Source organism: Miniopterus schreibersii (genome assembly GCF_964146895.1).
Source record: "Miniopterus schreibersii genome assembly, chromosome: 21".
NCBI lineage: Eukaryota > Metazoa > Chordata > Mammalia > Chiroptera > Miniopteridae > Miniopterus > Miniopterus schreibersii.
Window position 1 is genome coordinate 5,331,399 of NC_138123.1, and position 288,358 is coordinate 5,619,756.

The 288,358-nt window shown below is 44.3% G+C and overlaps 5 protein-coding genes across 16 annotated transcripts; 1 reads left to right on the forward strand and 4 right to left on the reverse strand.

Moving 5' to 3' along the window:
- Positions 1 to 63,701: 63,701 nt before the first annotated feature.
- On the reverse strand, positions 63,702 to 87,693 carry SLC30A10 (solute carrier family 30 member 10; the record flags this gene model as incomplete). Of its 3 annotated transcripts, none has more annotated exons than XM_081123994.1 (4): positions 63,702 to 68,679; positions 71,157 to 71,396; positions 72,589 to 72,666; positions 87,246 to 87,693. In XM_081123994.1, the coding sequence occupies 4 exons, from the start codon at positions 87,691 to 87,693 to the stop codon at positions 68,180 to 68,182; spliced, it is 1,266 nt and encodes a 421-aa protein (XP_080980120.1). In that variant the 3' UTR covers positions 63,702 to 68,179. The 3 variants fall into 3 exon arrangements, with proteins under 3 accessions (XP_080980120.1, XP_080980119.1, XP_080980121.1); XM_081123993.1 differs by lacking the exon at positions 87,246 to 87,693 and adding an exon at positions 73,695 to 75,285; XM_081123995.1 differs by lacking the exon at positions 87,246 to 87,693 and adding an exon at positions 74,132 to 74,201.
- A 3,245-nt stretch (positions 87,694 to 90,938) lies between these two features.
- Positions 90,939 to 126,112, reverse strand: EPRS1 (glutamyl-prolyl-tRNA synthetase 1). Its single transcript, XM_081124089.1, has 32 exons — positions 125,863 to 126,112; positions 123,863 to 123,947; positions 122,997 to 123,096; positions 122,137 to 122,293; positions 120,812 to 120,951; positions 120,305 to 120,399; positions 116,752 to 116,878; positions 115,851 to 116,043; positions 114,236 to 114,407; positions 113,235 to 113,468; positions 112,263 to 112,347; positions 111,776 to 111,835; positions 108,357 to 108,467; positions 106,973 to 107,109; positions 105,916 to 106,123; positions 105,191 to 105,303; positions 104,843 to 104,960; positions 102,791 to 103,150; positions 100,885 to 101,118; positions 99,669 to 99,931; positions 99,163 to 99,214; positions 98,679 to 98,888; positions 98,010 to 98,082; positions 96,777 to 96,856; positions 96,449 to 96,550; positions 95,626 to 95,781; positions 94,737 to 94,934; positions 94,132 to 94,305; positions 93,407 to 93,567; positions 92,146 to 92,224; positions 91,397 to 91,461; positions 90,939 to 91,297 (listed from the first exon to the last, which is right to left on the reverse strand). The coding sequence occupies exons 1-32, from the start codon at positions 125,906 to 125,908 to the stop codon at positions 91,147 to 91,149; spliced, it is 4,539 nt and encodes a 1,512-aa protein (XP_080980215.1). The 5' UTR covers positions 125,909 to 126,112; the 3' UTR covers positions 90,939 to 91,146.
- Positions 126,113 to 127,724: 1,612 nt separating this feature from the next.
- On the reverse strand, positions 127,725 to 144,181 carry BPNT1 (3'(2'), 5'-bisphosphate nucleotidase 1). 9 transcript variants are annotated; one of them, XM_081123760.1, is made up of 11 exons: positions 143,328 to 143,508; positions 139,566 to 139,700; positions 138,368 to 138,495; positions 137,129 to 137,233; positions 136,111 to 136,218; positions 134,975 to 135,023; positions 134,001 to 134,092; positions 132,253 to 132,297; positions 130,305 to 130,502; positions 129,244 to 129,349; positions 127,725 to 128,639 (listed from the first exon to the last, which is right to left on the reverse strand). In XM_081123760.1, the coding sequence occupies exons 3-11, from the start codon at positions 138,485 to 138,487 to the stop codon at positions 128,491 to 128,493; spliced, it is 972 nt and encodes a 323-aa protein (XP_080979886.1). In that variant the 5' UTR covers positions 138,488 to 138,495; positions 139,566 to 139,700; positions 143,328 to 143,508; the 3' UTR covers positions 127,725 to 128,490. The 9 variants fall into 9 exon arrangements, with proteins under 9 accessions (XP_080979886.1, XP_080979889.1, XP_080979885.1 ...); XM_081123763.1 differs by lacking the exon at positions 143,328 to 143,508 and adding an exon at positions 143,157 to 143,242; XM_081123759.1 differs by lacking the exon at positions 139,566 to 139,700 and having other exon boundaries at positions 143,328 to 144,181.
- A 115-nt stretch (positions 144,182 to 144,296) lies between these two features.
- Positions 144,297 to 171,767, forward strand: IARS2 (isoleucyl-tRNA synthetase 2, mitochondrial). The gene is made up of 23 exons (XM_081124092.1): positions 144,297 to 144,675; positions 145,885 to 146,007; positions 147,145 to 147,304; positions 148,077 to 148,225; positions 148,308 to 148,357; positions 148,438 to 148,547; positions 148,630 to 148,720; positions 149,040 to 149,155; positions 149,952 to 150,121; positions 150,840 to 150,930; positions 151,354 to 151,505; positions 152,702 to 152,862; positions 159,068 to 159,170; positions 159,309 to 159,402; positions 161,717 to 161,825; positions 162,764 to 162,866; positions 163,751 to 163,876; positions 165,277 to 165,408; positions 166,199 to 166,305; positions 166,863 to 167,008; positions 167,662 to 167,852; positions 169,431 to 169,575; positions 170,697 to 171,767. The coding sequence occupies exons 1-23, from the start codon at positions 144,412 to 144,414 to the stop codon at positions 170,837 to 170,839; spliced, it is 3,036 nt and encodes a 1,011-aa protein (XP_080980218.1). The 5' UTR covers positions 144,297 to 144,411; the 3' UTR covers positions 170,840 to 171,767.
- Positions 171,421 to 215,740, reverse strand: RAB3GAP2 (RAB3 GTPase activating non-catalytic protein subunit 2). 2 transcript variants are annotated; one of them, XM_081124091.1, is made up of 35 exons: positions 215,547 to 215,740; positions 204,620 to 204,690; positions 203,058 to 203,178; positions 202,172 to 202,253; positions 201,361 to 201,408; positions 201,207 to 201,282; positions 200,801 to 200,902; positions 199,125 to 199,224; positions 198,353 to 198,451; positions 197,640 to 197,788; positions 196,523 to 196,602; positions 196,309 to 196,398; positions 195,536 to 195,675; positions 194,263 to 194,479; positions 193,427 to 193,570; positions 193,136 to 193,218; positions 192,747 to 192,811; positions 190,860 to 190,950; positions 189,793 to 189,920; positions 188,595 to 188,808; positions 188,134 to 188,231; positions 187,740 to 187,845; positions 186,985 to 187,145; positions 185,867 to 186,095; positions 183,877 to 184,038; positions 183,672 to 183,778; positions 181,207 to 181,273; positions 179,881 to 179,951; positions 179,086 to 179,121; positions 177,627 to 177,701; positions 177,120 to 177,338; positions 176,143 to 176,232; positions 175,686 to 175,907; positions 174,798 to 174,956; positions 171,421 to 174,458 (listed from the first exon to the last, which is right to left on the reverse strand). In XM_081124091.1, the coding sequence occupies exons 1-35, from the start codon at positions 215,659 to 215,661 to the stop codon at positions 174,303 to 174,305; spliced, it is 4,173 nt and encodes a 1,390-aa protein (XP_080980217.1). In that variant the 5' UTR covers positions 215,662 to 215,740; the 3' UTR covers positions 171,421 to 174,302. The 2 variants fall into 2 exon arrangements, with proteins under 2 accessions (XP_080980217.1, XP_080980216.1); XM_081124090.1 differs by having other exon boundaries at positions 186,985 to 187,148.
- Positions 215,741 to 288,358: the final 72,618 nt, after the last annotated feature.

The window sequence follows — 288,358 nt, forward strand, 5'->3', positions numbered from 1 at the left end:
CATGACATTCCTGTCAAAGTCTTGGTTAATAAAACTACACTTGGAAACTGGCTTTAATGTCCTGTTATGAAGCAATCAGATTCTTATTGGGTTTATGCAAACAAATGTAGTGCCATGCGAATAATAATATTCATCATTAAGAGTTTCCAAATTCCGGAGGGATCGGGTAGGGAGAAAACTATAAATGCCTCAACATTGCTCATGAAAGTATAATTTATCAAATTGCTTTAAGAAAAGAAGCACGTTTCCTCATGTCTAGAAAACAAAAAGATTAAAAATCAGCAATACTTTCAACAAAAAAATGACAAAAACTATAATTATTTTCAGTTTATTCAATTCTATAAACAAATTCTGTCTCTCCTGATTTTTCTTGCCAGTATTTCTGTAAATTCAGATGTTTCCCAGAGTTCTATTAAGCCTCATCCAGTTCAAGGGAATGATATGAAAATTTATTCTCAGAAATATATAATTTAAAATAAGTCAGTCCTTTCCACAGATCTTTCAGAAGATGTAACATTTTTGCAAATGCAAATGCATTATTAACAAAGCAGTGACTGTCTCTATATGACAAAAAGAAACTTAAAAATGACACAGTTAAAGATTTAATTACCAGGCAATTTACATGGAATCCTGTCCCTTTTTGCAAAGGACAACATTCCAGAGTTACAATCAGAGTTATAAATGAAAGTATATTAGAATTTATAGACTCCTGGAGATTTTTATATGATCTCTAGAACATCCATTTTAATAATACGTATATGTAAATAGAATATAGTTATTATTTCTTTATTTGACAGCACTTCTCATGTACCTTAAGGATAAAATTTCCCTTCACAAGGAGAGAAAGCAAATCCTTGAGGCATTTCAGGGCCTATATGAATGACCTAACGCCAATTCTAGGTCAAGAAAAAGTTTCTTAAAATTCAAATCCTGGGAAGGTTGTCAAACACAGTAGACTGAAAGATTATATATTATTATTATGAAGCAGGATTAAATTGTTTATTCATTCAAAGTGACAACCAAAGCTCTACAAAGTGAAACACAAACATAGGCTAGCAAAGCTTCAATTCTTATGGTTAAGAAGATGGGCTTTTAAGTAATCAAATTCCTGATGAACGTAGCATAACCATTTCAATAATAGAGAGAGAGAACCTTTGCTTCCTAGGCAAATACAGGAAAGAACTTTTCCCTTTTAACAGACTGGAAGACGGCCAAACAAATTCTGTATTAATTTACTTTAGATTCATTTATCTGATGAAGTTTATTATTCGGATTACCTACATGTTTTTTTTGCTTCCTCCCTCGTGTCCTTGCCTGCTACACTCCAGCAAAGTTCCAGGCTTCTGCCTCCAGAACCCTGGCTCGCCCACTGCTGGCCCTGGGCTCCTAGACCATGTGCCCAAGTTGAAATTCGAGAAACACCAGGCTCTTGGAGTTGACCATCAGGCCATGCCTCCTTCACCACCACTGACCCAGAAGAGAGTGTGGGGGCATCTGGGTAACGCATCTCTGCCCTGGAGAGCATTCCTTGGGACAAAATGGATCTGCCATTCAACATGGGATAATTCTAGATCCACTGGAGAGCTCCTGTCTAGTGTTTGGTTACAGCTGTTGAGGCTGTAGGAGTAAGGATGATGTTCCAACTCCTAAAGAAAGCTAACCAGGGTCCAACTGGCTGTAGACACTCCACATTCGGGAACATTTTGACTCATGGATGTCCATGACCTTGCATGCTAGCCCCACGTGAATCCAGTGCACAAGGTTCTTGTTTAATGGGTGACCTTCTCAAAATAGTTACAGATATTGGCTCTCCCTGCAAGGTCTCTCAGGGGAAGCTTCGGAGACAGACTTGCCTTGGAGCTTTCCAAATCCCTTGTTTGGGGTTTCAGAAAATAACCCACAACACAGCACTCCCTGTATCTATCTATCATCACTGTGCTTTTCAGAAATTTGAATCACTTGGAGCTTTGTGCTACTATATTCATTTTCACTGATCTCATTTTTTCCCCTTTCTTCATTTTTTCCACTTAAGGGGCCACTTTCCCACATTTTGCCAAAGGCTCTGCTCCATGAGAGGTGTTAATAACTAAGTTAAGTGTTGAAAACTTCCGAGATGTTTCATGGAGATCACTACAGGGCCGTTGCTTTCTTCTCCCTCTTATCAGCGAAGAGACAAAAGAGATGGCAGGACAGGATAGTGTCGAGAATCTGTAACAGGGACACAGCTTAACCAAGATGAGCTCACTTCCTATTTTGGAAGACATGGTATTTTTAAGAACTGAATTTCTCAAGTGATATCAACCATCCTGGGAGGGGAAAAGTCTGTGAGACAAAGGACTCCAAGGGAGCAGGACGCCCTTCAAACAAAAAGCTTCATAAGCACAAAGGCAGACAGACCCATCTGTAAGGACAGAGGACACCAGGGGTCAAGCTGGCCACACCTGATCTCTACAGGCTTCTAAATGGAGGAACTCGCCATAGCATTAAGTCAACGAAAAAACACATTCATTAATTCATTCACTTATTCACACTAGTTATTAAATATCTACTAAGTTCCTAATACACTAGGGTAAAAAATATATATGTATATATATAATATGCTAGGCACTAGGATATCAAGATATTTAAGGCTCAGTTCTTACCACCAAAGAGCCCACCTCCACTCAAGTGCAATGGCCATCTAACATTTTCTGCCATATTGCTTCTTTTTTAATATCAGAAACTTTGGTGGGAGTCATGATAGTAAATCCACTCTAGCAATCCACGGGCTGGGAAAATACATACGCTATGGATTTATAGATTCTTTATAGTGAGTTGGGCGGTACCAGGGTGCCGAGAAGCACTGGGAGCATGAGACGATCAATAAAAGCAACTCGATGGAAGGTGAACCTCACTCCGCTGTGCCTGAGACAGGACTTGTCTTTTCAATGAAAGGCTGTTGACATCTAGACCCACTGCGCTCACACAAACACCTACTAGTTCACTGCCTGGTGGCCTACAACGGGAGCGATGATAACTGACTGGCTGTTGGGAAGATTAAATGGGATCACACGTGCACCTACTAGGTGCTCAGTAAAATTCGTTTCCTCCCGTCGATGCAGCGCTCCAACCCCAGAGCTGTGCCCTGGCTTCCACGTTTATAAAGACTTGCCACGTTTTCCCAGCCACGGAAACAAAGCAGCCTTCTGAAAGGTCTCTCCACTCTCAGCGACTGCTTATGGAAACACTGACTACAGCGAGATCTGCGGAAAGTCACTGCTGTTGTGCAAGCCACTTGGAGGTGATGCTGTGATAATCTTAGCAGATTTGGGGGAAATGGAACTTCTTTCATGTCATCACCCTTTCAGCAAACGTCCCAACCACCTCTCACAATGAAGAGCTCTAATGATCTAATGCGCCGGAACTCCAGTGCTACTAACACTATCTTCATAATCAATCCATGCTGTCGGGACGCTTCCAGGAATTGTACAGTCAGCAACTGAGGTCCTCAGAGCACCGAAAAAGACCAAGTTCTCAAGGGCAGCACTTTCCCATGGGGGCACATAATTCAGCGGATGTGTGGCTCCTGCCAGGTTTATCTGGATCCCTCCAACTCTGCATCTGATAAGAAGTGTCCGGAGAATGAGACTCTCCTATTTCTCCTCCTGCGCCCACACAACCCAAACCTCACCACTCCCGGACGCCGCAGAGTTGGCCCCAGCCTTGGCCACTTGCGAGAAGATTGCCCAGATAAGCAGATCTATCTGAAACATGGCATTCCTCCAGCAGCTGTGGTCCCGCCATGCTGTGCTCAGGCGACTCCTTCACAGGCCTCTGTCCCCCTAGGCCACGCTCATTTAGCTTTCAGAGCGGTGACCAAGACAATAAAATCATTTGTGCCCACAGCACACGCTCTTCACATTGATGTGTTCATTTCCTGTGGCTCCTTCGGGGTGGGGGGAGACAAATTCTAACGACGCTCGACCCACAGGCAGTTTCAAGGAATGACATGCATCTCTGGTCCCCATGTCCCCCGGAAACCCCACCCCACACCCAAGATCAGAACCAACCAAGAGGCCCGAAGAGTGGCACAGGAAGGTGAAAACATCACCTTCATTTCTGATCAAGCTTGAGGGGGGGGGGTGGCTTACACAGACAGCAACGACTACTCTCTGTGACAGGTGACAGTTCCCAGAGGCAGGCGCGTGGGAAACTTCCAGCTCGAGAAGCAGGGCAGAAGGCTTTTCCAGGCAGACAAATCTCCTCTCTAGCCCCCGCCTCCCCCCCACCCCGCACATAGGCAAGGCAAAGAGAGGTGGACAGATCTACCTCCTCACCCCAAACGTCCTCCCCGGTGAGACGCACTGTCCCAAAAAAGGCGCCGATGAGACCAGGGCGTCTGCTGATAGAGACCCCTGGGCACAGAAGGAACGTGCGCCCCGGCGAAGAACAGCTCCAGCCACCGCAAGTGGGGAAACAGAGGCTAGGAAAGCTGGCAGGGGGGAGACACAGCAGAGTCCACGGCCAGTATACAAGCCAAACAACTACCAACGAGGCCGTTACGAGGCCACAACGCCCGCGATCCATCCGAAACACCAAGGGAGCGGAAAGCGAGGGAGGTCCTGCCACCTACGTGACCCACAACCTGGAGGGAATGGGCCTGCGGCTGACAGCAGACACTTGGGGCTGGGTGGGCGCAGGTGACAAGAATGGGGAGAAGCTCCCAAGATAAAGGAGGAAGTCAGAGCCCTTTGAACCGGTGGCCTGGACGACAGGCTGATGGCGACCAGGTGTCCCCACTGGAGTGCACGCCTGTCGCTGGGCCCTTATCAGGGCTCACGCTCCAGGGCGGCTGGAGCAGGGAGCCAGGCTAAGGGCCCCGGGTGGGAAAGAGGGAGGTGAGTGTGGAAAAGCGTCCTTCCTTTGTTTATACTGCCCTGTAAACCGCCTGTATTTATGTTTTACTATCTTCCATCGCACGGGGTGACAATCGGCCATGGGCTAAGCACACACTGTGGCCCTGATCCCAACGTTAATGCTAAACGATTATTCATTTGAGACTTAAAAGACCTCCTCTGGGACCATTCAGAAAAGGAAGGGCCTGGTCAACCAAATATTTAGCTATTGTATAATGCCATAATTGCTTTTTTATTTAAAAAAAAAAAAAAACAAACAAAAAAAAACAACCACTTGTTTATCCACATAAGGCTAATAAAATACTACCACCTACTGATAGGTTAATCACAGTAGATCCCACTTTTAGAGTTTCACAAATTACAAAGCTGCCTCACATGTGAAATTATTTTTATTCTAATTTGATAGGTGATGAAGCTGGAGCTTGGAAATTTTAAATAAATTATCTGCCTTCATCCCGTCTTAAAGATAGAGGGTTTCTCTGGCTGAGAAGAAAACACTCCAAATATTTCATCATGCCATCCAAAGAAACGTGACACAGAGATACCTAGAAAATCCTGAAATGGCGCTTAGTATCTTTGAGCAAACGCTTCTCTTGTTTTTGTGAGTGAAGCTGAGCAACCATCCAAAGAACCAACACGTTTTTATTGTTTCCCTTGTGGACCCCTAAGAAAAAGATTTTTATTTTATTTTATTTTTTCCTTGTATTAAAAGTGGGGAAAAACAACTAGGACTGCGGTGGTGCCGGTAAATGCTTAACAGGTGGACGGGTCTTCAGGGGCAAAGCCCTGATTTGCACAGCTTGGCGCGCTCTGTGGCGTGTAAATGTCCCCACCGCGGTCAGCTGCCAGCTGCCAGTGTGACGTCACCGAATGAAGAGTTGGGAAGTGACGGGCACCATCAGCTCTCACGAGCCAAGAGCCAAGACAGGCTGGGTCAAAGGCACCACTACCGACGGCTGCTGAGCTGAATCAGTCAAGTTAATTCCTCTGGTGATGTACCTTGTGGGGAAAGGCACCAACGACAGAGAACTGCGTGCAAGTGATAAGCTCGGGTGTGGCATTCATCAGGCTAAGCGTTGAAAATGGAGTTGGTCTTTCAGCGGAAGACATGAGAACTGACAAAGGGGTCTCAGCTTTCCTGATAAAACGGGAGCCAGACCTGCCAACTGGAGATTTTCAGCAAGTCTCCAGGTGAGAGGAGGTGATGGGAATGCAGCCTTGGCACTCCCATCTGCGCTTCCCCTTCGAGTTCCCTAAGTTTAATCCCCACCTGCTGCTTTACCGGCCCCTACGGGGAGTTGCTTTCCTTTCAACACTGTTGCTTCCCCCTGGCATAGTTTAAATTTTCAAAATCCTTTCATTTCACAGAGAAAGCAAGAAACACAGGGAATCTGGGCTTGGATCCTACCTTTCAGCCTGTCCCCACGATACACTTTTGAGACACCTGTACTCGGGTCCCAAGGAGCTGGTACAAATGGACACCCCCTTTCTGCTCCTCAATTCTAACTTCTGGCCTGTTTCGACAAAGAAGCCACCGCGTTAGGTCCCCCCGCCTGGTAGCCAGCCGCCTTTGAAACATCTCAACATCTTCAGCCATGTGTATGACCAAGCATTTCACGCTGGCCCTCCTCGCACCATTTTCTCACCTGGACCGTGACTCTTCCTATTCCCAGAAGAGCACCCCCTCCCTGTGAGGGTGCCACCCCACCTCCTTACAGACTCATGACATTTTCATCAAAACAAGCAACAGCCACAGCGTCCTAACAGTGAGAAATACACACAGCAGTGGAGATACCGGGCTCGCCCTCCAGGCGAGCTGAGGTCCAGGCAATCTGACCCCAACACCGCCGTATAATTATCACCTTCTAATATTCTATATAATTTATTAATTCATTGCAGGGTTTTTCTCTTCTTGCCTCTTCTGCCTGAACCACACGCCTGAGCAACACCTGCTGCGGGCAGCGGCCTCAACAGACGCACTGAGATGCCCTGAGCCAGGGGAGACGGCGGGGAGGGGGGTGGGGAACACGGAGCGCATGCCGCCCAGAAGATTCTGCAGGTTACACCGCCGGTGCCCACGCGCCGTGTGAGCGGGGGAGGCGAGGGGGTGCTCGGCCAGCGGTCCTGCCCTGCGCCACCGGGACGCGAGCGACCGGGCCAGTCTGTCCCCGTGCCTCCGGGGGCCGGCGGAAACAAACACACGAAAAGCTCAGTCCCACACGCGTTTTCGCCATGTGGTTCAGCTCCCTCTACAAAAAGAAGGAGACTTTCATTTTTATTTTAAATCTTAGGACTGCAAGAAAGAATAAAGGTGAGAAAAAATACTGTTGTTGGAGTTGGGTGGGTGGTTTTTTCCTTTAAATTTTCTCTCCTGTTTTATAAAACAGGCAGTTTAAAATGTTTAAAAGATCCTCACTATCACTGAATTGAAAGCCATAATTTGGCACGTGAGCTAGCACCTAGCCGTCCATACAGGGTTCTCCTGTGTGATCTGTAGAGTTATTTATTCTAAGTGCACATGAAATACGACTGTAAAATGAAATCTACAGTCCAGCACCTCACTGGGCTGGAGCTTGAGAGAGTGAGACCGTCCACTGCTGGGCACAGAAACCAAAGATACAGGATCCACGTGTCTACCAAGGACACTTCTGTTGCACTCATCACCCCCTGGTGCCCTTCAAAACCATCATCAGAAGTCAATCCTTAAAGCACTCGTCTTTACCCAGGAGCTGTTTTAATTAAGCTCACATATACACGCACTGATTTCCATAGTGGCTACACCAATTTACAGCCCCACCAACAGCGAAATCAGCACGACTATGTTAAACATCGGCAGTCATTAGACACACACAAATTAAAACCTCAATAAGCTATCACCACATGCATATTAAACTGGCTAAAATGTAAAAGACCGACTCTACTATGGCTGGCGAGGATGCGGAGGAACCGGTAGGAATGTAAAATGGTTCACCCACTTTGGAAAACACTCTGATCGTTTCTTTAAAAGTGAGGCCTCCAGTTTCTTAAAACGTTAAGCATTCTGTGATCCAGCCATCCCGCCCCTGGGTATCGACCCTCCTAAGAGAAGTAAACCATATGTCCATTCAAAAGCTTGGACAGGAACGTTCACAGCAGAATACAAGGGCCCCGAGCTGGAAACAACGCCAGCGCCTATCAGCAAGGGGCTGGATAAACACGTCGTGGCATATTGATGCAATAAAAATGAATGAAGTATTGATGTATGCATCCCATGAATGGATCTCAAAATAATCACTTTGAGTGAAAAGAGTCAGACCGAGAAAGGGCATGCATCGTATTTATACAAAATTCTAGAACATGCAAACTAATCCGCAGTGACAGAAAGCAGATCGGGGGTTGCAGACTGGGGGTGATTCGGGGGGGGGGGGGGAGGGAGAGATCACAAAAGGGCATGGGGAAATTTTTGGAGATAATGGATACATTCATTATTTTTATTGTGGTGATGGTTTCGTAGGCATATGTGTGTCAAAACTTATCAAACTGTACACTTTAAATATGTGTAATTTACTATATATCGGTTAAACCTCAATAAAGCTGCTTTTTTAAATATTTCAAACAAATTTTTAAAAAAGAAGAGAATTCTGAAAAGATGCCAATATCCCTAAGAGAGGTCACAACCTTAAGCCTTACCAGCTAACACCTTACTGGGGAAAGTGCATGAGAAATGATTATTAAGGACAAACCTCATGATTTTTCCAAGGATTTGCCCTAATGACATACGTACTAGACAACCCCCAACTCTGACAAGTGCTTACGATGGGACGTCACCATGAATCCACTCAGGGACACCTCCTCTCTCCCCAAAGGTGCCACTCAGGCCCATCTAGAATTCAAGGCTGCCTACTACCCGGCGTGGAGTCACTGTCCTCACCATTGGTGCCTCTTATCTTTTTATTTCTCTCCTCTTTCCATCCAGGTCCCCGAATCAAAAATCAACCAATTCCAGAAAGAAAAAAAGGAAAAAAAAAAGGACAATTTCCTAGAAGCCAGTGAGTCACCTTAACCTCTCGGATGATGCTTCCTCAAGGCCAGGACAGCGAAGGACGATGTCCTGTCTCCCTTGGACACAGTTCTGTGCCTGGTCCCAGAGTTGGGACACTGGCCTGCTCAGTGACCACTGAACTACAAAGGGGACATCTGGTCCCCAGTGACAGAGTTCTTAGGCTTGAGGAAGGTCAGCTCCACAGTTCATGGTGACTGGAGCAACACGGCTGCTGAGAAATGGAGAGAAAACTCATGAGGGGGAAGCAAATTAAACTGTGCAATGTCCTCATATTTTCAAAAGAGCCTTCGAGGACCCCCCGACCCAGGAGCGTGCTGATGTACGATCCTCTGCACAGCACGGTGCCCGGTGCTGGCAGCCGACGGACAGCGGGGAGCGCTGAGCGAGGGGGGGAAAGGACACAGTCGCTCTGCACTCTTTTCATTACAGAGGCTGAAGGGTTTCTGGCAAAGTCAAATTGCTGGAGAGGGATCATCAATCAGCCGGGGGACGCCGCTTCAGATCCTGCCTCCGGGAGGGCAGCATCCTAACTCCTGACGGAGCTGAAGGTGGGCTTGGGCTCCAGCGCGCACGGAGTGGGCCACTCGGCCGGCCGGCGGAGCGTGGGCAGCCCCGCGGCCTTGACCTCCCCGCGCTGAAAGGAGAGGAAACTGTGACCCGGAGCTGACATTTCCTCGTAGCATCGCCCAACTTTCCCAGCCCAGGGACCACGGCTCCCTGATAACGGGGCTTTGAAGTGCCTGGCCCAGGGCCAGGAAACATTGCAAGTGTCCTTTGGAGACTATCTGGTTTAGATTACGCCCCGTTTATAGGAAGCCGCGCATGCTAACTTTAGCATTTCTCCTGCCTTCGGAACGTGGGGATTGCAGGCTGACTGATCTCAAGCTTGCTCTTTTGGCTCAAACCTAAATGGCAAGCCTACTGGGCTTGGGTGGTTTTGTTTGGAGTCCCCCCGCCCCCCCGTTCTGTGCTGCATTCCAACCCTACATACATTTCTCTTCTCCAGCTCCTCGCTCCAACTGTTTCGGGTCATAATTCTCACATCCCGTGGGACTTTCTATTTCTCCTTGTGGGGCGTTTATTTCAATGGAAACCGAAATCTGCATCATCCAACAGTGCACAGGAGAGGTCCCTACGACAAACAACTACGGCCCCATATCCTCAAGGCCTTGGTCCAGCTTCTCTACACCGTAGACACCGCTCAGCCATTGGTCACTCAGTAGCCATCACTGCCATCAGACTGACTGTCGTGGGATCACGGTGCTTGCGTTCAGGTCGCCCCTATTTTACTCACTAATGGCCCCGAAGCACAAGAGTAGGATGCTGCCACTTCAGAGATGTCCAGGCGAAGCCTGGGCAGGGTGGGGAGACGATCGGTAAAGAGCAACAGGTCAATCAGGAGCATCAGCCTAGAGCCAGACTGTAAAAGTCACACCAAATAGATTTTCCTTTACCCTCCAGGCAATGGGGAGTCGTCAGATGCTTTTTTTAAGCACGGTGAATGGCAGGAGAGAGAGAAGGGGGGAACGTCACAAGTCACTGGAAGAACAGATGCTATTCATGAAAGTCCCAGGGGGTGCACGGGGCAAGGGAGGGGCGGAAGAGGCGGGGATGAGCTCAGTCTTTGCTGGATCACATACAGGAGGGAGTGTGAGCTGCAGGCTGAGCGGGGTCTGCCCAGTGGTCTGTCTGCAAACAAGTCACACACCTGGTCTGGTGGCTTTGGGGCTCCTGAGAGTGAGGAGGTTCCAGAGTGTTTCAAACGCCAGCTCTACACCACGGACAGGACTCGAGTGTTGGGCTTTGGGTTATGGGTCTGTAAAGGTTTGTTGACTTCATCTGATTTTCCGGTTGCATGTTTTTTATAGGTGTGTCTTGTTTTTATCCCCTAGGAGGGTGAGAGGCAAGTCGGGTCCGTATTTCATTGCTTTGGGTCATAGGACTGAAAAGAGACCCGAACAGGCCCAGGAGGAAGGCGATCGCCAGGGGAGGCCACAGAGTCAAGACATAGCCACTTCTGGGCACGTGCTTCTGAGCCTGGCATCGAGCTCATCTTTACGTGGCTTCACTTTGGGGTTTAAAATCCCTTGAACTGGACAATTAAGAAACAGGCTAATGGTCGTGCGTCTGTCTTTTCTGGGATAGCTTCTTCAGTTAATTCCCGAGAACCGTCTGGCATGTTTTTATCATAGATGAAGGCCACATATCCCAACGAAGAGCCTGGTGACATCCGCTTCTCATCAGAGACAGTGGGAAATGGACGGCCAGAGCTCTGTCGAGACGGTGCTGAACTGTCCTGGGTTGGGGGTCCAACAAGTCATCCAGATGACAGTGTCAGCCTGGCCTGCCTATTTCTCCAGCCTTGTCTCACACCACTTGCCCACACGCCCTTTTTGTTGCAGCCACACTGATGTCCCTTCGGGTGCACTGACCTGCCGTTCCCTCACATCCCCGGACCCCTGTATGTGTACCGCTTCCCATTTCCCCCAAGCTCCCTCCTCTGCTTGGTGGAGTCCTACTCGTCTGTCACCTGAAATGACGGAGATCGTATCCGCACACACCTCAAAGGACTCAAGAGAGATCACCCACATCGCGTCCTCAGAAAAGTCCCTGGTCTGCTGTAAGCGCCCGACACACGTGAGCTGTTCTCACTGCTCCTTTCCAGGTTCGATTCCAGTCTCGCCACTCGCAGGGACCGCCCGGGAATCCCTTCCTTCCCGTGAGGTGCCCGTCTTAGATGTGCTCACGGCCCACTGCTCGTGTCCCCACGACCACAACAACGATCCACGAGGACTAGCATTTACTGACTGCTGTGTGCAGGCCCCACCCTAAGCTTCCACAATAACTAATCCTCACAATAACACTAAGAGGTAGACAGGCTATTATTCCCATTTGAGAAAAGAGCGGACAGACTGACTGATCTCCTTTTCCAAGAGCTAGCAGCTGGCAGGCGACTGAACCAAAACCCGGAGCTCTCTGGTCTGGGCGCCCAGGTCTTCTAGTTGATCATCCTGAATTTTATTCGATGTTTTTGTTGTACAACTATTTCCCCCCAGTAGGTTATAAGTTCTTCAAGGACAGAGATCTGTTTTTCTGTTGTTGTTGCTAGGTTGTTTTTCCCAGACCCTGGCCCTGCGCCTGGTACAAGGAACTTGCTCAATAAATGTTTGATAAGTTATTATATGTTTACTGTTATATTATTTATTTAATTATATCCAAATTCCCACCACACAAAGAAGGAAACGAAGACTGGAGCGTCATACCCAAGTAAGTTGATCCAGGAGGTGGTAGTTCCCAGCTCCCACCTGCAGTGTATGGTCCAGACCAGGCTCTGGACCCCGGGGGTCCCGCCTGACCAGCACTCAGCTGCAACCACAGCCGCAGGATTCTCATCAACAAAGGCACAGTGTGGGCGGCCGCCGCACAAATCCTACAGAGGAGAGCAGTGGACGGGCCCTGGCGCTTCCCTGTGAAAAATCCCTCTAACGAGGGAACCAACCAGAGCTGACTTATGCCTGGATTGCCTTCCCTCTCCCTCCTGCCAACCCGTGTCCATCACTCCCCTGAACCCCAGACGCCCCTCAAGGTGCCCCCCGACTCCCCACGCCCGCGCGAGAGCACAGCACAGGCCGTCCGCATTCCTGCAATTCTCGGGCAGGCCGTTGAGACCGTGTTAGCATGTCCTTCATATGCTAACCCCAACTGATCCCCCATGTTTCACGGCTGTTGTATCATGCGTGTTGGAAAACAGAGCCTGTTTAGAAAGCGCTGGGGAGAGAACAGTCATATGGCAAGTCTAGACAATGAATGAGAGTTCAGACAGCAAGTAGGGAAGGGGTGGGAAATGGGTGGGCTCTTAAAAGATGGGTATTATTAAGACTAGTTTATGTGCTGATTGGAATGATCTAGAAAAGAAGGGAAAGGTGGTGTAGACCAGTGATTTTCAACCGGCGTGCTGCGGGAATTATTAAAATGTGCAATTCCTGACTAATCAGGGGCACTGACCTCTTTTCCCTTAGACTGTCAAATTAAAAAAATGACAAAAGCCAACACAACAGCCGTCTGGTATGAATGAATTAAAATTATATCTATTTTTTGTCAGATCAGCAATATATATATATATTTTATTTTTTTTTATTTTTATTTTTTGGTGTGCCACAGAATTTTAGTAATTAGTTTATGTGTGCCATGACGTGGAAAAGGTTGAATGAAAATTGCTGGTATAGACAATTAACAACAACAACAACAAACAAAATCCAAAAAATTTATAAATGAACAAGCGTGACTTTGTTCTGATAAAACTGTATGTATGGACACTGAAGTTTCGATTGCATATAATTTTCAAACATCATGAAATATTAGTCTTCTTTAATTTTTATTCAATGTAAAAGTCATTCTCAGCCTGCAGGGCATAAAAAAAGAAAAATAGCTGAAGGCAGGCTGGGTTGGGCCCATGGGCCATAATTTGCCAACCCCTGTCCCAGACCACAGTTAGGGACTCAGACCCGGAGGGAAATTTATAGTTGAATGAGAACAATCATGGGGCACCTGATATGCACACAGGCACTATGCCCACAGATTCCAAGTGAATCCAAGATCGTGCAAACTCACCTGGTAAAAAAAATTGAAAAGGCAAGTCAACTGGATTCCCACATGGCTCGTAAAATGAGCTCACCTTTGCATCAGCTAAGTATATGCTGTTAAACTCCCCCACCCACAAAAGTTACCAGCTTCGCAATGTAGAGCATGTTTCAGAGGCAAAGGAAAATAACCCGCAGGGTCTGCTCAGTGCAGTATTTTTAAACCTCCAATAACTTGGCTATTTCGAAACCACGTCTCTTCAAACAAGGCCGAGCACGCATTCCTTCCTCAGGGTTCTGTACCGGGAAGGTCGGGCTTGAAAGTTCCAAACAAAGCTGCTTTTGAGTAATCTGAAGACAAAAAAGCATTTGAAAAATTTCTGAACTGCTGGGAAAAACACATTTCTTTCACCTTCAGATAACTCTGAGATGGGTAAATGGACTTGACTTTCCAAAATAAATCCACCTGGGGATGAAGCTGAGCAGGGGAAGCCAGAGAGATCTTCTGTGGAGTCCACTCATGGCTACTGATGCCACGGGCTTTAGAGGGCAAGGACTGGGAATCAGGAGACGTGGGTTTCTAACTCCCAGTTGGCTGCCGTCCCCTCTCATTACCACTCATTCCCTGTAAAAATGGGCCCCCAGCAGATTCCTGCTAGGATGCGGGAACATCGCCACGCAAACGTCTCCGACAATGCGATGTCTCGTTAACTCTGATGATGGGGGGAAGTCGGAGCTCAAGAAGAGCAAGGAGGGCAGCTTGGCATGAGGTCCTGGAGGCCACGCAGAGAAGGGCAGCCACACGGGAAGGGGGTCTGGGCTTTGATTTACTGATAAAATAAGTAAAGATGCTAGACTGTAGGAGCCAATTCTCTCAATGCAGGAGAAAGAATTTATAAATATGGAAATCGAAAACCAGAACATACTCTGTGGTGCTGAGTTAGAATTGAAGGCATCAAAGTAAACGCTTCGTTTTCAATACAAATACTATAGACACAGGATAGACGTAAACGTGTATGTGCGCATGTGTATGTGTATGTCCGTGTGTGTGTGTCCGTGCACACATATATCCTGCAGCTCTGTCCACTGAGAGGGCCTGGGAGCAGCAATATCCCCACAGCAAACACTCTGATCTTTTAAATACCATCCTCCACTAAACACTGTCACCGTCGGGGCTCCTTGCAGAAGTGGCTGATCCCACGGCTAGAGCTGGAGCAGGGAAGAGATAAGATGCGCCTAGAGCCAGAGGCAAGGAAATGCTCACAGAAAGCCAGGGACATGACACACGCACACAGAAGCCAGGCTGAAGTGGTGCCCACTGGCCAAATCCAGGACGATCTGAGCATCACAATAAATAATGACAGCAATGAGTGATAACCCACTGACCGAAAGGAAACCGCAAGTCCGCTCAGACATAAACAAACAAAGAAATCCATTAGAAGTTTGATGAAGAACAGGACGTTTACGTGGTTTTAAAGTAACTCCCTACCATATATTTATGAATTGCAAAGAACGTACAATATCCACAATCAATTTCTACAACAATGCAAAATCCTCAGTCCCTCCTCAGTTACTTCAAGATAAACACCGGGCCTTGAGGTGAAGCCCGGCCAGGTTCACGAACAGTTCCAGGCTTCAGATCGACCACCTCCTTCCTAACTCCACCCACGTCCTGACCCTTGAGTGGGTGACAGCAAAGAGCAGGGAAGGTCACGTCCTCAAGTGTCAATGCAAGACGCTGGCAATGAGATCAAGAAAAACGAATCCAGATTTTTTATTTTATTTTTTTTGCTATAATCTATTTCGAGTTTTCTTCTGCCAACTTTATATGGGCTTTGCTTTGGATCCACCCAGGATACAGGAGGACCAGGGCTCACGTTCTTCTGTCCCTCCCCAGGAAGGCCCTTCCTGGCTGGATGCAGGGACAGCCCAGGGCTCCGACGCGCTCCAGCAGGTGAGGGCTCACACAAGGCTTTGGAGGAACCAGAAAGAGGAGTGGGCATTGCCCCTGTTATTTAATTCAGAGGGATGGATGCTTAAAAACTATTTAGAACACCTTCCTTCTAACCCGCCTTCAGAATCAGTCCTTCAGAGTTAAAGGACGTATGGGTTGGGGTGACTCTCAGTGACAAGAACGAGCACCTGAATGGAACAACACACCTGTTCCGTCACTCTTACTAGGGACCGATTTCTCAGGCCAGCCCACTGTCACTGATGTCACACCGGAGCACCAGGCAATGGGATGCTGAGGTGTTAGGGTTTTATTTATGGATACTTCATACTACTGGAAGCGTAATAAACTGTGAAGTTGACAAGAGTAGATGAGAGTCCTGGGAACCACGCCACCAGGGAGATGTCATCACAGACAGGATGACCGTGCTTCCCGGTCTGCCCAGGGCAGCCCCAGGTTGATGCCGGTTACTCCAGCATAATTATTCATGGTGTCCCCTTCAATGCTCAGACACAGGGACTCTAATGAACAAAATAAGCAAACAATCAACCTAGAAACAGGCTCCTAGACACAGAGAACAGACTGGCGGCTGTCAGGGGCAGGAAATGGCGAGGTGAAGCTGGTGAAGGGATTAAGCAAACAAAAAACAAAAAAACACGGAAAACAAAAAGCAAAACTCATTGACACAGACATCAGCATGTTGGTGGCCAGAGGGAAGGGCAATGGGAACAGGTAGGAGACGGTAAAGGCGGGATGAATGGTGACAGGAGGAGACTAGACTCTGGGTGGCAAACACACAACACAACATACAGATGATGTGCTATAGGATTATACACTTGAAACTTATTTAAGTAACCAATGTCACCCCAATAAACTCAATAAGAATGTATTTTTAAAAAGAAGGTATCGACTCTCCTGAAAATGACCTATAGACTCAACAAAATGTCAATTAAAATCCTGGCAGACTTTTTTGCAGAAACTGTAATACTGGCTTTAAAATTCACATAGCAATGCAAAGGACCTAGAAGAGCTAAAATGATTCTGAAGAAAAAAAAAAATTACAGGTTTAACACTACTTTAGTTCAAGACATACATCATCAATCTATAGTAATGAGCCTGGTATGGTACTGATATACATATAAACCAACCAAAAAAATCAATGAAACAGAATACAAAGTCCAGAAATGACACACACACGCACATATATATTATATATGAACAACAGATTTTTGACAGTTAAAAAATAACGAGAGAAACCAAACTAAGAGAAACTATTTAAAGTCCTCTATCTGATAAGGGTCTTGTTCATTAGGACATAAAAAGAAGTCTCAAAACACAAGAAAACTAACAAGTCCTTTTTCCCCCCCAGGGGGCAAAATATTTTAACAGACATTTCATCTAAGAAGATATATGATGGCAAATATGCACATGAAAATATGTTCATCATTAGTCATGAGCAAAAAAAGCTAATTAAAACCACAGTGAGATTCTACCGCACGCCAATTAGAACGCTGAAAATTAAATACACTCACCACACCAGGTGCTGACGAGACTGTCGAGGAACCTGGGCTCATGTACGCTGTGGGTGGAAATGTAAAATTTACTTCAGAATTTAGAATGTAAAAATAGCTTAGAAAATAACTTAGCTGTTTCTTAAAATGTTAAACATACATCGATCACACATTCTACTCCCAGGTAGTTACCCAAGAGCAAAGAAAGCATATATCCAGGCAAAAAATTATTCATGAATGTATATAGTGGCTTTATGTGTAATAGCCAAGAAATTGGAAATAACCCAAATGCCCATCAACTAGTGAGCGGATAAACAAGCTGTGGTGTATCCATATAGTGGAATGCCACTCAGCAATAACAAGGAATTAAACTGAATAATAAACTACTGATACGACACAAAAGGAATCTCAAAATAATTACGCAGAGTGAAAGAAGTCAAACCAAAAGGAGTGCCGACTGCATGATTTCATTTACATAAACCTGTGGAAAACTCAAACTAATCTAGAGTGACAGAAAAATCAGTGGTTGCTTGTGGAGTGGGGCAGAGGGCCAGGGTCAAGGAGACATGGGCAAAAGGTACTATAAGCGGGTGTGCACAAACTTTGGGGAGGAAGTATGGGTACATTATCTTGATTGTGGTGATAGTTTCATGGGTATATAAATAAATACGGATCAAAACTTAAAATCTGTACACATTAAATATGTACAGTGTATTGTAAGCTGTTAAGAAAAATTATGAACAACCTATCCCAGATCTCATATTAATAAGCTGTAGATTTGAACCCAGGCTTCTGGTTCCAGAGCCTGCATTATAACAGAAGTGACTTAGTAGCGTGTAAGCAAGTACGGCCGTTACTACTATTATTGTTATTATTACCCAGTACTAAGCCTCTCCTTCATAGACTCGAACACTGGGCCCAGACAAGCAAAGGGACTTGCCTAGGTGCCCCTCTGAGTGAGCAGCAACCCTGAGACCGCCCCTGCTGTCCTGACTCCCAAGCCACAGCCCAGGCCCCTTCCTATCTGCCAGGAAGCCTCTGGCCAGAGTCAATAAAGGACACCCTAAGACCTGGCACCTCCGCCTACTGGCTGAGCGACTTTGTGACATCTTAGTTTTCTCATCGGGGCACTGAGGAGGTCGATTTAAACCCGCCCTGATCTGGATGATAAATTACGAGGTCACTGTAGCATTATTTGACCTTGGCATAGAAGCCCACCAAAAAGAGCAACGGACACTGAAAGAAAAGGTCAAGAACTACTGAAGACCAGGGCTCCCCCTTCCGTACTTTGCCCAGCCTGGACTCTGAGACCTGCGTTTCAGTTGCGAGCGGCCACGGATGCTTGTCCACCTGTCCAAACACGCTGCTGGAGTCCCACCAAGAAGTGTGTAGACAGAGAATGCTCCAGTTGGCCCAGGCTTTGGGTTGACCGCCCGGAAAGTGCCCATCTTGGAAAACCTTTGGGACTCTGTCTCCCCGGGGCCTTCAGGTAGCTAATACTCCCATAACAGGATCCGGGCTTTATGTTTAACGACACGGGGTAGGAGAAGGGCTTTCCCGCATCGCAGGTGGTCTTTCCCCTCACCTGCAGTCCTGTTGTTTCCTTCATTCCAACTGTGTAAGCAGCTCCGCAAATGGAGACGGCGGTGGCCGTCTTCCATATCCAACCTGCGGCTCGCTCTCGCTTGCTCTGTGAGCGAGAATGATTTCGGTGACTTTCTCTTTTACTTTGGGGTAAAAGATCCTAAGTCAGGGATTCAACTGTAGCTTATCTCAGAGGGAATCCCAAGAAACGCTGGCAGAGGAGTGGAGAAGGGAGCCGGGGAAGGGAAGACGGCCAATAACAGGCTTGTTTTCAAGCAAGTCGCTGCTTGGACACCTGGAGCTCAGTCCTGCTGATGTCTCTGGAAGCCAGTGTAGAAAATGCTCCCACCCATCGCTTCAGCCCTAAGGGGAAAAACTGGATTGTTCCCCACCTGGAATCCTCAGCCCTGTAGAACAGCAAACCACATCTTACCTACTCGGAATGCAGAAAAATGTTTTCCTTTTGATATTAAAAAGCCCTCCCATCGGTTAAGTAAACAGGCAGAGGGGCTGGCCAGCTACTGCAGAGCCCAGAGGAGCCAGGGTTTTTTCACAGTTGTGTCCAAGGGAACCAGGCTCCAGCCTCAACCCCAGGAAGGAGATGGAAACGCGGTGCATGTGTCGGAATGCCAGCTGCAAGCGCACCCCCGGATCCCTGCAGTGGCAAAGGACTGAACGGCAGGGTCCCCCTTACACAGGGCTGTGTGTGGGATGCCCTCTCCTCCTGGCGGCCCACAGGATCCAGGCTCAGCTCAAATACCCTGTTCTGGGAGGTCCCGCTCCAGGAACGACAGGCCAACTTCTGAACAACGTGGTCAGGAGGGCATCTTAACAGCCCAGTGCTTTGCGAATGGCTGAACCAAAGGCAGAGGGCCGGGCTGTACCCCAGGGACCAGCCACGAACACGCCTTTCCCCAATTCTTAGGGCTGTGACAGTCTCGACTGGAGCTCTAGAACAGGGAGGTGGGACCAGGGGACATGAAGATGATTACTGTCCGCCCTCCTGCGTTTCAACGGGGAGCACTTGCAGTTGATCGTCCGAGATGAAGGTGCGTCGTTCAGAAATGCATCACTGAGCCGATGACGTCTGATCCAAGGGGTCACACGGGGAATGTGACGGGCTGCCCCCATTCTGTGTTCAGTTTCCCTAATGTCAACAGGCGAGTCGTTTCAACTCCCTCTCCGTTTCCCCATCCCTCCAAAAAAGAGACGATTTCAGTTCTTCGACGGAGCATCTAAGGGGATCAACAACTAAGAAGGTCCCATGTGAAAAGTCCCCCATTGTATCCACGGGGATTCAGTCAATTGTTCACACAATCGCCCCAACCAACGTTTCCACTCCTCCCGTGCTTCTGAGCATGTGATTACTTTTGTCCGTGGCATCCAAGGGCAAGTTAATTTTATTAAGAACATTTTTAGAGAGCCAGAATGTCAGAGGGTGACACCATCCCTTTCCAGCCCCTCTATTCTTGGTAACATCGTTAAATATCCGCTGGCCCCCCGAAGCGATGTGCACCTTTTTTTAATCTAACAGCCATTCCGTGGATCGCATTTGTTTTTCCGTTGCTGCCAAGGAGACAATCTGGCTCTCGTTTCCCTTGAAGAAGAGCCCGTTGTGATGAGTCAGGTCTACACTGGGAATAATTAGGTCAAATAAATGAGCGCTTCCAGCTGCCTTTGGCATCATTCAACACCCCCGCTCGGCAGATAAGGCGGCGATGCTGGAGCCGAGAGCGGGGTTTATCTGCTGTGAGTTACCCCGTCCTCTTGCCCGGGGGGTGTCATCAAGACGTAGGCAAGGTAACCAGGACTCTCTCTCTGCATCTGGGAAAGTGAAAACCGATCCGTGAAAGCGGGTGGCGGGTCCCACTGCCTTCCCACCCTCCGAGGGGAGGCTCCTGTCCCAGGAGGAAATGCAAACCAGCTGGCGGGCTCCAGGCCGGCTTCTGCCTTGTGTCACATTTACCCTCGTGGTCTCCCTGTCACCTTATCCTGGGCTGTCATGCCCACTGGCAGGAGAAGAAGGGGATTCGGGGAGGCCGGAGTCCCACGCCAGCTCTCGTTAGGGTCCTACTCACGCCGGTCTCTGCCGGCAGCTCAGCCGTCGGGCAGGCGGGGCTCTCGGGCAGTTTCCCCGGTTGTCCGGCATTCGGTTCACGCAGCGGGGGAGGAATCCGGGGCCCGCACGGAAACGCCAACCTGCCCACTCCGGGTATCAGGAGTGGGGAGCCGAGAGAAGAGCACTGTAAAATGAGACAGCCTCTCCTCCAAGGCTCGCTACTCAGAGAAAACGAATCCTGTTTTGTTTCCCCTCCCTCCTCTCTTTTCTTTAATTTTACTAAATCATCTAGAAGTTAGGACAAGGTAGGAGCTCTCAAAAGCCATGCCACTGAATCCTGCCAACCTGGGATTTTGTACCTAAGAGAGCGTGGGTCAGGGACCTCATCCAAGGGCCGGTGATGTGTGTCACCCTACACAAGGCGACCAGATCGGGTCCCCTCTCCGAGAAGCAGGGAGTCTTGAAGATCCTGCCACTTAACTTTCGAAAGCTCAGCCACCATCCGAAGCCTCTCATACAAGCGAGTTATGTTGAGTTGTGGTTGCTTTGCTTCCCCAAGGGGTTCTTAGGTAGGGCTGGCTACTCCAGCTTCACAGAAAATGAGAAATGCCTTATAGTCCAAAAAATTAAAATCTAGGCCCTGGCCGGGTAGCTCAGTTGGTTAGAGCATCATCCCGAGAAGCCAAGGTTGTGGGTTCAGTCCCCGGTCAGGGCACGTACAAGAAGCAACCGATGAATGTATAAATAAGTGGAGCAATAAATCGATGTTTCTCTCTCTCTTTCTCTCATCAATCAATAAATAAAAATGTACAAATTAGGAAGTAGAGGAATTTGGCTTACACTGCTCCCCACTCCTTCCTTCCAAACTGCCTATGGTGACCGTCGCCAGGTGGCATGTGACCCCTGAGTACAACCTGGGGAGGGAACAAAGCCTAAAACAGGAAAAAGTTTTCAACTTCCTGCGGCAACAGCCTGTCAAAAAGTCTATCCCGAAATAGCTTTCGTTCAGTCGCTCAGGAATTGATTGTCGAGTGGCTGCCGGGTAAAGGCACTTTTCTGTCCCCGCTCCCCATCCAGAGGGGACCCCCAGCCCTGCTGTCTGTCTGCTGTACAGAAGACCAACCCCGAATGGAGGGGCCCCTTCTCCGCAGACGCAGGGGGGGATTCGCCATGAAGGGAGGTGAGGAAGGCGTCGCTGGGGACTCCGCTCAAAGTCGCGACGCTGGCTCACCATCAGCTCAGGGACACATCCCGCCATCGCAATTTCCCCTGACACGAAACCTTCTGGGTCTCGGCTGGGGGAGCCCTCACCCCACGCTGCCTGTGGATTAACCCAGGAAAAACGACATCATGACCCTAAATGAAGAGCAATTAAAATGTTCCATGTGTTGGGGTTTTTTGAAACCTCTCTGCAGCCCGTCGGCAGCCTCGCTCACTCATCCTGCCCTAACCTAGCTTCCTCTCCGGGGAGGTGTCTGCCGGGCTCATTACTCAGAAATGCTGGCACCAGCCACGCTGTGGACTTGTGACTCCGGCACCTCCGCTTCCATGAGCAAACCTCAGCTGTTCCAAAGTCCAGCCGTATGTCGCCTCCCCCACGGGGCAGGAGCCGGGCCGCACTGCCAGCTTCAGAAGGGTGGCAGCCGCGGGGAAGGAAGGGGCAAAGGAGCGCCCTCGGGTCCTCTGCCACCCGGAGGGGGTGCCCGGCCAGGTCTGTCCTGACGTCCAAGGCAGAGGTGCAGATGGTTGGCGCGGGTGCTGAGCTCCTTCGGCACGTCAAGGGCAGGAGGGGTTCGCTCACACGTGCAGCCTCAGGAGCCTGGGGCTGTGCGCAGTGAGGCGAGGCCGGGAAGCCGGGGTCCAGCGGGGCCCATATAATTCATGGGAGCGTGGTCCTAGGGGCTGGACTGGAAATGAAGTCTCAGCAGGGTGGCCTCAGGGCCCCCGCTGTGATAATCAGGGTGGGGGCCACAAAGAGTGTTTAACTGTTGGTAATACACATGGAACAAAACTCTAAAATGCAGTTTCCTCCTCTTGTGGCCCCCTCGCCCTGCATCTTTAATCTGTGATGGATCGGTTACTAAGATCTTGGGTGTATCCGCAGTATGCCACAGATGGAAAATTCTCTGATGGAAAAGAGTCTTGAACAAGAAAAGCAACTGGAGAGGTAGATGTAAATCCACTACAGCTGTCTGCCGTTCTCTCTCCTCTCTCTCTCTGCTGAAATTCCCCAGCAAAAGGTAAAAGAGATGATGGTTTTGGAGTGCATGTTGTTACTGAAATTGGAAGGAGTTTTATCAAAATTAGCCCATCAGGCCCGGCTGGTGTAGCTCCGTGGTTGAGTGTCGCCCCAGGCACCAAGGGGACATGGGTTCGATTCCCGGTCAGGGCCCAGGCCCAGGTTGTGGCCCGATCCCCAGTAGGGGGCATGCACGAGGCAGCTGATCAATGCTTCTCTCTCCTCGATGTTTCTCTCTCTCCCTCTCCCTTCCCTCTCTCTCTCAAATCAATAAAAACATATTTTTTAAATAGTCCATCAAAATGAACCCCCCTCTTTCAACAGAAGTAGGACAAGACCTCCCCCCACACACACTGCTTTCCATGTGGCACCAGCTCGGGTGCGGGCAGGCACTGCTGATAAGCTCTCAGCAATTCCCCTGTTTGCAGACTGTGAAGCTCCTTTCGCTTGACAGCTGATGAATATGTTTGCTTTTTCTGGATAAGAATAGGTGACCTTTTCCCCCCGAATTCCCCCGTCCTGGGGGCCAGGGAGGAGAGCCCAGGGTCCCTCCTCTCGGCCTTCACCCCGTGGGAAAGAAAGAGCACCTAGAGTTTCAAAGCCTGATAAATGCCCTTGGAACAGCTTTGAAAACCACTCAGCGTGAGCGCCTGCCCCCTGAACGAACGTCTAAGTTGTATCCCCGCAGGAATGTCCCCGGGGTCTCGGACCCAGTCACACACACAGAGCTGGTCTCCTTTGTCAGTAATTCACGCCAGATGAAGGAATGAGCGGGTGAAGTCGGTTTCCAAGGAGAATCCGCCACACTCCCCCGGCAGGTGTTTCCAGCCTCGCGAACCATTAGATAAATTTAAAGGGCAAATTAGTCTTCATTGTGGACCACTCCCAGGCCCGTCTCCAGCTCCCACTTCAATCGCGCTCTCTGCTCGGTGGACTGGAAGCCAGGCTTTCAGATCCGAGCCCTCCGACCAAGAGCCTGAGTACACAGCTCACGAGGACAATCACCTATCAGCTGTTCCTTCGGTGTCTCACATCTGGTGTCTGCTCCCTCGTGAATGGGGTGCCCACCGGCAGCAAGGGTTGGGGTTACGGTAAGTTAGACACCCTCAAAACCTTTCTCCACCTAGACCATTGTGACAGTCTTCCACCCACTCCCCTCCTGCGTCTGTGGGTTAATCGGCTCACTGCTTAGGTTAGCACAGGTTAAGAACATGATTGGGTCCCCGGTGCCTACTAAATAAAATCCTGCATCCTTACTGTAATATTTAATGTCCCAACCCATCGTGCTAGCCTTTTGGCTTTAAAACGTCCCTTAAAGCAGATACATGGAAGCTCAAGGGACAAGTGAACAAATCAGGTCCAAGTGTCCTGGGAACCAATTAAAAGCCATGAGTACCTTTGAGAGCCCAGTCTCAACAGAGTGGTGGGAGTGGACCATGATGGATGTGACAAAACTGAGGCCCAAAGGGGACCTGGAGAGGGGAAAGTATCAAATGTAGGTCATTCTTTGGGGACATCAGACCTCAGAAGAGCATGAATGATAGGATGATATGCTAGGGGAGTGACGGGGAATGGCTTCTTGGTGGTGGTGCTGCCAGGAGATGATGGTGGTGGTAACGTTTGGGGGGGGGGGCTGCAGTCAGGAGAGAGGAGACTGAGTCCCCAGGTCCCTTATACAAAATCACAGCCCCCCCCAAAAAGAGAGGTGCTCACCCACAACCAGGAAAAAGTGAGAAACAAGTCAAAGGCCCTTCTTTCTCACCAAGCCAACAATCCGCACAGAAATCTCGAAAACATTTACAAAAAACCCAGCTTTGAGTAGAAAATCTATTTCAGCACATTTTGGGGAAGGGAAGAGGCACTGTTCATCAAATGTAAACTTATTTGTGTATTTGCTGATTTCCCCCAACTGGTCCCTGAAAGAGTCGAAGGCAGCCACAGGGCGCCGTGCGCTGGACGGGAGCCACCGCATCCTGGAATATGAACTAAACCCTCTTGGCCACCAGTCCTCTGAGAGCCAAGCAAATAGATCGTAAACAAAGAGCTCAAAGCACCGAGCTCTTAAACAGAAGGAAATAAAACCACGGAAAGGCCATGATGAGAAGGGGCAGGTCCCCCAGGTGTACCTGAGTGCCGAACTGGTTCTCGCCACATCAAAAGCAATGGCACAGCCCCTAATTCCTATGGCCGAAACATTTTAACAGCTGGGAATTAAAATAAGCTGTCAGCCAGCTCAAAAAAGATTTTTTAATTCAAAATAAATCAGCCTAACAACCTGCAGATGTTTGGAAAGAAAATGTTTGGGTGAGTCACTTTCAAAACCCAATTCCCTAACTTTGCCATTTTCAGAGTTTCTCTGAATGGCTGATACCTGCCCTGAGCTCCTAAATCATGGGACAGTCTGCGACGCTGGCACCCTCAGACACAAAGCTGCTCCGCTGTGTTGACGAGCAATCACGGATTCTGCCTGGTAAACTAAACCAAAATTGGGAAGCAAGGTCCGAAAGTCGGTCGGATTACGGGATGTGCTACGGACTCCTGGTCTTCCAGGGACCCTCGGTCTCTACCAGTAGATGGAGATCACATACTGAGCTTGGTTCCTGTCGACATCACAAAAAATAGACTTTCCCTAGCCATAATTACGTCAAATCTAAGTTGTCAACATAAAAGTACCTTTGTAGTGCTACCCTGGGCAAGTCGTGTCTTTGGGTCATTCAGCAAGTATCATTTAAACTCCTGCGTGCCAGGCATCCTGCCAGATGCCGGAGACATAATATAGACAGATAGACATGGGCTCCCCTCGCACAGGGTTTAATCTGGTTCTCCCCAGCTTATCAACCCCTTTCTGGTAAACTTGGGCTCTTGTTACAAAGAGCTCTAATTAAGAAAAAAGGAAATAACATATGTCAGGTGTCAAACACAGTGCCTGGTAAACAACATGGGCTCATTAAGTGGAAAATACTATTATTATGATTCACCAAATGAGATAGCGTCCCAGATCTACAAACTGTAAAATACAATCAGTGGTTCCCGTTACCTTTTCTCTTGTGGAGATTTCGGAACAAATTGTTCAGATACGGCCAGCGTTATATTTGCATCCGCTCAAGATGCCCAACGGTATACACCCCTGAACTTCAAATGTGCATACGCCAGGTCCTAGAAAACGTTAAGTAGCCTCGCCGCCCGTCACTCCCAACACGCACTCTGTGCACCGGCGACAGCAAGTGGCTTTCAGCTTCCTGACGGGACAGCTCGCCCACCCTGAGCAGACTTGGATGTTTTCCGGTGCCATTTACAGTCCCTCTCCTCACCCCGAAGCCAGGCCTTTGAGGACACGAGTCATGCTGTACCTTAGTTTTCTGTTCCTGATGGCATCTTGCTCGATTCCTGGGACGTAGTCAGGATTTCACAAATGTTCGTTATTTTTAAAGGAACGATTAAATGAATGAAGAGGGGGGGAAATAGGATGTATTACTTATACCCTCATGGTCTTCTTATGTGTAAAAGAAATCTCGCTGGAAGCGTAGCTCCTTGTATGTCTTCTCTTCATCTAGAATCCAACAAGCATCTGACAAACACAGGGCTAACCGTTCTGTGCACGGCCGTGTGTGAAACCCTCTGGGTGACATAAAAACAGCATAAACACAGCACACGGTACAAAAGTTTTCAAACCCCGGAGGCCGTGAAAAGCTTCAGACATCCTATTACTCAAACCTGCTGTTGTATCAGTTAGGACACTGAAGTTCACAGAGTCCGACTTGTCCGAGATTAAGAAAGTAACAGCCACTGACACACACCGTTCACTTGCCACATGTCAGATACTGTGCATGTCCCACCTTCTTCAAGTCTCAAAACCGAACTGTGAAATAAGTGCTATTGTTACCCCGTTTCACAGAGGAGGGCATTTAGGGTCGGGGGGATTAAGTGACTTGCCCAAGGCAAAGGCCGGTCTAAAAAGGAGACCGTGGGGCCCCTTGTTCAGACCTTGCGCTACCTCACCCCAGCAACTAAGCAACTGAAAGCATTGGAAAGTAAGATGTGAGCAGGGTTCCCGGTGGGACACTGCTGACCTGGCCCCAGCAACCCGGGAGAGAGCTGCACCGGCCGGCACAGCATATCAGGGACCCCCGGGGGACTCGGGAATCAGGGTGCGGGGCAGCTTGTAACTTCTCATTTCTCCTGTGATTTATTAGATTCGACTCTGGTTACTTTCATAAAAGGAAGTAACCAGAGTTACCTCCTTCTCTCTGCCCTGCCAGCCCCACACTTGGTCTCTTGGGCACAAGAATTAAGGCACGGAGAACACATGTGGGGCTGCAGGCTCAGAATCACAGACCATCTCCCAAGCCACTCACTGCACCAGAGCAGGACATCCTAGGGTCCGCTGTAAACTGCTGCCTTGCTGTCCCCTCTCTCCCCACCCGCCCCCCCAGGAGCAACCGAAGTCCACTTCTGCCACCTAGTGTGAAAAGAACTCCACGGGAAGGTCCGGGTCAATAGGAGAAACATAATATAACCTCCCAAGTGCAAAATGTTTTCAAAGAAGTACCATTAACTTTTTCCAGGCTCTTTTACAAGCTGCAAAACAAATGGGTACTTATAGGTCCAATGCGGTAAACTGAGGCCAAGTCATGCCCACACTTGCTTCAAGGCCAAAAGCACGAATACATACAAACAAGGATAAGTTTCATCCAGTGCAGGAACTACAGACCGCTGGGGAGAACGGCTAGATGCCAGAGGGGCAGCCCGATCGGCTCCACGGGCTGCCAACCACCGGCGACGGGTGGGAGAAAGGGAGTCTGAGAAACATTCTCTCTGGGCCGGCAGAGGGAATCCAGTTACATCATAGAAGGGTGAGACCACATGAAAGACTAGATATTGGCAGCCTAGGGACTGAAATGAAATACTACCTATGTCACCAGGCCCGAAGCTAGGAACCCAACAATTTAATTCCTCCACGGAGCCTTGGTTAACGATCGAGGTGCCTGCCTCTCCCTGGCCCGCTCAGCACACTGACTATAGTGTGTCTTTATGTGTGTGTTTCATTTTTTGGAAAGCTATACGAGATGATGGAAAGGCATAAATTAAAGAGATTTTTTTTATGGGGAGAGAAAAAGGCATATATATATATATATATATATATATATATATATATATATATATATATATATTTTAGTTCTGCCACCTGCAAAGTCCTTTTAGAGCCGCAAGCCATGGAAGCTGAAATGCCGGAAGGGAAAGAGGCAAGAAGGGGGAGGTCGCACTGTAAAATCAGCAACGTGGCTGCAGGCCCAGGCATCTCAACTGCTTATCTCGGACAATAATTTGTGAAAAATGTTCCCCAAGAACAGAGGCTCCTGTCTTAGGCTGAGATTGTGTGGGCAGCTCCCAAACTCCGGTCCAGCATCTTGCCTTGGAAGGGTCCGGGAACATCCAGTAAAGGTGAATTCAAGAACATACAGAAGCCCTGCTACGTACCTGCCCAATATTCCTCCTACTCTGTCACTCGCCCTTCCTACTTTTTGTTACCTGTCCACTCCCATCTCCGGCTTGGAAGGTCTTTCCTCTTTTCTGACACCTGTTAAAAGCCCAGGTCCACGCCCAACGCCTACAAGAAATTTTCCTGCGAATCCCACAGATTTGTAAAGCTCCTTCGCAAAGTCTCACCTCGATTATAATCCACCAGTCGGGTTCCTTCGCGTCCTTATGACGCACCTACAGTCACGCATCGCAAAACACCGGCTTCGGGGTCAACCGCGGGCCGCAGAGGCCCTGAAATACTTGTATCACGTGGCGACCTTGCAGCCACCCGTCCCCGGCTTGTCTCCACTGCAACATTGTAGCCACCCGAACTAACGGCGGAGCTGACGCAGCGTCGTAGCCATGGAAACATCGCAGCGCACGCACGCGAGGCGCTCCTGGCCTGTTCCAGGGATGCTGATGCAGACAGACCGACCCTGCAATAGATGCGTGGACCTCAGCGCTTCCCCGGGGGCTCCCTCCCGCCTGGGAAGCCGCTGGGCACCTGAGGACACGTGGGCCACACGCAGGACTTCAGGGCTGGTGCTCTGAGTGGGATTCAACCTCCAGGCACCGCTGGATTCGTGCAACGCCAGCAGGCACACAATACGCTTGTGATCACGGTTCTGTATGAAGGCTGCTTATTTGTTGCATTTCTGTGGGCGCAGCGGGATACATAGCCGTGCTTGAATCTGAAACTCTTTCCTTTGTTTTCCTTGGCCCCGTGGATCATCGGGGAACCAGGAAAACATCGATGAGACTCTGCCACCTCCCAAGATACGTTTTTAAGTAAGAGCTCATCATCTTCGATAAATGAACGGAAAGGAGACGAGTAATAAGTTTTTTGGGTTTTTTTTTTAATATATCTTTATTGATTTCAGAGAGAGGAAAGGAGAGGGAGAGATAGAAACATCAATGATGAGTTATTGATCGGCTGCCTGGAGCCCGCAACCCAGGCATGTGCCCTGACCGGGAATCAAACCCCGATCGCCTAGATCTTAGGTCGACGCTCAACTGCTGAGCCATGTCCAGCCGGGCAACGAGTAATAAGTTTTAAACACAAGTCCAAATGTGAGGAGGGCAACACCAGACCTTGGTGGCAACCCGGCCACCCAAGCCCCATCCCCACCCCACCCCAAGCCTGCTCCTCCCTCTCAGACAGGGGAGGGTGCTGCTTTTGTAGGGCTCCCCAGGGCTCAGGCCACACAAGCACGACTGTATCCCTGGAAAATCTGCCACAATTCCAGGAATTTCCGGCGAACCTCCTCTAGGACGCGTCCTTGCTGTGGGCAGTTATTTGACTTGAACAAGAAACACAATCCTGGGGACAGCTGCCACTCCCTGGGCCTTCTCGGGGCCAGAGGTTGCCCTTGACCTTTGACCAACGGTGTCCTACATAATATTGACAGCATCCCTTTGTGTTTCTAGTTAGGAGTTTAGAAAGCTCAAGGGCTTGGCCTGTTCTCCCACGTAGTTAAGAGAAGAAGCTGGTCTGTCCGAGCCCAGCGCTCAGGGCTTGACCTCAGCTCCACCACCATCCTTCACTCAGCACAGCTGGGGTGGCCCAGTTTCACCCTCCCCTGACCCTTCCGAATTTTACCATAGTTTTGATATCTTTCACCTGCCGTTCCTAATTAATTGAAAAACCAGCCTCCTTGTCTAGATTTTCTGTTTCTTTTTAAATGTCGTTTTAATATTTACCACCAGCAGTTGTCTGAACCCCAACTCATGTGCCAAGTGAGGTACCCCATTCCCTGTCCTCTGACGTCACGCCAACATTTGCCAAGTTTGGTAGGTGGAATTCATAATCGAGTGGTTGTTAGTAGTTTTAACCAAAACCTTACTTGATCTGCAAACCTGTGTCGGAAGGAAGGAAGGAAGGAAGGAAGGAAGGAAGGAAGGAAGGAAGGAAGGAAGGAAGGAAGGAAGGAAGGAAGGAAGGGAGGGAGGGAGGGAGGGAGGGAGGGGGGGAGGGAGGGGGGAGGGGGGGGGAGGGGGGGGAGGAAGGAAGGAAGGAAGGAAGGAAGGAAGGAAGGAAGGAAGGAAGGAAGGAAGGAAGGAAGGAAGGAAGGAAGGAAGGAAGGAAAGGAGGGAGGGAGGGAGGGAGGGAGGGAGGGGCTGAAAAATCCCTCCACTCCTTGCATACAGGTGTAGAGATACATAGTAGCTGCCCTGAAAGGAGAGAAACTCACTTGGAAACAAATAATTAGAACAGTGTGAAGAACATGATGGGGGGGAGGGGGGAACAAAGTGGTATGACAACCAGAATCAGGAAATCTGGAAGGCTTCCTGGAGGAGTGAGAGTAGGCACTGAAGAAAGAGTGGCACTGGGCACCGAGAAGAACCCCGGGGAGGAACCCAGGGCAGGTGCTTTTTCATACTGTTTTATCAACTCCCACAGTGAGCCTGGGTGATGGGCAACAGCAGGCCCACTTTTACACAGGAGAAAACAGATGCAGAGGGGTTCCGCGGCTTGCCAGAGATCGCAGCTTGTAAATCTCAAGCCCAGAAGTCCTCCGCTTTGCTCTGGATGGTCAAGCCGGCCAGCCGGCCCCTGAATGCGTGACGCTTCTCCGTTGTTCTTAACAGTTGCCAGGTTTTGCAGATCATTGGATGATCTGGCCGCTCAAGGAACAAAGGGAAGTCTGTTTTCAGGCCGGTCTTCTTTTCATTCTGTAGAGTCTGCTGCCCTCCTGTGGTCGAGGACCTGCCTCCTACAGCCCAGGGAACTCAGGTCTATCTGACCAGGAGCAGGGAGAGGAAGCCTGGGCGCATGGCATTGTGTTTACCTGCAACGAGGTGGCGCGTATGTTTAGAAAGTCTAGCTCAAGGGGAGTAGAATGTCAACGTAAACCATGGAAACTAAAAACAGAGTAGTGGAAAAAGGATTGCCCGAGACAAATTTTAAATCCTGCATCCCTTTGACTTGTCCACCTGGCTACGGTTTTGCTGGTAGGAGCAATGCCTCCTGTAGGTTATGAAACAGGCAACGGCCTGTCCCCGGAGAGAGGACATCTGCATGAGCCCCACAGGCATGTGACAACCAGACCCGGTCCTTGGTCTCCAACGAGGATTTAAAAAACGCTCCCAGTGGAGAATTTACATTCAATTCGAGGAATCAATTTCCAAAGGGAGTGGGAATGACAATGTCACGTGTTGCAAAGAAAATTGAACGTAAAACCTAGAGACGGGATTTTCGTGCCTGCTCTGCCACCAAGGAGCAGTGCGACCTTGGAAGGGTCGTGTGACCTTTCTCAGTTCCCTCGTGTGCGCAGAGAGTGTCACACTAAGCAGTCTTTCAGGGGCATTTCCCCAAGCGTGAAAAGCCTGGGAGTCTATGATGCTGCCCTCTGGAGGGAAAGGCGGAGGTCGCGGAGGTGGAATATTTTAAACGGTTTCTTTCATTTGCCTTGGACACTGATGTACTTGCAACCAGGGGGATGACTCAACTGGCCTTTTAAGATGACCTTTTCTTCCAAAATCTAGGGAATTGGGGATGCTTCTCAAAAATAGGCTGTTTGCCTAATGAACAGAATCCTCGCATCTCCAGATTCTAAACCCTAATGGTCATCTCATCCAACCCCTTGACTGTGGTTTGAATCCTGCCTCCAGCACTCCTGCTCCTTCACTGCTTCCAATACCCGGAACTGGTCCTTTTCAAGGCAACTCCAGCATCCTTTGGAAACCTGGTCACTGCAGAGGCCTTCTGCACACGTAGCTGAAATCCGCCTCGCTATAGCTGATCATCACTGGTCCTAGTTTTATCCTTGGGAGTCGGAGAGAACAAACCTAGCTCCTCTTTTTCCTTATAACTATCCACATATTTAAAGGTATTTATCAGTTTCCTGTGGATCTTCTCTTCTGGCACCCACAGTCCCTTCAACGAAGCCCTGTCCAGCTTGGTTTGAAGTTCTTTCACCATCTGGGGTGTCTGAACACAGAGTGGGGAGTGATTGAAGCCATTTGGCCAACAAACCACCACAGGAAGACTAAAAACATGTTTGATACGCAAGGTCCCAGAAATTGAAATCCCAAACAATATTTTTCAGAAGTGGCTGGAGAAAGGGCTTCACCAAAACAAGAAAGTAAATTAAGATAAAAATAAGAGCTGGAATCCAGAAAACAGAGGATCTATAACAAAGGGTAATTCCCCCCCCAAAAAAAGTTCTCATAGGATTACATGGTGGCAGTGCAGAGAGCAACCCATTCAACTCGGAGCGGGTCAGAAGCGGCTCTTAAAAAGTCCCTTTCAATGAGGTGAATTTGAAAGAACACCTTATGCATTTCAACATACCGAGAGAAAATGGTTGGGGTTCAACTGGCAATATGTCAATAATAAACCTAAGCAAACCCAAAAAATCAAACAATTTTATTAAGTCTGGAAAAAACAAAACATTATGCAAGAAAGGAAAAGATACTTGCATCTGACGCCATTACAGGACCAGTCACTCTGTTTGGCATTTATTTTGTAACCAGTGTATTAAGGAATTAGAATTTCAAATCAGTGGGAAAAAAAAAAAAAAAAATTTAATCACTGTTTTCATCCCTGTTCTGTCAAATCCCCCTTCCCTGCTCAATAGTAAATCCTTTAACACCTTGGGCAGGTCCCATAGCTTTTCCAGTTCTTTGCAGTTATTAAAACTCAGTCCCATCCTCTTAATAAGTCTGGGCTCATATCTGATTCAAAATGTTCCCTCTTGCTCAGTGCAAGTCAGACCTACAGCTTGAGGGACTTGGACTGAAGAGGAAGACTTTTTTTTATCGCGACGCCATCTCCATCCTTATATTCCAGATCCTTTGGCAATGGGAATAGGGAAGGAAGTTGGAGGTAGGGGAAGAGTATTGCTGGAGGACAATCTCCTTACTTAAATGGAGTCATTGGAATCCTCTCCTGGCCAACCTTGACTAGCCAGCAAGTCTTGGCCAACCTTGACTGGCCAGTAAGTCTAGGCCAAACTTGACTAGCCAGTAAGACTTGGCCAACCTTGACTGGCCAGAAAGTCTTGGCCAACCTTGACTGGCCAGAAAGTCTTGGCCAACCTTGACTAGCCAGTAAGTCTAGGCCAACCCTGACTGGCCAGTAAGTCTAGGCCAAACTTGACTGGCCAGTAAGACTTGGCCAAACTTGACTGGCCAGTAAGACTTGGCCAACCTTAACTGGCCAGTAAGTCTAGGCCAAACTGGCCAGTAAGACTTGGCCAACCTTGACTGGCCAGTAAGTCTAGGCATGTGGAGCAAGAGCCCAAAGCTGACTCTTTCATGAGTGTATTGACTCTAGGATGCCATTGGCACCCCTCACTAGATAGTCCACTGAGGAGAACCAATGGGAAATGCTACCCTAGCTCTGTCTCTCCTGCCCTCCCAACTCCCATCACTAGTGGTCCATCTAAAGCCCCTTGCTGATGGGGTCTCCTCACGCTGTGGGCAGCCCTCTGACATGGAATATCAGCAACAGGGCTCAAGGCCAGTCACCTCCAACAGAGTTCACCAAATGCACTGGGGGCTTGCGGTCCCCTCCCAGTGCTGGTGCAGGCCATAGCTCTATTGCTGCCCCTTTTCTGAGCCCTGTGGTCTCCCTCCAATTCTTTTCCCTTTCTCAGGTACTCAGGGGCAGATCAGCAAGTCTGATGCTTGGGGTATATGAGATGCCAGTCTCCCTGCCTGGAAGCAGGAACACACCCAGGCTTTACAAATGATGGCCTGAGAGGTCCCTTCATTTGATGTTGGGGAAGGAAAAGCAACCCCTGTGCTCACTCGGCGGGGGGGGGGGGGGGGGGGGGGATGGCTAGCCCCTCTTACCATGAACACTGCACTCGCTACCCACCAGGCTAGCGGCTCTAAATATTCCCCCGTGTCTCCCGGCTTCTTATGTCAACTGCCACCATCCCCCTTCCTACCCTTTCACCCTGGGTTTATGTGGTGACAGGTGATGGCTGGGATGGGTTTAGCGCCTCCTAGTGAGCCCTGGAGAGAAGTGTCTGCCTCCCTCCCCTCTGCCTCTCCTTCAAAACAGGAGACTTAGAGCCTCTTACTTTCGTTCTGGGGTTGTAGTCACCATTCTGAGACATATAATTACATCTGTTCCTTGGCATTTTTCCCCTTTAAGTATTTATTGTCCAAAATTGTCAATATTAACCATTCTGCGAACAATCTTTAGGAAATTTGAATTAAATGAAGCTAAGGGAAAGAGAATGATGCTTTAATTTTTCTAACCTCTTTGCCTCTTCCTGCCCCCCCCCCCAATTTTGTGTGTTAATCGGAAAGAGAAAAAAAAGAGGGAGTGATTTTATCATACTGGTGGCCCTCCTGCCACATCCAGGGTTCATCCCATGAACTCTCTGTGGATGAAAACAAAGAGCCTAGACTTTCTTAGAGTCAGAAGTAAAGGTCCAGTCTTACCCATCACCTACCAGGACCTAGCGCCCGACCCTTGAATCCGCCAGCGGACAGTCTGACCCTCCCCGTGACCTTGGCGGCCTTGAAAGAGCACTGCTTTCCCACTGATCTGATAGTCGCCGCTGGAATAATTCCTCTAAATAATCACTACAAACAAACTTTCTCTCTATCATAGTAGCTCTTCCATTTCTGGCTTCAGTGTTATTCACCTCCTTCCAAATAAACATCGTTTCCCGATGCCTGGAAAGTTCCAGCCTCATTCCAGATTTACATATTACTTTCCCATTATCTCAGGGCAGCAATCATAATCACAGTTATAACATCTTCCTTCCCCTAGAGGATTCCTGGCCACTCCTTGTGCTTTTCTGGTTTGGAATTCTCTCATGGGCTCTTTTTTTTTTTTCTTTCTTTCTTTCTCTTCCTACTCCTGAGTGGAAAATGTTACTTCTAGCTGCTGGATTTAATTTACTTTAATTTAATTACGGCATTTTCCACACATGCCCACAGGCTCTTGGTAATAGTTGCATTTTTAATAAATCTAATATATAATAATGACTTTGTTTTTAATTTTCCACTGAGAGTTGGATCCGGAGTTGAATACAGGGCTCCAGACAGGGGTGTCTGGTTCCCTCCACGTGCTTGGGTTGCAGGCAACGGAGGGGCTCCTGATTGGAAAACAGCTGTGCCTTTTCTTTCTATCCCCAAGCACCCCTGTTTAATGTCCTCAGCAAGCATCCCATGGGATGTGAAAGGACCGTTTGTTTCGGTAAGAATGATCGAGCTGGTTATGGGCGCACACCCCCGGGCTGGACTATGAGGAAGAAAATGAAGATGTGAGGATGGTCCCTGGCCAAGACAATTATACAAAGCTGTTTCGTGGACAGTACTCTTTGATGGTAGCCTCCACTCAGTGACCTGTTGCTGAGTGGATTCTAGAAATAGCCACAAATCACTGGGCCAACTCAGAGTTGTAATTAAATACAATCCAACCAAAAGATAAAATCCTATGACCACTGACCTGTGGTCTCTAAGACCATCCTATAACCATTGCCAGTGTTCATTGACTGACATCTTCATGACTCTGTCCATGTTCAGTTCACTCAGCTCTATGGTAAATTAACAAAGCTTGGGCTCTCTTTCCTTGTCTTTCTCCCCTAACCCAAGTGTTCAGTGGGGGGCTCAATACACTCAAATACACTCAATAGCATCTAGGGCCACTTTTACTGTGTCAGACACCATTCTACACGTGTTCCCTGTACTGCTTCATAATGCTTTCTCACGCTTCTGCCCCACCCCGTAGGTGAGGAAGTGGAGACCTACAGACGTTAGGCGTGTTCAAGCTCACCCTGAAGGAACGGGCAGAAGTGTGCAAATGCAGAGTCCACCCTGTTGACCATTAGGCTGTGCTTAACCACGGCAGCACACACCGCAAGTCTGCAGCAAAGTGCTTGGCAAAGTGCTTGCTCTCTTAATAAACTGGGCATCCCCTTGGGGTCAAGTGTAACAGACCTCAGCTCTCCTTGCCAGTAACTGAGATCTGCCCACAAGAAAACTCCACTATGGACTCCAAGCAGCTATAAGAAAAGCTGGCAAGCAGGACACGTCAGAGCTTGGAAATGGAGCTGAAAGTTCCTGCTACAGTCTTTCTCACTTCACCACGAGGGTGGAGGTGCTTCAGAAGCACGGCCTAGGAGAACAGCTCCACCGGGGTGCCCCAGCAACCTTCCATCTACCCACATGGCAGGCAGGCAAAGGCTTAAAACACGGCCCATCTGAACAACTCATGATCTTCCCAGAACAGGAGAGCCCAGGAGACCTGGGAGGAACTACTACAAGGTCATGCCCACTCACCTCCTGGTCTGCCCTGTGAGGACATCATGAGACAATTTCTCATTGCCTCCCAGGTTCTGGTGAGGTATGGGGCTTTTGGGCCTGCCTCCCTCAAAGCGGAAATTCAGAATATAAATCCACTGAGCCCCAGTTTGGGACTGGCTCCTCAGCAATGGGGACTCCCATAACTGGTATCTCAGTGGCCCTGCCTCTTTTGAGTGTATATTGCTCTTTCTGGTGTGTTCGGTAAGGACCACAGGGAGCTGAGTACCTTGGGCTATTTTTCCTTTTGCTATATAAATAATAAATGGTCTGAATCTGTCTTTACCAGCCTAATCAGTGAGGCCTTGGGCTTACAGTAAGTCTTGTATTTAACAAACTGTCTCATCAAGCAGTCACCTACTCAGACAATGAAATGAAAATCAGCCAACAAGAATATTTAAATAAGAGTTGCCTCATTTCAACTGACAACATAAACTAATACCAAAATCTAGTATCTCTCTCTCTCTCTCTCTCTCTCTCTCTCACACACACACACACACACACACACACATTAAAAGCATTTCTAAGAGAAAAAGTCACACTAACCAAAAACAGTTGCCTCTATTTGCCTTTTGTTAAGCAAGCTGGTGGCAATTTGGGAAAATAAGTGCAAATGCATTCAGTTTAACAAAATTAATATTTATTTTCTATAAACAAACTCTGTAGAATTCTCTGTGGGCACATATTTCCACATCAGATTTCAAAATTCAGTATTAATTCTGAATTTCAGGATCTGTGTGAATCCAAATGCGACGATGTGTCTGAGGATGGATCCCATTTACTCATCAGGTCTCACATGGGCCATAACAGTAAAAAGAACGCAGGGAACTCCCTGTTACATGGCAGGACTTGGGGATGGGCTGTTCTGGTTTACAAATACACAGAGGGCCAATTTTTGAGTAGTTGTGTTCAAAGAATATTTGAAAAATGATTAACACCAAAAGCACCATGAACTTACTTTAAACTACATTTAATGATTCAAAAGTCACTTCAGGACAAAGTAAATGAGTAATTAAAAGTGATCTAATTGGTCTGGCCAGTGTGGCTCAGTTGGTTGAGCATCAGCCCCATGCACCAGGAGGTTGCTGGTTCAATTCCTGGTCAGGGTACATGCCCTGGTTGTGGGCTCGATCCCCATTTGGAGCATGCAGGAGGCCGCCAATCAATGACTCTCTCTCACATGAATGTTTCTCTCTCCTCTCGTCCTCTCTCTCTAAAAATCAACTTTAAAATCTTTTTTAAAAATAAATAAAAGTGATCTCATTACCATAGAATTTTTTTAAAAAGTAGAGGAGACACTCCTCATCCTAAAGACCTGGACAATTTGTTGAAGAAGAAGGTTTTTATTAATCACACTAAAAAACAAAGTGGCATTTTTTTAACAAAATCTTCAGAATTACCTCTGGGAAAACCGATTCTCATCCAGGTTTACAGCTGTGAGTACATGAAACATAGGGTTTATTCTTGTATTATTATGTTAATTACTGTATTGTTTTCCATACGAACAACTGTAAACCTACTCTTGCCCCACCCTGTATATGATATTGGCAGGGCCAGATCAAGATTATATAATGAAAAAATGACAAATAACCACATTTCCACTTTTTAATTTTTTTCAAGTGTCTTTCCATTTCACTGAATTGGTCCACTGTTTGAAATCCCAGGTATAATTAGCTTCCTGGACAACATATACAAAGGAAAGTTAAATCTCCCCCTTCTGCCAAATATGTGTCTGACACACCTAATCTCACTGGTATACTCACACACAAAGAGTTACTACAAAGTCATCAACCTTTCCAGTTGGACTCCTTCACTTTGTTTTATTAAGAATGATGTCATGTAGTACTCCTTAGTTTACTTTTCTCTTTTAATTTTCTTTTTTTTTTTTAATTTCTTTCCCCAAAGAAGCATCTAACAATAAAGACAGTCTTCAGACTATAGTTATTTGAAATTCATCTAGTAGGTTTCAAATACCATAAGTAAAGCTTTTTACCCCAAAGCCTCATAGAAAATTAGAAAGAAGAAAGCACACAAAAGGAAAAATATTTTTTAAATAAACCAAACTTTTGGGGGGTGAGCACACGATGCATTGTGCAGATGTTTCGCTGAGTTGTACACTTCAAACCTGTATGGTTTTGTTAACCAATGTCACCCCAATAAAATGCAATAAAAAGTAAAATAAAACAATGCAAACCAACGCAAAGTAAGCCGGTAGCAGCAATGATTTTAAAAAAAAAAAAAAAATCTCATCTAAAAGCTGGCTGTATCAAGGTCAATGTCAGCTCTACAGACCCATCCTCTGTGTTCCAACAAACACACATCACCGGGACCCTCTGTTGTCACTACCGCCTTAGTCCCTGCCTCCTCCCTGGACCCTGAGCCACCTGAGGACAAGATCAGGCTTAGCTTCAAAAGTCCATCAAAAATTACTAAGCACCTTCCATATTCAAGATACTGGGATAAAAAATATGAATAAAATATGCTTCCTGCCCTCAAAGAGTTTACAATCTAATTTCAGCAGAGACAGAATGAGGGGGGTAGAAATATATAGGTAATTTCAATATTCAAGAGTCCAAGTGATAAGTGCAGTATATCCAAGGTCATATGAGAACACAAGAGGATAGCCAGGCAGGTGGAGGGAATCTCCTTGCAGAAGGCGACAGCTTTGTCTTGAAAGATGAATGAAAATGAACATGTAACAGGGAGAAAGGAAGGGGAGACAGAGGGGTGCTTCGGAGGGAGGCAGGGCCTTAGTCTAACATCATGTTATGTGCCCAGCCTACCAGTCATTTGGTCTCCTGAAGTCAAGTTCAAGGCAAGAAGCAATGGGAAACAGGCCAAAGAGCTTCAATTTACTTAAGCTGAGGTTCGTGGGAGGTCACTGAAAGGCCAGGGAGTGATGTGGGGAGACCTGCATCTGCTCAGAGATAGAGGAGCAGAAATTGGGTAAGAAACTTGAAGAAATGCTACAGATTAAAACACCCCCGTGTAAAGTCCTGGAAAGTTATGCTTTTCCAGATACATCAAGTCCAGTTCTCATTCTTTGTGCCCGTTCATGTAGCGCTATGAATTTTAAAGTCTGCAAAACAGATCCAATGGGACAGGCCCAAATGTTGCTCATGGGAGATCATCCCTACCAGTTGCTGTATGTGAGCCTCCTGAAGGCACCGACACATAACCAAGATGGGGAACACTTTTCTGAATTTAGATCTTGGCAAATCCTTTCTGGCCTATCTTTTATGTAGCAGGGAGGAAAATTAATTTCTTGCTAAGTATAGTGTCTCCCCTTTAAAATATAATAGTTAATCCAGGAAATGCAACCTGGCTTACATTTATTTCATCAAATTCCATAGGAACTGATTTATGGAATAATTTTACTCAGTGGTGGAAATGAACAATCCACAGGCCCCCAAATCCAAACCCCATCAGCCAGCAGGCAATTGGTTTGCAGTATGCATCCCCGTGGAAACCACGATCCCTTCTCCAATGTGAATTAGCCCATGGGAGCTTTAAAACTGAAAATCAGAAGTTTCCTTTCACCAGAGGTCAGCCCTGGAAAATCGCGCTCCCCGCCCCAAAAAACAAACTCCGTTTTGGGATTTCCCAAGCTGAAGTTGATTTCCTGAATTGACCGAGTGCTCATTCTCATTACCGTTTTTATGTCCCCTAATGGAAGAAATTCTCATTCCAAAGGCGGAACTATTCCAAACAAGGTCCCAGGGCTTCTCTGGGAGCAGCCTGCCAGAGTTACTGCTGTGCATTTCAATACAGTGGTTTCTGCCAGCTGTCGGGAGGACCTGCACCAACATCGTCCCCTCCCTCAGTCAAGATTTATTTCCAAACCCATCACAGGAACCAACAGAGAAGGGCTTGCCGATTCCCTTCAAGCAAGAGGCTCGTAGGCCAAAGTGCTAAATGACTTCTTCACTCCTCCTTCCATTTATTATGACATCTCCACAATGATTTCTATCTGCTCACTCACCCAACAAAAACAAATGGCTGGGTGTGGGGCATAATCTTACAGCGGGAAAACCTGGAAATCACTGTCTTCACTGACATGATCAAGGTCAAGGCCACCGGTGATAGTCCTGTTGCTGGCACATGCCCCCTATTATGACGTGATGACAGAGGGCATCTCTGTGGTAGTCTTTCCCAAACCCCATAACCCATGTCGAATTGTGATGAAAACATCCCATAACCTCATATCAAGGGATATGAGGTTAAAAAATTGCTTGACCAGTAGTCCTCAAACCACGGAGGTCATGAAAAACAAGGGAAGGTTGAAGAAACTGTGACCAAGAGGACACGTCAACTAAATGCAGTTTCCTGAACCGGACCCAGGAGGGACCTTAGTGGGAAAACTGATAAACCCTCATAAAGTCTGGAGTTTCTTATACAACTGCTGTTTCTTGGCTTTGACAAACGTAGCATGGTGACGTAGATGTCACCATGGATGGCGCGGAGTAGATGTCAGCCATTGGTACTGTCTTTGCAACTCTTCTGTGCATCTAAAATCATTCCAAAAGTAGAAGTTTAATTTTTTTTATTTTTTTTTTAAAGAACACAGCAGCCAGTTTGCAGAGGCTGCCTTTAGCCAAACCTGGGCCAATTTAAGCATCGCAGTTTGATTATAAACCAATATATTCCATTAATCTTTATGATTTGTACTAGTGTAAATGAATGAACAAATGATCAGCAATGAATGTTATAACTAGTGATTGAAGTTTGAGGAGAAAAGATATGACAGTCTCAAAGTATCGACTTACAAAGGGCATACGAAGGGAAAACAGAAACTTTATTTATGATGAAGAAAGTTGGCAGACATCCCTAAAGGATACACGTTAATATCACCAAAAATGGAAAAACCAATAACGTGGGCTTCTGGAAGAAATTCACTGAGGACACCACGTCATGCCTGTGGTTTTCCTGCCCCCAAAATGCATAACCTAAATCAAATCATGGAGAAAAATCAGATAAATCCAAATAGAGGAGCTTTCTCCAAAAGAACAGTCTTACCTTTCTCATACATAGCATCTTTGAGAAACATACACCAAAACAAGGCTAAGGAACTGTTTCAGATTGAAAGGGGCTGAAGAGACATAACATTTTGTTATTGCATTTCAATTCGAGGTACAGGACTGGGTCTTGCACTGGGAAGGAACAAAGAGCCATTCAAGCACATTATTGGGACAGTCGATGAAATGTGGGCATAGACTGTGGACCAGATGATAGTATTGTGTCAACGTTAATTTTCTTGACCAGGGCCGGGGGTCAAACCTGTAACTCAGGTACGTGCCCTTAACCAGGAATCAAACCGGAGACCCTTTGGTGTGCGGGCCACCGCTCTACCTACTGAGCCAAACCGGCCAGGGCTTGTCCAATGTCATTTGAAAACTCCAATTGTCCGTCCGACAAGGTAAGATTCCAGGATTTCCTAGCAACCGGGGAACGCAGTGAAAATACACGGTGCTAAATTTGGAAGCGAGAGGAACATTCACTTTTAACTAGGTTTTTATAAAGCAATACTCGCTCCAGGAACTGTGGCCCTAGAAAATTTAATCAACTGCAAAAGAACCATTACAGTGTGTGCAAGTTTAAGAGTTAAACGGTTTGAAAGACTTGGACCAGAAGGGTCTCCTGGTTTCTTTAAAACTAAGTTGCTCTAGCAAGAGTTACCTAAGTGCAAGCAGGCCCAGGTGACATTTTTATATTTCCAGGAAGCCCTCGTGCCAAGATTCAGCCCACAGAGGGGTGATCAAATCTTCATTAAAACTCCCCAAAGTAGGAACTGAGAGCAGGAAATCAGACGTTCTCACTTCACCAGTGCGTTGAGCACCAGGGCTCACATTGTGAGAGCTGCTCAAAAAACAGGTCTTGCTCCTGACAGGGGGTGTGTTAGAGACCCCGCAGCTCCCACAGCACCTTCCCCACTTCCTGCTGGAAGGAGAGGGGGGCCTGCCCCGAGGTCAGAGGTCAGGCGGCAGGTGTGAAACAGCCCAGCTGGAGTGGCCCCCTCGGCCTGCCCTGCGGGACTGAGGAGGCGGCCCAGAGACACACCGGGCCTAGGCCTGAGGTTCGGGATGGAGCCCACCGGGCCTCCCACCTGCTGCCTCCACCTGAGGGTCAGGCCCCGCCCGGCCCTGGGTTGATCCTGCTGATGGTCCGGACCAGACTCAGACCTGAGATTTTTCATGCTTCACACTTCTGCTTTCACATTGTCCAAGGGTCAACTGTATTTGTCTCTGTTTCTAGGCACCCTCAGAAGCCACTCGCCATTAACAGAGAGGGCCTTCTGTCCCACGTTGCCATGAATTCCTTTCTGTTTGCCCACAGGGGCACAGGGCGCTTATAGGTAGCTCTTTGGAAGTATTTGGGAGTCATCAAACACAAGGAAAAACAAGAACTGGGTCCCACTTACCTGTCCCTTCTACCTGAGTGTCCCAGGTTGACTCCTCCCTCCCCGGAGAATTGCTTTCAGGGAACACCTTCGGCTGAGATTCGCTCTCATGGGTGATTCCAATTCAGCAGCTTTTATGGGGCTGTTATCAGGCGGGAGCCTCACACCTCAGGTCAACAAGGCTGTCTGTTATTGCCCCCAGTATTTGCTTTGGCAAACCTTGGTTCTGAGGTTCCTTTAGTTACATGTAATCAAAATATAGGTTGTATACATGTATGCATAAAGCAAAGTTGTATTCACCATTCCCAGTTAAAGATCATAACTATTAGAATATCCTAGAGCAGCACCTGGGTTCAAATGTCTTTCTAATGCCCACACAACACCTAACCCCACCACCACCTCCAGGACTCCATCAACACACACTGAGAGATCGGTCAGACACTGGAGGGGACGGGGGAGACTCCAATCGCTGCCACTAATTAAATGTGCAGGTAAGTGAGTTTTATCAAACTTAACTTGTTCAAGACGATGTTTCCTTTATGACCCCCAAGTCCCCAGGCCAACTGAATCCATTGGCCATCTAGCCTCACATGATTAAAGTTAATGCAACTAGTGATGTTTTAAAATCCTCATTATTGTCATGCTCCCCTTTTTCTATTAATATTTAACAATTGTTTCTGTATCAATCACTCCGCTCCCTCTTCATGGTTAACACCACAAAACCACGTCATCTAGGCCCATCCATGGCACCATTCTCTGGGTTAAACGGTATTAAATTGAGCTCATTTTGGTTCCTCAGTAAGAAAACCTGACTATCAAGGGGGCCATGATTCTCTATGATGAACAGAGGCATCGCCCAACGCAGATACTATGTTCCAAAAATCTGCTTCATTTTCCCACATGGTATTGGTATTTAATAATGGTGGCCAGTTTGCAAAGCTAGGTCACAAGAATCTGTTTCATCGGCATAGGCCAAAGAAAAGAAAGAATATGTGCAATTAAAAAAAAGGTGTTGTGATTATGACACTATCACTTAAATATATTGAGAAAGACAGATTTAATTTGTAAACACTGTCTATGCAATTTAAGTGTCAGTGTTGAATAATGGAAAGTTTAATTCTAGAAAAAGAAGGGAAATGTGGGATTCTGTAGAAACAATTTGTGATCTAGATACTTGTAAGAGAGTACAAGATTAATGAAATTTCTTTATTATGCACGTTAACTCTTGGAGTTTCGACTTTGCTTTTTCCAGGCAGAAGTGTTGCCTAATAGAAATACCTAATCGATACAATTTAATGCCACACCTTGATTGTGCAAATTATTATTTTTGGAACTGCGTGTCAGCTAATATTCTTTGAAACAGATTGTTCTCCTAATTTTAAAACACTAATTTTAAAATTTTGTTAAATAAAGTACAAGGATCTTTAGCTGAGTTCCTATCCAATTACAATATCAATTATTCACGTTGAGAAAGTCAAAATAAAGGGAACCCATATTTAAACCATATGTATCGGATAAAAACCCTTTAAAGCATACGAAAATCTCCGACGGAAAGGATATCAAGAAAAGCAGCATCTGTTATAGTCTAGTAACTCCTATATCCTAATGCTTTGCATAAAGCTAACAGGAAGTTAATTCCTGACCTAGTGTTAAATTCTTTTTCTCTGACTTCTGTGGAAATAGAAAATAAGAACCATGCCTGGCTGTCCCCCATTGCTGCTAACCAAGTATGTGTCAACTATGGAACTGGATTATTATTTACAGCTAGATTCTTCCACAGGGTATTTGAAGAGGCTCTTAAATGAATTTATTAGACACCGACCCTTGAGATTTTAATTCTCAACGAACACCCGATAAAGACACCTCAGTCACACTAAAATGAAATGTCAATTAGGTAGAGATCTATTTTTAGGTGTAAAAGCAAAGACCTAAGTGAATTTAAACTGGTGGTTTTCGTCAAGATTGTCCTCTGTCTAGCCCTGTCTTCTTGCCCAGCAGCTAAAAGTTTTCTGGGTTCCTTATTTTGTGAAAATCAGGAAACTTTGATCTATGGAAGAAAAACAACCCCCCCCCCAAACACATTACAGGTTCAACTCACAAAAGCACCCCCTACGGATCCTAAGGGCTGCTGACCATGGCTAAGCTGGTCCCCCTTTATCCGCGATTTCCCGTTCTGCAGTTTCACTGGTGGTCAGCCGCCGTCAGAAATTATTACACGGAAAATTCTGGAAATAACTCCTAAGTTTCAAAGGGCACGCCATCCCAGGTAGCGTGATGAAATCCCGGGCCATCCCGCTCCCTTCGTCTGGGACCTGAACCACCCCTTTGGCCAGCATCTCCACACTGTCTATGCTCCCAGCCCCTTGGTCACTTCATCGCCATCTCGGTTGTCACACCGACTGTCCCGGTATTGCAGGGCTCGTGTTCAAGTAACTCTCACTTTACTTAATAATATCTCACTAACCTCACTTCATCGCATCATGTAGGCGTTGTATCATCTCACATCATCACGAGAAAGAGAAGAGGGATGGGTAAGGAACAATAAAATATTGGGAGAGAGAGAGACACCACATTCACATAACTTTTATTACAGTATATTGTTATAATCATTCTGTTTCATTATCTGTTATGGTTGTCAACCTCTTGCTGTGCCTACTTCACAAATTAAACTTTATCATAGGCATGTATGTCTAGGGGGAACCATACATACAGGGTTTGGTACTATCTGTGGTTTCAGGCATCCACTGGGGTCTTGGAACATATCCCCCCACAAATAAGGGGAGCCATTCACAAGTCCCAGATGCTACCGTTTGCAGGCGGACATGTGGTCACATTCCAGGCGAGGGCGTGCTGGGCCCTGGCGCCCCGGGAAGCTCTCATCTGTGCTGTCTAGAAAGTTAATATTAAACCCCATACCCTTAGGAGATGCCTGCTCTAATCCGGTTCCAGCTATTTTATCCTACCAAACAAAAAAGCCAACAGTCAGAAATGTTATGAATAATCACTACTGAAAACGTTGCCACACAAAGCAAAAGATTATTCCAGGCCCCAGATAACACGGCAATACGGTGGGGTCTAGTTTTATGAGCGCGGTGCGAATGTTATATAACTTTATGGTTTTATGGCGCTTTGCACCCGAGGACCTCCTCCACCCTCGCTGCGTGAACCCATTAAACCCTTCCAACATCACTGGGTTGGGGGCAGGCTTTCGGTTCGGTCTCCTTGCACTGTGTACCTCGGATCGACACGGCGAAACTGCTTATTCACCGGTGGTCACTGAGTTCAGGGGGAAGGTGACTGGGCGGCAACCCGGTGGTGTGATGTCGAGGACAGGAGGAATGGCAGGCACCAAAACCAGACCACTCCCTGCTAAGTGGGACAAGGCCGGGGCGAGACAGGTAAGGCACGCACTCCCCTGGGGCAGACCTTACAAGGGGGCCAAAAACCACTTATAATCAACAGAAATAATACATTGATGCAATATCTTAAAAAACAAAAATTAACGCAAAAGAAAAAACCTACGATGAGCCCATTGTCAACATTTTAAATCAAGACAGATTTGGACCCTGCCCCTGTATGGTTCGGCCCCACTCACCTCACCCGAATCCTGGCCCTCTGTACTGACTCAGGGGTCCCAGAAATTCCACACTCCGGGAACCCCTCTTTTCACAGCATTGCCTGGAGACAGAATATTAAATCTCAGCAAACTATATCTGATGTGAAATGGTCTAGCAAATGCCTTCCAGAAAACAGCCTTGGGGAGGCTGGAAAGAAAACAAGAGGTGACTATGTTGGGTCTTTGGGGACAGCAAGGTGACAGCAGGAAGGTAAAGGCATTTTTGGTTTCTCACTCAAACGAGGCTTGGACATAATTCGCTGTATATTCTAGTTCCTGGACATAAGGGGGCGCTGCCAGCCACAGAGGAAATCTCAGGATTACTTTCTGCTTTTAACTCCCAAACGCACTGGGATCTGTTGTCCTAAGGCAACAAGAACAGAATTTTCCTCAACAGGGACACTCAGAAATTATAGGGTCTGCAGCTGCTGTGAATTTTTCTAACTCCAGAGGTTTTGGAAAAACTCATCCAACTCACGAGAATGGATTGAAACTTTCTTTGAGTCACAGGGTGCAAAATATGAAAGCCAGAATGAAATTCTGTAATAATAGTAACAATCATAATAAGGCTACCAGTTTCCTCCATCATCGCTATCAACTTCTAACAATATAATTTTAAAGATGTTACAGTATTTTATATGAATCTGAACTCCCTTAAAATGTTCAAGATGCTTATTTTTAGTGAGACATTCAACAGGTTACTTTCTAAGGGATGCTGGACAGTGTCTCAGGCCAGCAAAGCCAAAAACTGCACAGCAAGCAAGAAATTTACTCAAAGCATCCTTATAGCTTCACTGAGATTCCTCCTGTACCCCAAGGTAGTTCTCTCTCCTCCCAAGAAAAAGTGGTTGTCTATTTTATGTTTTTAACTAAATCCAGTACACATTTATATGTTAAAATATCGAATAATCTCTTTATTGCATTTGTGGGGATTTTCCTCCTTCTCAAAGTGTCTGGAGATGACAGAATGTGTTGTTCATTTCTCAGCCTTTTCTGTTTTCATTTTTCCTGGGCCCTACAAAAAATATACAAACATACCAAGAACACATAAACTAGAGACCTTCTAAAACTAACGGCTAATTTTACATTTTGGGGCTTAAGTGGGGGGGGGGGCATTTTGCTGATAGAGAGGGAAATGGTTCAATCGACACTGGAAAACTCATATCGATTATCCCTAAAGTGAGCGAAATGGGCAACGTCAGGTCCTGCCACGGGGATCCGAGTAAATGGAGGGAGCGGGGAGCTCAGACCGGGCCTTGTCATCTTGCAAAACCAGGCTCTAGAAACCACGGAAAGCTCTGGATGATTCCAGAGCAAACGCAGGTACGCAGCCAGAGGGCAAGGAGAGAGAACAGGCCGAGTCTTCTGCAGCCAGAGAAACCGACTTAATGGCTGTGTTTTATCTTTAGTCAGCTACAGGATCTAGAGGCAAAATGCGTGTGTAATACGGGATACACTTTTCTTCCTGTGTCAACGGTGTGAAAAGCAGAGGGTGTTCTAGTTGATAAAGATGACAATAGGTATTTAACAAAATATTAATACATGTAATTCACTAAGAGGTAAACTTTTAGAAGAATAGGTTATTGAGCCACCAGAAAAAATAATTTCTTAGAAAATTATTTAAGGGGGTGGGGGTGGGGGCAAAAGGACATTTTTAAAATTTAAGAAGACCTTGGGCAATTTTTAATGTTGATTGTTCCATCACCTGTTTTGCTTCCTTTATTCTAGAAACTTGGCTGGTCTCATATTGCTACACACTGAATTTATTCATGTCAAAAAATTACTCAAGTAATTGCCAATCAGTGATTTACCCAAATGTTTTCTGCCTTTGTTTTTACGCTAGGCACTGATAAAAAGGAAGGACTGTTTGAGCAAGTTTGAGCTCTGTTTAGCTAAGCATCAAACTAGCCCATCCCTGTGAGAGTCGGCCTTGGAAACCCTGATTGTACTTGGATAAATCCCCCGACAAAGCTGTAAAATACAAAGTATGACCTTAGCTCATGCATAGGACTTAATTCCAGGCTAAGCTTTAGCGTCCAGTCGTCCCTCCGTGGTTGATTTAATGAAAGAGTAGGCTCTTCAAAACTGTCTTCTAAATCAATCTTTTCCAGAAATTTCTCTCTGCACCTTGAGGACTCACAAGGTTCTAGTGCCACATATAAAACAAAAATCTTCTATTCACTAAAGTCTAAAGTTTGAGAAGTTAGCATTTGATATTAGAGATTCTTTGTTTTTCTCTTTACAGTTTGAAAGCATTAACTATTTGTGAGTAGATAATATACTAATACATCATGTTACAAACATAGTTTTATAGCTTACAAATAAAACTATATAACCGTATCAGGGAATTTACTTTATTTCCTTACAACATTATCAAATAACTTTTCAGATTCTGTTCTCAAAGAAAATCAGAGGGAAAAGTATTCAGGAAATACAAGTACTGAATTACACTATAACCTCTAAGCTGATGAGTCGTTCACAGTTGAAAATATTGAGCTGTCTGACCATAATAATTAGTCATCTCACTTCAACTAAGACATGTGCAGAACAAAACCAAGTACAGCTCCATTATTCCACTCAAAAACATTAAATGAGAAAATGCAGAAGGTGCTAAAAAAAAAAATATTAAAGGTCTCCATCCAATTTTGGTGGGGCACATAAATTCAAAACTTCAGAAATAAATAAAACCTAAACAGAGAATTACCCAAAAGAGGAAATGAAATGAGAAGGTGTTAATGCCTGTGCTTCGCCAAGATTATCACAAGTGTGCATTCCTGAATTACGGGCGAGCTGGTGCTAAGGGTTTCATATTTTTAGCTTTGAACATTTCAGATGGCACGAGATGTCTAATGGGAAATGACAGGTTCCTAAGAAGATACACAAGATGTTTAGGAAGAAGGGGCTGTTCTGCATGTCATGTTCGTTTCTAACCCATTTTATACACACAGGAAAACTACTGAATTCACAAATCCTTGTCATCTGATGCTAGTTTGATGTCAGGTTACCACGATGCAGGATATAAAAACTGATACCAAGAAAATCAAAACACGCGGACAAGTTAAATTCTATTTATCCTGTAATGTTCGTATTATTACCAAGTGTGTTACTGATTCTACAAGAGGATTCAATTACTGAATAAGCTCATTGATGGTTTGGCAATCAAATGAACGCTTCATTTTAAAAACATTTCAAGTCTGAAACATTGGTGAGTGTCATCTGATTAGCTATGTATTGAAAATTGCCTTCTTTAAAAAAAAAAAAAAAAAATTCCCTTCTTAGACTACTTAGATTCCAGGCAGCCCCCGATAAGCTAAAGGTTTTAAAAAATGTAATGAGATTATTGTCAGCAGGAAATTCAGAAGTAAAAAGCTCATTTGCCTAATAGAATTGCTCCTACAGCCGTTACTACTGTCAGTGATTTATTTTCCCTTTGCCGCGGATCGAAATGCTTGGGTAAAGTTCCTGGCCACCTGGCAAATCAAAAGCAAATATCTAAATAGCAGTGCATGCAGATAAATTCTCTTACTGTGTAACTACCAACCATATATAATAAATCTATTTTCTCTAATATAATGGAAATGTCTGAATTATGATATTTGTTTACTTGGGAATAATTTTTAAATAGAACCTGCATCTTTACTCTGCTTTCTGAGTGAATTAAACTAGAACACAAACTAAAACATTAAATATGCCTGGGAACTAGGTAACGCTGATTGGAAACTGTCTATATTCTAAATCATTAGATCTTAACGCCCAGGATTCACTCTATCACCCTGGAACCTTTTGGAGTCCTTTTTGGAACAAAATTAACAAAATCATTTCCTTTGCATGTAATAATTCTTTCTAGCCATTGCTCTAGCTGATCTTTGACAGACAGAAAATCAAATAATGCAGCCTAATCTATAAAACAGAGAAAAGCACATGCCCGTGAACTTTGTGCCCGTGTGTGGGTTGTTGATGTTCTTTGGGGAGCGGGGTGAGAGGGCTGGTTTTCTCCGTGTCTGATTCCCGGTTTTCATTTCACTTATCACATGTACCTTTCTGTGTGCATTTAGAGTCTAAACTAGATGCTAAAACGCACCCATCACAATGGTCTCCCTGTCTTTAAACTGTAGAAAGCGCCAAGTATTTCACTAGCATTACCTCCTGAATCCTTTCTACCTTCTTGAAAAATAAAGATAATAGAAAGACTTTTCTTTGGCAATGACAATAGTGTTCTGATTTCTTTTTTCAAAGCGTAGCTCATGAGAGTCGATATTTGAGGATAAACAGCCTTTGATACACTCGCTGTGGTCTTTTGAGAGGCAGCGTAGCTTCAAGGTCAAGGGGGGGGCTCTGGAGCCTGACGACCCCCGTTCAGACCTTGGCTCTGTCACTTGCTCGCTGGGTAAATTTAGGTAAATGCCTTCATTTCTCCACAGCTCAGCTGTCCTCATGTGTCAAAGGGGAATGAATGATACTATTAAGTATCTGCCTCTTTGAGTCAGTATGGGGGGGAAATGAGTTTAAACTGTAAACAGCTAGGACAGGTGGTGGCTGGCATGTGGAAAGTACTTCAAATATGCTTTTCTTTAAGTGATCACACGCTTTTCATAAATTTGCCTTCAATCTCATCACAGCGGCAGTTCCATCCTCCCAATCTTTTCGGATGCTGTGCATCCGAGGTCTACCTTTGTTATCGTTCATCTTTAATATCTTATCACAGCACAAGGAGACAAGTGGAAACTCCAACTTTTATTCCAGCTTTCCTCTTTCCTCTGCAACGAATTAACCTGTTTAAGTCTTATTTTGAAAAAGTAGCCAGTTTTGTCTCCCTTGTGTTTTGCTTATTATGAGATGGAAATGAGATGGCTATTAATTTGTGAAAAAAATAAAGATGCTTGATCCCAGCCCTGTATCAGTACATGTGGTTACTGTTAAGGAATGTGACATAGTTTTCTGGCACTTTATTCACATGTTATGAAAAGTTCCAGGCTAGGATTAGTAGCTTTAAAGGCATGAGATATCTGCCAGGAACTGGTCAAAGTCGGGTTTATATGAAAAGTATCACGTGGGAACGAAAGGTTCATTCATTAATTCACTCAAGGAACGCTTAGTGATTATTATTTGCTATGAAAATGACGCTCAGTTTGTACTGAACTCTTATGAAGTTGCCACGGAGCTTTAATAACAGCTCTGGCTCCTTGCTCTGAAAGCAGGGCTCTCGCCCCTTGCGAATAAGAACAGAAATGAACACATAAGGGCGCAGGAAAAGGTCCCTGGTCAACCTCACCCTGGCTGTCTCCTCTAGTGGCCCCTGTTTCTAGTGTCTTCTGCCACCTCACTGCAGTCTGCTCAGCCTCCTTCCTCCAAGGAAACACATGGAAAAGGGGTGGACGTCCTACAGATCTGTAACCGTGATGTGAAAGTGCATCGGTCCTTTAGGAGTCCAAGTGCAGCCCGTCTCCTCCTGAGCTGAACAGAGCTGCCGCTGGGAGCAACCGAAGGCTGGGCTCCTGCTTCCTCGGGGCTCGGCCACCAGGCAGCTGGAGCTGCTGCAGCCCGGGGCTGAGGGTCCCTCACACGCAGCCTCCTCAGCCAGGTGGCAGTTCTTCTGGCTCATGCTACACAACCAGAAGCCTGGGTAATGCTCAGGGGACCGGGGAGAGAAACAAAGATGCTCTTTCTTCCAGAGAAAAAAAAGAGATTTAAAAAAAAAAACCAAAAAACAAAACTACACTAATATGTTTTATACTTGAGTAATAGACTCTAGGGACAAAAATTTTTGAGGACTTCCATTGTTGGCTAAAGTAATATTTGTTTTATAGTATTAAGTAAATCTATAAAACATAAAATTCGGTTATATGGTTTAGCTCATTTGAAAACAAGCACATTTAAAATGTTAATGCCAACAACAACAACAACAAACAAGTTGATGGCATTCGTTTAACACAATAAATCATATTTTGCTAAAGCTGAATCACTGCCCACGATGTGACTCTAGTTCTGACGGAAAACAGAGGACAGGATAAGAGATCGACAGGATGCAGTGAGAAGGTTTAGCATGTGGACACTCGCAGAACAAGAGGAGGAACACAAATGAAATCTGAAGCGGGAACAGCCGATGGAACCTGCAAGTGATCGACTCGGAGCCTCTGAGCTCCAAGTAGAAGAAAAAAAAATGTGTTAAATCCACATCATAGGAAAGCTGATGGAAACCAAAGACAATGAGAATATCTCGTGAGGAATTTCTGAGGATATAAGGAAAAGGGAAGAAAGGAAAGAGCGCCATCAACACCGTAGAACAACAGCGGCTGGGCGGCTGCCACGAACCCCCCGAGATGCTGGGGAGCTTCGGGTCTCCTGGGCTTGTCCACCTTACTCTACATGTTCCTCCAGCTGCAAGGGCACCAGGCAGCTGGGGAAACCTATCACTCAGAACCGGTAAATGGATCACTGGTGTAGGAGATTATAAACCAGCTTTGCACATGCACTGAGCCTGTTGAATATTGATTTCTAGTTTGGAAAACACTATTCAAGAAAAAATTGTTTTTCTTCTTTATTTTTTTTTTTAGAAAGAAGGGGAGGGGGAGAGAGAAAGAAAACATCAAAGTGAGAGCAAAACATGGACTGGCAGATGCCTGCATGCTCCCCGCAACCTTCAGTGCGTGGAACGACACCCAACCAACTGAGCCACACCGGCCAGGGCTGGAAAACACTTTTTAAAAGAAGGAAACTAACACTTAGATTATAATTTGCTTGGGCTGCATATTGGATGTCCTGATAGCCTTCTGGGACTTCAGAAAAAAAAATCAAATATATGAGAGATAAGGTTAAGATTTCCAGCAATACTGTAGAAGAACTTTAGCCTCTGCAATAGTCACAGCAAAACACTGAAACTCAATCACAAAATTCATGGACATTTTCTCAGAAACAAATGCAAGGCTTCCGTTTATGAGATTAGGAAGCCAGAGTTCAAGACGGGTTCAAATGTCTAACAATATATATAAAAGACACATCATCCGGCTGACTTGTCCCATGCTCAGTGTCCCCTTGCTATAGAAATGACAAGGAAATAGAAAAATTAAGGCAATTAACTACTCAGAAAGCAAATAGGAAATGTGTCAGTTTTAAAAATGACATCGCTCTGATTCTGAAATACAAGTGGGTTTTAGTGTTTGAACGTTTAGGTTTGTTTCCTGGCTCTACCACTTAACACTTGTTGTTTGGGGTAAATTACTTGTCTCTCCGGTATTCAGATTTCTCACCCAGAAGAAGGAGGAATGGAGATAGGTAATAAGAGCACCCATTTCATGTGATTATTTGGAGGATTCCATGACTTGGTACTGTTCTTATAAAGTGCTTGGAACAGTAACACTCAGTAAATGATAGGTATTATTATGATATGCATTCAAAAGAGCATGCCCAGGCCCCATCTAAGACCAATGAAATGAGAATCTTTGAGAGTAAGGCCCAGGCATAAAAGCTCCCCACATGATTCAATTCAAATGTATATCCAAGGATTAAGGTGATGTGAGCACGGAAGCCTTCGACTGGAAGATCATATACTGATATGTCAGCAGTCTTTCCTCTAAAGTCTAGAAGTACTGGGGATTTTTATTTTTATTTTTATGTGTGGGGGGGGGTTTGCTTTTCTGCAGTTTCAAATTTTCCTGCAATGAACACGTATTGCCTCATTAGCCAACAGGTTATTAAAAAAGTATTACACACACATAGTATGTGCCAGATGCCAATACAACGCCCTTGCACTCGAGACTGTGCAACGCTGAGATCCGGGGCACACAGAGGAAAGAGTAAAACCAGCAGATGTCAAGAATGCCCCGAGCTGAGACTCCAATGCAACACTACAGGAGTTGGGAGAGAAACCAGAAAGAAAAGGTGAGATCGTTCACTCCAATCTTCGGTCAGAGGTTGAGGCCTTTCCTGGCGACGGTGGGAATGAGTTCGGAGATTCTGAGACAGGAAATGGCACCATCAGATCTGTTCTTGGTAAAGGGGAGTCTGGAGGCTTTGTGCAAATAAACGAAAAGGGGACACAAACATCAGAAGGCTAGACACAGGTGACCCTTGAGCAACGTGGGGTCGCGTGAGGGGCACTGACCCCATTGAAAGACATCTGCGCACATGCGGACCAGCACAGTTCAAAGTCATGCTGTTCGAAGGTCAAGTGTTCAACGGTGGGGTGACCCTGTGTTATCCAGCAGGGCTGTCCATTGTCCCTGAGCCTCCTGGTCTCTCTCGCGCCAATTTTTCCCCAACTCTGGCACTAGTCCATCATCTTCTGATCTCACCATTGTCCTTGTGAATCCCACCGTGCCCGTGGATCACCCACCCAACAGCCATGCTTTAATTCCTTAATTCAAACGACCTTCAGCCGCATGCCACAGGGGCCACCCGCTCTGAGGGTCCACCCTTTCCACCGGGACTGTTCCACGTCTGTGATCTTGGACACCCAGCTCTCACCCCCATCCACGGGGGCCCTGCCTTTTAACCTCATGAAGACGTCCCTTCTGGTCATCCCTCTGCACTTCAGAGTAGCTCATGGCTGTCCCTCCTCAATGGAAGCACCCCCACTTCTGGGTGAAACGGAGACTCTTCTGGAGACCCGTGTGGGGACTCCCGCTGTTCCTCAGCTACCAGCTCACTTTTCTCTTTACTCAAATTCTTTCTGACCTCGAGATGGTCTTCCTCCTGAAATGATACTCTTACTCCGATTTACATACCAGCAAAACTGAGATGAAGCCACTTGCTCAGAGCCGCCACAGAGAGCCTGTTGAGGAGCTGTGGCTGGGAGCCGGGTCTGTGTGAGCACCGGTCCCCCGAGGTCAAGCAGCTGTCTTAAATGCAAGGGCACGGACTTGAACGCCGAGCTCTGGACCCAGATTCCGCTGTTCTCTACGTTGCAAAAGAAGTCAAGGAGAATGAAGGGTTTTTTTCGTTGTCGCCGCTGTTTTTAAGGCACATATATTCAGGAGGGGAGAAAGAGGGCTTATACCATGCAGACTTTTCAATCAAGGTGCATGAAATTTCATTTTCGCTTATTCTATCAGGGCGGATGGCTATTTTCGAAACGCTCAGCAAATCAGACTTTTTCCCTCAAAATGCAATTGCCCTTGTGTTAGTCATAGAGGTTTAATCATTGGTGAAGGAGAGAAAGGCCCTATCTCTACCAAATGCCACCATAATCGCCTGAGTAAATAGTCTGGAGCCATCTGTATTATTCCTCGTGGGGTAATGGGTTCAAAGTTGTAAAATCTGGAAATATTTTACCACGAGAATGCTGCTACAGGCACTTCCCATCCTAAACCTAAGCTGGCGCTGTTACACCTTACAGGTCAAGAATCTCGCTTTCCAATGAAATGCGTAGGAAAAAAAGAACAGACTTCTGAAGCGGCCCGTGTACAAACTCCCAGAGCTGGAACTGACCCCAGGAGATGACCTCGGTCCCCGCAGCCATCGCCCACTCCCTTCTGCTCTGACGCAAATGCCACCCCCTTTTCTACCAGCCCAGCTCCGGCCCAGGACTGCACTCTCTTCCTCGCTCGGGTTACCCCATACTTCATTCTCTTTGTGGGGGGGCCCAGCCTCAGTGAAATTCACCCCCCACTGACCCTGTGCTGGCCACTGATGGGGAGCGGGAGAGAGGGGCCTTTTCTTAAGGCGCTTGGCGATCGTAAACGTCCAGATGTCAACATGAGAGGCCAGGAAAGTGGAAGACGTTCGTGTGTGGTTTTCACAGATGCCTACTGTGTGCTGACAGCTGTGACTTTTTTTAAATCTAATTCGCTAATCCTGATTTTTTCTGAATAAAAATAACTGAGGTTCACAGAGAAGAGAGGGAATTAACATGAGGCAAAACTTAGGCTATGATGAGCATTTTACATTCTCCCTATCGTCTGAACAGAAGTTAAGCGATGTGTCCAGAAATACACGATCGATCGATAACCTACCTGGCGTTTGAGGTCTGTCTAACTCCAAAGCCCATGTGCTTTCCAAACCCCAGTCATTCAAATGACATATGTCATGACTTTTGCCAAAATCTTGAACCATGTACTCTAGTGTTTCCTAGAGGCGGTGGGCTTTAGTGGTTAGAACGCAGACCTACGGTCAACCTACCAAGTTCCAGTCCTAATGCTGCCTCTGACTAGCTTTCTGACAAGTGACTTAGCCTGCTCCTCTCTCCTCGTGTTTAAAAGTGGGGTGAATAATTAAATGAATTAGTACACACTAAAAGTGCTAGAGCAAGTGCTCAGAGTTAACTAGTATCATTTCAGATTTTTCTTTAAATCAGGCTTTCGCTACTTAAGGAGATATATTTATTTTATTTTGTTTTTTTAAATGTATCTTTATTGATTTCAGAGAGAGGAAAGGAGAGGGAGAGAGAGAGAGAGATAGAAACTTCAATGATGAGAGAGTCATTGATCAGCTGCCTTCTGCATGCCCCCGACTGGGGACTGAGCCTGCAACCCAGGCATGTGCCCTGACCGGGAATCGAACCCCAATTGCCTGATTCTAGGTCGACGCTCAACCGCTGAGCCACGCCCAGCTGGGCACGGAGATATATTTAAATGGCCAGATTTTTATAGCACAACTGTGAAATACGAACCTGATGTGACAGTTATAGTTCAACAAACATTAAAATAAACACATACTATTTCATTTCAATAACTACGTACAGTGCCAGGTGGGTACTGGAAATATGAGGGGCAACACTCTGTAAAGTATATGATTGCCTAACCACTACGCTGTACACCTGAAATTAATACAAAATGATATTGAATGTAAACTGTAATCGGGAAAAAAATTAAGACTAAATAAATAAATAACATTTAAATAAAAATGTTTATGTAACACCTGAAATCATTTCCCATACCGAGGTCCTACTTTGGAAACATGTCCCCACCCCAGGCTGTTTGGCATCCATAAAGAGAATACAGGAGGCTGAGCATTTAAAGCTTAAAAGTCATCATAGAGGAAGCAGTTTTAAGCTTACTGGATGTATAGAAAATAAGATAAAGGTAAGAAAACTGAAAGGCAGGAATGGAGCAGATGCCAAAACCATTTAGCAAAGGGGAAAACAAAAAACAAAAAAACAATTTTTGCAAAGTCACTATTTCTATAGAGCCAGCTGGACAAGAGAAAAACCCTGAGATGCCCTAAATTAAATTACAGCAGGCCCAAGAGTGGGCAAGAAACAACTCAAGTACTCAGTTAACAGCTAAGGGATCAAACTAACCGAAGATTTCTCACATTCCTAAATGTTCCTCAAAACGTAGCATCGACTTCTCACATTCTTAAATGTTCCTCAAAACTTAGCATCAACTTCGGGGTGGCTATTTACAAACAAAACAAAACAAAATAGCTGACCACGGGAGGCTATAGTACTCAACTTGTGGGTGAGCTCTCCAGGCTTTGAAAAGGCATTCAGAAATAAACCTTCGGTCAGAATTTAATAAACTAAGAACCTGCAGTTAAGGACAGATTACTATGTACCTGGCGCGAGTAGAGACTCTCAAAAGCAAGAAGACAGGGGCGAAACAGAAGGAACTAGAAAGACAAAGAGGAGAAAGGCCAGGACTCTGCTGCAAAACATGACTTGTCGCCTGGATGAGGTCACCCTGAGGTGTGGTTCTTGTCCCAAGGAATAGTGTGTTCTCGGCAGTTCCCCACGCAAGCCCTTTTTTATGACAAGGCAATTATGTATTCTAATGAACAATTGTTCGATAAGAGGGTTAATTAATAGGCACCCCCACATTTCAACATCAATAACCAGGGCTCCAGAGCAATCATTTGCTCTCACCTACTGAGCCTCACCACCACCACCACCCCCCCGCCACCCTCCGTCTTCCAAGCAAATGTTTCTGGTTTCAGAAACCACCTTACCTTGTCCCGGGTTGTCTTTTCTCCTTCCATGTTGTGATGTCTCAGGTCCAACGTGCTAGAGAGAATCCAGTCGCTAATACAACAAAGAAAGGGGGTGTTAGTGGCGACCCATGTGGTCAGGACATAGCCTATAGGCTTGGTCTTTGAGGAGAGTGGCTTGGGTATGCCGGCTGGGATACGTCTTTAGAGGAAGTACTGTTCCCCATCATAGTCAATCAACAAGTTGTCATTATCCTTATATCCTGTGTCCATCCCTGTGCTAGATGTTTGCAGGGAATTCCAAAGCAGGGGACAGCCCGGGGCAGGGGAAAGGGCCAGGCATGGGGTACAGGAAACCTTGGTTCTAACCCTGCTGCGCTGCACCTGTGCTGAGTTAATCATTTAAACCTCCTGAGTTTTACTTTCCTCATCGCTAAAGAGGGAACCGACTTTGTGGGAGTTTTGGGAGTTAAATGAGACCACATATACAAGTCAGGTACCTGGCACACAGAGGTGCTGAGTCAATGTTATTATTAAGATGCAATCCATGTTCTGAGGGACATACTATTTATTGGAAGAGATGGGAAATATAATCAAATATTAGGTGGTGTCGTAATAGCAATAAGTACCACTGGAATTCAGAACTGAGCAAAACACTTGTGAAATGAACACCGTCTTTTTTAAACGAATACCGTTTTAAGTACCTTTTTTTATATTATATAAGTATCACATCCTCATGATGGAAAACTGGGTGCAAAAAGTATAAAGTATAAAGAATACACATTTGAATGACATTAATTCCAAATCCACCTTAGTACCCATAAGGTGCTTGGTCAGTGCCAGTGGAACTTACAATCCGCGTGATTTTCTAAAGGAAGTAAAACTCCTCAGTAGGGGAGTAGGTGTTTACATTGATAGAGCTATGGGATGGAATACTATACAACTATGTCATAAAAACAGAGTAGATCTTTACATCCTAGCTTGGAAAGATAGCCAGAATATATTGTTAATTTTAAAAATGAATGAATAAATTAATTAACTAATTAATTAATTAAAGCAAGCTTTGCCCGGCCAGTGTGGCTCAGTTGGTTGAGCATCGCCTCCTGCACTAAGGGGTCACGGGTTCGATTCCCGGTCAGGGCACATGCCCAGGCTGCAGGCTCCCTCCCTACTAGGGGGGGTGCAGGAGGCAGCCCATGGGTGTTTCTCTCTCATCAACCTTTCTGTCTCTCTGTCCCTCTGTCCCTTCTTCCTCTCCCTTCCTCTCTCTCTAAAAATCTATAGAAATAGTTTTTAAAGTAAGCTGAACACTGATGGTTGCCAGGGAAGGGGGGTTGGGGGGCTGGGTGATAAAGGTGAAGGGGCTGAGAAGCACAAAGAGGGGGATGCAAAGCGGTCCCAGGGATGCAAGGCCCAGCACGGGGCACACAGTCCCTGCGGGTGGCGCCAGGCGGGGGCCGGCACTACCGGGGAGCACCCTGTCGGCGCGTCTAACCGCCGTGCCGCACCCCTGAAACCAGGACAACGCCGAGCGTCACCTGTCAGAGACGAAAACTTGAAACATAAAATGTGAACTGTGTTAAAATGTGAAAATAAAAAATAAAAAGGCAAGGTGAAGGCCCAAGTCGACAGCGTGAAGGCGTCCACTTTGTCAAACGCGCTCCCCAGGTCCGGCGTCGCCCCGACTCGTCGCAGGCACGTCCGTCCCGTTTCAAGGCCACTCGGGAATTTTAAAACCTGTCCTGAGGAGTGAGTGGCCCTTTCTGAGCCACCCCGCGGGCGGCGGAGGGTGAAGGGGAGCGGCCGCCCACGAGCTCACCTACCTGCTGTGGCCCCTCATCTGCGGCGGGACCGCGCTCCCGCAGGCGACGCCGCAGCGGAGGCCGGCGGGCGGGAGGGAGCGGCGCCAGCTGCTGAGGCGCCTGCGCAGAAGCCGGGAAGGAGGCCCCGCCCAGGAGCCAGGCCCCGCCCAGGAGCCAGGCCCCGCCCAGGAGCCAGGCCCCATCCAGGAACCAGGCCCCGCCCAGGAGCCAGGCCCCGCCCAGGAATCAGGCCCCGCCCAGGAGCCAGGCCCCGCCCAGGAGCAAGGCCCCATCCAGGAGCGAGGCCCCTCCCAGGAATCAGGCCCCGCCCAGGAATCAGGCCCCGCCCAGGAGCCAGGCCCCTCCCAGGAATCAGGCCCCGCCCAGGAGCCAGGCCCCGCCCAGGAGCAAGGCCCCATCCAGGAGCGAGGCCCCTCCCAGGAATCAGGCCCCGCCCAGGAATCAGGCCCCGCCCAGGAATCAGGTCCCGCCCAGGAGCCAGGCCCCGCCCAGGAATCAGGTCCCGCCCAGGAGCCAGGCCCCGCCCCGGGAGGAGCCGCAGGTGGCGGTGCAGACGCAGGTGCGGGACCTGCCGGTCCTGCTGCAGATGGAGCCTGAGATGATGATGGGCGCCTGCCCGGGCGAGGTCTCCCTCCATCGCCCACGGGCCGGCAAACACAGCTGCCCGGCCTCGGGGCCACCACGCCTCCCACTTCATCTCCCTGGAGGAGCCGACAAAGGCATGGACTTCTCTAAAAAACGCTTTCTGCCCGGCCAGTGTGGCTCAGTGGTTGAGCATGGACCTAGTAGGATCCAGGAGATAACGGGTAACATAAGGGTTGGGATTCCCGGTCAGGGCACAGGCCCGGGTTGCGGGCTCGATCCCCAGCAGGGGGCTTGCGGGAGGCAGCCGATCCATGACTCTCTCATCATTGATGTTTCTCTCTCTCTCCCTCTCTCTGAAATCAGTAAAAACATATATTTTTTAAAAATGTTCTAAGAAAGACAAAAAGAACGCATAAAAGGAGGAAGGGTGAACAAAAGACACCAGAGCCCCTGGAGTAACAAAGGACAGAATCTGATCAGATGAGCGGCGGGGCTCCAGGCATCTGTTTCAAACGTCGCGGCCTGAGGGAATGTGGGTGTGGGAGCCTAAGGCGGCTCTGTAAAGGGGAGATAGGCAGTGCGCTCCTCGAAACACTGTGGCTCTTAGAAACCACGGATATCTGCTGAGGCCATTCTGTGCATTGACACGTTAGACACAGCTTGTCACCTGTACAATGGAGCCTGTTTGAATGTTGGTGTCAAAGGTCAAGGAAAAGGCCCGCTTGATAAACTGAGGTGAGGGGTGAACCGCACTTCATTCATTCATTCATTCATGTATTCAACATGTATTGACGATCGACAGACGGAGACCTGGGTCCCTGCATAACAGTCTGGCCACTCACAAGCCACGTGACCTCCCAGCTATGACACACACGCATTAGCCAGACTCTCCCCAGTTCATATTATCTGACATCATCATAGTGGTGACAGTGGTGGCAATGGCTACAGTGACATGAGGATATTTCCTATGAGTGATACCAAGGAACAAATAACAGGCATCTGGCATCTAAGCATGATATTTAAAGGTGTGGGGTTTTTTTTTTACTATTCTATAATGAAAGGAAATAAAAATGAGGCAAAATAAGAGAGTGCATTTCAATTATGTTGTAAAATAAGACAGTCATGGAGGCAGATTAATACCCAGGGACTCCATTCCCTCCACTTTATAGATGGCACTTACTAAGATACCCATTCATACAGAGAATGGGGGTGGTGAGTGGTGGTGAAGTCACTGAAAGGGTTCAAAAGGTACAAACTTCCAGTTATAAAATAAATAAGTCACAGGGATGTAATGGGCGGCATGGTGACCGAAGTTAGTAATAGTGGACTGCATATTTGAAAGTTGCTAAGAGAGTAGACCTTAAAAGTTCTCAGCACAAGAAAAAAATTTTGTCACTGTAAAAGTTGACGAATATCCACTAGATTTATTGGGGCGATCCTTCCGCACTATACGCAAGTATTGAATCACTACATTGTTCACCTGAAACAAATATAACATTTCAAGAACTCGGCCCTACGCTCCGCACTCCCCTCCGGCCAACTCCTTTCATCCTCACAGCAATTTCAGGAAGCAGGAGGCAGGATTTTCTCCATCGTGACAGAGGAAAACATGAGGCCCAGACGACGTTTTTTATTTGTGGACAATGTACTTCCTGAGGTCAAGCAGCTAACCTGCGGCGGAGCAGGGATTTGACAGTAGGAAGATTCCAGAACCAGAACTGAAACTTGAAGCTGTGCTTCACAGTATATGTGAATGTTTATCATGAACTCGCTCTGTAAAGCACTTTTCTATAACCCAGGTCTGGTCATGTCACGGGCCAAACCATGTAATTTTAACACTAGGAAGCAAAAGCTGTAACACCAGCATCAGGCATCGCTCCTTCCCAAAATGCCATATTGGCTTTTTCTGAGTGTCTTTGACCATCAGATTACAGCCACAAACTCCCAGCGCCCCAGCATGACCGTCTGGAGGTTCCCAGTTTTCTGAGGCCGATAGGGACCCTGGTTATTATTGTCGTCACTGCAAGGCCCCTATCAGCACAGGCCACTCCGAGAACTTCCTCCCCCTGCCCTGTCCTCCCTTCCCTGAGAAAATGCGGGCAAAACGCCGCCAGCCCTGTGGTTATAAATCCCATGCAAATTTACGTCTTGCATCTCGAGCCTAAAAAGCAGTTTGGATCAGCCTCAGAGCTCATGATTATGGCACAGCCGCATTTGTGAGGCCCGGAAGGGTGACAATCTGTCATCCACAAGCAAGGGGACATGCTAACATAGAAAAGGAAAGAATCGGGGGGGGGGGGGAGGAGAAGAAACCAGAAAGGAAATGACTTGGCAAATGTCATTCAAAACTCAAAAAAGTGAAAATGTCTTTTTAGCAAAAAAGGAACAGGCTACTGTGTAGTAGTCACTCCCCAACTCACACAAAACTAGATTCGTTCATCCACACAGACGCCATCCCTACACCCTCTGGACTTGTAACTTCTGTAGTTATCGTCTGTGCTCTTGTCTGCCGCAGAAAATAAGGCTTGAGGGCCTGGGGCAAGGGAGGAGCTCCAGAGACCCGCTCGGAGTTGGTCCCCACTCCTGGAGGGTTGACAAGAAGTTTGAAGGGGCGTGAAGACAGCGGCAGAAAGGAGACAGAGAATGAGCCCCAATTCAGTAAAACCAATCTGAAGAGTTCCTGAGTGACACCTTGACTGCGAGGAAGCGAGCAAGGCCTTGAGCTACCTGGCAAATTTCCACAAACATCTCAGCCGCGTGTTTACATTTTCTAATTTTTATTTACAGCACCACTGAACATCTTTCACCGTGATAAGCACGCATATGTGCATACATCAGTGGGGGGCTTTACATACAATTAGCACTGAGTTAGTTCGACTTTATACCTTAAGGTTTTCATAATTCCCCCAAATGTGACAATTGCATTGTGGCAAAAAAAAAAAAAAATCACCTGTGAGGACAGAGGGAAGACTGGAAGCAACAAAACTCCACGATACTGTAACATAACTTCAGGCCCCCAGGGAGGGGTCGCTGTCCCTTGAAACTCATTGTCCCGTTAGGAGGTAGAGCAGGTTCCCAGTGCCTGGCCTGCCTTTGTACCAAGAGGACACCGGGGATCCGTCAGGCAACATTCAAGAAAGTTCCATGTAAACAAAAAGGTCCAGAAGAAAACACCTGCGAAGGGAAGCTCCGGGAAAACGACACATCTGCGTTAGGTAAACTCCCAATTCATAAGAACGTTTAAATTACGCCGAGGAGGCCCCATTTGAGCAACCGATTTCCCGATTCAATAACTCCATTCCTGCTTCATTCCCGGGGCTACTCACGTGCAAATATACTCAGAAGCACAAGCAGATGACAATGCATCACGTACAGGAGCACAACCAGTCTGTGACCATCGCTCAGTCCAAATTCGAAACACAGGTCACGTATGGCTCCCCATTTTCCCCCAAACCAGTCTCTTTTTTTTTTTTTGCAGCCTTTAGTTGCAAGTGTGTGGAGATACATTTAAAAGCAGGACCATTTCAAAGCAGAAAGTGCATGTTGTCCTCTTGGGGGGGGGGAATTGGATATGATTCAGGAAAGGGTTAAGTTAGCCATAAACAGTAAAGACTTTCCACTGACGTCTGGCCCTGTCGCCAGTACTAAGACGAGATGCTTGTCAGGGACCAATAACAAGAAGCCTCATTAAGTTTAAAACTGGGGGAGAATTAGGCACCTTGACCCCAAGGATCTATTAGTCTATTTTCCGGTCCCACTTTGTAGTGGGTTCATCACGTGGACAATATTCATGAGTCGAGGAAATCATCACAGACTAGTGACAGCCAATTTTTTTTTTCATTACATTTGGCGTTGTAACGATGGATCTGTATCACCAAATCTGTAAGGGCTTCTTTAGAAATTGTATTTTCGCTTTACATATCTAAAGTAGAGATGACATGATTATTTTGGTAAGTAGTTTGATCTCATCTTTTGAAATACATTATAAAAGAGCAAATTCTGCAGAATTGGTAATATTTTAAGTCTTATTGGGCCCTGGCAGGTCTTTAGTCAACAATATCCCTCAAGCACCCTTAGGTTGAATCAGAGATTCTGAACCAGGGGCATTTTGCCCCCCACCCCCACCCCTCAGGGGATGTGTGGCAATATCTAGAGACATTTTTGGTTGTCACAACTTGTAGGAGGAAGGTTGCTACTGGAGTCTCATGGATACGGGCCAGGGATGCTGCTAAAACCCTACAATGCACAAGACACCCGCACACAACCAGGAATTACCCAGTTTAGCATGTCACAGCAATGCCAAGCCTGAGAACGCATATCAAACGCTCTCACCGCCTCACAGGGCAGCTGCTTTATTATAACCCACAAGCTACCTCAGGAAATTCCTTACATTCAAAGCACCTCTTCCTACTGAAGTTCCTGATTTACCTCTATTAGAGTTAGCTGGTGGCAAAAAAAAACACAACTAAATACAGAGACTATTTTTAATTCTCCTGCAACAATGTTCCTCTATTTTATTGAATTTTTTTATCAAAAAATTAAATTTTTTCCATCAACAATGGGGCCTGGTAGTCCTATGGCTATTCATGATGGCCAATGATCATGAAAAAAAAAAAATTTAACCTTTATTTTCAAAATCAAATTGAAAGTTGGAAAATAAAAGTGGACAGTACTTCCTGCAGCTGTGCTGAAATACTGTGGAAAGGGCTCTTTCTGGAGAAACAGGGCAGAGGAGCGACGCTAAGTGGCATCCCCGCGTTCTCCAGGCCAGCATGCAGGCTGACCCGGTGCCCTAGACTTGTGAAAAATTATTTTCAGTTCTAAAAACAAAGAGAGACAGAATTTTCTGCAATTAACCTAAGCACACAGGAACACTAAAGTGAGCGGCAGTATTTTATTTTTTTTAATCTCAGAGAAAAACAGTTGTCTAAATGCAGTTTATCAGCTGCTACGGCCACCAAGCAGAGTCAAAGGGACAAAGGAGCTCTTGGCATTTCCTTGGGAGAATTAAAGTGCACGACAGCTGAGGGGCTAGAGAAACCCAAGTGAAAATACCCGCAGCAGGCATCACAGGGCCTCAGGTGGGAAGTGAGGCCCCGAACCCGATATAAAAACATTGCACTTGCTTAGCGTCTTTGGACATTACTCGATGTGCCCAGACAAATGTCTATTATTAAAAAATGGTATTATTTCCCATTGGCTCTACTCCATGATTTGGTCTGTTCATAAAATACTTTTCTGAGGTTAGATTTAATTATAGTGGAGTTAAGGGCCATTTCCTTTCCAGAAAAATACTTTAAAAATTATACCGAAAACTACAAATAAAAATTATAAAACGAGCATTTTCCCCTCTTAATAAAAGCAGAGTGACGTGGAATCAAATTAGACCTTCGCATTTGGAAGTAAGAGGCAAATTTCTTCTTTGGCTCCAGAAAGGCCTTTCAAGCAACAATCATCTAGGAGATTTGGGTCCACACATCACCGTGGTGAGTTTCACAGTGAATCCCCCGTTTTGTGTGAGTACCTGCCACGCTTTTAATTTTAAAAATAAAATGTTGTCGTATATTTCTCCCCCCCACCACCTTTTTTTTTAGTGATAAGCATATATATAGCCCAGCCCAATAAACTCCTAAGGACAAAAGATATTTAGGTATTTTTCTATTTACCTAATTCATGGCCAATTTAAACTCAGACAATAGATTTTCAAGGATTAAAAAAAGTTTTTATGCTACTGATGACAATGGCTTACTTATGTTAGCCTTAGAATTTAAGACTAAGACACATTATTTTAATGGTGTTTGTGCTGAGAAAGGTAAGTGTTTCTTCTGTTTCCAACCCAGCATTTCTGATGAATCCTGGGCAGCACTCAATGCTTAGGCCTCAGAGGGGGTCACTTCCAGCCAACTTTGCAACCTTATCAAAGAAGATTCTAGTTCCCTTGTGAGGTGCCTCCCATTTTCTCAGACCTATTTTGAGACTGGTCTGACTAAAATATTGCTGCCTGGACAATTTATTAAATACACGACAGACGCTTTTCTAATACTAACAAAGGTCAGTTATGGTTATGGGTCCAAATCAGATTCTAACAAATGTATTTGAACTTGGTAACATGGGTCAGAGACAGGAAAGTGGTCATAGACATAAACACATTAAAGTCAGCAATGAAATTCCTTCTCATTCCTCACCTTGGACACACACTTTTCCATTAAGTTACTAGCTGGCAACTGTAATAAATATTTTTAAATATGTCTGATTAAAGAAAAATCACTCTCACTTAATTTGGGGGCAGGAAGGAGTTTCAATGTCATATATTCTTCTATCCCAGAAATGCTTTTTTTTTTTTCCTGGTAAATGCTACATAGATTAATGTGATCTTATTTAAAAAAAAAAAAAAAAAAGACAAAGGAAATTTGGGCAAAAAAGTACATCATTATTTAGCAATAAATGAAAACAGTTCCAACGGACTGGCTCTAAAAGACAGTATATAAGTACCTGTGTCATACTTAAGGACGCAGAAACATTCCTATATTTCCGAGTGAAAAAGAAAAAACACGTTATATATTTAGACATTTGAAACACCCCAGTTCACAGCAGAAAATAAACATTCATTTTCTTTCCATTTCACAAAAAGAAATGGTCCAATAGCGTTCTTCTCCTGCTTCCTCCCACCCCCTACCCCCAATAAACTGTACTTTCTCTAATGTTCTGAGAGTTTTTCTACCCTAATAGGTATCCCTCTTACAGTTATCCTAAAATAAGTCAAAGAAAAAAATTGCTATTTTCCCTCTCTTATAATCTTCCACTGGAATGGGGGGGGGCGGGGAATAGCTATTATGGTTCTTAAGTCTCTTCGATGTCCTTGGCACTGAGCTCACCTGAGAGTCAGCCAGACGCTCTAATCGGTGTAAAAAAAACCTACTTTGAGCCCCGTGTCCACAGTCACCGAGTTCCAGGCTTCCATGTCCCTGGTATATATACACCAGCACAGTTTGCTGCAGAAAACAAATGAGCAAACCAGAACTGGAAGAGCAGCGTGAGCCATCCTGGATCCTAACGGGGAATCTCATCAGTCCCATGGAAACTAAGAGACACGGTCGATTGACATCCCGGACGGCCAACCCCTCCCTGCCCACCGAGAGGGTACATGGGGGGGCCGGCCAGTGCCTCCAACCCACACAGCTCCCCAGCAGCCAAGCTGGTGGGTCCAAAGTGCCTCGTCTATACAGTCTGCATGTGCAGGTACCGGGTTAAAAATGTGTGCTGTTGACATAACATTGGTTCTCCTGAGTTTTGGTAAAAGCCCGTCCACGGTCACTCACACGGCCATCCAGGGACACCTCAACGGTCACTTCTGAGACTTCTGGTCTCCCAGGGCCCTGGCTCTGGTATATGTCCAGAGGGGGACAGCCGTTGTGCTCAGCATAGCCGTTGACGTGGGCCAGCAGCAGGGCCCGGGGGGGACAGCACAGGTGCTTGGCACAGGCCTTGGAGATGCAAGGTGAGCTGCACAGCGACAGCGTGTCCTTCTGCTCCAGGGGCTCCGGCGGCTCCTCGCCCTCGAACTGGATGGTCACGCTGTGGATGCCCGCTCTGTGGAAGATTTCCCGGATCTTCAGCGCGGCGTCCTGACAGCCCCGGTCCTTCTGGTACTTGACGTGCAGGGTGGCGATGATCTTCCCGCCGATGAGCTCCCAGACGTGCACGTCGTGAACGCTGCTGACGTCGGGCACGGCGCACAGCTTACTCACTAGAACAGGCAAGCGGACGGCAGCCCCGGTGAGAGCCAGGGTGAAACGGGCCCTGCCTCGGGCCGCGGGCCCCCACGCACCCCCACCAAAACGACCAAAACGATGGATTTACCGAGGGTACTGGGGCGACAAGGAGCCCCGCCTGTACAGGTCCCGACACCTTCTTTCTCCCTCGGAATCCCCCTACCAAGCACCGTTAGCCCACAAAGGGCAATTCAAGAAAATAAGTTTATCAACCACAATAAAAAACGCCCAGGGTTGCTGAGCTGGTGGGAATATAAAGCACGATCCCTTTACTAAAGGGAATAATTGGGGGCCATGGACCTAAAACCTTTATCAGCAATTCTAATACCAGGGATTTAACCTACAGGAAATCCCCAAGCAGTTACATACAAGAATGGTTTGGGCAACGCTCTCCGTATCACTGAAAAACGGGAAACATGAGGAAATAGTTAAGTCAATTCTATAATGGAATATAATACAGCCATGAAAAATTAAGCTGCATATTGAAGGATATGAGAAAAAGACAAGTAGTTAAACGGTGCACATGGCATGATTTTTCCTTTAAAAAAAAAAAAAAATCAGTGTATATACACCAAAAAAATTTTTTTAGACAGATAAAAAATGATGGATACAAAAATATAGAGTGGTAATTTCTGGGTGGCGGGGTTATGAGAGATTTCCCTTTTCTATTTTTTCCCTGCTGTCTCAAATTAGTGTGTCAAGAGAGGGTACTGAACAGCGATTGTGGGCAGAGACCCTGTGGCCAGCTAGAGTCTGAATCCCCCGTTAGTCACTTCCTACCTGCGTGACCTTGGTCAGTTTACCTAGCCCCTGCGTGCCTCAGTTCCCTCATCTGTAAATTAGGAATGATTAAAAACAGTATTTCGCAAGATTATTTCAAGGATGGAAATGAGTTCATCTAAGTAAAGCACTTAGAATACCTAGCATGTAATAAGGGTCATAAAAGTGTTGGTATTGTGATTACTATCTATTTTTTAAGTATCTGCTTTTAAGTATATATCTAGAGATGATGATAGATAATAGATAAATGATAGATAGATGATAGATAGAAAGATGATAGATAGATAGATGATAGATAGATAGATGATAGATAGATAGATAGATAGATAGATAGATAGATAGATAGATAGATAGATAGATAGATGATAGAGATAGATAATCTGCTCCTCAGTGTCTCCTCCCAATCTGCCTGCGGCATTGGGCTGAGTAGGTGCAGGAAATGGAGACTGGTTATTTCGACACCTAACTGCCTCTCAGAGACTGTAAACTAACCATTGCTGCCAAAGAAGAGGCCCCCCCAAAAAAGCAAACAGAACATCTGGGGGAAAGATCGCAGGAGGAGCCACAGTTGATGGCAATGGCCGGTGCGACTGGTCCCAATGCTGCTACTGAACAGAGGGCTGTCGGGGGCAGTGACCTTCACAGACAGAGCAGCCACACCGCACGTCACACCTTCAGAAGGGGAACGTCTGGCCGTGGCCAAACAGTGAGTTAACATCCATTTAAATCTGATTTCAGGTACTTGTCAACAAATGAGTTCTTCCAACTCCCAGCCTCCTAGAGGACCGGGCTGTATTCCATGTTCACGGCTCACTGGTAGGCAGAACAACTGCAAATCTGCATGAACACCTTTCTCTACAGAAACACAATCTCCATTTAGAAACACTAGAAATAAAGTGGCACGTTCAGTTCCTCACCAACGTCTGGCTGAGTCCCATGCAGAAATTCCACCAAGTTGCTAAAACTTTTACCCTCCGATGCACGTAACTAAAGGGAGAGTTTGACCTTCTGTTTGAGTAACACACACATAAAAAAAACAGATTTTATAATGGAATGAGGATCTCAATGAGTGATCTGAATTTTAAATACTGTCCTTTTTACAGTTATAAGAGACACCGTGACCTGAGTGCCCATAAAAATGAATTAACTAGAGCCCTGGCCGGTGTGGCTCAGCTGGTTGGGCATCACCCTGTGCACCGAAAGGTTGCCGGTTCAATTCCTGGTCAGGGCACATGCCTGGGGGTTCCAGGCTCGATCCTCAGTAAGGGGGGCGGTGCAGGAAGCAGCCGGTCAATGTTTCTCTCTCTCTCTCCTCCCTTCCTCTCTAAAAATCAATAAAAAATATTTTTTTAAAAAATCAATTCACTAGAAAGCGGGATCTAAAACACAAGTGACTCAAGGTTTCAGAAAGAGACTAAAAATCGAGATCTCGGCAGAGTGGCCTTATTTGAGTGAAAACCAATCCTTGGCACGAAGGCAGGCAGCCCAGGAACAGGTGCTACCTGGGCGCTCCGTTCTCAAAACACTGTGCAGGTGAGTCACAGGCTCACGGGCCGCACAGGACCTTCGGTCCTCGGAGCTGTGATTCATGTCCCTAGGCTACAAAACATCCGACGGGCGTCCCTACTGCTCCGGAAGAACGCTGGCCCTGGACCAGACCCGTCTGACTTACTCAGCTCTTCCATGTTGACCCCTCTGGGGACCATCTGCAACAGGATGACGGCGGTCTCCTTGATGAGCGGGAAGGCGGAGGACAGAATTATGACGACCATGACGACCGTCAGGCTGGGGTCGATGTAGCACTCCCAGTTGCACGGGACCTGGTCGTCCAGGGGCAGCACGTAGAATACAGTGGCCGTGATCACCACCACCACCGACCCCAAGGCGTCGCCCATCACGTGCAAAAGCACACCTGCGGGGAGGAAGGCAAGGCCACTGACGCACAGGTCCAAGCGCGGGAGCCACGCGATGCGGTGTGACTCGGGGCCCCGCGTCCGTGAAGACCCGCTGCTTTTTGTTTTCTTTTGGGTTAGGACAGCAGGATGGATTCTAATTAAAAAAAAAAAAAAAATGGCATCTTTGCAGAAAACAGAACCGCATCCCCCACCCCTGTCCTGAGCCACCAAAGGAAATTCAAAACGTTGGGGCTACACCCCTTGTGTCCCCAGGAGAAACTGAAGATCGAAGGTTTAGTTTAACCTCTCCAGGGCGGTGCAAAATGCCACCATAAAAATAGGAGGACCAGGTATTTCCTACACGCCCTTCGCGTCATTTTCACTGCCCGAGAGAGTCCGATACCCTCTGATGGTCTCCTCCTCTAGACCATAAATAGCAAGAGGGTCAGGGTCATACTCAGCAGTTGAGCATCACCCTAGGATGCAGGAGATCTCGGTTCGATTCCCAGTCAGGACACACGCCCAGGTTTCGGGCTCGATTCCCAGCAGGGGGATGCAGGAGGTGGCCGATCAATGACTCTTGCATCATTGATGTTCCTCTCTCTCTCCCTCCCTCTCTCTGAAATCAAAAAGTATATATATATATATATATATATATATTTTTTTTTTTTTAAATATATCTTTATTGATTTCAGAGAGAGGAAAGGAGAAGGAGAGAGAGAGATAGAAACATCAATGATGAGAAAGTCATTGATCGGCTGCAGCCCGCAACCCAGGCATGTGCCCTGACAGGGAATTGAACCCTGATCGCCTGGATCCTAGGTCGATGCTTAACCACTGAGCCACGCCCGGCCGGGCAAAAAAGTATATATTTTTTTTAAAAATAAAAATAGGCTGAATTTTAGGTTAGTCATATCCACAGGTGGGCAAAATCAGGAGAAACGGGAACGTGCCACCGACCAGCGGGGCTCCCGAGCAGGAGGCATTCGGGTGGCTCTAAATGACCAAGGGTCAGTCATTAGCAATGAGTGTCTCCCTCGGAATCAATGCGGCGATGAGGCAAGAGACGGGGTCAGAGTCTACGCCCGGAGCCTGCCTCCTTCCTCGCACACCTGGTTCAAAGGCACACAGAAAGCCGGGGAGCACAGCGCCGTCCACGTGTATCCCTGAAAAAGGGTTTCCTTCCAAGGGACCCAAAGGCAACCCTACCTCTGATATTCAGGGCTTCCGACTTTTTCTCCTTTCTCATGGCCTCTTCGGGCTCGTTCTGGGCGTTCAGGGTATCACCTGCATTCAAAGAAGAAACCCTGTGTTGTGCATAAGTTCTACAAACGAAAAGAACCAGTGGTCTCAAAAACAAGGTTTGTTATTTCGAATTCCTCCCAGCTTATCAGGCGCCCCCACCTGTATACACACACACAGACACACACACACCCCAGGCCCAGAGCCAGGAACAGCCCAGGCTGTGGCCTTGCCCTGAGCCCTGGGCTCCACCTTTGGACTTCATTCACACCTCCACACAGCTACAGCACCCAGGGGCGAGGGGGGGAGCCCACCTCCACCCCAAAACGCGTAACTCCCAGGGGAGCAGATGGATGGGCCAAGGAGGAAGGGCAGGAAAAAAGCGCATCTAAAGACAGGGGGGGGGGGCGGATGGGGAGGGGGACGACAGTGGGGAGGAGTGGGGAGTGGTATCTGTTGCCCAATAATAACTGATTTCCAAGGGAATCGATACTCCTGGACGGAAAGGAGAGGGGGAAGGGATCCCTCGCAAAGCGGACCCAGGGTGCAGGAGCAAAAATTTTTTTAAAATAAAAAATAAAAAAAAAAAATCGTGGGGAATATATAGAGTTCGCAGAAGGGGACCGAGGTGGGACTGCAGAGGAACTGGATCTGATCTGCGATTGTTTTTTTTAAGCAGCGAGGAAGGGGAAGGGGGCGTGGAAAGGGGAGGCGGGGAGCGCGCAGGGGAGGAGAGGGGAGGAGAGGGGAGCGCACCGGGCGGGGGAGGGGAGGGGAGCGCGCAGGGGAGGAGAGGGGAGGGGAGGGGAGGGGAGGGGAGCGCGCAGGGGAGGAGAGGGGAGGGGAGCGCGTGGGGGAGGAGAGGGGAGGGGAGGGGAGCGCGCAGGGGAGGGGAGGGGAGGGGAGCGCGCAGGGGAGGAGAGGGGAGGGGAGGGGAGCGCGCAGGGGAGGAGAGGGGAGGGGAGGGGAGCGCGCAGGGGAGGAGAGGGGAGGGGAGGGGAGCGCGCAGGGGAGGAGAGGGGAGGGGAGGGGAGGGGAGCGCGCGCGCTCCGGAGGATGCTCCCGAAAGGCACCTGCTACGTTCGCCAGCACGGCCGCCCCCTTCTCCGCCGTCTTCCCCGGGGTCCCCGCCGCCGAGTCGGGGCCGGGGGCCGTGCGCGCGCCCGCACCCTGCGGCCCCCCGAGAGCGCCGCCCCGGGCCACCTGCGGCGGGCGGCGGCGGGCGCGGCGACAGCGGGCGAAGCAGGCGCCGCAGTCCTGGAAGACCAGCAGCCCCACCACGTTGACCGCCAGCCCCAGCGCGCCCACGATGAGCACCAGCTCGGGGTCGTCGACGCGCTCGGGCCGCCCCAGGCGCAGCGCCGCCTCCACGAAGATGGTGAAGCAGAGCGCGGTGAGGAACACGGCGTTGCAGAGCGCGCCCACCGCCTCGGCGCGCCCGTAGCCGTACGTGGCCCGCGAGCCGCGGGGGGCGCGGCGCGCGATGTAGCCCGTGCCCAGCCCCACGCACAGCGAGATCAGGTCCGACAGCATGTTGAACGAGTCGGAGATGAGCGCGATCGAGTTGCCCAGGTAGCCCGACACCAGCTCGGCCACGAAGAAGACGACCGTGAGCGCGAGCATGAAGAGCAGGCGGCACGTCTTGCCCGAGTAGCGGCCCATGGTCCCGCGGCGCGCGGCCCGGCCGCGGCGACAGGTGGCGCCCCCGACCCCGACTCGGCCGAGCCCCGAACCCGCCTCCGGGCCTCCCCGCCGCCGGGCGCCCGGCTCTTTATAAGGCGGAGGCAGCGCGCCCGGCCCCGCACGGCCAGAGTCTAAAGGAGGGGGCCGGGCGGCGGCCGTATCTACAGAGACCTTACGCCGCCTCCCTCCCGGGGTGGCCTTTCCCCCTCCCTCCTGCCCCGGGCCTCCCTTGGCTGGCGCCCAGGAGCCCGTGTCTGTCCCTCTAGGTCAGACCTGGACACAGCGGGGAGTTGCAGAGAAGAGGGGGCGTGTCTGGATGCCACTCATCTGGATGCCACTTCTCCCAGACCCCCCCCCCACACACACACCCGGTGGGACCCCCACCACCACCTCTCACTGGCTTCTCCAGTCCCTTCCATCACCAAAGCCCTGACTGTTGACCCTTTGTGATAAGGGCCCTGACTGCTGTGGGTGTGATCGCTCTAATGGACAGGGACACCCTGGCCTACGTGCCCGCAGGCTGCTTGCATTATAGATTTCCCATTAGGAGGCAAGGCCTGGGGCACGAACCTGGCCAACCCTGCCCTTCAGGGCGATTCCTGCTTTCTGGCTGGTGAGGTCTGAGCTGACCCCTCTCTGCGCTCCCACCCCATGGCCACCCTTGGTGTAACTAACTTACCCTCTCTGCTTGCTCACAGCCCCAGAAAGGACATATGATCATGTCTGTCACCTCTGGGCAGTGTCATCCCTGCCTCCTCCGCCCTTTAGGATCTTCATTCACAAGGCCTCCTTTCCCAGGTGAACTACAGGCAGCCCTGGAGGAGAGCCCTGACCGCGCTTTGGTAAGCACGGGACTGCCACCCAGCACCCAGAAATGCAGTTCTCTGTGGGAGGCACGAGTCCCTTGGCCACCAGAGAAGCCAGGGCAGGGCTGTTCTGTGTACTTGTATCAGTCTCCACTGCAGAGCATATTCTGCTCCCCCTATGACCTGACGCTCATAGGTCAATCCACTGACCTCCATGAAGGTTTATTCCAAATAGTCGTTCCTGTTGACAAAAGGATCTGTTCCAAGTAAAGGTTATCCTGAAGAGAACTGTCTCCAGGACTGCGGGAGAGGCCCGGGAGGGACCTTTGGAGACTCGTGTTTACTCTTGGTCAGTTTAGGGAGTGAGGTGGGGGAGCCCTTGTGGTTTCTTTATTGGTTTGGCTTTGTATAAATGTGTCTCGTTCCAAAAAGGATCTGAAGGTGAAGTCTGGTGATTTCTATTCACGCTCCCCCTCCCTGGCCATCCCCAACCCATGAACCTGAACCATTCCTGCCAAACCACATTGCTTTTTGGCTTGAAAATGACCAAAAACGTCTTACTCAAAGAAAGCACAGAATCCATTAACAGAACATTCTAATCCTAGCCCCATTCATTTACCTTTTACCAGGTAAACCTCCCCACTGCCGGGAAAACATCTCTGCACAGAGAACTTGAGGAAATTGATCCTTTGGAGCATTCTCTAAAAATCAGTATTTAAATGGTCAATAATTCAAAAGAAGTAAAGAGATGAACGTTTTGGAGATGTGTGGCTTGGCACAAGATCCTTAAGTATCTGAGCCAGTTTTCACTGCTATTAAAAGGGAGTAAGTATCTAGGTGCAGAGGTTACAGTCTCGAACCAAACAGACAAAAATCCCTGCCCTCATGGATCCTACATTCTAGAGCGGGTGAGACAGACATTAAACAAAATAAAGTGTGAACCCTGAGGATAAGACACCTACAAGGGGGTCCTGGTGGTTAACTGGGCTAAAATTAAAAAACAAACAAAACCCCCCCAAACAGAGCCTAGCAGCCATTTCTACACAGAAACAGCCTCTCATGCAAACTGCGCTTCAGGGAGAAGCCTGCACCGGGCACCTACCCGCACTGTTTCTGGAGCTGGGTCAGCCCTGATAGAGGAGCCTGGAATTCTGCTTCAACTAGTGGGACTGAGGCTGTCCCCAGCCAATCGGATCTCCACAGCTTCGACCAATGAGAGCAGCTTTAATCTGAGCAATCAAGGCAACACTGCCTTTTGGGCCAATCAGACTGCAAGGATTTGGAGTCCTCCTTTGCATGAGGACAGGCCAATCAGGGACCAGGAGTGTGGACTTTTGTCCATATAAGCCAGCTCCCCTCCGCTCTGGGAGCCCACTTTCTCTTTCCAGGGAAGATTGAACGTTGCATCTCCCTGGCTGAGCTGAAACACCCAAGATGCCTCCCTGGCGCAGGGTGGCACAGGCCGGAGCAATGCAAAGCACACTGGCGAGGAGCAGGGCGCAGCTGTCCAGCCAGAGAGGGGCCTGGCCCCAGGGTCACCTCACAGCTGTGCTGTTTTCACAGCTGTGCTGCATCACAATTGTGCTAGAAAGTTTCCTCTGTCACTGGAAAAAAAAAAAAAAGAGAGTAAATAATAGGATTAAATGGGTTAATAGGTTGTAAAGTGATTATAACAGTGCCAGGCACACAGGAGCCACTCCATAAATGTTAGCTGCTTATTAAAAACCATAAAAGCTGGCAGGAAGAAATGAAGGCGCAAGGTGAGGAGGAAGAGCCTGGGCAGGAGGAGGGGAGGGCAGAGGTCCAGAGGTCCTCTCATTATTGTTAGCGTGTTAGTACTATTACTAACACATGTAACAGAATTACCATGGGATCACAGGTGACACACTCTAACACACAAAAAGGTGAGCCAGGCGCCACTCCCTTCCCGTTTCTGGCTTATGCTGTTTTCAAACTAAGAAACCTCTGAAACATGCAACAGGACAGCACGCAGAACAGTCCAGAGAGAGGGGAAGGCTAAGGCATTCCCTGCTGATTGCGCTTCTCTGTCATTCACAGCTGAGCGAAAAACCTGAGGTCAGCAGAAGTGTATCTGGGCCGATAATAAGAATTATGTCATTGCCCCAGGAGGGCTGTTGAGGGAACTAGAAAGCCACTGACTGGGGGACCACGGGGGGAGCTCTGTCTGCGGTGCCTGCCCAGGGCCTAGCTCTTGACTTTAAGAAAGGCCAAGGGTGTCAACAAAATGCACTTAAGAAAAATGTTTTGATTAATGAACTCACTCTGATTTTATATATAAAATTATATAGAAATATATATCTTTATATTTTATAAGACTATACATAAATATTCATATATAAGTGTATATATACTATAATATAAATACCTGTATAAAACTATGATTTGGTAAATTTATATAAGATGTATATTTGTAACGCTTTGTGACACAGAGGTTCTTTTTGTACCCAAAAGGAAGCGTTTCTTATGTCTTTTTAGAATACATTGACTTTAAGAGCTTCTTTACTTGTGGGGACCCCCTTTTTCATGACTGAGGCATGAGACATGAAAGAGAAAGGTGAGGTCATGGTCAAGACCATTTGAATGGGCTGCTGACAGGCGGGGAGGCTCAGCAGCGCTGCGAATTGCAGCCACTTAGGAGGCAGCTCTCATGAGTGCAGATCTGTGCCTGTCACCTGCCCAGTGGCACCTCCACGATTTCCCCACACGCCGCTTGTTCTTACAGCAAAGTGGCACGTCTGCTCCCAGCACTAGTCCAGGAAGCGGTAAGAACACCAGTCCCTCCATAACATCTAATAATACAACTTGCTTACTGAGAAAAGACCCGACTCTGGATCACTTTAATTTTGCACTCACTTCAGGAAAACTCGAAAGGCAGACTAGCATAGCAGTTAATAATTTATGAGCTTTGGAGTCAGACAGACTCGGAGCCAAATCGTAGCTCTGTTACTCGGTTCTCACACCCCCTCTTCCTCACCTGCGAACTGAGGGTAATAATAGGATGTATCTCATGGGGCTATCGTGAGACTTAAGTGAGGAAGTTACATAAATTGTACTTAGTGTAGTACCAGGTCCTTAAGAGAGGCTCAAGCAATGTAGACAAGGAAATAACCACCACTTTGACGTGTAAATCCAAGTTTAGGAAGAGGGAACTATTTCTCTTCACCAAAGGATTCACATAGGGTCACTTTTAGAGAAAAATACACATTTAAGGATTTGTCTTGTTTGGGTTCAGCATAAATCAGCCCCAAACGTGCCTCTGTGGTGTGTGGATTATTTTGAGCTAAAGGCAACCAAGACCCTGTAGGATCCAGAGAAACTTCTGCCCCCCTTTAACTACTTAGAACTTGATTTAGGGATCTTGCTCATAATGAGATTATCACGGATAAGCTCTTCTGACCTATCTATAGGGCAGGACAAATTTCTAATTACTGAGCATCTGCTCTTCTTATGGTCCTGCAATGACCTTCCTCCCCTCTGAAGCCCAAGGTGACCGTTAGCTCAGCATGTCATATACACCTCACCTTCCCTTTCTGTCTTTGACCCTCTCCTGCATCTGGGGGTCTCTGACTCCCTCATGCATGTGGAATTTCCATACATATGTAATTAAACTTGCTGGTTTTCCCTTGCTAATCTGTCTCATGTCTATTTGATTACAGACCAGCCAAAAGAGCCTCGAAGGTAGAGGCTCCCCAAGCTAGCAACTTAATTTAAGGAGTAGTGAAACTTTCACAGACATAGGATATGTTTGAGTGCCTGCAACCAGGAGAGAAGTGCTGTGGTCTGAATGTTTGTAGGTGTCCCCAATCCGTATGTTGAAATTCTAACCCCCACAGATGATGGTATTAGGAAGTGGGACCATGGGGGTAGGATGATTAGGTCATGGGAGTGGAATTCTTGTGAATGGGATTTGTGCTCTTATGAAAGGGATCCCTCAGAGCTCCCCACACGCCTTCTGTCATGTGCGGACACCGAGATGGCTCTGGCTATGAACTCAGAAAAGAGCCCTCACTAGGCCCTGATCTTGGACTTCCAGCCTCCAGAGCTGTGAGAAATAAATGATTTTGTTTATAAGCCACTCGGTCTGTGGCAGTTTGTTAAATGAGACTGAATGGACTAAGGTAGGAGGTTTAGTCTGAATTATAATGCTTCAACATATACAAAGTACAGGAGCCCAGTTGGTAACTGTTGAGTGCACGGTGTAAAAGAAAGACATTGCTTTTTGTGCTTTTGTTTTGTTTTCTAACCCTCAACCGAGGATATTTTTTCCATTGCTTTTCAGAGAGAGTGGAAGGGAGAGAGGGAAACGTCAATCTGAGAGAGACACATCAACTGGTTGCTTCCCGCACGCGTCCGGGCCAGGGCCGGGGATTGAGCCTGCAACCAAGGTACGTGCCCTTGGCCGGAATCGAACCCTGGACCCTTCAGTCTGCAGGCCGACGCTCTAACCACTGAGCCAAACTGGCCAGGGCATGACATTGATTTTTATATTGCACCAGAGTCGATGAGTTTGGGCTGTCTGATAGGTTTGACAGTACTGACCGATGTCATGTTGTCTGGGTTCTGGTCTGCATGCTCCTCGCAGTCCCCAGATCCCAAGGGCACATCCAGACACTCGGTCACGGGGAAGCGCTATGTGTGGGGTCAGAGAGGGAGGGGAGAGAGAGTGAGAGCAAGCAAATGACAGGGGATATGGCTTTGGGAGGAACCGGAGAAAGGATTCCAGGCAGAACTGGGAACTTAAGAAACATTTATCACCCCAAATTCCTCGCCACTTACTGATCCTATTGGGGGTGGGACTCCTGCTTGGTGAACAGGAGAAAAAAGTAAAACTCAGCTTCAAACCATTTCCAGTTCAAATGGGAGCAAAAAGCACTAGACGTTACAAGAAACAGAGGAACACCCCTCGATGCTGATTCTAAACCTAGTAATAGTTTCAGGGGTACATTAAGCCCTATATCAATTAATAATTTACAAAAAGCTTCCCCATGCTCTTTATTTAGAGCAGAAACAATCTCACACGAAGCAGATTTCTTCACTGCTAGAGACTCACCTTCATTTCTAGACCATGTGAAAATGAGAAAGGCCATTTACCCTAGAAATTGTGGGAATAACTGTGTGTGGGGGCCAGGGAGGGTTAAAGTAAAACCAGTAAGCAAATACCTTTACCTTTACCTGCCAAAAGCGCTGGTTAAATAATTATTCAGGGTTATGTCATGGAGAGACGTAGGTTTTGGAGCCTCTCGGGTCTGGGGTCTAATCCTGGCTCTGTCGGTTACTAGCAGCTGGGCAGGTCACTTCAGTTCTCTGAGGTCTGTGCTCTTATCTAGAGGCTGCAGGTAGAGGGGATGCAGTGGTCCCGAGACTCAAAGGAGAAGACACGTGGAAGGCCCTGCCTGGCGTCTTCAGTAGATAGTGGCGTCTCACGGTCACTGGCCCTGCCCTTCCTGTCCGTTTCTTTCTTCTTTTAAATCTTTTTCTTTATTTTAGAGAGGAAGGGAGAGGAATAGAGAGAAACACTGATGATGAGAGAGAAACATTGACCAGCTGCCTCCTGCAAGCCCCCTACTGGGGATGGGGCCCGAAGCCTGGGCATTGCCCTGACAGGGAACTGAACCATCGGCCTCTTGGTGCAGGAGATGATGCTCACCCTACTGAGCCACACCGGCCAGGGCCAGCTCAGTTTTGTATGTGTTAAGAAGACCCTCCACTCCCTAAGCTCACGCTTCTACAAGGGAACCTCTGCAGGAGTAACACTCCTGGCCTCTTTCTGTCACTTCCCGGACTCTTGCCAGAGGCATGGTAACCACTCAGGTTCGTAAGCATGGGAGAGAGAGCAGAGCATGCTTAGCTCAACTCTTCTGGGTTTTTGTTTTGTTGTTTCAGATCTGCCTTCCTATCAAGACCTGAAACCCTGGTCAGTGCGTACATGAGGGCAACTAAGTCAGGCAGTTCTGCTCTGTGTAGGGAGGTCTGGGACTGGGTGAGCTTAATTCTGGATGAACTATTGAAAAGCTCTTTCCTGCTACACACCTAAGCCGTAGCCTTCAATATCTGCAATAAAATTGATATTTTACGTTCAACTGGCGTCTATATCTTACCTATCGATTGCTTCCAAACTCAGGAGAGTAAGGAAAGAGTACAAGGTGGGCAGAAAAATAGTGGTAAGTATTCGAAACACAGTTTATTCTCGTATTATTATTTATTAATTACTGTATTATTTCCCATACGAACTACTAGAGACCTACTTTGGCCCCACCCTGTATTATTTATGAGTCCCTAAAGCCCTAGCATACTGGTGAGTTGGCAGGAACCTTGAGAAGATAAAGGTGAGAAGCTAGAGGCCAAAGTAACACATGGAGATTGATGCTTCCTGTAAGACCCGGGCACAAGCTGCTGGTTTTAAGGCTCCAGTAAGGGTGAGCCAGGCAGTAGCCTGACCTTGGCAGATCGTCGCAGGCAATTCTTCTGTGCTGTCTGCAGAAAAATGGGTGTTGTTGTTACAGACAGCGGGCTGTTTTCATCGGCCTCCGCAAGTGTGAGTTTTTAAGACTGGATTTTACTACGTGCTTCAGTCTTAACTGTGCAAAGAAAATGAGGAAAGGGAGAGTAGTTTGCAATCAGAAACAACAGACAGATTGAGCTGGAGGAAGAGACAGTTTTCCTGAGGCTAGAGGGATGCAAGAAAGGGAGGGAGGGAGGAAGGAGGGAAGGAAACACACACATACCTAAATATTCTTAAAGATTAGATTAGATTAGATGTGATCAGGGGCTGGATGGAGACACATTATCAGAGACAGGAAGGCAAGACGTCAAACAGCTGCCTGAGATCTGGAACGCACACCCCAACCACCACTACAGGAAAGCAGATCCATGGAGCTATGAAAGTCATCCCCTTAGAGCTGTGAACACTCTGCAAAATAAAAGCCACTGGGGAATGCGGCAGTTTCCTGTGTCTGTCCCACCTTGTGTGTTGGGTGTGTGGAGAGCAGGTCCTCTGCTCCTTTAGCTCACAGATCTTCGGGTGGAAGGAAGACACTCGAGCTGCCCCTGGGGAGCTGCACTCACAGAGCCTCATTCACCTGGCGCTGAGTAAGGTGACGGGATCCTGGAGGTGAAGCTAATGCCCAGGGGATGAGACTTTAGGGTCTTGGGGAGCAGCGAGTATATTCTGTATGACTTGTAGCTGGAGGGCACACTGTGCCGATTGCTGTTTCCAGAGATGAGAGCCAGAAGTTAAGGGAAGGAGCCACTACCTGCAGATTATCTACTATCTGGCCACAGTGATGTCTGCTGGCTCACATGTTCTTCTACAAGTGACCTTGATGTTCCTTCCATTCAGAAGTGGGGTCTGTGTGGGCTTGACATTCCCTCTATCTTTTCTTTGGTTTGTAATCCAGAGACTTGGAGGTTGGGCCAGAAAAGGTACTGGGCCGTCTACCTTGTTTGAATGAATGCTCAGGTTGGAAACTGAGCCATCACACATGATGTCCTGAGGCCACAGGGAGAGGTTGCATGTAGGCAATCCAGCCAGCTGTCCTAGACATGGAGACCTTCAGCCCAGGAACCTTCGGATGCTGCAGCCTCCTGCCATCCGGTCACCCAGCCTTTGGGTCCTCCCAGCTGAGCTCCCAACACCATGGAGCACACTGTGACCTTTCCAAATTCCAGCCCACAGAATCCCAGATGTCAGAAAATGCTTGTTTTATTCCACTAATTTGTGGGGGGTTCTTATGCAACAAGCGGAACTGGAAACTACTATGTGAAGGCCCGCAGTCTCCATAAAATTTGGAATTATTGGAGAGGATAAGCCCAGGATGATTACCAGAGACGTTTAAGGTGTTATTGGGTGAGCTCCAAAGCAAAACAGTAATTGTGGGTGGAGGGGTTGCCTGTGTCCCATGGAAATAGGTCAAGAAACAGAGTTAGGACTCCAGGACTCCAGGAAGGGGCAGGGAGGCCGAGGAAAGAATGCAATGGTTCTCCTTTTGGTTTAGCAGGAAAATGCCTTTCGAGTGAGATGGTCCAACTCAGAGAGGTGAGAGCGGACAAGATGTGTTTGGACCACAGCTGCGGTTGGCAGGCTCACCCAACACTGACTTCATTTCTCTCACTGTGATAACAACAACAAAAAGCCCAAGCTGGACAACAAATGTCTGACCCAGAAAACCATGAAAAGGCCAAGGGAAAAAGTACAAGAGGAACGCCAGCTTTCCGTGTGATACAGAAGGAAGGAAACCACGTTAAGAACCTGATTAAACCATTAAACATTAACCACCTAACCGAGCCCTCCTCAGTGGACACCAAAGAAGCAAAACACCGAAGCATCTCCCCAGCTCCCGAACAGACGGCTGCGCAGGGTGACACAGGACACGCCACTCAGGGCCACGACAGGCAGCTGTGGAAAGGCAGCATCTCTAGGGGGGCATAAGGCAGGCACAGGGGCCACGGGGTTCACTGCCAGCACCCCAACAGCTCAGCTCAGCTCAGGAACCTGCTGAGGCTGCCGGTGAGGCACATGCAGGTTGGGGCTCGTTCCCCAGTAGGGGGCGTGCAGGAGGCAGCCGGTCGATGTTTCTCTCTCCAAAATCAACAAAAACATATTTAAAAAAAGAGAAAATCTGGAGCCTAGAATGTCATGGAAATTTCTAAACTCTGTAGCAGGCAGGAGTACTGTAAATGTCACTCCCCGGTAAGGGATGCAATGTGTTTATCAGACACGGACAGAAAGAAAGGGAGCACGACTGAAAATCAAAACAAAAGTAATTTAAACAAAATGGAAGGAAAGGCGTTTCGTCAAAAAAAAAATTAAAAAATTTGAAATAATAAGCAGATATTTCAGATGTCAGTTTGTCATTTCTAAATTAGATAAATGGGAAGCCTGCTCTATCCTAGACAGAGCTGCACACATATTTTCCTTTTAAAATAAAGGCCAATGCACAGCAAGATATCTGTTCAAGGGCAAGTCACAGGCACGGAGAGATCTCTCAGTGACATTTGAAAGAAAACCCAAGCCTGAAAAATTATCAAAAATAAAATATAAACACAAAAGATAATGGGAAAGTCGAGGAAAACGGAACAAAGTAAATGAGGAAAAAAACATAGAAATGAAGCATATTTAGTCCCCAGGCCCAGAGAAAGAAAACAGTGGGGCCGCGCCTTTCCCGGGGTCTGAAGCCCAGGAATGTGGCTGCCCCTTCCTTGCCCTTCCCCCAGACGTACACTCAGAGCCATCCAAACTCTGGACTTTAAATCTATTTCGTTTGTTTTTTTTCTTTCGTGCTTGTAATTTTTGCTTTTTTCATTTTGCCTCCACTTTAGCCCCAAACACGTGCTTCGCCATCACTTTTTCATGTCAGGAGGGGTGAACTCACGCTGACTAGATATTGGTCTAAGGCCTCCAGGCTCCCTCATCGCAGCTAAATCGTCCAGACAGTCTTTCCTCCCAGGTGTTTTTAAAAATGTCTGGCTCGTCTGTCTGATTCTCCAATGAATCTACTCCACGAGTCCCAGGGATGTTTAAAGTCTTAACGGTATATCCACCTGTGTTGTTAATATTTAATTTAAAGTTGGTGGCCTTATTTTTTACTTTTCTAGGATCTCAGACATAAAATATAACTGGCGTCATCAACTCCTACAGCAGATAGGTAAAGGAGGGCACACAAAAGATCCACAGAAGCAGGGGAGGCTGAAGGCTTGTGAGGTCCAAAACTCTCCCTCGCCACAGGCTTCCACAGAAATGACGGTTACCTGACTCTGATCACTCAACCAGGAGGCACCGCAGCTCTCTAGCTGAGATTTCAGACACATATATGTTCAAAATGCTCCAAGCTAGGACTTCAGACACATGTATGTTCTTTATCCTAAGTTTAGATTGAACCTTTTGAGGTCAAGAATAAATTTTCCCTCATACTTTAAACCTCCTGGTATAAATCAGTATATATGGATTAATTACATTTCTTCTTGGAATAGAAGACAATTGAAGTTGGGTTCAGGTCAGTTTTTGAGATCCTTCCAACGCAAATATTTGCTCTTTACTGTAAGCTTACTTAGGTGATTAAAAGAATATCGAAATGTATGTTTTGGTAAAAGTGACAAATATATAACTCGAGATATCAGTGTTAAAAAGCAAGTAGCTATCCTAAAATTACTTGGAGGTTTTAAACACTCTAAAATTCCTAACAGAAAAATTCAGCAATACCTAAAGCTACTAAAATGACAGTGTGGACACAGAACGGGGTTCTTACAGCACTAGCTCTGTGTGGAGCACTTGCTGTACTTAGTCATGTAAAGTAGACCACTATCCACATAGCATCAGACACTTCAAAAGGAGACAGATGCTCTGGAGTTAAGACAGTGGAAACCCATATGGTCTGGGTGAAACATTTGCCTTCAGCCTCTTGTTGTTATCTTAGCAGGAACACAGACAAGAGTCGAACCAAGACCTATCCAGTAATGATCCAATTTATAAAAACAGAACTACGGTTGCCTACCAATTTTCCTGTTGACCAAAGAGTCAAACTCTTTGCCTAAATTGCATTTTGCTATGTGTAGGTAAATATGTCAAGAGGAAAGACAAAATCAGAACTAAAAGCATAATGGTGACAGTTCCATTGTCTATATGAAGCACTTGAAATATATACATATATATGTAAATATATATAAAAATGTGTATATAAATATATATGTAATGTGAATTTTATGATGTGGAACCTCAAGTAGTAATTCTTAGGACGGCTGATGTAAACGAGGCATAGGGTCTCATGTTAACTAATAAGATGAGGCCCTAGTTGATGCCTTAACTTGCACAAAGATACAGACTCTAGTTTCTCATTTGTTCCCTTGTATACTTAACACATACTATAGGTGCTCTCAAAACATGCACTCTACCAATGGGAAAATTTAGACAGATGGGATAAAGGACTGGACCCAGCTGACATAATTTACAGTAGTGGCAAATGCAGGAGGAATACAATAAAAAATGCAAAGTAGACTCGGGCTCCCCAGTTAGTGAGAGAAAACTGATCAGCATCCAGTAAGGGAAATGCTGACATTTCTTAAAATCCAGGTGAACCACTAGAACTCAGTGTTGCTGGATTATCATATAATTCAAAGGCCTGCACTGTGATTTCTAGAAAAACAATAGCTCTTCTTTACCAAGTGCCTATTAAGTGCAAAACGCTCAGGATCTAATTTAGTCCTGCTACCTCCACATGACGGGTGGGCACACAAGCTGGTAATGAAACTCGACCACTGCCATGTGGTAGAGCCGAGACTTGAACCTGGTCTGTGCACGCAAAAGGACTCCTTAAAAAGGCCCTGGAAATTTCTCTTCTGCCAGAGCTTTTAGTATATATTTTAAAAGAATTCCTCTTATGGCAATAACAAACATAGTTCCATCTAATGATTGATCTTGTGGATTGCTTTAGATTTACTGTTCTCTTCCAAGATTTAAAATTTCATCTTTTGACAGATGATCTGATAAGCTGGGTACCCACACTTAACCCCCCTCAAAGACTCATGTATACAGTTTCCCCTTTTCTCAAACAGGACAGGTTTATACAATAAACACAGAAATATTTCCATCCAAAAAAGAACGAAGTTTACTGATCATCTCCTTCTTCCCTTCCCCATTTTATTTAACATTCCTTGAATATATTCCTAAGTGTTTACCATCCTAGCCAATTGGTCAATACTTTGCTGGGCCAGAGCTGGTTAAATAGTCCAGTATTTTTAGTTTTTTTTAACATATTTTATGAGGACAATAAAATATTTTTAAACTCAAACAGAGCCACACCATACCTGGGTAAACAAAAGCAACTCATTAAAGGAGACTGTTTTCAATGGCACATCCGCTTTCTTTCAAATGGCTCCTCTGTGGCGCCAGTTGGCACCTTTCCACCCTCTCTCTACCTGCCTGGCCACTTTCTCAATCCCTGTCACCCAAAGTGAAAGAAGACCCTCAGGATGGAAGTGGCCCGCTGCCACTCAGCTCACAAGGAACCTCGGACAGGAGGGGACTCTGGCAAAGTCACGGGGACAAGAGGCCGATCCAAGTGGATCAGGCCCCTTCAGACAAGCCCCCTCGCCCCCCTTGCCCCCCAGGACCGCGCTTACCTGTGCCTGCGTCCCCCTGGGGCCGGTGCGCCGAGCAGTAGCAGCAGTCCAGGATGACATAGTTGAGCACGTTGAAGAACAGCCCGATGATCCCAGCACTGAGAACCAGCAGCGGCTCCTCCGTCTTCTGGGGGTCGATGTACCTCTTGATGGCCTCCACCAGGATGCTAAACATCAGCGCCACGGCGAAAATGGAGTTGCCGAAGGCTCCCACCACATCGGCCCGCAGGAAGCCGAACGTGCTCTTCCTGTGCCGAGCGATGCCGCTGGCCCGCAGGCTGAACAGGCCTATGACCATGGACAGGATGTGGGAGAGGACGGCGAAGGCGTCCGAGGCCAAGGACAGGGAGTTACCGATGTGGGCGATCGCCAGCTCCATCACGAACAGGAGGATGCTCACCACGCACATGAAGACCAGACGGAAGCTCCTCCCGGAGTATCGCCCCATGGCGCAGGCTGGGCCCCCCGGCTGTCTCCCTTCCTCTCCCCGGAAGGCTGAGCTCCGCAGGGAGCAGCTACAGATTTTGTGATTACAGCTCCTGGAGAACTGTCCCCTTCAGCTTTTCAGGGCTTGTCAGATTTGGAAATCACCTTTTATAGGCTGCCATAAAGCCATAAAGCAGTTTAAAGGGCAATTAAATGGGAGATGTCATGTGAGCCAGCGGGGACAGGTGGAAATGGAAGCCAAGGCTTCTTCCACAGGGACTGGAGGAATTCCGTGTGTGTGTGTGTTCAATTGCTGAAGTCAGGGGTCTCTGTGTCTTTGAATCATACAGTGGCTCACCTGTGGGGTCAGCCCTCCCAGCTTCCACTCGCACACTAAGTGGTGGGACAAGTCGTTCGACAAAGGCTAGCTTATCCGTATCCTGTTCACCTGGTGTGTAAACAGTCTCGAGTGCTGCTCACTGCACAGGAACAGGGAATATTCTAGATCAGAGCTACAGTAAGTGAAACCCAAAGATGAAGGGAGTGTGAGTTTTCTACTGCCTGGCCCACTGGTCTGAAATAAACATCCTGCTTCCAAATATTCTCCCAAATAAGACCCAAAAATCCCCACCAAAACCAAAAAATTCCTCATGCTCAGCAAAGATAAAACGCCTTTAAACTGGAGGAGTTAAAGACGTACCCGTCAGTTTCAGGAAGAAAGCCAAATTACAATGGTTTAACTGATACAAGGAAATATTTTTGTTTTCGATCTTATCTGTCACTTATAATCCTTAAAGGTTTACTAGTTCCTGAATACATAAAACAATAGTGGCCTCTATTGTTTTGAGTATCCAGCCTACAGTCAATCCTTTAAAGAAATAGAAACTGAAATTACTATACCCAATTTCTGAACTTAAACTCTGTGATGGTTAATTTTATGTGTCAATTTGACTGGGCCACCAGATGCCCAGATATTTGATCAAACATTGTTCTGAGGGTTTTCTGTGAGGGTGTTTGGATGAGATTAACATTTGAGCTGGTAGACTGAATAAGCAGATTGCCCTCCCCAGTGTGGGTGGGCCTCATCCAACCAGTTGAAGGCCTTAAGAGACCCTGATTCCTCCTGCTGACTGCCTTGAAGCTGGGACGTTGGCTTTGAAGGCAGGAAAAAGCCAACGTCCCAGCTTCAAGGCAGTCAGCAGGAGGAATCAGGAGGGTCTTTTCAGAGTGAAGCTATACCATAGGCTCTCCCGAGTTTCCTGCTTGCTGACTCACCCTGCAGATCTTGAGACTTCTCAGCCTTGACAACTGCAATTCTATAATAAATCTCTATTTATACATGCATCCTATGGGTTCTGTTTACCTGGGAAACTCTAATTTACTATTACTAAACCCTTACAACTTAGAGGTAGCCCTAATAATTTCCTTAGCATCTCATAAATCATTTCCAATTCAGTTAATAGTCTAGCAGGCTCCTAATACAACCAGCCTGTGAATCAGATTACACTAAGACTCTCTCCTTCATCTATTTATGCAACAAGTATTTACTGAGTTCCTACGTGTCAGACACAGGGCTAGGCTCTGGGGAAGATAGCAATGAAAAAAAGACAAAAATCCCTGCCCTTACGAAGCTTACAGCCTTGTGTGGGGAGACATACAACTAACAAAGTAAGTCATAAAATGCTGAATTTCAGACAATAACAACCGAGGCAGATGAAGCGGAGAAGGGTAAAGTGATGGCATAGGGTGGAGTTTTAACTTTAAATAAAGTGATCGGGGGAGAATTTACTGAGATGTTCATGAGTAAAGGCCTGAAGGAGGTAAGAAACTCACTCACTCAACAGGTATTTCTTCATCATAAAGTTTGGTTTGGGTGACATACTTAAAATGTATTTCGAAATATCCCTATTACATGAGACTTAAAATCTTTCTGTATCATTTCAGTGCTATTGATGCTCCAGTCTCTTCAACCTTCCAGTAAAGTTGAACAAATACATCGGTTTAACATCACCTACTGAACCGTAAGAACTGCTTATATATTGTTTTAAGCCAGATAGTGTAACAGAATAGTGCTGATTTAATTTTCCAGGTATTGCCTCATGTACAAGACAGTTGTCAGCATGCTATTGGCAGGGATGATGTCATCATTTCTCAGTGATAGCCACTGAGGCCATGGCCTCCTCCTAACAATGCTCAGTTGGATTCCTTGACCACCTGATCGCCTGATTTTGCTTCTGAAATAGACTACTTGGAGGAGAGGGAGCCAAGAAAAGGGAAAACCATGTTTGGTGTTACTCCTGTGCACTCCAGCACTCTGCACAAAGCAGGAGCTCCCATTTATTAAATAAAGGGATAGCGTTTTCTAGACATAGCGGAAGTGACAAGCGAAGGGCCCAAGATGTGTTTAAAGATAAGAGGGCAGAGGTACCTGCCTCCCCATACTTCTGGTGCTATTGACAACCCCGGAACACCAAAGTATATGACAGATGACTAATATTAATTAAAGTACAATCAGATATGGGTAGGGTGACATGTCCAGACTCTCTGGCCAAAATGCTCTCTCTTCGCTTGTTTTATGGACTGTTTTCTACTGCTAAAGTCAAGACCCAGTCTCTCCACTAGAGAAGGCAGTCAGCAGGAATCAGGAGGGCCTGCTCAGTCTTTCAACTGATTGAATGAGGCCCACCCATATTAGGGAGGACCATCTGCTTTGCTCAGTTCACAGCTCATCAAGAGGTTTTATGGTTTGTTGATTATGTCTCCCCCTACAAGAATCGGCTGTTTTGTCCAATTCAAGCAAGTATACCCTGGCCTATTTGTTTTCTTTTTCTGTAATGAACATGAGGGACACTCATTTCTATGACTGTCAGTCATGTATCTAGTTAGTAGCAAGTAAAACAGGGACCTTCCCTTAAAGGACACTGTTTGGCCTTGGGCTGTGCATCCTCTTGAAAAGCACCACTTCTCAGATGTCTGAAGGGTTGATATTTTAGCCAAATCTCAATTTAAGGAAAAAGCCTACCCCATATAAATCTGGGGTGAAAGAGTCCTTCCTTCACATACTTACTTACTGTGGAGTTCCTTTAAATAGTGAATTCCTTTAAAGCAGCCGGAGTCAAGCTTTTCTGTGATTAGTTCTACTCATCGGAAGCTTCAGGAAATTCCTACGAAGAGAAGTTATTTTCAGTTACTTTCTTCTCTCCGTAGGAATTTCCTTGTATCACGTAATTCCAGTATTTCAGGAACAAATGAATACATAAAACAGTGTTAGTTCATGGTATTTATTACTGGGGTTGTCTACAGAAAAGTCTTTTCTCCACTGTTACTTTAGACATAAGAATAGGTATTTATTTCATGTGACTTCCTTTTCGAAGTTGTATTTTAAAAAAGCATAAAATTGTCTATATCTGGGAAGATATTCATATTAATCTTTTAAAAAGTGCGGAGGGTTGGAGATAGGGGTGTGGCTCTGGCCTCAGTAACTTCGACCAAACAAGGTGTAGTGCTTGGCAGGGTTCTTGCCACAGACGCATATGGCCCCAGGCTGCAGCTCGCAGAGTGGCTTGAAGGGGATGCACAGGCTTTTGGCTCCCATGGATGGAGCACCAGGTTCAAGATCCTGATCCCTGAAATTAAAAACAAGTAAGAATGCCACTCATTTAAGCTGTGCATTTCTCCTTTTCCATGGCCTCACCTCACACGTCTTATCTATTCACTGCATTTACCTGGCAGTGGTCTTCTTGATCCAGTCTTCACAGTCCATTTCCCCACAGAACGGGATCTGAACAATCTAATAAGAGGAACAATATTTAGTGTTTATAGTTCCTTCTGGGCTATAAAAAGAAGTTCCCTATTAAACTTACAAGCATAAAGGAACAGATGATGAAACCTAGGATTCCACTAATATATGCTGAGAGTCATTTCTTTGAAAGCAATGGATTACCTAGTATTTACTCTATTGATTTATTAACTGTTATGTAATGCCTACATGAGCTGTACTAGTGACTACCATGTTTCTATAATACAGAAAATTTTAAAACTCAATAATGGAATAAAAATCATCATAAATTACAGTGAAAGGAAAATATACATGGCATCAGGTGGCTATCCGTTCTCTAGCTTTCTCTGAGAAGTATATAGTTTTAAGTCAAGTGACAAACTATGGAGCCCAGGAAGGGGAGGATTACAAAGGCAATATTCCAAGAATAAGAGAGTGCTAAACATGGAAGATTTATGGATCTGAAAGGCATTTAGAGATGATCTATTTTGTACTCATTTCACAAGTTAGTAAACTGAGCCAGAGATTAACATGTTCCCGGCTCACACAGTAAGACACATATTAAGAGGTTTTGATCATAACCAATTAAAACTTTGCCTTAATACTCTGAGCATGAATAGAGAGAGAGAGAAAGCGCATTAAACCAATCAGAGGAGAGATCTACATTCCATTCAAAACTGTTCAGAAGCATCTCACCTTTCCAGAGTCTAGCATCTTCTGAAAGTCTTCCATGGAGTTAGCCACCACCATATGAGTCCTAAGGTCTTCAGAAGCCCTATCAAAAAGTAATTAGAAAAGCATACATAATTTTCTTATTAATGAGATGTTGTTTTAAGCAGGCACAGTTTAATGAGAGAACAATAGCTCAGAGGTGAGAACTCAATTGGAACCTTGGCTTTGTCACCAGCAGTGACATCCAGTGAATCCGTTAACTCATCACTGTATTACTGTGAACATTAAATGAATGAAGAATCTGCCAAGCACACAACAGATAATAGTTACTTTTGCTATTGCCGTTAAATCTCTATTGACCAACATTCTATTCCTGGCTAGACCACTGACTACCTGTGAGAATCTGGTTATTTTTTAAACCTCTCTGGTACTACTCTTCTAAGTTCTACAAAACTGGAAAAATACTCAAGTAAGTGTGACTACCATGTAGAATTGTTGTGAGAATAAAACATGAAGGCATGAAAATGTTTTGAAAAGGAAACACTCATGAATATCCATTACTCATGCTACTGTTGCCCACCATGTAATTCCTTTAGAAATGGAAATAAATATTCTCTTCCCCACTTGAAGTCATGCACTGTGTGAGGACCACATGGGTGATGACCAAAGAAGAGAAAGAGTGTTTCTCTTCTGGGTCTCAGGGCTAAAACCACGGGAACTCTGCCAGTGACTGGTAGCCATCCACCAAACCTGTTTCCCCTTCCTCCGACTTTTTTTGTAGTGAGATGGGCCCATGTGATGAAGTATTAGCCAATAAGATCCAGAGAAGGGAATATGTCACGTCCCGGGCTTGCCTTAAGGCAGGAAAAACTGTACCTTTATGCAACTTATATTAACACATTTACTAACATCTCTGGGGAGGGGTCCAGGCACTGGTACTTTTGAAAGCTTCCCAGGTGCTGCTCATATGTGTCCAGTAGGTGGGAATCAATGCCTTAATTCCTCAAATTTATAGATCATAAAAGGTTAATTTTATGGATCTAAAATTAACCCAAATTAGTCCATGGGACAGACACTCCATTGCTGCAAACCTAGTAGGGAGCAGAAAGCACTTAGAAAAATAATCATACTACAAGTCCAAACAAGAGAGAGGCAAATTAAGAACCACAGGACTTCAGAGGGAAAGATGGCTTCCAGTTGGGACAAAGAACTCCTGGTATATATCTCAGAGGTCACGTGGGATCTGAGGATAAGCAACACAAGCCATTCACTCTAAGGAACTAACTTTCTGAAGAGGTTAGCGTGGATGTCTTCCAAAAGGGCTTGAAGTTTAGTCTCAGCCTCATTTTCAGCAACTGTCAGCTTTTCTCCAGTATCTCGTCGGACAGCCACAAACTGGCAGCTCTTCATATCACGTGGCCCGACTTCCAGTCTAATTGGAACTCCCTAGGGAACAAAAAAGGCAGCTAAGAGGATACATGCATGTCTCCACCTGAACACATGGTGGGCAAAAGCAGGCTTACAGCTGTGAGTACCCAAAACACAGAGTTTATTCTTATTCTTATTTATTAATTACTGCATTATTTACTTGTATTACAACTGTAAACCTACTTTGGCTCACCCCATATATAGACTTAATTCATGGCTTTATCGACAATAAATCAGAAAAGTCCAAAATCAAAGGCTACATAAACCATAAGAAAAAGCAGGTAATATTTCTGAGCTATTACAGAAACCTATTCCAATAAGGCATAAAACTAAGAAAAAACTGTACTGCCTGAGGTTTGTTAATCATAAACAAGAGCTTTAAGATCATTTTTTATTCTAACATAATAAAAATAAGATTCCTCAAAAGGATTTCAAATTTAGCAAATGTGCTCAACACTTAGTTTCAGTGATGAACTCATAACTATCAAAACAGAGAAAAGTAATAAGATTTACAATTTATAAAATATACATAAAGAAAATCTAAATCCAAACTGGGATTAAAGATGCAACTGAAGAGTTTACCTTGAGCTCCCAGTGATTGAATTTCCAACCTGGCGAATAGTTATCTCGCAGATCAGCTCTCGCTCGAATGTTAACGCTGAGTAACCGCCTTCGATAGTCATTGCATTTTGCAATCAGAGCATCTCTGTCTTCTTCAGAAAGTGCATTTGTGATGCCACAAGGAATGACCACCACCTGGAACCCAGCACAGTATCACACATTTACATAAAGAAATGGCAGACAGAAGTGACTATAAATCTCAACACAAATCAGCTTGCTGGTGCGATTTCTAATCTGTACAGAATGTCTACCAATCAGCTGCACATGGCTTGTCTATGCCAAATGCATTTTCATCTGACCTACTACATTCATTTAACCTATTATAAATCACTTCAAAAAATGATTTCTAAACTTTTCTATAAAGTAGCTAAAAATTAAGAGTAAAAAACAAGAACATAAGTGATAAATGTAGTTACACAACTAAAATCTAGACTGTAGTCTATGTTTTTTCTGTATCAGTGAAATCTACCTGGAGGATATTTAGAAAGTCGCCCTTTCCAATTTCAGTTAGTAAATCTGACTTGTATTTTATAAAATATGAAGTAACAACAGAACTATCTTCTCACCTGAACACAGGCTACACGGGGAGGTAACACTAAGCCCATGTTGTCCCCGTGAACCATGGTCATGACCCCAATCGTCCGAGTTGTCAGGCCCCAGGAGTTCTGATAGGCAAACTGCTTCTCTCCTGGCATCTTTGGATCTTCAAAAACAATTTCAAACATTTTGGAAAAATTCTGTCCTAGATGATGTGATGTTGCCCCCTGAAATAGAGAGAAATACGAGGTTTAATTTTAATAACCTAGTATGCCTTCGAAAATGACTATAAGATCACATGCCTTAGAATGACACCAGATCTATTTTATCTTCCTTGATTTTATGTTAAATATATTTTTTAAAAATATATCTTTATTGATTTCAGAGAGAGGAAAGGAGAGAGAGAGAGAAACATCAATGATGAGAGAGTCATTGATCAGCCGCCTCCTGCACGCCCCGAACTGGAGATCAAACCCGCAATGGGGCCATGTGCCCTGACCGGGAATCCAAACCCGATCGCCTGTATCCTAGGTCGACGCTCAACCGCTGAGCCATGCCCAGCCAGGCTTAAATACATTTTTAAAGCATAACTGATACACCAAAGAGACTAAGGTTAGTCAAAAAGTGCTACAGAAGTGTAGCGCTGCTGTGGGCTGCCCTTTCAGAGCAGTAATGTTAGCTACAAAGGTTAAAAAGGACTCTACGTCTTGATTCAGGATACAAGCTTTGACCTAAAAGATCTCGGAGACTTAGAAAAATGGGGCAGACATGTTTGAAATTAGATGTGGTCTAGAAACCATGTGAACTACTGACTTTTTAAAAGAGGCTTCTTCTCTGAGAACAGAAGAATTGTGCTGGCTCTGCCCACAGGCGAGGCTTACTCAAGTCACCTATGAAGCCTGGGCAGCACAGCGGTACCTGGATAGCTCTCCCGCTGGCAGATATAAACGCCTCCACTGTAGTGGTGTAGTCTCCTCCTGCGAATTTTTCCTTTTCAGTTTTCCTTCCTTTTACAACAGGAATTGCCAGGAGTTCTTCATACACCTGAGCATACAAGTCAAGTATCTGCAAGACCTGTAACAACATTTTAAGTGCAGAAGTGTTCAAATTTATGGTTTACTTATTTATTACAGATCTATCAATCTGTCCTATTTAAAACTAACTGTGGTGGGAAAAGCAGTTCAAACCAAAATAACCCCCTTTTTTGTGGAAAGGTTAAAGCAGCCAGCGTGAATTTATTAAGGAAGATACTCCAACAAAGCAGTGTGAAAAGCTGAAGAACTTTTTAAAACCTACATAAATTTAGAATGTAAGAGAAAACTAAGGTTTTTTGAAAGATACACAGTAACCAGGGTGAAAATCTCCTGAATAATAATTTCACTCAGGGGATTAGAATTTCCGCTATACCTTGAAGTCCAAAAATATTTGCATCTGACAAATGAAAACAGCACTTTCTAATAAAATCTCAATAAGCAGTTTTTTAAGTCCATGCACATGTGAATTGACTAGTTTTTCTCTTAACATGGTGATACAATCTTAAGTAACAAAATAATTTACACCAAGAAATTCGTTTAGTCTTATTCTGAAATCAGATCAAATTTCAGCTTAGTTATTTACTGAATGATCACCTACAAATAGACAGTACTGCACTACTTACAGCTGGAAAAAGAGGAAAAAGCACAGCGTGGACAAAGCAACAGACCATAACACAGAACTGAACAAGGGCAACCTCTCTTCCTACCTCCTCTGCTGCTTCTTCAAAGGTTGCAAACGCGCTGTGCCCCTCCTGCCAAAGGAACTCACGGGTCCGCAGGAATGGCTGGGGGTGCTTGAACTCCCAGCGCTGGAAGAGGTAGGAAGACATGTGGTCATCAGAGAGAGCGTTTCAGTTTTCATTAACAACTTCATGTGCAAGTTATCAGAAATCATAATGTGATCCACAGTATTTCAAAAACGCTCCCATACTCCCAATCCTTTGAATACACAAGTAAGGAAAACCAAAACATGCCTTGTGTAAAACGAGGAAGCAGGATAATAGAAGGACAGTACTGAGAGGGGCATGCACCTACCACCACGCTGCACCACTGGTTGAGCCTGATGGGCAGGTCCCTGTGTGACTGCACCCACTTTGCATATGCAGGATACATGACTGAAAGACACAGGAAACACTGAGTTAGTCGCTGAAGGTTTTATTTCTCCCTGAAGGCTGCTAAGAGCTAAACTGCAACATAATGCAGGAATTAGAATGTCATATTTGTGTGAATGTGTTTCCAATCTGTGATGGTCAATGAGTGGTATTACTATGTATTTTGTAAAGCAGATTCGTCAAGGAAATAAGTCTATCTAAACTTGACCATACTTTGTGTTCTTAGCAATGGGATTAACATTTATCATTAATTTGCTTTTCTACTGTTTTGTTTTAATATATACCACACTCTATGCTAAGTTCTTTGCATTCATTATCGTGTTCAATTCTCACATTTAACCCACAAAGTAGCTATCACAATCTCAATATTAAAGACGTGGAAACTGAGGTTAGAGACGTTAAAGGTGCCAGTCTTACCGTGGCCTACCCATGACTACCTGTAATCAGTAACACAAAACAAAATATTGCCAATCTGGTTTGTGAAAAATAGCTGGTGTCATAACCTCAATAATGCATCACTACAATACAATACAAGAGCATCACTAGAAGTGTCAAAAAGCAACTAATCCTTAACTGAAGACAAATAACCCCTTGGGAGACACTGACAAGCCAAGGCTCACACTCTGCACAAGGTGCTCCATTTACTATGTGTCCTCTTAGGAAAGCCACTAATGTCTCAAATACGTCTTCACCTGCCAGATGCAGGCAGCAGCTGCCTCCCCCTTCCTCACTACAATGTTGTAAGAATACAAGACGCAAATAAACCACTTAGTAACCTACAGGACCCTAACGAATGGAAACAGAACATTAAAATAAGTAGCGCAATTTATAAATAAAACATCAGCGTTGGCAATTTTATAACTAATTCCAAGAACAAAAATTATTCCAAGAATACAATTCCTTGGAAAGTCCTGAAAAATTATAGCATGAAAACAAAATGATGAAACTTTAAAAAACAAACTTTATCCTACTGTTAAAGAGCTCTATAATGAGTACTGTACAGAGAATAAAATTCTACAGCTTCAGTTTGCATTCATCTCTGCATACAATACATTCATGAAATTTTATATATTGTCAACAAGGATTATAAACACCACCCAATGAAAGCGAAGACCCCACTCTAGACGATTTCTCCTGCTCCAAGGCCCCTCCTCACCTGTTTCACTAGTAGGACGAATAGCAATGGGTTCTGCCAACTCTGTTTTTCCAGATCTTGTAACCCAAGCAACCTAGTAAGAGAAATAATTTTTCATACATTTTTAAAGAGCATTTAGAGAAGCAGCACAAATGCTGACATTTCTCAAATTCAATCTTTGCTCTATCAATTAAGGCAAGGTAAGATAATTACTGCTGCTTACTGTGAGAAAAGGTAGATATTTACTGTCCTCGTTAACAATGAGAGAAAACCAGAATCCAGTTAATTATTTAATGTAAGAAACAGAGTCATAACTTGCCCTGAAGGTAGAAATATAATTTTTTAAATGGCTTTAAGTTTTTAAACATTTCTCTAAGTTGGCAATTATAAACTTGTCTTTTAAATTACTATTCAGGTGTGAATTTATTTATTTTTAAATATGTCTTTATTGATTACAGAGAGAGGAAGGGAGAGGGAGAGAGAGAGATAGAAACATCAATGATGAGAGAGTCACTGATCGGCTGCAGCCCGCAACCCAGGCACGTGCCCTGACCAGGAATCGAACCCTGATCGCCTGGATCCTAGGTCGACGCTCAATCGCTGAGCCACGCCCGGCCGGGCTCAGGTGTGAATTTAAAATGCACTTTTGAGTTTAGGGAGAAAGCGCCACAGTCCACTGAGCTCACTCACCTCAGGGGCGAAGTCAGCCACGTGGGCCTTCTCCTTCTCTAAGGCGCCCTGGGACACGAACATGGGGAAGTAGCAGTTCTCCACACCCAGCTTCTTGATCTCAGCATCAAAAAAGCCGCTGATGGCCTCCCAGATGGAGTGGGCCCAGGGCCGGAGGATGTAGCAGCCACTCACGTCGTAGTACTCAATCATTTCTGACTTCGTGATGACCTGCATGAGAGGTGTCCAGGCCAAAACTGCACCAAAATCACAGCTCAGCCGCCAGGAGTGGGACAGCGGGCTTCCCACCTGCAGGCCCTCACCGCCCACACGCCCTGGGTAGGCTCACTATGTGAGCATCCCCAGAAGCCTGGACACACTATATGGCCATATGATGTTTTTTAAGGCATCACACATCATTACCTTGTGTCTGGCTTCAGAACTGAAAATATAAAGTCACCTTTGAGAAATTTAAAACACAGAAGTCAACCGAATGCATACTCACCTGAGAATACCAATCTGCAAGATTTTCTTCTTTTTTTGCCTCAAGACCCAACCTGCAGATATGAGAAGTAAAATATAAATTCCTTCATTCTGAATTTGCTTCTAAGTTGAACGGAAATAAACCTCTAAAGTTCAAAATAGATCCATTTTCCTTTAGTATGAGTTATTCCTATATTTAAATCTCTCCTACATTCATTCCCAAGGTCATGTTTTAAACCTAGAAAACAGTTCAGTTATCTCTTAGAAGGTGGTGGAATACTGTCCACAAAACTCTAAGAAAGCCAAGCCTAGTAAGAGCTGTGATCTTAATGCAGACGTGTCTGCTGCCGTCTTTATCAGGTCAGGCATTTGTACAGTGCTATTCACACAGCATTCTCCTACTAACTAAGAAGACTCTTTTGCCAACCGGAATCCAGGACAAATTATAGTTAGATCAGCATCTGGCTGAAAATAACATGTAAAAAGTAATAAAGACAATGGCTCTGTGTGCACGTGTCGCTCCATTACCTGGTCTGCTTCCGCGGCCCCTGCCCCTCCCCGGCCCCACTGGGCGGCAACCCGCCGCCCTGGCCTTTGGAGGGCTCCTTCTTGGAGCCGTCGTCCTGTTTCTGAGGCTTGTTCTGTTTCTCAGACTTGTTTTCTTTCTCTTTCTTCTTCTTGTCTTTGTCCTCGGCTCCGGCAGCAGCGACGGGCTGATACTCGACGCCGGTCAGCGACCGGTACTGCGCTTTCCGCTGAAGGAGCTCCTGCACAGCGGCATCCACTTGGTCCTTCAGGTCAGCAAGAGAACAAGGCCACATTTAATTCAATGCCCGCCTGCGCGCCAGTGCCCAACACGTTAGGAGCAGGTCTGAAAACACGACTAAAGGCACAGGGGTGTGCGGAGCGGTGGAGAACGTTTCCTATACTAACGTCTATAAATAAGAGTACGATAAACAGGGACAGGACTGTGCAAAAGGGTGACGAAGAAAGAGCACCACCCTGCACTGTCCAAAAAGAAGTCACAGCCCCATGAGGTCATTTACATTTAAATTAACGTAAATGTAACTTAGAAGCCCCCTGTGACTGCACTGGACAGAACTGTCACTGACACGTCTACGAGAAAACGCTAGCATGGAACGTATTCCACCACAAGTGAAGTGAGAGCCATGAAGTTACACAGGTGGAGCGTTTCACAATTACCAAGATGACAGTAGTCAGGGTTCTATATTACTGGTCACATTTCAACACCTGTAACCATTTATTGTTTTCCAATGAAATGAATCTGTACCAAAAAGTTCTACTCGTGTAAAGATAATACAATTCGTACAAAGCACACATGGCTCAAAATAAAACCGGCTGCTTCCGACTGAAGAGCATCAGGAAAACGAGTCACAGAAAGAGCACGCACTGTATCAGGGCCTTTAAGAGCCAGGCACTGCTGGGGCCTGGGTCCCTATGCTCAAGCATCTTACACACCAGAGAGAAACAGACAATTTTACAAACAATTAAATCAGTGTAGTTAAGTGTTATGTCAGAAAAGGGCAGTGTCGTATGAGAACGTCCAGTCTAATCTAGTTGAGGGAGAAAGGATCAATAAAGGCTCCTCTAGAAGGTGACTTAAAAGAGCTGAATGCTGAAATGTATGAGTAGATGTCAGCCAGATTTCATGGGGCAGAAAGTGTTCCAGGCAAAGAAAATAGCAGGTAATGTGAAAAACAAAAATACAAAATACCACACTAACCTTAGAGGCTTTTTCAGCTTTAAGTTTTCGAACAACTTCTCCTTGAGAAGCTACTTTGTCAAAAAGTGCTTTGGCTTCTGGTGTTTCTGGACCACAAGGCTCAGAGATTCTGGCTGGGCTTGAATCTGAACTTTGAGATAACGGGGGCTGACCAGGAACATATTCCTTCCCAGTTTTTTCTTTATACTGAGCTTTCAGAGAAAGCAAGCACTCTACAGCTTCATTTACTTTAGCCTGTGTTAAAAGAGGAAAAAAAGACAAATATTTAATACTTTCTGAAAATATCAATGATTATTTAAAACTATTCATTGCCACCAAAGTATTCCTATAAATAGCCATCATGGAGAAACCCTAAAACAGATCCAAGCTAAAGGAAAGTTAAAAACATAAATCATACTATAATCCTATACATAAGTTATCAAAATAAACAAAAGAAACACATTTAATACTATAACTTTGCATCTTACATATGTAAACAAACAAACAATAGAACATCCAAGCAAACTGCTAGCATCCAAGCTCTGGGTCTGTAAGTAGAGGAGTCAGAATTTATAAAATTGGAGCACAGATCATCTCAATGGCTTTGCCAATACAAACCTATTTTCTTAATTTAAAAATAGATGGTAAATACAACACTAAACAAAACAGAGTCTGGGCCCAACTAAAGAATAATCACTCGTTTAAAAAATGAAATGAGAAGGAATGTTGAGGTTTTGGGCACTCACCTACATATACTGTCCTCTGACACTTCAACATAATCACAGTGAAAACGAATGAAACAGCCCAACTGAGACACCCGTGACTCTAGCAGAGAAGACCAGCCACGCAGGCAAAGGACTCAAGCCAGTTGCCTTGCCTGAATGGTAGTACTATCTAACTACAAACCAATGTACCACTGGGAAGCCACAGCACCAATAAAACAGAGAAAGTGTCTGCAAATCACCCTATCCAAGTCTTACTGCCATGTTATAACAGTGCTCCAGGGAGCTAAGGGCTACCATCAGAAGCCAGGAAACTAACAGAATTGGCATCTACAGGACAGCAATCACCTTTCCTTGTACAGCTACTTTATGAGACCGTGTTCTGCCTACAGACTTAGAATCTGTCACAGCAGGCATCACCCTAAGCGGGCACAGGTAAGAGGAGAAATCACACACAGGGAAGAAGGTAGGTTATCTGATTTATATTCCTGACCTGTTGTCTCTTGTTTACAATGTCCTTAGAATTAAGAGCATTTTCATAGTAAAATCTACCTGATCCTAAGAAAAAGAACATAGTTAATCAGACATACAAAAATCAAGAAAACCAGAAACTTCCATCAGTTAAAAGGGAAATGGGGGAAAAGTTTACACTGTAAGTACTCACTCAAGTTTAGGTCAGATGGCACACACTTCACACAGGAAAAAGTAAACAAAAAAACACCTTTCTTTGGCAAGGTTACAACTTGAAATATTATAAAGGAGAAAATTAAGATGGGCAAAGCACTTCATTACTGAATGAGACATTCTAAAAACACAGTGAAAAAGAATGAAATTCTAAAATGAGAGTATGTTCTGCACACAGAGAGGCATGGCAGACCCTGGGCTTGACTTCGTGAACTGGTTCCTCCTTCCCTGCCACTTAAGGCCACAAACATTTCTCAGAGCAATTCACACAATCGGTCACATGGCACAGGATTATGTCCACAGGCCTGTTTCTTCCCCAGATCCCTCCCCCAGCCACTAGATGGCGAGCTGCTCCTTGTTAATACAGACCATGGCAGGGGCAGGTATCAGTAAATGCTGACCGTTATGTAGAAAAGTTCAAGCAAGGCAGTCTACAAACATGTCCTAGATGAGTCTACGCTAGCAGCTGGAATTCACAGGCTCCCTTACAATGTTGTCTCGGCTCCTCCCAGCACACTCACCTTAGGGGCTTTTTCAGCTTTCAGTTTGCGAACCAGCTCCCCCTGTGCGGCAACTTCATCATACAGGGACTTGCTTTCCCCGGCACCTGCTGAGGATTTAGAAGCAGCAGTCTGTCCCACCAGAGTGGGAGGACTTCCAGGCTTATACTCCTGGCCCGTTTTCTCCTTATATGCAGCCTTCAAAGCCAAAAGCTGTTTTACAGCGGCATCGACATCTTCCTTTGCTGCTTTTTTGGCTTTTAATTCACGAACCACATCCCCTTGAGCAGCCACTCTACCGTAAAGGACCAAGGGATCCTCAGAGGCGGCACAAGCATTAGTCAAAGGTGGCGCTGGCCGGTCCTTCATAGGAGTAGTTGTCTATGGAGGCAGGAAACCGAAAGTAAAATAATTAACTCATGTTAAATGTCTTCCCACGAAATGAAATCAAACGGACTGCTTTATAATGTTTCAAGTTAAAACAAAATTTTAAAATCAGAGGCCACGGTTTTTAATCTATGTAAATTAAAAGCTCAAGTAGTGACATTTCCACTATAAAGTTTCAAACTCCTATCTCCTAATAAACTTTCATGCTTCTGCCGTTCCTAGCTCAGGGTACTTACCATTTACTTACCTAGTCAACCAAAATAAAACCGGAAGTTACCATCTTACTAATTCTACACCCTGGACTCAGGTCCTACTCTGTACCCTCCATGCTCTCAGCCTCTGACCACTTGTAACACCTAATCCTATATCCAACCCACCCTCCAAACTGCCTTCTTCAATGATGCCAAATCTTCAGTGACCACCCAACTGCCCTCATCAATGGATCTCAACTATGTATGAGGTGCTCCAGGTGCCACAGGAGATTCACAAGGTGCCAGGGGATAGTATAACTATCCGAGACAAGAAGAGCAATGTGCCCACCATCTGTGTGTACTAGCTAACGTGAGAGTGTGCTACCTTCCTTTCAATGATGTCCTATCTTTTCAGAGCTGCTGTGTTAAATATCAAATACCACAGAAAATCACTGTGGAACAGAAAATGGTAGTGTCCAAGGTTAAAGGAAGGAATGAAATTATTTTTCTTTCAATTTGTGTATCATTTTAAAAGTGAAATAAAAATATTTAACATACAAAATATTTTCTTTCAACTCGCACGTATTATTTTTTCAAATGGCTACTACGTTATTGGGATATAATATGCATCTACTTGTTTGGACTTGACTACTTAATAAAAAGAACTGTTAGAAATGTCACTTGGCCTAGAGGTGCAATGACAACTGACTGAGGAACTAAGAGTGCTGTGAGCTGAAGGAGCGGAAGGACATCTGGCCGACACAGTGAACTCCGAATCTCTAGACAGGCTGCCTGCCACCTCTCCAGCCCACACCAGCACGATGAGGACAGAAGCTGTGTGTGCACCTGGAACACCCTCCAGACCCTGGCTGGGGCACATCCCTAACACATTCTTGAAGACACAGATGAAGCATCACCTCCAAGATGAAAAGGGAACAGAAAAAGCAGGTAAGTGTCTCAGCAACTACAACCCAGCACTCCTGCCCTGTTTCTCCTTCTCAAACCTCAGACCATCGGGAACTCTCCTCCAAGAGGCACTGGAGTTTGATAGAAAAGTTCAGACAGGAAATCAGAAAACCAGGCCACTGTACTGTCAATAACAAATGCTGTCATCTTGGGCAAGGCTTTTCTTTCCCTTTTCTGTATGAAATGAGGCGCTAAGAGTAGGTGGCCCTCGACAAACTCCTCAGCCCCTACAAACTAAAGCAGACTGGCTGTTAAAAAAGAAAAGATTTACTACTGCCATAATGGGGGGAAAAACCACCTTGACTAAAAATATCCTTGTAATCTAGTCTCTGACTTTTTCACATAATAAAGTTAAGGTTTAAAAACCTTTTGCAAGGTACTTTAAACTCTTACACGAAAGGACAACAAACCCCCAAGTAAGAGCTTTGGTCTTCAGTCTCCATAGGAAGACAATCACTTGTAAAACAGATTCTAAACCCTCCTAAAAAAAGATCAATGATTAGAGACGTGTTAGTGAGTCAGTAGTGACCTCATTTTTTACTGTTTCCACTTTGGTCTTTTCCTTGGACCCAGACGTCGGCATCTCCTTTGTGTGCCCGTCAGGAATGTATATTAGGACACACGGTGCTTCTCTGCAGCTATGTGGGCTGAAAAACACAGGAAGAGCCAGGAAAGTTTAGTTTTAGAATTGAATTTCTTAATATTATGCTGTTTCAAAGATATCACTAATTAAAGTCTAAAATATTAAACATAGAAGAAATCCAACTGAAAAGAGAATTGTCAGGGACAGTATTTTAGTGATGTTCAATTTTTAAAATACAATTTACTATGAGAACTCGAAGCATTTTCATTTAGTTGTTCAGCTCCGTTTTCTTACCTAACAGGTTCATAAGGTTGATCACATATGAAGAATCCTCTTCTCTGGAGCTGTATAATGTCTCCTTTCTTCAAATCCTTAAGGCAAGGGTCCCCTAGCATGAATTCTTCATGCTATAAAGGTGATATAAGACAAAGACACTTTCTCAAAATCAGAGCACTAAAAGCAACACTAAAATGCAACAGTTTTTCCAGTGGCTAGAACATTCCTACTTTAAACAGACATATTAAAAACGTTACTGCTTAAGCACATACCACAAAACAGAGAAGTATTAAAGTAACAATTACATTTATTGTCATTTTTAAAGTTAACATTTATAAGCTGACTGGCTTCAGTAAACCTTTAAACTAACTTGTTTGGTGTCCCTCCATATATAAATGAAGTTTCCCACAATAAATATGAACCAGCCACAATGCACGAAGCATAGCAGACTGAAAAGACAAAGCACTTAAGAATAAGGGCTGTGAGCCAGGATGCCTAGGCTTGAATCCCAGCTCTACCACTTACTGTATGTCCTCAGACAAGTTACTTATTATCTTCACTGTGCCTCACTTTCTATCATCTGTAAAATGGGAACATAACACTTTTACATCTTTTTGTTTTAATAAAATTCTACAAACCTTTTCCATTTTATTTGAGCAACCAAATAATTAAAATTAATTTTAAAAATTCTAAAGAGAATTTGCATGACAGGGAAAGATGAAGCACGGCTTCCTTTAGGTTACCTTACTGTTCCTGTTGACATACTGCTTAAAGTCCTCCTCTTTTCCTAGCACTGGCTTTGTGATCAAGTGCTCGTAGGTGACACAGATGGCTGGGACGGGAAGGGCACGGGCCGTCTCTGCAAGCCAAGTGATTTTAGTGGTTTTCTTGAAGTCTTTGTTCTCCAAATTCAATTTTGCATCAAGAGATACAATTTTTCCATTTGCATTTCTAGGTATAAGATTGAAAAGTGTTTTAAAAAAGTAAAGCCTAACTGCCATAACAGTATCTGTAACAAACAGATGAGGAATTTTCTGTAACAAAATGGAGTAGGAATTTTCTTCGCAAAAATTTCAAACCACACACTTACTTGAATTTTTAATGTATGTCAGGCATATACTGGTTAAGAAATGAATAAAATATCACCCTTACTATCAAGATACCAATAATCCACTGGACAACAGACCAACATACATCTGATGAAGAGCATAAACATATTTACAAACTTAAAAGTCAGCTAGCTACACTGAGCATTACAAAAATCTAAAATATATTTTAAAACATTTAGCAATTGTTTAAAATCACATGCAATGACTGGACAATTAAGATGTCAGAGTTTACATAAATTAATCCTGGCATCCTATGTTCCATTTATGTAATCTTAAAATATAACTATAATCACTGGGAAGTACTACATATTCATCATTAAACAATCAATTTCAAAGCAGATTTTAGGATAAAGAATATGTTATACATATAAACTCTGGCCAAAGAATCCCTCCACCAAGCAACTGTAAAATGAGAATTAAATATCAAAAGGGACCCTAAAGCATTAGAAGTATTTTTATATCCAGATGAAGTAAACTTCAGCATCACGAGCAAAAGCTATCCGGAGACCCTATTAGTAAAACTGGAGCATGTGCGGAAAAAACATTACCATCCAGAATGTGCAGTATTCGTGCCCGGGCAGACTTACTAGTCGGCCACATGAACGTATCTGAACCAGGTCATTTTTAACAATAAATAAACACAAAATACTTCTATTCCATATTTCCTTGAAAACAAACAGAAAGTTCTTACTTGTGTATTTTAGTAATGTTGATGTTGCCCCAGTTTATAAAAGTCACCATCTCCCCCTCTGACAGCGTCTCTGCATCTGCACCTTCAATGAGCACTCTGGGACTATACCACACAGGCTTCAGGCCCACGTCAGGATTCTGATGGGTAAAATAGGAGAGTGTTGGTTAAAACAACAACTTACTGAACCCAGTGTGGAAATTTACATTTTCTTCCATTTTATTCTTTCACAAACAAAAGTTATCTGTGTTAGTTGGAATCCCAGTCCTGTGACACTGGGTCAGTCAACTGACCGATAATGTGAATGGAGGAAATAAGGGGGCCAGGCCGAGATTATGTCCAACCTAAACCATTCTGTTTTCAGAGCTAGGACAGTATTATCTGTCAATCGGTGTCCCCCTACCAGAATATACTTTGCTATCCTAGCTGAACAATCAGATGCAAGATAAAGGCAAAGCTAAATCGATCAATCAATCCATTTCTCTCTCTCTCACAACTCTTATTAGGGTTCCCCTTAAAGTAACCCAAGTCTTTAAAATTAAAATATAGCTAATGTCATCATAGAAAGGCAATCACATAAGGCTACAGCCTAGAATATTTATAGCTCTGCCTGACGCACACCACCTTATGCATGAGTGAGTCCAGGGCCATCACACAGTGATGAGTCCATCAGTCTGCCAGTGTATGACCGAGTCTATGAACATACCCTTCATTACACAATGAGGGTATTCACAGACAACTCACAAAGCTGGAATAAAAAGATCTACCTTTGCTTCAAGACAACCAAGGAAGTTATGACCACTGAAGATAACAACTGTGGCTTGACTAAGAGGAGCTTCTTGCTACCCATATTTAAGATTTACATTCTGAATTTAGACAGATAGAATTTCACGTCACTGATATTTTGTAAAGCAGAGCAAAGAGCAGTGTGATACACTCGGATACAAGCTGTGACTTAATATTACTAGGGCCAGTGTTCTGGCTTAAAGACAAAGGTGAGAGTTAGCGAATAACCTAGTTAATAGAGAAGGCACCTCGGCTTCCATATAAAAATACCAGTGTGAACTGTCACACCTCATCTTTCAAAAGGACTCCAGGAAGAGATGCATTCTAATTACACACAGATATACTATCTCTCCAGAATTTTTTAAAAAGGTGCCATTTGGGTGTAACAGTTCTGTGTGATGTGCTGTAGATTTTATCAAGATAAATTTCTCCAGCAAGAAATTTACAAAAATGTTTTTTCCAATTAGTATCAACTCCTGACAAATAATGTTGGATAGAAATTATCCCGAAACCATGCTATGGACACCAAAGCGCATTCTCCCTTGTATTTATGATCCTGCCCCTCTACAGACAGAGCAATGCTGAGAGTCTGCAGGCTGACCTTTGGGTGCTTGGCCACTTCTTTCATCTCCTCCTGAGCTTCAGGGATGTGCACCGGGATCACCTCCTCCTTCAGCAGTGCGATGTATCGTGGCGCCACCGGGTCAATAACCTGCAACGACCCGTCCATGTGTGAGACACTCAGGTCTTCTGCTACATCTCGTGAGTAAATGAAACAGCAGTGCAGGGACTCTAACTGGCTTCCACGTTACTGCATTTACTAGTGTTTTATTCTCCCACTGACCCTTCGCTAACATTCTGACCGTCAAGTAGAAAAGAGAGAGACAATCGCAAATGAAGATGTGAAGGACCGAGAGCTCCTTTCCAAGAATAAGGACCGACAGGTGAACAGGAACCAAGGAGTTAAAGCATAAAATTAAGAGTACTATGAAAATAATCTTTAACTCTGAGGCTAGAAGGTAAGGAAAAATTATCCCATGGGGTAATATATTAATCCTACAGGTAAATATGATATCCAATTTTGTACTGTTGGGAAAGTCTGTTTTGAAGAAATATAGATATGTGTTTTAGTATAATTTTCTATAATTAGTTTTAGGCAATGCATCACCATCAAAAGCAGAAGAGCAAGAGGTCACTATAATAAGGCAATTCTATAAATTAAAACTATAAACAAAATATTTCTACTTGTCTGCACGCTATATTTTTAAGATGGAGCTAAGTGATTAAAAAATCCCAATTTCGGGATAAACAAAGCAGATGGGAAAATACTCATCCACTTGCACTCCCCCCACACCTCCACAAAGAAGACATGAAGGTTTTCTGTTTAAGGGCACAAATCGACAAGTAGAATAGGAGAAGAGATAACAGTATCAAAATTCTGGAAGTGAGAGAAAATATGGAAGCAATCCCTCTCTGCTCCATACAACCAGGCAATTGCCTCTTCCCTACTTCAACTAAAGAATGGAAGTTTCCTCTGGGAAAAAGAGGGTGCCTAGATCCTAGCAGACACGCAACAGCTGATGGGAAGGTACCAAGTGAATGCCTGATACTACATGTAAAGGCCCTCAGCAGTCTCCCCGCGTTTGGCTCCAAAGCCCTGGCAGCCAGGCCTCCACACTTCAGGCAGGTAACTAAAAGAAACATTTCTGGAAAAACTGCCTAATCTAAGAAAAAAGGTATATAAAGTTACTGCACAGAGATTTCTCAGCTATCTGCCCAGTCACAGCACCCTACAGTGAGCCCCAGCTGAGAAGCCCAACCCTTCCTCTTAGGGTCCCCAATCACTCTTTCAATCTCCCATGTCAAACATGAGCAGATAACCAGTGCTAACCAGACATCTGAAAAATGCCTTTATTATCAACATAAAAACAAAATTAACAACCCAGAGGAAAGAAATGCTTTCAGTAAAAAAAAAAAAAAAAAAATACTGTTAATAAATATTATAACCATGAAACAGGAAGAGGAAGTTATTTTGAAAATTCAGAGAACAAAAAAGAAATCCTGGAACTATGAGCATAAATGCGCAACTCAACAGGAGGGTAACTGAGCAACTCCACCAGGAAACAGAGTCAGATGTAGATACAGAAAATAAGAGAGAAAGTAAATTAGAGAACCAGTCCATGGGCCCAACATTTGCTCAAGAACAGTTCCAGAGAGAAGGAAGAAAACTTAGTAGAGAACATTTCCCAGAACTGAAGGGATGCGTTCACAGACAGGAAGCCCCATGTTATCCAATGGATATGGGTGGATACAGACCCCACCACGGCACAGCATCATGAAATCTCCAAGTGAGCAAACAGGCACAGACAAGATCTGAAAAATCTTCTTCATCCCAGGCCCCTTCTCAGGGAGCTACAGGAGGATATGGCACAGCAAAGCAAGGGCTAACAAAAAGGAAAGGCAGAGCCACAAACCAGATGACCCATCACAGAATGAGCGCAAAGGTATGGCAGGAAGATGAGGAAGGCTGACCTGGAAGACAGCTGTGCTCACAAGCTACCTGGCCACTAGTCTAGATCAAGTCCCAGCAGCACGAAGGCTGCGGCAGAGAAGTCTCCAAGTGAAACAGAAAGAATACCTGAGGCATGTGAACATTTTTGTAGGGAAATTAGACAATTTGTGCAGAGTTTGAGATAGAATTAGGAAACTAAACAAATAAGGGGAATGGGCAAAACAATCAACTACAAGAAAAGCAACAAGTTATGAGAAAAAGAAACCTCATCTTTGATATGCGAAGTCAACTGATGATGCCTAGCACTAAAAAATCAAGAAGTAGCGACATGTGTCATTTAGAGATATAGGCAAAAAATACCAAAAGAATGATCTGAAAGAGCTGAAAGTGATTTATCCAGAAAGAGAAAATGGAAGGAAGGATGATAGAGGAATGTGCAGAACTACGTGACTATAGTGAAATGTATTTCATATCTCTGAACTAAGTATACATCTTTAATAAAACTTAAAACCTTTAAAATTTGATTAATAAAAAGTACACCAATGTTAATTTTTTTGTAAATTCTACTTGCATTTATTATTAGTAACTGCAGCAACGGAAAGAACCAATTAGTCATTCCTTTATGTATTAAAAAAACTGACTGAACACAAAAGACTAAATAAAATAAATTCAAGACACATGCGAGACAAGCAACTACTTCTTGAGGCAAGGCGTCAGCAAACCAAGCAGCAGCACGAAGAGTTGACAGAACACAATCACAGAAACCACTGTAAAACACAGCACTTCAATGATTTGCCTTATTATAGTGTCCAAGCATCTGCTTCCAATTAGCAATAGTAACAGTGTCAATATGCAATATTCCTCATTTGACGTTCATTTAAGAACCACTTTTTAAAAAGCTAGATTCAGTAAGACACAGGATCATAGTTAATACGACTCAATGGAATTTGTAATTTTAAAACTCTGTTCTCTCAGTACACAAGGGAACAGTATCCAGAATAGAATTAGCCAAATCTTCCCTTTGCCACTCAGAAAACCAGAGGATGTTTTTTAAAACTCGGAATAGTGCATTTTCAGTGGGTTTGTATGAGCAAGTCTTAAAGAATGTGATTGTGCTTCAAAGCTGTGTAACAGCTCAGGTTATATCATGTAATATGCTAGAAGCCACGTGCTAAGTAAGGCAAATAAAAGCATTAAGTGATACCTTCTTACAGAGAGCTCGCAGCTTGAAAGCAGAAAATGAAATGCAGTGTTCATAAAAGATTTAAGGACAAACTGTTACTGTTTCCCATTACTCCAAGTTTGCTTGTCTGAACCACTGTTACTCGACAGTATAGTTAACAGGCTTAGCTCTTTACATGTTTAAAAAAGGAAAACATTCTATTTTCCTGAAAGTCTATAAAAATGATAATACTCTTCACGAAGCTGCCTCCACCATGAGCACACTAATGAATTCTACGTGTAAGAGTTAGACGTGAGGAAAGAAGGTTAATAGCCAAAACACATACCTTTTTGTTAAATGCCCAAATTTTGTCCCATTCCATGTTCACAACTGAACGCGAGGAGCCCTAGAAAAACAGTAATAAAATGGCTTTAAGGACAAGAAGGATTAATTAGAATATTTTCTTAACTAAAGTTGTATATGTTAGAAAAAATAAGCCCAATAATTATGTACAAGTTCATTTCTGTTGGAATATAAACATTATGTACAAGCTAATTTGGTACATTCAAGAGTTACAGCTGACAATCATATTGCACTGGGTAAAAACACTACCGCTGCTTTTGTCCAACCCTAGCTCAGGAGGTTAGGACACTCTCAGTTTTCCATTATTATAAACAGTGCCAAACATACTCTTTTAAAAAAAACAACATTCTGTCCTTGCATTATAAGGAACATACAAAAAATAGAAGGAACAGAATTAATAAAGACCAAGGGGATATTAAGAGACAATTGAAAATTCAAGCAGAGAATCTGGAAAAGAAACCATCATTCACCTGAGCAGCAATAAACTGCTTCAGTCCTTCAACTGTCATCCCTCTTCTCAGCACACCACGAACTGTAGGGAATCTTGGGTCATCCCTGGGAAACAGGAACATTTTTAAATACCAAGGAGCCTGGCCAAGCGTGGCTCAGCAGTTGAGCATCGACCCAGGATCCACGCGATCGGGGTTCGATTCCCAGTCAGGGCACATGCCCGGGTTGCGGGCTCGATGCCCAGTTGGGGGCATGCAGGAGGCAGCCGATCAATGACTCTCTCATCATTGATGTTTCTATCTCTCTCTCCCTCTCCTTTCCTCTCTCTGAAATCGATAAAGGTATATTTAAAATAAATAAATAAATAAATAAATAAATAAAACCAAGGAAATTTTTTTAATGTGTGCAGAGTACAAAATATCTTAACGAATAATATTATATTCAGCTTGTTAAATATTTAGACTAAGAGCTGGTTGTAATAATTGGCTAGATCACAACACCAGAGAGCCCAAGTTCATTAAAGAGAAAAACTGCTCACTAGTCAACTATTGCTCAGCAAAATAAATGCACCTCCGGAAACAGGAGAAGTACATTTGAGGAAAGACACAGGGTGACATCTTCAAATACAGGAAATCCAAGCATTAAAACAGTAGGTGCTTTTTACTTTAACACTCAAGGTCTCTGTTCTACCTATGACCATGAGACCAGATCTATGAAGACGAGAGACTCACAAGTACTTTTCTATTAAATGCTGAGATCTGCCCTCATGTGTTTTTCATTCCCACGGCCATGGCCCACAACATACTCTATGTCTGCAGCATTGAAACAAAGGGGACCTGATGCACTGGAGCAAATAAAGACAAGGATAGAAATCCTACAGGCCTAGCACTGCACCTCCTCCCATCCATCCTCCCCACCCCTCACAGCAGTTTAGAAGTCCCAGAGACACCATGCCCCTACTTCCTCTCAATTCTAGGCAACAGTAAACATACCATCCGTCCACTAGTCCTTCGTTTACAAACCACGTGAGCTTTCTCTTGGACAGCACTGTGTTGTTGAGATTTAATCGACTATATTCCCAAATGTACGGTTTTCTGATGCCTAAAGCTTCAATAAACCAATAAAACTGCTCATCTCGGTCATGGTATTCCGTTGTTCTCAGCGCATGTGTAACCCCTTCCATGCTATCCACTATGGGGCAGGCAAAATCGTATGTCGGATAAACACTGGGAAAAAGGGAATATTTTAAAAAATCAACATGAAGTATTTCAGCTTTCTCATCTTAGATTAGGCATTATAAACAACAACACTAATTTAAAATAGGATTCTTTACAAATTAGGGATTTCTTAAAAACCAACATGTTTTAGGACTCATAATAATCAAAGTATTATCAAAACATCATAGGACTTTGAGAACAATAAATCAGCTGTCCACTCAATATTCAAACAAAAAGCAAATTTGCAACTTAATAGACAACTGGGTACTGGTGCAGCCAGCTCCACAACCATTCTCTGTAATGACCAATGTAATCATGGTACAAAGCAAAATACATAATAATTTTGAGGGAATTTAGCTTTCCAATATCTTAATCTCACACTCAAGTAAATGGAATCACTTTTGTAATTAACTGCATTCAAGGCCAAGAGAAAAAATTATTAGTCAATTAAAATTCCATTTAAGATGGAATACTCCTAAAAAAAATTTCTGACTAAACAAATGTACACAACACATAAGCAATTTTCATTTGAATTTTAAAAAATGTATTACTGCATTACGACTTCTAACTTTTAAGATAGAACTTCATGAAGATGCTACTGCATTAGGCTTCACAATTATTTGATATGAAAATGTGGATGCAAATTCATTGTTCCGGTTCATCTATGATGAACAAAAATCAGGAATCTTGACTATCCTGCGTCTACTCCGAGTTTACAGGAAGCACCAGAGCAGAGCACAGCAGGCTACCAAGCATAATGAGAGAGAAAACCTTACTTGTATCGACTTCCAGTTCTCGGGTGAGGGTGAATTTTGCAGCGGTACAGTGTGGGATCCCTCATGCACCCATTGTTACTGCTCATGTCAATTTTTGCTCGCAAACAACAGGACTGACCAAATGGGCTCCCTTTTTTCATTTCTTCCCACATTTGCAGATTCTTCTCAACAGCTATAAAATGAGAGTTATATTAGTTTATCTAATTTATATTGGTTTATCTAGTTTATATTAGTATTACTAATTGGGTTAAATTCAAATTTTCTTAAATAAGAGTCCTGTGATTTGACATAGTGTTCATGTTCTGGCTTTATATTATCAGCACACTCCACTGGGCTTAAAAGGACTGTAACAGTTCCAATATCTGGCACCAAGGGTAAATGCACTGTTTTTTATGCAGAAGACTCACAGGACGCTTAGGAAATACCCTCTATAAAAATGTTTTAAAAGTCAAGTCAACACATTCTATGTGAGGTACTGATGAAGGCTAAGAGAAGTATGAGGCCTGAAGGTTTCTCTCATCCACTGTTTCCCATTTTCCATCACAGCCCAGTGGGCTGGCGCCCCTTAAATTTAACACTGTGCCTCGGAAGGAGCAGCACTCCTTTGCCACCTCGTGTCCAGGGAGAGACTAGTCTGGCCCCGCCCATGGGGCCCACAGACTTCAGTGCTGCAGCCCGTGCCCATCTGGAGGACATGGCTCAGGCTGGGAGCCTGAGCTAGGGGCTCCCTCAAAGCCCCTTCTGTCATTCCAGTGGGAAGCAGGACACTCTGGGATCCAAGAAAATGAGAGCGGATAGAAAACAGACAGCGATACAAGTTTAAACCCAGAAAAAGAAAGCTACATCCCAAGTGACTATGGTCCTACCTATGTCAGAATATCGAAAACCTGCCCCATGTCGATAAAGAGCTGCTAAACGCTGATGCTCCGCAGAAACTACTGAGATACGACAGACACGTGACCTGCTCTCAAAGGATCAAGTTAGGTCTAAAAGTCCAGTTGGTAACTGAGAAATGGAGAAAAACTTAAAAAAAGAAAAAAGAAAAAAAAGACTTCTGTAACTATTTGAATTTACTCTACTTCCCTAATGAGACACTCCACATTTAACAATAATAGTGTGGAAGTTCTGGCAACATAACCATAGAAGGAAAATAGCCCATTTCTGAGGCTCAGGGACAAGTAATGAACAAGAAAGATATGCTTTTCTGTCGGGCACTATTTCAGAGATATAGTATATTATGTTAGCATTTACCCACATGCTGAGAAAATTAGGCATGGATATTATCATCACCACACACTTTACAAAGGCTGAGCATTTACACATGGAGAAAGATGCAGGCACACCCAAGAAGGAACCGCTCAAGCGGAATGAATGAAACGCACAGGCTGCACATAGTGAGAGGCGCGGGGAGTGTACACCTCACGTGCGGTTGTGATGCTAACAAGGCAACAAGGTAAAGATGACGGAGAAAGAAGATTTCTGAGAGAGGAACTAACGCATGGCCCATATTCCCAAATGTTTCAAACCAGTGTATTTCACAGGAAAGAAATCATGTTTTACAAAGCACAGAGCACAAGAACATCAATTAAAATGTAAAACACTAAGTGGGCCTTACAATTGTTTCTATGCTTGGATTCTGTCCTCTGCTCACGTTCAGCTTTCATCTGCTCAGGAGGAGTATCGTCCACATAAGCCTTCCCTTCCTGAATTAGCTTCTCTGCACATTTCATTATAGTTTCAAAATGATCCGAGGTGTAAGTAAACTGGTCTGGTTTGATATGCAACATTGCGACATCTTCCAGGATAACCTGCAGTAAGAACCAAAAATCACCATCGGTTTATCTTTCCCATTTCCTTGTGCATTTTCAATCCTTGATACTGCATTTGGGCAAATGTAATAATACACCATCAGTCTTATTTAGCCTGAAAATGGTTGTGGAAGTTGTACGATATTAAATCAGGAAAAAAAAAGAGAGATTCATTATACTAGCTTCCAAATTTTCAGCTGAGAAAGTGATCTCATGGTGGAGCTTTCCATTTACTCTGGAAAAGCTGGTTATTACTGGCCGTTCTGACATTTGCCCTTTTTGAATACACTGCAGTGCTTCAACGCAGAATAAAGATGACGTAAGAGACTAGGAAACCTTCACACTTCCCAATACCTAGTTGGTGTCTGTTTCAGTCATGAACTTAAAATTATATGACAAAAAGGAAACCTGCCCCTAGTTACCCAGTAATTTAAGAAATTGGTACTTATAGGAAAACAGAGCACTTAGGTGAATTCTACAACAATTGAGGAAGAAAAAAACAAATTGAAGTTTTGGGTATGGGAGATCAGTATTTCCTGGCTTAGGTCTCAGATACAATATACAGATGAAGGAAAAAAAGCGTCTATGAGAACAAAATTTACTGTCATGAATCAAGTTTCTATTTAATTCACATACCATGAAGGTATCAGGTCACCGTCTGATTTGAAATAACTTCTGACAAAGGGTTATCACTACACCTTTAATTACCTTCTCAAAATCTTCCTTTTCTTTCTCAGGATTTGTGTCATCGAATCTCATGATCAGTTTCCCTTTAAAGTTAACCTGGTAGTGCTGGTTGAGAAGAGCAGCTTTGGCATGCCCAATGTGTAAGTAACTAAAACAAAAACATTTCAAAGAAACTCATTAACATGTCTTAACTGAAGACTTACACTTAATCTTTCTGAGGAGATGAAAGCTAAACAAAACTCCTTCTAGCTGGTACCCCAGTCGTATTTTATTTTGAAACAGAAAGTCCTGGGATAGAAAATATGACCCTGACAGGAAGAAAACAAGACTACCACATTTATAAAATAATCTTAAGAAATAATTTCATATGTAAAATCTCAAAAAGAGACAAGTTATTTACAAACATTACCACCTTTTTTCAAACGGGGGAATTCCTGGTCATTTAATTAGAGGAAAGCTACTTCCAACACTGTTTCAATGCTACCTGGTGGTGTATCTCTCGTAAGACTGATGCTACTGAGAACGGGCACCCATAATGCACACTGGGAGAAGCACCTGTCTGAGACTGCCCATCGCTGCAGTAACCAACTGGAAGAGCACATGAGATCAGGAAGCCACAGAAGAGCTACTTCCATTTTCTCTGAAGCCTAAATAAAAGAATTTTTAAATAATTCTGAAGGTCTCATCCAGTACCAAGGTCTCACTCCATGAAACAGTCTATGTAAATACTACTCTGTTCCTATGGGTAGCTGACAATTATAAGGAATAAAATCAATTAGAGACAAGGTTGATAATACTACACACATCAGCGTCCTCTATCAACGACATGGGTGAAAAGAAACATCCTACATTACTGCTGTTGAAAATACAATTTATCCAGCAGCAAACAAGGCATGAAGCATGGAAGTTTAATTGGCTCTCACTAACTTTTATTAGTTTCAATTGATAATGGTAGCTGCAGTCACAATGTTCTACAGTCACCTAGTGTCACACATACCTCTCATCTGGGTTGATATCGACAGGGAAGGGGGAAAAATACAACACCTTGTATGTCCCTATATCATTTTAAAAATCACTTCTTTTTTTTAGAAACTCATATAGCATTCTAGGTCAATCATTCCATTTTAAGTAATGTGTATATGCACAGGTTAATGCAGATAAGTACGATGCAATGCACTTAGGGTTATTCAAAACTTTCTGCATAAAATAAAGGGTCGTAAGTGGTATCCCAGATGAGATTCTAGAACAGAAAAAGGACATTAGGAGAAAACTGAAAAAATCCAAAAACGATATGGAGTTTTGATGATAATAATATATCAACTGTGGTTCATTAGTTGTGACAAGATGTTAGCTTCAGGAAAAAACTGAGTGCAGGGCATATGGAAACTTTTTGCACTATTTTTGCAACATTCTTGTAAATTTAGAACTATTTTAAAATAAAAAGTTTATTAAGAATAAAATAGAGAACTGCATTTCAAGAAAGAAACAGAAATACTTTGTGTGGTCTTCACTGCAAGTATTATACCCATAGCATGCTACCCCCATTGTTAATGAAAAAAAAAGACTAATAATCACTGACTACCTGCCACCTCACAGGTAATGTGCTAGACTTTACATACAGGAATTAATAGGAGAGGTGATAAAAATCAAACCATTATCTTACAATTAAAGATATAATTTCTGAATCTGAAAAAATGTGTGCATTTCTAAGAATTCAAAACCTCAAGAAAGCTAACGGGACCATAAAACATTCATTCAATAACTAAAATAATCAGCTCAAGAGACAACCTATATTAGAATAGCTAAAGAAAATAAGATCCATGCTGCATTAATTAGTGCTGATGCTGAACTGGGCTTCTGCCACACGTAACAGACACAGGCATAAGTCATGTGGACTCTAGAGCCAGACAGTGTGAGTTTGAGTTGGCAACTTGCTAAAACATCATATGAATCAGCTTCGGAAACCATTTGTAAAGTGGCGATAATAGTGTCTTCCTCACAGGGCTATCAGGATTAAATAAGTGACTGCATGTAAAGTGCATGGTGGTACTTGCTCAAAAGAGGTATGCACACATGTTAGCTAAGAAGAATAAAAGGGGAGAGTCGAGCATTCTGGCCTTTCATGCAAGACAGAAAAAGATGATTAAAAAATAATTAAAGAATTCTTTAGTAATATAAGGAATTATGATAAAAAAAATATGGAAAACCTGAACATTGATTTATATTCCAAATCCCAAAACTGTATTTGGCCAAGAGCATGGTCTCAAATAGACATAATTTAGAACACATGAGGAACTCACTATTTCAAGAAGTGAGAGAAAATATAAAAAGAATCAAAAAGGACTTATGTTCAAATGGCATCGCTATGAACAACTACTGCTAGGAGAGTGGCTTTTATTACACCACTGAAGTCACTGCCCAACAAGACAGCCATGACCTCTTATCGCAAGTACACAAGAGCAGAATATTGGGTGGCAGGGACCCAAGACGTCTGTGGGACTTATACCATGTAAGACAGGTATTACTGATGACTGATTCCATTCAGTCGACTCCAATCATTTAATGATTCAGTCTGCGAATTTCCCAGAATCATCATTTCTCTTTCATTTCCTCTACCCATCCTTCATTTCACCATCTGAATCAACCTTAGAAAAGCAGAGGAAATGGGGAACTGTACACCTGGCTTTGCTGGTAATGGTGCCTAAGAACTATTAAGAACAGCTACAACAAAACTGTTCGCCTGCCATTTTCTACTGTCTATACATTCCATCCACCAAAGATAGGGAAGAATTGGACTACACAGCAAAAAACCTGAAACTAAATAAAATCTGGGGGAGGAAAAAATCATCTCATTTACAGAATGTGGTACAATACTTTCCTAATGGCTAAGCTCCCGTGGCTAACAGGGGGCATTTTAAATTAATCAGAGGCACTATATTATATTAGTATCATCGGAAAGGCTCCATTACAAAGCTTGTCTCATGTGCTTGAAAGAGGCTATGCAAAGGCAGAGACTCCCGTCAGTCTTGGGGATGCTGGGCAAGGCTTGAAGCAGCCCCAGGATGCTGATCTTCAGTCACAACAGTCCTTTCCCTAATGAGCTACTAAACTTAATATTTTCTGTGGGTGCCAAGAGTGAAAAGGCTGGGGAAACCTGCTAATAATTTTCAGGACTCCCCTTCCTTTATTTGGGAAAAAAAAATAACTGAAAAGAATTCTACCATAACTTCTACTGCTAATGACACAAATATAAATCCTTATTAAATGAAAGCCTAAAAATCTCAAAATGTAACTAAAACTTAATCCTTCCTATTTATGGATATTTTTCAATTATAATTAAAATTCTGCCTGGGATAAAATATGAATGCTATCTCTCCTGTTGAGTTAATAAATTAAAACTATATATTTAATACATTATCAATAATTAAGGATTAAGATATTTAAAATTTTTAACTCCCATAATTAAAATCTTATTTTCTTCTATATGAACCTATAATTACTAAAAAATTTTGTAACTACCTAAAGATTTTCCACTAAATACATTCAATTATAATTTTAAGTTTTATTTTCTTACCCACTAGCCTCTGGAGGAAATCTGACAGTAACCTTTCCCATCTCAGCACCTGGAAGCTCAATAAATTTCCCAACATCTGGCTTTTTCTGAGGTGCCTGAAAATAAACAACAAAATAATTATATAGTTAAATGTTTGACAAAAAGGCTCTGCAGAAGAAAAGCCCAGCACTCAATGGTCAATGGTTCAAAAACCAAAGAATAGAAGCTTTAGGAGGCAGAAAAGATGGTGTACCTAAAAATAACAAGATTTTAGTTACTTGGAGTTTGAATTTCCCAAGGGACACACACTAGACACTCATCATCTTTTAGACCTATAATTATGTAGATTATGGCTTTATGTACTTAACCAGCTGCAAAGGCAAGCCAAGACTTACAGTAGCAGATTCATCCAAGAATATCCTATTTCATTCTTAAAAGAAAATAAACTATGACTAGGAAGAATTTTCTTTTCAAATCTGGGGTCTCAGAGAGACTAAGATGGCAGCATTAAAAAGGTAAAAGGCTTACCACTTTAGCTTTGGCTGTTGGAACACTCCACTTGGTGCCTACAGACTGGAAGGCCTGCTGGGCTTCGAGGAAGCCAAACCAGCGCTTCACATGAACTGGGGCCTTGTTCTGCTGGAACTGCTCCTGCCACGCCGCATTTCCTATCAGAAAACATAATTTTAAAACCATTCAGTAAATCTGCAACTGCAAAGCAAAGTTTCAGTTATGGCTGAGTTCAGTAAAGGAGATGGCGTAGAGTTATGCTTCTATAATGAATGATATCTGGGCACACACTGAAATGTTTTCCAAAACTTTAATATACTTTACAGAAGTTAATTAAAAATATTTTTTCAGTTCAGTTCACTGAAATGAATACTGAATCCTGCCCTCACCACTGCCATATGCACACTGTAAGGCCACTGATACATTTCATAATTAAGGAAAAGCTTTAAGGAGGTCAACTAGAGAACAAAATAAAAATTAAGATCAAGAAGCAGCTCACTTCTTCTGCTGTAGTATCAAAACTAGGTTCTGAAGGATATTTATTTAATTTTAAGATCACAAAGCTATATCCTCAAGATATTATCTTCCTTTCATGAACATTAAGTCAAAAATCAATTTAGATTAAAATGTCATGATAAACCTACAGATGAAAAGATCTAACTAGAAAAGTTCTTCAGTTTATGTTGGTTATCATTAAGACAATTTAATTTAATTTAGAGAAAAGCTTAAGCCACAAAAGAGTATAGAAAATATTTTTTAAACCCCACATAACCCAGATTTAAAGAATAATAAAGCATTATGGCACAGTTCTTTGAGGCTTGCTTTTACAGAAAGTAAATTAACAAAATACAGGTCCCCTTTGTACCTCTCCTCAATTCTGAATCCGTACCTGTTGCAAATGAGTCACAGAAGATAGAAAAAGTGACACCCCCTCCCCCGCAGAAGGACAACTCCAGCTCGCCCCCCTCAAGCACACTCCTACACTGAGCAATCAGACCACAGTGTCTGGAGTAGAGTAATGGCTGAGAGAGGAGAGGCCTAACATAAATGGGATGAGGGCTTCTTTAGCAGGAACAAGGCCAACTCCAAAGGCAAGAGGGGATCTGAGGTAGTGAAAGAGAGAGATGACCTCCAGAGGCAGCAGAGGATACAGAACTCCTGTGACTGGATAGGAATACAATAGCTGGGTCAGTTGTTTCTCTGTAAGCAAGTCCTAAGTGACTGCCAATAAACAGATATATAAGTAGAGTGTTCATTCATATACATAGAAACATGTATACTTCTTATCCAGAAAAACATTAAATAATTAAAATAGATCAATCTTCAAGAAGAATTACTGATACCTTTCAGGGTGGCCCAGACACACAAATCTGCTAAGCTCAAGGAGTTTCCAACCAAGTATGTTCTCAGAGACAGGCAATGATTGAGCTCATTGACTGCAGAAGTAAACAAATTGCATGATGACAATTTTGTAGCACTAAACTCCAACCAGTGATCAATCTGTGAACACAAAAAAGAAACGCATCCCAGAATTTAGACTTAAATAAAAACAAACAACCTCAGTTAGAACCAAGCCTTTCTTATAACAGTAATAGAATTTACCACTATGTGGATCTAATTGTAATTGCCTGGGATCTAAATTGGCACTTACATAGACACATTTTGTTATTTTTCTATGCTTTCTTTTTTGCAGGGGCATTCAGGGGCACTTTCAGGGAAGAAAAAGAAAAAGAGAGGCGAACTGGCAGCAAGAAAAAATAACCAAGTGATTGAACCCAACAGCTGGCAGGTACCTAGATAAAACAGATTCATCCACTTGCAGAACTTAAAAGTAAACACTTGGAAACTACTCTTTGTAGTCTGAATTTTAACTACTCTAGGTCTGTTGCCTCATCTGTTAAGTAAGGGAATTGTGTAAGAGGATCAATACGGTCACATCCAGCTATGAGTTTCCAGGAATCTGGGAAGAGGAAGACAGCACTCAATAACCCAACAGGACAGCTGGTATGGGGTTAAAAGTTCAAAGTTAGAAGCTAAAAGTTTTTTTCTGAAAATAAAAACAGGATGAGAATCCCTTAACCTGGTCTACAACTAATACTCGAGTGTTAATAATAGTACATAAGCCAACGATAAAATGAAGTTCTCCAAAGAGTGGAAGCATAAACCAAAACAAATTACTCCCAAGAAAGTGTTCGCTCCATACCTCAGCATGTTCCATCAGGTTAGAGCCGTAGAGCCCAGCTGTAGTTGCAACTCTAGCCAAGTAACGAAGTATGGAATTCACGTCTGTGAATACCACATTTCTACAATATAAGCATGACACAAAATATTACTGTGGCCCTAGCAAATCAGTAAGTCATGAGACTTATGAAGAAATGTAAAAATAGAAAGCTTCTATTTACCACGTATTTTCTACTATAGCCCAGTAAAAAAAAGTAATTTGTTCTTTACTCTCTTTCTATCAAATTCCAATTTGTTCTGAAAAGTTCAGCTAAAGTTCAATTCAACAACTGACTTCGGAGTAGATTATCTATATGATGTATCATCCTTCTATTCAGTGGTGAAAATATGAAAATATAATTGGGATATTAAGAATAACTGGTTTACAATAAATCAAAGCAACAAAACCAAGGATATACTGTCACAGAGAAGATGGTTTTATCAACTTCCAGGTAAAGACAGATCAAACCCCATCAAAACTGTTTTTGAAAACTTATTTTAAAAGACCCAAAACCATAAAGAAAAAGAGATAAGAATAGATAATAAAATAATTCTTACCAAATTTATTTCCTATTACTACTGACTTTAAATATTTCCAGTTTCCCACCAGAATAAATTACAGTGGTATTTCAAGTCCCTACACATACATCTTTCTGTACATTTCTAATATCTTTTAAACAAATTACAAATATAAGTCTCTGAATATAGTTCTTTGAGAATGAAGAAAAGCATACTTCTTTCTAGGGACTATCTACCCATTAGCAAATAAAACACGCATACAACATTTAATCCTGGAAATTTTTAAAATGCTGCTCGGTACTGAAAACAAAGATATAAAAAAGCACTTACTCAGACACACGAAGAATATTCTCTTTCCCTTCTTCAACAAAAATGCTGACATTGTCTTTCACATGTTCTACTGCCAGCAAAGCGCCTAAAAATAAGATGAAAATATTCCTCCTTATATTTCTCCTGTAGTATTTAAAACTTGAATCATAAAGCAATCAGGATATTAAGTCTCGCAAAGGGTAAGCTTTCCCCCCAGGAGTCTGGAAACAGAAAGTACTACAGTCTTCTGATCTTGGAGAAATAACAAATCAGAAACCATTCACTGGCACAGTCCAGCTGCTTTTGAAGATGCTCAGCTTCCAGCTAGGGACTCTGCAATTAATCTTTTCCTCCCTCAGGAGACAAGAGAAAATTAGAACAGTGCCTTGTATAAAAGCTACTGTTAATAGCATTTGAGTGATTACTATGTGGAAGACACTGTACCAAACGCTTTCGGTCTTTAAAATTTTTACTCTTTGGAGTACCCTTAAGAGGCAGACTCCTTTATCTCCATTTTACGGGAGAGGAAACCGAGGCTTGGAGGGGTTCCAGCCCAAAGCCCTTGGCTAAATATGCGGCAGCTGGTATCTGAACGAAGGTCTAAGGCAGTCCAGAACTGAAAATCTAAAACACAGTGTGTGATCTGCTTCTCAACACATCGACCACACTGCCTAGCGCTTTTCAGCTTGAGGATCAAATCCATTTCTTTTAAGAGTTCACTGATTTGTGCGAAGCGCAGCCTACAATGACGGGATCCAATGTGTTAAAACAGCATTTTTTAAAAAAATGTTTAGCCGGGCGTGGCTCAGCGGTTGAGCATCGACCTAGGATCCAGGTGACTGGGGTTCGATTCCCAGTCAGGGCACAGGCCCGGGTTGCGGGCTCAATCAATGACTCTCTCATCATTGATGTTTCTCTCTCTCTCTCTCTCTCCCCCTCTCCTTTCCTCTCTCTGAAATCAATAGATATATTTTTTAAAAAATAAAAAATGTTTAAAGTGGCTATTAAAAATTGTGTGTTTGGTTAGAATACACTCAGAGCAGCACCAACGCCTGGAAATGCAATGCAGAATTCGTCAGCCCTATGCGACCCCCTGTATCTAAAAGAGCTGGGCTTCTCGGACATTAGAAAGGTACCCACGTGTCTACACGACGCAGACGCATTAACAGACACGAGATCGATACAGGAAATTATTTCGTGTAACTTTCCCAAAGTAATAAATAAATTTAAAATAATAAAATAAAATAAAATAAAGCAGAAACCCTAAGCGATCCCTGCACAATAACCTTGCCCGCGCTGAACACGCAGTTCCGAAGGGAACTAAGTGCACGGGAAGATGACAGCTCCCCACGCTTCAGGACATTTCACAGCGCGAGCAGCAGGGCGACCCCGCCGGCCGGCCGGCGCCGTGCTTGGGGCGCTCCAGTCATCGCCCCGTCACCTTCCATTAAAATAAATGCAACCTCGCCCGGCGTTTTAAACGCCACTGGGGCCGTCCGCCGCCTCCATCCCTTTGAACCTGACGAAAAGCAAACAGAAGTCAAGGCGGGGGGGAAGGGCTTTTCTGAAAGAAGCGAGAGAGAGGAGACGACGGCAAACAGACCGAAGGGGGAGGACATTCTACAAGAGGGGAAGGGGAAATAGTGGGATTGTGAATTTCTAAATGTTACTTCTACAAGCAGCTCCCGGTTCTCCAGGGGGGAAAAAAAAAAAAGTGATTTCAAAGAGAGAGAGGGGAGTTGGCTGGAAGTCATCCCTCTGAGAGAGAAGGGCCCCGCTGTCGCGGCTCACACGGCGCCTCCCTCCGCGCCCCAACAACCTGTCTTCAGGCGCAGATCCACTGCCGGGGGACAGAAGGCGAGGGGCGCCGGGGCTCCTCCGAGCACAAGTCGGGGGGCAGAGGGAGGCCTCCTCTTGCGCCCCTGGATCGCCCCTGCGCCAGCCCGGGGCGTGGCGACCTTCCCGCCCCGCACCCGCCCCGGCTGATGCAACCCACACCGCCCGCGGCCCCGGGCCCTCACCCAGAGGCGGGTTTCCTGAATTCACGGTCAGACACAGCGTCGCCATCTCCACGGGTCTGCGGGTCCACTGGGAGCTCGCCTGCCCGACCGCCCCAACCACTCCTGACGCGCCGAAAGCGGGGAGCTGCAGCGGGTGCGCGCCCCTGACGCTCACGCTGACGCTAACGCCGCCGCAGCCTCGCCCCTGCGCCGTGGCCGTGGCCGTGGCGTTTTGCGCACACCAGCTACGTCATCTCCGCGCGCCGTCTGCGTCCGCCGCCCCGCCCCTCGGCGGCTAGAGAACGCGAGACCTAGGTGGCCTTCCTTGTCGCGACGGGAAAGACGCGAAAGCGGGCCGCACTTATGACACTTCGCTTACGACACGTCGTAAAGCAGGTGGCAAGACCAAGTTCAAGAGAAGAACGACCGGAAGTCCGCCGAGGGTGCCGAGGTTTGTCCGCGAGCGCTGCGTGTTATGTAAACGCAGACGGGTCCTGGAAGCGCGCCGGTGATGCGGGATGCGGGATGCGGGGGGACTCTCCTCGTGCCTCCTCTTATTCTTTATATCAAGAGGGGAAAGTATTTTCAAGAGTTCTTTTCGTACGTGAAAATAATAAAGGACTCCTTGGACTGGGTGACAAAGGTGAAGGGGTTGAGACGGGAAGACTGGTGGTCTCCAGATAGCCACGAGGATGTCAAGGACAGCGTAGGGAATAGTCAGTAATATTGTAACAATATGTACGGTGCCAGTTCGTGCTGGAAACATCAGGGAGAACACACTTTGTCAAGTCTAGGATTGTTGAACCACTACGCCTGACACTAACACTAAATAATAGTAAATGTAATCTGTAATTGAAAAAACGCTTTAAAATAAAAAATGGGGAAAAAAATCTTTTAAAGAAAGGATGTATTGGTAAAAGGCGTTACTGCTAAAAGCCCCTGCCCTGGCGTTGTTTGCCTGGACTCCCCTTTTCCAAATACACTCCTGTTAGTCAATGTGCCTTTTATAATGTGATACTCAAGAGCTAAACACAATGTTCTGGGTACACTGCCATCAGGACAGAGTGCAAGCAGAAGCACGCAACACTTAATGTCGCCCATTACAATGCTATTGCACCACATGAGTTCAGTAAACTGCTGACTTGCGTAGATCGTAAAACAACACAAGTTGTTCTCTAGTTATCCAATGTTAAGACTTGCATGTATTAATTTACCCTTGTCTTGACCCATACAAGATTTCATAGGGCTAATTTTCTCATTTAAATATCATTGCTAGATTTTAACTTTTGAGATCATTTATTTCCATCTCTCTCACTCAGTGCATCCTAGTTATTTTTGTTGATTTTTGAGAAAATGGAATCAAAAAAATGGATGTCATCAATAAAAAATGACTTGTAAAAAGAGTGCAAACTGTGGTACACACATAGAAACCTGCTTTCAGGAAAGCAAGACATAGTGTTAAGAGTCCTGGTGCCACTATCTTGTTGGATTCTTTTATGCTCTGTAAGATTATACTAAACTATCTTATCTAGTGAGTCCTGAATTTTAGTAATTAGCAAATCCCTGGAGTAGTCTTCTTAAAATATACAGAGTCAAAATTGCTGTGATGGAGCCTGTGACTATTTTTGAAAAGCTTCCTAGGTGATTCTGAGATGCAGTTGGGTTTGGGAATGATTAATTTCAGCCACTTTGTTAATTCAACCACAGAAAATTTTATGTAAAAGCACTGGAAAGTCAGATGGGTACTAGCCTTATAGGGGTGATCACTTCGTAAATTGTTTAAATGTCTAATCACTATGTTGTACACCTGAAACTAATATAAAATGTATGTCAACTGTAATTTAAAAACAAAAAGTAAAATAAAGCATTGGACAGAGACCAGCTAGAATGAAATAATTTATTATAAAGAGGCAATTTCTCCATAAATCTGTTTCATCAACATACATAAGGACATATATAATTTCTGTGTATTCATAACAGGAAAATTTTAAAAATTACTGTGAAAACAAGAATGAGATTCAGGTAACAACTTGTGCTTCTGTGCCCTAAAGAAGTCTGGTTTATACAATAGGAATGTTGATTAAACAACTGACTGAGACAGTCAGTTGAGACTAAACCTTTCTTTCATTTCTCCCAATAAGAGGGGGGAATGAAATGTGACAGACTTTACAGATTCTCCAATTCTCAACATTGGTCTGGCTGATTAATCACGGTTTTAAAAATCTATTTTCTACTCCTAAGTACCTAGAAATAAATCACTGATCAATAAGAAGCTCTAATTACACCCAATTGTTCTTAAACAGTATTATTTTGAGAACCAAGCCCTTCTCCTAGCTGTCAATGAGATGTTCCTTTAAAGAACCAGTGCATTTTTTTTAGATTGTTTGTGGTTTATTGATAATATTGCAGAGCTGCAGAAAGATTCAAATGGCTCCATGGGGTGTTTTGAAATTCATTCCAATGGTAGGCTGAGTGACCTACAGGTTGGACAGACTGCCTGAGTCAAGAGTTTCGGCATTTCCTTAGTGTCAGGATCAACTTCAAGGATCTCCTGATCCAGGGCTGAGACCTTGAGAACATGGTTACCTCTCCTCTCTCCTCCTCTTCCTGCAGCTGTCCTTCTCTTGGCTAAGTCAGCGAGATGTTCCTTTAAGGAACGAGTGCATTTTTAACAGATTCAGGAACTCGACTTGCGTAGTAGTCATGATTCCTCAGGGAGGCCAGGACCCCAGCGGAGTTCATGTGCTTCACCTCCTTGTTATACTGAAGGCCGTTTCCATGGACATCGGTTAACTTGCCTACAGAAAAAAACACCAGTACACCATTAATGTCTGATTCTGCCATTACAGTGCATCATTTTTAAGGCCTCTTGCTTCCCTATGCAATAATATCCAATTAATTCTGGGTAAGGAAGATAAGGGTTAAGTGTTAATTACCTTGAAATCTAAGACTACAGAGCAATGTTAACTAACTGCAGGATAAAACATTATTTTTCCCTTCGGATTAAAATAATTACATTTAGCATTTCAGTTTATACCTATCAGTATCAATTCACTTCTCCTGAGTTGCTTACTTTTCCAGGTGGTTATACTTCATCATCTCTATTCCTATTTTCAAAAATGCTTTCTTTACTCTACTGTTTGACATTAACACTTGATTTGGTAAGAGTCTAAGTGAAGTATGTTCATAAAATGTAACTATTATAGTTTCACTTACCATTCTAATGAGAATGGACGGTGCTGAATTTAACTTCCTCATCATGTAATATGTTAATGAGGTACTGGTAAAATAATGTGATAGGAATAAAAATAGGATAAAAAAATCAAAACATCCTAGGAGCCTAGGTAAAGTGGTATTAGCATAATATAAAAACTGTCATCCCCTGAAATAAAATGGACTAACCTCCCACAGCATGTAAGATAACTTCTGGAGCACAAGTATCCCACTTCTTACACCCAGGACTTGCAAACACATAGGCAGAGGCTTTGCCTTCAATCAGCTGAATAATCTGGAAAGTTAAAGGCAATAATTATCTCTCAACCATGAAACAAATGAGGTAAAACTAAGAGAAAATGGCTTGTTTCTATCAAATATATTTCAACTCCTGTTAGACTCTGCTTAGGTGAAAGCCTTTAGCAGGTTTAAATGACAAGACTATTATGAAGAGACATACAGAATATGTGCACAATAATATCCGAGGGGGGAAAGTGGTCAGTAAGCTACGAGAAGGATATCTGAACAGTCCCCATAGTCCAAGTTAGGTAAAATAGGTTTTTTTTACGTTTTTCTTTCTTACTGTAAAAGCAACATATATTTACTGTAAAAAATAAAGTTGTTTAATCTTGAAGCAACTGACCATTATTATACAAAGGATAGAGCAATATCAATGAGGACAACAATGTATTAAACTGCAGTAAGTCCTAACAGATGTGTGATGCTGACTAGTCAGTCTAGCAAGTAGTTAGTTACTTGTTTTTGGGGTCATATCCATTATTTGCACTGCCAAAATGAGAATTTCTAAACGGTCATCTTAGTAATTCTTGTAACACTCATATAAAACTGAGGCCACCTGTAGAAACTGCAGGACTCAAAACAGTAACTTGCTTTATCAAGCTTTGATTCTTTACTTTCTGTTTTGATACATTCTGTATGTCGTGATTTTTCTTTTGGTTAAACTGTAAAATAGTACTGTAAAGCTCAGATTTTAAATACACAGACTAAGAGCCCTGGCCAGTAGGTTGGCACGTTGTCCCATACACCAAAAGATTTCCATTCGATCCACAGTCGGGGTGAGTATGGGAGGCAACCTTCACATTTTTTTAAAAATACGAATGTTGCTGAAATGTGCTTTGAATGGCAAATCACAATCTCTAATCTCTTCTCCCAAACTCTTATTTCACCTTTGTTAAAAGCTCAGTGTTTCGTTCAGTGACTCAACTGCCTTTCAGAGCAGGAACTCCTACCTTGTTACCTGCTCCACCCACTCGGAGCACATCATCAGGGTTCATGGCAGTGACGCAGTCGGTAACCAGCTTGTTGCTGTGGGATCTGGTGGTGGTGATAATGTGTTTCCCAGCAGGCACTTCTTTCAGCTGAAAGCCAAAGGCGCCTAAGCCTAAAACTCCCCAGATTGTCCTTCCCAGCACAGCATCTGGTCCTGCCTGTGTAAATGGGGGAAACAACAGTACAGCTTATAATCACCAGGAGGAAATGTGAGCCATAAATGGAATATTTAGCTGTCTTAGCTGTCACAGCATCATGATTTTTAGAACATAAAAGCATGAGAATGTTATAAAGTACAAAACAATACCATTGACAAAGAAATTTTCCCTAGAGAATCAATGGATTATCCTTTCTTGTTCGGGTTAATAATTGGGTTTCAAAGGTATTCCCTGGAGTCCTCAGGAAATTGATGCTAATTATGGCTCCTCTTCAAATCATCAAATAATCTCCTTATTGTATCTGAAATAGCTCTTTGCCAAAGGTACTGAAGGGCCCAGGAAATGAAACACCAGGTACTGATCACTACTTCTCAATATCCGAGAAACAGTAAGGATCGAGTTAACATGAGGATAGGTAATGGTGAAAGTGCATTTTGCTGCTATGAAGACAGAATAACTGACTAGGCTGGTAGGGATGGCTAATGGAGATCGAGGTCAAGGACTTTACTCACAAGGGTGGTACTAAAATGATGACAATGCAATCTAAGAATCTGTATTCTCCTTTGCAGAGCTCTAAGAATTTTCAACCACATTGTTTATGGCTATTCACTTAGTATAGGAACACATAACCTGAATTTCATGGAAAGTAAAACATGCATAGAATGATTAGCACAAGGTCATCAAAATAGCATTATTTAACATAATAGACATACAGACACACATTTTACTGAATACTTAACACATACCAGGCACCATACTAAGTGCTTTACATGTATTATCTCATTTAATCTCCAGAACCACCCCATGGAGTAGGTATTATCACCTTAGTTTACAGGTGAGAAAAAAAGAGATTGGAATCATTAAGTAAGAAGATCATAACCAACTTGGGCTCATCTGTGTTCAAAGCCTCATCATTAGACTATACTGCCTCAGTTTACTTGTCACATGCTTTCAAACACATCATCTTATTTGCCCTTCAGCAGCACTCTGGGCATTGTTATAGTGAAACGGCTGGTGTTGCAGGCTGGATTCCTAGGGATTCCTAGGGAAGCAGACTCTGAGATGGGTAGGGTGTTTACTGAGGAGTGCCCTGGGATCAATACCTGTGGAAGGGAGGGAAGGCAGCATGAGTGGACAGAGGGAGAAACTGAGCTGTGATATAGACCCAACAACAGTTTTAGTAACTGTTAGAAGCAATAATGGAATTTTAACTGTTAAAAGTCTTTCATCCAGCTCAGGAGAGCAATATAGAGTAATGGGTAAGAGCTTGGACTGGGGTTTGAATCCCAGACCTGCTGTCGACAAACTGGGCAACCCAGGGTAAGTTCCTTGCTTTGGTTTCCCTTTCTTTACAACAGGGAGAAGGGTTTCCTTAATGCGCGATGGGGAGTATTAAATGAGATAATGCGTGTGAACCCCTTGAGTCTGGCAGGATACAGTAAACTCTCGATAAACGTCAGCTATTATGGCGATGATGATTTAAAATGGAATATTCAGCCTTGGCTACTATCCAACAGAGCCGAGCAACTTTCTGCTTATTGCAACATGTTTTAAGGCATAAGCAAGAGGGAAGGAAGGAAGGATGGAGAGAGGGAGGAAACAGAAGGGAATGCAGCGAAGGGACAGGTAACAAAGGAGAGCAGCAGAACAGGAGAAGGTGAGCCGGAACGTGGGCTCGACAAACACTAGCTGGTGACACAGGTTTCCCACCTCATCGCTAGTGGAGCCAAACCCTAGCTATTTTCCTCACCTTTGCTTCATTCCTGTGTCCCCTTAACTTCCGCTTTTCCTTGTTCTGTGGAAAATGAATACAATTTTTCTAATCTCAGAAGGGATGGAAACGATTAACAACTTCTAAGCACTCAGATCCTTTTATGATGGAAAGGTGCTATGCGTTAGTTATCTACAAATAAAATGTCTCTCCCCTAAGTAACAGTATTAACTCATTTTAAAGGTTACATAATATGCACAAATTTATTTCTGTGTATTAATACTATATAAACATACTAAAAGAACCAGTGGGTGCTTAATATGAGAAACTTTACCAGTAATGCATTAACTAGTTTCGCTAAATAATCCCAAGAAGCACACGATTATAAATAAAGTTATTATCATACAAATGGCAGAATAAAACAACTTTATCTTAGAAGTAGAAATTAATCTTGCTCTTAACTCAAACTGCAAATTCAAAAGTAAGAGTCCCCACTCTGGTTATTTTGTTTCTCTAAAGTTCTATCCAGGTCAGACTGATGTAAATACCTTAAGTATTTATCTCAATAATTTCCTTTCACATTTAATGTGACTTAATGATATATTCTTGCTTTGGAATTACATTAATCTCTTGCTCCTAAGGAAGAGAATTTCTTGGGAGTACAGTAGAAAGTCCAACTATATTAGAGAGAGAAATAAGAGAAAAGGGTGCAGGAGCATATTTAGTTCTGTTATTAGTGCTGGCTATAATTTAGGCACTACGTAGTATTACCTGGAAAACAACATGGCTAGCATCTTTCCTGGTTGGAATGGTTCATTTCCTCAATGTGCTTGAAGAACCACCTGTAAATCAGGTGTCTCAATGACCAGACTGCTCAAGAACCACATCAGTAATTCCCCAACTTTTGCATTTGAGTCATAAGGCATACACTGTGTGCATTACATATACATTCCTGGTATCAGTGGCCCCAGAAGTTGTGATTCAATAGGTCTGGAGTGTGATGTGGGAATCTGTATTTTGAAAAGATGAATGTATGTGCTGGAAACCAAGCTGAAAACCACTGGATTAGAGAATATCAGGAATCATATAACATTATCATTATTTATCTAATAAAATATTTTTGTGTGTCCTCGCCCCCACCTCCCTACTGGAGGCAACATCTACTTGCTGGCCGCCTCAGCCAAGCTCTCCCATGTCTACATGAGAAAGCGGGAAAGCCAGCTGTACAGTGAGGCCTCCATCCTCACTGGTTACTGGCCAGAGACCTCCATTCCTTGACGCCTGGACCCCTCTGCAGCCTGCTTGAGTAGCCCCATTTCCTGGTACATGGCTTCCCATAGAAGAGGTGATTCAAGAGGCGAAAAAAAGTGAGCAGGTGCCGCTGAGGTTCAGAGACGCTGGGCCACGGCTTATCTGTTGCAACACCAGGAACCAGGAGACTGAATCTAAAGATAACATGAAGGAAAACCCAGGAGACTCCAAGAAGTCTATACTATTAGGAGATGACTCCTCAAGTACATGGCGATATGGAAGAATTGGTGCAGGAATCCTGCAAAAACTGCCCCCCACACCAGATCACGAACCCCCTTTACCAGATCTTAGAACTGCGTAGGCCCTCTCCCTTTGCATGTAAAGCTCCTTTTCAAACTCCTTAAAAACCATCATCTTTTCTGCCTTGGGGAAGCAGGGCTGGGATTTCTCCCCATCTCCTCATCTGGCTGCCTCTTGAAATAAACTCTTTCCTTCTTGCATAAAAAAATAATAAACTGTGTAAATTATAGTAATACCTGGTAGTTGTAATATGGCTGGTTAATAACTCCTGCTATGGCTTTCCCTTCATAGGCAATTCCAATAAGAACTGTCACATTGTCAAGAAGACCTACAAAGAAGAAATTAGTATCAATTACTATATAACTTTTTCATGTTATGACTCATCATCAACATACGAATTGCAACAAGTTATTTTTGCACTAAGGGTAAGGAATCTGCAATGATTCATCCACGATCGATCCAACTTCTGGCAAAATTCACCAATTATAAGAGAGAGCTAACCAGAGAGAGAAGTGGGGTCTATGGCCACTTACCTGAATTGATACACATGGTCTCATTAGTATACTTTGAAAACTAATTAAATAAACTGCCATAACTCCAAGGCCAGTATCATTAGATCCCTCTGTGCCCCTTGTGCCACCATCCAACTCACTTTTGCCTGCTGGATCACTGTCTATTCCAGGATTACTCTCTAGATTTGCATTCTAAGGCTCTAAAGGAAGGTTTCTCAATGTGGGGCCCAGGGACCATCAAGCAGCATTAGAGAATTTTTCTTTTTTAAGCCATGAAGCTGAGAACCAACATAAGAAACCCTATGTAGATGTTTATTTCAGAAATAAAACCCAAAGCTTATGCTGTGCTCCTAAAACCTAAAACTCTGGCTCCTACCAGACCAAGGGCAGTATAGCTGTGCTTCTCATCGGGGTTCTACCCCACAAAGCTGAGGGTTCAGTCTGGTAACATTGGCTTAATGTTAGTTATTCTCATGTAAGGGACGTTAGAAGTGTAGGGCTGGTAGATTACTTGTGGGAGGTACTGGAAGGAGATGAGTTTTCTCTCTATCTTGACAATCACTGATATATAACAACAGTTAGCTGGGACGGGCACACATACAGCTTTAGGACACAGACATAAAACATAATACCAGCTTTTCACACAACATATGAAATGCTGAATGTTTATACTCATCATATGAGAAAGATATATCAACCTTCAGTGTACTCCTTGGTACCATCCAGAGGATCGACCCAGACCACAAGCTAAAAGATAAAAGGAAATATCCAAATTAAGCCAACAAAATATTTTTTAAAATAGATTTAATTAGACTAACCAAAACTACTCTTTTTCCCCCCTCATTTTTGAAATTATATTATGGATGGCTTACACTGATGTCATCAATTTTGTGACAGTAAAAGGAAACTCATTGTTTTTAATCATGGAAAAAGTCCATTAAATTGGAGAAAAGTCTGACATAAAAATTTTAAAAATGAAGTGCTTCCCTGGTGAACACTAAACACAGTCCCATAAACACAGAGCTCCATGTGGTGATCTGAAGAAGCTTTAAAGTAGCACCAAAATGCTGTGTTGATTTAAGAAATGACAGTCTGGTTGACTTAAGGTCACCGTTTGTATGTGGCAAATAAAAATAAACAGTTTATACAGCTGACAGTAGACAGAAAAAGAAGCCCCTCGACTTAGGACTTTTAACATGATTCAGGTCATGTAGCCACTAGCCACTACAATGATAACAGGATGTGAATTTGTCAGGGAGGCTACTTCTGATGAAAGACACCACCACATCTCACTCTCTTTGTATCCTTCATACCCCAGAGCAAAGCGCCTTATTCACAGTAAGCATACGATAAATGTGGGTTACACAACTAAAAGTAGAAAATTAAAGAAGTATAGTTATCTGAAGTCACAGATTTAATTTAAGCAACTATATAAAGTATTAAGCAAGGTGATTTTTATGACCTTTCAAAAATATATGGTAGTGATTGGTTTCATCTCGTTTCAGGTCCAATTGCCAATGAAATGTTTTACTACTGAATCTACTAAATAAAAAGTTAGATTTTCTCCCTAAATGGATTTGTAATAATAGCTTTAGCGTGGAGAAGAATCCAATGGCATATGAAACTAAACTCTCCATTACAAGTCAGACATTCCATATGGTGGCCTGAGACTCTACATTGGCTCTGAAAGTTTTCAAGTTCCTGCTTGCCTCTATTCTATAACTACCAGCTTTTCATCATTATAGGCAAATTTTATTTCCTTACTATGGTAAAAAACCCCCACAACCAAACAACCAAAGATCAACAGAGAGTTAAGCAATGATGCAGATCATACGTCTTCCTCTTTAATCGTGCTGTACTCTGAAGGGCACGGTTTCCTGAGTATTTCCTCCCACTGACCATCTTCGATCAGCTCTTGATCCACTTCTTCGCAAGGCAGATCCTACAGCAGAGAACACTGGTTACTGAAGCTGCTGAGTGTCTACCGAGTACCTTCGTGTCAGTAACGGGAGAAATCCGCAGCATCGGTTTTCACTATTCCTGCCATTTATGTTTGCAGCTTTAAAGCAAACTGAACAAACTTGTTTACAGGACCAGACAGGGCTCACCAAAGCCGATTACGGAGAGTCCCAACTTTGTTATCCTGAATAGTTAGAAAGAAAAGAATTTTTAAGTGTTATCAGCTTTTCAGAATTAAGTGGTCCTGCCATCTCTCTCGATTACATGAGATGCCAATTCCTTCACTTTCACAGTGGTAGAGTCTTTGGACAAGCATGCAAGCATGTAAATAAGCCTAACTTAAAAACAAATAAACAGAGACAAAATCCGTTTCATTCTAAAGTTCTAGAACTCTGCCCATTTTATAGTTTATGTGCTGAATATTGTAACGGTAACCATGTCTTCGATGGTCAAGTATGGAGACATCTGATCTAGAAACGGACCCAAATATTTCACAATCAGACATTCCCTTCAAGTCCAAGGAACATAACTATTTTTGCGTTAAACTACTAGATATAATGCTTGAAATCATAATAGTGATATATAAATCATTAAAGTGGCAATTATACAGCCATATGGTAAACAGGCATTTAAATAAATATAATAGCCTGGCCGGTGTGGCTCAGTGGTTAAGCATCGACCTGTGAACCAGGAGATGACAGTTTGATTCCCTGTCAGGGCACATGCCAGGGTTTCGGGCTCTATCCCCAGCAGGGAGCATGCAAGAGGCAGCTGATCAATGGCTCTCTCTCATCATTAATGTTTCTATCTCTCTCTCCCTCTCCGTTCCTCTCTCTGAAATCAATAAAAACATATTTTAAATAAATAAATATTGCATCCCTGACAAGTCTTACCTCTTCCCCTATAATCGTTAGCTTGGGGAATTTCCGTGCCAGTGAGGAGCATATGCTCATCTGTACCAGCCGGTCGGCTTTGGTCTGCAGGTCGGTTGGAGAGGTCTGCAACAAAGAACCCAAATTTTAGCAGAGCTCACAGGAAATGTTGTCTTCTGATTCCTAAGGCATGAGTGTGTATATCATTTGAATGACACTATCTGTTTTTAGACTCAGGGAACTTAACACCAAATGAGTCAACTCATTTCTTGGCTTGGTTTTCCTCATGGGATTTATGGTGGTAAAAGTTTGGAAGGGAGCTTTTAAATTATGAGAACATTTTCTCCCCGGTTCAGAAATTCCTTTCATAAGATCTCTAGATCAATCTTTTGCTTAAACAGGTTAAGAGACAGAAAATTCATAACTTATTCAAGGCAGGCAATCAAAGCTAAAAAACTGTATCTTGAGTTACTTGAAAGGTATTCCTTACATGGATTCTCCCATGACTGTCACTCACTAATCCTAATCCTAGTAATTCAAGGGGCCCTCAGACAATTCCTTGGGGTATAGAAAAAAAATTCCTATTTCTGAAATGAAAAATGAACAACCATAATATTTAATACATAGCCCACCTATGGCACTCAATCCACATATCAGACAGTCATGCTAGTGAGAGACATGAAAAATCTTAGAATTGACAGCCATAACCTCCTTTGTTAGTTTCCTTTCAGAGAATTATGACATGTTGTAACTCAATACGCCTGATTAGGTGAATTTACAGATTATATGAACTTAAACAGTGGGATTTTTTAAATGCTTTGTAATGAGATCGGGAATGATCATGAAAATCAACTCTTCTGTGCCACACTGAGGTTTGGTGCTTATCTCAGTGCAGAGTCCTATTCTGCTCAAGTGTAGTGCCACCCAGGCAGAGATCTTTGTTTTATGCCCTAAAGAATTACATCTGGCGCACAGTAGGTGCTCTTTGAATATCTATTGAATGAAACCTCTGAAGAGGAAAACAGACATATTGACAGCCATTTAACTATATGAGGGAAACTATCCCAACTCCTTTCTTCTCTAGGATAAACATTTCCTGCTCTTTCTGCCAACACAGTGCCAGACCTCACCATTCTGCAATCCCCATAAGGGAGCCATTGGTTATTTCAGCTATTAAAGTCCGTCCAGACGATTACATCCTTGAGCTATACAAGGAACAAAACTGAAGTTGGTATGGAATAAGAGGAGATTTTTCAGTACCTTCTCCACGATACCCAGGTCTCCTTCAGCTATAACACGTCTGACTATTGTTCCTGCCTTTTGAGCAATAGAATATGCTGAGGCTACCAACCGCATCAACACGGTGTGACCAGAAGCCATGGTAAGCCCTAAAGGGAAATGGAGAGAAATGATATGTTACTTTCAAAGCCAATTACTGGTTTTATTTACTCAAGTTCAATTCAAAATGTATTTATTGTGTGCTTACTTGGGACTGCTCCAATTAACTGTATAGATTCTTAAAAAGAGACTTGGGAAAAAACTCCATTTCAGTATTTGCTCTCAATAAATTCTATAGTTTTATTTCTCTGCAGATGGTGCGAGGCCTATGAGCACGTGAAAAAGTTTTACGTATGAAGTGTGTAACGTGCAAAGACTGTGGAAGGTGCTTCAGGGCCTGAAAATATATATGTGCTTGAAGAGCTAATATTTGGGTAGGTTGGGAATAAAATACTGAAACTTAAAGTCTAGCCCAGCCAGCGTGGAGCATCAACCAATGAACCAACCAGCAGGTCACGGTTCAATTCTTGGTGAGGGCATGAGCCCGGGGTTGCAGGCTGGATCCCCCGTAGGGGGCGTGCAGGAGGCAGCCGATCAATGACTCCCTCATCATTGATGTTTCTATCTCCCTCTCCCTTCCTCTCTCTGAAATCAATAAAAACATATTAAAAAAAAAAAAAGAAAGAAAGAAATTTAAAATCTGTAACATAAAACTGGTAAGTGCCAAGAGAGGTATGAATAGCATAAGGGATGTGGGCATATGTGTGGAGCAGTTAAAAAGGGGAGGGATTGCACGTGATTACAATTAGTTTCTGAAAAATCAGTGAACATTCCTTTAGAGATTAAATGAAATTTCACCTGATTATTTGCCACCATCCTCATCAGTAGCCACATCAAGAGAACAAGCAGCATAACTAATGGGAGTAAAGACCAATCATGCAGAAAAGTAATGGGTGTCAGAGTAGCTTCTGGCCCCAGCAGAAAAATATGGGGTAAACAGCCTTTAGGATCAAAAAGGTCCATCTTTGAGAATACAAAGTCACATCCTGCGATCTTAGTGGCTACTCTGAGGCTGGGATGCACCACCCAGATTCCCTGAGGGACTGAAGGACTTATTTCCTCAGCTGCTGAATGTTGCCAATGGGTGGCCTTGAGCTGTCACCTTTCTTTGGGAATTTACCTGCCGAGAAGAGCCACTTCACCTGAAACTGGTCAACAAGGGGATGCAAGGGCCTCTCTCCACTCCGACTGGGCTGCTGTCCCAACTCTGACAGGCCATCCTAGCTTCCGAATGCCCAGTGGGGTCCGCTGAGGCCTTAAGGGACATGGCATCATGGCAAACGTCTCCCCCTCTCCCTGTGCATTCTTGCCTCCTTCCCTTCCCTCCCACAAGTGATCCCAAGAACACACCCCCCATAAACCTCCTGTACTTTATGTCTGTCTCAGAGTACTTATGGGGAACCAACCTATGACAAAAAGTCTCCCCGACTCTAATCAAATCAAGTCAACATTATTTCCATGCAAGAAAGGAACACGATGTAGACACGACAGACCTCAATTCAGCAATAGTCACCATCCTACCACTAATTTCTGACTGCGTATTTGCTTAGATGTGCCTTTTAGCCTCTTTACATCTTTTTTCTACCATCCACAGGGATTCTGAACATCAAGGAGACAAGCAACAAGGAAGCCATTCGAAACAGTTCAGAAGGAAGACACAATTGAAACTGAAATGCAAACTAAAAAGTAACTGGGTGCCAATGTATTCCAGTTCTGTTTACCTTATTACATCCTAACCAGGCTACCCTCACTTTCCTGGCATACGAGGTGTTGCCCCTGGAAAAACGGGCTATGGTAACTACTATTTCAGGAACACCTCCACGGATAACAGGGGAAATAATTTAGCAAACACCCAGCTGGCCTTACTCTCTGCTCCCTTATATCCACGACCAGCCAGACACCTGATTTATTCTGTACTAGAAAAGGCAGTGTTCAGGCAACTAATCACTGCTACCCAGATGTCTTAACCCCTGAGGCTATTTTACTCTGTTGATACCCACATTCAGTCCCCATCTCCTAGACGATGGCATTTGTGGGAGGCAGACCAGTTTCCCTCGCCCTGCGGTGGTGTTCTAACTCTTCACAGGTATCATCTACCTTTGAACCAGCTGAGAAATCACTCCAGATTTGCCAAGCTCTGTATATAACTAAACCACTTCCCTTTCGGTTTGCCAAGCCCACAGTATTTTCTTCCAAGGGAAAACCTGTAGGCTTTCTTCATAATTGAAAGCTAACAGCAGTTTTATGTGAATGTAGAAAATCAGGTTTGGTGCAAAGTACACAAGATTTACAAAGAGATCCTGTAAATCACGTTTAGCTGACAAATAGGAAAATGTTTCTGCCATTTTCTCTTAAGTATTTCTTTGGTCCAAACTGCTTTAGTAATAAAATATTACCATCCCCCTAGCCCTAATATTCTTCTTACATATCTTGTAAACAAACAAATACAATTTTGGCTCTTTGTATAAAGAAAATGTAGCTAATTATATTATCAAAATGCAAAATCTGTAAAAGAGTTTCCTGTTAGCCTTTTTAATTGTGACTCTTCCCAGACTCCAAATGAGAATTACCTGTTCCCAGTACAGGTGGATACAGAGCAACGCCAAAAAGCTGCCAGTAAGTGAACTTCCTTACAGCAGTTCAGATTAAACTCCCCCTACTTCCCTCTCTACCATCTACACCCCCTCTGGGTCCTAAAACACTACCCTTTGCTTACCAGGCTCAAAGGTAAATGACACCTGGGCACAATTAGAACAATGCCATGCAGTGAGGGAAACTGACCTACCTTCTGGAATCTTACTCAAAACGAGCTTGGTGGTTAAAGACACAGGCATTGGAGCCAACTGCCTGTGTCGAAATCATGGCTCTGGCACATATTAGCTGGGTGACCCTAGGAAAGCCACTTAAACTCTCTGTGCCTCAATCTGTAAAATGGAGCTAACAGTAGCACCTAAAGCACAGCGTTGTTGCAATCGTTACATGAGAAGCACACATAAAGCACTTACAGCAGGCCCCCGGCACAAGGTAAGCACTGGATTACACTGGCTAAAAAACTCCTGGAGCTTTGGCAACATTATTTTGACCCTGAGGATGTACTGCGATAACCAATATGACCCTGAGTCGCAGTACAGCTTCTTTTAAACCATATTCTGGGCTTGAGGCTTAGAGTACGCATGAAAAAAGGTTGAATGACACTGAAAGTAATCAAACTAACGTCCCATCTTTCGAGAAATCTTTACAGCCGCCAACATGGCTAGCTCAGAATAATAAAAATATCAGGAATCAAATGATCCCTTTTGTTTTTTTTCCATAGCCTGGGAGAGTTTGAATTCTGTATAAAGGTGGCGAGCATATGAGGACTAATGAGTTCACGATCAAAATACTGAGATTTATCTTGGGAGCCTGGCTAAATGATGCCAAAGTTCAAGGTCACTTAGAAATATAAAAATGCGAGCATAACAGAGCAAATTCTGAAAAAAAGAACAATGAACAGAGATACTCTCCTTACCAGTCACCAAAATAGGACATAAAATTATGGTAATTAGAACAGTTTAGCCCTGGGCAGAATGAGAGAGACAGATCAACGGAATCAAATAAATTCCAGAGCTAGATCCAAACAGAATAAAGCTGCCATTTCAAATCACGGGGGACAGTTAATTATGCATAAAAGGCGGCCCGGCCATCGGTAATGTTTTCCTTAAATGTCGGATCCTTTTTGCATTCGTTATATGAATACAAACTCTAGATCAGTGCATGGTTTCAAAAGCAAAGAATGAAACTATAAAAGCACAGGAAAAGGACTTGGGTGGAAACGCTTTAGAAATCTGGTAAAGGACTTCTAAACATGACAAAAACCAAGAACCCATTACAAAATATATATATATACGTATATATATATATATACGTATATATATATATATATATATATACTGATAAACTTGACTGCATAAAAATGAAAACATCTGGCTAGTCAAAATCCCATTAACAATGCGAGAAGACGACTGACCAAAAATGAGAGAGTGGCGGGGAAAAAAAAAAATGTGTATCACATACTTGGATACACGAGCTCATTTTTCGTTCCATAAAAGGGCTTTTATATACCGCTAGGTAAGAGATGAACCACCCCAATAAAAAAATGAGCAAAGGACACGAACAGGGCAGTTCCTAGGAGGGGAAAAAAAAAAAAAAGGCCTGACTGGTAAATACATGAAGCGCTCAAGTTCACTAACGACGAAAAGAAATGCGAATTAAAAAAAAAAGGCGAAAAAGGCCTGTTCCATGGGTGAGGCCGGCGAGGAGGGGACAGTCGGCCCGGATGCGGCGGCGAAGGGAGTTATAAAAATCGCATTAAAAAGAAGCGGAGGGGTTATAAAAATCGCATTAAAAAGAAGCGGAGGGGTTTATAAAAATCGCATTAAAAAAAAGCGCAGGGGGTTATGAAAGTCGCATTACAAGTAACACGCGCGCGTGCTCTGAACCAGCACCTGACGTCTATATTCTCAGGGACACGTAAATACACCGAGCGAGTCGACACAATGTGTCGGAAAAGACGGCGGGAAGGTCTGTGATTTTACAGAGATTTCATCTGAAATGTGAGATCTGGGGGGCGCTCCACCCCGCCGCCCAGGTTGCTCCCACAGGATGGAGCCATCAAGGCCCCGGAGCGCGCAAATAAAAATCTCCCTTCCGCAAGGAAAACGCTGCCACTCACGGATCTGGGTCCGAAACAGGACTGTCTGCAGTCGGGACCAGACAGACGGACGCCCCTCTTTTCTGAACGAAAACGCCCCGAATCTCCGCGCCAAGGGGGTGGAGTCACGGGGCCCAATTAACGACCCTGACCTGCCCTTGCCCTGACCCGCGGCGGAGAAGCTTCACTTACGGCGGCGGCGACAGGCCTGGCGCGAAGGCGAAAGACACTTCGGGGGTCACCCCAAGGAAGCGTCCTTAAGCAACAGGTCCCCGGTGGCGTCCAGCGCCGCCGTCGCCCGGTCAGCGGGTCACCTGACCGCGGGACAAGCCTACCTCAGCTCCCGCGCGGGCGGCACATCCCGCGCAGGCGCAGAGCAGCTGCGTCGCTGCGTCGCCTACGTCCCCGTCCGACTCCCCGATCCGCCGAAACTCCACTTCTCCGGGTTTTCTTCGAGCTCTCGGCTGGCGCAGGTGGCCCGCGGGCGCAGTGACAGGCGCGCCTGCCTCCTAAAGTGTCCCGCTCTTTCCCCGAGTCCCGCAGCCCCCCTGGTCCCCGCCGCACGCACTTAACGGCTATTGTTCACCGGGTTAGTGAGGGCGCCCCGCGGCGGCGGCGGGCGCCCGCGTGACCTCCGAGGGGTCGCGTCCCCCAGGCGGAATCGCGCTTGCATGTGCCTGCCGACAAGTCCTGGGCGATGGCCTCTGCTCCTGGCCGGGCTGACGCTATGAGTGATTGTTCTCGTTTCGTTTCGCTTTGCTGGATGCACTGCCGAAAGTAAAAACGAAAATTGTCTTTTCTTTTTTTTCTCCCCCCCCCCCCCACGCTGGCATTAACCTTCTATTTAAGGAGCGCACTTTGTGCAGCTTGTGTAGTGGGTACATGGCGGGGGGGCAGATACGCCCGAGAAAGCAGATCGCCCCCCGCCCGCCCCAGTATTGCAAGCGGGGGGCTGCGAGGGGAGCAAAACCGATGCTGAAAAGTGAGGCTGCAATGGGAACCCGAGCCCCCAGCTGCGGCCGCCTCTGGCCCCGCCCCTCGGAGCCGGCCCGCCCCCGGCGGCTGCGGCCAAGACCCGGAGCTGGCCGCCCTCTCCGGGACTCCGGGAGCCCGCGCGCCCCGCCCCTCCGCGCCCCGCGCGCCTGCGCACTCCCACTCGGGTCGCGAAGGTGGTTTCGTGTGTGTTGTGTGTTGTTGTTTTTTAGAGCCCCAGTTTCCCGATCCCGCGTGGGAGCCAAGGCCCCGGCGACCACCGGGCGGCTGGGGTGGGCCCGGCATGCGTTGGGGGCTGCGTCCTCGCGGGCCCGCGCCCCTGGCCGCCTCCTGGAGCGTGTGGGGGCCGGGGCTCCGCCTGCCCCGCCGCCCGGGATGGCGAGGCACGGCCGGGGGGCTCCTGGGGCGGCCGGTCCCGGGGGCGGGGAACCAGCTGCAGGACTCCAGCGACGGCCGCTACCGGGACACGGTGCTGCTGCCCCGGACCAGCTTCCCCATGAAGCTGCTGGGCCGCCGGCAGCCCGACGCGGAGCTGGAGCTCCAGCAGGTGCGGCGCCGCCCGGGGCGCGGGGGGACCGGGGGCCCGGCCCGGGGGGGGGGGCCCGGCCGCGACTCCAGGCCCCTCGAGGAACGGGGGGGAAGCCAGGCGGGGGAAACCACCCGCCGATCGCAGGTCTTCCTGCCCGAAAACTTAGGGAGACACGTGCAGGTCAGTGCCCCGGGGTGGGGGGGCTGGAGCTAAACAGAAGCCCCGTTTGTAGCTGGGGCGAAACAGGCGGAAGGTGGGTGCTGTCCCGGGGGCTCGTGAAAGGTAAAGAAAGCTTTGGCGAGGGGCACGAGTGGAGGGAGGCTCACCCTGGTGGCATTAGCAGGGCCGCAGCTGGGGGGTGACCTGTTTGCAGGACGGAGGGGCGTCGCTTCCCTCGGGCGCCCGGTCCTGAGCGCTGCCATCGTCTCCCTCCCGCGTTAACCTTCATTTCCTAAGGGCAGAGAGGCACGTGTTCGTTGAACTCCAGGGTCTTGAAGATCCCTGGATGTTTTTGGTTAAAGTCACAACGTGCTCAGCCTAACTATATGGCAACCGGTGCAGGCTCGCCCACCCGGCTCGGCCGCTCCCCTCCCCCAGCCTTCTCTGCAGCGCCCCCTGTGGGCGGGGACTGCGACCGTGTCCGGGTGACAGGCCCCTGGGGCCCAGGGACTTGGCGGGGGTCAGGCCACAGGTGTGCACCGGGTGTCGCTGCAGGTGTGGAGGGCTCCAGGGCCTAGATTGAACCAGAAGAGTATGAGGGCGATCGCTGGAGGGTTTTAAGAGAGACCCCAGCTGTCAGAGGGGAGGGGGTTGGGGGCTGGGTGAAAAAGTAGAAGGGATTCAGAAAGAAAAAACAAAACACACACCAAACTCATAGACACAGGCAACAGTAAGGCGATGGCCAGAGGGAAAGGGGGCGGGGGGAGGTAGAAGAAGGTAAAGGGGGGATAAGTGATGGAAGGAGCCTTGGTTTGGGGTGGTGAACACACAGTACAGTATACAGGTGATGTGCTAGAGAATTGTGCACTTGGAACCTACATAATTTTACTAATCAGTGTCACCCCAATAAATTGAATACAAAGTTTTTTTTAAAAAGAACTCAGATGTGCATTTCAGAAACCTCACCGTTTGTGTTTCACAATTGAATGCATTGGCATGCGATCGATAAGTACTAGCTGTTCCGAGTATGTATTTCTATGAACAGACATTATCGCTCTCTTTAAACAGAAATGTGGATTTTCAGAACTTTATTCGTGGCAAAGAGAAAGGAAAGTAAAGACAGAATTTTATCTTCACGACGGACCTCCTTACGCAAATGGTGACCCTCACGTTGGACATGCTTTAAATAAGGTAGGTATAATTAAGTTTATAGGACTTAGGGGGGAAACCTTTACTTAGATACACTTTACAGAAGAGCATTCTAATACTACGACAATTCTGTACATTTGCATTGACACATAAAATGAATGTCTGAACAGAAAGCAGCAGTAAACCATTTCGGTACTGCATGGAAAATAGTGTCGCTGGTATTTGCTGGGAGCTTGTTATTTTACATGAGTAAATTTTATTTTATTCAGTAAATAATTACTGCCAGGTGGTGTTCTACGCTGGTAATATCAGGGAAAATAGACAAGATAAGTCTTGTCCTTTTGGAACTTATGCTTTAGTTGGGGAGGACATAATAAGATAAATAAAATATGTTAGAGCTGCTATAGACTGCATATTTGTTTCTTCTCCCAAATTCCTATGTTGAAACCTAACCCCTAAGGGATGGTATTTGGCAATCAATGTTTTGGTTTCTATTGCGTTAGATTTTTTTGCCTATTCTAAAATTCCAGAAAGGTGGAATCATAGCACATATTTTTCTGTGACTGGCTTTTTCATTCATGTGGTATTTTTTATTTTCATTCATTCATTATTTTTGAGACTCAGTCGATCAGTTATTGGTTCTTTTTTCATTGCTGAGTAGCTCTCTATTGAGAGACTAGACCACAGTTTGTTCATCAGTTTTTTCAGTCCTTGATTCTCATGGGTGCTTCTGTGGAAAACTGGGAGAGGGTGTGGCCTTGGACATCCATCTCTGCTTCCAGAACCAGGAATCTGGTCACCAGAGCAGTCCATACTGCTGTTAGAGCAGTGTTGCATTGTAGTATGTATTGTATGTTGTATCAGGAAAGTAAATTGTCCTGAAAACTTTTAACATTTGAGGTCTGTTATACATATTGCCTGTTCCACAGAGGACAAACTATGCTGCCGGATAGTTCATTTTTGAATTATTGCACATTTTACATCAGCTGGTAAAAAAGCATAACTTCAAGTATCTGTTATTTTTGTATTTAAGTAGAGCTTGAAGGAGATTTAATAAGTTGCTCTTCTGTAAATCCTTTTAAAATCAGGCTTTTTCAGTGTTTTAAAATATTAAGAAAATAATATAAATTGTTGGAGACATGCTTCCTGTATGAGTGATGATTAGCATTTTCTTTGCAGATTTTGAAAGATATAGCCAATCGATACCATATGCTGAGAGGTTCCAAAATACATTTTGTGCCTGGCTGGGATTGTCATGGGCTACCCATCGAAATAAAAGTATTATCAGAACTTGGTGCAAAAGCTCAGAATCTTTCAGCGGTGGAAATTAGAGAGAAAGGTAAGTAATCTCTGTTTCTGCTTTAAAAAGACATTTGTAACATGAATTCCTTGGGAAAGTCTGGGCTTTTATCAGAGAGACCTGTTGTATTTTGTTCTTGGGGTTTTTTTTGTAGTTATTTTATCATTTGTGACCTTTGTGAGAACTTACGTTTAGAGATTGAAGGAAAGATTTATAAGCATTGCCAAGTACATTGCTCAGTTCTTTAGTCTGCATATTTTGTGAAATTATTTTGAGCGGTGTTTTTTTATTTTCCTGGCTAGGGCTATTGACCTATTTCAGGTGATAAAACCAAAGTAGATTCTAAAATATAAATATATTTTAAATTAATCCCTTATTTGATTCTTTAGGAGATTGGGTTAGCAAGGAATCTTGTGTTTGTATATGTTAAACTATTGTGCATTTGGATATGACTGAAGATTTTTTTACTTCCTTGTGAAACATACTGGCATTGACCAGATGTACTGATTAGGTTTATGGGGTTTTTTATATAATGAAATATATTCTCTGATCTTTTCTTAAATTCAGAAATTTGAAGAAGAATTTTTCCAGTGTATTTTTTTCCTAAATGTAAGGTCATTGTACAAAGTCTGGAAAAAACAGAAGATGATAAAATTTTAACCTACCTTTAACTTTCGAAATAACTTTCCTATTAAATAAACTTTATAGTCTAAACTGCATACAATTCCTGTATTTAGAGAGATACATGCAAAACCATGTTTAAGAATTTGAATTGGCTGGTTTTTCAAAGCTTTTTCTTTATTTTGTTCAGCTAGATCATTTGCTAAAGCAGCGATCGAGAAACAGAGATCGGCATTTATCCGTTGGGGAATTATGGCCGATTGGAATAATTGCTACTATACGTTTGATGGCAAATACGAGGCCCAGCAGTTGAGAATTTTCTACCAAATGTATGAGAAGGTAATGAAGTATTTTTTTCCTTCAAGTGTGTTAGATTGTTACAGAATTCCAGCTTTTCATGTAATATCTTTGTCTTTTATAGGGCCTGATTTATCGATCTTACAAACCTGTGTTTTGGTCTCCCTCATCGAGGTATTTATGTGTTTTTGCTCATTAAAGGAGAAATTTTTCAAGGCTTCCCAATATTTATGTCCGATCTTTTTAAACCTTAGGACGGCATTGGCCGAAGCAGAACTGGAGTATAATCCTGAGCATGTCAGTCGCTCAGTGTACGTAAAATTCCCTCTCTTGAAACCTGCTCCGAAGTTGGCGTCTCTTGTAGGTACGACTTACTCACTGCTTGGGTTTATTCAAGTTACAGAGTTGTCACACTTGCTAACATGTTTGAAATTTTATTTTCACAGATGGTTCATCTCCAGTTAGTTTTTTAGTCTGGACCACACAGCCTTGGACAATTCCAGCCAATCAAGCTGTTTGTTATATGCCAGACGCAAAGTAGGTACAGCATTGCATTTTTTATTTTACCCACAAATAGGATCCGTTCCATCATTAGCATTATTCTCAATTTATTTCACCTTCATTCTCCTCTTGAAAGTTAATGAGTTATAACTTAACTATGTTAATTTAGATCTTAAGATCTTATTTCCAACTTTTTTGGAAAACAAAACAGAACTGTAAGGGATGAAATCCTTTGAAAATAGTACTGTTTTGATTTTGAAGTTAGTTTTTCTAAAGCGATGTAAGACATTTTAAATGCTGTCTGTGGCTTTGCTTTTCTCGCTGTCAATAATTTTACCGTCAACTTTTATTTTAGGTATGCCGTTGTGAAATGTTCCAAATCTGGGGAGTTATACATACTGGCTGCAGATAAAGTAACATCTGTTGCTGCTGTTTTGAAAACAACATTTGAGGTTATTTCAACATTTTCAGGTGAAGATCTATAGATATTCTGACTGTCATAGTCATCAGGATATTGGGTTGATTTAAGTCCTTTGCTGAACATAGCTCATTCTGAATCAAAACAGATGTGGTTTCTGCCTTTCTAGAATATATTTTACAGTGGTTCCCGGGAGGAGAATATATATTAAACATGATAGGAGTATAGAAAAATATGAACATTGACAAAGGCACACAGATAAGAAAGATTTCTGCCAAATATCCAATGTAAAATTGGACAGATGTCCTTTATACGATATACTATGTACAAATATCCTTTAAATTTTCTATCCAAAATTAAATTGCTAAAAATTCTTTTTATCCGATGTATCAAAAGAGCAAGGAAGGAAGTAAATACATTTATTTTTGGTATATGATTTTACTAAAGAAATTGAATAAATTCTGAAAATTGGTCCAAAGGTAGTGCTTCGACCAAAAGAATCTTCAGTAGGCACAATTTGGGACTGGTTTTGAAATATAGCTCTGGAAATGCAGGGAAGTTTAAAATTACCTTTGATCCTTAGAGATAATATATCTTTGAGTTTCTTACAAAAAAAAATAACCTTTTTTTTTTTTACACATACATGAGATACCCGAAAATGGAAAGATTGCCTAACGCATAGGGAAGCCCTCTCAATGCATCAGTTCAGATACAAGCCGATTAGAAGTTCAAACAGTCTTAGCAAAAACAAAAAGGATTTTATGTCGGGCAGGAGAGAAGCTACATTGAACGTTTCATGCCATTTGGTCCTTTAAGATGATTCTTAATCGTGGTTTTCTTCGCCCACAGGTGCCGATTTGGAAACGGGTACTTGTACCCATCCTTTGATTCCTGATAAAGTGTCCCCTCTTTTACCTGCAAATCACGTGACCATGGCCAAAGGCACGGGGCTGGTGCACACGGCCCCGGCTCACGGCATGGAAGACTACAGTGTCGCGTCCCAGCACAAGCTGGCCACGGTACCCCCTCTCTCCTTCTCTATCACAACGGGAGTGATAAATCCAGCTGACATCTCTACTTTTTGATAATAGATAATCCTTCATGGTCATCACAGTTGTGAAATGTTCACATTTGTGCAGTACACTAAAGCTTCATTCATTCATCCTAATCGAGAAACGTTTCCCAGACTTAATATCCGCGCAAAGTTCAAGTTGAAGAATGTATGTTAAATGGGGCAGGATTTTTCCCAAGTATGAAGTCACACAGATAAATTACTTCAAGTCCCTGAAAAATGGCAAGCGGATTTGACTAGTTTTACTAGCTGAAAAGAACAGGTGTTTTTTTTGTTTTGTTTTTAACTAAATAGTTTTCTCTAAATTTATTTTACATACATCAGTTACTTAGCAAATTTGTCCATTCAAAGGCAAGTCTCGAAGAAGTCATCACTGTGTGTGCACGTTGCCATAGATCCATAAATTAATAGAGAGCAAGTTATAAATGGTTTTTAGTATATTTTACTTTTTGTGATTAAATTTAGGTTCTGCTTGAAGAAGACATTTTGCCTTTAGTATTGTAAATGTACAAATTTACATTTCCAAGTAACTGAATTAAGTCCCCAAATTTTCAATGTAGTGAAAGATGAGACTGACCTAGATGTTTTATGTATATTGCCTTGCCAGATACTGTCGTAAGATAAAATGTATTGATACTTGACCTGTTCACAATAACACTTTGTAGGATTGTTTAGTGGACGAAGATGGACTTTTCACAGCAGCTGCAGGTCCCGAACTCCAAAGCAAGGCCGTCCTTGGAGAGGGAACGGATGCGGGTGAGTTTTGTGTTTGTTGTTATCATAAACGTCTATTTTCTGAAACGTAGCCAGCAGGAACCTTGACTTCTCCTCCCATCTTACTCTTTCAACAAAAACAAAAAAGCTAAAGTTATATCTTATTTCGCCACATGGTTTTAAAATGGAGTTTGGGAGTTTTTCATCCTGTGCTTTGAAGTTGCTCCATTTAAGCAAATCAGGGTGGTCAGCAGGGACAGATGTCACGTTAGGGAGGGTGACAGAGACCAGCATCAGCAGGAGATTCCGGGCTATGCCTCCGGTGCCTGGTAGGTGGCCGCTCTTCCCGGCCCCTGCTTGTCCAGGTCCAGAACTCCCTGGGGGTTTAGAGAGTTGTTAGGGTTTTCGTAGCACTTCTGAGTGATGTCTAATGCAAATTGTTACTGATTTATTTTTTTTTTTAAGTTATAAAGATGCTTCAGGCTTCCAAGAACTTGTTGCTAGAGGAAAAGGTGGTGCACAGCTATCCGTGCGACTGGAGGACCAAGGCGCCGGTGATCATCCGCGCCAGCAAGCAGTGGTTTGTAAACATCGAGGCGCTCAAGGCCACGGCCAAGGTATGCAGGGCGGCCTCCGGCGGGGCGGGTTTTCATGTCAGTGAGGAGCGCTGCGTGCGAGGTGGAGGGCGGCTTGGGAGTGCAAGGGCTTGCTGTTGTTAGGATCTGGTTTCATAAAGTTGCAGAACTTCAGATCTGGAAGGGCCTTGGGTTTCCGTTCTCTCATTATACACGTGAGGAATTACGAGGCGGAAAGGGGGTTACCTGACTCACCCAAACTCCCTGCCCACCATCGTGGAAGCAGCATAGAACTAGGACAGAACTGAGCCTGGCAAGTTTTGTAACCTCTCAGAACCTCAGTTTCCTCATCTACGTAGAGGCGATGACACTGCCTGCCTCGGGGAATCAGTGGGGAAACGTTTCTGCAACAGGAGTCTGGCACGTAGGATTCAATAAAGTGCTTTTAAAACCCTTTGCTTTCTTAAGACAGGAATTTCAGTCCATTTGGAAAGTTGTTGCTTTGTGTTAATAAATGCTTTATAACAGACATTCTAAATGTCTCCAGCGGTTCCAACCACTGAGCCACACCGGCCAGGGCCCACCACTCACTTTTTACTCCCTACCCACTGTCTTGTTTTAAAGCACATTTCAGGCTATTCTTTCTTCTATAAATATTTCAGCATGTGAATCTGAAAGATAAAGACTCTTTAAAACACAATTCCAACGCCATCGTCACCGTCTTAAATAAGTCATAGTTGTTCTGTAACAAAATCAGATGCCCGGCAGCATTCACATTTCTTGGATTTTTAAGCTGGGTGGTCATCTACGTGAATGGCAGGTGCCACCGTCCTACCAGTAGGTGGTGCTACAAATGGCTGGGGGCAGGCGGCTCAGGTAAGTGAGGAAACTAAACATGGAACAGAAAATATAGAGATGCTTTCATTCATGGACAGAGGTTTAAAAAATGAAGTTAACATATTTTGGCCTTTTTTGAGCTTATCACCAAGCTTTTGGTATATAATTTATCTTTTAGTAGTTATCAAATGAAATGAAACCAGAAGCTAGCAACTTGCAGCTCTTGCGAGGGCTGTGAAGGAGGGAGGGGTTTGAGAGAGTAAAGAGGAAGTAACTTATTTTGAGAGCGTGTTTTTATGTTTTAAACCATACTGCATGTAAATTAGGCTAGCTGGCCATCCTTGTTGGCATAAAGTCTTTTATCACGTCCTCCGAAGGTGACATCTGTGCATCAATTGCAGGAATTGTTGAAAAAGGTGAAGTTTATTCCTGGGTCAGCCCTGAATGCCATGGTTGAAATGATGGACAGGCGGCCCTACTGGTGTATCTCAAGGCAGAGAGTGTGGGGTGTTCCGATTCCCGTGTTCCACCATAAGACCAAAGATGAGTTCCTGATCAACAGGTAGAGCTCCCTAAATATTTTCAACATTTTACAGTGAGTTGTAGTTTCCTCAAAAATGGAATAATAGTGCATTATTGAGAACGCCTGATATATGTTAAATAAAATATTCTAAAATAATGATCTTTGGGGGGGTAAAATATACATTTCAGAAATATCCTTTCAATATGATTGAAATTTGAAGAAATACATTTTTTTTAATGTTTATACATAGAAGCAGAGGCTCTTTTGTTTGTTTGTTTTTTAGTGAGAAGTCATTGTTCGTGTGTACCAGGTTGTGTGCCAGAACAAGCTATCAGGAATCCAGAGATGGGCAGTGTTTAGTAGAGAGTCCTATTATGTAATTTTTCTTTATGAATTAGAGTTATCCTCCTACTGAGTCTACCCCCCCTTTCAGTGGAAATAGTGTCATGTAATTGTTTAGATGCTTTAAAATTTAAGAAAATATAATGTAGTTAAATGGCCAAAATTACATTTATTGTAGTGATTACATTCTCAATTATTTCTTCTTTTTTCCTTAATTTTTTTTTTTTTAATATTTTTATTGATTTTAAAGAGAGGAAGGGAGGGAGGGGAGAGAGGGAAACATCAGTCAGTTGCCTCCTGTACACCCCGACTGGGGATAGAACCCGCAACCTTTGGTGCACGGAGACTATGCTCCAACCAACGGACCCACCTGGCCGGGGCCAGACAAGTTTTTTAGGGAATTTCCTTGAACTGATTGAGAGAGACCGTGTGTAAGTAGAGCAGACTGGTTTATTTGGTCGCTATCTGATCGTGACAGTTAAGCGGTGCGTCGGTCGATGGATCAGTAACCCGGGTGACATAAATGTGAGGTTCATCAGAAAAACACAAGCAACTACTCGGGCACCACTGATGTTTTATTTAGAGTCAGTACGTGTATGTACATGGTTGTGCTACAGATTCTTCTCTCGTGTCCCTTGCGTGGTCCCAGCTGGCTTCTGATGCTGAAGCAGTTCGGATGTACAGAATATTGGCCTACAGAAATGACAGACACACTGCGCCACACTGTCTGTCAATTCATAGGTCATTGTCCTATACACCAGGCGTTAGTCTCGGCCTGGCCCGTGCACCGGGGCAGGGGGAGACCCGAGGACTGAGTGAGCAGGGCGACTTAATAACCTAACTGAGAGTCACAGTGACCAGGATCTGCCGTCTTTCTGGAATATGTCTCTATATTGTAGCGAGCTGGTAACCATCAAAAGTAACAGCATCTCCACTGGAAATTGGTACACAGTCCACATGGAGTTGCTGTTACACTTGATAACTCCATTACGTGCGTCAAAAGAGGCCTTCAGCTTTCCTTGAAGAAAGTCTATAAACAACCTCTTAAGTATGCTTATTTCACAGAAGGAAATCTTCATGAATTCATATTCTAAATACATTTAGCGGCTGGCGTATTTGAAGCTCTGATGTTTACTTTTGATTTGAATGAAGGTTCCTGTCTGCATTTTATGTTCACATTTGTATTTCTTCAGATAATTCCATTTCTGTCTTTAAGATCATCGGTCATTTCCTGATTCTGTAACCTAATGCCATTATAATTTAGGTGCAAATCTATTCGTAGTTAATACAGACAAAATAAATACTTTTTGGCATAAAAAAAGATAAAATATAGAAACACCTGCTACCTAGGAAGGAAAAGAAATTGTTACAGTTTTTTTGCCATTTCAAGTGATTATAATTAACAATATCAATGCAATAGTTAACATAAGCACTTAAGGAACTTGGCTCCTTATTTCTGGAAATTACCAGAAATTTCCTCATAATGTGAGGTAGCTTTAGCTACCTCAAATTTTTACTCATGTTCATGATCTTTGGGGAAAAAAAATTTATAATGTGTATTAAATAAAGAAAAGTTTCCCCAAAATTGTTTCCTGTCACCTTTCAAACATAAGTATAGCATTAAGTAAAAAATAGCTTCCTTCTCAAATTCCATTGTGTTCTAGAATTAAATTTCATAAATAAATACGAAACATTCATCATCTTACCTTATTCTGGGAACTTACAGAAGAAGAACGCGTCTTATATATACACAGTTCCTTAATATCTTTGCTTCTGTGCAGAGAAACTGGAAGACAGCAACAGAGTCTTCATTACCTACTAATCTAATGCTGCTAATTTCCAATAACACCCTAAATAAGCTCTCAGCCGGTTGATATCAAAGTCCAGGGCGATTGGTCGGCGTTATAGCTGCTCCTACTACCTGGGCCTTTTCGCTGATTGAACCTCAGAAGGGCCACGTAGGGCATGTTTAGATAAGGCCCTTGGGTAAAGTGCAGAGTTTTATGATGGACTTATCGCTTTGGAAATACGGCGTGAAAATGGAAGCATATAGGTTAGGCGCTGATAAGCGGCCCCACCCACGCCCGTCAACAGTAATTTGCACTGATCTTTAGGTTACAGGTTAACTGTGTTAAGTATAGGATATTATTAACAAAACGGGAGAATTCTTAAATTTCCAAAGACACATCTTGACATCTCCTTATATTTTGTTCTGAAGCGATATTATTAATAGTAATATTATTTAATACCACTAAGATGTGCCTATGAAATTGTTTAAAACATTTTTTTTAAAGCATGATCTCAGTTTTGTTATAAAAATTACGTATTTAGCTGAAGGACATAAGAGGATTGATGTCTTGTACGTAAGGGGGTCTAAAACAGTTATTTATAAAAGAACATAATGATATAAACAAGAGATAATTTAAGTGAATTTCATAAGAATGAATTTGCAATCATTAAAAGTGGTAGCTCAGCTCTTAATGGTTGCCTAGTTCCCTGTCTATGAAAATCAAATAAATGTAGCCCATCCAGCAGGTGCTGTTTCTAGGTTTTTGCTTCAGAGCTACAACGAATATGTTTTGAGCACTTGTGCAGCCTTTGGTTGTATTTTTTTCCCCAAATTATCTTTTCAAATTTTGTTTGAACATTAAACTTAGTTGTATTTTGCAATCCGGTGAACCTCAAGTTTGTAGGTTGTGTGTGTGTGTTTATTTTCATTGCAAGTTTTATTCTTAAACCCGTCTGCCGGGGTTTTTTAGGATCATTCCAAACACCAGAGTACAAATCAAAAGAAAGTTTTCACTTCGTGGTATCAGTTCTGAGCCCTCAGGTTGTGATTTGTTTAGAATGCGAGGGTGTTTTTCTCTTTGAAATCTGCATCCTTACATATCAGAAATTTTGTTCAGTTTTCAGCCTCTGCAAAATTGTCTTTTGTTTTAAAAATGTAAGTAACATAGTTACCTAAGATCTCAAAATAGAACTGAGAAAATATAACAATTAAAAAACATGAATTTTATTTCGACTAGCGGGGGTGGGGTTGGACAGTTGCCTTGGTGACGTGCCCAGCTGCAAAATCAGACTGTCTTTGTTGTTTGGTATTTTTGGTTATAAACTCGGTCAGATGCTTGAGTATCGATCAGTAGTACTTATGGTATTAAATCTTCATTGAATTTTCGGCTGTTTAGGGATACAAAAAAGAACCCAGTCTCCTTAGAGCTGACTTTGGCATTCTAACTGGGTAATGTGAGTGTCATGTACAGTTGTAAATTGCTTTTCCCAGAATGTGCTGAATTCCCATCAGCATCTAATTAGTGGCAGGTAGAGTCTGGTCTTTGGACTTGGTGCTGGTTCTGAGACTCCCTGTGCCCCGCCTGCACCTCGGGCTCAGGGTCCCACTCTGTCTGGTTTAATGAGTCTCTGCCCTGGCTTCGCAAACCGCACAGACCAGGAGCATGGGCCCTCGTGGCCGTGGTTGTCTTTCTAGATGAGTTAGAGGCAGAATTGCAAAGTAAGAACATTTGAACCACGATTTACGAGACACGAGGTCAAGGCCAGGCTTTCACTGTGTCACTTGCTGAGGCTCATGATTGTTAAGGGACCGGAGGCACAGAGCAGAGCTACTAAGAGTGTTTTCCTGTGAATCCGATTAGAGGCCCTTTGACATTGTGTGGTGGACACATCAATGTTTATTTGGAGTCATAATAAAATTGATCCCAATATTTTTACCTTATTTTCTAAGTGAATATGAAATTTGAACCATTTGCTTTTGCTTTTTTACTTTTTTTTAAATCTGTGTATTTCCAACACACCTAAGACTGGTTTTCTATTTTATTTTACTGTTTACCTGAAATTGCAACTCATTTTTTACAGCATATCTACTATACTTGTGTATCTCTCCCTCTCTTTTCTTAGGTTTATTCAGATTTTTTATTATAGTATGTTCATATTTTATTAACTGATAAAATGTTCTGTGCAAACTGTAAAACAGTAATAAGTAACTAAATATTGTCATATAATTAGTGATTACACAGACTTTTTATGGTCTCATCACAAAAGTTTATCTTTACTGTTAAAGTCCATCTAAAATGTGTGACTGTATTAGATGGACTTGTGCGCATTTTAACATTGTTTTTTATAATTTCTTCAAAATAGATGCTGGTAGCATTATACTTTTCAATCCTTCGTAGCATATTTTGCTTCCTAGTGATATTTGCTATTGTAAGGTGTTTAATTTTTACTACCCATTTGATTTTTGCTTCCCATAGTCTTTTTAATGAACACTTCATTTATCTGTGAATTATCAGACCCAGAGAGGCGAAGTGACTTGCCCTCCAGCCTCAGGATTAATGAGCAGCAGATCCAGATCAAGAACATAAAGCTTTTCCTACCCATTACTCTCCCATTTTCATAGACTCTCGTGGACCTGCAGTTAGTTCTTAGTTACTTGCATTGCTGGACTGTGGAGGATAGTAGGAAAGTCAGCTTTAGTATGTATTTTAATTAACTTAACTATCAATATGGGTATGCGTTTTGGTAATTGGTTAACAACATTAGCTGTCTACATCTACCCGGCTTCAGAGAATCAGTTTGAATAACAGCTAATGCTTCTAATGGGTACCAGACATTGTCCCAGGCATTTTATATATAAGTCCGATTAATATCCATAATAGTTAATGATACTGTTATTATTTGCATTTCACAAACTGAGGTACAGAAACGTTAAGTGCTTTGCCCAGGGTCACATAACCCAAAAGTGACAGCGCCAGGAATTAAAGCGAAGCTCTCTGGGTCCAGGGTCCATGCTCCTGACCATGATATGTCCTGTGACTCAGGGGAAAGCAACTAGAGGAAGTTGTAAAGTCCGTAAAGCTGTGATAGTAAATTAAAAGTATGTTGTTCCTGTGAGAAAATGTAGTATAAATTCCCCCGAGTTTAATTTTCAAATAATTTGTAAGACTGTATCTTCCCAAAGATATGGTCAGTTCCAGCATTCATCCGACGGGCATCTGTGTTGGGCACTCAGCTCGCTTAGTCTGCAGGCCTCCTGAGGGAAGTGCGGGATCACTGAAGTGAGTTCACTGTCAGGCTTTGTCTCCAGGGCTTAGGGCACTGCCCCAGACGTTGGGGGTGCTCCATAGTTTTGAACAAATGAATTTTATTTGCAACAGAGGGGACAACAAGGACTTGGGGAAGTCTTGGTCCTTGTGCACGGCCTCTGTGTGAAAAGGGCAGAGTCAGGATGGGAGCCTCGGTGTCTGTTAAAGGGGATGCTGGTTGTAGCACATGGACTTGGACTCAGTCCTGGAAGCCCTGAGGGGGCAGGAGGGGCGAGAGGGGACTAGGGTGATAAAGCAGTTTCGGGAAGGCGGTTCTCTCGGAGCTGGATCGTGAAATTCCAGGGACGAGAATTCCCCTTGGGGAAAAGGCAGACCATTGCATCAACCTGGAATCGAGGCAGTGAGGTTGGACTGACACGGTATTAGTGAGGTCGAGAACAAGTTTCAGTCCTATTTCAGAGGTAGAACTGTCAGAATGGGTTGCTTTATTTGGGGCAGAAATTGGGAGGTGGGGTAATTAAGAGGTTTTGAATATAGAGGTACTTGAATAGAAATTAGATGGATAGAAATAGGGAAATGAGAACTGAAACAGAAGTGGTTTTTTCCTTCTTGTAAGGGATACATGTGATTTAATGTTATTTTTAAGATATATTGATATTATTTATATCAAATTTAAGATGACAGCAGCAGCTGAGTGAGCAAGTAATTGAAGAGAATACCACTCAAGTTTGGGGGAAAGATAGGAAAATATCCTGCAGATAGGAAAAAAATATTACTATTTTTAAATTTTAAAATGTTGGTATTATTCACAATAGTTAATTGAACTGTCTTGTCCCCTAAAATAGCCAGACCATCGAGCATATTGTTAAACTGGTGGAACAGCATGGCAGCGATGTCTGGTGGACACTCCCCGCCGAGCAGCTCCTGCCTAAAGAAGTCTTATCTCAGGTACGCGTCCGCTTGCTAGTTAACAGCCTGTGTGTGTTGCTGGACTTAATAACAACGGAGGGATTGTGGTTGTAAGCACTGCATTTTCTTTTGACTTTTTGTATTTATTGTATAACTAAAATGCTTTTACCGTATCAGGTCGGTGGTCCCGATGCCTTGGAGTATGTCCCTGGACGGGACATCCTGGACATCTGGTTTGACAGTGGGACCTCGTGGTCTTGTGTCCTTCCAGGTAATTTTAAACAATAGTTTTTATACCAAGCAAGCAGTTTTGAGTCTTATATAGACGTTACCTAGAAGAAATCTATAACCAAGAACTTTTTCATTGATTAGGAAGTCTGTTCTAATGTAATTTTAGATCTGGAAGGGCCCTTGGGGATCACTTCATCTAAAAATTTGTAAACTTTTTGTTTTTCCAAATGAAATTTTACGCAGAACCACAATACAGAAGATAAAAATAGGGATTTCGCCCTCCTTTCAGCCTCCTCGGCCCACCTGGCAACCCCGAGGCACCCAGCTCTATAAATCAAAGTGCAGAGGTCATTGAAACGGTCTGACCATCACTTTTCAGGAGAGGGAACGAGATTGGGTTAGAGGCCAGTTAGGTGACGGCCACCTAACCTAGTCAGACTCTGGGTTCAAGTGCCTGATCTTCAGTTCTTGTCCTTCTGTGCTACACGCCCCATTCTCCCGGACAAGCTGCGGACTGGTTTCCCACTTGCCCCTCGCTGGGCTGGTCTTTGAGTCACTGGCTAAAGGGGAAGGAGCGGCGGGGCAGGAACCAGGAGCAGCAGGGAAGGTGCACAGAGAGGGTGCGCTCAGAGGCTGGGGCGACCTGCCCTTGGGGACACGGGGTGGGAAGTGAGAGAAAGTGAAGTGCCTGCTGGCCGTCGCTGCGAGGGGAAGAGACGGGGCTCAGACGCGGGGCCGCAGCGGGAGCTCGGACGGTCCTGCACTGCTCCGAAGGGCCCGCCTGGCCCGGAGGTCCTGTCTGCTGTCCCGAGCAAGGGCACGTGGGGAACAGCCGCCGGTGCCGAGGCCGTGGCCAAAGGGATGGAGAGGGACTGTCCTCGAGCTTTCCTCGGTATTGGGAGGACAGCAGGGTGGCTCCTAGCAGGTCAGCGTCTTCCTTCATTTGGGCCTTCCAGCTTAGGGAATTTGAAAAGCAGAATTCACATAAATTCATGTTTATATTATAGCTAAAAGAGACATAATAAAATGTCCACATATAAGTTATATTAAGAAAATTTTTATAACTTTTTACGTAGTAATTTTCAGAATTATTTCTTAAGTTTCTCTCGCCATATTTAAGAGGAAATAGTGCAAGTTTAGGTGCTGTCCGTGGTGCTGATGGCGTCTGGTCATCCTGATTCTAGTTCGTGATGTTCTTAGCCCAATATTTGCGGCAGACACACTTTATTAAATGAAATTTGAGGTAAAAACGCACCTGGTTGGCGAACCATTTTTTTCCCTTCCTTGTCACATTTAGGTGATCAGTTCAAAGAAAACTAGTTGTTCAAGGCTGTAGGCTGCCAGAACGCAGACTGCCTTTGCGACAATACGAAGGCCTAATCTGAGACTAGTTTCTGCTTGTTCGCCCAGATCTCCTCCACCTCCCCCCAAAAAAGCAAATACCCTGATGAGATTAATCAGCGAGAATTAGATTAATTGGCCTAAACTTTATCCTGTTCCTCTCTTTTATGCCTTTGTGATAAAGACGTGTTACAGTTGGTGAACCCGCACCGACACATCACCCCCCGGGTCCGCAGCTGACAGGGTTACTTTCCGTGACGTAGTTCTGTGGGTGTGAACAAATGTGTAGTGACCTGTGTCCATCGCTCTGGAGTCATTTCCTGCCCTAAATACCCTGTGCCCCGCCCTTCATCCCAGCCACCCCCCTCACCTCCTGCCCGAACCCCTGGCTGTTTCAGAGTTTGCCCATCTTTTGACTGGGCCACTGTCCAACTAGAAGTTAATACTTTGCCCTTTAAAAAGACGTTCTTTCCTGATTTAATTTCTTGGTTCAGCACGTGCACTCGGGCTTGTCTGGGTTCGGAACCCTTATCTACTGCTCTTCTTGCCTGCGTGACCTTGGACAAGTAATAAAGCCTCTCAGGGTCCCACCCTCCTCATCTGTAAAATGGGGGTGATAATACCTACCTTAGAGAGTTACTATGTGAATCAAACCAGTTAACATACAAAGTTATTAGATCCTCAGCAAAATATTTGTTAAATTAATAAAAGCGTAGTTTGCTTTCATACAATATGTAACTGGCAGTGTAGATACTGGTAGTTCGGAATGGTCCCTATTTCAGATAGTATTATTAATTACCTGGGGTTTGGGAGTTCACACCCCAAGGCTCATTTCTTCGTCTCGATTACTAAGTTGGCACTGAGGGTAAGAGCTCAGTGAATGCCATCTAGCCATTGGGTGCAGTGTGACAAGAAACACATAATGTGGTCCCTTTTATCCTTTCAATACTTCGATATATACCCACTTTTTTCCTGTTTTAATGACATTTCTGTTCTTAATACTCACCTTTGAGGTACGGACCAAAGAGCAGACTTATACCTGGAAGGAAAAGACCAGCTTGGCGGCTGGTTTCAGTCGTCCTTGTTAACCAGCGTGGCAGTGAGGAAGAAAGCCCCGTTTAAGTAAGTGTCATACCTGAGCTGGACAAGTCCCGCACTCCCGCGCCTCTGCCGGAACTTGCCCGGGTGGGAAGCCCTGTGCTGGACGGTATCTGTGTCGTCAGAACCACCTTTCATTAGCTTCGTCTCCAGTCTCGTGAGAGAAATGAGAGTTTGAAGAAAGAGAGGGAGGGGGGGGAGAGGAGGTGATAATCCTGAGAAGTCTGGTCACTGGTACAGGTCCTAGCTCCTCGAGGACACTGGGCACTGGCTGGAGAGGGGAGGGAGACCTGGGGAGACGGAGGTCACCCCGTGCGGTCGCTCAGCTCGGAGGGATAGAGACAAGGGAGCTCTAGGTCGACTGACGACAGCCTGGGCTCCGACGTCCTTACGTTGGTGACATCCGCAAGTGGCCCCTGAGCTGGAGCATTCCCTTAGTGAGGTTTACTAACTTAGGGATTCTTAGTTACAGATAACTGCGTTTCCTCATGCAGACATGCGGAGAGGTTCTACTCAGAGTCTTAACGAGCTGAAGATCTCTGCCGTCTTACAATGGAAGCCCATCCCAGAACAATTTAAATGTTTGTTTCTTGTGTGACACACTTTTATGAGCCAATAGAACAGGAGGTCTTTTTCTCTTGTATTGTCCTTTTGAAGATAGTTTGAGGTGACATTCTGCTCTCTTTAAGACATACTTTTGACGGGTTAGTTTTAATGATCAAAACCAGTACGTCATAGATGCTCAGGAAATGCTTGTTTAGTGAATGTAAACATCAAAAATGTTTCTGTGTGTAAGTAGAGAGTTTACTATTTAACAATTAGACTTTCAAGAAAAGATTTCATACATACTTTGTCAAGAAAAATCCTATTTTTGTATTAAACTAAGATATTCTTTTTAAGCTGTAAGTAATCTTTAAAAAGATTATAATTGTGTTGTTATAATAGCTGATTTGCCTTCTTAGGACAGTGGTTGTTCATGGGTTTACCCTTGGAGAGAAGGGAGAAAAGATGTCCAAGTCTCTAGGGAATGTCATTGATCCCGATATTGTCATCAATGGAGGACAAGTAGGTGGTTTTTCAAAATTCATTTTATTTTGGTTTTCAGGCTCTTAAGTTGGCAGCCAAAACCCTTAATGTAGTTACTTAAGTGTTAAAAAAAAAGCACAACACCATTTTTTATATGAACAGCAGATGCCTTACTCTGTGTTAAATCTAGATGTTAAATAATACATTTTAATGAAAAAGGGAAGGGCTGGGATTGTGGTCCTTTTCGACCCGTTTCTGGTCTGAATCTCTAGGTAGGTCCTGAACCATGCTACCCCTTTTTTAATTGTCTGAGCTTTAAACTGTAACTTTACATTTAAATAGAAACCGTATAAGAAAAAAATGAGATGACAACTCCTAAATGCATGCTTTATTATTATTGAAAATTAGACACTTCAGAGCACACCATTAATGAGCCTGAAATCCTGGGGTTGCTGGTAATTTGGTTTATGTTGAAGCTGTTTTCCGAAGAGAAATCACTCGTCCGTTGTTCCTTTGGCTCTTCACTGCCCTCCTGGTGTCCGCTAGTCCTTTCCCTGTGTGCAGGGTTGCTAGGGAACACTGGGAGGGAAAAGCAGCCCGTCACCTCCCCCGCGGCGGGGACGTCAGGGCTGTGCCTGAGCAGCCGCTGGGACGGGCAGACGGGCACAGACGGGACCAGGGAAGAGGCTGGGCGCTGGCATCTGCGCCTCGGGCGGACTGCAGGGCACACTGCCGTTCCGCAGTGTTGCTTCTCTGACGCAGCCAGTCTGAGACGCAGCCTTTAGTTCGTGGCAGTGCAGGGATATCTTTGTGCGCACGCTGCGCTCAGACACTTTTGAGTCGCGACACCTGAAAGACTGGTTCACCGAACTGGCATCGAGAGCATTTTTAGGTTTATATGTGTCTTTCCCCTCTACGAACAGGACCAAAGCAAAGAGCCCCCTTACGGTGCTGATGTCCTTCGCTGGTGGGTCGCTGAGTCCAACGTCTTCACTGAAGTGACGATCAGTCCCTCCGCGCTGAACGCTGCGCGAGATGACATTAGCAAGGTCAGAGTCACTGCTCTTCCTATTTCCAAATGAAACCTTTACCAAATCGTTTTTTTTTCAAAAAAGGGGCGTGTTTTGTGTGGCTGGCACTGCAAGACTGTTGAAAATGAGTTCTGTACATGTGAGCATTTACAAATGTCCTATATGATTTGTTTTAAAAAATCAGTAATAATTTTACGTACTGTCCTTTTATATATTATTCAATATATACCATACTATGTGAAATTATACCAGTTTTTTGGTGGAAGCTGCATTTTATTTGAAAATCCACCCATTCTTGCTAACATACATTTTAACCTTATAAACAAAAATAGAATCTGCCGAGACAGTGCAGCAAGCGTATTAACCTCACGCACAGAATCGCTTTCCTACAACAAAGTGTCCTTGAGGCCCCCCGAGCCCAAATGTCAAGTTGGGTTTACACCAACCTGATCAACAGTGCAGGTTATTTCTTCGTTGATGAAACTCTTGTCTGGACATTAAAGGCCCTCGTGTCAAGTGGGAAGTAACGACACACCCAGCACAAAGCAGTCAAGTCCCCTCAGTGCGCTAACGCTGAATGTTAAGTGTCGTGCTTTTCCTAGTCGGTGAGCTGTCCCCCTGCAAAGTCCTAGGCAGAAAGTTGACCGTAAGGATGAACGCATGTGCAGCTTCCCGTGGAGACGGGGCGTTCCCACGTGGTTCACACTGTCGACGCGCCTGAGAGGGTCAGTGCTGTTTGTCCGCCGAGAGCGTCCTGAGTTAGATTCATTCTTGTGGACAAAAGTCAAACACCCCATGTACAGCCACATTCATTTTCATAAGGAAGTTTGATACAATATTAATGTTACATCAATTCATAATTATAGATGAATGCAAATAATTAAGGAATGTCTACTGCAAACTGAATGTACAGTTTTTTAAAAAAGGAAAGTTAACTTTAGTTATTGCTTCTATATCTGTAAGGACTGGAGAGAAGAAAGATACTGAAAAATGAAGCATATTATATGTGAAATTATGCTAATTTTATGTACTTTATATGCTCGATGACCTTTCACATCTATTCCATTTATCTTTACTTTCACCTTCACGGATGAACCGACGAGGCCACTGTATGGTTATGTGCCCAGAGGTTGGAAAGAAATGGGATGAAAATTCAGTCTTTATGTGCAAAGTCCAGCAGTTGTTTCTAGACCTGGGCTCTTAAACGAGTTTGGGTTTTTGCATTTGTAGGTCTTATTTAGGAATGTCATTTAAAAAGCATCCCATTAAGAAAGCAGCATGAGCTGGAGGAAACCTAATTGTACAGAAATAGAAGAACCTTTCAGTAAGAACTTCATACATTTTCTTTACCTCATACATTTTTTTGACTGTATGCTTTGTTTTTTGTTGTTTTTTTGTTTGGTGTGTTTTTTCAATAGCTCAGGAACACACTCCGCTTTCTTCTGGGGAACGTGGCTGATTTCAACCCAGAGACAGATTCCGTCCCTGTGGACAAGATGTATGTCCTAGACCAGTACATGCTGCACCTACTGCAGGACTTAGCGAGCAAGGTGAGTGGGGTCAGCAAGCTGTTGGAAAGTGGAAATTCCTGCACTTCTCTGTGTTGAAATGTGCGGTGCGTGCAGGTGGGACACACCTTGCTAGGGTCTGTAGCTACAGCACTGAGCAAAGTTATACTTGCTAAGTCCCGCACGCCCCTAGGTTGACCTGAGGTTTTAAGTCTTACGATTTCTTTCCCAGTTTCTCTGGAGACTAGAGAAGTGCCTCGTGGAAACAACAGGCCCAGACATCTCCTCCAGCCACGGTTTCTCTCCAGATCAGCTCTGTGTATTTCTCTGACAGGAAGGAGTTGCACTTTCTCTGCGGACATACCCCTCGAAGTCTAGAAATAACTGAAATGAGTATTTGTGTCTCCTAAGATACTCTATCGTTTGTATACAAACACAGATAACTTGTTTTTACTCAGAAACTGGACCTGTGGCAGCTTCCTTAGGTCAGAGGCGTGCATGCAGATTTCTGCCCAGTGCTACTCTCAGGCTGCATTGGTAGCCTGCTCTCCCTGCTGTTTTAAACAGTGTGGTTCCATCATTTAAAACCAGATCCGTCCTTTGATGAGTGTTCTGTAGTTTCCAGAGCAGAGTGCTCAGTGTTTTCCACAGGCAGTCGAATTTGAACCAGAAATAATGTTTGGGGAACCGCCCCCCACCCAAGAGCTTTTGCATACCACCTGTTTTGTGGTTTTCTGCCTTTGAAACATTTTCAGAAGGAATGTATTTTGCTAATGACTTGCATTTCTATTTGCTATCCCAGCTTGCAAATGTTTCTGGTTTTGTTCCCTAGGTTACCGATTCATATAAACAGTATGACTTCGGAAAAGTCATTCGGCTTCTAAAAGCCTTTTACACCAGAGAACTCTCTAACTTTTACTTCAGCATAATCAAAGATAGGTACGTATGACTCAACAGTAAAATTCTAAGTATTGCTTGTCGGTTCTGCTTGGCAGATGTTGGGCAGGTGAGTCAGGTGGGCGCTGGGCAGTTGATTTGGGGCAGCTTACCTCTAATCTCTCTGTCTGTAAGATGGGGATGCCGATACCATCTCAGCGTGGTTATGTGTTTGACCAAGTGCTCAAGAAGTAGCTGCTCCTCTGAGGTCAGGAGCATGGTACCTGTTTTCAGGAGTGTGTAGAGCTTGAGGGGAGGCAGCCTTGTAGGAGTGGGAGTCACATTTAAAGATCAGCAACTTATTACTTGTCTTTTAACACAGTAGTCTAGGCTCTATTATCTGGAAAATGGAATTGGACGTAGCTTAGCTGCTGAGAGTTTTTTGGAGGCAGTGGGCACACCTGGAAGGAGGAAGGAAAATGGAGGGTGTTATCTAGGTATCTTAAGCTGGTTAGACCCATTGCATTAGCCACTGTGAGCCTAAGCTCGACCTGAGACGGGTCCCAGGTTGGCGACCGTGGTGTACAGCGCGGCCAGCTCTGAGTCCATTGTCTGTTCAGGCTTTACTGTGAGAAGGCGGGCGACCCCAAGCGCCGCTCCTGTCAGACCGCACTGGCCGAGACCCTGGATGTGATCGTGCGCTCCGTTGCGCCCATCCTCCCTCACCTGGCTGAAGAGGTGTTCCAGCACACCCCTTACGCCAAAGGTAAGGACGCGCGTTCCCTCCGAGGGGAAGGCGGGGACGCGCTGCGGCTTCTGATTGTGTCCCCTTCACCCGAGGGACTCACTCATCCACGGTGAAGGGTTTACGGTGGATACTCCTGGCCCCTCTGCACCTGTCTGTAGAGGAGTCAGGTGCTGCCAGCGTGGCCTTGAAGGGCTTTCAGAAATGTTAGCAGCTTGACTATGTTGAAAAGTCATGTTCTTAAATATTTATAAATATCAGAAATACATTACATCTTATTAAGACAAAGTATAGTGCTTTTTAGCAATTTCATAAAGTTTCTTCCTCTGATTACACTTACAGAAAATCAGAACATGTGAAAGTGTACAAAGAAGTCACTGATAATCTTACTATCCCCAAACAACTACTGTAACTATTGGGGAATCTCTTTTTTCTCCTAGGATCTTTTTTTGTTTGAGATCTTACTATATATTTTATCCGTTTAAATTTAGCATCATTATTTCCAAACATTCATATAAATGTCTGCTAAGCATTTACGATGGCTCCATAATATTTCATCCCATGATTGCCTCACTAACAATTCTCATTTCCCATGAACAGTAAATATTTCATGGTCAGGGCTTTATGTATAGTTTAGAATGTATGTAAATTAGTGTTTGGGTGTTCTTCTTAAGAACCCAAGAGTGTTTTTCGCACCGGGTGGATCAACACTAGCTCCATCTGGAAGAAGCCCGGGCTGGAGGAGGCGATGGAGAGCGCCTGCGCCATGAGAGATGCATTTCTTGGGAGCATCCCTGGCAAGAACGCCGCCGAGTACGAGGTTACCATTGTCATCGAGCCGGGACTGCTTTTCGAGATAATAGAGGTAAGCAGTCATTTGCTCCTTTTGAAATGGTGTTAAGGTCACATTTTCACTGGAAATTTGTTTTTCAAAAATCTTGGTATTGGGACAGGAAAGTAGAATAAAGTTCTATTTGAAATGCAAGCCCTCGGGGCTATTTAGATGACAGACGACACGTTAGTCCCTGGCAGTAGCTAAGAATACACAAAAATTAAGAGTTTCGTGTTTAAGGGTGTAGTTTTCTGAGAATTCTGTCCACCTGGACCAGATTCAAAACAAATCCCAAACAAGATTTCCATTTGTTTCTCGAGTTCTGGGAAAAATTAATTTGTTCCAGCAGATCCTCATGTGATCTCAAAACATTCACCGTATTTTTCTCTCCAGAGTTCCGTCACATTTTCTTCTTGGGATTCTAAGGGGCTAACTGCCTTAGAGCTTAACATACCGACTCGAGATTTTTCTCTAGTTTAAATGCTTAGAAGAGAATTGGCAATGAATATATAGTTTTAAGTTTTACTGATATATTTCCTAAAACATGGCCATCTCATCTGGTTGGTAAGCTCAATTTAAATTTTTAATATTGTACTTGATCAAGATTTGAGGCATGAAATAGCTAGTAGATGTGAGATTATTGATAAGAGAATTTCGATACTATATTCACATTTTAAAACTTACGGTTGGGATGTTCTAAGTCCTTCATTTTACGAGCGAGGAGACGGGACACTGAAGCTGTGAGCTAGCCGAGGCCACACAGCCTAGACTGGGTTTCTCCCTACTTGTCACATGTCCTTTGATTTCAGTAGCTCTGAGTAATAAGCTGAAAAGAATACAGCTGGTTTGGATCATTTATATTGGGAAAAATGCTTTGGGATTTTCAAAACTGTGAATATATTTTCCTTAGGAATTACACTAAGTAGCTGTCGGAGTCCTGGTTCTGTCCATTACTAATCACATGATTTGTTAAAACCAAATTAATCTCTTTGAATCACCTGTTTTCTCATGAGTTTGTTTTCTTGTGTTTTTTTAAAAGAATGTCTATATTAGCTCACAAACTCATTTTGAAGATCAGAATTGCAATGAAAAATGTACAAGTGTGTATCAGACGCCGCAGTTCAGTGTCCTTAGAGGGGTCTGTGCATCATTCAGATGCGTCCTTGTCAGATGGTGTCTTAACCCCTGGCCTAATGTCAGAAGCATGATCCAGGGAGTGTGTGCCTCAGAGCTGTCAGTGCTGGGCCGGGCCGCAGCTCCACCATTGAGCGGCTGAGAAAGGTGGGTAGGTTGACCCCCCCGAGCCTGTCCGTTTGCAAATGCGGATGGTAAACACCGTGTAGGTGTTTTGTGACCATTAGAAATAACGGGCATTTGGCATCTAGCACAGTGAAGAGCTGCCAGAGAGTATTTTCTCAGTAAATACCACTGACTGGACGTTTTCAGTTCAAACCTTTCATGCCATTAAGAGCTAATGTGTTTTAATAGTATTAGCATCAGGAGGCAAGAGTACCAAAGGGTTTCTCACTAAACAGAAGACTTTAGTGTCAATGTCCTCGGTTTATGGAGAAAGTTGAGTTCAGATAGTAACTTTCATGTGCTCACCCCCAGATGCTGCAAGCGGAGGAGACCTCCAGCACCTCACAGCTGAACGAGCTCATGATGGCCTCCCAGACAACATTACTGTCCCAGGAGCCCCCCACGCTGACTTCGGATGTCACTGAGATTAAAGGGACATTCCTGATCAATCTGGAAGGTGAGGAGGAAGGAAGGGAGAGGAATTGGTGTTACCTGGAGAACTGAATGACTGCGGGCGTCCCCAGCTGTCCAGTGGACGGCACAGATTCCAGAGGCCCTTTCTATGGACACAGTGTAAACGTGGCAAGTTCTAAACAGCTCTCAAAAGTGTCCCACCCGATGAGCCTGGGGCCACAGTGCCAGGGATAGAAGAGGGAGAGCTTCCTCCCTCTCCTGTGGAGAAGTGATTGTCGCTGTATGTGGAGTCAGCGCCTCCCTCCCTGTCCTGGGATACCAGGTATCCTACTGCCGCCCAGCCCTGCCCTCCCTTCCCCAGCACTGATTCTAAAATTTCTTGGGTAGACCCCAAATTAAAATATTACTCAGCTATTCTGAATGAGGGGTTAGGAAGGTCTATGGTGCTCATTCCCACAGTGGCATCTCATAAGCCAGCCTTTCGTGGGCATTTCTGTCAACCTAATTCACTCTCGTTGAGGGACATAGAGAGGAGAAAGAGAAACATGCAGGTATTTGGAGGAAGTGAGCTTTTAGCTCCCAGCAGGAGGTGGGAAGCTAAACTATAGGCAGCAGTTTCAGTTTGAGGCCTGGCAGCACTGACCATGTAGTAACGATTTTGGCTTACCTTGCTTTTCACAATGTTAATGTACAGTCTTTGGGCGATGACTAGAAATTTACTTTCTTCACTGTGTTATCAGTCTGAAGTCTGAGAGTATTAACAATGGAGAAAGTGGTGTTTCCTTTTGTCCAAACTGAGACGTTTTAAGTGGGGACACTGCAGGTGTCACTACAATTTGGCTTTTTAAAAAATCCTCAAATTACACCGCCTCTCTAGCACCATACTTGTCAGAACTATTCTTGGATTATGAATTAAAAGGCCTGTTCTGCCTGAGTTAGGATAGAACACAGAGCTGGAAAAATCAGTTAACCCTCAGGGTCTTGGTTCCCCAGCGCTCTTCAGTGTGTGTCTGTTGTCCTGGCTGTGTCTGTCATGTGACAGGGTGACAGGACAGGCTTTGCCGAGGCAGGAAGGAGGAAGCTGAAAAAGGGCACCTGCAAAACCAGCTGAAACAGTGGTCGAAGTTGAGTGGCCTGCCAAGTACGCGTGTCTTCCTTTCCCAGGTGGTGATATCCGCGAAGAGTCTGCGTATAAAGTAATTGTCATGCCAACTACCAAAGAAAAGTGCCCTCGCTGCTGGAAGTACACAGCCCCGTCCTCCGAGACGCTCTGTCCTCGGTGCACGGACGTGGTTGGTGGGAAGTAGCACCCGCTCTGACGCCGACGGCTGCTCCAAGCGAGACCCAGTAGGACCCACTGCCCTTCGGGTGGACTGTTTACAACGCCGGGAAGAAATCAAGACTTGGGTAACGAGTGGAAGAGGAAAAGTGGAAGGTGAGCATCCGAGAAAGAATCCTACGTTTCCTGTAACTAGATAAAACAATGTGTATATATCTGCAGCAACCCACACGTGCAGGATACTAACACATCCAATGGACGCACTCAGGGCACAGGCACCGAGTACGCTCACCTCCAGGGGTGGCCAAGCAGGAGACATTTTATATTGGGCAGATCTTTTTGACTCAGTAAGTTCTACAATGTCTACAAATAAAGGCATTCTGGGAAATTACTGTGTGTCGCTGGTGAAAAAGTTGCGAATGTCAGAAAGGGCAGTTTGGAGGGGATGGCAGACCTAAGACATGAAGGGGGTAACTGCATACCAACCTTTTTAGAATAGCTGGTTGTGTGGTTGGATCAGAATGAACACATCACTAAATCTGTGGTTCTAGTGTAAGAGAGAAAATAAACCTAACAGTACGTGCTCACATTTAAGGATGATAAGGAAACAACAGGAAAGCTGAAAATTTATTTCACTAATATACATAAATTCACAACAATGAACAGACAGAAAACAGCAGTATATACAGAATTGCACTACTTACAGTACGTTACACTAAATAGAGGATTTTATAAACAACTCCATGTTGGGTTAAATCTTCCTAGGGATGGCTAATTCTACGCAGTGGAATCTACATCCAACAATCCATTCCTGTCAGGGCGAGAGGGTTTCCCTGTTGCTATCAGGCCTTTAAAATATCTCTCAAAAATTAGATGAAACACAGCCACTTCTAACTGAACGTTATATTCCATGTAAGCTTAAGTATTATTAAAGCTGAGATTTCTGTGACTTTAAATTGCAGTTAATTTTTGATTGTTTTTGAAAAGCAATTTAAATGTAACAGTGTTTACTTTGACCTAAGATGGATTTTTATAACAAAGGTGAAATGAGAAAAGACTGTTTTTCTTTTTGCAAAGGAAGGAAGCTTTTAGAAGCTTGATGCTGCTCCTCTTTACCAACATTTACCCTGGCTCTTGGGAGTCTGTCTAAACGCCCTGTACTGTAGACACGGCTATCATTACACAGTGGGATTTAGCACGGTCCACCAGGCCTGTTTAATGCTGGGGGTGGGGGGGTGTATCTAGGAAAACGGCTGGTTACTGGCTTCCCATCAGTAACTGCCCTAAGCACAACATGCCCTTCATTTCAGAACCAGCCACTCAACACAACACCTAATTCCTTTGTTTGTGGCTCTTCCTTGTTACAGAACGTGCACAGGCAGAGCGCGGCCACTGGGGTGCCGTTCCAGACCACTCAGTAAAGCGAGCCTCACGCTAGAGTGAGTCAGAACCACTTTGCTGACGGTCTTGCCTTCAGTCTGTAAAAACTCGCATCTATGAAATGCGGTAAAGCAAGGTCTGCCTATACATGGCTGTTTATTTGCCTTTCTTGAATCAGATTTATTTTAAAAGCCCTTGATGAAATAGTAAAACCATTTAACCATACAACTCAGAATTCAACTTTAAAATTCTGTGGGTGGTGAATTTTAGGGTTACAAATCTAACGAGACTTGATTTGTTGTGTTCTACGTGCCATACTGCAGCTTATTCTCAACAGTCCCCAATTTGACTGTGTCCTTCCAGAATAAGTTTAACCTGTTTTATTAGCTAAAATACTGATTACGTAAATCTTCCCCCCAAAGTGATATGGGATCAGAGTGAGGATTTAATCTTTTAAAATGCCTATAATTCCAAGATTTTTAACCAGCTTCCAAAATTTATAACTACTTTCAGAATACTTAGAAAAATCATAGGAAGAACCAATCTTTTAGAATATATGTAACGTGACTATATGAAGCTAGATGGTTTACGAGAAATCACATGAGTGTGCCTGGATGGCAGCAGATTCAAGCAGAGGCTGGGAGACTGGACTAGCTTTTTTAGGAGACCCTGCACGGTGTGCGCCTCAGTCAGACGTACAGGCCCTCACCCCAAATACTCATCAGCCTACACATTTACTTTTCAAGATTTTACATTAAACAGGAATTGTTAAGTTACAGACAGATCACTTTGGAAGTGATTTTTTAGTTAAAAGGAATTTACACTGGGATATCCTCACTCTGATGATTTTTTCTCTACGTCCCTGAAGGACATACTCCTCAACTCTGTACAGTGGCTCGAGCTGGCTTCTTAAAAGGAAGTGAAGAAACAAACTTAATCACATGAGCTACTATGAATGACAACTGTGATCGGTGACAGGTGACACTAATTGCACTGTATGGCTACACTCCAAAGATACACCATCCCAAATACTTTGTATCTGTGGAGCTCAAAGCACTCTTCAGTTTGGTTAATTTGGTTTCAATGAAATACATACTCAGCACTTGGGCCACTCGAGGCACTCCAGGGCACAAGGTTGGCGTATTTTATCCTGTCAACCAGCTCTGAGGTAGGTTCGCCAAAGCTGTAATATCACTAAGCACTTTCTTACTGTTCCCAGAACAGGTCACACTACCAAGTCCCAGAAGCAGACATTTCTAAACACTTGTAGGAAAAATAAAGTTAAACTTACATTTTTAGCATCTTTGCCCCTTTTTTTTAAACATAAGCTTTACAAGATAATACATTTTTACAATTACCTGATGTGGATACGACTTCGAATCTTGGCAAAAAGCAAATCTTACCTTGTGTTATAATTAATTTTGGTGGGTGGCTTGCATCTCAGATTCTCAAGTTTGGCAAGTACAGGTCCTTTGGTACCAGAACACGGGTTCTACTCAGTGTCCCTTGTGATGAATGTGACGATCTTGAACATGTTCCTTCGCAAGGAACCTGTCGGCCTCCAAAACTCGAGGCCGGGTGCAGTCCAGGGAGGGATTAAGCGTGATAACAAAAGCGTTTTCCTAACGACTGTGAAAGGAGGGTGGGATGTTTGTCTAGTTTTACTGATGGGACTACATTTACATGACCACATTGAAATTTGCTGAGAACAATAAGATCTGAGTATGAAATACTGAATCTCATAATAAGAACATAATCTGTAAGTCAAAACCAATTTTAAATAGCAAAATTTACAACAAAGCCACTTAAGTGCTTCAATTAGAAATAAACAGTAAAATATCTGTATGAGTAGTTAATACTATAATTGATATTTGTTTCTATTTTGCCATAATTGATATTTGTTTCTATTTTGCCTTTGGTATTAACCAAAGGAGTGGAATTTAGCCAGGGCTGTAGTTTTTAAAAGTAGTATAATATTTTTTAAATTTATTTTACAAAAGAAGAAAAAAAAGACATATTCCCTGCATAAAACCCCAGCTCTTACTATATAAAATAACCATGCACTAATTCACATTCCTGTCACACAGAGGGAGACTTTTCGGTAGACAGGGTCATAAGGAAGGAATGGATATGGCTTCCACAGCTTCAATGAGGTGTAAGGCTAAACTGTACTGCCCATGGTTTTCTGGTAAAAGCTCTATGACTTTATTTACTAGTTTAGCAGTTGTCGCAATTGGCACTTCTGTGTTTTGAAGATCCTGGGGGTCCTGCAGATGGGACACAAAAATAACCTATCAGTCACATAAACTAATAATTAAAATTTTCCCCTTAACTGTTACTAAGTATGCATTTAAGAAAACATGCAGCCCGGCCGGGCGCGGCTCAGCGGTTGAGCGTCGACCTGGGATCCAGGCCATCAGGGTTCGATTCCGGGTCAGGGCGCATGCCCGGGTTGCAGGCTAGATCAATGACTCTCTCATTATTGATGTTTCTATCTCTCTCTCCCTCCCCTTTCCTCTCTCTGAAATCAATAAAGATATATTTAAAAAGAAAAAACAAAAAAAACATGCAGTGACCGTCTGGTTCATCTCACTCTGTGTACTCACCATCGCTTTCAGCCACGTGCAGAGCGTGGGTGAGAGTCTGGCCAACAGCTCCATGCCTTCTTTAGCCTGGGTGTGCAGGAGCGCGTGTGCCAGCCTCTGCCCCGTCAACACCAGCAGCTGAGAGGCAAGGACCTCTTTGTCATGGACCTGGAGGATGGCCTGTGGAGAGGAACACAGACAGCTATAGAGGAAGAGCTGACAGACTGACTGACCCCAGGCAAGGTGCTGCCAGCAGAGTCGAGTTCAGTTTTGATCTGTGGCCGTGTACACAGTTGACCCTTAAACAACATGGGATTGAACTGCTTGGCTTTTTTCAATAAATATGTAAGTGTATTTTCTTACGATTTTAATAACTTTCTTCTCTCTAGCTTAATATATTGTAAGAGTACAATATGTAATACACATAACACACAAAATGTGCTAATCAACTGTTTGCCATTGGTAAAGCTCCCAATCAACAGTAGGCCATTAGTAGTTAAGGTTTGGGGAGTCAAAAGTTACACACAGATTTTCAACTGTGTGGGGTCAGCTCCTCTCACCCTGAAGTTGTTCAAAGGGCAGTTGTACAAACAAAACATCGTCCAAATCAAGCTTAGCATTTAAACCCCCAGTTTCTGCCATCACCTAATTTTTCAGTTCAGTACAACTGTGCGAGTCACTTGCAAGCATTTGTCTGATTTGTTTGCTGCTAGGCCCTGTGCAGAGAGCAGGCCTGGCACGCTGGACTTTACTAAACATTAAGCAGAATTTTTATGTTTCAATATTCAATTTTTGCGCCTAAAAGTTCTAACAAAAGGCAAAACGCTTTATTAGAGACTCTCCTGATTCTTTACTCCAACCATCAACTCTGTAACTGGAGCCTAGTTAACACTTTAGGGTGATCATTACCTCTTCTCCTAAGTGGTCAACGCCGTAGTTGTAGAGCTCCCCCACGTAGTGCCTCCTGACAACGTCTTCACTAACTTGAAGGTGTTGGGCCAAGTCCACGGCTAGAATGGGCCAGTCCAGGTCTTTCCCAGGAGGAGCACCTGGTGCCTCTGCTGAGCTGTCTTTGTCCTTGGCACCTGCATGTTGAGCCTGGACAGCAGCACTAACGACTTTCAATAAGAACTTGAAAAGGAGAAAGAGATACAGCAGCATCTTGTTAGTATGTGTCTCTAAAAATACCTGTCAGAGAGGCTTTTCCATTAAAATTGTTTATCAAAAAATGACACACAATTTAAAGGTAAACAGCTCTGCTCAAGAATATTTTGGAATACTTGGCAAGTGGTCACCCTTTAAAGACTAACTCAATTTTTGCTTTACTGTTTTCTTCCAAGAAACAAAAACAAAATCCAGTAATCACCTGTTGTCGTACAGAAATAAAATTTGGATCCATTTCTCCACTAGGTAGTAACTGAATTGAAGTTAGGTCTTTGAAAAATGCATTTTTCCCCTAAAGAGAAAGAAGAGACCAAGAAAACATAAGTATGGATTAAAAATCACTTAAGAACATCTCATGGTTTTTTTCCCCTCCTTGAACAGTAACATTTAAGGATTTTATTTAACAATGATCTAGTGTACAGTAGGCAGCCCTTAGGGTGGTGCCCAGTGACCTCTCCTCCTGGTATTCATGCCCGTGTAATCCCCTTCTCTCGTGTGGGCTGGTGACTCACTGCTAGCAGACAATTAGGCAGAGATGACAGCGTGTCACTTTCAAAACCAGGTTATAAAAGGACTGTGGCCTCTGTCCTGAGCACTCTCATGCTCCCGCACTTGCTAAGGGTAGCGAGCTGCCTCTGGAATGAACAGCCCGCATGGCGAGGAACTGAATCCTGCCAACATCGTGTGAGCTTGGATGTGGAGCCCTGGTCCCCACCGCAGCCCTGGCCACCTCCCTAAGTGCAGACTCAGAGACTATGAGCCAGAAACACCCAGGTAGGGGAACCCAGATTCCGGACCTACAGAAATGGTAATCAACTCTGATTTTCAGCCACTCGCTTCTGGGATAATTGGTTATTCAATAACAGATAACTAATACATAGTGTGGACTCCGAATCCTTTTAAAAACACCGTGCTTAAGAACAGATGTGTGTCGGAAGAGCCAAAGCAGAATACCAGACAATAGGGTTCAGGTTCCTCGGAAGGAAACTTAACAGAGCAGAGAGCACTGGCCTCTGAACTGGAAGCCACGGGCTCTGGTCCCAGTCCCACTCCTTCCGTACAAGGCATCTGATCGGGAGCAGAGGACCCCACAATGAATGGTCCTGAATAGCTTCTAGCAAACAGCTGTCCTGCTCCACCCCCAGCTCCCAGGTGGCTCTGAAATCCTGAGGCACTTACCTTACTATCGAAAAGTGACAGTGGCTTCACAGCCTTCAAAGAAAACCTCATAACCGCATACAAGATGGAGCACAGGACGGAATGGTGCTCCACCAGTGGGTAGTGGATGGGCTTCTGCTCCAGGGCCAGTTCCACAATCGAGACGGGTCCTTCGACAGCGATCCAAGCATCCTCTGTGTCCAGGACAGGTGGCTGCATTTCGTCCCTGCTAACATCTGCCTACGTTGAGAATGGAAAACTGTGGTCAGAACTGGACAGGCCATAGCTTGCAAATATTTTCTTCAATGAGCTCACCAGTAGCAAAGTGCAAACCTCTATTTCTCCCCAACCCCCAAATCGTAATTTAAAAAAACCCAAAATGTAATTCTAATAAAAAAGTCTCTATTTTTAGGCTTAAGTCAAAACTTGGAAATGAATAACTGAAAATATTTCTGTAGTCCTTTAAGTCCAGTCAGTTTCAACATATTTAACAGCTCAGACAGTTTAGAATGAAAATACACCTTTTACCTCCAATAAAGTCTGAAGGAGATCCAGGCAGGAGCCAAGGAAGGCAGTCATTGCTGTGTCGCTCATTCCCACGTCCTGTTTTCAAGAAGGAACATAATTAGTTCCTGTAGCAAAACTGCTCCAGTTACTGTCAGAAGAATAACCCGGACCTTCTACACTGGACAGGCAAGAATTTGCACGTTTTAATTCCTTCCTTTAGATTTAACTGCTTTTTAAAAAAAAAGATGGTACTATGCTCAACATTTAACAACTAGTGTCCTGGGTGTACTGTAAGGACATTATGTCTCCTCCACCACAGCACGGCACCCGTGCTCACTGCCCAAGAGTCACAGGGAATAGGCATTCGGCAACCAAATAGTTATGGTCCAGCGTGAAGACTTCCAAGAAAACAGCCTGGGTCTGGTTCCGGAGCATCTTTTAGGGACTGAACCAAACCCTCTGAACAAAACTCGAACTTTCGAGAGCGTGAACTAAAGCCCAGACCAGGGCTAAAGATCATTCCTATTGACGCCCTTAAAGGTGCTGGCCAAGAGGTCACTGCATTCACATATAGTCTTTATTAAACCAACAACAAATAAGTCCCCCACATCCCTGTCATTCAGAGAGTGTGTGTCTGTGTGTGTGAGACACATAGGTACATGAACTGCAGTCACAGGGACACCCTCAAGCATGTACCAGAATTCTTTAACCATGGTAATTTTTCAGGATTAAGGGTCTGTAACAGTTGGGTTTGTATGTCCCAATATTTCTTAAGATATTTATATTAAGAATATTTTGAGCCTGGCCGGGCATGGCTCAGCAGTTGAGCGTCGACCCAGGATCCAGGCAATTGCGGTTTGATTCCTGGTTAGGGCACATGCCCGGATTGCGGGCTCAATCCCCAGTCGGGGGAGCGCAGGAGGCAGCCGATCGATGACTCTCATCACTGATGTTTCTCTCTCTCTCTCCCTCTCCTTTCCTCTCTATGAAATCAATAAAGATATATTTTTTTAAAAAAAGAATATTTTGAAGTTTCGAGCACAAGCCAGTTTCCATGGACAGAAATGTTATTTAAGATTCTCTGTACAATAGTAATTACATAAGGTAGGTCAAATTCACTACTCCTGAATCCCCTTGTTTGATGTCAGAATTTGAGGTCGGATGTTCCATGATCCATTTCTCACTTGAAGGGCAGCAAAAATGTGCAGCAACAGCAACTTGTTACCCTCCTACACACAGTCTAAGGTTGAAGGCGTCTGTGAAAACCTGGCTGAAATGCTATCAGACAACCTGCAGAGGTAAATGAGACCTGGCCAGAGTTCACGAGCAGTTTCCCTCACAGGTGTTCTCTTTCCAACTTTCTTATCTCCTGATACGTCATCAAGACGGTGGAGGGCAAAGTTCGTCCCTGTAGTTAAGGAGGCTCTGGTTCCAGTGCAGGATTAACAACCACACATCTAGTGAAGGGAGAGTCACTTACCCTTCGGCATAACCGATCCTTGGGTGATTTTCCAACCTAAGACAAAAGGATACAAAATGCTGTACTTATTTAATAACTTAAACAAAAAGGCATCGCTATGGTACAAGAAGTAAAAAGTAACCAAATTCTAAAACTACAAATATACCTATAAATAAATATGGCAACCATAACATAATGCAATTAATTCTGTGGTGGAATTTTGTAAAAATGTATTATGAAAAAGAGGAAGCTGTTCATATGAATACTATGCTGACGGCTTTAAAAAGATTTCTGGAGAGTAGCTAACTCCCAGGTCTACTGGAATAGATACAGGAAACAACTACAGAGACTGGGGCTCAATTATAAAAATCTAAAGATTCTGCACTCAGACTGCACCACAACTGTAAAGAAACAGGTCGTACAACTCACAGGCAATGCATTATGGGTGAAGTTTATGCAGGAAAACCAAGGTGGAACTACAATCAACCCCATTCCAAGAAAACACCTTGGCCCTACATCCAAAGCTCAGTGAGTGAGAGCACATTTGTAGGTTTTAAGATAAAGTGCAAGCCCTGCTTGAACTGACAGCCAGTCCTAACCTCCTGGGTCAAGAGGCTCTACAGCAGAGGACCCTTTCCAGGACACGGGGCTCCTGCCCAGGTCATCAAAACGCCAGCAATGGGACTAGGTTTCACTGGGCAAAAGTAAAATGTAGCATCAAATAAAAAAACTGTCTAACAAGGCCAATGTAAATAACCTTCCTAAAATCAATTTGGGGAACCAAATAAGCAAGCAGTACATGAAATTTAAAATTACCTTATCCATCAAGTACGTGGCAGCAGAAAACCTTTTAACCAAGAATGTGTTCCACATCATCAGGGCGATGCCTGCAGTGTGAGGAAGAGCAGTGAGCAGAGGCTGCGTGTTTTCCCTTTCACTGCGCAGAACAAACTCATCTTCCCGAAGCTTATGAAACTGTATGGGTTGTTTACTTAGATATCAGCTCTTATATCTTATGCAACATTTACAAAATTAACAAAAATCTTTATTCTTTAATGAAAATCAGAACTGAGCTGTATAAGAGGATATCAGAATGGCCAACCACCATAAAGAAAAGATTCACGTCATTAGTTGAAAGATACGTTAAAATGACAGAAATATCACACAACCAACAGAAAGGCAAATTAAAAAAAACTGACAATACCAAGTGCTGGCGAGGATAGGGAAATGCTGGGGCGAGTGCTCACACACTGCAGGTGGGGTAATAGATTGGTAAGAGCACTTGGGAAACTGGCAGCATAATAAAGCTAAACGTGAGTCTGCCGTATGACCCAGCAATCCCACTGCAGAAATGAATACAAAGATACGTATGTACAGGAGCGCTGAGGACAGCTTCCTCCACAACAGCTGAACAAACCCATTTTCCACCCACTGGTTTTTCTCGTGTATAACCATCAAGTAAAGTGCCCTTCGTGCGAAATGAGATATTTTGGAATTACTGCAGTTTGACTTCATGCCACCCGCAGGAAGGTGGTCCAGGAGAATAAGTAGCTGCTCTAGAATTTATCACAGGGACATAAACGTGATAATTCCTCTTACCCAGCCCCAAACTTAGTCTCAAAACTTAGTAAGATGACCCACTAGGCTGAGCTTCTCAATTCTCATAGGACCAGCAACCTGTTTACAACTTTTCTACAACTGTAAACAACTGAAACACTTTTTTTCAGGGAGACACCAGCAGTCTGCATGGTATAACAGGGCAATATTCACACTATTAAGAGAAGCACAAGGTAGCTTGGCTACCTAGCTTTTAATTCAGGAATCATAGTCCTGAGCAGCCCACCCTTCTCCCCTTACCTGCCTGTGGCCTAAAGAGGGACGGAGGAATGCACACACAAGTAATACTCTCCTTCCTCAGACCTAGGAATAGTCATCAGCTTGGGGAAGGATGGCTGGGGCACAAGGTGACAATTACTACCAACTTCCCTCCCTTTTCTGGACAGTATTTTTCCAAGCAGTTAAGAAAGCCAGTACTTTGTAAATAGCAATCCACAGTAATGTGTTAGGTGGTAGGACCATCAAATGAAACATAAAGATTCTTGTCTCTTGAATCAGTTACGTTTTTAATGCCTGTTTACTTACCATTCTGAACATGCGCATTGAGGATGTGCTTCAGGTGTTCTACTGACCTAACAAAGAAACGCGCTTCCTTACATAAAGGGAGAGAAGAGAGAGAAAATCGTTTAACAGGTGTTTTAAATACAGATGGAGACTGTTCACATAAATTTCTGCATAAAGCTACATAAAAATGTTGCAATAATAAGAATGTTGCAATAAGAACATGGAAGTAATAGGTAAGAAGCAATGTTTCATAAGATAATATCACAGTCTCTCTTAAATCTGCATCACCTATATAATTAATGATCGATTCTTAGAAACCCCAGGTCATATATCCTGACATCTGGATTCAAACTGTTCTGACTTGTACATCACAGCAGCATTATCGCCAATAAACACTTGAATTTCACAGAGATAGGAAAACTAGAAATTTACCTCTTTGCAAATATCATTCATTGATCATTCAACAAATATTTGTTGAGCAACTACTATGCACCAGGCTGTGTGAGGCACCAGGAGTACTGTAGTGAACAGAACAGATCCAAATCCTTGCCCTCACTGAGGTTACATTCTAGTGAGGGAGCTAGATAATAATATAATTACACAGGATATCAGTGATAAATGCCCAGGAAAAAACACTACGGCAGTGAAGGGAAACAAACTATCAGAGGGGATGCTTGAAATTCAACTTTCTCTAACTAAGGCAATTTACACAGTAAAACTCAAATATAGTATGTAAAACTTTCCCCAGAAATTATCCAGATCTTTGCAGAATAATTCTGTGGCCTGTACAAAGATTAAACAAACACATCACCGTTGGTAATTTTCAGTGTTCTGAGCCTAACAAAGCTGTGTGTCTAAAATGGAACTGGGATGGGGCTGGGTGGGGCAAGGAGATAAGTATTTAACAGGGAAAAAAACAAGCAAATAAGAAAAGTGGTCACATTTCAGATGTAAATAGTTTTAATAATAGACAATGACAACACTAGTCAAAATGTGGGGCACTATGCGAGCCTCTTCTCTATAAACTGCTACCGCTCAGCCAGCTGCTGCTAGATCCTGATTTGCTTTAAGGAGAAAACTGAGAACAAAGGTTCAGAAACTAACTGGGGGGGCTTGAACTCAGCACTGTGTCCACTATGCCAACTGCCTTTGGTTTGTAAGTGAAGCTTGTACAACTGAGCATTTCTCTTAACTCACTTTCATAGGCCCGAATCTGGAATCGATCCATTCAGGTTTTTGAAATTATGATGTCCCTGTTTTAGCCCTACCATTCTTTCTCATGTAGGAAAGGCATCCCATTTCAACAGCGAGCCTAAATGCGATTACCATTCCGACTGCAGGTGTCCACTGAACAGGGTGATTCCAGGGTACCCAGAAGGTCCCTAGTCCCCGAGTCACTGCTTGGTCAGAGTGTAACTGCTCAGACCATGCCTTTGTTTAAAGCACTACTTTTTAAATGTCTTCCTTAGAGACTTTTTTTGAGGAAGGCAGAATCTATCACTATTAATATATTAGGGTGAGTTAGTTCATCAGTGAGATTTTTCTTGAGAAGTGCAATCTGATGTAAGGACAAAAAAGGAAAGGATTTTGGTTGGAGGAGAAGGTACAGAGCACTGACGAGGGAGGCCTGTGTGAACAACTGCCAGCAAAGGGGGACGAACACCATGTGTTGTTATGTCTTGTTCTAACCTGGCATCGATCCCGAAGAGCTGGCACCATCATTAAAAAAGGGCGGAGGGAGAGAAAACAGGCTCAGAGATTCAGGCCTGTATCAGAAATGCACCAGGTCTAGGTATCCTGTCTCCAGGTGAGGGGTCCTTCTCCCTACACCACTTCTAGACTGAATCCCCCAGAGAGGGTGGTCACCAACAGTGGCAGCAAATGATGCCCGAGCAGAGCACGGAATGGCCCACAAAGCCGACCCTGGACTAGCTGCCCTGTACACAAATGGCTGTCCTGACTTTCCTTCCGAAACAAACACAGGAGAAGTGATGGGGGGATGCAGACGCATCTGCACAATCGGGCCCTTGGCTGGCATCAAGGTTGGCTCTGGCTTTTGTCATGATGATCACAATATTAAAAAATTTTGGTTATGCAGGTGTTGTCCCATGCAAGAACTCAAAAGGAGATTAAAAAAAATATGTTTATCACAGCCTACCCAGGAACAGGAAAATCACACCGGCTTGACACACAGAGGAACCTGGGCTAAACCCTTGCCCAGCTACGGACTTAGCAGTGTGTCCTGAGCAAGGAACACAACTTCTCTGAGCCCGATTCTAGGTGAGGATAGTGGCAATACCTGCACTCCAGGGGTTCACTGTAAGGACTACAAGAGATAATGGAGCTGTACTAGTACAGCTCCCAGTACAGAGGTATCGCAAAGGGGAAAATGCCGTGTTCCTATAAGTTATTGAATTAAACAGCCCCCAGTATGTACAGCATGAGCACACACACAGAGTCCCCTGGAAGAGGTGTGGGCGCCTCACCTCCGGGTCCTTGTTCCACTGAACCACATACTCCCAGCAGCAATGTGCATGCAGCACGTCCAGCTCCAGGCTGCAGGGGAACTGCTCGCGGGCCGCGCGCAGCAGGTCTGAGAAGCAGAGAGAGACAGGGCCGTGTGACTCCCGCCTCCACGCACACCCACTCGTCTTCTCCCGAAGGCTGGGTTTCTCTGCATTTATGTACTACCTGGTATGGCTCCCAAGTCCACGTCCACCTCCGACACCTCAAATAAACCTCGGTTGGGTTCGTCTGGGTTTTCTGCATCTCTTTCTCCATTAGCCAATTTTAACACTTCGGGGCTCAAGTCCTGTTTAAATACCCACTTGGCTACACTGTCTGCGATGCCACCTGCAGTGTGGAGACAAGACAGAAAATGAAAAGTTAGTGTCTGCAGAAGGGAGCCATCCAGGCAGGACTTGCATTTCCGATCATGAGATCTAAGTGCCAACATTCAATTTTCAGCCTGAAAGTGACCCCAAATCTACGAGACTCACAGCAGTTACTATCTGCCACTCAACTGTGGGACGAGTGGGGTATTTGTATCTAAGGGCATCTTTAGACTCGCCTAACATATTAAACAAATATAAATGCATGTGCATATGTCTGGATACTACATCCCTTCTCTGCTCACAAATTCAAAATATACTTTAGCAGACAGAGGAAGGGATGAACACATCTTTAAAATACTTTTTCATATGAGTGTAAGTAAAAACAGATGGATTCGCAGTATATTGTCTAGGCTTCTGAAAGTATTACATTACTTTTAATAGTCAACTAACTTGCCTACATGGAATATTTAGGGGCAAAGTTTAGCCATAGTTAATCAACAACATGATGCTCTATGCCACATTGCAATCAATATTGTCAAAAAATTATAAATGCAAACGGAAAACGATCACAATGAAGAGTCCTGTTTATTATCCAAAACAGAATATACATCTTCTGTAATTTACCAGAATGTTTTCTTTCAGTCTTTCCTCCTATTTTGATTCAAATGTACACCTTTCCACAAAAAGAATGCCTCACAGTAAAATCACAATTATCCACGAAATATCTGAGAGCAGTGTGCAGGGTGATGTAATTTCTTATTCTGGCACCCAAATCATTTGTGAATGCTCATTCCAGAATCAAGGTCCGGAGGATATTGCTTCGGTTAATATTAAAATGGTGTTCCCACACTTTCCCCAGGTGTCAGCATGGAGTGCAGTGAGTTTATAATTAAAAATTTCACAAGTCTTATAAAAAATGAGAAAACAAGTTAGATAAAAATCTATAAATACCTGGGTATATAAACCCAGAAATACCGTCATCCCAGTTTCATACACCTGACAGAGCTGCTGGGAAGGGGGGACAATCAAGATCATTCCAGATGTAAAATGCGAGATGGAATGAAAAAGGGGAGGTGGGAGAGGAAAGAGCACAGGCTCAGACACAGAGACAGGAAATCCCAGGGGCTTCATTTGCACTAAAATCTAGCAACCAGCAAGAAATGGAAAAATGGGTTGGATTCAAAGCCAGAGGTTCTTGGAGAGCAAGCTTCCGAGTTCACACTTTGTTCCAGCAGTTTCTGAGCTTCTCAGTCTCAGTCCCTTAAATGTTTAAAAATTACGGGCAGCCCGAAAGAACTTTAGCCTGTGGGTTATATTTACCAGTAGTTATGGCATTAGAAATTAAAATGAAGAAATTGTGAAAAATATTTTTACTAATTCACTTTAAAGCAAAAATAATAAACCCACTGCAGGCTAATATTTTAAGACAATAACTGAAATCCCCAAAGCCCAACAAGATGTTTAGTCAAGGAGTGGCGCTGCCCTTTGCAAACCTCTTCCGTCTGGCTTGGCCTGAAGTCTCTAATGAGCTTCTGCCTCCTGCCCACTGGGCTCTGTTGTGCTCTGTGTACTACCCTGGGAAGCTCTGGCCTCACACAGACGTGGGGTTGGAAAAGGGGGACCCGCTGACCATTGTAAAGCCTGGGGATGTGGACGGGGGTTCCTGAGCAGGGAATTGACAGGATCAGACTTTGAGAAGTAATATGTGGTGGGCTATTTGTATATTTTTAAAATCTGAGTGTATCTTTCTTTCCTTATTCTTTTACTCATTTCTCTAAAAACAGACGAAAGCTTATACCATAGAAGTAGAGATATGAGATACGAATGTTCCAGCAGACTTCGGTTACCTCTCCCTCCTTCGAGGAGCTTTCTGACGGAGAGCCTGGGGGGCGGCTCGGCCGGCAGCGACGGGGCTCTGCGGGGCCGTGTGTCCGCCCTGCTGTGGAGCAGGGTCTGGAGGATGAGACAGTCCCTCAGCTGCTTCAGCAGCAGCTTCCAGTACTCGGTGTCCAGGGAAAGGGCCTCCCAGGAGTCCGTGAGGGCCTCTGCGTCAGCACCCAAATCTGTTTGAGAAAACTAACAGAAAATGCCCTGGTAACAACCTGGCGAAGATTCTGAATCACCATGAACTTGAATGAGCTTTGAACCTGAAGGCTGATGGGTAGTCAGGGTACATCACACACATGCTGTTTCACAAATGTCACTACTCAGCTGGATGAAACAGGAGGGTCAGGAGTGGAAACGAGACTCAGGCAATGACGATACAGTGTGGACATTTACAAAGACACCTGCAGTGTTGGCCCCCACACCCCACCCCAGGCTGTCAGGGCCACCCTGTAGAAGGGCCCAGCTTTTCTATCAGTACCAGGACACTGACCTCTCTTTAGAGTGCATTCACCAACATAGAAAATGGGTCTCAAATTTCTCTCCATTATAAACCTTTTAAGCTGGTGATAGTAAATTGAGCCTATAAACACCTAAGACTGACGGTGGTGACTCTCCACAGACATATTTAAGTGGCTCATCCAGTTTAATGCAACATCCCTCTAGATCAAATTATTGGAGCTACCCCAACACCCTATCTTTGTAGAAGGACGGTGGAACACAACCGGTGCATTTTCAGGAGCTGGAACAAACCTGAGAGACAATGCAGTCTAACCCTGGCTTCTTTCAGATGAGAAAACTGAGACCACAGAACTCATTTTTAAGGAATGCAGCATCAATCACCAGCCACTGGCAGAGCAAGTTCAGCAGAACTTGCCCCCTGAGCCACATGGTGATGGCTAAGTTCAAGTGTGAGAATCATCTGAATAAACACACTAAGGGCCACACCCCTCACCCCCACCTGACACACATTTCAGACCCCCAATGTTGCACAACACAAAGACACGTGGCCCCAGAAAGGGAGGAGCAGCCCCTCCACAGGTGGACAGCCATGGACGGAAGCCATGCCTCAGCCACTCACCCTCTTCTCGGTCGCGCCATCAGATATCTGCATGGCGACAGAGTGCCCCACATGCGCAGACAACAGGGCGGCCCCGTTGTTCTCAGACTGAATGCATGCCGTGCGCATCTGCTGCCACCACGGGGACACCAACTGGGAGTCCCATGTGTCGTCCATGGCCACTGCTGTCAACATCAAAAAGGAACCCTTAGTTTCTCAGCGCTGGGATCCAGTCTTTCGGATAAAACACGGTGTTAAAACTAAACTCCCATGCCATACTTGTTTATTTCTGAATGAACTGGAAAGTAAATCTGCAATCTAGCTTAGTCAGAACACATATTCCATTTACTTTTCTATGTTAATCATCTTGCTTCTGGACCAACTTTAAATCCCTGTGTGGAATATTTCATCACCGCTAAAAACTACGATTAAACGTTTAATATAATAGATTACTGGTCTCAGCAGAACAAAAATAAGAAAAATAACTTCTGCCAGAGACCACTAGATTTACCTCTGAGTTAAGCAAATGCATCACTCAGATTACATTGTTTTTGATGACAGCACAAAATGTAATTTTCACAAAGGACACTGGCACTGCAGGGAGTATTCTTTGGATACATAAGAGGCTCTAGGGGAGAATACTCTGGCGTCTCCTACATTAGAAGAAAGGAACTTTCCTGAGGCTTCTGTGGCATCTCAAGCACTGTACTTGGCTCAGAGAGCAGAAGCCGCCGTTCCCGCGGGTGCGTGGTCCAGGGCCCTGGCCAGCATTTTACCTTTCATCCGGCTCAGAAGGGACAGCACCGTGTGCAGACAGCAGATAGACTGCGGCTTCTCCAGGATGTCCTTTTCCTTAGAAAGCCAAACACTCAGGAGCAGGGACTGAAACCAAATTTAAATCCTTTCAGTCTAAAACAATATTTCACTTAAACCACGGGTGGGGAACATCCAGCCCACAGGCCCTATAAGGCAACCGCAGGCGGGACTCAAAATTCAATAAATCTAGGAGCTTTTTCATAGCAACAATAATTCTGTATGGCCCTTGAATGATGTTATAAATATCCAAATGGCCCTTGGCAGAAAAAGGGTTTCAATGGTAAAAAAAAAAAAAAGATGAACAGTTCTGATGACGTGAGCAAGAGGAACAGCATCAGCAACAAGGAACCTCACCAGCAGCAGCTGAGGGCTGAGTCCGGCCGACTCCAAGGTGTGACACATGTCCTCAGTGGAGCTTTCTCCATGCAGACACTTCCAGAAGAAGAAACTGCCTGGTGAACAGAAACAAAACACATTAACCAGTGACTGCTCACCATTTGGACAATCTTCCTAAACTGCAACCTCAACCCCCCAAAGAGCAACACAGCATGAGAGGAAAGAAACTGCTGGTTCAATTTGCTTGACTTATTAGCACATTAGATGTCTAACATTGTCTCTTAAGGATACTTATTAATATAACACAACTTTCATGACACAATGCCTGCATATCCAAATCTTTAGTTAACTGAAAAATGTACATGAAATTCTTTGGTTAATTTAATTTCAAAATGAACCGAACCTGTGAGATGCTAGAAGCTCATCCCAGGCTTGCTTCTACAGGCGAGACTGCAATAGCAATCTGCGATTCTACCTACCTAGAGCCACAGACTCCTCTTCACTTAGCTTCTTGATGTTGATCACATCTTTCTCATGCTCTAAGTACTCCAGGAATGTTTTTACAGGCAGCACACCACCCTGGTCGTCAGAGAACCGGACAGCAGCCCTGCTGTTCTCTTGTTTATACTTCTCCAACAATGCCTGGAGCTTGATGAGTTCCTTTTCATCAAGCCTTAGTAACACAGCCAAGTCCTTAAAAATAAAAATCAAATTCTGAATAGACCATGTCTCTCTCTCTGAATCTGCTGTATGTCAACCCCATCATCTGAAATGAAAGGCAAGATCATAGCCAAAGACGGGTTTCTAATGAATGTGACTCTCAGATTACTCTGCTTAGAACCTGACACTCACACTCACGAGAAGGTTATTTAAATAAAGGAAACTAAAAGTATCATTTTTAGAAAATTTCTTGAGATTATACTTTTCTCAAATGTTTGAATTTTAATAAATAAGTTATTGTGTAATCAGAAAAAAATTTAACAGGGTATCAACTGCCACTCTTGTGATTCTGAGGAAGCTAAGGAACTATTCAGTAAGAAATTGAGTCCTCACTTATTAAGCAGCACGAACACTTTAAAGTAAAGCCATTGGCAAACAAGGCTCACTGTGTCTACATAGAAATCCTCCACATGGCTCTCAGGGATAAAGAGGCTGCAAGTCCTGGATAGAGCCAGCCAGCCTTTCAAACTCCTTTTATATACCGTATGTACAGAAACAGATCCTGACACTGTTATTTTTCTAAATTAGCGAAATGCACACGCACACACATGTACTCACTTTTAAAGACCGTAAATGTGCCACAGTGAGCACAACTTTCTCCCCCCATGCTACGTGATGAAAGCTGCATACTTAAAACGAGCAGTTTTATTTATTCATTTACTAAGGCTGTTGTTTTTACAAACAAGCAGTAAACTGCCCGTAGTTCAGAGCTACACTGAGTTTATATATGAGCTTATGACCTGAATTTCAGTTCTGTATGCACAAAATGAGCCACCCAGCCCAGAAGCTGGCTGCATGCTTTGTAAAGGATCTAAACAAGTCTATAGGAAATATAGTTTTAATTCTTAAAAAGTGCTTTAAAAATAGAAAAGAAAAAGAACAATCTGACAACTGCCAATCTGAAAAATTGAAAAGAATCAGAGATTATTTTGTATAATGGGTAGTGGGATTACTTACATTATCCGAGAATGATGCATCTGAATGAAAGCCAAGGGAATTTAACTGACTGACGGCCTCGTAAAGATGGAGCAGCTTTAGTTTACTGGCACAGAACTGCAGCAACACTTCATCAACAGACTCAACCTCTAAGAGGCAGAGGGGAAAATACATTAAAGAGACATACTGGCCCGGCCGGGCGTGGTTCAACGGTTGAGCGTCGACCTAGGATCCAGGAGATCGGGGTTTGATTCCCGGTCAGGGGCGTGCAGGAGGGCAGCCAATTAATGACTCTCTCATCATTGATGTTTCTATCTCTCTCTCTCCCTCTCCTTTCCTCTCTCTGAAGTCAATAAAGATGTATTTTTTAAAAAACCCAAAAAAACGAACATACTGAACAGACCCATAAAAGGCTTTTCTTCATTAAATCTCTTAATATTACACAATTCCCTGTTCTATTTTATTAAACACTGGGATGCTTAAGCTACAGAAGATTAATAAGACAAAGATAATCTTTTGATCGTGGCAAAATAAATTTTTTAACAAAATAAGGTGCTCTAACAGTAAGGGTGAAAAAAAGAAAAAGCAACAAAAGAAAAAAGAAAGAAGAATCTTGGTCTAATACTGAAATTTAAATAAATGATCTGGAGACAGCTTTGAAAATGTTCTGTCTCAGCGCATAACTCAGGCTGCCTATTCGGCTCACACCCTGAAGACAGACAAAATTAAAGATGCCTGGCTCTTCTTGCTCTCGTGCTGGTCAAAGACATTACAATTCAACCAGGAACTGTGGACTGTGCCAGGTGTGTCCTCAAGAAGCATTGCCACAGAGACCAAAAGTAGAATTCCACTTAATTCTCTATCAATCAGGTTTTTCCCCAAGGTTAATAAAGCTCAGGTGAAGAGCAACTCATACAATGAAAAGGGAATAAGAAAGTCCCCAAATCATAAAGGTGTGAAATAAATTTATCTTATACAGATTATTTCCACGTTAACGTAAGAGGGTGGTATGAGCTGTGAGTAGCTTTCTACAGGCAGAGTTATAAAATGAAGTGAGACCATAACCACAATTAGTACAAACCTATTACCTTGATTTTTCAAAGTGTCCATGAGAGTCTGAGTGACATTTCTAAGGCAGGAAAATGGTAAATGTTCATTTGCCAAAATGCTCTCCAAAGCCTAGAAGGAAGACATTGAGCAATTCCAGTCATCAGAAGGCAATGGTTTTGTTTAAATCTGACATTGATGCCTCCACTTTCATGCCCCCAAAGTTCAAAAGGAAGCTGCATTTTTAAGATGCATTAGTGTCCGTACCTGTGAGTTAAAGTTGCATCGTAAGTAATATGAAATCGATTTCATATCATGCCAAATACGGTATAATGACCCAAAGTCCAGATGAGAATGAAACAGTCAAAAGTGACTGCTATTTAACAGAATAGCCAGGACAAAAGAGAAACAGAGAAAGCTACTCACTAATAAGATGAGTCTGAATGTGTCTATACCATGTAAGTATAAATAAGAAATAGAGTCTGTTATTGTTGTGTCAATAGCAAAAGCTGACATCTTAATCATCACATCTGGGTGCAGCTGACCGAATCTTTAGGCCAATCTAGATATATGGGTGTCCCCCAAAAATGCATACACACTTGAATGATCAGAAAGTCAGTATTTATTAACATACACTTCACTTTCAAAATTTCAAAGAATCTAGAGAAATTAATATTTTTCCTGTCAACGCCTGTTTTCAAACTGATGACCGTTCTGATCCAGGCCCTGCTGATAACGCCAAGCAATGGAATCGCAAACGTCAAGAACCATTTCATTGGGTATTTGTGTGCCCTCAATTCGTCAACTGTTGTCAGTTTTGTACCATAAATTTTATTTTTTATGTATCGCCATAAAAAAGTCTAGTGGCACTTTAGGATACATTTTCTTTGTTCAAAACTTAGTCTGGCTTCACCCATTATTTCAAATCAGTTACCTGAAAAGGAGTGAAAATTAAGTGAGTTATCAGCTGTTAAAGATGTGTTTACATGTTTTGGAGACACCCTATATATACTTCCCACCTCACCCCACAGTGTAACCTTGGATTTGAAGCTGGGGAGCAACAGCGCCCCTTACACAATACGAGTGCGAACATGAGTCAGGATGAGATTTCCAGAAGCAATTTATCATTAACCAGGGCAGCTGAAGAGGCTCAGAGCCTAGCAATTCCCCTCTTAGGTCCAGATGCAAGAAAAACTTTTTTCTTTGGAGAATTTTTATAAGTGTTTATCTGAGCCAAGCTGACAACATATGCCGAGCGGCAACACCTCCGATGCTCCGGAGAAAGTCCTGCTAAGGGGCACACACAGGATACTCACAGATCACGGTTCATAAAATCAAGAAACTGGAGACAACGGGAAGGGAGCTATACTGCAGTCAGAGTAGAATCACAGGGCATTATCTGCACATCGCTGCAGCCCGTGTGTCAACATGGGTGTCCCTTCAGGGGAAGAAGGGATATCACAGAAGACACGGGGCATGACTCCATTTATATACAGTCGAAAAGGCAGAAAATGCATCCATATGCTTTAAAGAGGCCATATAAAAATTATGTAACTCTAAAGAAAAGCAACACAGAAGCAAAATTCTGAACACGGGGACATTAGAAATGGGAGGGGGGACGTGGGGCTCCTCAGAGCTCCTGGAGGTCATCACGTGGGTTATGTACTATTCTTTAATCTGAACAGATGTTATGTATGGACATGTGTGTGTACAGAACACGTTCTCTTGCTTGTGTGATGGTATTGCTGACTTTTTAAAAAAAGAAAGGAAAGCAAAAACTTCTGCATGGAAACATCGAAAAGGAAGAACATGAATAAAAACACGAAAGGAAGGCTAGCCTGTCGTGTCTGGAGGGGAAAGAAAACGAAGATTTTCTTCGAAGGGCATTATAACAGCCACTCAGTGGAAAGCTTCACACGTACACTCACCTGCTTTTTGGTTGCAGGGTACTTGATATCGAGAATTATTTCCTTTATTTCTGTTTCAACCGAATCTAGAAAGAGAAAATTAAGCTAAGTAAGATTGCCAGTTTTATTGCAGGTAAACTTTATTCTGAAAGAAAGATGCATGGATCTGTACTTCCAGTCAGTTTACAGGATTTCCAGGGTCTCTCATGTTAACTGCTACAAATCTTCATACATCCTGACTGAGCGACTCCACTAATAAGTGCAGGTGACTGCCTGTGCCTCGACTTATTCTGAAAGGAGCTGCCACAGCTCATAAACGCAACGGAGCTCTGTGGCGGCTCCACTTAGAGTGTACTATTAATTTACAGAATGACAGAGCTTGCTTATCACTGTTATTAGAGGACACCCACCACGACTGGGCGACTTTGCTTTCAGCAGGACTGACAATTTCTTCACTAAGTGCATGTCCTTGGCCCGTTCGCTCTTCTTGTCACTAAAACAATAAACACAACAAGTTCTTACAGAACAGGACATGGTTTCCTCCTAATTCTGACACTCCAACTGTAAAGGTAGCAGTCTAATAAGAAAAAACAAACACAAGAAAACAATAACTACGAAACAAAGCAAAACAAACAGCAAGATGCCGAACTGGGACAAGCAGGCAGAGGGGCAATGGCGAGCAGACACTGGAGAAGCCTCACCTCAGCGCCAAGTGAAAAGGAACAGTCACTGTTTTTACACTTGCGGACACGGGGTCCACGAGGCAGATCTGGTAAGTCTGTGGCTGCCAACTCTGACTGGTGACATTGTTCAGGCCCATTATTTTGTAGCCAGGGTACAGGAGCCTGTATACATACAGAAATCACACATCAATATGGTGAGGACATCAGAGAAAGGAGAAATGTCACAGGGGCTTCTACTACAACCTGGGGCCCCAACATTACCAGCAATTCAGGAGCAGCGACAGGCAAGTTAAGTACCAAAATGGAAGTGAAGCAGGACTCAACTGGCAGAGTCCTGCCTCATTAAAATGTGCTAGGAAATGAAATGAGCACAGGCCTGTGTTGCAAAGCAAACAAATCATTCACTGCATCTGACATCTGAAGGCATCTTCCCTTTGGAGTCTCCAGTGTGAGTAAGGGATGAGACCAGCCTGGCCGGTGTGGCTTAGTGGTTGAGCACTGCCCATGAACCAAGAGTCACCGGTTTGACTCTCAGGGCACACATCCAGGTTGTGCGCTCAGTCCCCAGCAAGGGGCAAGCAGGAGGCTGATGTTTCTATCTCTATCCCTTTCCCTTCTTTTCTCTCTAAAATCAACAAAAACATTTTAAAATATGGCAGCATTAAAGCTAACTCATTCAGTAGCACATCATGGTCTTTTCAAGAAGATTTCTTTGTTATTAGACATTTGCAGGAAAAACCACAATAGAGAACATATTGTGCCTCACACAACTTGTAAGCAAATAAGCAGATTTAATAAAGGCTTTACATGAATGGCTCTCATCTGTCACCAGGAAGGTGCAGTTTGCAGCTCACCTGCAGTGCTTCCCCACGTTGAAAGCGCCCACTCTGGGTCCCTGCTGTGTGCTCCACACCTCCAAGATCCCCCTCCTCGGGGCGTAGATCACCAGGAACTGAGCTACTCGACTGGGACCCTGAGTATTTCCAAAGGGGGAGGAGTCCCCCTTCTCCGGGACTCTTTCGTGGAGGTCCTCAACAACTTGGATCCAACCAATCTGGGCGTCCCGATACCCTGAGAGGCAGAAGAGAAGGGATGCTAATTGGTTAATTAATCTAAGTTTAATAGTAGCCTTTCTGAAGCACTATGGCAGGTGAGCACTGCAGGAATTCTTTGACGAGAAGGTGAGCGTGGCCTCAATCTGGTCCAGAATAGTTTCATGTCCCCAAATCTGTTATTCCTCACATTGTTAAGTACAGACCAGACTGCCCCATAACTGTGGTGTCCAATCTGTGCTCATGTTACTACTCCAGATGACTCCCAACGATGCACTCTCCACTTCTTCTTTAGTCAAAGACATTTTATTTTCTTCAGGTTGACAATGTGCCTTCATATTTTCAAGTCTCCTTTACAGTTAGGTAAGACCAGGTGACTAGCTCCAGGATAATGTTCTAAAGAAAAAGGCCGGAGGGACCTCAGGAAATATCTTCAAAGTAGACACACTCCTTCCCCTTCCTTCATGGGATGCAGATAAGAAGGCTGGAGCTCCAGCAGCCTTTTGCACCATGAGATAACCTTGAGTGGGAAAGCTACATGGAAGGAGACTGGGTTCCTGAGGATACTGTGGTGACTTTATATCAATCCTGGACTTGGGTCTGTTATCAGCAGCTAAATGTGACTTCCAACTGACATAGTGACCAAGAAACTAAGTGAAGTGATCCAAGCATATAGATATAAAAATCAAGTCAGCCAAGATGGATTTTGTTAGATTGTGCTATCTTAAGTCGGAAAGGCTTAGCATTCTGGATTTGGGAAGGACATCTAACTCATGCATGGCCTTATGAAGTGGAATGAGCATAGCAGGGGCAAAAAACTGAGTTCAGGAATTGACAACGACAGTGAGAATTGAGAAGTACATAAAAAAGAGGTTAGAAGTGCCTATGAGTTCATCCAACTTAAAGACATAGCAACTGGATTACTGGATCAAGTGTTGCTGACCCAGGTTCAGGTAAAAAAAAACATAAAGATAAAGGGCTAAACAGCGTCTCAAGCAGAAGCTACAGGATGGCAATGTTGCTCAAATATTGGGGGTAAAAAGCAAATTAATTTTTTCTGGATTTTTGTAAGTACCTTTCCACATGCGTATTGCGATTCCTCTGGCTACATCCAATAAAACAACTCTGCCGAAATCATCCGTTACTGCCGCCAGTGTGTTACAGGGAGACAGACAGATGCTCTCACCGTGGCGTCTGGAATCTGGAAGCCCAAATCTGATGTTTAAAAGAAAACAAAAAGCCTGCATCACATTCCAGTCTAGAACTATATGCCACTATAATGAAATGCATAAATAAAATAGGCTGAATCTCTTTTTATATAAAGGAATGCAAGCCTCTCCCCCCAAAACCTGCCAAATGCACTCAATGTCCTTTGCACCGATGAAGTAAGCGAGGAGTCAAGGTCAGCATCCTGAAGAGCCTGACAGCACAGGACGCCTGGGTTTTGTTAGTTTTTTTAAAGAAATACCTAAGTATTGTTTAAGTTTTTACAACTTACTGACAAACTAAACTATTTTTAAAAAGAAATTCATCAGCTATCACAAAATTAATGTTCCTGCAACTTAAGCTAAGTGTATAAGGGTCTGTAAAAAAAAAAAACACACACACACACATTCACAAATACATACTGAGCCCCTGCAATGTGAAAGGGAGACAGCAGTGAATGAAACAGGCAAGAACCACTGTCCTCATGGAATTCACATTCTACTGGAAAAATCATCCCATACTAGTGACTTTAGAGGCTCCAAAGACTCGTGGGATTATTGGATCAGCTGAGCTCACCAAGAGACCACAAATCTCACAGGACATTTCTAAAAACACAAGTTGAGAGGATAACAGCAGACTTGCCTCACAGCTAGCGGGGTGGCAGGTTCCATCTTTGGCTTTTGCTTCGGGGAAGCTTCATCCTCATGCTTACTCTTCCAACCAAGCCAACCGCTGAAAAGAGAGCGCATGGGAATAAAACCAGGGCTTCCAGAGCATCCAAGTGCAGACTAGCAAGTCAGAAGCAAAACCCAGTTAGACACAAATTAGGTACATTTTAATTTCATCGTGTGATTACCTGGCGGCATTAAACAGAGCAGAAGTGAGTTTACTGGCAACTGCTAGGGCAACATGAGATAACAATGGCTGACTGCTTCCCTGGAAAACAGAACATGTGGAGGAGAAAACTTAACAGCTGACAAAGGATGCACCTTCTAAATGAGGCCTACGTCACACAGTTTGAAAAGGCTGGAAAGCCTGGACTAGCCCTTCTTTCAGAGGGTACAGTAAAAACTTTATTGCAGGAGGTAGCACTATCATCAAAAATTTTAACTGTATAGTGTAAATGTCAAAACCACTGGCAGGCTATTTTATCTTTAGGATTTCCCTCTTTGAGTTGTAATTTAATGGAAACTTTTAAACTAAGACATGAAGATGGAATTACTGTAGCAGGGCTGTGGATTTCCCATCTGTACACAACTGGCTCTTTTCCCTCTTTCTAAAAAATATCTATTTTTAATAACGTAGTTTGGGCAATTCTGAGAAGGCTGCTTTCCAAGTGAGAAGAGCTACCAAATCTCACTTTCCCCCATTTTAATAAGCAACTTTCATCACTAACGACAACTGGCAGCCTGCTCTGTCTGGACAGTTCCTCACTGATGCAAACCCCTGGGGGCTGATCCACAGCCCTGAGCTTCTGACCACCACACCCACATCCAAAGGCAACTCAGTGTCCACGAACTCGGGTCACCAGAAACAAACATTTTTTGTGTGTGTGTGTTTTTTTTAATATATCTTTATTGATTTCAGAGAGGAAAGGAAAAGGAGAGAGAGAGAAACATCAATGATAAGAGAGTCATTGATCAGCTGCCTCCTGCACGCCCCCAGCTGGGGACAGAGCCCGCAACCCGGGCACGTGCCCTGACCGGGAATCGAACCCTGATCACCTGGATCCTAGGTCGACACTCAACTGCTGAACCACGCCCAGCCGGGCAGTACATTTGTTTTATGCCGACTTTAGCACCTTTGGTTAATTAAAAGAATTAAGAAGAAAGGGAGCTGAGATTCACTTGAACTTAAACTGAACTTAGAAATGTAAAGTGCTTAATCTTTCTAAGGCTAAGGCACCACACCTATTTCATAAACAAGTTGAAAAATCAATCTGTGGCCTTCCTCACAGTCAGAAGGAACCTTACCTCTAAAGCATAGAAGAAGCCAGTGAATGGATTGGACCCCACAGTGATATACTGAGACATGGCAGGGGGGCTGTTCTTAATGGCCGCGTTAAACCCACCAATGTTGGAGGCAGTCTTCATTTGATCGAAAGGGGATAGCGTCATGATACCTGACAATAAAGCAACAATGCAGGATTTGAATGGACTGAAATACCAGGCTTCTCTCAGCTCCCACTGAGGCAGGCCCAGTGTCTACCCCAACAATCACTAGGCTGTGGTCCTGTAACTATTCCACAGTTTCTTCTAACTACATTCATGCTTCCCGACATCAGGAACATGTCTTCTCGTCTCTGCTTTCCCGATGCCTAGTACAGTGAGCCTTCAAATACTGATTTCAAGGTGAAATCTGCTTTTGTCTATATTCTGCTGGTTTAAAGGTTACATTTTTCAAAGACTAATCCATGGGGTCATTATATGGATTAAACTCGTCTGCAGAAAAATTAAGTCAAATAGTGACAATACTGTACAGTACCGCCGCTGAGGGCATAGTTATTAGAACTGTTAAAGACATAATCCTATGATAATCCGCAAGTCTGAACTGACTTCCATGAGTCTCACTAAAAGCAATGCATTTTATTTTCACATAAGAATAAATCTACATTTTGAATCAATGAGATACTTCCATCAAAAGGTATAAAAATTAATTCCAAAAGAATTGAACTTGTGATGCTTACCAATGCTAGCATGATCGACAATAGTGTCAACATCTTGGAGACCCCATTTCTTATAAGCTAAGGGTGGTGGTTGTATGTTCTCATTGCCTGATGCTGCAGCTGCCAAAAAAAATAATTAGACAAACCAAGCTTCACTACAATGGATACAATGACGTTTTATTTTTTTAAAATCACAAAAAATGTATTTACTTATTATCCTAAAATTCCAGCATATAGTAATGAGACAAAGGAATGTAAACCAGGCATAAAGGAAAATTTATTCATGCCAGGACAATGCCTATTCAATGCAGATGTCAAAAGGGCACACTGGCTGTCGCTGAGACTTTGGAACACTCAGTAATTAGAGATGACAGTTAAAAATTCTAGACTATTTCTAATAATCAAGGTCAATTCCATAGGGGCCCAGTAAGCCATGTCTCCCCTTGAGAAAGACTGTGGCTAAAATCCCGGGGACAAGAACAACTGCCTAACTCAGGGACAAACTCAAACCCTGGGGCTATGCTGGGAGCACACGCAGCGAGGTCTCAGAGGCAAGTAACTGAGCCAGGCTGGATGGAGACATGTTAACAGAGATAGCGCTGCCTGAGGAAATGAATGAAATTCCAACCATTAACCTTGGTACTTCCACGTGGTGCTTGAGTCATGAAAGGAAAAGCTAAATCTAGCTTGGAAGGCCTTTCTAATTTAGGAGACGTACTGAATTCTCTAAGAAGGTTAAATGAAATTAGACAAACATCATCACAAGTTAGCTATTTCTTGCCCAAAAAATTACCTTTTGCTACCTGATTTCGACAAGCACGAAGAGACTGAAAAAGGCTAAATCCATCAATAGTCACAATGGCAGCTGGATATAAGATACTCAACTCTTCATTCTGCCAAAGAAAGAAAATAATAAATCATCATTGCCAAATAAGGGTATCCCTTTTGCCATCTGAGTTGAATGTCATGATTAATGTAAAATAAAAAACACAATGACTGAACGACTGTCAACCACCCACACACAAAACAACACAGGCAGAGCAAAGTAAAAATAAACGGAAAACTGATTCCAGAATACCTCTGGCCAAGGACTTAAGATTCTCCTCAAATATGAACTATTGTACCTGGTCAATGCTTTCAGGATAGAAGGCAAGACGAACAACAAAAAAAGGCACAAGTTTCATAAAAATAAAATAGTCATTGTGCAGATACAAACAATATATAAAAGTAGGAAGGAAAAAAAGGGGAGTCACCTGAAATCCCTAGCAGGTCTCAATACACATCCTCACATGTAAGCACAGACTTTTGTGTGATAACAGACCACACCGACTATTCCATAACATGTTTAATTATTCAATAATATGTGAATTATTTTCCATATTGCTAGGTGAACAATTTTTCATCGTGGTTACACAGCGCTGCATTAGATGCACTAAACTTGTTAGCCAGTTCTTGCTGATGGACATGGAGTCTGGCTGCCTGCGTCTACTCTTGCTCTCCACAGTCTATGCTCCACACAGCGTGACCTCTGTGAGACACAGCAGATCAAACCACCCTCCTGATTCACTCTCCAGGGCTTCCTCTGCATTTAGAATTCAACCTGAACCCTGGAACCATGCCTGTGAGATCCGGCACAAGTCTCCCATCATCTCGCCTCTCTCCCTTTGCCCCATACAACAGGAAGATCATCATCATCTCGGGGCTTTGAGTGCGCCTGGACCTTCAGCTCCCAGATCTTCACCTGCCTCGTTTCTGATCATTCAGGTCTCAGCTCAAAGGCAGTTATTTTTCCCATTAACTGTAAGTTCTATACCCTTATTCAAGGCCTAATTCAATTCACCTCCTCAATAAAATTTTCTTTAATTTTCCTGCTTCTAATGGAGCTCCCCTTCTCCAAACTTGTACAGAATTTATTCTGTCCTCATAAATCAGCAATTAACCAGGTATTACTTTACATTACTAATTAACTCTTTCATAGGTATTACTGGGTATTAGTCCAGTCTCTAATATTAAGTTTCTTCTATAGCTCCAGTCCCTACAGCTCTAGTCCATCTATCATACAAGTGAAGTCCCCTCAGGCACACAATATATATTCCTGTTAACTTGAAATCTTTTGGAAGCAGAGCACTACAAAGAAGGAAAGCACACACACATGCAAACAAAAAATCTATAAAGTTATATAAGATCACATTTTTAAGTCATTATTAAATTCTAAAAATAAGAAAACCTTTTTTGGCTTCTGACTGAAGTGTTTTACTTTTTTGTAGAACGAAGCATGCAATACTTCATTAAATGAGTAAAAGCACGACTGGTATTCTCTTTGCTCAGCTGTAAATCAGTTGCATCTCTAGAATGTGACAGTACAGCTATGTCATCAGATAAAGGTAGCTTTAAGTCTCCACCCAATAAAGAGGAAAGACACGACTTCTAAGTAAAGGCACTGGTTCTCTAAACACAAACTCTCACAACCTGCTCAGTCACGCCAGGATGTCGAGGGATCTCGTAGGTCCTGCATTTAAGCTGCAGCACCGGGTCCTCATTCAGAAGCTGCGCGAGCAAGAGGACACCATTCTAGGAAGAAGCACAGAGAGAGCCCAGCTTGGTTTCTCACCAACATACCTGGGCAGGTACCATTTCCCCAACAAGTTTCCCACAGACACCAGGTCCTCTCTTCTCAGAAGAACACAGCTGCTCTTCTGTATAGCTTTTATCAGAACTTTCTACCACTGCCCTCCCCTGTCCAGCCTCCACCCCCGTAGAGCATCAGCTCCACACTCCCAATCAGCAGGGAATGAGTCACAAGTGAGTACAGTGGGGCTGCACAGCCAGGCGTCCCAGTCCACTGGCATTTCTGACCACTGGACGAGCAGCTCACCTCCGTGTAGAAGCGTACAGAACCTGACGTGAAGCCCAGCACGATGCAGGTCCAGTCGGGACGGCCCGTGGAACTCCTGCCACAGATGAAATTCATGACAGGAACAGCCCATAAACCAGAGCAGAGCCAACCAACCCCTCTTATTTCTCCTTACCTCTTCTGGCTTGCCAGGGGGATGCACAGGGCACTGGTGACATGTTCCCTAAAAACAAAGACAAAAACAAAACCATGAGCTTATCTAATGAATGAATGAATTGCTTTCAGTTCTCTCTAATGTGATGCAGAAGGGCAGTGAGTGGAAGATGGGTTCTGTGGATCTATCTGAGTCAGAGCCTCAGTAAAATCACAGTGAAACTCTGCCATCAGTAGGATCATCAAATCCACTCCCACAAAAGGTAATGACGCATTCACTTGAGGTTAAAAAAACAGTATTTTCACTCTGAATTGGCATGAAAAGCATGAAAATAAAGACAGCAAACCCTGACTGTGCACTATGATTACGTCTATAGAACTGAGGAAACATCAAAGGCTCACCAGGCTGCCTTCCTTCCCCACCCTCCCCCCTCCTCCATCAGTGAGAAGGTGGGCAGAGGGGGGGAGGACCTGGCAGCCATGCTACTGCAGGTCTGCAGAGCACACATCCTAGGACTTACTGCACTTCAGCTGGTGGGCTGCCCTTGACTTCTTGACTTTCTGGCTGAATAAAATTATTAATGAAAGGTGGCGGAAAAGACAAAATGTAGAAAAGATGTTGTAAGATTCTTCTTTAAACCTTCTCCAAACAGTTTTTTTAATAGTAATCACATGAATGAAATTAAAATCTGCTAACTGAATCATGCTCTACAACCTCAAAGTTGAAATGAACATACTTTCCAAAAGATGAAACTTCTTAATAAATTTACTTACCAAACAATTTCAAATACACATTTAACACACAGAGACAAAAAAGATTAACCAGTACCTACCCTTCTTCGACATTCAAGGAGCCACTCCAACCAACAGCAAACTGCATTTCTTCCTTTCCTTTATCACTGTATTTCCATTTTGCTGAAAAAATTAAGTTATCATATAAAATAACTTTAACTGTAATATACTAAGACAGCAATTTATAAATTTCACTCTTTCTCTTTAGAACGATGAGTACAAAATTTAATAGCTCTGTAGTAATAGATCTGGGTCATAAATATAAGACAATGTTCAAAAATTTTTGTCAGGTGTACATAAAAGTCTACCCTAAGTCTCTCCTTCCTCCAGTTAAAGCCATATAATAAAGTTATTAATTCTTATGAATCCCCCCACTACCTATTTTATCTTCAGATGACAAGGCAACTTCCTGTCAGATTTATGCTGCTGGAGGGTAAATCTGCTTTATAAGACATTCCATAGCCATTTTATATACGATCTCATCTTGATCAGGGAGGTTTTCATATCCTCTGTTTACTTAAACCTTAATTTTAATCTTCAGCAAACATCATGAGCTGAAAACTTATGCCCCAAATAGGAAACTGCAGTACTGTAGTTTTCAAGTTATAGTTGAAAATCTCCTTGCTCTCTTTATTACTAAGAAGGGGTCAGAGGCCCTTTTAGGTCTGGCTGCCCCTTGCAAGGATTGGGCAATGCCTGGCACTGTCTCCAAAGCGCCACAGAGAGATGGTTAAAATATCTGCAGCCAAGGGAAAAAAACAGAAAAGGAAAAAAGAGAAATACAAACAAGGAAATAAAAAGTTTTATACAATACATAAACTATCGAGTGCTGCCATACAATGCATACAATAGAAATAACACTTCTTTCTCTCTAACACATTTCTCTTCTATACATTAAAATGAAGGCCACTGGAAAAGGGTACTCACGCACTAGAAATACAGCTTTCTGCTCCTGAGCTAGAACCATAAGATCGTTGGTTGGCGACAGGGATAAAACACAATCCTGAAGCCAGGAAGTTTTTTGCATTTTGGAAGTATTTCCTTCTTCCTGTGGGTAAAATGACAGTGAGTGTACATGCAAAACCATCAAGAGCACTTCAACTCAGCTTGTCGGCCTCGAAGGGCAAGGGGAAGGAAAAGGGGAAAGCAGTCTTTCCAATTCTTTTATAAAGTCTCAATAATATTCCTTATAAAAACATATCGAAGATGACCAGCAAAACACCCACTATAAACAAACCACAGCTTTGAATATTAATGCAAAAAATGTTTAATGTAAACAAATATAAACTAGCAAGACATTAAAAGAGTATCACATAGGGATCACTCCAAAAATGATTCCGTTTTAGGAAATGTAATAATCCTATTTCAGAGAGACAGCTAGGGGTCTGCAGCCAGACAGCAAAGAAAGAGCTGTCTGATGATTATGGCCATAGGATCTGTGAACTATTTGCTACATTTGACACTTTTTTCTTCTTATTTGACCTGAAAGGGTTTTCACGTTTTTGAATGAAAAATGTATTCACTATATAGGTAAATTCATCTAAAAAGGTCTCCTTTGGAAAGTCTCTCAGACTCCTGTACTCCAGTTGCCCAGCTCAGTCTAGAGACAACCCATGTAATCAGTTCTGGTGCATATTTCCAGAGACACCTTCTGCACATACAAATAAATACATTTACTACCTTCTCCCCCTTTTCCCAACAAAAATGGCAGCAACTCTATACAGGTGTTCCTAAACGTAGTTTTATAAAAGACAAATAATACAAGAGTGTGGGTCTGTCCCATGTCAAATGTTTCAGGGGGGCCTCGAGTCCAAGTACAAGTAACACCATCCAAGCACTGGAATAGCAGAGATGAGGAAATCCCTTGCCAGGTTGGATCACAATGAACTAGTGTTGGGTTTTACAACAAAGCTGGACTTCCAACTGGTCAAAAAAGCTCAGGCTGGAAAGTGGGCTAGAAAGACCTAAGGAGGGTGCTCGGTGAGTATCCACACACACTGGGCGGCAGACAAGATGGGACCTCATCATTTTGTTTTGTGCTATAAGGGCATCTGCCTACCAGTTAGATTTTCTGAAAACTTCCCCATAGTAACGGGACCCACAGTCACCAATACTGCTCCCTGGAAGGTACTGATCCTAAAATAACACCATCATTTGACAAGCTAATTTCCCAAGAGAAGCATGAAATTCAAAAACACAAAAACAGCAGCACCAGAGACTACCTTGGCTTTCCACAAAGACTACCACCTACCTAGTTACTCAAGTGAACATTAAATGCATCCATTAGCTATAAACATAACTCCTGTTGGGGCAGGGGTGAGGGGGAGAATGTATAATTTTATTTAAATAGTTATTAGTATTGTTAAGTAAGCACAAAAATGTTCTTGACAAAGATTTTAAAATGTCAACCTAACACTAAAATATGTGAACCTCATTTCAAAAGGAAAACATTGCTATCGAAAAGCATCCATATATTTATAAAGACTCACAGGTTCCTGCAGGGCATGCTCTGTTTCCTCCCATGTTCCCCAACCATCATCTTCCCAGTTCGTTGATTTACCTATTTTCAAAAAGAAAAGTATTTACATGAAATATAGAGCTTAAAATATTTTAAAACATTTTCTCGAAACCTAAAGCCAACCCTTGATATATATAAAACATTATATAGATATATATTATATAAATGTAATAGTGATGGTGAGGTAGAAAGTAATGGTAAACTATACTATATCAGGATATTGCTTATTTAATAATAACCAGGAAACATATGACCTGAATTTCCGAATCTATGGCCTAGTAAAACTGTGCAACTTATCTGGATCTTAAGATACTGGACAGCAAGTTTAATCACATTTAAATCAAACTGCAAATGTGACTTTTAAAAAAAAATCTCAAAATGACAGTAGTTGTTAAGACATTAGACAAATTAAATATACTCAGTGACAAAAACACCTAAAATTTCACACAGACGTCTTAAAAAGTGAGTTGTTTTTTGATAAGGCAAGGTATCAATGAAAAAGAAAACTAAATGTTGAAATAAGACAGATCTATTCTCCACCTTTTTTCTGATATCCTGTGATTTCTTACACGTGAGAACATTTTTGTGGATTAAAATAAGATGTTCAACAAACACTGTAACAAGAAATTAAAAATCCCATATAGGTTTCGAGAGTATGATTCCTTACATTATTGATGCTACTTGTTTTTATATAACATTTTTTAATTTCTCTCTTACGGTATCCCATCAGAACGAAGGAATAAAATTATTTTTTGATCATCTACTCTGAATCAAATATTAGATGCTTTATATCACCTCAAATTAAAAAACAGATTAAGTTAAAATAAAATGTGAAAAGAGCAAGCAGCTGCATGACTTATAAGTTTAGGCCCCAGAATCAGATTACCCAGGTTCTCATCTTGGATCCAGCATTACCAGCTCTGTGACCTAGAGCAAGTTACCCCAAATCTATAAGCTTTAGTTCTTGCACCACAAAAGCCTGGAAAACAGCAGTACCTCCACCTAGCAGGGCTGTTACAGGATTTAAATCAGTGAAGTCCTAAGTGCCCGACATGTAAGCTTGCAATGTTAGTCACCAAGATTTAGCCCTTAAAATATTACCAAATATAAATAAAACTCTCCACATAAACCAACCAGCTTTAAAATTCTGGGGGGAAGAATCAATTTTAAAAATGGGACTGAACTTGGTATCTAGAATGCCTATAGTAGGAAGGAAAGAAATAGATCTTTTCCATCTATTAGGCCTTACAAGTTGCTAAAATCCATTAGATACAAATGGTATTTAGATACCAAATAACTACATTCTAATACACCAAGCACACTGCAAGGCATATATCAAGTCCTTGAGGACTATCATCTGATTAACACTCTACAACTTACAGAAGGTTTCCAAATATGTGTTCATTAAGCAACTAACAAATGTTCTGCTAAGCACCATGTGCAGCAGGAACAGAGAAAAATACAAACATGCTCCTTACAGAATTTGTGGTGTAGCTGGTTTAGGGGACAAATATGTAATTATAACACATGGTGAGCACTGTCATCGATTACTATGGGGACTCAGATGAGGCGCGAGAGAGCTGAAAAAACACAGCGAGGAGTCGTCTTAAACCAAGTCTTTAAAAAGTGGCTAGCAACTCTGCAAATATACTTAAGAAAACAGTCAACATGAGCAAAGAAAGGCAAAGGGGCAAAAGGATGTACTGCACATACAGGGGTCATCACATAATTAACGTATATGCAGCATATCTATGTCATCACATAACTAACGTGAATGCAGCGTGTCTATATGCCTAAGTGCTTTACAGACATTAGTTCACTTAAGCATCACAAAGATCCTTTATCATCCCCCTTTTACAACGTGAAAAACAGATCACTTAGTGTCCACAGCTTGACCAAGATCACAGAAGAGTAAGGGATGGAGCGGGCTGTGGGTTCAGGCAGCCTGAGTTCCAAGCATCCTGCTATACGTAGTCCTCCTACGGCTTACGAAGACGATTATGATTAGGAAACAGTGGGGCTTACAGTTAAGGTCAAAAGTAAGAATGCTTATTATTCTAAAATAGAAACATTTCCTTGATACTGAGACTTGGACCTGTTTTTGTGTGTAACTTGGAAAATTACAATTTGTTCTCAGGCAACAAAATTTGGTTAGGCAATCTCTTTATTCTGCTTATTTTTCCACTACGCCAAAAACAACTGCCTTATTGTGGAGCTGATGGCAACTAGGCCACCCCACTTACACAGTTTTAGAAAACTCACTGGCTCTGGTATGAGAAAGCAACCTAACTAGAAAAGTTCATTGCACTAAAATCCACAATTCGATTTTTCAATTGCTGTAAGAATAATGTACTTATCAAATTACCACAATCTCTGAAAACCATGCAGAATTTACAGCAGTTCATGAAGGTCAGCTAGTCATTCATTCATTTATTCATCATTCATTAAAGAATCACAGCATCTTTTCTGTCTTGGGCATTGAGCTAAGTGCTGGACACACAAAAGCAAATAAGCCATCAAACAGCTTAGTCTGTGCACATAACCTCTGTTGAATGCTGTACAAAACAAAACCATGAAAAATGTGCTATTTCTCCTCCATCCTGGCAAAAGAAGTACCTGACTCAATTCACAAATGACTCATACAATCAAAGAGAAGAGGGCAGCAATTTGGACTTCCTGCCCCTGCAGAGACCCAGTATCTCCTTATGCCTCAATTCAAAACATCCAGGAAGAGGAAGACCTTGAAAAAATACTTGCTTTATACAAGATGTTTGTGTTTATGACTGGGTGCCATGTCTCAATGCCCCTGACTGGGAGTTTCTTTTAAGAAGAGGGAAAGAATTTAATCAGGCATCTCCCCCATCACAGGAATACATTTTCCATGGTACAATCAGAAGTTAAAGGGAGGTGAAACAAAACTATTACTTGAGTAGGTTAAAGACGTTTTTGAAGGTTAGTCCAGAATCCTAAGTCTCTTTATAATACTGTAAGAAAATGCATTCCAAATTCTAGTCATCTTAACAATGGGAAACATGAAGAAAAACAAACTGACTGCAAACTGTGCACTACCCTGTGGCTATTTCTACACAGTGCCAGAGATAGAATTTCTGCAGCCTCCTGACTTCTGCTGAAAATCATTTAACCCTGTTTTGCTGACAGCTAATGTTAGCTGTTAAAAAGTGTTGGAATCTCGCATTTTACCAAGGTTATTTTTTATGCCTTGCAGGCCAACCAGGTTCTTTAAAAAAAAAAAAAAAAAGGTTTACATTGAAAATCAGCTATCACATCTAATAGCTAAAGCTAGCTACTAATAGCTAATGTCTAATAAAGCTGCCATTCACGTAGAGAATTTTCTTCAAGCCGTCTTTCCTCCTAGTAACTTTTCTACAAAGGATAGTCTTCTTCAATCAATATCACTATCAGGGTTTTTAAAGTGGTCACTGATCAAGGATGTGGATAACCAAAGCAGTGAGTTTAACATGCACGGTGGGGCAAAAGAAGGTCTACAGTTGTGAGTATCTGAAAAACAGAGTTTATTCTTCTATTGTTATTTATTAATTATTGTATTATTTTTCATATGAACAACCTTGTCTATACAGCTAACTATTAAGCCTTGGAGGGCAGAGAATGGGCATATTGTGTGTGCCAACATTTACACACACACACACCTATTCTTTTCACATTCTTAGCCATCTTTCCTTAAAATTCACAGAAAATCAAGGGTTGCATTAAGATCGTCGCTTAGAATGTTTTATTACTCCACCTTCTTTGCTGAAATCACCCCCTCTCTGGTGTCACACCATACCCTGAATCATACTTGCTCTCTATATAAATAAAATTCATAGGCTGGTCTCCAACCAACTTAACAAAAAGCAACCACCTACCTCCTCACTGAATAATAACATGACTTTTCAATCCTTAACTTTTGGATACCCATCACTGAAGAAGGCCAGTTTGAACCATCTAAGAAAAATTGGTAACATAAGCATAAACCCTTGTTCTTACCAAGTTAAACGTTTTGTCTGAATGAATGAAACCAATGACTTTGAAATATAAAATGTAACTACAACTCCTTCTGGAGAGAGTTTTCCCCCCTGAAGAGATCAGATTATATAGTATAAAAAAACTGTTCAGTCTCTCACTTGATAAATGATATACTCATTGCAACCTTCACACCACTGAGAAAACACATTTTAATTAAACCATCAAAGAAATTACAGGGGTGTTTTTTAGGGTTATTTTGTTGGTAGAATTATTCTACCAACAAAAGCTTAACTAGGAAATTCAACTTCTACTTCCCATAGCTATATTTAATTCCAAAAACACAGTATTCTGATTTGCTTCTGAACAGTCTGTCCTCATAAACTGCGTGTATGTTTTTCATATAACAAGAACCTAAAGCTAGAAAGGAAATTGAATTCTGGAAGTGGGCAATTAATTTGACAGTATTTGCTTTTTCCAATATGAGTATGTCAAGATCAAGAACTAAATGAGAAACTGAAATCATTAAGTGTTAGGAAAAGGAAAACTTAATTTCATCTCCATGGCCTAATAAAAGATCTTATTAGCACAGAAGCAAATTCATTTCCGATCTTCCGAGACAAGGAAAAACAGAGATAGTGTACTTGTTTCTCTCTATAAGGAGGAAGAACCTCTAGAAGCTTTGACTTGTAAATAATTAAGGGGTCCAACAAAGTTTAGTCGGGTCGTCTCGGCCAAGGCAAGGCAAGTATCACATAGCAATACAAAGTTAAAAAAAAAAAAAGACTAAATTATAGAGAATCTGCTTCTTAATTTCCTATGCCTCAGAATTATTCATCTTTTTCTACTTCTAGGGAGATGGAAATGGGAAAATAAATTTCATATTAGCATATTCCTTTCAGCACATAAAAATATGTAGCAACCTAAAATGAGGAGGTCATCCCATTTTCAACAGCAGGGGTTTAGCTCTTTCAAATCCTCATGATTCAATCAGACTGGATCTTTAAGGTCCCTTTCGGTTCTAGAATTCTAATGACTCACGTTGTCAAATAAGTGACCTGCTACATCACATAACACGTTCTCACAGCTGATTCACAGAGTGACAGAACTGAAAATATCTTTAAGCAGAAAGAGTGTATCCAACCTGCTGTAAAAGGTTTATTAAACAGGCTCTCTTTGCCCAAAAACCTAAGAAATCTTCTGACCCAACTTAACAAAAACAATGAAACAAAACAAACAAAAAACAAACCTGAAGAAATGTAATATGCCCTAGTCTCCATTCTATTATTCTGTTTTCAAAGTAAGGGCAATAATATATTATGCAATTAGAAAGAACTTATACATCTCTCATCGCTGTTTCCTACAATGTCATACTTATGTTACTGATTTATTTTTTTTTAATTTTTTTTAATTATTTTTATTTTTTAATATCTCTTTATTGATTTCAGAGAGAGGAAAGGAGAGGGAGAGAGAGAGATAGAAACATCAATGATGAGAGTCACTGATCGAGCCCGAAACCCGGGCATGTGCCCTGACCAGGAATTGAACCCCGATCGCCTGGATCCTAGGCTGACGCTCAGCAGCTGAGCCACACTCGGCTGGGCTGTAACTGATTTATTATATCCACGGCAACAGAAAAAGACAAGCACAGCTCATCAGGTGAGGAAGGGTATGCCATTATGAAATGTAGCTGAAGGCGTGTAAATGCTGCCAGCTAAAGCTAATTTCTGCATATTCCAAAGAAGCCAATTCAACATCTTATTAACTCCATTCTAATATTCAACTACTGTCCCTGAGAAAACTCCCCTTAAATTCTCCCAATACCAGCTTAATCTTGCTATTACTTGCCGCTTTAAAAAAAATACAGGTAATGATCTTAATACCACATGAGAACCATTTTTCATTTATTAGAGAAGTCAAACTGGTAACACAGAATGATGACAAGTATGTACGTAAAGAGGCACTTCTGTTTGCCTAGGATAGGAATACAATTCTTGAGTTAATTTTTGTATATTGCGTAAGATAACGGTCCGGCTTCATTCCTTTGTATATGGAGATGCAGTTTTCCCAACACATTTGTTGCAGAGACTGTCCTTTCCCCCTTGAGTGGTCTGGCATCCTACTCAAAAATCACTTGACCACATAAGCAAGGGTTTATTTCTGGGCTTTCTAGTCTATTGCACTAATCTGTCTGTCTTTATGCCAGCCCCATACAAGTGTGATTACTGTAGCTTTGTAATATTTTGAAATCAGGAAAATGTCCCCAACATTTTTCTTCTTTTTCAGGGTCCATGTCTTATTTTTCATGCATGCTATGGTGCAAAAAAAAAGTTGGGGGGGGGGGTTGGGAATGACTGAGCCCTATAGAAGAATACCTTCAAACTTTTTGCTTACCAAAGAGTTTTTGCTAGTATATATCCTTTGCGTAAATATGTAATTTCTGATAGACTGTAAACATGGGCATTTTAACATAAATTTATATCATCCTTTTAAATGTATTCAGTGGATTCTAAATACTGTAGGGAAATGATACCCACCAACATCCATTAAAAAATATAATGATCTACTCTAAGAGTAATTTTATAAGTTCTTCTTTCCCCTTGGGTTCTGTTTTGCACTTCATTTTCTCCACAGAATGCTATTCTAATATAATCTATTATTTATTTACTTATTTATTTACTGCCCAACTCAATTATAAGTATCAGAAAGCTCTGGTCTAGAAATCCAGTCTCAATGGAAATTATGCCACTGTGGGTTAAGTGGGGAACCATACTACCATCCATTTCTGAAATTTCAAAGTATGAGACAAATTTTAATATCTGCTTAGTAGGTTTTAAATCTTAATCTTGTATAAACAATTATGATTTATTATCACTAATGTAAACACTGGGAAACAGTAGGCTTCAAGATCTCTTTTAAAGCAACAGAAGACAGCCTCATTTCATAACTGAAGATCAAAGGTAACAAAGTCGTGCTGTTAGTCTCCGCCAACTCAAATACAGAAGAGAGTGGCACTGAGTCTAGGTGCCCAGGTACCAGCCATCACTATGTCTATGGCAGCTGCCACATTTAAATAAAAGAATTACTAAACCAACTGATAAGCCTTCAAAATGATCACTTACCTAATACAAACAATTCATGACAAGTAATTAAGGTTTCTCTCTCTTTTTTTTTTTCCTTTGGTTTTACATATCCCCTAGACATATCCTATATAAGCTAGAAAAAGAAAATGATCTCATGATTTCTGCTTCCCAATAAAGTAATCACTTGTAACACTAATAAAGTGAAGAAAAGCAAAGTGAAACACCACCAGCGATTTAAGGCAGGTCCATTTACCCCGCTAAATGAACTTCACTTTTACTCTATAAATTTCCCCCCCACAAAAGTTTAGGTTCTTTTTTTTTTTAATTAAGAGCTCGTTACAAAACGTGATGTTTTATAAAGGAGGGCGTGGTGTGATTACTGAAATTCCAAGTATGCTATCTACAGAAGGGCAAGCTATTTTCCTGATTTTTATTTGTAAATTAACGTACCATTTTAACTGTAAAATACAGGCCTGGCAAAGGGACTCACTGGTTGAGAGGTTCTTTCTTCATTTATTTTCTACCTAAATTGATGGTAGCCACAATAATACCAACAAACATCAACCTAAGAATTTGATTTAAAAGGGTAATAAATTAAATATCTGCAAACTCATAGGCATATTGCAAATTAACCTAGATGTGTGGGGTATGATTATATCCTCAATTGCCTGGATTGAGTTCAGAGCCGAAGGCTACCCCTTCGTTGTGTGATCTTGGACAACTATTGATTCTGTATGGGCATAAATTTTAGCACCTGTAACTGTGCAATACAATATGGTAGCCACTAGCCACATCTGGCTATTTAAATTAAGTAAAATAAAATTCAGCTCCTCAGTGGCACTTGCCATGTTTTAAGGGCTCAACAGCCCGATGTGGCTAGAGACTACCATGCTGGACAGTGTAGACACAGCGACGAAAATAAACAAGATGATGTGACTGAGAGCAACAAATGAGATCAAAGGGGCAGGAGTGACTACTTTAGATTACATGATCTAAAAGGCCTCCCTGAGATGTTGACATCTGAGCTGAGACTCGCATGACAAGATGCAGCTGGCATGCACAGACCTGCACAGAGCATCCGAGGCAGAGAGGAGGGCAAGGGCAAAGGCCTCTGATGCAAATAAGCTTGGCTGGTTTAACAACGCAAAGTGGGTTTCAAGCATAAGAAATAAGGGAGAGGAGCAGCATGAAGTGCAAGAAGTGGCAGAAGGCAGGGCCTCAAGGGTCTTATAAGCCATGCAAGAATTTTGGATTTTCTATTTAAGTGCAATCGAAAGCACAGAGACTTATAAAGAGGGGAATGTTACCATCTAAACTATGTCTTTAAGAGTGCACTCTGACTGCTTTTGGGAAGTAGTTACAAGAAACCAAGAGTGGAAGCAGGAAGATTTGTTAGAAGTCAGGTGCCACTGCCCAGGTGAGAGTAGATAGTGGGCTGGATGGACTAGGGAAATGAGATACAGAATATGTGCTCTTTTTTGCTACATTCTGTCTACAGCCCTGCATCTACTATCCTTCATAACCTGGCTCCATGAAATAGTCAACTTCATTTTTTAACTCCTCAATATCCTGTAAATATGCTTTCTGCCCCCACCTTTCCACGGAAACTGTCCTCAGCTCCCAGTCACCTCCACCTTCCCAAAACCAACAAGCATTCTTCCATCCTTAGAGGACCTCTGCTGCATTTGCAACTGCTGACCACTCTTGCATTTCATCAAATTCTCTCAAATGCTCTTCTCCCTCAGCTGCTGGAGCATTCTGCTCACCTGGTTCCCCCCCCCCCCCCATGGCTCTTTCTCAGTCTTCTTCCCATTAACCTCCACTTGACCCAAACTTCAGTACTCAGTTCATATCACCATGCAGCCACACACTGCCGAAGATGTTTCCGTCAACGATGGACCACATATACGACGGTGGTCCTATAAGATTTTAACAGGGCTGAAAATTTCCCACTGACTAGTGACTCTGTGGCTATCTTAACGTCACTGCACAATGTATTACTCCCGTGTTTGTGGTGCTGCTGCTGTAAACAAACCTACTCTGCTGCTGGTCTGAGAAAAGAACAGCACATACAATTACATTAGTAGCCTAGACCATCCAGGTCTGTGTAAGTGCACCCTATGATGTTCGCACTACAACCCAATCGCAATGGGTCATGACTGTGTGCATAATCCTTGAAACTCATATGACACGTTTTGCTGAAAACTCTTTTCAAATTAACATCTCTGGCCCAGGAATCCTTACTGAGTTTTAGACTTTTGCATCTGGTGTTCAACTGGACCCCCTCCTTGGACATACACAAAACCTACCTCCTTCCGTCTCTCTCACTGTATACCCTTGGCTCAAGTCAAAAGCCCAGAGGCATCCTTAACACCCTCCCATTCATCAGCTATAACGCCCATCACCAGGTCTCCGCCCATCACCAGGTCCCCACCGGGTCCTGCAGATTCTACCTCCTTCACTGCTCTCTAATCTAGCCCTTGCTCTCAAGCCCTGCTCGGGCTATTTTAGTTCAGGCTCCCATCACTTCTCGCATGGATTATTGGAACAGTCTCCCAACCCACTGACCTGCTTCCTACCTCTCCTGCACACAGCTGCCGGAGCACACAACAGCAACTGGAAAAGTTTACTGACTCTGTTAGGTCCAAAGCTGACCACCCACGGCATGTCTCTGCGGAAAGCCTTTCAAAGGCACCCATCCCACTGCCTCCACGCGGCTTCTCAGGATCCAGCTCCGCCACCTTCGCGGCCTCTCCCAGGTCCTCTCAGCTCTGAGACACGGTGCCGGCTGCGGCCTCCCCTCCCCCGCACGCGGCCACCTCTCCCTGCGCGTCTACCTACTACTTCACAGGCGTTACCCCTCGGAGAGGACCGCGCGCGTGCACTTCCACGGGCACGCGTCTCGATCGCGCCGCACGCGCGGCAGCTGCTAATGAATCACAAGCTCCAAGAGGAAGGACAGCGACCACCAACCTCATCCGACCTGTAGAACTAGAGCGTGAATGTGCCCACACAGCCCTGATTCCGTATCCTCGACCTTTCTTAAAAGGGGGGGGGGGTGTATTTAGTGGGCCTTTTACCACCGCTCCGGCAGCCGTACTTTTGCCCAAGGTGCTTCAGGCTGGAAACGGGGAGCGCGCAAACCACCCACACACCCCACACACACCCCTTTCCACGCGGGACACGCAGGGAACTGAGGACCCACGCGGTGCCCCGTGAACCAGCCGCGGGAGGTTCCCCGGCCCGGGGCGCAGGCCCCGCGCGCGGCGGCGGCGACCGGCCGCAGGTCCCGTCTCACGGAAGCGAGTCAACTTCCCGCGGCCGCGTCGCCGTGACTGACGCGCCGACGACTCGCTACGTGTAAAGTCCAGTCCGTCTCCGGCCGCGGGGTCTCGCTCCCTCCCCGACAGGGCATCGCCCCCCTTGGGGAGAGACGCGCGCCCCCACCCACCGCCTCAGGCAGGGGTCACTCACTCCTCCATCGGCCATTGAGTCTTTAGCTCTGGACACGGGGGGAGGGGGGAGGGGCGCGCGGAGGGCGCGCGTGGGCGACGGCCAACACTTCTGGAAGCGGAGGAAGCCGAAGGCCACAGACCCTCCGGGGATGGAAAGGCCGGGAGGGGGGAGGGCGCACGAGAGAGACCGGAGGAGGCGGGACGCAGCTTTGGGGGAGACAGCTGGGGCGACACCCACGCTGCCGCGGCGGAGGGGGCTTCAGGACGAGGAGGGCACGGGCGTCCTCGCAGGGAGACGAGGGCCCCCCAGGGCGGAGGCGGCGGCGCGGACGCGGACCCGAGCCCCCCGGGAAGGGAGCGGCGAAGCGCCGGCACTTACTGGGGTCCCTCCGCACGGCGCCGAGGGGGGTCTCCTCCCGCAGGTGAGGGAAGAGGAAGTCCCGGGCGGCCTGGAGGTCCTGGAAGTGGCAGAACTGGACAATGGCGCAGGCCATGGCTCCGGGGAGCCCCGCCGCGCGCTCGCCTGGCCGGACCACGCCCCGCCGCCCGCCGCCCCGCCGCGGCCACCGCCACCGCCCGGCCCGGAGCGCCTCAGCCGCGCAGGGGCGGGGCGACCGACCGGAAGCTGTCAGCGCTCGCCGGAGCCCCGCCCCCCGAGCCGTGCGCACGCGCAGGACGGCCCGGCGGAGGCGCTCGGGGTCACGTGACCCGGCGGCTGGCCCAAGAGGCTCAGCCGAGGCGGCCGGAGCCCCGGGACCGACTTCAGTCGCGGTTCTGCGCCTGCAGCCGGGAACGATCCGTTTCTTTCATCACGACGTTTAGCCGGAGATGCTCTCATTGGGTTTTTCCCGCCGCGTCGGCCTCTGTCTCTGAGCCGATCTTAGGGATGCGATGCTTTGCCAGCGGCGCGATCCACAGATACTGCGGGGAACAAGCCCGGGTCAGCGGGAGGCCGGCGGGTGGGGGCGGCAGCGCGCCAGGCCCGCGTTTGCAGAGAGGAGTGTCTCCCGGGGGCAGGCTGCTTGCGGGGCGCCTCCCGCAGACCCCCACGGTGCTGTGCGGGCCTCGCGCGGGGCGCGATCCGCCGAGTCGCCCGCGTGCGCCGCGGACCCGCCCGCCGGGGCCGCCCGTTCACCCACCCGCCCGCCGGGCCGGCAGCCGGTTCACCCACCGGCCCACCCATTCGGCAGGTCCGCGTGGCCGGCCGCTCCGTTCCGGACGCGCGAGGCGCGGCGCACAAAGCGGAGCGCAAACGGGACTCGGGGCTTGTTCCCAGGAGCTGAAATTCCAGCAGCTGGCTGGGGGAGTCAGCAGTGAATTACTCGGCTGCCCAAGTGAAATGAAAAACACGGTCTAACCGATCACGCGAAGGAAGGAAAGACGTACAAACTGCATAACAGGGAACCATGCCTCGTGTGTTTTTTGGGGGGTTTGCTGTGCCCGGGTGGGGGTGGGGCGGCCGCGGGGACCGGGGGCAGCGGCCTCGGCCTCGGCCGTGAACTGCAGCAGGTCGGGGCCGCGCTTAACGCCGCTTTATGTCCACAGTCTCCAGCAAGGGACCGGGCACACAGTGCTTAATAAATATTTACCGAAGGAATAAATGGAACAGAATGTGTACATAGAGTAAACAGACAGAACGACCCACTTCTTTACAGCGCACTTTTATGTTTTTTTTAAAGTACTTTTCTGTCCATTGTCCCCTAGGACAGTCACGGTGTCCTCTAGAAAGTGTGTCTCACCCCAACTTTTCAATGAAAAAAAATTTAAGCGTCTTGGAGAAGACTCGAAAGTTCATTTAAATGATTTTTTCTAAAGAGTAAAAAAAAACAAGGAATTATTTTAATGTTAACACAAACCACCGTAGACACTCTTATGCTTCCCAGAAGAAACCTAAAGTGGTCGTCTTTAGGGATGGAAATAAGTTGAAGGCACACAGATGAAGTCTAGGATATTGATTTCTTTCGGGGCTGTGTCCACGCAGTCCTAATAATACAACAACTACAATTTAGTGCCCAGGTTCCTCCTCCATTAATTCCTGTTTCCTAGAGTAGGATGAATTTCACAAAATAGAATCAATAATTCCTATATTATCAGGTTAACAGGGATCAGTTCTCCACCCATCAAATATGTGGCTGGATTAGATGTGCTGGGGGTTCCTTACCCATCGGAGACCTGTAATTCTATATTCAAAGCTTGCAGAAAAATGGACAATGTTTCCATTGTCCATCTGAAAAAATAATGCAGTGCTTCCTCAGATCACCCCGTGCTGATGATTAAAACCCCCAAATGTGACTCCAATATCAAAACAATAAAACTGAAATTTAGACTCTTAGCCGTACAGAGTGAAGGAAGGACACATGACACCTTTTGGAAGCATACAGTGTCAGTGCTTGGAAACCACTCAAGTTCCTATTCAGGTAAATGCATTTTGTAGAAGTAACTGCTCTCGGCCGATTCCACTGGCCTTTGTTCTGCCCCGAGGCATTCATATATCTCTTGTGCAAGGGCCACTGAATTTCATTACCGCTAAGTTTCAATGGTGAAGTTCCTGACTTCCGTCCAAGTGGTATTGAAAAGGCCTATTCATGGATGTGTTTAAGGACTTTAGATGCCCTTCACAGAAATTACGACACATTCATGAACTGAACTCTTCCCCCAGGAAGTTGTAAAGCTGTGGGGGGGATGAGTGGAGTCCTGCTGCCATGGTTTCGGGGGAGTGTGGGAGGATCGTGTTAGACAGTAAATGTGGCTAACTGCACAGTCCTAAGAAAGCACACTGCAGAAAAGGCACAGGCTTCACATAGCCCAGCTAGACTGGGTCTCTCTCCCAGGTGTGAGTTCGGGAGCTAAGAAAAGTGATGTGACCAACGTCATCCCAGGAGGGTACTAGTGTGAACTCTCTCCAGTGTCCACCCCTAGGAGTTAGAGCACAGATCACTGCTGGTAAGAGAAAGATGCTTACTCAGCATGATTAGCAGCAGGTCCTGGCCAGTCTTGACCCTGAGGCTGAAGGTGTCGAGATCCAGGATGGACAGCAGAGTGTGAAAGAGAGCAACGGACATGGAGGCAGGAGACCTAAGGTCTGTCTCAGCAAGGCGGCTAATACAGTCACATGAACTTGGGCAATTCATGTCACCTTCCTGGGCCTCGGTGTCTTGATCTAAAAACGAAGAAACGGAACACTAAAGTCCATCTCAGGAATGTGTAGGTTTTGGTAAGGAACTGGGAAAGAAAAGGTCTGGGAGTTGGAGTTGCTCAAAAGGAGTGGCCTAGGTAGGCACCTGAGTAAGAGGCCTGGGTGGGCAGTGAACTTGAGGGCACTGAGCATGTCTAAGTAAATAAAAGGACAGCAGAGGGACACAGAAGCCTTGCATTATACCTGTGCTGCGGCTCATGGTATTGAAACGTGAGCGGAAGCAAGGTCTATAAACAACTAGTTTTACTTGACAAACATACACAGAGGGTAGATACATCTGTTTTATTGCAGTCAAGGCCCTGTGGTGAGTGCAGTGAGGTGAGAGGAACTAGCCCACCAGAGACTTACTACCTCACCGGGCACACAGACAAACACAGACAACTCAGAGCAGAGCGACTGCTATGTGCCTCTTCTCTACCTTTAGAAATCGTTCAAAACTCAGCTCCAATATCACCTCCTTGGCGAAGGGCCTGATATCCCCAGGAAAATTAGTCACTGTGGACCCCCTTAGCTTTTTGCTATGTATCTGTTCTAAAGCTTAGCACCTTGATTACAGTTTATCCATATTTCTGTCTCCCCCACTAGATGGTGATGTCCTCAAGGGCAGGGACTGTGACCAGTGTAGCTTTGTGATATCCATTCATCCATTTATTCATTCATTTTTGCCTGTCATCTTATTAACATATTCTACAGCTTGTCTATCACAGTTGGATATCTTTAAAGTTTTATTTTTCCATTTTAGTGTGTGAAATTCTTTTCTCAGAATTTAATGGTTCGCATTTTACAAAATATAAACTTATTTCCTCCCCATTAGTTTTTTTCCTTTAAACTCTTTAAATGTTTGGCTTTTTCTTTTTTTCTTCAGTCTTTGCTATTGTTTGCAACACTCCCAAACTACAAAATATTTTAAATATATTTTTATTGATTTTTCGAGAGAGAGGAAGGGAGAGGGACAGAGAGACAGAAAAATCAATGAGAGAGAAACATCATCGATCAGCTGCCTCCTGCACACCCCCTACTGGGTACCGAGCCCGCAACCTGGGATAGGACAAGTGACCTCTCAGCGCTGAGATCATGCTCAACCAACGGAGCCACACCGGCCAGGGGCAGGGCCAAGGCCACGACTTTTAAATTGTCCAGTAAGTTCCTTTAAATCTAGCAACTTCTTAAATGTGGCTGTGAAACAGTTTTGCTATGATCACCAAGTGCCTAAAGAGTGATGATTTCTACAGGAAAGGAGTAAAAACGAGAAGTGTTTATTATGTAGCTTATGGAACCCTAACTCTAGGAACCTCGCACACCACGTGGCCCGTGACCTTTGAGGGGAGGGAATGATTCGCCAGCCTTCATTTAATCAGAAAACAGACTCTGACTATGTGGTACGAATAATAACCGTAAATTTTAAAAATTATTATCATGAATGATGGTACGAAATCAATATAGAGTTTGTATGGAAATGAGCCACTCACATTATTTTTTAAAAAAATATGTGTAACCTCATCTTACATTTTATTGATGAATGTAGCCACATGCTATTAATCCTTGGGCATCCATTTGTACTCTATTTCCATCTGTCTGTCCTGTTCCCCTCCCCTCCTGTCCCCTTCATCACTGCTCTTTGCACACTAACTGTGCACTCTCTGCGTGCAGCCTTGGTAAAGCTCAGCCATTCTAGCTAAGTGAAGATCCCTAAAAACACGTACCTTTTGGAGGACAAGATTTTTTGACATTAAGCTCTGTAAACCTGGCAAAGCCTACTTTGAGATTATTTTTCCCAAAGAAATTAAAGTTAAAAAGTGCTGAGATGTTAAGCAATGAATTAAACAAGGGGATAAATAATTCACTCGTGTATTAATAAATATTTCAGGGCTGAGTGGAGTCCTGGTTAATGCACGCTAATATCTTGGTAAGTGAAACTCTTTGAGTGTTTTATATGTTACAACTTCAACTATGTAGCCCTATTGACCATGGATCTATAGATAAAATATTTAACAAAAGTCAGTAATGAATATGAAAAGAGCACTTTAAGGATATTTTAATAAATAAACTCATTAATAGTGCAAGACACTCAAAGGCAAAGATGGGTATTTATCATCCCCTAAACCTGATTTCACTGTACTTGTTAGGACTCTTCTCACTTAAAATAGATTCCAAGGCGAATTCTGAACACAGATGTTAAGTCAGAGGATCGCTGCCATTTTACTAAACTCAGTCTCTCTCTCTCCGTTGCATAGATGTCCCTGAGTTGCAGCCTGCGTTGAAGGCATAATCCCCTGATGCAGGTTTGGGGGTGCTCTAGCCAGATGTCATAGGGGTATCAGGAACTTGGAGCCATTTGTGAGGTTAATTCTTTGGCTTGGGGGTTGGTATTAAATTCTCAGGGAGAATTTTTCCCACAAAAAGCTAGGACGACTCAGACGAGCTCTGTTGTTCCTGGGAGGTGAGGGTGGGGGGACTGCTTTCTACTCTTTCGTTCAGGGGGGCAGCTCTTAAGAATCCTGGTTTCAGGAAGGACTTTCTCAGTTTGAAACAGGCCCCAGGCAGACTCACCATTTCCCATAGGGGCACTAAAGCCGCTCTGGGTGCCCACGCTGGCCTGCCCGCTGCCCCTTGCGCGGTCTCTGCGTTAACATGCAACCTTACGTCTCTGTTTTTCGGGCTTTCCTTTCATTTCTGGCATCTGCACTTTTCCCCGTTTTTGTGCCCTTAGCTAGGATTTAATAGCATATTTGTTGTTACATTTCACCCAGCATTTGGAGGTGCCCGTAGCTGAAAGATTGCCAGATAGCTCTAGTCCTTGTAGCTGGAACCACAACTCTCTCAGATGCTTTCTCAGACCTTTAAATTTGGCTTTTATTCAAAACAAAACTCTGAGCCTTTTTTTTTCCCCCATTGTGAAGAAAAAATATAATGAAAGAGCAGAGCAAGAAAACCTGAAAGAAAGTGAAACCAGTACCACGTACTTAGAAGGCTGGGGCTCCTTGGCCTGCTTTCTGTGTTAAGTAGTTTGCTCTTCTAAGTGCTCAGGGAGGCACCTAATGCAGTTGAAGAAAATGGATTTCTGCCTTCTGGGTCTGCGTCTCTGGCCTCCCTCTTACTCTCTGTATAACACAGGATGTGTAATTTATCCACCGAGCGCCTTCCCTTGTCACCTTTGAAACAGAAACAATGGTACTTGTTTAATTCTCTTGTGTGGCTACTTTGAGGTTGAAATGAGATCATGTACAGTAAGGTGACGGCATCCTGTAGGATGCAAACTATAGTTACTACTGTGCACTTTCAAATTACAGTCACGTCCATGCCTAGGCGCCGGCCTTTATTCCCCATGTCGGCTGTCTCTGAGAATTGTGGGTCTGTCCCTCTCACTTGCTTATATTTTAATGCTAGAACTTATTTCTTCAACAGAGAAAGGCTGGATTAAACTCTTCTCAGAATACTGTCTGTAATCAATTATTCCCATAGCCTAGATTGAGATAGGGGATATTTCGGGCCTCTGGTGCTTGCTGCATGTCTAGAAAGCTCTAAGTTCCTCAAGTATGGCATGTATGAAGACACATCTTGCCTCTTATATCTCCCACAGTTCTATTAAAACTGTAATTACCCTCGATTTGTAACCACAGACTTCTGGAAACCCGGCTACTATTGGCTGCAAACCCTCTCCCCCTCACCCAGAGACTGCTGTCTGTGAGGGCAAGAAAATGGTATTTTATTAGTCTGTGCCTCCTAAGAGCATAGACTGTGGGAACCAGTTAAATAATGCTTTAGAATTTTTAAATTATTTCTCACACACACACACACACACAATTTGCTTGTGGAAACTGTTGCCTGTTTCCCACCTACCCCACACAATTGACCTGCTACCTGCTAGTGCTCTCAAAACTCGGCTCAGTTCCCTCAGGAGCCTAGACCTTCTCTGACACCAAAGGCAGGGGCTGGGCTCCCTGTCAGGAGCTCAGTGCACACCCCAGGTCTCCGCTTCATGGCACTGACTTGCACCCAGGCGGTGTTTGTGTTCTCTGTTAGAATACAAACCCCTGGAGGGCTGGGCTGCTATAAAGCAGCAGCAGCGCCTAGGACACAGCAGGCACGCCATAAACATTTCGGGAATAAATGCATTTTGATCAACAGCATTTGTGAGACTAACCCTTCTCTCCTTTCCATCCCCTCTCGTCCACAGAGCCAGCTAACACGCTTCCACGAGTGTTTTTCTGTTTCCATGTTTCCCGTTCCACTGGAGGGACACATGGTATCTTGACGAATCCATGCCAGGGTGGCCACAATGTTCCCACGTGGGAGAGAGGCCTCTACGTTTGCTCTTCTCCAGGGCGTGGGTTGACGAAGCCATGGTGTCCTCGTGGCCCCCAAACTGTGCCTTTGAACCGTGCTCCGGGGGACTGTGCCAGGCGGGCTCCGTGGAGAAAAAGCTGCTCCTCGATCTTGACTTTGAGACGCTCCGAGTGCTTTTCCTACTTTATCCACGAGAGGGGGCAGTGACACGCTCCGTTCCCGCACCTGACTCGCACCTGTAGGACATTAGCACTAGAGGGATCTCAGGGGTCTCGGGGCCAACTCCTCCCCTTCTACAAACAAACTCAGAGACGAAGGGACTGGCCTACAGTTAGAGATGGCTCAGTGACAAAACCCAGATCTCTGGCCTTTTCTTCCAGGACTCTTCGCTGCAGCACGTGGTCCCTTGCTTGCAGGATCGTGCAGGGTCCACCGGCAAGGATCCATTCTCACGAGGCCGATTCGCTTGCCAAGAATTCCTTGGCCGGCCAATGTCATCATCCGAGTTTCTTTATCCGCGGTCCATCTCCATGCATGTGGGCTGGAGGGAGGAGCCGCATGAGGTAATGCCAGTGGTGCTGAATTCCAGCACTTACAGCAAACAAGATGTAGTGGGCGGCGCTGGTGCTGGCCCTGGCCACGGTCTTTTGGTTACACAAGCAAGCTTTCCTGCTACCCCTTATTCTCGTAACCGTCCTCTCTCTCTCTCTTCTTATCCCATCCCTGTCCCTAGGTGAGTTACCCGCTCAGAGTGAGTCTCTTTAGGCCAATCAACAGTAGTGACTCACCCAACATCTGCCCACACAACCCAAACCTGAGGGACCAAGATCCCTGCCTCGGCAAAACATGAACCACAGGCTACCACGTCTGGCCAGGAAAAAGCCACCTTCCTTTCATTTCCAGTCTTCAGTTTTGTGGAATGTTTTATGCATGATGACTGTGTTGTGTGGCCTGCCCCAGGGGTCACTGCATTTTGATGGGGAGGGGCGTAAGACCCTCAGGTGAGTCTGCTGTCCACCTCGCTCAACTGCTGACGGGCACAAAGCGGCCTTTGCCTGAGGTCATGGCTTGTCGCTCAGAGTGGCAGCAACAGCAGGACCCGCGCGGGGACAGCGAGCTCTGCATTAGAGGAAATCACGTCCCAGAATGATGTAATGTTTCCGAACACAAGGTGGTTGGGTCACAGGAGGTCTGACGTCATCTGGAGGTGGGAGCTTCCGGGAATGCTGCCACTAGCAACTTTGCCGGGCAGACACCGGATCTTAGCTCTTGCGGGAGGCAGAAAAGCAAACCAAGCAGAGCAAAACCAAAGCTCGGTGCCAGCTTCAAAAACCTGAGGAGTGAAATCACCAGGGAGCAGAAAGGGAGTTGTGATACTCGGTCCAGGGACTCCAAACCCTCACCGCTCAGCATTGAGACACATTTATAATCAAGAGGACCATGGGAGGCTCATCTAGTTCAAGCATCTGCCTCTAAGGAAGATTCCATCTGAAACTTCAAAGCATGTAAAACTCTCCAGGGGAATGATGGTGCATAACCCGCTTTAGTAAGTGGCTCCAGTGTCACTGCCCTTAGAGCGATGGCTCTCAGGTGGATGAGCTATCTGTCTGGGAGGAGTGGTGAGGGGGGAGAGTTTGGGCACGTCCCCCCAGCAGAGATTCTTATGCATCCTAGGTGGGTGGAGAGACAGGATCTTGGGGAGAGGAATGTGGGATTCAGTAATGAAGCTTCCACAAACTCCCTGGATGGGATAAGTTTAATATTTTAAGACTACAAAGCTTTGTCTTTATTATTGCGATGATATTTTTAATTACAAAAATTTCAAATATATATAGAAAGTTTACAGAACACTAAAAGAAATAGCCACATATAACCTAGATTCACCAATAATATTTTTCCATATCTGTTTTGTTTTTGTCTCTCTTTACACACTACACACACAACCTAAAGAGAAAAAGCTATCTAGCTAGTATATCTAATTTTTGAACAACTGTGATAAATTATACAAATTTTTTAAACCAAATGTCATTGCTTCTTCCCTTTCTTGATAAACTACATACTTTTGCCCCCCTCAGTATAACCCACAAACCCACTGGCTGCCTCTTGACTGTCACCAGAGAGGAAAGGGAACTACTGAGCATGTGAAATGACTCACCTGGTCCTGCCCACACTGAACAATGGCCAGGATTTCAGTACATTCCATCTCCACCTGTTTGTACCAACCACCGAAGAGCGGGTGTTGCTCTGTGACATTGACCTTTCTATCTGTCATTCAGCAAAAGGTTCCATAAGGAACTTCACAGGCAGATTACCTGGGTGCTCAGCTCTGAATCCTCTGGTCTCTACTCTGCCATCCGACTCCCTCTATGTGTGGAGTTTTCAACATAAAAAGATATGCCCTAAGAACAGCTGGCTGCTGGGCCCCCATCTTAAGTTCCCCACCCAGTCTTATTGCTTCTCCATACAGTATCCTCAAATACCAAAATGCCCCAAATATACACAGGAAGTCCTCACTTAACGCCGTTGATAGATTCTGTGACTTTATGTGAAAGCACGTATAACACAACCAATTCTATCATAGGGTAATTGATACAAACAAGAGTTCAGTTCCTACAGCTTCTCATCAATGTTACAATGAAACGGTAAGAGGTATTTTCAGACATGTAAGATCTCAAAAAGCTAGCCCCTTTTCAAAAAGCTACTGAAGGGTGTGCACCATCAAAAGAAAGGATGTAAACTATGAACTCAGCATCCAAGAAACAAAAGGTCTAACGCAGGAGCAAGAGGAAGGAAATCCCCAGGATGGTGGAAATGGAGTGTCCTGGATTTCTGCCTGGACTCACCTGGCAGAAATCAAGCCAGCTAGAGCGTCTCCAGCTCAGATCAGAGAAGGGCAACAAAGAACACCAGGAGGGGTGTCTCCACGGATGAAAATGGATCTGATAGATGATGTGACACACTTGCGCCAGAAAAACATTTCATAAGGATGGCTTCCCAGGTTTCCTTTGCGGTTAGGAATAGCCATGGAACATAATCCTGGCCAGTGAGATGCAAGCTGCGTTCCACTGGGTGAAAATGCTACAAAAACGATTGCTCTCCATTGAAAAGTCGAAGACTAGCAGGTACACTCACTCTGTTGTCCTTCCCCCTCCCCCTACCTGGAAAGCGATGCACTGTCCGGAGGACATACAGGAGCCATCCGGAGACCATGAGGAAAAAGCTACACTAAGGATTTTGTAGCATACGGGTCAAGAATTCTGGAACGTGGGTGATGTAATGAACAACAGCAGTGTTTCCGAAAGTGTGGTGGAGAACAGCATCATTTTAAGCAGAGCTGTGTGCAGATTAACATGAAATGACACTGAAGCACACACACCAAAATTCAATCATTGCTACTGTCCATTTTTCATCTCTGCTGAAATAACCACTTTGCTTAATACACAAATAGCTCCAGGTAATTACTGCCTCTACCTTCGAAGTAAAAGCAGCATGAAGACCCATTTTTCCATAAATCAAAATGAAAGAATGTAGCATTGTTTTGATAACACAGAAAAGATATATGGTAGATAAATAAGAAAAAAAAATGTATTGAAAATTACTGCTCAACTAGTCACAGCACAAGGAGAGATAGGGAGAAATGGGGTAGGATGAAAAATAGACTTTCCTACGACCTTATTACTTCATTATAATGTCCTTGTACTATAAGGGAGAAACACAAAGGAAATAGCTGCTACTGCGGTTCCAAGAAAATTATTTTATCAAAAAGATAATCCTACTTCCAGGTAGTGAATTATAAAAATGAGATCCTTTTGCCCCATAAACCAGGTTACTCCTTCAGAGTTCCTCCCACCCACCTCTTCTGCCTCACAATGCTTTTGAAAATAAATGAGCTGAGACGTATCATTCATCTCTCCCGGTCTCTATGTGACTTTCATATCTAATGCTAAACCCCAGACCCTGGGGAATCGAGTGTTCCTGCCCCACCCGATTTGATGAAACAGCAAGAGGTTTTCAGGGAAATGCTGAAAAAAAACTGAATTGCCAGCAACAGGAACTAAGGTCCAACTTCGAGTTCTCCAGATGTGGGTGAATTCTGTCCACACAGATACCATTTAAAATTTAATTAGAAATCCTTTGAGTTCCTCAAAAGATGATATTTAATGAACTGTGGGAGCGGATGGCAATTTTAATTATTCACAATGTCCTTTCTTAGTAAAGTGATTCATACTTCAAAGGGGGGAAGGGAAAATACCAACAATTTGCCAGGCACTGTACCTCCTTTAATTCTTACAGCCGCCTTGGTATTATTATTGGTGATCAGGCTGGGACTCGCAGGAATAATAACTTGGTCAAATGTACTTAGTCCCTGAGTGGTGATGTTGGGACTGAAACCCAGGCGTGCTTGACCCTAAATTATTATTTCTTTTGCAGTCATTCTACCCTGGGAACTTGGCATCGTCATTGCTGTAGAATTTCACCCAATGAGCTGACAGTCCTTTTGATAAGAGACTGACCGCAGGGTCTCTTTATAAGTGACCACCGACTTGTTGGGAGAGAAAAAACAAAAACAGCAGCAGGCAGAGGGAGCCCCTTCGATCAAGGAAACAAACCTCAAAGGTCTGACGCCAGCACTAAACAGTAACTCAAGCTCACAATTCGAAAAGAGAAGGCGTCATAGGGAGTAAAGTCAAATAAACCTTTAAATAGATACTCGAATATATATTTTGAAAACGAGGGTGACTGCAACGTAAAATACACATCTGGAAAAGAAATTGGGACGTTTGAAAAACAGAGAAATCCTAATAATTGGTCCGAAGGGCAGAGGGCAGATGGCCTTGAGAGAGAAAACCTATCTTGAGAGTATTGTCTATGAGTTCTGCTAAGTTGATCGCTGGGAGGGTGGGGGAGGAGGTGCATTCTCAACATTCCCACCACCGTGGACCTGCAAATCCACACATTTACGCCTGTTCTGTTCGTTTATTAAGTTATAATAATATCTTTCCAAGGATTGTAAGTGTTACCGTCATGGGATGAGACTCTGGAGGATTGCTTAGCGGTGAGAAAGCAGAGACAGAAGACCTCCGGGAAGGCAGCTAGCTGCAGACCAGAGCGGCACAAGATAAACAACTCTGATCTGAACTCCCTCTTCTTTTAAAATTAGACTTCATCTTTTAGAGCAGTTTTAGGTTCACAGCAAAATGGAGCAGCAAGCACAGAGAGTTCCCATCCACCACCTGCCCCCATATACACACAGCCTTCCCCATCGTCAACACAGTCCCACCGGAGTGGGACATTTGTTACCATCCACGAGCCTATGTTGACACATCAGCATCACCCAGACTCCACAGTGTGCGCTAAGGTTCACTCTGACCTCATTTTTCATTAGGAGTCTAAGGGGCAAGTTCAACACCAGCACCCACACCAGGCTGGCCCAGAGGTGCCACGGCCTCCAGAGCTTCCCCACACGTCTTTGCGAAGCCCTTGTGCCGGCCGACAGTCCCTTCAGTGCCTGTGCCCAGTGCTGCCTGACTGTCAGGGCAAGTCCAATGCCTGGGCTTTCCCCAGCTCCCTCCCCACATCACAACTTTTAATTATGTCTTATTTCCCTGGGAAGAACTTCGGTGCTTTTCAAGGTCATGTGGAGTTATTTATACACAAATGTGGGCTAAGGTGCTAATGAGTGATACTGGAGGCAGGAGGATGCTATAGGAGGCAGAGCTTATCCAGAGGAAGGACATGAAAACCCTGTGACTTTCAAGCAGCAGCAGGCTCGGGCAAGCCAGAGGGGTGGGTACTTCTGGGCTGTCACTCTGGAGAGCCTCTCAAATCATCCCAGGTAGGGGGCCTGCCTACACCTTGATTTCAGCCCAGGGATACCAAATCTGGGCTTCTGGCCTCCAGAATTATGAGAAAATAAATGTCTATTGTTTTAAAAATAATAATCATCCCAGGTAGGAGGACATCTGCTCTACCTGTGCAAACAGAGAGCCCTGTATCCCTGTATTTTCCCCTTTTTCTCCTCTGCTTTAGATTTGAAATACAACTAGGATTGTCTAGAATGACCCTTCTCCCTCCCTCCCATTTTTCCCTCCTTCCTCTCCCTCTATTCCTTCCTTCCTTCCTTCCTTCTTTCATTTTGCAGGTGGGCAAATGAACAGGTGACTCACCTCAGGTCTCCTGGGGTTAGTGACCTTCATGCAGTGGTGGGCTTGTAGTGTCCAACAACTAGCTCTCTGGAAGAAAAAAAAGGGGGAATTTACCTAAGGTCAGCTTCACGATAGCAGGATTGATTGAAGGGAGATAGAAGGTTCTAGAACTGCAGAATGTAGCCAGCGGGAAAGGGAACAGTGGCCTATGATAGAGCAGAGTCTGCCCACCTGAAATTGTGTAAAGCAGAGTCACAGGTGTGGCGTGACTGACCTGGGAACCAACACGAGCCAACCTCCCACCAGTCACCTCTTTCAAGCATGCTAGAGTTAGGAAGAGTTATGGCAGAGACTGGCTAGGTGCTCAACAATATGGTTTCTAGCTCCTGAGCTAGACCCTTTGCAATGGCCAAAGAAACATGACCGACCATGATGTAGGCCCCTTTCAGGCCTGGACCCTAAAATCTCCATGATATCCTCTGCTTGATCTCTCCTTGCTTGCTGGTCAGCTCAGTTCACACACTATGCTGAAGACTCCAAGAGGGCCACAGAGGATGGCAAACCTAAAAGAGAGAAGGAGCCTGAATCCCTGAGTCATCGTGTGGAGGAGAGCTGTCAGACCTGTTTTGAGTTGTGATGTGAGCAAAGAAGAAACATTTATTGAGTGAAACCATTGAGATTTTAAGGTTGTTTTGCTGGTGCAGCTAACTCTAATTACTCTGACTAACACAACAACACAAAGAGGTGTCTGAAGCCCTATCATTACAGACGAGACTCCTTTGAACCACCAAAAATGCAGGTTCCAGAAACATGAATCAGAAAGAGTTTGCAACCCACAAAGCAGCTGAGAGAAAAAGTGACAATAGGAGAATAAACGAGGACCTAAACATGACTTTGATGAGGTGCAGGGCCACAAGGAAATGGTTAAGCAAGGACTCGTACAGCATCTCCCCCTTGTCATAACTGCCAAGAGTTGAGAGCTTGTTTGCCAGCGGTGAAGTCACTGAGATGCCACCCTTTTTTTTTCTGTGATCAGCTCATAGGATTTTGTTTATAACCTTGATTTATGCGTTGCCATGGCTTTATCTTTTACTTCCCCATGGCTATTTAAAAAAATAAAACAAATTAAAAAAACACTATATACTAAGTCAGTTCTCCCCCCCACCAAGACTGCTAACACAATGCTCTTTAAGTAGATATAGCTACAAACCAAAATATGACTTAAAAAAAAAAAAAAAATAGTTGACCTGCTCATATAGGATATATAGGCTTCATGTCTTTCATCTTCTTTTCCCATTCCCTTGGGACCTGGATAAGACACAAAACCAGAGGTTTGCCATGGCAGTTCTTTCTCACGGACCACCAAGCAAAACCGGGTGAAAGGAGACACCCAGCCAGGTGAAGAGGGTCTGTGACTTTTCTCTTTTTTTACCCAAACGTAACTTACGATACATGCTACAACATGGGTGAAGCTAGGCGACATTAAGCTAAGTGAAAGAAACAAGACGCAAAAGGCCACATCTTGTAAAATTCCACTTATATGAAACAGCCAGAATAATCCATAGAGACAGAAAGCAGGTTAGTGGCTGCCAGGGGAAGGGCGAGTGCCTGATACCTAATGAGTACAGGGTCGCCTTCTGATGAAAGCATTCTGGAGCTGGATTATGATGATGACTACACGACACTGTGAATGTACAAATGCCACCGAATTCTACACGTTAAAATGGTGACGTCTGAATGCATTCTACCTCAATTTAAAAATACTCTGATGTTTTTAAAGTAACTTAGTATTAGCTGTTGCCTTCCTGGCCCCCCCCCCCCGGCATACTCCTGTTCCATCTGCTACTCATCCTTCCTGAACTTAGAGGAGTATTAATAACGGTAGCATTAGTAACAGGAGAAATTAAATGCTGCTCACTGCAGCCAGACTGGCAAAAACACACAATTTGACTTTAGGGCAGTCGACTGACTGCCAAATCAATAGGAAATCTGAAAGGGGAAGTCATGTGCTTTTGAGGCAAGTCTCAGAGGACACCGAGCTTCCACCGGAGCAGACATGGTCTTCCAGGTTCCTGAATAGGAGATAAACAAAGAGCAAAAAACCATACCTGGGTCCTTCCCACTTATCTCCCCCAAATGCATGTTGGTGTTATTTACAGATTGGATCATTTTTTCAAATCTTACTCTCAGAACTAACTTTGGTGGCCAACCAGACTTCAACTGCTAGGTGTCCGTCATAGGTATTACCAGGGCTAGGATGGCCCAGCCACATCTGTGCCAAGGCTGGTCCTTTTTCTGTCATACTTGCATCTACCATGGGCCCAAGGAAGTTCTTTATACATAGTGGTCCCTCAGCGAATACTTGTTGAACGAATAGATCCCCAGCTCATTTGAAGAGAGGTCTGTTCCGTTTTCTAGCTTCAAGAAGAACTGGTGGAGGTGACAATGTCTGAGCTGACTCCTGTGGTCGCTCAAGTCACCGAAGCTGCTGAAGAAGCTGTGGGCACCAGAAGGTTTGCCAGCTTGGCGTCTCTCTGAGCTGCTGGACAAAGAGCTCCTGTGGTTTCCACTTGCTCTCTTTCTGCAGCCCCCCAGGAGTGAGACTCAGGCTGGATCAGAGCAGGAGGCCACTCTGAGGGACAGACACAGCCACCTGCAGGCGGTCGTGGGGATGACTCCTCACGAGGTCATTTGTTCCCTCTCAGAGAGATGCCACCAGACTGAAAGGAGACGGAGCAGCCTTTTCCTTGCAACCCCAACCTGGGTCACCTCGCCGGTGCTGAATTATGGATCAGTGATGCTTAGCAATCCCTTTGTTATTTTGTTGTTAAAAACATTAAGATGCTAAATGTAAATCTGTAAAATGTGCCTGCTTTTAGAACCCAGGTTTGGTATTCTGTACTGTTGGGCTATTTCAGGAATCTGATGAACACAACTAGGTGAGGGGCTCCCTCAATGTCCCAGAGGCCCCCCAACTCATTTCTTTTGCCCTCTTAGCCCTTTCCATTCTGGACCTCTGTCTCGTCAAATGTTCTTGCCTGAGAAGTCTCTTTGCTGAAGAGATCTTTCCCAGAAGGTTCCTCTGTCCCCTACATAAGTAAATTCCTATTGAACACACACACACCCCCCCCCCCCCGACATGCCTTGACGTGCCTGAGTCCTAGAGTGAACTCAGCTTAGCCTCACACTGGGTTCCCTGCGTGAGTAAGGCACAAATAAGGAGAAACTTACCTAAATTAATCCAGGAGCTTAATTAAATAAGAGCAACCTTCACGGGGCAGATATAAAGAGGACCCTGTTTCTTGGATTAGTTTCCATTCTTCCTCCAGCTTTAGCTCGTATTTATTACTTAGCCCTGGCGAAATCAGCATATTTCAGTGGTCACACCCAGAATTCTTGCGAGCAAGAGCATAATTTAAGGAATTTTCAGAACAAAGTTTTACTGGGGATTTGAATGAACAAGGCTTGTAGGGGAGTTCTAGATCTTTCTGCATTTTGTTTTGCTCCCAGGAGGAGTCTCACTTGTGTTTATATTTAGACACACATGTACTGATGATTTGTGTTTCTCTGAAGTCCCTGGCGAAGGTGCTTATTGAAATAACTGAGGGGCTGGGGGAAAGAGGAAGGAGATAAAACTTCCTGGCTTGATTTTAAAAACTATAAATAATCCTGATTATGTCGTTACAACACAGGTGATAATTTTTACTTGCTATCCTGGGGCTCGCCAACTAATCTAACCAGCTCCTCTTCCACACACAGCATCATCCCTCACTTTTGGGCGTAGTCCATCATTTATGAGAATTTGGGGGTAGTTTGGGGCACTGCTGATTCACTGGCTATTGCGGCTGCAGCCGCCACCAGAGCACAGGTGGAAAGCTAGGGGGCCCGATGCTACCTTAGGTAACTGGAGCATTGCTTCTGGAAGTGAGAAGCTCCCTTTAAATTATTCAGGGAGCCGTCTTCCAGTCCATGGCTTTTCACAACAGTCGGGAAAGCAACAGCGAAGGGCCGTGATGGTCTTGACACAGCGGGATTTAAGAGGAAGGAAAAAAATAGGGGAGGAGGAAACCTCAGTTTGAAGATGCCAAGGAGGGTGTAGCGTGTTGGAAAGCCCAGGACCGCTCTCCTGTTTTCCAGGTGGGAATGTTGGAAGTGGGGAGGGTGCAGTGGTCCTCAGTCAGGGTTACTGCCACCTTTGGGTACATTTAAAAATATATATATCTTTATTGATTTCAGAGAGAGAAAAACAATGATAAGAGAGTCATTGAGCGGCTGCCTCCTGTATGCCCCCTACTGTGGATGGAGCCGGAAACCTGGCATGTGCCCTGACTGGGAATCGAACTGAGATCTCTTGGATCCTAGGTCAATGCTCAACCACTGAGCTACGCCCAGCTGGCCTCATGTTACTGTGTGTACTGTTCACAACCCCCATTTCCTGCTGGGCTATCTGCATCTTGAGGGCAGGGGTCTTACTTACTTCATTTCAATGGGATATGCCCAGCCCTGGCACTTAGCAGGCTCTTGATAAATGTACAATCAATGAGTGAGATGTGCTCCGTTTGAACTTCTCCTGTTAGCTCTGTTCACATGCTCAATAACAAAGAAACAAACAAAAATCACAAAAGAAGTCTGCCTCTTTTCCTTCACCACTTAGCTCCCAGTCCTTCATATGGTTCAAGTCGGCCTTCTGTCCTCCAGGTTGAATGGCCATGCCAGGTGCCTGGTCGTTTCAAAGGAATTAACTGCTTGGAGGCTATGTCTTTACATATTCTGAGGGCAGTAGAGATCCAAGCACTCCCAAGTTTTATTGGCCACCACGCTCAGTGCTTCTGGGCACTGACACTTTGTCACCATCCTTCGTACATTAGGAAAGATTTTTACAATTAGATGTTCTTCGGTTTATATGCTTAATACATTTGGAAGCAACAACGCTCATTTCTACAGGTCCATAGCAACCCCAGTGTCGCTAGGCTGCCTCCTTGGACGGGGTCCTGTGTGTCTGTGGCCTAGAGTCAGTTCATTACCCCTCTTTGTTCACAGGCAGGCGACAGGCCAGACTGCAGTCCATGTGTCCCGGCATGCACGATGACGTGAAGAGGAGGGACAGCGGGCAAGTTAGGGGTGTGGAGAGCTCCATGTCGCTGCAGTGTCGAGTATAACCTGAGCTTGGGAAGAGCTAATGGTCAAAGCTGGATATAAAGGCTGTTTGTTGCTTATTTTAGAATCCAGTTCGTCTCCGCTTCATTCCTTGTGGTCTAGATGGGGCTCCCGTTCTGGGGGTGCAAACTGGGTTGAGGCCTAAGCCAACTGGTGTTCCATATCTCTAGGAACAAGGACAGGGAAGACAATGAGATCTAGACTGGTCTAATCAGGGTGACTCTCTGGGCTGTTTAGTTTTTTGGTTTTTTTTGAGAATTCTGAGTTAAAGATACCCACTCTTTCCTACCAGATTTGAGCCTAGAAGGAAGTCGTTCCCAAAGCAAGTGGCAGCCACTTGGGGACCAAAAAGGGAGAACCTTTCTGAGAATGGAATCAACACAGAGGAAGTTGAGTCACAGTACACACCAAAAAATGGGTCCTGGAGATATTATTTGAGCCCCTGCTCCACTCAACACCTCCGTAGCCCAGACTCTCAACCACTGTCTTTCTCTTCCTTTTCCTGACGCTGGCCTTTGCTCTGAATTTCATTCCAAGAAGAAACCCCAACCAATCTCCGTGTTGCTGACCTTACTGACCTGTAGAAGTATTGCTCTGTATTGTCCCAGCTCTTCCTCTACCTGGTGGCCAGGCCCTTTAATGTCCTTCATGGTCTGGTCTAGATGCTCCTGACCTTGAGGAGCACTCTGATGTTTAATCCCAGCTCTCTCCCACAGCAGGGGTTTAACTATCTTCTTTAGCAAAAAGTTTAGCTTATTTGAGGTTGAGTGAAGAGCCTCTCTAAACAGTGGCTCTTGTTCTGTTTTTGTCGACTCAACACAACTGAGGGATGTGAGCAATATCATCAGTAATAGCGTCTCCTCAGTATAGTGACTCTCAACGGGAGTGGGCAGAAGAGAATGTTGACTAAGCCCCCAGGAGGGTATTCAAATTCTCCCAGCGTGGGAGGAAAGTCTTGCGGTAAAAAATATCCCCCTTCTTTTCGAGATGCTCCTGAGGTACTCCAGGGCAGCAGGCCTTCTATCCAATACCAATTCCTCTTTTAGGCATCGCTGCTATGGAGCTGGCCATTGGTTCCCATTTCCCCCACAGTAGCCAGAAAGGACAGAAACCAAGGGACTATCATTTGGCGTTTATCTGGAGTCTCCCTCCTCTCAGCACAGGACAGAGTCTGGGGGTCTTGCTCAGTTTTTGTTTTTTCCCCCTCTGCCCACAATGAGCAGAAGCTGCTTCGACTGTGGTGAATGTATTTCCCCTGCACTTTTTCAGCAAAGTGAATGATCCAGAAAGAAAATGCTATGGGAGAAAGTCTGGCTTTAAGGGTGCCACAGTGAGGTGGGAGAGGAGCACGGGAGGGGAAAGGAGAGCTTTCTTCTTGCAACCCATGCCCCTGAATTGTCTTGTGCCTCTGGGGAATTTACTTATTCTTTCCGACCTTTTTTTTTTTTCTCTAAATGAAATTTGCATCGTGTGGCAAGAAGCACAGTGAGACCCTTGAGTCGTGATCAGCGGTACTGCGTCCTACCTGGACATCCTCTCAATACTTCATGTGTTAAAAAATTCTGATTGTTTTATTAAGGTTGCCATCAGCTCCGAGGGGCAAGTGGGAAAGTTATTCTTACGTATCAACAGCCCCACTTTTCAGAGGGAGGGTGGGCATCTGAAAGCAGCACCATTTTTCAGAGTCAAAACAGTCTTGTGATATAATACAAGCTCCCAGACAACAAAAGGAAAAATGGATCCGATCATTAACGCATCTGGGAGGAAACCCAACGATGCTGCCTTCGGGGCTGCATTTCAGCACAACATGGCCAATGCTCAGTTTCGGAGTTTCTAAAGCTGACATGCAACCACAGGGACCTGGAGAAATCCAAACCACCAATAAATGGCAGGATAACCGACACACATCAGACCAGACTGAACCTGGCCAAGGTGGCCTCTTGCAAGAGAGGTTGCTGGCCTGGTCTTTCATTCAAAAAACTAGAATTTTGCCTGCAGTTGTCAGGAAAAGTGCATTTCGTATAGCTATCTGTGTCGGTAGACAAATTCAATGCATGCATGCCTAACTCCAGGAGCTCTTAGGATCTGTAACAGTCCATTCAAGCAGTAACCTGCAAGAGGGACCCAGCGCAGTAGCCTCCCTGACCCAGGGGCATGGGCGCTGAGACCCCCAGGGGGTGCCTGAAACCTTGCACAGCACCAGGCCTTGTGCACGCTGCATTTTCTTCTACACATGCATAACTATGACAAAGTTTAATTTATAAGTTAAGCAGAGTAAGAGATTAACAACAATAATGATGAAATAGAACGATTATAACAATATGCTGGAATAAAAGCTATGTGACTGTGGCCTCTCTCTCTGACTGTCCTGGACTCACCCTTCTTGTGATGATGGGAGCGGAGGAAATGCCTCAATATGTTGAGAAGTTTCCCCTTTTCACCTAACGGGAGCTCCTTCGGCTCCTCTGCGGCACCTCTGCGGGGTCAGCCTCGCCCCACGCGCTTTGGGGACACCGGTGAGCAAAATAAGCGCGACTTGTCCTTAAGCAGCGGGGTTCCACGGTAGTCGATTTGATAACCGAGATGACGGCTACGTACCTTGCGGGCATGCGTGCATGTGTGCGTGCGTGCGTGCGTGCGTGGAGCGTGGGCAGCGCCGAGCGTGGACAGCGTGGAGACGTCGAAAGGATAATCCGCATCCCTGGGGGGAGGGGCTGGGGGAGCGGGGCTCGCGAGATTTCATCCCGCTGACCCGGAGCGGGGGTGAGATTTCAGGGCGCTCAGCGCAGCCGCGAGCGATTGGAGACGTGGGCGTGTCTGGGGTTCCCCTGAACGTCTCCGCGCGGGCGGCCCGGGCGGCGCGACTGCAGACGGCGGGCCGGCGGCTGAGGGCGGACTGTGGTCGCGGGGGTTCCGCTGGGGTGAGCGCGGGGGGCTGGTTTGCAGTGCGGGTGCGTTTTCCGTGCACCCGAGGGTAGTCTGAGAAATCCCGCCTAAGGACGTGCTGCCGTCGGTAGTCTGCAGTTCACCTCTGTACCTGATCCACCCCCACCCCCCCATCCCCCGACCCTCCATCCCCCATCCCCTCCCAACGCCCATCCTCCATCGCCCTCCCAACCCCCCCATCCTCCATCTTCCATCCCCATCCCCTCCCCATCTCCCACCTCCTCCCCTACCCATCACCCATCCCCCCTCCCCTCCCAACCCCCATCCTCCATCCCCATCCCCCCATCTCCCATCCCCTCCCTTCCTCCATCCCCCATCCCCTCCCCATCCCCCCATCTCCCATCCCCTCCCCTCCTCCATCCCCCAACCCCCATCCCCTCCCAACCCCCCATCCTCCATCCCCCATCTCCCATCCCCTCCCCATCTCCCACCTCCTCCCCTACCCATCACCCATCCCCCCTCCCCCCCAACCCCCCATCCCCCATCCCCTCCCCTCCTCCATCCCCCCAATCCCCCATCCCCCATCTCCTATCCTCCCATCTCCATCTCCCCTCCCCATCCCCCCATCTCCCATCCTTCCCCTCCTCCATCCCCCCTCCCCCTCCCATCTCCTCTCCCCCTTCCATCCCCCCCCCCCCCGCAGAGACAGGGAGCGAGGGACATAGAACCGGCCCCTTTACCGCGTGTCCAGCCCCAGCTCCCCAGCTCAGCTCCCAAATCCAGCATTTGAGACCCTCCCTCCCACGGCCCCGAATTACCCTCCCCAGTAATTCACACTTGGGGTGTGAGGCGCGAATACGGGCAGGTCCGCCGATCCCTGCGCCCGTCCTGGTGCTCCGCCTGCGCACGTCGCGAGGTTTATTCCTTCCACTGGTCCCTGCGCCCCCCACGGCCGCCCCTTTTTCCCGTCCCATCCCCTGGACCATAGCTGCCCCTTCTTCCCGTCTCCCTCGTCTAAATCCAACCAGTCCTTAGAGGCCAGGCTCAGGCGCCGCCTCTTCCAGGCAGCCTTCCCTTGTCGGCCACCCCTTTCCAGAACTGTCAGCTGTCCTCTGTTCTGTGACCATCGTGGCCCCTTGATCGCCTTTGGTGGCATTGACCAGTCTGCGGTCCAGGATCATTGCCTGGCTTTCCCGCCTTGCTTCTTAATAGTACCAACGTTCACTAGTTGAGCACCTGCTAGGTAGCAGCTGTTTTACTAGATGCTCTGCACACCTCTTTCTAACTCCCTCTGAAAAGCTGGTGTTATGATCCCCTCTTTAGGAATTAGGAAAAAGTTGAACCACTCAAGCATCCTAGCTGGTAAAAATGGTAATTAGGATGGTCCTGGGACCCCCACCCTGGCTTACCTGCCTCCGAAAGCCACAGGCTGAAAGGATGGCCTCTGGTCTGTATCTCGTTAAGGAAATATTTCTGTAAAACGCCCTACGCACCCAATTGTATGATCCATGAGCTTGAGAAACTTGACTGTAATAATGAAGGGGAATCCTAACGGGGTTTTTTAAACAAGGGCCTTTATAAAAACACCAACAGGGCTATTGAGAATGAAACTAAACCATTCTCTGCCATAAAAATGATACCAAGTGATTATACAGCAGGTTCTTATTCTGGTCACTGGTTTTTCTCCACCACCAACCGGTGAAATCTTAAGTCATTAACGGCCTTTAGCAAAATAGACTCGGTTTTGTTGTGGATCCTCTTTGGTGCTTATTTTTCTGATCCTATGCCATTGACGGGGAAAATAATAGTAACTTCAGCACCAAAATAAAAATGGCAATAATGATGACAGAAACTATGTATTCAGGGCCTACCTTTGTGTTAGTTGCTTCCCATATATTATCTTATTTGTCGCTATAAGTCTCTAACCTATGTCCATTATCTCCATTTTATCCACAAGAAAACGGAGACTCAAAAAGACTGAACAGCCTGCCTAAGGCCACCCAGCTAGTAATGACAGTGCTCGGATTAGGATCTGCATATGACTTAATACGAAACCAAGCTCCTTTATTCAGTGGTCTTCAAACTAGAGTACGTGCACCTCTGGGGTGTGCAAAATTTTTTTTAAGGTACACAATGTAAAGTGTTAAGGAAATCAACGTCCACATCTTCCACCCTCCTCACTCAAATATTCTTTCCTAGAGAACAGACCTGTGCCACAGTAGCACTTAGTATTCTTAACCCATTTTAAATCTTACCATCGGCACAGTGCCCCTGGATGTGAAAACTTGCAGGTGCCAAGCCAAAGAAGGGCTTCCTTTGAAGGATAATGAAGGTGCCATGATCCCCTAGGCCTCCTGTCTTTTCTGGTTTTATTTGTGTTTCTTTTAAAGGTGGGGGGTGGCATTCTCTGTGATGGGACGTTCTGATTCAGGTCTATGATAGAGTGGGGTGGTGGCAAAGTGACAATTTTGCTGAGTAACTGCCTCTTTCATTCCCTTACTGTTGTGAGAGAGTCTTGTAAAAGGAAAGCAGAGACCATCAATAGGAAACATTGAATGTTTAAATTAGATTTCTTAAGACATTAAATGTAAAGTTTTTTTTCAGCTATTTTTAGAAGAGTACCATTTACTCCTTTATAGTTGGAAAGCAAGGCATCTATGAACAACACTATAGGGGAGTCACCTTAATTCTTCTAAATGTAACCAGAAGCTTTTGCAGGACACATCAGCTATAACACACAGATAAAACTTTTATGTGATTTCTTTTCAGAAATGGTAGTTAAAACCTATATAATCAAATTATATTATTAAGTATTTATTCTAGTTACAGTCAATCCTTGTTTCATCTTATAAAATGTTTAAGTTATTTTTAACTCGTTAGCAAAAATAAATAAAACTACAGGCTAGTGGCCAAACTTGTATGTATAGGAAACATTTGATCTGACTAGGAGATATAGTCCCAACATAATTTTATGTTTTATTGTAATCAATATTTATCAAAATATTTACTTTGTTTTCATCAGTTGTGTTAATAATTCTCATTATGATACTGGGATAGACAAAAAATTTAAACATTTAACACCCTAGGTCACAGGAAATAAAACAAATATTGGACTCTTAATATACATATTTTTATTACAGGCCTGATAAAGTGATCAGAGAGATTTAACAATAAAAGACTTTTCACCATAAAATGTTTTAGGATAGATTTTGTGGAGAAGCAGAATAAAAATATGAATTCAAATAGTACAAAGAAACATGTTCAATTTCCAAACATCTTCCTTTCTCGTACTTTTAAAGTGAATGATAGTAGATATCCGGTGGTTACGCCATTATGTTTCATTGGATACTGTAACGGTTTAGGCAGCATCAGGTGAAGATCTCTGACCAGCGCGGGAGCCGGCCGGTCTCAGGACCACAGGTGAATGACGGTTCCCTTCTCTCACCACCCATCCCTTGCTCTCAGCAGGAGCCACAGCTGGACCCAGTGGAAGGGACTTTGTAACCCTGGAGACCCGAGATGGATGTGAGCACTGATGGGACTTCATTGCCTGCCTGTTGGGAGAGAGAGAAGCATCTCCATTTGTAGAAGTGCCTCACATGACCACAGGAGTGGGCCTGCTGTGTGGACTCACAGAGGTTCCAGCTTCCACCAGGTGAGCCCACTCCCACCTCCTTTGTCCCCCCCCCCCCCCCAGGCTAGAGCTGAGAGTGGCTTCCACTGTTGCCACCAAGTAAAGACAGGGTATTACGCCGCCTTAATTTTTTAAGTGGAAGAATGCTTTTCAGCTCCGGAATCAAGGCTCTGATTTGTGGTTAATGAGCTTTGACATTCTACAATCCTTGTAGAAAATCTCAATGCATTAAACTTCCCATCGCATGGATTCCAGTGCTCCGTCTCCCCACCCAGATGCTGTTCCCAGAGTTCCCAGACCCTCCCCCCCAACTCCATTTCCCCAAATGCTTCAGCTGGTGCCTTGCCTGACATGGGTGATGACTCGCTAAGCTGCCGTTTGAGGCAAATCTATTTGCTCGGTAATCCTTTCAGGCAGAGATCAGACATCTGTTAGTGAAATAATTTCTGTGGGGCCGAGGTGAGTGTTTCTAGCACCCAGCTGTTTAATGTGAGCAGATTTTCCTGTGGCCTGAATTGCTTGGAGGTCAAATTATTTTCTCCCCCGAACCCTGAGGCTTACTTATATGCTGTTTGCTGACCGAGGACCCTGAAGCACCGTCCTCGCCAAGAACAGGAGCAGACCCAAGCTGCGGTTGTCAGCGATTTGTTTCCAGCCCCATAGCTCCCTGCAAAGCGTCCCCACTCGCTCTGCTGCCTGCTGATGCGCAGTAATGCAAAGGTTTCTGTGCGGCTGGACTTCCCGTAATTCCTGTTAGCAAACTCCAAGTCATTGACCGTGCTTTTAAAAACCAGACACTCTCACCCCTCCTGAGGATTTAATACAGTCTCCTCCCTTGAAAGCATTACTGGCTTGTTGCAGAGTGTGTGTGTGTGTGTGTGTGTGTGTGTGTGTGTGTGTGTGTGCAGGGTGACAGCACACATCCCACTCTGAAATAGGCCCAGTGACTTGGGCCCACCACGGGGCAGATCAGAAACAAGTGACTGGTGTCCCTCCAGACCCAGCACAGGCCCTGAATAGGTGACAGACCTGCGCTTGGCTGTTCCGGGTACTGAGGACGTCCAGATGCAAGGACGGGGGAGGTCATGAAGTGCAGTTCTTTTTGTTATTGGTAATCCTCACCCCAGGATATTTTTTCCCTTGATTTTTAGAGTGGAAGTGAGGGAGGGAGGGATCGAGGGGGAGAAAGAGAGAGAGAGAAAAAGAGAGAGAGAGAGATTGATGTGTCTCTTGGTTGCCTCCGGCACAGGCCTGACCAGGAGCCGGGGATCAAACCTACAGCCCAGGTACATGCCCTTGACCGGGAATTGAACCCGCTACCCTTTAGTCTGCAGGCTGATGTTCTATCCACTGGGCCACCTTGCTCTACGACATTTTCCATCTCTTCCAGCTCATTTTTTTAATTCACTTGGGCTTAGAAACTCCCTTCGGCTGACTTCCTTCACAGTCATTAGGTTGACCATTCCACTGGCTTCACTATCCTTCCTTGAAGGTGTCCGAGATGCAGTGTTTCTCTCAGAGCGATCGCCTACACAAACCGTCTTTAATGGAGTGTGGTTTTAAATGGCATCTTTGAAAACAAGCTTGCTGGTAGCAAACAGAAATCTTTGCCGTTTCCTAGATCGATGTGGTCCTTTCAGGTCCCTGCCCCTCTTTCCTGTGGGTAATGGTTAAGTGCACTGGCTCTGCATCAGACCATGAGGTTCAAAACCAGATTTGGGAAACCTACTTGTTGTGTGACCTTGACCAATGAATGTAACCTTATGGACCTTGGTGTTCTCATCTATAAAATGGGCAGAACAGCAGTAGCCAACAAATATAATTGTTTTAGGATTGAGTGAGGAAATGTTTGTAAAGGGTTTTGCGTGGTACCTGGCATACATTAAAAATATAATAAATTTTAACTAAAAAAAAACACAAAGTACTTACGCCAGCTCCACTTAAATCATCATTGGGATTGTTTGGGATGACATTATTAGAATTAGATTTAAAATTATTCTGGAAACTTTTCCCTTGTATTAACCATGCTCCCCTTTAGAATTTCGGGTCATGGTATTTAACCTATCTTGTCTCTGAGGGTCTGACTTCTGCTTTCTGTGCCCGAGGGTTCCCAGCATTCCTTTCCTTGGTTGACAAACTCTAGGATGACCAGGTCACCAGGTCCTGTTTGAGTTCAAACAGCAATTCCACTCTCAACTCCCTCTGCCTTCTCCATGAGGCCACCCTAAAACAGAGATTGTAATTTCCTCCAGCAAATCTGTGCACGCGTGTATAATTCAACCCAAATGTCAGGACCAGACCCAGCAACTCTGGAGCCCGGATATCAAATAGGAACAAGACTGGAGGTGCTTTCTCTAGAGCATGGGAGCCAAGTCTCCCACATGGAGTCAGTTTAGACTGCGCTAATGGCAAGCACTGGGAAATGGCTTTATGCAGGGCTGGCCATACCCAGCTCGCCCTAGGTTGTTTTCAGAGGTATTGGCACTTCCAATCAAGGGGTCAAATCTAGTGCACTCAGTGAGTGCATAGGAAAGGGATCGCATTTCCAAGATGAGACGGAGAGGGCATTAGTCAGCAGTTGTGGCAGAGACTAGCAGGCACACAGAGCTGGGAGCACACATTACTCAAGGACTTGTAATGCCATCGCCCTCTCCCCCACGCACCCCACCAGGCTCCTGGCTGGCTTTTCTTCTTTCTTTCTTCCATTTTTCTCCCCCTCCCTCCTTCCCCCCTCTCCCCTCCCCATCACTATCAACATCCCCCACTAGAGTGGTACATGTGTGACAACTGGTGAACCTACACCGACACATCATTATGACCCAGAGTGTAACACCATAGTTTACATCAAGGTTCACTCTTGAATTCATAGGTGTTCTACATCCTGTGGATTTGGACTAATGTGTAATGACATGTATCCACCAGTATAGTATCATACAGAGTAGTTTCTCTGCCCTAGAAATCCTCTGTGCTCTCCCTAGTCCACTCTCCTTTTTCAGAATGCCGTGTAGTTACATGTAATGCCATGTAATTCCCCTGATTACATATGATGTGGAACATCTTTTCATATGCTTATTTGCCATCTGTATGTCTTCTTCAGTGAGGTGTCTGTTACGATCTATGGCTGATTTTTTAATTGAGTTCTTAATTTTATTGTTGAGTTTTAAGAGTTCTTTGTACATTTTGGATAACAGTCCTTTACCAGATGTGTCATTTGCAGATATTTTCTCCCAATCTGTGGCTTGTCTTTTCATTCTTTTGACTTTATCTTTTGCAGGGCAGAACCTTTTAATAAAGTCCAGCTTATCAATCCTTCCTCAGACTCTCTCTCCTGTTTCCAATTCTTAGAAAAGGTCAGGATTAAAAGGACACAAGCTGATTTACAAGGATCCTACTCCAGGTCTTGGGCAAGGGAGCAAAAGGACTTTCCCAGAGTGATACGACATGGGCTGAGATACAGTGAAGATAGGACCTCAGGCATCAGAAACCAGGTCAAGAGTGGGGACTGGTTCTTGAAAACATGATAGAATTTTGGAACTCAAAGGTGGAGGAGTGGTGAGTGTGGGTGTGATTGCTTCTGACTTTTGATTGCACTGAGATTTAAATTCTGCCCACCCAGGCCAGGACAGACTCCAGAGATGGAGACAAGCCTCAGTCTAGTAGGAATCAAAAGGCCCCTGCTATGGGGACAGAAAGGAGCCCAGTCTGGGAAGCAGCAAGACCTACAACTATGGCATTCATTCTGCTGTGTCCTGTTTGGGTCAGCCCAGCTGCCTCTGGAAGATAAGAGACACTTCTCAGTGTTGGTTAACACTGAGTTCCTGAACTGGGAAACTGTCTGGACTGCATTTCAAAAAAATTAACCTTTTGGCATATAATTTTCAGAAATTAATATGAGTTCTTTTATACACACTCTACAATTAATTATCTTTAACCTAATTTGATATTGCCCTCTGAGACATCTTTTTTTCAAGGAGCATATTCCTTAATGAAAAGTGCTAAGACCATCTTGGGTACTTCTGTTCTATTTAACGGCACTTCCATGACTTGGGCTAAGTTCTGACTGGATAGACAGTAGCTTGAATAAATTACAGTCATCAACAATTTTGAGAACCTGATAGAAAAAGCTGAGCACACTTCTTAATTAGGAAGTGATGAGTTAATGAAGTATTTAATATCACATTTTCAATATCAAATTGTCAATGTACACTCCTTTACCCCCTCCGGGGTCACCTCCTTGCTGAGTCCCCACCACTGGGACACAGGCATGTAGGGACACAGGCATTGCTCTCACTCTTTTTCCTCCATCTCAAGTGTGAGAACGGCTCTCTCCCTAATTTTACATGACACAGCAGATTGCTACAAGTAATAAGAATTGTTGAAAGCTTGAGGACAATGGAAAGGAAATAACCACATTGCACAGGGCCAGAATGTCTGGGGGTCCTGCTGTCTGCCTCTCATGCAGCTAACATCTACGTAGCCATGGGGAGCTCACCTCCCATCTCCGCAGTTGCTATAGTCATCGCCATGTCCCCAAGCCCGAGCTCTACTCATTTCTGGTTCTAAAAGAGAAAGTTTCCCCTCGAGCCAGACTAAGACCTACCATCTGCTTCTTCATTCCCTGACCCAGAACTGTTCCCTTTTCCCAATACTAATAATCTAGATATTTATTCCTTTTGAAGGATCCTTCAGTTCCACCCATGAGAGTGTGGTCTAAGCCTCTGATCCCCAGCAGGACAACCACACAAAAAGCAAAGGATCACTATTATTTTTCAGATCGCACATTCATTGACCTGAAAGAAAAGCAGTTATTTTATACAAATTACTTTTCATCCCTTCTCATTAAATCCTCATATAATCTGGAGGCCTAGTCCTGCCTACTGTCAGGTTATTACATAAATTGGCTAAGCATTCAAGGCAAGGTGACTTTCTAGGTACCGTGATAATCATAAAAATTCTCACGCTCAAGTCCATTGAAACGTATGTTTTGAATGAGAGGAGCACTTGCGATTAACTCTTGATGACTTTTAGGCGATATCTAATAATCATGCATAGGGACATAGCAGTGGGGAAGGAGATTCATTACAGTAGGGGAGTTGGGAGATGCAGCTGAGGGAAGACTTCATGGCTAGAGTGGCATTTGAACTGGATTTTGAGGGATCGGTAGGATCTCAGCGGGTGGAATTGGAGTGGAAGACATTTCTGGCAGCTGGAGGAAACTGCACGAAAGCACGTGGCGAGGAAGAGCGAGCTGAGCGTGCTCAGGAAATGCTGAGTCACCCGCTTAGCCACGGCTCTTGCCATTGGGGAACGTGGTAGAACAGGCTGAATTTGGCAGAAGGGGACAGTCATGGTGGGCATTGAATACCTGCTGGGGAACCTGGGGAACTTTTCTACAAAGAGGAGAGAAAAGGAAGTGGTGAATTAACCCCTTCGATTACCAAAAAGGTAACTGGGGACTCTGGAGCCCTGTGGGGGTTTTGTTTTGTCTGCGGGACTAATGTTTTCCATGTTGGTGACAAGGTCTCTAATAAAATGTCATGTTGGTGAGGCCACAGCACCTAGCAGATGGATTTCCTAGGGTGAGTGAACAGAAATATCTGCCAAGCTCCTAGAAAGTGCCATTTAATGAAGTGAATGGTGCCAAGTATCGGGTTGAAGGGAAGGGAACGGGAAGGGTGAGTTGAAGCAGAAATTCCCCCTGGGAGTTTTTCTAAGAATTGTGTCCAAGCACTTTAGAGTGTGGCAAGTGACAGGGGAAAAGTCGTTCCAGAATTTTCACGTGATTTCTGTTTTTCGTTGGGTGTGCCTGCACAGGCAGTGCTGATCCTCGGGAGCTCGGATCCTTTGGGTTTTGCTGTTCTGTACCCCGCCTTCCCACTCCCATCAGTGGCCCAGCAAACCCCAGTCACAGTGGTCTCTGCTCAGCAAGATGAGGGATTTCTGTGATACTTGGGAAAGGAAACTCCCTTGGGTGCTTCCCTTCTGTTTATTGCCAGGTCCTTTTCTATTACTCAGAACTGCTGGCATGAGGGAGAACTGCCTGGCTTTCCTTACCAAGACATAATTATAGGAACTACTGATGACTTATAACCAAGAAAGGACTGAGAGTGACATGTCTAATTAGATGTTGGAAGACACTGGTGATCCATGTTTAGCTGATCCGACTCTTCCTGATGAGAATCTTTCTGAACATAAACTATTACTATTAACTTAAAGAGCGAGGCAAATTAAAATTTACTAGACAAAAGAAGCATGGAGTTTGGCGTTGCCACAGTAGGAATTAATATATATGTGTGTGTTTGTGCTTTAAATATGAATAGATATAGATATTTTCAGATACTTATATTACTGCTTTTATTTCTGTTTTTAAGATTAAAGAAAGGAACAGGAAAGATGGAATATACATACTTTTTGGTATTTCTCCCACTAGGTGCAATAAAAAACCCTGGACATTATATATAAAACAACATGAGAGACTTGTGCAAAGAAGAGAGCAGGTGGCTGACTGGCTGAGGACCGTGGCCCCCAAGGAATGAAACAGTGGTGAGTTTGTTGTTGTTTTTTGGCCTCATGTTTTACAGACTGAAGTCTCAGATTTTAAAAAACACTAACAAAAGCCTGCTCTCTCTAGTCAAAGGGCCAGGAAAAGGGCAGCCTGGCAAGACAGAAAACTATTAGATAATAATTGCTCTAGTCCTGCCAACACCACAGAAAACACTGTGTCCCGGCCCCACCTATGTCAGCAAAGGCCCAACGGGAAAGGCAAGATTTCCACCTCCACCAGGTTGCAATGAGGTGCTCTGACTAATGGGGGTGTTGTCCGAGAAGGTCCAGTAGGAACCACCCACATATAATGATGTTCCCCCCACCCGCCGTCAGTGGAGGCCACGTGGTGAGCAGTTAGGGGGTGCTCCAGTGCCTCCCAGCTAAGGGCTATCCATGGAGCCTGTTAGGGAGTTGGAACTCCCAGTCTTGCCCAACAGTAACTAGGACCAACCCCTCCAGTGTCAGTGACCAAGGAGGGGACCCTGACTGTTACCCCACCCCCATTCCCATGGGTGGCAGTGTCAGAGGAAGTCAGCTAAAACAAGGTGAAAGTAAGACCCTGGGTCTTAGAACACAACACCCCAAATGTCCAATTTCCCACTGAAAATCACTTGGCACCCCAAGAACTACGAAGATCTGAGATGGAATCAAAAAAGACAATTGATAGATGCCAACAGTGAGCTGATGAAGATGTTAGAATTTTCTGACAAATAATTTAAAGCAGACATTATAAAAATGCTTCAATGAGCAATTAGGGACCCATTTGAAACTACAAAAACAACAACAACAAAAATCAGCCAAAAGACTCTGGAGAAAAAACTTTATGTCACCAAGCATTTTGAAAGAACTATTGTCAATTTCCGCAGCAATGAAAATGGAAAGTTTGATTCGCATTGACCTGGAAATCTGGCTGTCAGTAGTGGATAACTTGAGAGTGAAGATGAGCGCGTGTGGAGCAGTCTAAGCCGACTCACACTGTCACTGGGAGTAGGCGAGGTGTCTGCTGTTGAAGACACTGACCACCTTCTGTATGCCACGTGCGTGCAGGTGACTAGAGAGCAGGGAAGCTATTTCTAAAAGTAACAAGAAGGAAAGCCACAGCCTTTCATTCTCACACAGAGATGGCACCGAGGAAAGTCTGAGACCCTCCTGGGTGTCTCAATGTCCTACCCTCATGGCTGTTAAGTCCTGGTCCCCTGATTTCCCACCTGGGTTCCCGTGCCTCATGATGCCTTAGTGCCATGTCATCTTCACCAGTAGGCTCGTGTTTCGCCCTCCAGGAGGTGGCAGCAGGTGGTAGTTGAGGAAAAGTCGGAGGGCTAGAGATTGAGTGAGCAGCCCTCTCACCGCTTGTCATCTGTGGGCGGTCTGTCACCTCACCCCCTGTCGCGGGACCTCCTTTTGACCTGGTTACTGTGTGTGACCACTCGCACTGATCAGTTTTACTGCTATTGGTATAGTTTCTTGCTTTTGCCAGAACTATTTGGCTCACTCTCAGTTTCCAGTATTCATACAGAAAGAGAGAACTGGGTATTTATTCTTTATAGAGAGAGATAGACTAGGCAGAAGGAAGAGAATTTGGACAGATGTAAAGTGACACCATTACCTTATACCTAAACTATTCCAGATGAGTTAAAGATTTATTTACATGTTAAGGAACAGAAGAAAATGCAGGTGATTATAGTGTAAGGAAGATATTTCTACAAGTAATAAGAAAGATAGAAACCATGAAAGAAAACATTTTAGTGGTTTGAATTATACTAAAAGTAAAAATTTCTACATGTCTCCGTTATCTCTGGGTAGTGATATTTAGGTGAGTACATTTTATCTTATTGCTTCTCTGTATTTTTAAATTTTCTAGTAAACATATAAAAAGAAAATTATTTTATATGCCCCACACAATAAACAAATATCAAACTGAGGAAAGAAAATCACAATGTCTAGATGATTTTCTTCTAGAATGCAATATATAAAGATTTCTTATACATCAATATGAAAAATACTCAGTTTCCAATGGAGAACTGGGTCAAAGTCGGGAATAGTGTATTCATAAAAGAGACACTACAAATGAGCAATATATTTAAAGAAAAAAAGATTAGTGTCATATCTATTTAAATAAATGCAAACTAAAACACTAATAGAACACATTTTGGTGGGTGCCTATCAAATTGTCAGAGATTAAAAATAATTTTATGTATAGCTGCTAAATTGGTATAATCTTTTTGGAAAGCCATTTGGTGATGTGTCCAAAGACTTATCATTTATTTACTTTTGGAATCACAATTTTTCTGCTAGTAATTGATCTGTAGGAAATTATTATAAATGTGTCCAAAGTGCAGATTTTATCTAAAGAATTTTTTCAATAGGAAAAATTTCAAATGTCTCCCAAAATAGGAGATTGCTTAAGTAAATTATGGTATACTCATAAGGTAATTAAAAATATATATATATACACGCACACACAAACACACACATATGTACATACATAAACCCTTTCTAAATGAATTTTCAGAATAATAGCTGATGTGAAAAATTTACAGAGTATTTCATTTAGTAAAACAGCAGTACTTAAAACAGTACATATATATATTCTATTTCTTTTTTGGGTCAAAAAGAAAACTTATGTATAGAAAAAAGACAAGACGTACACATCGAGTGTGAACAGTGCTTAGCTTTGAGTGGTGGAATTATTTGCCTTCTCTACGTTATATACATTTTCTTCAATTAGCATATATCCTGTGGGAAAATCTTTCAACTGCCTTTTGCAACATTGGCAGCCAGCATGAGCAGATGAAAGAGGCCGCGCTCTTTGTCACGCCTGTCACCCCTCCACAAAGGGGCGGCAGGAGCTCGCTGACAGCCTGAGGACCTCTCAATCTCGGTGGCAGGCGCGGCCCCGGCGGCGGGACTCGGGGAGACAGTTTCCAAGTGTTCCAGGGAGAACGTTTCCTCCCCTTCCGGCTCAGAAGGACAAACGCTCCAGTAATATTTTTGTCCACCGATTCAGAGAGAAAAACCCAGCCCAGGAAAGACACTCCCTGGGCTTGTCCATTGTGACTTTCTGGGAGAACCACAGAGAGGGGAGGGCCAGGGGTTCCATTCGGCTGCTTTTGGCTGAATAGCAATGAGCCAGGAGAAAGCCCATAACTAATTGGCCCTGGCGGAGGGGCAGGCGCTCTCAAGGCTTTTTCCTTTATATTTTATATTTTAGTTTTTTATTGATTTCAGAGAGAGGAGGGGGGAGAGAGAGAGAGAGAAGCATCAATGATGAGAGTCATTGACCGGCTGCCTCCTGCACGCCCCCTGCTGGGATCGAGCCCGCAACCCGGGCCTGTGCCCTGACCAGGAATCGAACCCCGATCTCCTGGATCCTAGGTCAATGCTCAACCACTGAGCCAGGCTGGCCAGGCGTTTTTGTTTTTTTTTTAAAGAGGAGTGGGCACACAGACTTGACGTGGCCTGTTGGGAGGGAGGTGGTATCTGTGTTCCAGCCCCTTCTCCTGGACGAGGGAGCAAGAGACTTGAACTGCGACCAGCACGCGGTGCCCTGAGTTGCATTTGCCTCTGAACGTGCCCACTGCTGACAGCTGAGGCAGCGTCTGTGCTGGAGGAGAGGGGGCTTGATTAGGGCCCCTTGTGGAGTGGGGTCTGCCCTGTCCAGGGCCTCGGAGTCAAGCTTCATTCAGCTCTGGCCTCCATGAGAGAACCTTCTGGATTCAATACCAACATCTCCAAAGAAACCGCCCCTATTTCCGGTTAGATGACCTGCTCGGTGAAGGATGGCAGCAGGGACATTTTTAGTTACTCAGCGTCTCTCTGTCCGCTTTTGCCTTTGGTCTTCCTGCTATGGATTGTTCCACCTCGTTTACCAGACAGGGGATGTGGCCTGAGAGTCCTTTGTTTCATCATTTGAAAATGTTGGGGGAGCCCGGCCAGGTGTGGCTCAGCAGCTGAGCATCGACCTAGGATCCAGGCGATCGGGGTTCGATTCCCGATCGGGGTTCATGCCCGGGTTGCGGGCTCGATCCCCAGTCAGGGGCGTGCAGGAGGCAACCGATCCATGACTCTCTCATCATCAGTGTTTCTCTCTCTCTCTCTCCCCCCCTCTCCCTTCCCCTCTCTCAAATCAATAAAGATATATTTTAAAAAAGCAAAAGAAAATGGACAACCCCCCAGGATGTGAGTGCAGCACCTTCCTTGGACAGCACTCCAGCACAGCTCTGTCCTCCGTGGGGCAAAACAGCGGAACAAAGACATGGAATTCCACTTTCTCCGCTGGGAAAAAGAAAAGCTTGAAACTGTGAGTTTTCCCAGGCTGCTTCTGGGCCACCGAGGAGGACTGAGTTGCATAATCTCACAAAAATGTGAGATGTAACCTACGCCTCCATAAAGCCTCATAATATAGAGTCAAGGGATTAGAGAAACCAAGAAACATATGCACGATTTCCTGACCTGAGCCCAGTTAAAGGCCCTGATTGCAAAACCTAAGCGCCTCCAGACCAAAGGACTACAGAGATGCAGTTCACCACGGATGGGTCCTAACACCACATGGGGTTCTTTCACAATAGCTACAGGGGGGCCCAGAAACACGAGAGTGTCTCTTGGTCCCACAGTAAATTCAGTCCACATTGGAAACTGCCCATTCATTCCTTCCATAGAGATTGTATCTAAAAGCAAAGATGGCCTTTAAGATGCTGCTATTTTAATAGATGCCCTTCTCTGAGGCCTCAGGCTAAGTTCTTGATAGCTCTCTGTGTTTAAAATGTGTTGATTATTTGCTGTCTATCAGAGCTGCTGGGCTTTGGGACCCCAGCCAACTGCCCAGATGGCCTCAGAGACAGCGGTGGCCCAGTCCTCACCAACGTGGGTGAGAGTGGCTGCTTGGCTGGCAACTCCAGAAGGAGGGTTAAAGAGGGAGCAGGGTTCTGCTAAATGAAACAACTGTTTATTAGTCACCTATTTGTGCCTTGTACTATGTCAGAGCTGAGAATGCAGAGGTAGGTATGACACGGCCCCTGCCCTTAAGAATGTCACACTATGATGGGGAAATGCACATAGAAATGAATTAATGTAATAAGTGCTAATTTATTTATGAACACTTTTTATATGCAGACCTCAGAGGTAGGGGAAGCCTTAAAAATCCAGCATAAATCATGGTCCAAAAGAATTTATCTGGACTTACTACAGGGATCTCTTTCTCTTGATCCCTAAGTCAGTGGTGTCCCAAGTAGGTGTGGGAACCCCTGGAGGTACAGGAAGTAGCCGTGCAGATGCAGAAATGAAATATTATAACATGTTTATGTTTTTTAATGTATCCTTTAGAATATTTTGCATATATTTTATAATATGACATAATGGTTTAATAGTAAAATGTTTATCATTTACAAAAATAATGTACACATTGGGAAGGAAGTGTATGCTCAAAAAAATTTGGCATGGGAGTGTGAACAAGTTTGAAAATCACTGGGCTCAATTGTCCCTCCTCTCCAAGACCTCGGATGTCTTACTCAGGCTTTGGGGTAGTTTGGTTCTGACTTGGTACGGTCTTCCATCGCCTCTGCTCAGCTAAGAGAGGACCCTCCAATTACTGCACCCTTCATCCTTCGAAAGCTGCCTATAGTTATATGACTTTCCCTCCTTTTATGTCATAAATGGGTGAGGAGGTAGACACCCAGGCAGGTGAAGTAACTTTCCAACGTTACAGGATTAGTATTAGCAATGTGCTTTCTGGCAGAAATTAAGAAACAAAACGACACAATCCTAATAATGGCTGAAGTGTTGTACCAATAAGAAACTGGCGAAGTCTTAAGCAGAAAAGCAAAAAAATCACAAAACCTGTTGCTACAAGAACTATAAAAGCCAGGAGCTGAGTAAGACAGGGTGGATGAGTCAGCATAACTAATGGCTACGGGGGGGATGTTGTAGTCATACAGGCCTGAGCTAAAATCCCAACTTTCACTTAGTACCTCTGAGATCGAAGCAATTACTGAACACCTTGTATGTCAGTTGCTGTTCTTGGGTTACATTGAATAGTAACTAGCTCTGGATACCATAAGTAAAAGGAAATGGGGTCATTCCCAGAATCAAAGGAATAGCTGAAACCTAGGCTTTGAGAAGGGCAGGATCTAGGGCAGATCCAAGGATCTTGGCAGGGATGCTAAACCTCGGATCTCTAGGGTACTCAGCTCTGACTACTCCACTTGAACTGCTTTCGATTCCTGAATATTTCTCTGCTCAGAATTCAAATTCTCGGGATAGATTCTAATTGGCCACTTAGAATTCAGATTCCCAGAAGAGATTCTAGTTGGTCCATCTTGGTCACATGTCTATCTCTGTGGTTCTGTGATTGGACAGAGCTGGGATTTTAAACCCTAAGAACTTACAGAATGAAGGACAGGCTGGTCCTCAAAGGAAGGAGAGCTGTGCAGGCAAAAACCAGTCATGTGTACTACATTAAGCTTCAGTTACATCATCTGGGAAATGGGAATAAAAATACAGGTCTCACAGGTTTGTTTTGAAAATTCATTGAATGAGATAATGTTTGCAAAGTTCTTAATACAAGGCCTGGCACTTGGTTAGTGTTCAGTAGTGGTAGCCATTGTTGTTATGAACTACATGAGATCATATGGAAATTATTAAAAGGCCAGTCTCCTGTTCTTATACAGTATTGGGAGAAGTGGCTTTAACTATGGAAATCTCATAGAGAGATCTATTTGGTTGAATGCCAGGGATGCAGTAAATATTTGGAAGGGAAGGGGATAACACAGTGAGAAATTTTGGTTACTTTTATCCCTGCCTTGTGCATGGAATCCCACCCCTCTTCATATTTCATTATTCTTAAACTCTGTGGTTCCAAGTGCAGATTTGCAAAAAATGAAAATAAATAAATCATCCCTTAAGTCACCCTCTCCCCACTTGCTCTTTTCATAGCTCTTGAGGCTCTTTCCTTGGTTTCCTCAGACTCACCAAGGGCATGCTAGGTTTGGGGAGGAGGGGCAGACCCTACCTTTGAGGATAAGCTACTCATAGGAGTGTCAATGCAGCACTAAACAGCCAGTCAATTTTGTTAAAAAACAAAAGCAGTCAAACCCCCATAGACAGAATTCTAGATAATTAGTGGAATTTTTTAGCCAGTGGGCTGAATTAAATGCACGTTTAAACATCACATCAATATAACTTCAGATTTGGCACTCATTTGTTCCAGGTTGATAAACAATCTCCAGTTGTATCACTGCTGTTGGCTAAGTGACTCTTGTCCCCAGAGTCGGTCATGGTTAGTGAGGGATAATGACTGTGGATGGAGAGTGACCGGCTGGTGAGCATGGAGTCGGGGCAGGCGGCATGTGCCCTGCCCCACTTTTGCTCTCAGAGACACTTTAATCTTCTTGGCATAGTGCTAATCTCTGCCCTGGGGCAAGTTACCCCAGAACAGAAAGTCTTGTGAGCAAGAGCCTTGAGATGGGAGCACCGAAAGGGCTCCGTCAAGTTCGAGATGACCAGGAAAATTCTGAGTCAGTCCCAGCCAGCCCCTGCCAGCTGCAAAATAAACAGGTGGCTCTTGCATGCAAACGGGAGCGGTGCTTATACGTGTGTGGGTAAGGTTCCCGAGGACAGCCGAGTGGGAAACTGGACCAGTGAGCTGGGCAATTCAAGCAACAGGCTCATTAAAAAAAATTTTTTAATTGAATTTATTGGGGTGACATTGGTTAATAAAATTAGATAGGTTTCTGTATATTGTATTGTGTGTTCACCACCCCAAGCCCTGTCTTCCATCACCATTTATTACCCCCATACCCTCTCCTACCTCCCCCCACCCCCTTTTCCCTCTGGTCATCACCAAACTGTAGTCTGAGTCCATGAGTAGTTGTTGTTTTGCATAATCCCTTTACCTTTTTCTCCCAGCCCCCAACCCCCTCCCCTCTGACAGCTGTCAGTCTGCTCTCTGTGTCTATGAGTCTGAGCAACAGGCTCATTTTTGTCTGGCTGAGCTGAGTCACTCAGAAAGGTCTGAGAGCAGAGCTTCAGCAAAACAGGTCTTTGACCTGGGGAGTTCCTCCGAGCTGGGTTTTGCAAACCCTTTCTCCTTCCAGCGGGTCATTGCCTTGAACAGTGTCTGTCTCCCCTTCCCACCCCCACCCTCATCTCAGCAGCTCACTCTGTCCTTCATATCAGACAAACAATATTCCACATAGACCTCTGGAGGAGATTCCAGGCAGTTCTTTCCCTCCTCCTCTTATACCCTTAAAAAGAAAACACACTTTCATTTGACATTCTTACACCACAGATAGCTTCTTTCCGGCATGAAGTAAATGACAATGAATTGGTGTCTTCCTGTCTAAAAATTAGGCAGATACTTAGGGCAGTGGTTCTTATTTTCTCAGGCCATTCAATCCTTGGAAAAGACAGCAGATCAAGAGCGTAATAAATGGTAAATTTAGTGGATGAGTAAACCACAATTTTATCCAATTTTTAAGTCAAAATAAATTAACTATGTACATACATCCGCACGCACGCACACACTCGGGTGTATGTGTGTTCAGTGGATAAAATGCTTATAAGGGGCTCTTTAAATAGCAAGGTCCCTGAGTACATTTCAAATATGATTTGAATTATAACATGTGACTTGCACACAACCTTTGGGGAATGCATTCTTTGCATAAATTGTGGCAAATGTACAAAGACAGTGTTTAAATGTTATCAAAATCTTTGGCTGAAGAGTAGTCAGCTACATATATCTTGGGTTTACAAGAGGCATAATGTGTTTCTAAAAGAAAAAAACACAAAACAAAAAACCCAATGTTTTCCCCAAAGCCTTTCCCTTGGCCTGTCTGTTCTGGATCCTCATAATTTGGCCCAAACCTTATCTTTCCGATCTTGGTTCTCATTAGACTCCTACACAATTCTTTTATTTCTGTTTCCTACAAAGTAAATGACTAAACATTGCAAAGTGCACAAGACATTTATGAAGACCATGGGGTCCAGGACTGAACCTTAGGACTCTCCGCGGTTCTCAGGTCCTGTGGTTGAGAGAACTGCAGAGATGGGGGTTCCCAGTGGAAGGTCATCCTTTCTCCCCACACACACCCACACCCACACCCTCTTACACACGCACTTGTGTGGAACATGGTCGCAGTACCACCAGTAAGGGAAGAACCCAGTTGGATGCTGAGAAAACAGGTCCTATTTGAAAAGACATTTAAGCAAGCGGGTCTCAGGGATCACCGGCTTGAGTCCTGTTAGGGTCGGAGCCCCAGAGGCTCAGGGTTCCTCAGGGGCTACAGCCTGCTTTGCTCACCAAGTCTGGTCTCCTTAGTCTCAACTCGGGACCCGGATGGCACTTCTCAGCCTTTCAGGCCATGTTGACTATCAGAGCTCGAGTTCTCCCTTTGACCATAATGCAAATGAATCCCCTCTCTCCAGACTCACTTTTGTCTCCGTCCAGGGGCAAGGAGATTCCAGCTGAAATAAACCCTGACCTACTGCCCTAACCCTATGTCCTTGTTCAGGAGTCAAACATCCATCCTTCTGTGTGATGGCCTGCCTGCAGCTTGTGTCACAGCCTCTAGCACAGTGCCCTGCACTGAAGGGAGTTGGGGAATAGTTGAGTAAATAAAGGAATTCAGTTTCTGTTGGAGTGGAAAACAAAACAAAATGTAACAATGATTTGTATTGTGGGGTAAAGCAACTTTCCTCTACCCTTCAAGTTCCCTTTGGCTGGTCTAATAATTAAATCTACATGAGACAGATTAACAGCAGAAAAATAACCAAATTTAATTGCATATGTACGTATGGGAACCCCACATCCACGAGAGGTTCAGGAATAGAAAGGTAAAATGAGGTAAAGGGAACATTCTGAGCTCGGGATGAGGCAAGGTGCCCTGAGGCTTCAGAGGAGAGGAGGGTCATTTCAGGTCAAGAAGAGAGCAGATGTTCAGTAATTAGAAGTTCGCCCAGCCCTATAGGTAGATAGATCACAAAGTTTATCTCTGATGACCTATTCTGGGCAAGGCCTTTAATTTACATTCTTCTAGGTAGTTGAGTGAGGCCGAAGTTTCACTTGAGCCCTCAGGGTCTTGGTTGCCTTTAGCTCAAAACAATCCACACACCACAGAGGCGCACCTTAGGGTGACTTGTTCTGAACTTTTACAGTGTGATAAACTGAATTTTTAAAAAATTTATTTTTATTGTTGAGAGTATTACAGATGTCCCCCATTTCCCCCCCATTAGGGCAGGAAGAGATTAACCAACGATAAGCTGAATTTTGGGGGTTCGATTCAAATTCTAATTGAAAACCACACAGAGCAGCTGGTGCTCAGGGCTCCCTTCTTCCACGAGAATCTCTAGGCGGTGGAGCAGCTTTTGGCCACTGCGGGCCTCTCCCTGCCAGGGGCTTCAGATGGGCAAAGTGAACCGGTTTGAGATTAGGGTCAGGAGCTTTGGGTGTGAGTCAGGCTTTCTGTGAGAGCTTTGTGACCTGGGCCGGTTTTCATTCTGTGAACCCAGTTTCTTCATTTGCTTGTGATGACGAGGTTTTGAGGATAAAATGAAATATTCCTGTGAACTTACTTTGGACATTGTCACTTTTTATGTGGCCTTTTTTTTTTTTGCTGCTGCTGCTGCTGGTAATGTATAAGCACAAAGAGCTTAACCTGGGAAGATCTCACGGATCAACTGGTGTAGCTTCTTTTGTCAGGACTAAAATCTACATTATGCAATAGTATGTATTTAAAAGGTTTCTGGAAATGAAATATTCACAAACGGCTTTGGTAATATGTTCAAAGTGTTAAAAAAAAAAAAGTTACAAGCCCAAAATGGAGTCATTTGCTCCCGTGACAGTCAACCAAGTCTTAATTTTCGTTTCAATTTTTCTCAGGAATGTGACCTTTAAACAGTCCATCCGAAATTTCCTGATGAGCAGGGGTGAGGTAAGCTGCCTGATAAAACCCCTGCCTTCCCTCTGTCCCTCCCCACCCCCTTCCCAAAGATGACCTGGCCTGAAACAATCCTTCCTTTTCTTTTGCTAACACCTTCCTGCCCCACCCTCCTTCTCCTACAAAACCTTCCTTTTAGTACAACCCCAGGGAGCGCCCTTCTAGATGTCAATTAGATCTTCAAATTTACTCCACGGAATTTTGTTTTTAACAGAAGGCTTAATGACTTGAATCCTGGAGAGGGTTTGTATGTGACATTGTTTGTGCTGCCTTTAGGTTCTATAGCATCTGTTCTACGTATATAGCATCTAAAACAAGTACCAACCAACTCCTTTTTTTTTTTTTTTAACTATATCTTTATTGATTTCAGAGAGAGGAAGGGAGAGGGAGAGAGAGAAAAATCAATGATGAGAGAGTCATCATTGATGGGCTGCCTCCTGCACGCCCCCCACTGGGGATCGAGCCCAGAGCCCAGGCTTGTGGGATCTCCTGCAACCTAGATCGAAGCTCAGTCGCTGAGCCATGCCCGCTGGGCATCAGCCAACTCGTGATGTAAATAAGCCCCCCTCTCTTCCGTCCACAGGGTGTGTCTCTAACTATCCTTTAAAGAAATCAGAGCAGTGAGGGAGGGCAGGCAATGAGTGATTACCTCTTGCTGTCCTGTGGTCCACAGTGGGGGTTGCACCCACGGAACAGTGGCAAAAAGCATTGTCCCCCTTGACTTTCCCTGAAGTAACCCCACACTGGACTTAATAAGGCATGAGACATCTTTAATCAAGTGCTAGAGGTGGTCATTCCAAAGTTGCCTAGAGTGGGGGAAAGGATTGTGATACTGGGATTCACAAGAAGTACATATTTGGTCTTTGTTCTCATTGGGGCACAGACTCCTAAAACCCTCGGGATTTCCTAAGTGATGAAAGCCATAAAGAAATCTTCTGTCTTTTGTTATGTTAATGAGGTTGGAGCTTGTGGCTTGAAGAGCCAAACAGATGATTAGCGAGTTGGAACTTTTAGATCCACCCCCTGACCTTGGGGAGGGTGAGGTTGAATGAGTCACCAGTGGCCAATAACTGAATCAATCGTGCCTATGGAAGTAGCCTCGGTAAAAACCTAGAGGGTGGGATTTGGAGAGGGGCAGGCCTGGAGAGAGCATGGAAACCCTGTTCTCTTTTCCCACACCTTGTCTATGCATCTCCTCCATAAATGAAATGTTTTTCTGAGTTCTGTGAGCAAATTAATTAACCCGGGGTTATGGAAACTTCTGATCTATAGCAGATTAGGAACCTAGGTAACAACCTGGACCTGCATTTGGAATCTGAAAATGTGGGACTGAGCCCTTAACCTCTGGGATCTGATGCCGTCTCTAGGTAAATAGTGTGAGCATTGAGTTGAATTGTAGGACACCCAGCTGGTATCGGAGAATTGTTTGGATGTGTGAGAACCACCCCCACCCCACCTCAACACACTCATGTTATAATTGGAAACGTAACTTTGACTCCTTTTTCTGTGAAATACTTTCATCCGCTAGAAGTGGTGGGTTGGAGGAATAATCTCAGTTGACTCCATCATAGTCATGGTCATCATCTATTGAATATTGACTATGTCAGAAATAATAACTCTAATAGCGGACACTTTTGACTGCTAGATAAGGACATAGGGGCTTCACCTGTACTGTTATTGTAACTTTATGACAACCTGTATTGTAAGTACCGTTGTTCCCTCATTGCACAGAGCAGGGCACTGAAGAACAAGGGCTCAGCAGTTAGGTCCATGGTCATAGCAAATAAGAGGTAGAAACGGTGTTCAGACCCATGTCTGCCAACTCCAGTCGCTTTTCTATTATTCTGACTATAGTTGAGACTTCCTAAGCATGGTTGATTGACTGGTTTTCAAAAGGACCTTTAGATCCTTGATACTGAAAATACGAGGCGTGGTTTTGTGCTGTTACGTTGGAACAGTTACAGCTATCTATAATAAAGAGAATATGGGTATTCTCAGTTGATGTTTACCCTAACTGAAATGGTATTTTTAAAAAGCCCCCATTTCTGATTTGCTCAGTGAATTTAATGTTTCAGATGGGGGCCAAATTGGCAGCCTGCAGGATAAATTCTGCTGTTTATGCAAGAAATGGATACAATGGCCATCTGCTCCAACCCTCACCTTGAAGGACCTTTCCTGTAGAACACAAGGTTATTGTATCCTTCACATCTTAGTCTATCTTGGTTCCCATGAGCCCTTCTGACATAGGTGCTGGGCCAGGGTTAGAATTGTGCTAGGAGTCTTTAAAACTGTAATTCCCAAACCTGCTTGTATATCAACATCACCAGGGGACTTAAAATAGACAGATTCCTGGGCATTATCCAAACTTTCTGAATTTGAACTTGACCGGGAATCTGTGTGCATTTTCTAAATTCTGCCCCATGTTTGGGAACCATTGCATTGGGGAAAGTTCTGTCCCCTGTGGACGCTTGTTAATCTTTCTCCTGCAACATTGCTTGCTTATTTACCCTCCCACCTGCACGCACACACCATGAAGTAAGTGTCTTCCCAGTGTCAGGAGAGCTGGAGGAAATGTCAGCCTTTGTCAACTGAAGTCAATATTTACTTGAGAGGCCCTTTAGCACGTCTCTGTTACCAGCAAATGTCTGTCCAAACTGCCCTCAAAACAAAATCTTAATCAACAGGCTATATTTAAATACAGCCTCGAGTTCTAAGTTGCATTCTCATTTTTGTTAACATATTTTCCTCATTACTGCTTCTCAGTGTGGTTCAACGCTTGTTTATTTATTTCTCAAGAGTTGTTCCTAGAGACTGGAAGGCATACAAAATGAAACATGGTTAGAAACAGATTAAGGGGAAAAACTCCCCACCCCTTTGATAGAGACTAACATAATACTCTTCTTGGCAGTTCTTTAAGAGAAATATTATTACAGCACAATAACCTTGCAGTGATTAAATAGCATTGGCAACGTTGCAAATCAATGGGGAGTATGGCAAGAAGGAAGGTGTAAAATAAGGGGCTAAAATTATTTTGCAGGTGTTTCAGGGGAGGGAAGGGAGGGTGGAGATTGAAGAATGTGCTTGTGAACTTGAGTTTGGATGATCCTAGCATTAGGTCTTTCCTTACTGCCTTGTGTTTTTATTAAGCATGCATAACTTATGTGTTTGAGACTCCTCTTGTTATGTCATATAGGTGTTGACACGAGCTAGGGTCAGAAATCTGGGAAAATGCACTCCGTAGAACAGTCATGTGTTTCTCCATAGTAGGGACTCGTAACATGTCAGATAAAGAGATTTACTAGCTGGAAATTGCACCGGTATACCTGAGTTCTACAGTACACCTTTATGTTTCATAGTCATTCAGAGAAGTCTTACCCTGATACCTTTGATTGTTGGACTTTTTTTAATATATAAAGAAATGCAACTCTTGACCACGGTGAGGTCCATTTCCCGTTGCTCTGGCTCCTCTCACACAATGACTTTCAGTGGAGAGTCCTCACCAGTGTGATCCTCTCTGTTGAAAGAGCTTAATATCTGTTATCTGTGAACTTCCTAGAGTAGCCTGATCTGAGACAGGAGTTCACCTTTGGTGGCTTTTCTCTCATAATGGAGTGGTTGACTAGTTGAGAGTTTTATTGTTTCTAGTTAGATAGAAGCATTTCACACACAATGTTTAATTTCAGCCAATACTGAAAATGTGTATAATAGTAATTTTAACAATAATACATATTGGTCGTTTGCCATAAGTCTGATGCTTGTCTAAGTTTTTTACATGAGTTATTTCATGTAATCCTACAACAATCCTATGAGGTAGATACTATTATCTTTCCTATTTCACAGATAAGGTGTGCAAAGACTGGCTAGTTATTAATCAAACCACTTCTCTTTGCTCCCTGAATGAACAGCTAGAGTATATATCCTAGGTGCTCCTGTAGTTGGGGATAGCTTGGGGGATGTGAGTATAAGTGGTAAATACCATTGGCCCATGAAAACCTCTCTCCCAGTCCCCCAACCTGTTTCTCTTCCCTTACCTGCTGAATGGATACAAAGAATCCAACAGAGAGCCACAGGACACTAAGGGAATCTTGGAGCCACTAGCTAGATGGAGCCTGGGTTCCTGAATGAGTGCGTGGAGCAGAGCACACCCTGGTGACATATTTATTCCATATATTATAATACGTGGCTCATAAAACCTTCTGCACGGTTCTCCACACTCTCTCTCTTCCCTTATTTGCCATCTTGGCTTAGAGGATCCAGCAGAAAACTCTGAGGGGACAATGGAGTTTGATGGAAGAACCTGGACTTGAGCATCAGTGTGAGACGGAACCCCTTCCACCCTGCACTGGACACTGACATGAATGAGAAATAAAACTATATTGTGTTAAGCCACTGAGATTCTCAGGGCACATTTTTTCCTACCCTCACTGATGGAAATAGATTTAAAGCAATGAAGTCATCTGCCCAAGGTCATGCAGCTACCAAGGGCAGGAGCAGAAATGCAGTGGAGGGGTAAGCTCCAGACGTGGGTCTGTGGAAGAATGTGATCAGAATCACGTGGGAACTTTCTCAAAATACAGATTCTTCAGCTCAATTCCAAAAATGCTGCTTCTGTAGTTTTGGATGGGGAGGGGGAGTAGAGGGGACATAAATCAATTTTTACTAGCTCCCTGTGTAATGTTTCCTAACCGATGCTGAGAAGCACCAAATACTAGCAGTTATTCTAAAACATATCAGCTGAGTTCCTGTGGAAAGATGTCAAATGAGTAGGGCGATCATCTAATTTATTGTCCAATCTGAGACACTTCTGAGAGTGAAAGGGGGAGCTATTAATAATTACTCTGGGAAACCAGGCATAAAATGGGACTTTCCCAGGGAAATAGACACACAAAAGCCCTTCCACGTAAGAGCAAAAGACAGTACAGCTGTGTTCTGTGCTAATAAAAATTCTATTTCCCATTAATAAATTCTCAATTTTTCTAGAGAGCACTATCTTTCATCTGTGTAGGACAAAGGTGGCCTTCAAACTAGCAGAGAAGCTGAATTGTGGACCAAAGTCCTAAGAGGCAACCCTGGGTGCTTGGAGTAACAAAACTCAAGTGTCTTATGGAGTTGGTAAAGTGAATACCAGGGTTAGTATTTCTTGGGGCTGCTTGGTAAAAATGCAGATTCATCCCAGGTTTACTGCACCTTGAGTGGTAGGTCCCAAACGTCTGTGGTTTTAACAGATTTCCCAAGTGATTTTTATGCATCATTTTTGAAATGAACTGCTTTAAGCAGTGTGGCCCTAGGAATCAGTTTTCCTTGGTTGGGAGCTAATTTGGTTATCAAATATTGTTGTCACTTGACCCACAAGGTGGAATTAGTCAGTGTCACAATCTCACAGTACCTCCCCGAAGCTGATGGAATTCTCCAGTGGGACAGGTGCGTGGCGTGATGTCATCGGCATCTTTTCTGATTTGAAGGCCAGCTGTGGACCACGGCACCTGGTTGGTTGCTAAGGAACAGGAGGGAAGCAGAGTTTCTTGTCTCCACTGTGCAAAGAACAACCTAAAACCAACCTCTTGGACTTTTCCATTAACTTCTCCAGGTCTCACTAGAGCTTACAGGGATATGAGTAAAATTCAGGTCCAGAAAAGGACTGTTCTTTAAACAAGGTCTGATTCAAGGAAAAGAGAAGCATTAAAAATGCCTCTCACATCTCTCCGTCTGTTAGATGTCATGAAGCTTTCATTCATGTTGGGCTAATATTTATTTCATTCATTAAACAAATGTTTATTTCTCATTTGTTATGTGTTGCGGGCCCAATGGGCAATGAAACAATAGTGAGACAAGACACTCTGTCTTGATGTTTATTGTCTTAAAGATCTCTGATATGGGGTTTGATTTTTGTCTTCAGACATGTAGAGTTAGGGGAAAGGAAATTCCCTGTAGCAAGTATCAAGAGAAAGGATAATGGATATCTTTGGGCCTTTGGGAAGTGGTAGGTTTTGAGTGACAAGATAAGCTTGTGGTAGCTAAGAAATACAGATTCCGAAGCTGTAGGGTATTAAATAATTTACTGCCTGTTTTAGTTCACAAAAATCATTGCTACTTCTTGGAACTCAAACCACTCTTTGCCATCAGAGTTTGGAGTTTTCAAATTTAGGCCTGTGGTTTTGAAACTTCAGCATTTATTAGAATGACCTAGAGAGCTTGTCAAACCACAGACTGCTGGACTTGACCCCCAGAGCTTCTAACTCAGCAGGTCTTGGGTGGGACCCGAGCATTTGCATTTCTAACAATCTCCAACAGGGAGATGCTGATGCTGCTGGTCTAGGGACCACATTTTGACACCCACTGCAATGATTACAGAGACAATAGTGAAATGAGAGAAGTGTTGGTGAGGAAGAGAGAGGATTCATTAGCGTGCCCACATGGTGTTTCCTCTGAACCCCTGTGGTGATTACCGGCTGCACCATACATCTGGCAATTAATCATGTCTGGCCTTTTAACAGGTCTTCCCTTTGCCTGAATGCTATTTACATATTTCTGTTGGGTTTGTACTTAAGAACCAGGCGGCATGGAGGCCAGCAGGGGGACAACCAGTGGGAGAAGCGGGAGGGGGATCCAGGCCTGAAGGGGAGCAGGAAGAAGTTAATTGAGAAGTTAATTAATCTGCCTGTGGGAGAGGGGAGTTAGAGCTGGACCAAGCTGCACCCTAAGCTGCAGCAGGGAGGAAGCGGGGAGGAAGAGGGCTCACGTGGCCCCCAGAAGGGCCGGTGTGGGAAGGGCAGGCAGGCCCCAGGAAAGTTTTGTACCTTTGACAATATGTTCTCCTGCCCCCACACGTGCTTAATAATGTGCTGTGTATGGAGCTCTAGGTTAGAAAACTATTTTGAAGACAAATATTTCAACATCCAGTGTTGCGGGAGAAGTTTGATGGCCGACTAATTCTCATTGTTTTCTAGATGACCTGTTTTATTTTCTCTGAAAGCTTTAGCACCTCTCTCTTGTCTTTGGTGTCCTGAAATGTCCTATCGATGGGTTGAGGTTTGAGGATTTTTATTGTTCCCATTGCCTGAACTGGCACCATGAGCTTTGCCTTTACCCTCTAAAGAATCAAATCTTCAGAAATTTAAATGGTTGCTCCTTTAAAGATTCCCTTCCCTTCCTTTTCTATTTTTTTGCTAAGATTCAGTATCGAATCAGATAAGTAGATTGTCCATCTTCTGTTTGTTCTGACAGATTTTCTTAATGTTATTTGCAGTTTTTATATTGACAAAAATTTTCATATTCTCCCCTTTTTAAAATTTTATTATTTTATAGATACTATATAATACCTTTTAAAATTTCTGAATATAGTAAAGAGAAGATTCTGTTGTTGTTCTTTTCTGTTCCATGGATTATCTGTGCTGTCTCCAATGCCTGATTTTCTATGTGTTTATTTTGGCTACCGGCATCCATCCTGCTTTTTCATAGCATATAAATGAGATAAAACTGGGGCCCTTGTTTCTTTCTATTTGAAAAAATAAAAGGCAGAAGAAGGGCCAGGGTTGGGTGGTTCTAGTGATGTTCTGGGGATTCTGGTTTGGAGCCCTTTTCTCCAGCTGAGTAGGATGGCGACACTGCACACACCTTTGTATAGGTGACCCTCTGCTTCACCATAACCCTGCTTCCTTCAGCTCCGTCTCAACAGTTGGAGTGAGTGTGGGGCGGGAAAGAGCAGCTCGCCCGAAATCATACCTCGTCACCCACAGCAGCAGACCGATGCTGTCCCACAGCCTGGCGTGGTGACCCAGAAAGCCTGAGAAAATGCCTATTTTTACCTGCACAGGGTGGTGAGAAGGCGTCACCACTTCACACTTGCCACAGCATTAGAAGTAAGCCCGCAGTCACCAAGCACTCGGGGAATAAATTAATATGTGTCTTTATGTGTGTGAGACAGAGACAGACAGAAAGGATTTAAATATATTTACTTCTTATTGAAGAACCTGTTCCGTGCTACAACGTATTTCATTGATATCTCGTGACTGAATGAAAGTGGGTCATACGTAATTAATTGGGCCTCGCCACACCAGTCCCCTAGATGTCAGTCCTCCTAGGCAGGCCCATACTATCAGTTGTAATTTTTTTACATTTACTGCCTTAAAAAAATGACACTGCTAATATTTAAGCACATTCTTATTATAAATAATTTAAATAATATAAAATACAAAAACATTATGGACAGAAATGTAAATATCTTCATTTTCCCCCTTTGACTCGTCTGCTGAGTGAGGGGAGCGTCAGCATTTTGATGGGTATCCCCCTGGTCTGCTTACATGTGTGTACATAGATACGTCCCCCACACGTTAACATACAGGCTGACCGTCCTTCAACTTGCTTTTCCCATAACAGGTCTTGCAGGGCTTTGCACGTCACCTCCTTCCAACGGCTGCTAGTATTTCGTATTACGGACACTATATATTGTGTCACCGCTTCCCTGGGTAACCAGTAGAGAACGTCTTTGCATGTTCATCTTTGGGGACAGATCTAAATGTTTCTTGCGGTGGAGAAACTGCTGAACCAGAGGCTGAATGCGTTTTTCCAAACCGTTCTTTCCGATGGCCTCCTCCCCGCATTTTACATCATCATCAGTTTCTGGTTAAACATTTGGTGATTTCCGTTGCCTTTAACCCAGCGGTTAAGAGCATAGACTTTGTACCCAGGCTGTCTTTGTGCTCAGAACCTGGCCCGTTACTTAGAGCGGTGTGACCTTGCGCAAGATAATTAACCCCTTGTAGCTCAGCTTCCACAAGAGGAAAGCGTGAACAGGGCCCGCACTATGAGGCTGTTGAAGAGATACAATAGGATCATTTTTGCAAAGTGCGTAGAATTGTTCCTGGCCCTTAGTACTCGATAAATGTTTGCTATTATTCTTTTTTGAGGTTGGAGGGCCAGTAAACAATACCACGTTTCCCCACCTGAGTGCTGAACTAATTAAGATATATGCAAGGAGTAAAATAGACCATGGGCATATCATCTTTGTTACTGATCATGTGTTATTGTAGAGTGTGGTTTATATCCCTGGGCAAGTGACTTCTTTATACAGAATCCCAAAAGTAGAGGGACTTACCTCCACCCACAGGTGGCAATGAGCTGGGACAGGCCTGTCCCTGTACAATGTATAAGAAAGAGAGCCAACCACATGCTTTTGTGATCAGATCTCTTCTTTCTCTGATGTAGCACAGCAATTGTAAATATAATTCATTTGGAAGTTAATCCCTTGCAGCCCGGTGTGACCACAGTAGAGGTCAGATGTTGTCCACTGTATCCCATCAGCACATGTGGCCAGTTGTGGGCACACTGTTCACACTGATGACATCTGGTGTGCCTTCACTTCCAAGAGCCAGCACCTACACCTGCACCCACACCTCTCAGTTGGAAGGTTGCTCCCAGGCAGCTGTAACCCACTTTGCCTGCCAGGACAGACAGCAGGAAGCACCTGGAAACTTGTAAGTCCCCTTAATCTCCTCCCCACCCCCCACCGCAGTGACTCATAACCTGTGACTGAGGAGAGAGGTGTAAGTATTCCAGTGCCCTTGCCCCTGACCCGACACTGTCTTGCAAGCTCGTCTGCAACACTGAGCCAAAGTTTCCCTGAGTGGGACGTCCCTTCCCGGCCACTTCCCCACTCCCCAAATCACTTTCGCTTTCCCACAAATCTGCACCTGGGGAGCCCTCCCTAAGACAGACATCTATTCTGTTACAGTCTAGGCCATTCATATTTTTTTCTCATTTTCAATTGTTTTCCTGTGTTGTTTCAGTAAAGGGTTCCACAGGGATCTGAGCAGAGCACAGAGTACAGTCCTGATACTTTTTTGTACTCCCTGTGGTATAGTTTTACACATAATAAGGAACTAAATTATTTTTTATTGCTTTCTCAATTGGTTCTTAAAAACCGACATCAGTTTTCATATAGCCTCACACTATATGATAAAACAGGGTGTTTGGAGAACATGCATATTGATCACGCAAAGAATGTTCTGCACAGTAATTAGGATTTTAAAGTTATATTCTGAATACATAAATAGGATACGCACATTTATAAAGATCTCCAAGAAAATCCAGGGTGATATGAATGCAACAAATTATCCTATGGGACTCAACAGCTCAGTACCTGCTCTAAAGACATTTTAATGCTGAAGTTGCTTTTAAGAATTAGTAACTAGTGAAAAATTAAAATTCTGTCAGAGTGGATTCAAGGCCAATTAGTTTGGTTGCAGATAAAATGTCCTAAGAAATCCACAACTGCCAACGGGCGATTAATACGATTTTATTTGCATACTGAAAAAAAAAAATTCAGCAGCATTTTCTAGAATATAGTAATTTAGCTTTCATGCCCAAACTGGAAGTGTGATACTAACATAAATGAGTCTAATAATGGATGTGCAGGAAAACAATGGCATAGTGATAATGCCTGATATTTGTACATACTTTATTACTTTTCAAATAAATTTTACAGCTTTCTTGCCCAGATCGCTAGACCTCAAAACTTTATAACAGTTTATACAGACTATAGTTTTCTTCACTTTGAATAGATTGACCTATGAATTTCAAATGACCAATTGACATTTTTATATCAAATTAACTGGGTATTTGGCCAAACCAATTGGCCTGACCCATCGTCCTGGTGACAAGCAGGTACCTCTGGAAACGGTGTGGGTCAGTGCATGCCTCACTTCAGCTAGGCTCAGCCCCTGGGTCTGAGTCAAGGTCAGAACACGGACCTGTACTGGTACGTGTGCCCTGCTCTGCATTCTACCCAGCACTTGGTGCCGGGCAGACAGTGTATCCGGGGGCCCTCCAACACCTGTGAGTGGGTTTGCATCTTTTTTTACTCCTGCCGTTTGTGTTCTTTTGCTCCCAGGTCAGTGTTTATACTCCTGCTCACCTAGGTGGTTCTCCAGCCTTAGTCTCCTCTCAGCTTTATCTACTGAGGGCAGCAAACCAACTCTCCGTTCATGCCTCATAATAGGATAATGCTGTTCAAGACAATATTCCATTGTGTTTTAGGGTGGAAATTTTACTCCCGGAAAATACTCGGCTAAATAAATGTAGAAGCTTTCCCACTAGTAATAGTAGTAGTAGTAATCAATAATAATTTAATTTTTATACCCAAACTCTTTCTATTTAAAAACTATAGTCAAATAGTATCAAGTAATGTATTTAATAAAATTGGTACTTTTCATGTATTAACGCAGTGAATTCTTACAGTGACGCTAACTTTACAGCTGGGGAGACCAGCACACACAGAAGTTAAGTAATTTACCCAAAATCACACAGCCAGTAAGTGGCAGTGTCAGGGTGTAGACCACTTGGGGTACCACTTGTCTATAAACACTCATCTCAACATTTCACAGTGAACTGGTCATCAAACAATAACCTAATGCTTTGGGGAGCCCTATGTACTCTAGTAGGATAAAGCTACATGGTCCAGGTAATGAGGCCAGTGCTTCATTTTACTCCACATGTGTAGCCACAACTTTATATTCCTGGTGCTGAGTCGCTTGCTTTTTCTCTGCTGAGCAGTGGGGACATGCTAGGTGACCCACCTTCTAGGAATCTTCCCATCAGAAGAATCTTTTCTATTGGAGAAGTCACGGCCTTAAGAGGAAAAGTCTGACTTTTATAGGATGCTCCCATGGACGCCACTGATGCTGACTCCTATTGCTTGGATAATGGGAGGTCAAGACCGTGGCCTATACCACTCATTGAATTCCTCCCACACCTCTGCCCATAGTCAGTTGTTTTATTTTGCACTCAGGCCTGCATTTTGCCATTATAGGAATTACCTTTGAATGACTTTGAGCAACTCATCCCCTGGAAAGTTAGTGTCTTTACCTATGAAATGGATGTAGCAATCAGACCTTTGAGTGTTATGGTGAAAACAAATCACTGACTAACATATCTAATCTTTTTCATACGTTTTTAGAAAGGAACAGCATTCCATACCTGACTGATGATAAAGAATTTCAACAAATGCCCTTAGGAATGGAAATCCTTTTTTTGCTTTTATATTTTCTTATCTTAACAGCGAGTCTCCTGGCTTTGATCACTGTAATCACTTCAGCTTCATTTGAGCATGTTGTGTTTTTCACGCAGTGTTTCTCTTCGTGCCCATTCATGTTTTCAATAGAAATACACATGGTGGAATTTCAGACAAAAAGAACTATGAAATATCTTCTCTCTGCCCACCTCTCTCACTGGAGTGTCACCATGAGGCCAAGAAGATTTGGTTAATTTGTTCATTGTTTTTTCACAAGCATTTGGCACATAGTAGGTGCTCAAGAAGTATCCATTGCATAAATGAATCTGTGTACATATCCAGATTCTACAGGGATGAACTGTTTTAGCTATTAGCCTTTGGACTCACAAGATCCTGTTAGAATTCCAGCTCAGTTTACCAGTTGCGTGACCTGGGGCAAATTCTGTCTCTTTGAAATGCAATTTCCTCATTTGAAAATTGGGAGTGATAATTAAATTCACAAGGTAGGTAGGAGGATGTGTAAGTCATATGGGCAAAGTTCCTGGCCTGTATCTAGTGCCAGTGAAGTCCTGGCCCTGGGGAGCACTGTTAGCTCTTGTCTATCTGTGATCTCAAAGCACCTCTTAGTCATTGACGTGAACAGGCAGGTAAAGTGTTATTCTCGGGGGGGGGGGGGGGGGGGGTGAAAAGAGGCACGACTGCACGATTGGCTAGCTCTTTAATTTTTTTATTTTTTATTGATTTTAGGGAGAGAAAGGGGGAGAGGGATACATTGACTTGTTTTTCCACTTATTTATGCATCATTGGTTGATTCTTGTATGTGCCCTGACCCTCAACCTTGGTGTATTGGGACATGATTGGCTAGCTCACAGCTTGCTCTCCTCACTCTCCAGGATGCATAGGGATGCAATGAATTTAGAATATTCGTTGAGAGCTGGAAGGAGATGATTATGTAAAACCTCTCCACCAGTTCCTTGGGTCTTGGTAGTAGCCTTCAGTGGTGAGGAAGGAAACACGTGCTATCAGCCCGTGGCTTGAGCTCTACCCATCTGGCAGGGGTGTGGGATGGAGGGGATGGAGAGACATGATAGGAGAGCAGGTGACGACATGTTTGATGACTTTAGGGTGTTATTTATAGCCCTCTGTGTTGGCCACAGCAATTTCCATTGCAGCTTTCCTCTGGAATTTCTCGGGCTGGGGAGCAGCAGCCTGGAAGCCTCCTTTCTTAAAACCAAGACCGGCCTTTGGCTGACTGTGCTTGGCAGGTTAGGGTGGCGGCTGGGTGGCCGACCCTGGGTGAACATCTCCACGTGGTGGCATGGGCTTGCCTTCCTGCTCCTGGCTGTGGGGGATGCTGGGCTTAGAGGAAGCTGGAGAGGGAGAATCTGCTCATAGGTTTGCAATGTCTTACAGGTCCCCAGGCAAAGTCCCAGCCCCAGCCAAAGAGAAGCACCTATGTGTTGTACGCGACATGCCTGCTTGCATGAGAGGTGTGGGGGAAGGGAATGCAGGGAGACAGATAAGAGGAAACTTGGGATTGATGCTTCCAAGGAGAGCTGGCTGTGCCTGTCACCAGCATTATTCTTGCACTAGCAGCAGGACAGCAGAGAAAGAGCAAAGTGATGATGAGTGTTGGCAGGACACTCCCTATCTCTCCGTTCTTGCAAAACACTGCTCTAGATGCCAGTGTTGGTAGGGAACCCTACCCATCCCTCCAGTGCCATTAATGCTCCGTTACCGTATCAGCCGCACAGCCATCTGTTTAAAAGGCTCCTGATTTTAATTGTGAGCCGTCTCTAACAAGATTCTGGAAGAACATACTGAACAAAAATGTTCCTGATTATGACCAAGCCAGCGAGGGTGACTCGATTCTTCCATTCTGTCATGGCTCAGGTGGAATGGGCCACAAGTGGCACCTCATGGGCAGAGTGATGAGTTGGTGAAGGAAGGCAGGGCCAGATGGGACCCAGGGGGAGAGGTGAGCTGGCCACATGGAGATGGGGAGACCCACGGAAAGGATGCAGAAGGAAAGGGAAGGGCAGGGACCGGTTCACAGATGGGGTGAGGGACTCAGAGCTCAGGCCAGGAGGTTCTGGACATTCATTTCCTTCACGGCAGAATCCTAGGCAGAAGGAAGGGGTATGAGCAGAAATGTGACATAGGCGGAAATGATGGCAGGACTCCCGTCAACAGGATGGGCTTTGGGCAGTGCCAAACCCAGTGCCAGGCCGAGCTGGACTGCGGGCTCGGAGATAGGACCTGCCTTTCTTCGGTTTCCATCTGCATCTGGATGCCAAGGACAGTGCCTGATAAGAACGAGCATTTAGTGAATATTTGTTGAATGAACAGATAGAAAAAAACAAAGCAAAAGCCCAGCCGAGTCATCCAGACTGAGCTAATACTGGCTGGTCAGGCAGGTCTGGACTGAGCAGGTGTGCAGGTGCTTAGGACAATAGGTTTGAGAGCCAGTCAAGCCCAAACCCACCAAGTGGGTGGGCCGAGCTTGAAGACTGTGTCTTGTCCGTGACCTGACTGACTCAGGAACTACAGGGGCAAGGCCTTTGGTTAGAGCAGGGCCCCTGCGACCCCACCCCCCAGGGCTGACTTCTACTGGTGAGTGTCAGGCCGTTTCCCTGAGCAGGTTTTGTTCCCTCAGGTGACATCCCTCCGAGGCTCTGTCCTGGAGAACACAGGCACTCAGGTTATACACTTAGGACCTGATAGATTTAGAGACTTTGAAAGCTCGAAGGGGCTTTGCAGGCCCTTTAATGCAACCTCCTTGTTATGCAGTTAAGGAAATTGGGACCGAAAGGAGATTAATGACTTGTTTGGCCAGAGTCCAAAATATTTTCTCTTTTATTCTGTTCGTTTGGTTTTTTAATCTTTACGAGGCTTTTGTTCTGCTCTGTGCCCCTAATAGATTGTAAGCTTCCCGAGGAAGCTGCTGTTGTAACATCACCATCTCAGTATGCATCATTTTATACTCGAGGGCTCTCAAATGCAGCTGGTGGCTGACTGACAGACGAGAAGGGCAAGTAAGTTCCTTTGAAATCTCAGTTCCCAAGGTAGCTGCTTACCCTCTCATGCGTGTCCAGTCTCCAGGACTCGGGAACCTTTCAGAGTGGAAGTTGTATTTCAGGTACCACCATCTCTGCTCCAGGACCTGGTCATGGAAACTCCGAGATGGCCCTGGGGGGGTTATTATCTCTCAAGACAGCAGATTCAAGCCCAGGCAGGAAGGGCCTTTCTCTTTGAAATGACAGGGGCCATAAACCAGAAAAATCACAGTTCTTTTAAAGGGGAAACTGCATGTTTGGAAAAGAAAGTCTAGCATAGTGGCCACATGGGCTTATGGTCTTGAGCACACTGGCTTGAAACCAGGGACACTCTTCAGAATCACCCAAGGAGTCCTTTAAAAATACATAGCCAGGCCCTGGCTGGTGTGCTCAGTGGTTAGAGCATTGGCCTGCACACTGAAGGGTCACAGGTTCGATTCCCCTTCGGGGGCATGTACCTGGGTTGCAGGTTCAATCTCCAGCCGCGGTCGGGGTCCAAGCAGGAGGCAGCCAATTGATGTTCTGCTCTCACGTTGATTTTCTCTCTTTCTCTCTCCCTTCCACTCTCTAAAAATCAGTGGGAAAAAGATCTTCCAGTGAGGATTAACAGCAACAAAAAATACATGCCCAGGCCCAGCTCTAAACAAAATTCAAAGATGGGACCTAAGTGTATTTATTTGGAAAAAGCTCCCCCATGAGAAGTTTGATATATATTCTGATTAACTGTATTAGAAGAAAAAAACACAAAAATCAGAGAGTAACTCTTTAACACCTACCCCAAGAGAAACTTCCTCTGGAGTTTTAATTTTGAATGATCTCTACCCACTTTCACCATCCTACCTCTACTATTATCCAGACTGCCCAATGCCCACCTGTTCAAACTGCTCTCACGAAGGATATGTTAAAGTCATTCACTCTGTACTGCAGATAACTGGCAACACAATGCTTACTCCCATTTAGGGCTAATTGTGGTTTATTTTTCTTTGAAATGGTATTAAAACAGCTGAAAATGCAGAGGTGACATGTCCCTGAACCTGGGCACTGTTCACATACTGGTCTGGACGGTTCTTTGTGGTGGGGTCTATCCTGGGCATTGTAGGATGTTTAGCAGCATCCCTGGCCTCCACCCATTAGATGATCCTAGCACTCTCCTGAGTTGTGACAACCAAAAGTGTCTACTGACATTGCCCAATATCCCCCGGAGGACAGAGTTGCCCTGATTTGAGAATCACTGGACCCAGTAAACAATCCAGTATGGCGTATCCATAGCCATAGGACACTAAATGCACACAGACAACCCTGTAGGAATTCAGAAGTGGGGGAGACCATGGTGGGCTAAGCAATCTAGACAACTCCATAGAAGAGGTGGGACCTAAAGGAGCTAGACTAAGAAGGAAAGGGTATTGTTGCCTTCACTCACTTGTTTTTACTCTACTTGTAGAGTTCTTTGAATTTTAACTATGGCCAGAGGACAGGCATGACTCAAACTATGGGATTTTAGGCCTGAATTAGTTCATGGCCAAAATGTTTGAAGAATTAGAGAGACTTTCCGGGTACTCACCTGAAAGTAAAAATGGCCCCGAGGAAGCAAACCCTCATCAGGAGAGGCTCTGGGAAGCTGGAGGGCAGCCAAGGCAAATCCCAAAAGCCAGGTTCCCAGTGCTCTCCTGATACCCCAGAGCCCCATGACACGGAAAAAGACAGCCCTGACCCTCCTAGTGGGCCTTTCCATAGCAGCAGTCACTGTTCAGAACTAGTGTTTCTGTTTGCTGTGAAACAAGAAAAATTAACTGCCTGAAGGATGTGGTGCCAGGAGGCCAGAGACCCCTGCTAGGAAATGTTTCTGAAGTCTGGAGGTGTGCTTGGGGATGGTGTAAATGCCACGGTTAATTTTTAACTTCCCCATCGATGGAACTGAATTAGAGAACAGTGTTTCTATGGTGTCGGGCAATATTCCTATTCAGTCTGGGTGTCACCTGACAGGCCCAGGTGAGTAATGGCCCTGGCAGTGGCACCACTGTAAGCATCTACCATGTTCCCCCAGGGCTCAGTGTTAATTACACCAGCATCCAGTCTTTCACACTTGTCCTGGATGACTGTTCCTTCCAGCTACCTTTCCATTGTTGTCCTTTCCCTCATTTGCAGCATTCAGGTGACTACTGTTTCCTATTATTCACTCATTGCCATGGTTTCCATTTGAGTGCGATGATGTCACAGTCGAATCCCTTTTACTCGGGTTACAGCCAGCAACAGCTCCCTTTTCACCCTCTCTACAGTGCAGTTAATGCTCACAGCAATCAGTTTCTTTTACATGGGTTCTGCTTTTCCTTGGGCATGTGATTTCCAGTGGATCCCAGGGCAGGGGCTGAGCAGAAATGAAAACTGGGTAAGATTTAGCACGAGTGGACCTAGAGGATACTATGCTAAGTGAAATAAGTCAGACAAATGCCACGGCTTGGGGTGGCGAACACACAGTACAGTGTACAGATGATGTGTTGTGGAATGGTGCACCCCAAACCGGTACAATTTTGTCAACCAATGTCACCCAGTAAATTCAATTTAAAAAAATAATAATAGAAAAACAGATGCCAGATGATTTCACTGATATGTGGAACCTAAAGAACAATATAAACGAACAAACAAAATAGAAACAGACTCATGGAGACAGAGAGCAGACTGCTGGCTGCCAGAGGGGAGGGGAGCTGGGGGGCTGGGTGACAAAGGTGAAGGGATTGAGAGGTACAGATTGGTAATTATGAAATAGCCGCAGAGGTGTCAAGTACAGCATAGGGAATGTTGTCAGTAATATTGTAATAACTATGTGTGGGGCCAAGTGGGCGCTGGAAATAGCAGGGGGAGCACTTTGTAGAGTGTATGATTGTCTAACCACTGTGCTGTACACCTGAAACTAATACAAAATAATATTGAGAGGGAGTCATTGATCGGCTGCCTCCTGCACCTCCCCTGCTGGGGATTGAGCCCACAACCCAGGCATGTGCCCTGACCAGGAATTGAACCGTTGACTTCAACCACTGAGCCATGCCAGCCGGGCAGGACTGTCTGTAGTTTCATGACATGTGAGTTTTCTACCTAAAGATTTTTTTCCTGCATCTCCTAAGAAGCCTAAGAACTTTCTTATTGAATGAATATGTATAATGTAAATTAGAATTTTTTTATTTTGAGAAGGAAATCTCTCTCTCTGTCCTTCCTTCTCCCTGGAAGAGAGAGATGCTGTAGTAAGAAGGTCAGGCTTCTCTGTCTGGTTCTTGGTCACAAGCGCCATCACCGTATTAAAAGACCCTGATATGTAATGCAAACTCGGGTATCTGCCTTCTTTGTCTGGTCACATATTTGCTTTTTAAATTTTTTTTTTTATTGATTTGAGAGAGACAGAGGAAGGAAGAGATAGAGATGAGAGAGAGAGAGATTTGTTGTTACACTTACTTGTGCATTCAGTGGTTGGTTCTTATATGTGCCCTGACTGGGGATCAAACCTGCAACCTTGGCATAGGGCCGATGCTCCAACCAATTGAGCTACCCAGCCAGGGCACATATTTGCTTTTTAAGAGTGACATTTTTGACATTTCTCCCCTTCGTGACCTGGTTCCTAGTTCATCTCTTGGTGGGAGAATAGGAGATGATGCCACAGGCTGGTGAGGCCATACTTTGGGGACACTCGGTCTTTTGAGGCCCTGAATGTTAATCCCTCTCACAAGGCTGCCTGTCTCTGGCTAATATCTGCACTACAGAGCCCTTTCATCAGCCTGCACTGTGATGTAAAATGTGGTTCTACATGATCATAAAATTGGTTTAAATGCACTTATTTCAAGACTAGTTAATGGACATTTATTATTTAACAGTGCCTTTAAGGTCATTTGTAGCCGGGGAGGAGAGGCTAACATCTCTATCCTGTCCACCGCGCTAAGAAACATATGTTCATTACTGAAAACATCTGATAATGACTTCGGCTTATTTGTTAATTTAGGAGGTTTATTGTGTGGTAAAACAGGGCTGCACTCATTTGCCTGCCTTAATTGCTACCAAAGAGTCTTTTAAAGAGAACTACTCCGCTTTCGTTACAGCCCTTGTTTCTGAAAGGCTGTGAGCCGCTACTTAGAGGTGCTCCCAGACTTTTTCCCACATGAATTCATCTTTCGGGCCGCCCTCCTCGAGTGTAGGCCGAGGCTGCTCTTACAGAAAGCCAGAGAGCTTTCTCCTGCTCGCGAGTGACCTCCCAGACCCTCCACCTGTCGGTTTGGTCCCAGCCTGGCGAAAGCCACTGCCGGGAAAATCGGTAACGGTTGCTTGGGGATCTTTTCTGCCTTCACTTGCCTTGGAATGGACAGCAGGTCAGCCCTCCCAACCGCTATGAAGCCCCAGCAAGTGTCCATAGCCCCGGCCTCAGACGGCTGCTTGGCGCAGGGCAGCCCTGTTTTCTCTGGTGGAGGCTGCGCAGGGAGCAGGGCCTTGTGCCGGAGGCACTCAGGAAGGTCCATCTAACGAAATGACATTTTTTATTTTGGGCTCTTGGAGGTCATTTAGGTGTCTTCATCATCAGTTTCATCTTCGCAGGGTAACAGGACACTAAAATCTTCTGCTTTCGGATGTGGGACGTGCAAACATGGACTTCACCCAAAGCCCAGGCCATTAGAACAAGGAGGGACCTCAAAGGACATTTATCCCCACCCCCGACCAGGAAGAAACGGAGAGAAGTGATGCCAGGTCTGTCTGTGCAGCACGGCGCCGGGCCCTGGGCTTGGGGACGTGGCTGTGGCCTCCTGCAGCTCCCAGCCTGGTAAACCACGCCCGCATGAAAACTCGCTGACATTTTTACGCACCTTTATCATACTTCTGTCTCTCTCGTTCCCATCACAGATATGAGAGAAATGAATAGGTATTTAAAGCAAACTGAAATTCGATGAACACGGTGCTAGGACCTGGAAGGGAAGCAAGTCTCGGGAGAAATATCACTATCTCAGTACGAGCACGTTCATAATGGTGTTAATTCCTAGCGTGACTCCCAAGCCTTGGTTCTCAGTCCCTGCCTCCCTCCACCAGGTTCACCGGGGGAGCTGTGACATGCGTGTTTCTAATCAACAGGCTCTATGGGCAGAGCCTGGAAATCTGCATTTTCATTCGACGCCTCGGGGATTCTTGTCTACACTCGAATCTGAGAACCAAATCTCTGCATCAGTGGTTTCAACCCTTTTTGGCCCCACCCGTGCATGAAACACATTTTATATCAAGACCCGGTACACACAGGACTAAAGTGTCATGAAATTATACTTACCCTGAGGACCTTTGAGGCACTGATGATCATTTCATTCTATTCTAATTCATTTCTAATGCCCACGGTGACTCATAGCACAGATCACAACTTGCAATTTGGAAAACAAAGCGCCTGGATGAAGAGGAAATATTATATAAGGCTTGAATCTAACACAGGAGACACCAAGGTAGAGAGAGAGCCTTTTCCATTGAGAATTGCTTAAATGAGAGGTATTAAACTTTTATATGCAACTCTTGAAAGTCTGATGAAACGAATGCCCCATTTTACTGAAAAATTCACGTGCCCGTGGACTCTCTATCTTTTCAGGGAGCTTCTGGGTCTCCCACTTTCTCAGGCTCCAGATAAATATTCCTGAATTTAACTATAGCTCAGTGCAGAAGCAAGAATAGAGTAGGTGACCCCCTCATCATTTCAGCATGGTAGGGGAGCTTTAAGTTCCAGGAGTGTGTTTCCTTTTAGTCTTAAAGTCATAAAGCCTGCTACCCACTGGCTGCCCTTCTTTATTTTCTGGTTATCTGATGTACACATTTGTTTATTGATAATATTCATTTGTGTTTGTACTGTACTTCACTAGGACTTTAAACATCTCTTATACACATCGACTATGAAGTGAAAATGCCTGTCTCCATTTAATAGGTAGAGAAAATGAGGCAGAAAGAGCGAGTACCACGGAGACCGAAACCAGGACTGAGACCCAAGTTCCAATCATTCCATTTGTCTGCTATGGCTTAACATCCAGAGCCCACGTCCCCCCAGAGGAGATTCCGGGGGGCTGGGATTACGCACACTGATTGTTTATTGTTTAAACCACTTGCTCTCACAAATAAATGGTCTATAAGCATAACGGGCAGAAAAGCAGAGCAAAGCACACACACATTTCCCCAGCATCTCGCCAGAACGAGTTTCCACACATCGAGCTGCGCAGTAGTCCTGCAGCACAAATAGTTGTGGTCTTGTTTTGGGGGGAAATGTCAGCAAACCCGCAATAATACATTTCCACTGGAAATGAAAATTGTATTCCGCACTCAGGGAAAGAGAAAGTTCTGTGACTTTTTTCTTTTTTGGGCCTAGAGACCCAAGGGAGTGAGTGCTGCTAGAATTCAGAGCAGCCCAAAGACGAGGGCTGAATGGTCCCGTTGGGAGAAAACTGCAGGAGCTGGAGCGAGCAAGCGCTGGTTCCCAGCATTATTTCGAAGCCCTCTCAGTAGAAGCTCATGGTTCTATTTGCGGAAAGCTGGCTGTGCCCTTAAATATATTTGCGTGTGAATGATTCTCTGGACTGCTTAAAATTGTGTTCCAGTCAAGCAAATCTACTTGTCTTCTCCTGTCCACGGCGAGCTCATTCTTGCCTCCGAGCTTTGGCCCGTTACATTGTCTTCGGAGAATGGGTGATTCACCCCTCTCGACTGGGACTGGTTCTTTCTGTTTCTTAAAGTGCAGCTCCCAGCTCTGCTCCCACAAAGACTTTTCTAATCAACCCATGTAGCTCATGGCCCCGGTAGATGCATTTTACACTGTATTTCTGTGCGGTTATTTTCTTGTACAGGTGCTTTGACTTGGGTGCGAGTGTGTGTGCAGAGCCTGGTGCTGCAGCGGTGAGGTGGGGTGAGGAGAGGTCCTGGCCTGAGTCCATTGTGAGCTCCTCGGCTGTAGGGATGGTCCCCTCCAGCGGCGTCAGAGCGTGGTGGAGTCTGCCGTATCCATAACTGTGACTTTGGGAAACTCCCACGGGGTTGCCGTGGAGATGACACAAAATGACAAATGTGAACTTCGGGGCGCTCAGTAGGTGTCAGATAATAGGAGGCATCTATGTTGTCATGATTCTAGCACAAGGCTTGGTGTGTGAGCTCTCGCTCTCTGATTGCCGGGTGTTTTTGTCGGTGTGGCTTAATAGAAATGACCCACATTTACTCCTCTGAGATAGATGGTCGTTAAAATGGACACACCTTGTCTTTCGCTAACTACTTACCCTTCTTGGGTGGATGGCAGTGCAGTTAGTGAAGCTTGCACGGGCTGAGGTCTTTGGAGCATAGCTAATAATAGTAAAGTAATAATGGCAGTAATAATCCTAATGAGAAGCGAAGACAATAAAGTAACATTACTGAGAGATAATTACGGTGTTCAGAACTATATTATGCAATTTATGAACTGGCTACATAAACTGTGGGCCCAGGGTAGGGCCTCTTAAAAATTATTCAGAATTTCAACACAGCCAAAGAAGGGCATCAAACCAAGCCCGGGGTGCTTGTGAGTATAGGGTACAGTGGGTGTGACTGCCCAGGGGGCAACTCGCAAGGCCAGCCCTGCCCACAGGAATGGTAGGTGCTGCTATGCCCATGGTCTGGGCAGTTTCTCCCCATTTCCCTCCTGACCCGTCCCCTCACACACAAACACATACCCTCCAGGCTATAAGTTACATCTTTTCGTGCTTTCTTTCCTAATTCCAGTTTGTTCTTGGCTCTAAGTCTCATCTGATTTCATCCGTATAAAAACATCAGACAAGCTACATAATCCAGTGTGGCCTCTAGGGCTGGCCCTGATTTAATTTCACATTTATAGCAGATAAGTTCACAACAGTTGCTCACAGAGTTCTCCATCCTTAACACTCACCTCCATGTCTCAGTCGCATTCCTGGTCTCAGGTTCAGAATGTTGACAGTGGCTTTTAGGAAGCATAAAATGGGGGAGAGATGAGGCATGTGGATGTCGTCAGCGATCCTTCGGAAGGTGCCGGGGCGCCCAGGAGAGAGACCCAGAAAGGACTGAAAAGAGCTTGAGGTGGGGCGAGCGGGGTGCTCAGCCAGCCAGGGACGGTTCACCTTCTGAGGCTTGGTTTCCTCTTTGGGGAATGAACTAAGAATATTTGTCTGCTTGCCAAACTTTTAGTGTGGATTGCAAGAGATAATGCAAACAAAGATTAGAAAACATGTAAACATTAGCTCTTTTTATTTTTATTGAGATATAATTGACGTATAGCTTTATATTAGCTTCAGGTACCCAATGCCATGATTCGATATTTGTCTATATTGTGAAATGATCACCATAAGTTCAATTAACATTCGTCACCCTGCATAGTTGCAAATATTTTTTTTTGCGATGAGAACTTTTAAGATCTACTCTGTTGGCAACTTTTAAATATGAGGTACAGTACTATTATTAACTACAGTCACCATGCTATATGTTACATCCCTGTGACTTATTTATTTTACAACTGGAAGTTTGTACCTTTCCCCCACTTCTCTCCCCCCCCCCCGCCCCTGCCTCTGGCAACCAGCCATCTATTCTCTATATCAATGAGCTTATTTTTTATTTGTTTCTTTGTTTTTTGAGATCATGCAGTATTTTTCTTTCTGTCTGACTCATTTCACTTAGCATAATTTCGTTGAGTTCCATCCATGTCATCAAAAATGGCAAGATTTCATTCTTTTTTATGGCTGAACAATAAATCCATTATATAGATATCTCACGGTTTCTTTACCCATCAATCCTTTGGTGGACACTTAGGTTGTTTCCATGTCTTGGCTACTGTAAGCAATGTTGCAGTGTACATGGGGGTGCAGATGTATTTTCATTTTCTTTGGCTATATATCCAAAAGTGGGATTGCTGGATTATATGCTACTTCCATTTTTAATTTTTGGGGGGGACCTCCATGCTGTTTTCCATGGTGGTTGCACCAGTTTGCATCCCCACCTACAGCGCACAAGGGTTCCCTTTTCTCCACATGCTCACCAACACTGTTCTTTCTTGTCTCTTTGATGATAGTGATTCTGACAGGTGTGGGGTGATATCTCATTGTGGTTTTATTTGCATTTCCCTGATGATTAGGGATGTTGAGCGCCTTTTCATGTACCTGGCGGCCACTTGGAAACATTGGCTCAATGGAGATGTTGATGATGCGTGTTGAAGCTCCTGTAGGACGCCTCTTTTTCACCTTCCTTTGCCTCTAGCAACCTTTGGACTAACAATTAACACTCTGATTCGTTCTTTATCCCCTCATGTCATTCTATCGAGATTGTATGTTCTTTAACTGCACGAGCCATGGGACCACGTGTCGAAGTGATTATACAACAATGAGAATGTCTCATACAAATAGTCAGTTTCCGAGGTTTTATACTTATTTTAAAAGGCTGTCACTTTTCAGTGTTTTAAATGCTTCTGTAAAGCATGATCCAACTTGATTAATACGAAGAAATAGTGTTGAAACTGTTGCACCTCTAATATTGACTCAAAAGTGAGATTATCCCATTTAATCATCCATACTACTCATCAAAGTTGATTCTGAATGAGTCGGCATTAAAAATAAATCCTCAAAAGACTAAGACTCACCACCACTGAGAATCCACAAAAGCTCATGCCACAGGCTCCAGAGCATTTATAACAGAGGAGTTTCTTTCTGTAGGAAAAGTTTAGCTCTAATTTTGAGATATAAGTCTTGCTGTATTTATGTAAAAATTAGTCTTAGAATAGTACTTAGCACGTAGTAGGCGCTCAGTGGTATGCAGCTGATTTGTGGCTTAGTGTAGAGGTGGAATCAAGGTTTTAAATGAGACAAGTGGATAGCAAAAGAATGGTTAAAAACATTACAAAGGAAGCACATTTTTTCACATATAAGTAAACCTGGATCCTAGCCATGGTAATCTTCTGAGATGCATATTCCACGGTTTTTAATGCTTTTAAAAAAGAGGCATTTATAACTTGAGGAATGTGGATACTTGTTTTAGAACTAGAAAAAGATAAGGCAAGTAGTGGGAAAAGTTCATCTGGAGCCTTGTCGATGGAGCTGTTTAGCAGTGGGTGGCGAGTGCCCAAGGGTGACTATGGAGAGCCAGTTGGGAAAGGTGAAGGGACACTGGGTCCTTCCTTATGAATGGCAGTCTAGTGAGGTTAGAAATAATATGGGATCTGAAAACATATGTTCAAATTCAGAGAAATTATTAGACCCATGATTCATTCCTCCAATCAGTCTTGGTTGTAGTTAATTGAGTAACTACGTAGTCAGGTCCTGTACTAGGCACTGGAGGCACGGTCCTGGAAAAAACGCTCACAGTGTCTCTCTGTTAGTTATTGTTATAAGAGTTATGAATGAAAAGTGGAGTATAACACCCACGTCAGTACTAGGGGCTTTATTTTTATAGGACAGACAGGGCAGAACTTACCAAAACTGTTTCTTTATCCAAAAACAAAAAGTTCTTCTAAAATGGCCATAAATATACATTCTTATTGCATGATCCTCGCAGAACTACTAAAACATTGACAGTTTACCAGTGATGGAAGATAAAGCAGTTTATAATGATGAAACAGAAGTATCCTGGTGTCAATCTAATAAAGCTGAGATAATCTTACAAAACGTACATCAAATGCAAGTCACCTGGTCAGGAAGGCATCTTTATTATTGGTTTTAAAGCACCCAAGCTACTTGTGGAACCAGTTGAAGCCGTTTAGACAAAAGCTTATTGGAGAAAAGCCAAAATATGGATAGAGAACGCAATTTACCTTTAGATTGGAGAAAAGATCTAGCTACTGCAATTCATTACTTTAAAAAAATTAAGCCTGGGTGCTTCTGTTTGTTAAAAAAGAAAAATAACCATTGTGTCACAGGAGAGGCTGTTTGTATTATGGGAGGCTCTGGTTTTGAACCGTCTAGACACTGAAAGTGCCTATCAAAATGTAAACTTCACGTGGGCGGGACTCTTGTCTATTTTGTCTGCTGCTCTTTCTGAAGGGCCTTGAATGGTGCTTGGCTTTAGCAGGGCTCGGTGTTTTTAAATGAAGGAAGGAATGGAAAGCATAGTAACAAATGGTGTCAATACGTATATAGGAAGGAAAGTAATGTAACATTTAACATAGAAAAAACAATTTGCAGGGGTGAAATAAGTGGAGTGTATGGAAAGAAGCTATAAAACTGATGATTTTATACTAACAAAATAAGTAGAAAAATATAAGGGAACAGTTCACCCAGAATGTGGCCACGAAATCAGATAATCAAATGACAAGGCTGTTTGAAAGGGTGTTGAATTGCATTATGTTCAATTTGTAAACGCCAAGTGAGAGATAACTACATTCTTACTCAGGGGTGGCTACCATAAGACTTTCAAAGGATTGTTTTGCCTCCGATGTGACATTACAAAACTGTAGTTGGAAGGTACAAGAGTGTGGGTGTAGGCACACCTGCCCGGGTCTGTCCATAACCACTGTCCTGAATTTGAAGAGGGTGCTCTTAATGCGAGTCTTCATCCGCATTTTTTCCACGTTGCCAGAGACCAGTGTGTAACTCACTGGCATGTGCCTTGTCCTTTGTTTCGCTGTCCTGACTTGCCCTGCCCAGTGATGCTGTGACGCTCAGCCTGCTGAAGGGCTTTTGCTCGGGGAAGAGCCACCCAGTTCCTGGTGACTCCTGCATGGGCTGGATCGGCCAGCCCTGTTACTCCCAGCACTCCGTCACTGTGTTATTCCACTCCTCACTCTTCATCCTGCCTTTGAATGGCTTCCTCCCAACCAGGGAAGTACTTACTGTCAGTACACCTTGGTTTATGGGGAGGCTCTCATTTGTTTATGAAATATCCACAATGAGCAATTCCTATGTATGGGTAAAAATTACTGATTACGGTAAAATCACAGAGCAGTAAAATTAGCTACGCTATGTTAAGCTACTACTCTATAGGGAACAGAGTCACTTTGCCACCCAATCAGTATTTATTGGGAAAATAGTTTGTATACTGTGTGAAATCTTATCTGCTTCTGCAGTCCCAACTTGCAAATTTTAATGATTCTCCTATATTTTCCATTTCTATGTGATCCTTCTTAGAAATTCAAAAGGATCCATGGACGTATAGGAAAATTTACATGGGACGAGTCAATCATGGTCATTTAGGAAATTGGGTAGCTACCAATCGCTAGGCACTGTGGTTGGGCCTGGGCGAAAAGAGTTAAATAAGACATTCCCTTCCTTGACCCAGGTCCCAGTCGGGTGGGCGACCAGCCAGCCAGGCACACAGTGTGAGGACAGCAACAGCTCAAGGAAGTCCAGGGTGCGGAGGTGGTAAGAGACAGTGATTGATGATCGCTGGGGGTGTCGGGAGGAGCAGGGGTGTCAGGGAAGCCTTCCAAGAGGTTTTTTTAAGACCAGCTCTAGTTCATCAGACAGAAGAGAGGGGAGGACATTCCGGGAAGAGAGAAGACATGAGTCAAAGGTGCAGAGCAGTCAGCAGTGTGGTGTGTCTGGGGAATTCCAACGGGGCAGCATTTCAGAGTCCAGGGTGCTTGTGGGGAGTGCAAGGAGATGAAGTATGACTTACACGGAGATTGTGTTGTGCAGTGGGGAGGAGCCCAACCTGGACAAGCCCAGTCAGCCAACTCTTGGGCTGACACTGACAGCGATGAAAACATGCACAGGGTATGGTCACAAGGACTTTTCAGTCCTTCTGTGGCCATGTGTACAGTGCAAAAGGCCTTATACAATCTTTAACCTAAAATACATCTTTTCTCTTGAGGCCCTTTTCCATTTCAGTGATTCCGCATTCTCATTGGTGACTGTTGACATGCAAAAAAATGGACCTTGTTAACAACGGGAGAGCCATCAGGACCCAGTTTTATTTTATGAAAAGAACTGACTGTTCTTTTCCTGAAGGACTTGAACCATGTTCCTCTTTAGCTGGGACAAACTCTTTGTTATTGCAGAACTGCCCATCTTGTAGTTTTCTTGTGTGGGTTCAATGAAAGATTGTAGATAGCCTTGTATCCTACTGAAAAAAGTATGCCCTCAATAAATAGTGGCTGGCTGGCCAAGTCTATCAGACATTGGATATATTTGAAACACATGATGAGTGTATTATGAACTCTGCTGAATCTGTCACTTCTGAGAAATTCTTCATTTACAAATGAGTGCAACCTGTTCACACTCATTCGTATGAATGCCCCATGTTTCCATTTAGCTCTGTAAAAATATTATAATGTTAACTGCTGTAACTATTAAGTGAAGAGTTCGGTGCTTGGCTTGGGTACAGTGGTGTTTAATAAATGTCTGTTGAGTTAAAGAACGATTTATTAATCGCTTCTAACCAAGGCCTTTAATTCTTCAACACCTTAGGTCAGAAACCTCTAAGTTCAGCATGCCACATTGGCTAACTATCCTAAAGAAAATTACTCAAACCTTAAAACATTCCTGTCATTGTTTCTCCATAGTCATAGACACAAGAAGCTATATGTAGTGACACAGGCAAATTTTGCTTATAAGCGATCTTGTTATTAAGCAAGGGCTATGGCCGTGCAGTTCTAATTCAGTCACAATACTGCCTCATGCCACTTCAAGGGGAGGAGAGCTCACAGGGGCACACACTCCTTTCCAAAAACACAATGACTTTTCCTAGCCTATGCAAAGTGAGTGTTCATTATATAACAAGCCCAGAATGCCAGGCATAAATTATTTGAATGCCACTTAAAAAAAAGAGAGAGGAAGGGAGAGGGAGAGAGAGAGAGAAACATCAATGATGAGAGTCGTTTATCGGCTGCCTCCTGCACACCTCCCACTGGGGATCGAGCCTGCAACCCGGGCATGTGCCCTGACCGGGAATCCAACCGTGACCTCCTGGATCCTAGGTTGATGCTCAACCTCTGAGCCATGAGGGCTGGGCTTTTTTTCTTTTTTTTGGATAAAGTTGTTTCTAGCCCATTTTGTTAATGAGAATTGTGGATTTGAGTTATCCATCCAACAAATATTCCCTTTGAATGGAGCTCTGCTGTTTTAAAGCCTTTTTTAATGAATTGGTTTAAAAAATAAGTATCCCTTACTATTGTCACATGGTTTTCAGTTCAGGTTCAATATAAGAACACAGTGTAGCTAAAGGGTTTGCCCATGACCTTTCATGGGCTGTCCTTTGAGCTCCGTCTCTAATTAGTCATGATACATTACATGTATAATGAACCTTATGGGGTGAACAACACCGCATATCACAGTTTTCTTCTGTACACTGTGAGCCTGGTGCATCTGTGATCTTGACTAAGTCAACCGAGTGGACTTATGCTTGCCTGCGTCAGTACAAGGGTAAGGACACAGGAGAGTAAGCTAGTGGGCACTGAAGAGCGAAACCCAAGCAAGCAGTGGAAGGAGTGATTCATGTTCCAAAGGGGCTGGACACCTTTCATGGGTACTTGTTCATTCCCAGTTACCACGGGGACTGTCGTGACAAGGTGTTCCCGGGTGGCCGAGCAGTCAGCAATGCTGCTGACACCGTTAGCAGCCCCTATAGGCGACGGGGACTCCAGTTAATCAGGAAAGTACAAGCTGTGCCCTGGCAACCTCAGTGCATGGCGGTGATTCAGGATGCGCAGCGGAGCTGTGAGAGCTCGGCGCTCCCAGCCGCTCAGCATAATTCAGCGGGCAGCCTGCAGGCCCACAGCCTGACCAGTGTTCGAAGAGGAGTGATCAGCACCAAAGGGACCTTGCGATTTTTATTTGCGCTGTGAGAGAGGGAAGTGTTTACAAGATACGGTGCTAAATAAGCAAGTACATAGGTGGTGCTCTAAAAGTGACTATGTTCGGAGAGATTTGTTTTTCCTTAGGGGATCTCTGTATTTGCTATTTTTAGGTCTTTTGGAACATGTTGTAAGGGTCAAGTGTTAACTTTCAGAAGCCACCTTGAATAAGTCAGGATTAAAACCATCTGGTGCAGGGGGTTTTGTTTGTTATGTTTTTTCAAATTGGTGGACTTCAGGAGAGAGGCGGAATTGCCCATCCTGAGATCCCCACTGGGAGCTTATGGAAGTGGCTCTGAAATGGAATCTGTGCCCTCCCATTGCTCCTCTTATCTGCCCGCCCACCCGAGAGGAAGCCAAAAAGCAGCACTGGGAAGATGGGGAAAGAAGATGGTCAGGCTGTTGTCCCAGAGGCTGAGTGTGCAAAACATAAGCTCAAATGAGACGGGAAGCAGCGGCCGTGCTTTTTAGGGGGCCCCTGGGCCCCCCTGCAGGGCTGTAGCAGGATGCGAGGCGGCAGGTGGGTGGAGGGAGGCGGCCACCTGGAGCAGGCGGGACAGGGCCAAAGTCAGAGCCTGCTCCCC

Bases quoted from the DNA above. Each gene is read 5' to 3' on its own strand.
- BPNT1 (XM_081123759.1), bottom strand. From the start codon at position 138,487: ATGGCTTCTGGTCACACCGTGTTGATGCGGTTGGTAGCCTCAGCATAT. The intron at 136,219-137,128 runs GTAAGACTTGTC...TCTCTGCTGTAG, and splicing joins TAACGATTATAGGGGAAGAG to GATCTGCCTTGCGAAGAAGT. The intron at 129,350-130,304 runs GTAGGAGTTCCT...TTAACTTTCCAG, and splicing joins TGGGTGGAGCAGGTAACAAG to ATTATTCAGCTGATTGAAGG.
- IARS2 (XM_081124092.1), top strand. From the start codon at position 144,412: ATGCGTTGGGGGCTGCGTCCTCGCGGGCCCGCGCCCCTGGCCGCCTCC. The intron at 144,676-145,884 runs GTGCGGCGCCGC...CTCTTTAAACAG, and splicing joins CGGAGCTGGAGCTCCAGCAG to AAATGTGGATTTTCAGAACT. The intron at 165,409-166,198 runs GTGAGTGGGGTC...TTTGTTCCCTAG, and splicing joins TGCAGGACTTAGCGAGCAAG to GTTACCGATTCATATAAACA.
- RAB3GAP2 (XM_081124090.1), bottom strand. From the start codon at position 215,661: ATGGCCTGCGCCATTGTCCAGTTCTGCCACTTCCAGGACCTCCAGGCC. The intron at 196,399-196,522 runs GTAATCACACGA...CTCTCTTTTCAG, and splicing joins GCTCTGTTTAATGCCGCCAG to CGGTTGGCTTGGTTGGAAGA. The intron at 175,908-176,142 runs GTGATTACTGGA...CTCCTTTTCAAG, and splicing joins TTATTTCTGTACGACAACAG to TTCTTATTGAAAGTCGTTAG.
- EPRS1 (XM_081124089.1), bottom strand. From the start codon at position 125,908: ATGGCGACGCTGTGTCTGACCGTGAATTCAGGAAACCCGCCTCTGG. The intron at 120,400-120,811 runs GTAAGCCTTTTA...GTTTATTTTCAG, and splicing joins CAACAGCCAAAGCTAAAGTG to GCACCTCAGAAAAAGCCAGA. The intron at 98,889-99,162 runs GTGAGTATGCAT...CCTCTCATGCAG, and splicing joins TTGCAGATTGGTATTCTCAG to GTCATCACGAAGTCAGAAAT.